The sequence below is a fragment of the Molothrus aeneus genome, chromosome 7 (assembly GCF_037042795.1).
Source record: "Molothrus aeneus isolate 106 chromosome 7, BPBGC_Maene_1.0, whole genome shotgun sequence".
Classification (NCBI taxonomy): domain Eukaryota; kingdom Metazoa; phylum Chordata; class Aves; order Passeriformes; family Icteridae; genus Molothrus; species Molothrus aeneus.
Window position 1 is genome coordinate 37,539,329 of NC_089652.1, and position 284,003 is coordinate 37,823,331.

The window sequence follows — 284,003 nt, forward strand, 5'->3', positions numbered from 1 at the left end:
TATGGGACTTTTTAGGGAGAGAAAACACAAACAAAGCAAACCAGAAGAGCAGCCCCTTGTCCTCCTCTCCCCTGCCCTGGTGAAAATCAAAACCCTCCTGAGGAGCAGAGCAGAGCCTGTGGCCACCACAGGTGCCCGTTCTGAGTCCTTTCCTCAGGACACTTCAAACCCCTTCTGAGAAGGCTTTAGAGAGAAGCAGAACAAGCAGATTTACATCCTGTGCTGTGCATTCACAAATTCAGGCACTGCTGCCTTCCTCCAGCTCTCCATGGCTGGCTCTGGCCAGTGGAATATCCTCCAAATGCAAAATCCAGTTTGCTTGCTCAGAACCATGGGGCAGACAAAGCTGTGCCCCACACATTGCACGTGAGTGGATATTTATGCTGAGATATGAAAAGAAGGGAAGAACATGGCAAAAGAAGACACTAGAGCTGAAACCAGTTCACTGTTGGCATGAAAACCAGTGACAAAGCACTGTGGAAAAATACAAAGCAGGAGCTGAGGAGAGGCTGCAAGCAAATCCTGACACCACCTGTGATCCCTACGGAACTCAGCACCCCGCCAGCTAAATGACATTTTGGAATTAATCACTGGATTCCAAATGACCATGAGCAGTTGTCCTGTTTGTAGAGCAATCTGCATTTGGGTAAAGTGCTGATTTGGAAAATCAGGCTCTCCTATCTTTATAAATGCATGCTCCAAGGGAAAACATCCACCAGCTCAGGGTCTCCCAAGCAGAGCATGTTTTTGGCAGATAGGGAAGCAAGGCATGGCATCAACAAATCCTAGGCTAAGCTTCTTCCCTTGTTGTTTATTATTTCTATGATGTGCTCCTTCAGCACCAGGAGCCACACTCCTCCCTCCAATGCCCTTGAGCCCAGGGAGAGCTGCCTCCACTTCCCAGCAGCAGCATTTCCTCAAGCAGCGGGCAATTTGGAGAGCAATCTGCAACCCAGGAGCAGCACGGTGCTGAGAGGGCCCTGTGGCTGCACTCCACAGCCAGCCAGGAGCTCAGCAGGAAGAATCCAAAAGCAGGATAAAGCCACAGTTCATCACACACCTTGGTGCTCCAAGTGAACTCACAGTTTTAGCAACCACACCCTGGACCATCAGCTTTTCTTGATTGATCCTTGAAGCTTTTCTTTTTTCTTTTTTTTTTCCCCCATTTAATTTCAATGTGTTTCTGGTATTCCAGTATAAAAGAAGCACCTCTATGGAAACAGCAAGCAGCAATTTATAAAAATGACTTATGATTCTTCCTGAGTGTTTTATTTGACTACTATACTATCAAATCACAAAGTGGCATTTAAGGAACAGAAGATGTGAGTCACACAGAAAACCATCCTCACAAGAGCACAAAGCAAGGCAGGCATACCTAATGCTGTAGTAGTAGAACTTTGGATATTTTAGGAGGAAAATCTAAGCAAAACCACCCCAGCAAAGCCCCAAACAAACCACCTTGCAGCCTCTCAGGCAGCCCTTTCCACACAAGATAAATATCAGGCAGCTGATGATTCATTAGGCAAGGCAGTCTATTAGGGGCTAACAGAAACGAAAACAGATCTGAAACTGTCAAAAACACACAGAAGCTCTGGCCATGTAAAAGCCAAATTGCAATGAGAATCCAGGAGACATAATGGGCAGGGGATAAGGTCTTTTTGTTGGAAAATATTGATTGTTGTCCCAATCAAGGCAGAGCTTAGCACACATTTGAAAGGAAAAATCCTACATGAACAAGCAGCAAGCAGATAAGTGGTTAGGCAAAAGATCCTGACATCCCTCAGCCTTTTGGGATTCAACATTAGAAACTGCACTAATTGGAAGGGGCAAGTTCAGAACAGTCAAGCCCAAAGAGAAGCAAGAGAAGGGTGTCCAGCAAACCAACAGCACTGCAAACACTTCTCCCAGTTCACATTCCTATCCTTGGGAGGGTGGGCAGGCCCTGGCACCTGTGCCAGAGAAGCTGTGACTGCCCCTGCATCCCTGGAAATGTTCAAAGCCAGGCTGGACATGCCTTGGAGCAGCCTGGGATCCAGGAAGGTGTCCCTGCCTGCAAAATCCATCAACATGTGCAAAAAAACCATCAGATCTCAACTACCAACCTTCAGCTTGACGATCTCACAAGTGCCCTGTGGATATGACAAACCCAATAACCACTGACACCTTTCTAACCAAGCCACTGGAAGTCCCAGGTTTTATCTGGCAGCTGGATAAAGCCTCTGCTTGCTCTCAGCTGTCTGTTGTACAAAGATGTTCTACAGAATGAACTGGGTGCTGCAGAACCACTTTTAAATACACATTTTGATGGTTACTCAACCCACAACAACTGAGGCATACAGAGCAAGCAAAGCCCACCTTTCCTCCCCCTTCAGCAATCACAGAGGCACCAGAGACAAATCCAATCAATATTTGGATATGAACTTCCCTACCAAGGTTTGTTTTTCTATAATCACTTTTTCTGCTTGAGCAGCACACCCAGAGATCTTCCTGTCTCAGGTGCCTTGAGAAAAGTGCACGCTGGCAGCAGAAGGAATGGCAGTTTGAAGAGTAATGTCACTGAAAAAGCAGGGGACTACAGTGTCCTCACAACGCTGTGCTGACCATTCACACAGTGAACAGAATGTGCTTCCCCACTATTCCCATCACCTTTTTCCTAAAAATTCTTAGCAATGCTCTCAAGAATTGTATGGAGTAACTGGAGAAAAACCCTATTATAATGCAGCACCACACCCAGTCCTGCTCATGGCAAACTGGGACCAGTAATTACCTGGGTTTATCTCACTGGTGCTTAGTCCCTAAAAACACCAAAGGAAAGAGGAAAGACCCCTTTCAGAATCTCAAATACTTTTGTGGGCATGAATCCCACCACAGGTGTTTGTCTAACCCTTGGTGACAGAGTTTGAGCTTGCACAGAAGGGCATCACCCCGGCTCACAGCCCCACAGCAAAGTCCTGCTTCCCTGAGAGCCTGCTCTGGTACCGGCAGGAGGAGGGAGGCTGTGGATGCAGGGATGGGAATTGCCAAAGGAAGCCAGGCAGGGTTAGATGCACATCAAACAGCTGAAAGAGGTCGAGAAGGAGCTTCTATGGCTCAGGAGAGGAGGATATGCTGGGGAAAGAGCAAGTAAGTCAAAGCAGTTACTGAAAAAATCTACTACAACAGGGATACACAGGACAAGCAAAGCCACCCTTCTACCTCCTGTATGGGTCAGAGACACCGCGTGGAAACCCAATCAATAGGAACCACCGGTGGAAGACGAAGGCATGAGAGAAATGAATGCCTTTGTAAATGGCTGGGACAGGAGGAGGCAGAGCCGCCCCGTCTGGGAAGCACGGGATGACCGGGGGAAAGGCACGGGGCTGTCACCGGCTCCTGCGGCTGTCACCGGCGCCCGGGGCTGTCACCGGCGCCCGGGGCTGTCACCGGCTGCGCGCAGCGCTGGCACCACGCCCTCCCTCCATTCCAGGCCCCTCCCGGCGCTGCCCTGCCCCTGGCTGACCCCACAGCGGCCCCTCACTGACCCCTCACCGACCCCACAGCGGCCCCTCGCCGACCCCACAGCGGCCCCTCGCCGACCCCACAGCGGCCCCTCGCTCACCCCACAGCGGCCCCTCACTCACCCTATAGCAGTCCCTCACTGACCCCACAGCGGCCCCTCACCGACCCCACAGCGGCCCCTCGCTGACCCCTCACCGGCCCCTCACTGACCCCACAGCGGCCCCTCACTGGCCCCACAGCGGCCCTCACTGGCCCCTCACTGGCCCCACAGCGGCCCCTCGCTGACCCCACAGCGGCCCCTCACTGACCCCACAGCGGCCCTCACTGGCCCCACAGCGGCAGCCCCCGCTCGCTCCCTGCCGGCTGCAGAACCGAGCTGACCCCACACTGCCGTCGCCACGCTCGCAGCTCCTCCCAGCTGCCCCATAAGGCAGCGAAGCAGCCCAGATAACCCAGATGAGGCAGCGAAGCAGCCCAGATAAGGCCTCACGTGCTGACAGGCCTGCACCTGACACCCCGAGAGGCGAGGAAAGGTGCTTCACATGCTCAGGTGTCGCTCTGAAGGGAGAAATAGAAGCAAAGGAGCCAAAAGGGGCTGTTCTGACGGTTCTGCAGGTGCAAACACTGAGCCCAGCCAGGTGTTGTTCCTGGGGCTGCCATGGACTCTGCATCACAGGGGACTTGTTGCTAACTCCTGCAGAGAACTTTTTAATGAAATGCTGCCTTAATGGAAATGTAATTTCACAGAAGGAAAAAGTGATTTCTTATGGGAAGGTTTCATTGAAGTTTGTTCCACCCTGAAAAGGGTGGAATCTTTCCCAAAATCCAAAGGAAACTCCGGACTGGCTATGGAGCAGCATTCCAGTCTCTCCCCTCCACAGACACACGACAGTGAGTTCCCAACCATGAGAGGTAAAGCAAAATTCATTTATTATTTGCTTGCCCAGGGGATCTTGCTGCCTTAAGCCCCTGTGCTAACGGGCTTTTATATCCTCTTGTGATCAAAAACGTGAAATGCTTTCCTACAAGGCAAACAAGCTTTAATTCCCAAAAGGGTGACCCTGTTTAGAACTACCCAAAGAATTTAAAAAAAGGCCTAGAAATAAAAAAATCACAAGGCAGGACAACAAGCAAGGGAAAAATCTTCAGTGGGAAGATGTTTCTCCCTAGGGTGATGCCCTCTCCATCTTTCTGTGCTCCTGACAAGGACACCTGTTCCTGCAGAACTTGTTCACTTCCATATCCCTGCATCTCTTTTCCTAAACTGACCCCAGGAAAGGACTTTTCGCCTACAGTCACTGGGAGTTTTCCTCAGCTTCAGCAGTGTAATTTTCCTCCTCCAAAAAGCCTCACACCAGCTACTGCATCATCTACTTCACGTTAATCATCACAGCTGGAAATGGACTGTAATACCATGCACACACTCATTTCTTTATATATCCATCAATAAAAATGGTATTTTTGCTTGTTTTATATATGTACACACACAAACACATTATGATAAGAGATGCTGTTACAAAAATCATAGAAATACCTGTTCACTGTTAAGAAATGTTCGTTGCTGAGCAGTGAACCAGGAGAGATTAGGTATAAATTTTACAGCACCTTTCCAAAAGTGAGCATGTTTACTGGGGATAAGTGCCACTCACTGCCCATTCAGTTCTGCCTTTAATGCAATTAAAGCTGCATTCTGCACGCAGGGCTGGCTGTGTTTCACGAGGGCAAATGCCCACTTCAGGCAGACGCTCCCGTGCTAGTGACTCATGTGGCTGTGGTTTATTCAGTGCTGGAAGCGCTGCAATTAGCAGAGCCCTCCCTCCCGGCTCGCGGTGCTCCAGGGGAGGAAGGAGGATCCAAGCCGGGGCTGCTCCAGCTCTCCAGCTGCAGGATGAGCCTTCCAGGTCCTAAACCAGAACAATGCGGAGGCCCTGCTGTCATCTCGGCACGCTGCTCGCAGTTATTCGCTCTGCACCGCAGGGAACCAGAATTCCACCACGATTCCTTTTCCACCGTCTCGATCCTCTCCCTGGCTCCTCTCCGGCCAGAAAGTGGCACTCATGTGACCCATCCCCACTACCTGTTTGCCAGGATATTGTCTCAGCAGGCATTCCCAATCCCTGAGTCAGGAGCTAAAATAATAAGGTTTAATGTTTTAAGCAAGTGGTTCGGGAGCATAAAGCAAACAGACACTCGGGGGATTTTAACTGCTTTGTGCCTCAGCCTTTGGGGTTCATGGCCTTCAGTTTTTCCATACAACTGGGAGATCCACGCTGCTTTTAAGGTTTGGGGTGATTTTATCGAGAAAAGGGAGGTTCTCACGTATTCCTGTGATTCTGGAAATTAGGTCTATTAAAAGCCTTCTCAATTACAGAGAGGCTGTAAAACTGAAACAGCTGTAAAACTGCATTATCATAAACTGCTTAACAGAGTATTAAGGAATCTGGAAATGACTTCTTCATCCCAGTCCTTCCAAGTGGACATCTAAAGACCAAGTTCCTCTCATCCATAAACACAATTCTTCCAGCACAAACCCTAACCCAGAAATTTGTGCAACAGGTGCCATTAAAGCTGCTTTTCCCAAATAATTTTTGGAAGAGATCACCGGGGTTTACTGAAATATGAACTAAACCACAAGAAATTCCACCTCACCATGAGAAAGGACTTCTTTCCATGGAGGGTGGCCAAGCACTGGAACTCTGTCCAGGGAGGGTGTGGGGTCTCCACAGACATTCCAGACCCACCTGGATCCATTCCTCTGTCACCAACTCCAGGTGACCCTGCCTTGGTAGGGGCTTGGACTCGGAGGTCTCCAGAGGTCCCTTCCAATCCCCTGGGATTCTGGGAATGCACAGAGCTGAGCATCTCAGAAGCACCTTTAAATCCAGCACACATTTACCTGCATTCTCTGATGAACTTTCATAAACGACACATTTCTTCTACACCAACCACTATCCAGCAACTCAGTTTTCTCAGCCCTAATTCTGCACTTTTAAGTTGCCTTCTTAAGAGCATAGTTAGACTTTGCTGAAAGACATTAAACCAGCACAAGGCAGACTCGGGATGGAGAACAGCTCCCAAGGAGTCACAATCTGCCTGGTTTACAGAAACATCCAGCTGGATCCCAAATCACATCCCTAAAGGAACCAACACACTCATCTGCACTCGGCCTGGCAGCTTGTGAGCAGCAGCAATGAGAGAGAACCCAAGGAAGAGTTAACCCACACATACCAAAAGAGCAAAAGGTCTAAATTGACCCAAAGCTTTCCTCATCCCTGGACGTGGCCAAGCCAGGCTGGACAGAGCTTGGAACAACCTGGGATTGTGGAAGGTCTCCCTGCCCATGAGATGAGCTTTAAACCCTTCCAACCCAAACCATTCCAGGCTTCTAAGCAGCAGAGTTTTGAAATAATTCCAATACCCAGTTCGGAAGGATTCCAATACATGGTAATTCCTCTCAACATGGTGCACTGCATTAATGACAATTTTGCCCGGTTGTTGTTCCTCTCTGCCTGAAATAAAGGGATGCTAAAACAAGTGAGGTAACACTCAAGAGGGATCGCACTTCCAGACCAACACTGACACAGGCAGGAAAAAATTCCTCATCCGAAGCCCTCCAGGACCCATCCATTCTCCTGAGGACACCACATCATACCATACATACGTCTGCATTGACGTACACTCTATATTATGTTGTTATCTATGTATTTTACGAGCTGTCCACAACGCCTTATGTAACGGATCCCTGTTTAATATGGAGCAGCGTGTCCATGGCCGCGGCAATCCCGGCCGATCCCCGGCGTGCCCAAAAACACCCAAAAACACCCACTCGGCCACCGGCGAGGAACGCTTCCGAACCGCGGCGTCCCACCGGGGCACCGGGGGCTCCGTGCTGCCAGAGACCCGTTTTGTGAGGGGTGCAGGGAGGGAGAATTCCCCAAGGAACCACGGCAGCCCGTCCCGGCATCTCTGGGGCAGCGCAGGGTCACCCCCCGGCGCCACTCCCGCAGCACGGACACCCAGCCCGCCCGTACGGGGCCCCCCGCCCCGCGCCCGCGGCACTCACCGCCTCCGAGTCTTCAAACCCATGCAGGTACAAGTTGTCGTACATGGAGAGCCGGTGCGGGGCCGGAGGGCCGGGGAGCGCGGCGGCGGAGCGCGGTGAGGCGGCGGGGCCGAGCTCCCTGAGCGCTGCGGCGGCGCCGCCTCCCGCCGGCGCCCCCCCGCCTGCCCCGCTGCTTCCCGCCCGCCGCGCCGCCGCCCCCCATTGGCTGAGCCGCGCCGCCGCCGCCGCGCCATTGGCTGGGACGCGCCAGCGCCGCTACGCCATTGGCTGGGACGCGCCGGCCGCGAGCCGCGCTGCGCGCTGGCGCCGCCTCACGGGCTGATGGCGGCGGCCGCTGTGCCCCGAGGGCGGCCAACACGGCGGCGGACACTTGCTTATTTGTAATAAAGCTGGTTTACAATAAAACAATACTGTATAGTCTAGAGGCGACTGAGGTAGGATCTCATTAATGCATACAAATATCTCCAAAATACGCTGGCGCCAGGCTCCGTTCAGTGGTGTCAGTGACAGGTGGAGGAGCAATGGCCATAAAATAAAACACAAGTCTCAGCTCGACATGAGGAAAAACATCTTTCCATGAGGGGGGCAGAGCACTGAAACCGCTGCCCAGGGAGGGCTGGAGTCTCCAGGTCATTCCCAACACCTGGACACATTCCTGTGTCACCTGCTCCAGGTCACCCGGGCTGGACTGGATGGTCTCCAGAGGTCCCTTCCAGCCCAATCCTGTGATTTATTTATAATAAAATACAAGAGTTAATAAAATAATATAATAAAATAATAAATCCAGGAGTTAAATACAGCCTTTCTTCTTCAAGACTCCAGAGAACAGCGGGTGGTTTCTAAAAAAACCATCCCTCCACCCTCCAACAATATTTGGAAACCCTGAAGCCACTAAGACTAAACAGTAAGAATTAACAGAGAACACAAACACACAATGTCTGGAAACAAGAAAACCAAATCCTAACCACCAAGAATTAGAAGAACAGAAGTGTGAACCTGATTTACAACTAAATTAAGAAGCAAAATCTCTAAACAGGTTCCTCCTGGAGCTCTACAAATTAAACTTCTGGTGTAACACTACGTGATTAAAAAGTCAATAAATAATTAAACACTAATGACAGAACTGATTTACAATTTACTTCCTACTCTTATTAAAACAATTACTTAAAATCTCATCTTCATTGCAATCTGATCCACCACTGCAGTTTCACAAACGCTTCCTATTTGTGTTTTCCATTTGCTTCATTCACTTTTCCTTCCAAAAGCTTCCATCAATTCTGCAAAATTAACACTAATCCCATGGGAAGTGTCCAACAGACACCTGAAGCAAAGCCAACGGTGTTATTCTTGTGAATATTCCCATATTCACAGTTTCCTACAAATTCAATTGAAGATTTACCCCAAAGTTATGCTAAGTCTTATTCCCAATTTACTAATTCTGATGGAGGAGGATCTTGGCTTCTAAATGGTCTTTAAAATGTTCATTAAACTCCCAATCCAGGAGTTAATTTTTGCAGCCTGTTCTACAGACTTCTTGAAGATCTGTGATGTTCCAGATTGAAAGAATCAACTACAAGAATCATTTAGTCAGCTCAAATTTAAAAAAAAATGCTGTGAAATCACAAGATGAAGGGAAAGAAGTGAACTTCACATAGATTTGTAATAAAACATTTCAGAAATCAGGGGAATCAGATTTGATTTCCAGTCCTTACATTTCACACTGTCCTTTTTAAGACACAGAAGTTATTAAAAATACATATTTAATGACTCAACTCAAAAGGCTCCTAAAAGATGCTATAAAAATACAATTCCCTGTAATACAGAGGAATTCTAAATCAAAGACTGTTTTGAATATTATGAGGTAATTTATCCAAGAAACACACACTGAGGTGAGGGAAGAAGACACCCAGCTCTTTAAAGTTGACTGGGAAGTAATATAAATATAATAAATGTGCTGAGGGAACAGGGGGCTGAATGGAGCTGATATTATCCTGCAGGGAATTAGGGAATTCCACTGTTCAGGCCACTGGCCAGCACTACAGGAATGACCTGCTGAAAACATGCAATGGCTAAAGAACTGAAATGAGCCTTGGTAAAGTCTAACCTTTGAAAAATGTCATTTTTTGAACGGCTTCAGTTACTGCATTATTCCTTTTTTTTAATAGCATTCATTGGTGATGTTAATTGGAGCCCACAACTCCACGTTTCCAAGGGCACAGGAGATTTTGAAATAGATGTAAACAAAGACCACGAGTCATCCAAAACTTTTAATGCCCAACAAACACTGAGGATATAACCCAGTCTAAAATATCTTCAGGCTGGAGGTGGGGGAAAGAGAAGAGCTCGGAAGCCAGAATACTTTGAGTATCCACAGTCCTCCAAAAATACTTGGCTTCCTCCAAATACTCTGCTGCCATTAGAGATTATTCGCATCGTCTTTATTTTTAATTAGAGTACAAAGGAAATCTCTCTGAGACGTGCATCCATCTATCCCAAAATACCCATTATTTAGTCAGTCCTGAGCTACCCAAATGTGGGAGCACTGGGGTGTTTTTTTCCGAGGGCGTGAATACAGAACCAGAGAAAATTTTATTTCCAGCCCGATCTAATGATTCCTCAATCAAATGACAGCACTTGTGTGGTTCTTTCAGGAGCTGGAGCAATGAACTATTTGCATAAACACACTGAAGAGCTGCTGGAATAAATAAATGTGCAGGATCCAGATTGCCGAGGCGAGGGAACGCCTCGGCACCGCACTGCGCCAACCGGGATGGGAGTCAGCAACTTCTCCTTCTCCCCACTCCTGCAAATCCCTTCTTCCACCTGGGATCTCACCGAGGGGAGCAGCAGCACTGCCTCCCTTCCTGCTGCTCTGGGGGAGCCACAGCAATATTAAACCTGAAGCAGCAAAACCCCAACACAGCCACGTTCTTGACAGCCCCTCCCTGCTCTCGCATGGTCCTGGATTCCTGACATTACTCAGGGATAACGAGGCAAAACCCCCCCAGAAGGCAAAGGCACATTAGCAAGGAGCATTAGTGGTTGCATTAAGAGCAGCCTTGGATATGGATCTGCTCCTTCCAGCACACACAGGGCTCCAAAACCCACAGTCCCCATCAGCATCCTCCCCATCAAACACAAACTTTGGGTTTCATCTTGCCCCGCCTGGACTCTGGGGTCTGCTGGGGAAAATTGTTCTCTCCTATGGAAAGCTGCTCTTGTAGATGATGAAGAGCCCATCTCTTCATCAGCAGAAGAGCCCAGGGATGGATTTCAGTGATAGAAAGGGAAAGGACCATCCAAAACCAATCAGCATCCTCCCCATCAAACACAAACTTTGGGTTTCATCTTGCCCCACCTGGATTATAGGCCCTGCTGAGGAAAATTGCTCTCCCCTATGGAAAGCTGCTCTTGTTGCCACCAGCAGAAGAGCTCAGGGATGGATTTCAGTGGTGGAAAGGGAAAGGACCATCAGCAATCTCCAGCAATCCACCTTGCCTCCATCCGTGGGAAGGAGGCCAGTTCCTCACTCTCCTAAATTACTTGGCACGGCCCCACTCCTTGCCCCTTCTCCCTCTAAAGCAATTTCCCTGCCTCTCTCCCTCCTCCTCTGTTTTATAATAGAGATTAGATAAGAACCTGGTGCAGTGACAGCAGCTTCTGCCCTGGGTGGAGGCACAGCCAGCAGAACCTCCTGAGATCCCCTCTAACCCTGTTTTCCAGCAGAATGGGATTCGTGGCACTTGGAAGTCCTTGAAGCCAGCAGAGGAATAGGGATTTATTTCTCTTCCAAAAGATTGTGCTGTTTGGGATATATCCTGGCACAGAGGATTCAGTGAATTTCAGGGTTTTATTTGAACAGACTGGGTGGACGGCGTGCTTTAATCCTTGGAATTTCAAGTAATAAATTAGTCTGGTCTAATTTGACAGTTCTTCTGGAGGAAGCGAGGTGCCACCTATCCTAAAACACATTTATCTGACACTGTTATGTAAAGGCTGCTATAATTAAAGAGTGTGAAGACTCGGTTGTCACTTCCTCTTGGTTGGAAGCACCTCCAGTGAGAGGTAACTGGGCTACATTTGTAGGTACCCTCTATATTTAACGAGCTGTGAAATGCCTCTTTCCCAGGCACTGTGGAGACCTGCAGGAAGCCAAGGCCTTCCAGAGGGTTTTTCACAGGGAAGGGAGGATGATCCCAGCTCCTGAGGCAGGCAGGGTGTGCTCCAAGGGTTTAACAGCTCCAGCCAACTCCAAATGCGGCTTCCACTGGAGAACAGGACTGAGCGGAGCAAATCCCAAATGGTCTGGAGAACAGCCCTGTGTGAGCACAGGGATCCCTCTGGAAGATGGGGAGCTTGGATGGAGGATCCATGGGCAGTCACAGGGATATCCATGGACACCAACCCCTCTGGAAGATGGGGAGCTTGGAATGGAGGGTCTGCAGGATCCATGGGCAGTCACAGGGATATATCCATGGACACTGATCCCTCTGGAAGATGGGGAGCTTGGAATGGAGGATCCATGGGCAGTCACAGGGATATATCCATGGACACTGATCCCTCTGGAAGATGGGGAGCTTGGAATGGAGGGTCTGCAGGATCCATGGGCAGTCACAGGGATATATCCATGGACACTGATCCCTCTGGAAGATGGGGAGCTTGGAATGGAGGGTCTGCAGGATCCATGGGCAGTCACAGGGATATATCCATGGACACTGATCCCTCTGGAAGATGGGGAGCTTGGAATGGAGGGTCTGCAGGATCCATGGGCAGTCACAGGGATATATCCATGGACACTGATCCCTCTGGAAGATGGGGAGCTTGGAATGGAGGGTCTGCAGGATCCATGGGCAGTCACAGGGATATATCCATGGACACCAACCCCTCTGGAAGATGGGGAGCTTGGAATGGAGGATCCATGGGCAGTCACAGGGATATATCCATGGACACTGATCCCTCTGGAAGATGGGGAGCTTGGAATGGAGGATCCATGGGCAGTCACAGGGATATATCCATGGACACTGACACCTCTGGAATATGGGGAGGTTGGAATGGAGGGTCTGCAGGATCCATGGGCAGTCACAGGGATATATCCATGGACACTGACACCTCTGGAAGATGGGGAGGTTGGAATGGAGGGTCTGCAGGATCCATGGGCAGTCACAGGGATATATCCATGGACACTGACACCTCTGGAAGATGGGGAGGTTGGAATGGAGGGTCTGCAGGATCCATGGGCAGTCACAGGGATATATCCATGGACACCCACCCGTCCAGCAGCTCCCAGGCTGCTGAGAAGGTCCAAAACATCGAGTCACAGCCCAGGCACCACCCCAAAAAGCCAGAGTGGATTTGTGGCTGGAATTGTGTCAGATTTCCTTGCTGGAAGGGAGATGGGAGGAGTTCTGTTTTTTAGGGAAGATCCGTGTTTTTATCTGCCCTGCCAAAAACCATCTGGGCCAAAGGATTAAGCACTTGTTTTATTCCTTATTTTAAGCTCCTCTGCTTTCCTTATGAATGCTAATCAATCTCCTTAGCTGCCATAAGTGCTGATGCTGAGTTTCTGTGCAACACTTCAGCCTGCAACTGTTGGGATGATGGGAAACGCTCTCTAAAAGCCAATTACAAACTTGATGGGAAGCTGCTGCTGTTTTACCCGAGCAGGGAAAGGCACCAGGGCATCCTGGAAACCCCATCAATGGTGGAACACACCCACCAGGGCTGCAGTCATCCCCCTGGGACTGGGAACAGCCAAGCTGCAGGGAGAAGGGGCACTGGAAGTGTGCTGGGAATGCCAGGACATGCCATGACTGAAGATCCAACCTCTACAGAGCAAGGAACTGAAAGGTTTCCAGTCTCACAACAGGCAAACAGCCCAGAGAGCTCCTGGTCAGTGTTAATTTCCCAGATGCATTTAAATATTTGCAGTTTTATCAGTGCACGCTCATGAAAAGGTTGCTTGAAATGTATTTTTGATAAATTATGATTATCATGTAATAGTTCTTTGGAGAAAACAAAGCCTTGAGTGAGCAAAAAGACAACCCTGCAAGCTACAATGAAATTCCATCTCCTGTAAAATACAGGATCTCATGCAGATACTTTTTTCTTCAGCTAAACTAGTAAAACAACACGTTTCATTTTGTTTTTAGGCTCAAGGAGTAGGGCAAAGGGTGTCTTTAAAAGAGTCAGGCACAGAGCTTTAAAATCCCAGTGCTAAGAAGAATTTGCTGCTCTTGTTAAGAGGTTAAAAGAATAAATGAATATTTTTAAAAATGGGCAGACACAGCTCAACTTCATTCCCAGTTTGCTGCTTCCCCTTGGGACTTTACAGGGATGCCTTGATGAGGCTGCTGATTTTACTGCCTCTCCCTCTGCTTTATATTCCAATTACCACAGGCTGCAACACAGCACTTGGAATTCCATGGCAGGGGATGAGAGGAAACTCCTCAGTTCCCTGCAGTAGATTTCCATGACTCCTGTCCAAGTGGAGAAACTGATCCAGAGATAACAGATCAATGAAGGAGGAACCACTTGTCCAACCTGATTTCTTGAAATATTTAGCCAGAGTACTTGGGAGCTGAGTTGAGAAGAACAAATACTCCTGGCTTTAGCTCTGCATATTTAAGTGAGCTGTGCTCCTTCCTGCAGAGTCTCTGGGAGACCTCTCCTTATGTACCTGCTGAAACGATGGCTCTGGGATGTTCTCACCATCCAGGAGCACAACACACAAGCTGTGGAAAAATCCTCAAAATGACGACTCTTCATCCTCCTTGCAGGACTGCCTTGGAACATGGAACAATCCCATTTGCTGCTTCTCCCAGCTTTCACAGAGATGGGCTGAGAGGTGTTTGAAAAGATTTTATTCTGTTATCAGTCTTGATGAAGGGCGAGACACAAGAGATGTTAAACCCAGCACCATTCCATCAGAAGCCACCCTATTTCCTGGTTACAGTCCCTTAGAAATGTTTTGCAGCCTGTCAGCTTTTGCCACGTGATGCTTCTATTAACCACCTATATTTTTTCTAACACTAATCACCTATATTTTTACCCCACATGGTCCTGCTACAATGCATCTTTCCCAGTTCTAATGCTCTAAAATATCTTTTTTGCAAGGCCATATTTTGAAACTTGTTAAAACTTGTAAAACCCCTATTTCTGTATTTCTAATGTTTCTCCATTGGAGATGTTAATTTCCTTTCACTGGCAATTCTTGAAGGAAGATTTCTAGGAGAAGGACTCAGTGTCACCCTGATTTTTTAAGTTTTTCTGAGCCTTCTGATGTTTACGTTCTTGTAATGAACTTTCTCACACACTCTATGTAAATAACTCATTGTTTTGCATTCTTTTATGGAGGAGGAGAAATGTGATGGACTGTTGGTTTGTCCAGTGTCATTGGAGAGGTGCCACTGGAAATCCATAAATGTTGGAGTCAGAAATTTAAAAGCTCTCTTTTAGCTTGAAAAGAGCAGCGTGTCCTCGGCCTGTTATTTCATGTCCTAGAGTGACAGACTCAGCGAGCTGGGATGGCTCAAAACAATCACCCAAAAGCCAGAACATGCCCCTGTTGCTCCCTCTGCAGGGACACCTGGGCCAGGTCTGCTCCGGGGACAGCAGTGACTCGGGACAGGACAAGAATTTGGGGATCCCCAGGCACTGCATCCCCCCCAGAGGCAGGAGGGAATGGATTTGGGATGAATGGAGCCACCCCTGTTCTGCGCAGGGTGAGGAACACCAGGCACTGAGAAAGGACTGAAAATACCTCCTGCCTTTGCCTTCCTAAGGAGAAACATATCATTCCAAAGGTCCTGCAGCAGCAGGGCCCATCCTTGTGCTACAGATCTGTAGAATCAGATCCGGTTTCACAGAAATCCCAAAATCATTGAATCCCACAATAGTTTGGGATGGAAGTTCACAGAATCCCAAAATCCCAGCATCCCAGACTGGTTTGGGTTGGAAGGGACCTTAAAGCCCATCCCATTCCATTCCACCCCTGCCATGGGCACAGACACCTTCCACAAACCAGGTTGCTCCAAGCCCCAGAAACTTGATTAAATCAGGTCATTTCTGATGCTCTGAACACTTATAAAATGTTAATATTTTCCTTCTGACTCTTCCATGCAGGTTCAGACCTGATTTTTTTCCTTAATCTCTCAAACCCTGCTTTAAAAAAAGACCAGAATCATTAGTTTATTCCAGTCTTCTACAACATCCCTACAGAGGTTACTTGAAAACCCCCAAACTCTAAATAAACTGCTGAAAGTTGTGTCCTAGATCTAAAACAGCCTATGAGACAGGAAACAGAAATTAGGAATAAATAAGAAAGCATTAATATTCAGTGCCCCCCAATTAATACTTTAATTAGGACAATAATATTAAGTATAAATTAATATTTTCTGCATCAAATTAATATTTTAATTAAGAAATTAATTAACTTCCTAATTAATATTTTAATTAGGAAAGCTTTAATATTTTCTGTGCCCCCCAAAAAGTTTGGGGACTTTTATTTCCACTGTATTTCAAGTGAGAATTGGAATTCACTTGAGAGCAAAAAATGGAAAAATTCAGCCTGAGCAGCTCAGCCTGACAAGAGTTACAAGCAGAAAACAGAATATTCTAATTGGGAGTGTGGAGAATAATAACTAATGGCAGCTCTGCCATCCCTGCCTATAATCATGATGAGCAATAGAGGAGTAGATCAGAACCTCATGTTCTCAGCATTTAATTCAGTGTCCAGATGAGGGAGCACGGAATTAAAAGGTGATAGAACTCAAAATTCATAAAAGGACTTATTTATCCCAAATGGAGAAAAAGCCCAGGCTCTGTTAGAATGAAGAACTTGGAAGCTCATCCTGAAAAAAAGATTTGCCATAAATTGGAATATTACACCTGCTTAGCAAAATTTAGCGTTAAAGGCAAAGCTTTGACTTCAGCCTTGATCCCTTGCCAGGAACAGGTTTAGCAAGGGACCTAAAGCTGACGTTTTTTTTTAATATCTGTTTTCCTCTGCATTTTATTCTCCAAAATATCTGCTGTGATGGGCAGAATAACAGCTTAAACACACAATAATTCACTGAATTCTGCTTTGTCCAGCACCCTGGCCAGCCAAGGGAGACCCAAACCTTTTGGGCTAGACCAGAGACTTGAAGCAGAATTTTCAGATACAGTGATGCAGTGATGAAAAATTTGGTTTGTTCCAGTTCAGGCTAGAAATAAAAGGGCTCATTATTGCAGTTAAATATTATATTCATGTAAAATACGTCAAATGTCTTAGTAGGGAATATTGCTGCCACCTCTTGGTTCAGCAGGATGGAAATAGCAGGGTAAGATGAACCAGAGAGCTGCAGGTGGAGCTTTCCTGGGTGTTTTCTCCAGTCAGAAATGTGGCTCTTGGAAACCTGTGGGTTTAGGATGGCTTTCCAAACCCACCTGGGAATGGGAAACTCTGAGATCACCCCTGTTGATCTTGAGTGAAGGAAAACTGGCTGGGCATGGAGGGAGTTCGGAGGGGGAAAAGGCCATAATTTGACTTCACTGTTCAAATCCTCCTTGGAGCTGCACCAATGGCCACCACAAAGGTGAAATTCCCAACAAATGGAAATCCAGCAGGCACCACCAGTGTCCCTTTCTCCTCATCCGTGTCCCACTGGGACTGGTTTCACCAGGATGTGCCCAGGCTCCAAGGCTCCTCGTGGCCTGGCAGAGTCAGGAATTGTCATTGTTGCTTTAGAAATGAAGGGATGGGATTATTTTCAGGCTAAAAAGGATCTATTACTCAGATAAACATCAATCTCAGGGGCTGGGAGATTTTAGAGGAGCAAGCAGTTGGCCATAGCTCAAGAGCTGTCACAAGTTCTCCTTTACAAGACAATATAAAACTTTCTAAATTAACAGACAGTTGCCACAGAATTTATTTTGCTTTTCTAACCTATCACCTTTACTTACTTCTGCTGCACTGTGGATACTTTTGTCCAATGGCTTCTGTCTCACGTACACACAGATGCTTCAGTTACAACTTCTAAACTCTGTTCCTGTTACAACTTCTAAACTCTGTTTGTATTATAACTTCTAAACTCTCAGTTTCCTCCATACAGCCCCACCCCTACCCTATAAACCCTTCACCATCTTACCCAGTACAGTTTCTCACTTATTTAAAGCATATTCTTTCAACTATAGAAACAGAAGTTTATGAAGTTTCTGCTAAATGTCTGTGTGCTGTATTTTTACATCAGATCTCCCAGGGCTGCAGACCAGCCCCTCCTGTGTCTCTGGAAGTTTCTGTTTTCCTGATCCCCACAAGGAATGCCTGACCCAAAAGCTTCCCAGTCTTGCAGCAGCAAAGCCCTCTGCTCTTTCTCACTCCCTCCAGACTGAGTTTCTGGCAAAGCTGCTCCAGTGGAAGATTCTGAGCCTTTGGTTCTGCCTCCTCTCCACCAGCTGAGTCAGATTTTGGGTATCCCAGGGGGCAGGAGAGGGACCCCATCCCACCCCTCTGCACTGTTTCACCCCTTCCCAAGGATCCAGAGCTCTCCCCACCTCCAGCTGGGCTCCCTTTGCTCCCCACTGGAGCCCATCCCAGCCCAGGGCATGCAAGGAGGGCACTGCAGGAGGGAAGGCACAGGGAAGGCTGCAGCTCCAGGCCAACCCCAAAGCACACACAGCCACCACTGAAAACCTGCAGAGAAACTGGAGCCCCACAGCCACACGTGGAATGGGCTGCAGCAAAAGGAACTGGGGCAAGTCCTCTGTGAGAAATCCACAAATAGCCCTGATCCTGCCTCATGGGAAAGTGTGGAAGGGCCAAATGCTCTTAATCAGAGGTGAGGTGACCCCACAAAGGCTGGATGTCCTTCAGGCTGGACTCACACACTCCTAGAGCCACGGGATTTAACCACAGCAGCTTTACAGACTTAGTCATGGGGAAAAAAATAAAAAGAAAAGGGTTTTTATTAAACGTCTTCAGTACTTTTCATAGTAGCAGGAAGCAGGCATGAAGGATTTCACAGGTTCTTTTGTCCCTGGGCTCATTCCTGCCCACACACTTGCGTGCCCACTCTCCCCACGGAGCTGGAGAGCCCTGAGCTCCTCCTCGTGCAGATAATTTGGGTTTGTTCATCTTCTGCAGAGCCCACCTAAACCCTGGGGGTGTGAGTGGGTGGGGAGGGCAGAGGTGACAGAGGAACGGAGCTGAATTGTGCTCAGAACTGGGAATTTCCAGCTCTTGACAGGGCTGATACATCCAGGAAAACATTTCCTTAAAACACCAAATGGCTCTAATTGAAAGCAGACTCTTAAATGCCTTTATCTTCAATGAGCAGGTACGAAGGGGTAATGAGAATATTCCTCCTCTCCCTGCTGAGCACTGACAGACAATAGCTCCAAAATTCCTTCCCAACATCCATAATGCAGATTAAACCTCAGCTTTAGGAACCTGAGGAGCCATTTCCAGACAAAGCTGTTGTGTTGCAAGACTCACAGGCGTCGTTTTCCTACCACAAAAAACCCCAGCAAAACAACCCAAAAGCAATGTCTGATTCCAGAATCCTCCTCACAGTAATTTCCAGTGCAGCCAATCAATTCATAAATCCCAAAAATACATTTAATGAATGGAATGAGCATGTTATGGCCATTTGTGGCCCAGCAATGCTTCACACACGGTGGCATTTCCTTATTTCAAATGAGCTGGTAGAAGTCCAACACCTGAAAGAAGTGCCAATTAATGGAGGTGCATTAATTAGCAGCTCTGGAGACCTGGACTGTGATTTGCAGCACTCCTGAACAGACATGTGGGCAAGACAAGCAGGCTGGTGAGCCCAGGCTGGACTGGGGCCAGAAACCCAAAAAATGAACCCAAAACACGACAAGCTGTGGTCTGGGTGACAACACAGAACTGCCAACCTGTTTCTGCTCTCTCAGAACACCACAAAGCACACAAAATGAACTCCCAGGAGGAGGAAATGGCACCACACAACGTGGGAAAGGCCAGCCCTGTGCTCCCCTGTGTCCTGCACTGAGCCAGGCTGTGGTGGTGCTCACAGGGGTCCCAGGACGAGGGAAGAGATGAGAATCTTGACTCCATGTTCCAGGAGGCTGATTTGTTATTTTATTCTATATATTAACATGATTATCATAATATTAATATTTTTATATATATATAATATTAAAAGAAAATTATATACTAAAACTATACTAAAAGAATAGAAGAAAGGATTTCATCAGAAGGCTTGAAAGGAAAGGAAAAGAATGATAATAAAATCTTGTGACTGACCAGAGTCCCAACACAGCTGGACTGTGATTGGCCATCAAGTAGAAACAACTCACATGGAGCAATCAAAGATGCCTCTGTTGCATTCCACAGCAGCAGATAATTATTGTTTTTCTTTTCCTCTGAGGCTTCTCAGGAGAAACAATCCTAGCAAAGGATTTTTCAGAAAATATGTCAGTGACACCAGCCCAAGGGAGGAGAGGATTCCAAGGATCCCTCCAAACAGGAGCACCACATGGTTTGGGGTAAGTGGGGAAGGGGAGGCAAAGCAGCTCCCACATCAGGGTTTTGGGCAGAGGGAAACCCCCTGAACTCGAGTTCCAGCTCCATATCCAGCCTTAGAGATGTGAGGAAAAAGGGAATTATCAAACACTGCTGGTATTTTACAGCTCCATTTCAACCTCACTGACATTCCCAGAAAACCTGGGGACTCCCCATCCCTGGCAGTGCCCAAGGCCAGGCAGGACAGGGCTTGGAGCAGCCTGGGATGGTGGAAAGTGTCCTTGCCATGGCAGGGATGGGATGGGATGGGATGGGATGGGGTGGGATGGGATGGGATGGGGTAGGATGGGATGGGATGGGATGGGATGGGATGGGATGGGGTGGGATGGGATGAGATGGGATGGGATGGGATGGGATGGGATGGGGTGGGATGGGGTGGGATGGGATGGGATGGGGTGGGATGGGGTGGGATGGGATGGGATGGGATGGGATGGGATGGGATGGGATGGGATGGGATGGGATGGGATGGGATGGGATGGGGTGGGATGGGGTGGGATGGGATAGGATAGGATGGGATGGGATGGGATGGGGTTCAGGATCCCTTCCAGCCCAAACTGTTCTGGGATTCTGGGATTCTCAGGCATTGGGATTGCTGGGGTGTCTGTGCAGGAGGCAGATCAATGATCCTGTGGGTCCCTGTTGGAATCTGAAATGCAAGGAACTCTCAGATCTTTGGGCCTGGAAGCCAAAGTTCGGAATTAAACCCAGGATTTGATCTGAGACCTTGGAAAAGGCTCCCAAACTCAGGTGCTAGAAGTGAGAATGTGGATTTATAGCATAAAGCAGAGACATGTTAAGCTAAGGAAAATTTAGAGTTTTAGAGTTTAAGATATAGAGAAAATAAAAGCAGTTCCAGAGGTGAACAAGGAGTTTAGGATGCAGCACTGTGGGTTTGTGTGCCATAACATGATGGCTAAGAAAGCTCACACACGAGTCCATAAGATGAAATATTTAAAGATTGGGTCAAAAGCATAAATATCCTTGTTGGCAGTGCTTTATTGGTCAATAGATCCTTTAAAAGTCCTGTGACTGAGGGTCTTGGGACCTTCTGGGCCATGCAGTGAAGATGTGAGCCCAACTCACCCTTCCTGCCTGTGCAGAAGAAAAACGAATCACATAATCCAAAAACCTCAGAGCTCTTGTGTCTAACTCATTCAAAATTCCCACATGTCCCTTTCCCTGTGGATATTCTGTGATTCCCTCTCCAGCAGCAGCTCTCCTGCTCCATTCCCTGCTGGCTCTGCACAGATCAGCCAGAGCTGCTTGGACAGCTGGGCAGTGGCAGAGCCTTTTCCCAACTCCCGGGATCCCATGGACAGCCAGGACTGCCAGCACTCCCTTCCCCTGCAGCTCCCCAGAGTGACTCAGAGCACAGAGCTCACATTTATTCTCATATTTAGACACCAGTGATGTGCAAATCTGCACAGCATGACAAAGTCCTTCAGCTTTAGCACCAGGGTAACACCGAATGCCTCCCTCAATACTTCCATTTCTGGAGACAGGGGAGCATCAGATATCAATCAATCAATCAATCAATCAATCAATCATTCAATCAATCAATCAATCCCAGCTTTCATTCAGAAGCTTCTCCAGCATAATTGGGGAAAACAAAATTCTCTTTGATTTCAATAAAATCACAGCTACAAATTTCAACAATCACAGCTAAATCATTTAAAAATTAATATACACAGGGAGAAAGTGGCTCCAAAGCAGCTGGTTTGGGAAAAAATGAAGGCAGCTTTTACTCCTGGGGGTTGGAACACGTCCAGGAAGGGGAATGGGGCTGGGAAGGGGCTGCAGAATCCCTGAGGGAGCTGGGAAGGGGCTCAGGCTGGAGCAAAGGAGGATCCAGGAGGGAAAAGCTCAGCAGCAGAGCCCTCCATAAACTTCCCACACTTCTTTTTCCCCTCACGTTTTTCTCCCACTTTTTGATTTTCCCCTCATGGCAAGGGAGAGCCTGAGGGGCTGGAGCGGGGCCAGGGCAGGGAACGGAGCTGGGAAGGGGCTGCAGAGTCCCTGAGGGAGCTGGGCAGGGGCTGCAGAATCCCTGAGGGAGCTGGGAAGGGGCTGCAGAGTCCCTGAGGGAGCTGGGCAGGGGCTGCAGAATCCCTGAGGGAGCTGGGAATGGCTGCAGAATCCCTGAGGGAGCTGGGCAGGGGCTGCAGAATCCCTGAGGGAGCTGGGCAGGGGCTGCAGAATCCCTGAGGGAGCTGGGCAGGGGCTGCAGAATCCCTGAGGGAGCTGGGCAGGGGCTGCAGAATCCCTGAGGGAGCTGGGCAGGGGCTCAGGCTGGAGCCAAGGAGGATCCCCAGGGATCTTTTCCCTCTCTGGAATTCCCTGCCAGGAGGGCACAGCCGGGGGGGTCGGGCTCTGCTCCCAGGGCACAGGGACAGGAGCAGAGGGAACGGCCTCAGGCTGGCCCAGGGCAGCTCAGGGTGGATTTTGGGGCGATTCCTTCATGGAAAAGGTGCTCAGGTGGAGCCCCCATCCCTGCAGGGGTTTCAGGGCCCTGTGCATGTGGCACTGGGGACAGGGGCAGTGCTGGCAGTGCTGAGGGAATGGTTGGACTCAATGATCTCCGGGAACTTTTCCAACCCTAACGATTCCAGGATAATTCCTAATAATCAGTTCCCAAATTCCATCCCACCCTCCCAGATCCCCCCACCCCAGTGTCCTGAGCCCAGAGCCCCAGCTCTGCCTTCCAGAAACACCTGAAAAGATCCTGCCCTTCCCACCTGGGAATCCTGCCTGCCACAGCCACCTGTCCTCCCTCACTAATCGCTGCTGGGAAAGCCCAAATCCTGTGGCACAGCTGTGCAGTCAGAGGGTTGGGTATCCCAGGAGAGACTCCCCGAGCCACAGCACCTCCTCCCTTCCCTGGAGGATTCCCCTTGTCCCACCAGAGCTGCCACCAACCAGGGGAATGTCTCCATTTTAAGGGTTTCTCTCCCAAAATCTATAGCATGGATCAGTTAATCAGGGATGAGCCCTCTGGATTTCTCATGCTAAGTGGCCTTGGACTGCTATTTTCCATGTGGGTTTCTATGGCAATTGGCAGAACCCGGAATAAATTTATTTTGTCATAATTGCTGCACAATTCTGGGCAAAGGGAATAAATAAATATTCTCTTACTATTTCTCCCAGCTTGACTCAGGAGCTGGAGCTTTCCTGAAGCTCCTGATTTAGTGAACAAACCCCAAAATCACCAAATATGACGAATTTCAGCAATTATGGTTATTTAGGATAACCAAACCTGAGCCCTGCCAGCGTGTGGGAGTGTTTATTAGTGTCTCAGTGACTCAGAATTGTTCCATCTTTAGAGCTTTTCCCAGATTTTCCCCGTGCTCCACGACGTGAGGGGGAGAGAGCAGAGATTTGACATCAGCAGAACGTTTTTAGGGCTCTGAGGAGACAAACCAAAGGCTGAGCCAGCTCTGAAATTCCCCCCAGCACTCCCAGTTCCCCCAGTCTGGGATAAGGAGAGTAGACAGCCCTACCCCACATTCCCTGGAGATTTATTAGAAATCATAAATTAAATTTAAAATTTATGTATTTATTTATTATTTAATTTTATGTTTTTAAATTTTATTTATTTATTTATTTTGTTTTATTTATTTAATTATTAATCTATAAAGTCACCATAGAAAAGATCTTGGGAGACCTTTTCCTCTGCTGGTTTCCAAGTGCAAGTTTCCAAGCAAACTTGGACTTTAAAAAAATTGAATATATAAAGATAAATAATATAAAATAGAACATAAAAATTATATAAGTATATAATTTATCAGTATAAAATATAGCATTATGGAGTAGATAGCTGGAGATGGAAGATGTTTTTTAGGGAAAAGCTGTGATTCAGACACAGCCACGAGCTCCTATTGCAGCTCTCAGGGAGACAATAGGGCAGGGGCCTCTCCCCAGAGAAATCCTGAGGGCAGGATGGGGGAATAACTTCATTTTCCCTATTAAAGACCTTTCCCAATGGAACACCAAGGGATGGGCCAGTCAGCTGGGAAAGCTGCACCTCCTGAGTGCTCTTTTTTTCACCTTTCTCACAGTTTTATGGTGTCAAAGCAGCACTAATGGGGTCATTTGCATTGGCAAATCTGGCTGCCTTTGCCAGTTCTTTTTTAAAAGTTTATCTGTAAGGAAATCCGAGATTTTATCATTAAAAAGCCCCAATTTTTAATTTACATCACCCCAAATCTCAGCAGTGCCACCGTGCACCCCACCACAACCCCACTGGGGATTTACAGTTATTTCTGGGCTGACAACATGGAACCTTCTTCCTTAAAAAAAAATTTAAAAGTGCTGGAATTCCCATCCTCTGCTCTCAGGACAAAATATTTTTATGCAACTTAAACCAACTTTTTTATGCAACTTATAAACCAACAGCTCTGTGAGGAGATGAGAGACTTTAATGAGCGTTTTGTGCCAATCAGGACAAAACAACGGCTGTTTGTGGGGTAAACAGAAGGACAAAAAAGGGATTCATGGAACCAGAAAATCATGGAATATTTTGGGTTGGAAGGGAGCTTCAGTCCCATCCCAATCCATCCCTGCCATGGGCAGGGACACCTTCCACTGTCCCAGGCTGCTGCAGCCTGGCCTGGGCACTGCCAGGGATCCAGGGGCAGCCACAGAATTCCCAATTCTCTGGGAATTCCAGCCCAGTCAGGAATTCCCAATATCCCAAAATCCCAAAATCCCAATATCCCATCCATCCCTGCCTAACAGAGAGTGTCAATGAGAGAAATGAAAATATCCACCCACCCAACCAAAAAAAAAACCCAACAAAAAAAAATCCAACCTGCCTCTGGCATTCATAAATTATTGATAAATTACAACTTATTGATAAATTACAACATATTGATAAATTACCACATATTGATAAATTACAACATACTGATAAATTACAAGTTATTGATGAGTTCTGGGCAGCCAGAGCCTGGCTTGGCACAGGCTGAAGGTTTCTGACATGGCAATGAGCACACAGCCCTGCAGGAGCAGTTCTGGGGGCTGGCTCAGGGTTTTTATTTCTCTGTTTTGTGGGTTCTGCAGCTCAGCTCTCACAGGCACACAGTGCTGCCAGTCCTGCCTGGCGATGAGGAGTGAGATCCCCCCTGTGGGCACAGGAATATTTCATCTGGGAAGTTGGTAAATGCTCCAGAAGGGAACGTTCACTCTGCCTCGTGCACCCTGGCAGCTCAGCTCCTGTAGGGGAAGAGGCTCCAATGTCAGAGGGACCTGGAGCTGCTGCAGGGCTGGAGCCGGGCTGGGAGAGCTGGGAATGTTCCCCTGGAGAAGGGAAGGCTCCAGGCAGAGCTCAGAGCCCCTGGCAGGGCCTGAAGGGGCTCCAGGAGAGCTGGAGAGGGACTGGGGACAAGGGATGGAGGGACAGGAGCCAGGGAATGGCTCCCAGTGCCAGAGGGCAGGGATGGGTGGGACATTGGGAATTGGGAATTCCTGGCTGGGCTGGGATTGCCAGAGCAGCTGGGGCTGCCCCTGGATCCCTGGCAGTGCCCAAGGCCAGGCTGGAGCAGCCTGGGACGGTGGGAGGTGTCCCTGCCCATGGAATGGGTAGATTGGGATGAGCTTTAAGCTCCCTTCCAACCCAAATGATGCTGGGATTCTACAAATTTACATTTAAGGCAAGAGAGAGCATCATGGTTGTCTTACCAGGGCTAAAAATATTCAGGAATTCCTGGAAGCAGCATTCCTTGTACCTCCAACTCATCTCTCCTGGGATGGCCCAGGCTTCTTACAGACATCCAGCACTGCAAATTATTCCCCAAAAACCAGCAGGAGCAACCCTGGAAATCAGTCACATTGCGTTTGTGGCATTTGTACCTGAGCTGAGGTGCTCAGGACTTTGAAAAATAGAAAAACATAAAGATATAAAAATATCAAACCCACATTTAAACTACGAAAAGGACTTACAGTGGTGAGGACTCGGTGCTGAACCCTGGGATGTTCCAGCGAGCCTCAATCCAACATCCCCATCCTGTGGCTTGGACCAGAACTGCAGAATTCCATCCCAGAAACTCCGCTCCTGCTGCCACCTAAGCCGAGAGGCACACCGGGCATGGGATTCCTCCTTTCAATTACTTTCCTGCCTCTAATTCCCTTGGAAAAGGATTTTCCTATGGATCTGAGCTTGTGAAGAAATGGGAAAGGAGTTTCCCATTTCTGAGCTTGTAAAGAAATGGGAAAGTATTTGACAGCCATGAAACTCCTTGTAGTAAATCAAGAGGATCTTCATGCTGACACTGCACAAGAACTGAGGAGCAGACTCCCACAAATTCCTCTCAAAACCTGGCCTCACCACATGAGCCAGGATCTTCAGGTTCATCCTGCCTGAAGGAAAACTAAGGAATAAGGATCTTGTGAAAACGGGCTTTTAGAAGGTAATTACTGACTTTCTGTGTAAGTGAATCCATGTCCCTGTGGTCTGACATTCTTATAAGCACTGCTCCTATTTTTTCTAGGATCAGATATTTCATTCCCATGAAATTCAGTGTTGTGTGTTCCTACAAAATGCTTCACTTGATGGCACGAGGGTGGAAGGACTCACAGAAAAATCAAGACAGCAGCAACACAAACAAAGTGCAGCAATTTGCTGTTCATGGGACCCAGTGCCACCTCTGGGGCCCCAGGAGAGAAAAGGCAGCAAAAACCACCAAACCCAGCACCTCTGGAGCCTAAAGCAGCATTTGGGGGGTCAGACAACAGCTCAGGGGTTTGTGCTTGAATCCTGCATTAAATCTGAGAGGCTGAGGGAGGGAACACAACAGGGAAGGGCTGGGGGCAGGATCCAAACCAGGGGCAGGATCCAAAGCAGGACCAGGATCCAAACCAGAACCAGGATCCAAACCAGGGCAGGATCCAAACCAGAACCAGGATCCAAACCAGGGGCAGGATCCAAACCAGGGGCAGGATCCAAACCAGAACCAGGATCCAAACCAGGGCAGGATCCAAACCAGGGCAGGATCCAAACCAGGGGCAGGATCCAAACCAGGGCAGGATCCAAACAAGGGGAAGGATCCAAACCAGGGGAAGGATCCAAACCAGGGGCAGGATCCAAACCCGGACCAGGATCCAAACCAGAACCAGGATCCAAACCAGGACCAGGATCCAAACCAGAACCAGGATCCAAACCAGGACCAGGATCCAAACCAGGGCAGGATCCAAACCCGGACCAGGATCCAAACCAGGACAGGATCCAAACCAGGACAGGATCCAAACCAGGACCAGGATCCAAACCAGGGCAGGATCCAAACCCGGACCAGGATCCAAACCAGGACAGGATCCAAACCAGGACAGGATCCAAACAAGGACCAGGATCCAAACCAGGAGCTGATCCAAACCAGGGGAAGGATCCAAACCAGGACAGGATCCAAACCAGGGCAGGATCCAAACCAGGACCAGGATCCAAACCAGGGCAGGATCCAAACCAGGGCAGGATCCAAACCAGGGCAGGATCCAAACCAGGGGCAGGATCCAAACCCGGACCAGGATCCAAACCAGGAGCTGATCCAAACCAGGGGAAGGATCCAAACTACAACCATGATCCAATCCAGAACCAGGATCCAAACCAGGACCAGGATCCAAACCAGGACCATCCCCCATGGTTGTGCTCCCACAGCCCAAATGGTCCCAGCCCCCACTCCAGGGAAGACACATGATTTATTCTGGTCAAAACTTTACATTTTGGAATATTGTTATTACTGCTGGATACCTGCTGGAAACACAGGGATGTTTGTGGCTGCTCTCCTGGATGTGGGGAGGAGAGCAGGAGAGGGACTGGGGACAAGGGATGGAGGGACAGGAGCCAGGGAATGGCTCCCAGTGCCAGAGGGCAGGGATGGATGGGACATTGGGAATTGGGAATTCCTGGCTGGGCTGGGATTGCCAGAGCAGCTGGGGCTGCCCCTGGATCCCTGGCAGTGCCCAAGGCCAGGCTGGAGCAGCCTGGGGCAGTGGGAGGTGTCCCTGCCATGGCAGGGGGGTGGATTAGGATGGGCTTTAACCCTTCCAACCTAACCCATTCTGGGATGAGCAGGGCAAACTGGAGATGTGCCAGATGCTCTCCAAGCCCAGCTTAACCCGCTTGAGCTCAAGCCAAGTCACAGCTGCCAGGGTGGAAGTCAGGGAGGCAGATCCCTGGGATCCCTTGGGATCTGCTGTGCCAGGAGTGGTGACGAACATCTGTGATGGACACATGGACACCTCCCTGCAGGCTTCTCCCTCCAGATGGTCACAGATTTCCAGTCATGCTCTGAAATTTGGGGTTTTTTTTCTCTGCACAGTATTTTGCTTCCATAGGAATGGTGCAAGCTCATCCCACCCCAAAATGTTGCCTTTTAGGTACAACCCAAAAAGGGCTTTTCCAGGAAAAAAGGATTTGACCCCCTCCAAAGCAGTAACATGTGGGTGGACACAGCAGGACCAGTTCAGAGGCACAGTCCTGCCAGGGGAGCCAGAAACCATCAGCACAGTGCATTTTGATTTGAGGTTGTATTAAAATATACCTTACCAAGAAAGTGTTCTAAGAATAGAACTGAATAGGAAAAAAACCCCGGGATTTTATTAAAATACATTGTACCAAGGAAAGGTTCTAATAATAGACCTGAATGGGAGAAAGGCACAGCTTGGCACTGCTGTGGATGGCAGAGCCACCCCTCTCCAAGCCAGACTGAGCTGAAATTCCCCAAACCCCAGGGAACTGATGCTGAAATTCAGGCAGAGCACCCTCCCCGCTCGCTCGTTGGCTGCTCATTAGCATATTTTACATTAGCATATGGCCAGGCCCTGAACCGAAGTGCTCTGATATTTGCCAACCAGGGAGCTGCATGTGGCACTGAGTCACATCCCAGGCTGGTCGGGACTGCAAAGGACCTTGAAGCTCATCCTGTTCCACCCCCTGCCATGGGCAGCAACACCTTCCACCAGAACAGAAATGATTGTGCTTAAAAAATGACATAAAACGGGGGAAACTGCACAGATTCCTCATGAAAGCACACATGAGATCAGTTAAATATAGCCCAGGCAGGCTCCTCACACAAGACAATGAAACGTTCCCAGTGTCTCTCTTTAGCATCTTGAAATGGCAAAATCCAAATGGTTTTCCAGGACTGGGGTTTGATTTCCACGATCCTCCCCCCTGCATCTCCTCATTCCACCCCTCTCCGTGGTGCCTACGCTGCTCCACCCGCTCCTTTATTACCATGAGAATCACACTTCCACTCCTCCTTTCCACAACGTTCTGTATCCTTGGAGCAGGCTGATTTTAGGTCCAAAGCTGTTCCATCCTCTCCTGTTCCAAACCACTTCTCTTCACCTTCCACTCCCTCCCCAAAGCCCTTCCCCAGCAGCTCCTTGCTGCTGGATGCTCCCCCTGCTGCAGAGGAGGAGGTCAGATCCCAGCCCAGATATTCCTCATGGATAATTCCCAGGGCTGCATTCAGCATTCCTCTAAATCCCCCCTCAGCCTGCAGAAATATCAATGTTATATCTGTATTTTACACCCCCAAATACAGGGTGAGCAGCAGCATCCTTCACTTCCTTCAGCAATATCTTCCCAATTCCTTTATTTCCCTGCTCAGTTCCAAAGGTTTCGTGTTGCCCAGGCCCTTGGCTTCAAGGCCACAGCTCCAAAGGCCCTAAATCCATGGATGTATGGACACAAGAGCAGACTGCACCTTCCTAAACTCTCATTCATTCCCACAGATCCTTCAAAACCAGCTGAGGGATCTCTTCAGAGATCTCCAAAGCACAAGATGGAAAGTCCATTAGATGGAAGGCTCTGGGAGTAAATTCAGGAGCCCCTTTTCCAAAGGGTGAAATTCTTCAGAATTCCTCAAGGAAAGGGGGAAATTCTTCAGAATTCTTCAAGGAATGGGTCTTGTGAGGAAAATAAAGAAACATCCGGAGCTGCAAGTTCAGCCAAAGTTTAGAGATGATGTAAAAAGAAAGGTGGGGCCAAAAGGAGACATTTGAGTCAATGTAGGTACTGTAGAAATTCAGGGCATGATTCATTAGCCAAAAAAACCCTGAACCCCCTCTGTAGCTATTTCCAAGGAGGTACATCCATAATTTATGTGGAACAGGAGTGGGCTGCAATTTCCCCCACACTGCTCCTGCATAAATTACACAGCTTGTGATTCCCCAACTCCTGGCTTTCCTGCCTCTCATTTTCCCATCACAGGAACCAGAGGCATCTGTGAAAAAAGGAAGGGCAAGGGCTTGCAGGTGAAAGCTTCCAAGTTGGACTTGGGGTGCCAGGAACTGGGAAAGCTGAGAGGCTGTGGGGGATTCTCAGTTGTTTTTTAGCACAGGTTATAGAAACCCACAAAAGCCTCCTAAATCACCTGCACTGAGCACAGAGAGGAGCCAGGGCATGGAGAAGTTTAAAATATCAGGAGATTTATCATGAGAGCTGCTCCCCAACTTGTGGATGGTTTGGAGCAGAAGAGTCCTTGAGTGCATGAAATAAATCCAGAGAACATTTCCCAGCCCTGGGAGAGCCCAAGGCCAGGCTGGATGGGCTTTGGGGCCAAGGAAATTTCCTTTGTGAAGGGCTGGCCACTGAGAGAACAGGGAAAGTCAAAACAATCTCAGGGTCTTGCAGAAACCCCATAAACTGCATCCCTGGAAAAATCCCTTGGAAAAAGGAGAGGAGCAGAGGCTGGACATGCCCATGGAGAGGGCAACATGTGGCAGGAGGCAGCAGGTGACTCCTGGTGGCCTTTCTGCTGTCCCCCTGGGGCCACTTTCTGTACCAATCCTCACCCAAACTCTGCAGGGACACAGGAAAGGAAAGGGAAAGGGAAAGGGAAAGGGAAAGGGAAAGGGAAAGGGAAAGGGAAAGGGAAAGGGAAAGGAAAGGACCAAACCAGAAAGAAAAGAAAGATAAAAAGGGGATCAAAGCAGAGGAAGCTGCTCCAGGAGCAGTGAGTGTGGCTAGGACACATCCAACTGCTCCCTAAAGGAAAAGGGACAATTTTCCTTCCAGAGCACCCCAGAATGGGGGAATGAAGTGACAAAAGATGAGTTATGAAAGAGTCACCCACTCTTTAGGGCCACTGCCCACATTTTGTGCTCACAGACTCTGCACACAAACCAGAGACAGATTCCACCTCCCCTTTCTTGGTCTTTTTCCCCCTCCTCTTCTCCTTCCTCTCACTTTTTTTCCCTGCCCCTGCTTTTTGTCAGGTTTTGGGGAGCTCTTTTTTTATCCCTCAGTCTGTTCCCATCACTTGGCTGATGTGACACCCTGTCCACTGGGCAGCTCTCATGGTCTGGGGAGGGAGTGTCCCAACACTGTCACCTCTAAGGGACAAACACAAGCTGTGGCACACACAATGGGAAATAAAAGAGAGTAGCAACATTCCCAGGAAAAAACAGAAATAAACAACAACAACAACAAAACCAACAGCCAAAAAAACCAAACAAAAAAACCCCACACGCTGTCCTTACCCGAATTTAACTAGTTACTATAGTAAAAATTTGGGATTTCCCCTCTTCCCACTCTTTTTGTCTGGTACAAAGTGGGTAATGAGGCAGCTGCTGAAATTCAGTGCAGAGGAAAGAGAGGCACTGGTGAAAAGGAGACAGCCAAGGCAAGGCCAGAGGGAGCTTTTGGAGGAGGAGGAAGAGGGAAGAGGAAAGGGAAGAGGAGCAAGGCCATGGGCTGCAGGAGAGGAAACAGCCTCAGGCTGGGCTGGGGGAGCTTTAGGGTAAATGTCAGGATCGGTTTTTCAGGGACAGGGCTGTAAAGCACTGCAATGGGCTGCCCAGGGCAGGGTGGGGTCCCCACCCCTGGAGCTGGCACCTGGGGACACGGGGCAGTGGGGACCACGCTGGTGCTGCTGGTTGGTGTTGGACTGGATGATCCTAAAGGTCTTTCCCAACCTTAACAATTCCATGACTCATCCCACAGGGACCCTTCCCACACTCTCCCCTCTCCTCCTCTTCCCCACCTCCCTTAACCCCAGCTCATTCCTCACTTCTGTGCATCTCCCACACCACCTGCTCCTCCAAGGAACTGGTTCCATTTGGGATTCATGGGATGCCTCTCTTCCCACCCAGCCCAGCAGCACCAGCTGTCCCCTCTGCCACCCCCAGGTCACACATCTCCTTCATCCAAGGCAGAGCAGAGCTGTCGTCCCATGGGATGGAGAGGGAGCAGAAGCTGCTCCTGCTGGCCCAAGATGCTCAAAGGCAAAGCAGCAGGAGAATATTTCAGCCCCAATTGCCAGCAGGCTCCTGGAAGATGAATGCCTGGCTGAGGTTCCATCATCTCGGGCCATTAACCTCGACTGCTCATTAAGGCCCAAGAAATGCCAAGTGCTGAGGGCGTTTTTATCCCCCTCTGATGAATAAAGAAAACCCCACCAGGTTATGAAATATCTCCTAATGGGAAAATCAGTTCCCATTGCTCAGAGGAAATCACCCAAGGAGCAAAAATGCCAATGAATTCCTGGTACAAAAATTCCACCTGTGAACTTGGAAGTGTGGAGGGAATTTGGCATAAAAGGCTCCAAAAACACTTCATAGAAATGGGAGTGAACGTTTAAATGTCAAGTGTTGTCCCCAAGAAGGTCCTGTCCAGGAGAAGGTCCCCTGAGCCCCTGAGGTAGAAGTGGAGAATGTAACTCACCACAGGAACCCGGGCAAGCAAAATGCAAATCCAAATCAACAATGGGATTTGGCTGGAAAATCCTCCTGTAATCCACCTTTCTCTTTGGGAACAGACATGTAACTCTGTAGTTGTCAAGGTTTACTGGAGTCACTGGTGAGGAGCATCACTGGGATTTTCCTCCAGGACATGGTTGGGATTCTCCGGCTTCAATCCAAGTGTCTGCTGCTGCTTCAGGTCACCCAGCAAATCCCAATAACTGTCCCAATAAAAGGATTGTCTTGATGTCCAGAGGAGTGTTTTCAGAAGGTTTTTTGCAAAATTCCAGCCTGGAATTCTTGTACTGCCCTGCCTGGCTGGGGATGTCTGATTTTTGCAGGGATATCCAAGTGCATTAAGTGCAGAAACCTGCAGAGATGTGGAGACACGGGGGCAGCTCCTGCAGTCTGCAGGGACAAATGGGAAATGATGCATTATGTAAGCTGGGAAAAGAGTGCCTGGGTAAGCACTGAAACCACAGCCTGGAGAGGGACCCCCAAAAAGCACAAACCTCAGGAGAAGGGGATCCAGGGAAAGCCCAGAGGAGGTTATGGTTTCCTGCCTGCTTATTCCTGGCAGGAAAAGGTGTCACAGCCCAGAGCTGAGTGCTGCAAACTGCAGGATTCCAGGGACTTTCACTCAAGGATGTTAAATCTCTTATTTGGGACAAGAAAAGGTTTTCCCTGAAGCGTGCTGCTCATCATGGAAGTGTCAAGGAAGGGGAATGCTGAGGGTTTATTGTTCCGTGGGAAGGGGATGGGTGGAACCAGCAGGGTGTGATTTCCCCAGAACCTTCCAGTGCTTCACACCCCCCTCCCCAGGGTCCCTCTGCAAACTCAGGGACACTCAGGGACACTCAGGGACACCAAAATTCCCAACAGCCCCGAGGGAGCAGCACCTCCCACAGAAGGGGTGAGGTGTGAAAGGTCCCAAAAACCCACAGGGTTTGTACCAGGGCAGAGAATGGGGTCAGGAGGGATCTCCAACCTCTCTCCCTGCCCTTTAGGAAAGGTTCCCATTTCTCTTAGAGGGAGAGGGAAAGGCAGGCAAGGCCTTGCTGTTCCCAATCCCTTTTTATCTGGAGACCTCATTACCAGCAGCCAAAAATTAAAACAACAGAGGAAAGACAAGTTCTTGTTCCCACTCTAAATTGTATCAGTTGTCAAATTAGCCACCAGTCATTACCAAAATGTTTAGTTGGGATATGGGGAAGGAATTCCTGGCTGGGCTGGAGTTCCCACAGCAGCTGGGGCTGTCCCTGGATCCCTGGCAGTGCCCAAGGCCAGGCTGGACAGGGCTTGGGGCAGCCTGGGACAGTGGGAGGTGTCCCTGGATGAACTGGATGGGCTTTAAAGCCCCTTCCAACCCAAACCAGTCTGGGATTCTGGGATTCTTTTTATCCCACTTGACTATCAGCCAAAACCCCTTTTAACAGCAGATCTTTTTAACATGGCAAGGTGGCTCAAGAATTTTAGATTTTATTTTCCTAGAGCTCTGCCTGATTATTTTTAAAGCCATTTTGGAAGATTATTCACATCAGGCTTCCCCCCCTCCCCTAACCCTGAAACCAACAGAAAGCAATTCAGGAATTCTCTTTTTTCCAGCTCTGTGGGTCCCCCAAACCCCAAGGGGTTTAGGATAAAAAGCTATTTCTGTTCCTCTCAGAGCAACAGAACACATTTGAGCACGGAGTCCCCAGTAACCACCATCTCTGCTTCCTCCAGAGCCCATGGGCGTGTGCTGGTGTCCATAGAAACCACAGCCCCATCTCCTCCCTGGCAAAGGAAAACCTGGGCCTGAGATCCAGCCTGGGGGCACCGGGAGGAGGAGCTGGGCATGGGGCTGCCCTGGGAGCTCCAATCCTGGATTTAACTCAGCCTGGCTCAGGTCACGCAGGATTCCTGAATTCCAGGCTCCTCCTTCCAGGAATGGGGACAGCAAGAGCATCATACCCTATATATCTATTTTATATATATATATATATATATATATATATATATATATATATATATATATATATATATTTTAATAACCTTTTATATGTATATATTTACATGTTTGTAAAAGTATTTTTTCATTCTTATCTATTAAATATTGAAGGTGGACAGCAAGACCATTGTGCACTCATATCCTATATATATATTTATTCCCATATATATATTTTTTTACATGTTTGTCTTATCTATTAAATATTGAAGGAGGACAGCAAGAGCATCATGCATTCATACCCTATATATCTATATATATATATATCTCTATATATATCTATATCTATATCTATATCTATATATATAGGTACATATTTACACAGATATAGATATATTTATAGCCTTTTAAATATATATACTTACATATTTGTAAAGGTATTTTTTAATTCTTTCCTATTAGATATTGAAAGGGACAGCAAGAGCATTGTGCACTCATACCCTATATATATTTATTCCCATATATATTTTTTTACATGTTTGCAAAGGTATTTTTTTCAATCTTGTCTATTAAATATTGAAGGGGGACAGCAAGAGCTTTGTGTATTCATACTCTACATAATTTTTCCTTTTTTTTATATTCATATGCTTTTACATGTATATATTTATATGTTGGTATTTACCTATTTGTATTTTTTAGTTCTTGCCTATTCAATCTTGAAGGGGGTATCAAGAGCATTGTGTATTCATACCCTACATATATATATATATTTATATTTATATTTACATTAATATATTTTATATATTTACATACAAATATATTATGTATTGATATGTTTGTATATTTTTGTATTTACATGATACATTTTAAACCCTGTATTTAATATTTACATTAATATATTTTATATAGTTACACACAAATATATTATGTATTGATATATTTATATATTTTTATATTTATATTTTACGTTTTAAACCCCTGTATTTCATTTACATTAATATTTACATTAATATATTTTATATATTTACATACAAATATGTATTGATATGTTTGCATATTTTTATATTTATATTATACATTTTAAACCCCTGTATTCCCTGTCTGTGCAGGTATTTTGTCACTGCCACCTCTCGAGCCTCCCCCATTCACATCCTGCTCCCATTCTGCTGCTCTAAGCACGGAGATGCTCGCTGGGATAACACAGCTCGACTAAAGGGAATTAATTTTATAGGTCACGCTGCACAGAGCCACGTAAACAAACACCCACCGCCGCCACAGGCACACGGATCGCTCCCAAATCCCCCAAATTTGGGGTGAGGAGCAGCCAGATCCTATTTTTTCTCCATCCCTGCGTCGCTCTCTATTAATATCCGACTTTTCCTGGGTGACTTTGGGCTCTCTGCAAAGCCCGGCCTGGTTGCCATGGCGACAGTAAGCCGGCCAGCACATCTGCTGGGAGCAGGACACGGCCGGGCAAGGCACAGTCCCGACCCCACGGGGCCATCCCGCCCATCCCACAGCTCCAGCAGCTCCAATCCCAGCTCCCATTCCAGGAGCTGCTGCTGAGCTCCAGCCCCTCCCTGCTCCCCGTGCTGGGGACACGGACGGTGACACCAATCCCATGGGAACTGCACCATCCTGGACGCCTCAGCGGGGACATCACCCCTGAGGCTCCAAACCTGACCAAAATCCAGCAGCTGGGGGATTTTTCCCTGGAAAACCATGGTGGTCGTAGGGAGGTGCTTGCAAACACGGCACACACAGGATCTCCTCCTAACAGAGCCCCGAGTGAGAGCTTAATTGGGGATTCAATTAGAGCAGGGAGAAACATTCAATTAAACCTCCTGATGCCACGGAGATTCCCGGGCACGCAGCATTCCAGAGGAAAAACGGGAATGTGCAGAAGGCTGCCGGTCCTGGTGATGACAGAACTGAGGAGAGAAGCCAATTTTCCTACTCCTTGCTTTATAATTAAAAGCAAAAAGAAAATTCCATATCATTTCCTGGTATTTAAGCCTGGTGAAGGTTCATGGAGTCACAGAATATCCTGAGCTGGGAGGGAGCCACAGGATCATGGATGCAGCTCCTGGCCCTGCACAGACACCCCAAAATCCCACCCTGGGCATCCCTGGAGTGCTGTCCCAACGCTCCTGGAGCTCTTGGGTATGTGCCCATTCCCTGGGGAGCCTGGGCAGTGCCAGCACCCTCTGGGGGAAGAGCCTTGCCCTAAATCCATCCTGGCCCAGCTCCACAAAGGACATGCTCCAAGGGCTTCCATTTCCTTCCAGAAACCTTGGGCAAGGTCCCACCTGAGCATCCCATGGCTCTGACCTCATCCACACGGGCAGCATCCTGGAGGAGCTGATGGAGGGAGGGATGGCTTGGGCCCACCTGGACCTTCCACACTGGGAGCTGTAGGGAAGCAGGGCTGGACTCCTCATTTTCCCAGGATTTCCTCCCCAAGGTCGCTGCAGCCATTCCAAAATCCCAGCCCTGCCCCTTGGTGGGATGGTTCCTCTGCAGCTGCCAGGGGACAATTCCATGGAAGCTCCCCAGTCCTTCACAGGGAATTCCTGCCATGGATTGTCCCAGTGCAGCCCTGTCACCTTTGCCCTGCAGGGAGCAAATCATCCCCAAAAATCACCTGGAACTGACCTCAGGCCATGAGGACTGACAGAACAACAGGGTCCAGTGTCCCAGGCCAGGCTGGACATTGGGCTTGGAGCACCCAGGGACAGTGGGAGGTGTCCCTGCCATGGCAGGGGACTGGCGTGGGAGGGGATTTAAGGTCCCTTGAACCCAAACCATTCCAGGATTCCATGATTCTGTGACATCAGCAGAAAACACTGCTTTCCCCCAGAGCTGCAAGGCCCTTTTGGAAAGCCTTTGTGAACTCTGTGGTGCTGAGAAAACCCCAAACCTGAGGGAAAGTCAAGCAAGACACCCTGAGAGCACTCATTTCACTGCAAGCCTTAATTCCCCTCTTTGATTCAACCTAAATATTTGGATTTATAAAGTCAAATCTTGACTTTTATAAACTAAACCCACTGTTTCTTCATCAAATGGCACAACCTGAGAGCCTGGCTGAGCTGAGCACCCTGATTCCAGCAGGGATGAGGCACAACCATGCCAGGGCTGCTGCTCTGGGGAGAGAGGGCTCAGCCTTTTATTCACCTGTCAAATGCTTAAACAGCTCCTGAGTGCTGCACAGAGGAAAATGAGAGCCCAGCCTAAGGAATAATCACATTCCATGACAGTAAGCTGTATTTTAGAAATTAATGACTCATGGCAGGATTGAGCTCATCCTGAGCTAAATTACTGAACCTCTGCTCTGCTCCTCTGCAGACACGATTTTTATCCATTTAATCAGTGCTGGATTTTGAGGAATGCCTGGATCACTGCAGGCTCCCTCTGGAATGGACCCTGCTCCCAGCTGCTCCAGTGGAGACCAGAGTCCCCAGGTGATGCCCTGAGGAAAAGGATTTTGAGACCAAAAAATGCAAAATTCTGGGAAGAATTCAGATGCACCTTGAAAAGTTCATCAAGAAATGGTCACTGACCAGCACAGCCCCGTGGAAACAAGGCCACAAAACTCTTTTGAAAGATTCTAAATTCTTTTGTCAAAATGTCCTCAACCTTTGGAGTGTTGTTACAGCCTAAGAGCTGCTCTGATAACACAAAATGCTGCTCTTCTCTTCCTCTCAATATTACACAATTAATATTACATTTAAAAAGGGGAAGCACAAGTGCTGCCAAAGATGCAGCACCAGGTGTAACTAAGTCTCAAAAGAAAATTGGCTTTAACCTCAACTATCTCTAAAGAAGCAGCAAAAACTTCCAGAAATAAACTGCACGTCTAAATATAGTTTTGTGTGAAGTTGAATGTCCTTGGGCTGCTCAGGGACACTCAGTGGCTTCACTTGGAGTCTCTGGCACAAGCTGGGAAGGATTTCCACTGATTCCCGTCAATGTTTCAAGGGGATTTTATTACAACAAGGCCAAAAATCCTCTGGAATCATCAAGTTCAACCATCCCCAGCACTGCCAAGGCCACCTCTGACCCCTGTCCCCAAGTGCCACATCCACAGGGCTTTAAATTCCCCCAGGGATGGGGACTCCAATGCCATGGGCAGCTGTGCCAGGGCTGGGGGACTTTTTCCATGAAGGAATTGCCCCAAAATCCACCCTGAGCTGCCCTGGGCCAGCCTGAGGCCGTTCCCTCTGCTCCTGTCCCTGTGCCCTGGGAGCAGAGCCCGACCCCCCCGGCTGTGCCCTCCTGGCAGGGAATTCCAGAGAGGGAAAAGATCCCTGGGGATCCTCCTTGGCTCCAACCTGAGCCCCTGCCCAGCTCCCTCAGGGATTCTGCAGCCCCTGCCCGGCTCCCTCAGGGATTCTGCAGCCCCTGCCCGGCTCCCTCAGGGATTCTGCAGCCCCTGCCCAGCTCCCTCAGGAGTTCTCCTGAGCCTGAGGTGTGAGGGAGAACATTCCAAAGGGAGACCCTGCCTGAGGAGGTGTCTCAATCTCACCTGCATGAGGGCTGCAGTTGGGTCAATAAAAAGCAAAATGTGTAAATATTCCTCTGGGAGACATTTGGAGAGGAGAAGGAGAAAAATGAGGAGGAGGAGAAAGAGAAGCTGAACTTCCACCCCAGCATCCCAAGAAGTGGTAGATGCTCTGACACAGCCTCTGGGTGCTTGCTGCTGTCCTGCACAGGTGATAGCTTTTGTCAGTGAAATAAATCTCATCAGAAATCTCAGGGAATAAATTGATCCTGAATTCAAAGAGAAAACACCAAATCCTGAGTCACAAACCCCCAGAAAACACAAGGAGGAGTTCTGATGCCAGCGTTGTGAGGAATCACAAGCACATGTTTCCAGCTGCCCTAATTAGTGTCTAATAATTGACTCTTGTCCCTTAAGGGGGTTCTTGGCTCTAATTGAGCAGCACCTGCCACGTCAGAGGAACAGTTCTGTGCACCCATTCCTTGCTCAAAGGCCACACTTGACCCCTTCAGTGCCAGCTTTGCTGCCAGCCCTGGCTGTGCCCGGATTTGGGGCCCATCCCAGCAGCTGGGAATCTCTGCATCAGGAGTCACTCCAGGACAGCAGGGACCCCACTGCCTCTGGGGGTGTTTAAACATCATCCCACTGATTCCCAGCACACCCCTGCGTGTTCCTGGCAGTACAGGACTCCCTCTGTGCCCTCCAGAGCAACATCTCCCCCAGCAGAGAGGGCACTGCCAGCTTCCCACACGGACAGGCTGGAGCTGGGAGCTCTGTCCTTGTGGACACACACCCCACAGACCCTCTCTGCTTCCCACCACACGGTGCGGACAAAAAAAATGCAAATCCAAAAGCTCCTCCAAACGTTATTCCCTTCCTAAATTAGATTGAGCAATGGATCGAAACCAGAAATTAAATGCAACATAATGAAAAGTCGAGTAATGAGTTCAAATCCCAGGGAGCTGCGTCTCTCCTGGCACAGAAGGAAACCAAGGATGTCATTTCCATAGGTACTGTGGGCTTGGGCAAGAAGCTGGTGCTCAGTTTTTCATGTATACAAGATCTGCAAAAGATTTAAACTCCTTTGGGACACTGATTACAGATCTCACTGACAGAATTCCCATTTGTTTTTAAATTAGACCTACAAGCACCACAGTGCTACCTGAAGCTGATCCCTGCTGGTGGGACTTTCTGTTCCACTTCTGCTTGCAGAGCCTGATTGTTATGAGGGAGAACTTCCCTGTGGGAGGGTAAAGGACAGGGAAAACATCCCATCACCTGATTTTCCTGTTCTTAATTGGAAGGGCCCATCCACTGTGGATGGGGGAATGACCCCCAGGGGGTCAGGAGGGAAGCGAGTGCCCCAAAACCAGACAGACAGAGGCCTGGCTTCCAAAATTCCAGGTCATGTCCTGCTGCCTTGGACACCAGGTGATGCCAAGGACCCTCTGCCCAAACCACCAACCCCGAATTCCCAGGCAGCACAAATCCACCTCTGGAAGCAGCTCCCCTGCCAGGCTGAGAGCTGCTCCAGGACATCTCCCAGGAGCACCCACGGCAGCATCTCCTCAACCCTCCAGCATAACCCAAAACTGCCTTTCTGCTCCTTTTATCCTTGTTTCAACTCCAGCCTGCACGGCTCAGAGCACCCTGAACGTCAGACTCTTCCTGAGACTCTCACATGTCACCCTGGGAACGGGGACTGCCAGCCCCAAACGGCTGCTCCGGGCCGTGGCCGTGACAAGGAGGTGCCAGCAGGCAAATGAAACCTGCCTGGGTTATTTAAATCCCCCTCTGTGCCAGAGCAACCTCCATGTCCTGAGCACAGCACGCTGCCATGCGTGGCAAGTGTCCCTGGGTCCGCCAAGGGCCCGGCTCTGCTTCCCCTGAGCCTCCTTCAGTTCCTGCTGGAGTCCCTGGGGAACCCGGGATGCAGGGTCATGCTCTGGGGAATGCTGCACACGCTGGACTTGGGAATGAAATTGATAATATTTACTGCAAACAGCGGGTTTTAGCTGAGGGTGATGCTTCAGGGGACTCGGGATGTCAGTCTGTGTCTGAGCAGGGACAGCTGGCAGGCAGAGTGGGAGACTGGGAACAGGGATGGAAAAGGGGAGCAGGGAAGGAAAAGGGTGGCAGAGAAGGAGAAGGGGGAATGTTAGCAGGAGGTTCCACGCTGATGGCTACCAGTGCTCCTGCAGTGCAAGGGGCTGCTGTGCAACCAGCTCTGAGCAGCCCCAACCTCAGACACCGATGCTCTTGACACACTTAAAACCATTTTCCCCCCAGAAATCCTCAAGTCGGGAGATCACTAAAACCTCAGCTTCCATTCCCTACGCCAAGCGCATCTCCCGGTGTCCCAGGGAATAACGAGGAGATGCCCAGCGGGTCAGTCACCGCCGGGAGCCCAAGGCGGGGACGATCCGTGCGTTCCTCCGGCCGCAGCCGGGCTCTGGGGCCGCTCCCAGCCCCGAACTCCGCCGTGCCCGCAACTCCAGCGGTGCCAGAGCCGGGAACCGGAGCCGGAGCATCCCCGGGCAGCGGCACCGCCGTGCTCCGCACGGGCTCCGGCCCCGCCGGGACGGAGCCGCCCGAGCCCCACGGCCGTGCCCGAGCCCCGGAGCCCCCCGTTAGTGCCCGGAGGCCCCGCTTGTGCCCGAGCCCCGGCGCTGACCTGCCGCAGGATGAAGCTGGTGGAGGTGGTGCTGCCGTCCGAGCGCTTCAGGCGGCTGCGGCGCGTCGCGGTGCCCCTCGTCACCTGCCCGGGGACAAAGCATCAAGGTGGTGTCACGGCCCCGGCCCCGGCCCCGCCGCCCCCGGCCCCGCACGCACCGCGGCCATGGCTCCGCTCCCGCTCCCGCTGCTCCCGGCGCTCCCGGGCGCTCTCCGGGCGCAGCGGAGCCGCCGCCGGGGCGGAGCGCGCTGGGGAGGGGGCGGCGGGCGGGGGGCGGCCCCGGGGCGGGGCTGGGACGGCAAAACCCCCGGAGCCCGGCCCCGGCACGGCTCCAGCCGGGGGGCGAGCCCCGAGCCCCGCGGTGCGCTGGGAGAGACCGCTGGGGATGCTCACCGGGAGAGGGGAAGGATCCAGGGCTCCAGGAGAGCTGGAGAGGGACTGGGGACAAGGATGGAGGGACAGGAGCCAGGGAATGGCTCCCAGTGCCAGAGGGCAGGCATGGATGGGACATTGGGAATTGGGAACTCCTGGCTGGGCTGGGATTCCCAGAGCAGCTGGGGCTGCCCCTGGATCTCTGGAAGTGTCCCAGGCCAGGAACAGTGGGAGTGTCCCTGCCCTGGCAGGGGTGGCACTGGATGGGATTTAAGGTCCGTTCCTTGGGGGATGCCCATGGCAAGCAGCACCCCCTGAGCCCACCGGCCCTTCCAGCCGAGCCCCAGGGCCCTGCCCAGCCCTTCCCACATCCATCAGGACCGACCGACAGCACTCCCAGCCAGGGAGAGAGCTCTGTGCCCAGGGCACGGAGGAAAACAAGCTCAGTCAGGAGATGAGGAGTTGGAATAAAATCCGAGGAAAAATTGGAAGCGGAACCTGGATTTCCTTCCCACTGCCGAGCTTCACCTACAGGCACATCTCACCTCCCACCGGGATGAGCAGGAGCAGCAGTGTGCACATCCTCACTCACACTGGGATGAGCAGGAGCAGCAGTGTGCACATCCTCACTCACACTGGGATGAGCAGGAGCAGCAGTGTGCACATCCTCACTGACACTGGGATGAGCAGGAGCAGCAGTGTGCACATCCTCACTGCACTGGGATGAGCAGGAGCAGCAGTGTGCACACCCTCACTGACACTGGGATGAGCAGGAGCAGCACTGTGCACATCCTCACTCACACTGGGATGAGCAGGAGCAGCAGTGTGCACATCCTCACTGCATTGGGATGAGCAGGAGCAGCAGTGTGCACATCCTCACTCACACTGGGATGAGCAGGAGCAGCAGTGTGCACATCCTCACTGCACTGGGATGAGCAGGAGCAGCAGTGTGCACACCCTCACTCACACTGGGATGAGCAGGAGCAGCAGTGTGCACACCCTCACTGCATTGGGATGAGCAGGAGCAGCAGTGTGCACATCCTCACTCACACTGGGATGAGCAGGAGCAGCAGTGTGCACATCCTCACTGACACTGGGATGAGCAGGAGCAGCACTGTGCACATCCTCACTCACACTGGGATGAGCAGGAGCAGCACTGTGCACACCCTCACTGCACTGGGATGAGCAGGAGCAGCACTGTGCACATCCTCACTGCATTCACACTGGGATGAGCAGGAGCAGCACTGTGCACACCCTCACTGCACTGGGATGAGCAGGAGCAGCACTGTGCACATCCTCACTGCATTCACACTGGGATGAGCAGGAGCAGCACTGTGCACACCCTCACTGACACTGGGATGAGCAGGAGCAGCAGTGTGCACATCCTCACTGCATTCACACTGGGATGAGCAGGAGCAGCACTGTGCACATCCTCACTCACATCTGCACACTCTTGAGCACAGCCAGCCCTGCCAGTGTCCTCCTGTGTCACTCCAGACACCAAATCCTTCCATTCCTTGGCTGTTTTCTGTGTCTGAGGTGAATGTGGGTCACCGAGGCTGTGGTCTAAATGAGATTATTTCTACATTCAGTTTCATCACTGAATTGGTCCTAGGAAGGCACTTCTGTTGAAACATTGACCATGGAGTGGCTGATTTCCCAGGGAAAGATTCTCTCCAGAGACCTCATGGGTCAGGCTGGGATTCAGAAGGGAAAACAAGCCAGCATTTCCCAATAATTCAGGATATGATCTGGCTTTTTAAAGGTTGACTTCCAGCCTGAAGTGACCCCAAATCAACCCACTGGGGTCAGAAGCTCCTAAGGGCTGTAAAAAAAAGGATGAAAACCAGTGACTGATGTGTAAATTACAATTTTTTGGGGCTCTTTGCAGCTGTTTTTGGTGTCCATGCACAGCCCCAGCAGCAGGATCAAAGCCCAGGGATTCACCCTGATTGTCTGGGATGAACAGAATTCTCAGGTGGTTTTGGTGTCCATGCAGGGCCTCAGCAGCAGGATCAGAGCCCAGGGATTCACCCTGATTGCCTGGGATGAACAGAATTCTCAGGCACGATCACAGGACTCAGGACTCCCTCACTCTCTGAGCAGGGAATGCTCCTGGGTGTGTTTGTGAACAAACGTTGCTCATCCCACAGAGAGCTCTCAGTGCAAGCAGGGGCAGTGCCTGGGAGGTCTTAGAAAAGATGCACAGATAAAAATAAGGGAAGAAAATCATCCTTATCTCAGGAAATGATGCCTGAGAGAGGCCACAGCATGGAGGGACAGAGTGCCACAAGCCCAGGGCCATCCCCACCAAACCCCGCAGCACAAAGAACACACAAGAGCACGTGGGAGGTTTCAATAATCTGATTTTTACCATTATTTCTGGAGCCAATTGGAGAGACAAAGCGTGGCTGACATCAGGTGACAGAGCACAAGCCCTCAGAGCACTCTGGGGTGACAAATTGAACAGACACAACAGGTCCCCAGCTCACACCAAAGGAAATGGATCTCATAGTGACACTTAACACCCATGAGACAAATACACCACCTGGAAAGTCTCATTAGAAAGGTTCCTATGTTAAGGGTTTATATGAAAAAGCAGGAGTTCTCCACCCTGAATTCCTGATAGAAAACAGCAGGTAGAAACCTAAGGTAGAAATCTGGAGTTAGAGAAATCCTTTGGCAGCATGTTCAGTTACAATCAGGCCTTAAAAATAAATATGATCATGTCTAGAAGTATGAAGAGAAACACCAACCCCCTCTAAATACACTGGTTTAATAATAATTAAATTATTTTACACTATCTACAAGTTGCATATCACAGAGTAAGGAGTAGAAGAGGTGACAGAAGGACAAATCCTGCTTTTATAAAAGTTCAGGCATGTGTGGAGCTGTGTAGAAAATCTCAGACAAATGAGTATATACATTATTTATACTTAACAATTAACATCATCAAATCACATCTGGCTGGCTCAATTGAAGATTTCTCTTGGCCCAAAGCTCAGAATCCAGAAAAAACACCAATTTCAATTTCCTAACAAACATGGAGAATTGATAGCAACAAGAGCAAGGTTTAGTTCTACCCCAAACCAACTTGGAACAAAGTAAACTCTGACAAATAAAAGCTCCAAACAATGAGAATTTGGAACAGCAGCATTGAAATAAATTCATTTCCTCAAAAGACACAAGGAACAAGTTATCAAAACACTTCAGTATTGCCACGTGTGTTATTTGTACTGAGCTACTTCCAGGGGAAGGATCAAGACAAATTAAAGTCACGTCCAAAGGAAAGACAAAATCCTCCTTCCAATTGCACACATTTAAATAAAAAGTGATTTAAAGAGCACTTTTTGCATGGGCACAAGGCTGCAAGTGTAAGGTCAAGATAGCAAATAATGAAATAAAAGGAGGTGCTGAGTGGAGGGTGGGTTTTGTCACTCAGCAGCCTGGGAGTTCCAATCTGGGATGAAGTTTACACATCAAAAAAGCTTATTTAGACATCTGGGAGCTTCCTGCGTTTAATGGAGTTATTTTTATCAGTAATTTGCTTCCATTATTTCCCCAAACCAAGGATTATCACTCAGCAGAGGTGGTTAAAAGCAGGATAAATGTGACCATGCTCCAGTGAGGAGGTAAATAGGAGGATGAAGTGATTTTTTTGTTCAGCAGTTGAAACAAGAAAAAGAAGGGATTCCCACATTCCCCAAGGATAATCCAGCTCATGTGCTCCCTTGGACAAACCCCACCCTTCAAAAAGTGCATCAGGGAAGAAATTCTTGGATTCCTTTTCTCCCCAGCTGCCACTCGCGGCCAGTTCTGAGGCAATCCCTCCTCCGGGGAAAGGCTCTGGATTTCCTGTGCACAGGAGCCCAATCCCACCCCCAGCGCGTGGGATGGCCTCAAATCCCCCTTTCCCAGTGGTGCAGGAGCTCCTCTGGGCTCAGGGCTGGGTGAGACATGGACACAGGGGCAGAGAAAGGAAATCCAAGAGAGGCAGAACCCCCTGGTCCCATCAGGACGGTTCCTGTTCCACTCAGCTCCCCCTGCAAAGGGAACAGATCCTCAGAGGCTTCAGCAGCTTCCAACATTCTCCAGCCCCTCCTTTCCCACAAGCAATTCCAATGCTCCTTCACTTCTACATCCATCCAGAAAGGAAACCTGAAGAGAGATCCTGTGAGTTCCTAGCTCAACACCCTGGATCCACCTGGAGCATCCCCTGCCTGCTCTTCCCAAGGAGCCTCGTGCTGGCAGCGCCACCTCTGCCAAGACACCGGGGAATTGGAGGAAAACGTGTTTTCCTCAAGAAAAAACACAGCAGTTCTCTGTGTTTTCCAAAACACACAGGCAGCACTGTCAAGCCCCTCTTTTCCTCCTATTTCCACAGGGATGTGGTCCTGAGGGGCAGAGTTTCCTCTTCCAGCTGGAGGCGGGGACCCCTTGGATTGCGCGGCGCGTCCTTCAGGAAGGGGACTCCCAAGTGCAGAGGTTCCCTAAAGCCACTGGGACAGAAGGATTACAGAAGACACCAGAGGAGGCAAAGCAACAGCATCTCAGCGTCCTCAAGCTTCCAGAAACACATTGCAAAGAGAATTATTTTGGGACAATCTTTCAAAGATTCACAAGTGACGTTTCCTGAAAGCGCAAGGAAAGAGAAAAAAAAAAATGGACTCGGAGGAATGGGGAATTATTTTAAACCATCCCCTAATCTAGTTCAGGATGCAAAAATGCAAATAACCATCAGAGCTGGTGCCTATTTTTACTCTGCACCAGCCTAACGCAGCGAGTTGGGCTCTTTGAGAGGAAGATGGACTTTGATATCCAGGGCAGGGACTCCCAAAGACCGCCAAGCTCGGAGCTCCTCCATCCCGGCTGTTCACAGCAGAGGCTGCTGATGGAAATTTGGCTGCTGCTGGAGCAGGGAATGAGCAGGAAGTGCCACGGGATAAGCTGGTCCTTGGTTGCTCTGGAATGCTGCCACGTCCACGGGCACACCCATCTGGTGCTGGGGGAAGGCGGCGGCGGCGGCGCCGGTGACACTCGGGACACTCGGGAAGGGCTGCGGCAGCGCGGGGTCGGGGCTGCGGGGACACAACACCAACCACGCTCACAGGGACAGCACCACAGCACCAAGGGCACTCCCAAAACAAGCTGGGAGCCTCCTAAACATGCACATTTGACCAAAAGGGTCATTTTGGAAGCAATTTCGTGTTTTGCCGGCTGCAAAAATACGGTTTTTTACACGCACACTCTCAACTTCAATCAGCTCTGGCCTTGCACTTTCCCTCCTGTTACTCCTCCATGTTAACAAACAGAGTTTCCCAGGAATTCCATACTTTTCATGCCTCTAACATGGCAGTTTTTATAGTTCTTGCACTAAGAAACATTTTCACCCTCAAAATTCTTTCAGCAGCTCAGTAATTCTAATACATAACTTTTACTCTTGCTCTTCAACTTACTCTTGCTTTTCAACTTACTTACTCTTGCTCTTCAACTTACTCTTGCTTTTCAACTTACTTACTCTTGCTCTTGAACTTACTCCTACTGTTTAATCTTCAATCTTTGGCGCTGGCTGCTTAAAGCCAAGGTCAGAGGTTCCTTCTCAACCTTTCCCTCTTCAAACCTTCCTGGGAAACCTCCTTGTGCAGGATCAGTTTTACCCAGAATAATGCTCTCATTGCTCCCTGGTTGACTAAAATTGGTATTTTCCTCTCAAAAATGATGTGCCACTAAATGTAAACGCCACGAGAACGTGCAAAGTGGCAAAACTCCCCCCAGAAAGAAGGATTTGCTGGATCCATACCTTAAATAAGCAGCTGGAGGTGGCTGAGTGGCTGCAGAGTTGATGCTCTGAGGCAGAGACCTCACCTGGCCCACCTGCTCCGGGGCCAGGCTGTACCCTGGGGACATGGACACCCCCTGGATCATGTAATTCCCACTGGGAGGCTGCACAGGATACGACTGCAAAGCAAATCAAGGCCAGCAGATTTGGTGCTCAGCACGCTTTGGATTGAATCCACCAGAATATTCTACAGCTGGAAGCAAAACCTGCACTTGCTGCCAGTTCTGGTTTAAATAATGCAAGATTCCCTCCAAATTCAGGTGGCATGGGGCTGGAGTTGCTGGTGGGGGTTGGATTTGGGATAAATAGGTTTGTCCCAAATAAAGCCCAGCATTATCCTGCATTTCTAGGCACCGGTCTTGGGAGGAAACAGCAAACTCCAGTTGCCTTTTGGCTTAAATTACTTTGTAACCTCCAAATATAATGAATTTTCCATCGTTACTGGAGTTAAGGACACGGAATTACTTTTAACTGACATATTTTCAGATCTAGCAGTTGCCATGGCAACTATTCTTTTCCCACTGAACAATTAACATGAAAGTAAAATTCATTTCAAGTAAAAACCCTCATTCTGTGCTTTTTGAAAATCTCTCCTTCCCCTCCATCTTTATTCCTTAAGCCATCATTAGGGACAGTGTAAAACAGTTTGGAGCACAAATAGCACATGTTTAGAACTGATACAAAATGTTCATTTTTCTAAGGGCAAAAGGAGCTAAAAGCAGAGTGTTTCTATATATAGCAAAAAATACACTTGGGATTAATACACTGATATTCCAGTTCCCTCCCATCCCCACCATTAGATAAGAAGGGAACATTTTACTTGGAGATTGACATGACTCACAGCAAGAATACCCAGCAGGCTGCTGCAACACCCAATCCCAACTGCAAGAAATGAATTATGGAAGGGATCTGTTGGAATTCTCAACAGTGGCCAAGCAAAACCTTCTGTTCTAGTGCATAAATCCCCATCTCCTGCAAAGGTAATGTCAGATTGCTCGTGGGCTCCCTTTGGGTTTTGCTGTGATTTTTTTAAACCAGGGATAAGCAGCAGGGAATTGCCAGATCCCAGGGAATTTCCAGATCCCATGGAATTTCCAGATCCCAGGGATACTGACCTGCACAGAGACTCCAGAGGAGGTGGGTGGGAATTGTGCAGGGTGCTGGAGTTTGGAGTAGGCTGAGTACATGGGGCTCTCGTTCATCAGTTTGTTGTAGAGCTCCAGAGCTTCCAGAACCTTCACGTTCAGCTCGGATAACTCGGAATGTTTCCTGTTCCAAAGCAAATGGGGAGGGCACTGAGCTGCTGGGACATCTTACATGGGGAGGAAAGACCAGTGCTGCATGAAATATGCAAGAAAAATAAGCCCCTGAAAGGTAAAAGGTCATTTTCTAACCTATTAATATTGAAAAATTGCTGTTGTGTGACTGGAAGGAAAATCCAAGAGCTGTACAACCATTTCTGGCACCAAACCAGCAATTCCCAGGTGGAATTCCCTGCTCTTTCCACCCTCAAATTTCCTCAGGAGTCACAGAATCATGGAATGGTTTGGGTTGGAAGAGACCTTACAAGGTTTCATTCCACCCTTCTGCCATGGGCACCTCTCACTATCCCAGGCTGCTCCAGCCTGGCCTGGGACACTTCCAGGGGCAGCCCCAGCTGCTCTGGGAATCCCAGCCCAGCCAGGAATTCCCAATTCCCAGTGTCCCACCCATCCCTGCCCTCTGGCCCTGGGAGCCATTCCCTGGCTCCTGTCCCTCCATCCCTTGTCCCCAGTCCCTCTCCATGTTCCTGATCAGCCCCCTCAGGTACTGGGCAGCCAAACCTGAGGAGGGAGAGGTGAGGAAAACCTGGAATAATCCCCAACTGAATCACAGACTGAAAATTCCAACCTCTGGACAGCCTGGAGAAGGCTACAGTCACAAAATGCCAAAGGAAAAAGCATCCGTGACCTGTGCAGGGAATTTTGGGAGAGCAGCAATCAAATCTCAGTGCACACACTCAGAACTTGATATTTCAGCATTCAAAAATAAAGTTGGTAAATTTTTCTTGCGAGGTTTTCTAGCTCAGGAGATGAAAGTACCAAAGAAATCTCATTAAACCTGCCCAATGTGAAGGAAATGAGTGAATAAATTGTGCTCACCTATCTATCTCTTCTAGTTTTTCATCTATCATTGGACCCATCTGTTGGCAGATATCTGTGAAGACAAAGTGGTGAGGCAGTTGATGTCTTGCACAATTAAATGTTTAAATGCAGCCAGAAATATTTTATCCAACTACAGTAAAATTAATTTCTTATTTATTTCAGGGCTGGGACTGGTAGATGGATCTTGCAAAGCTCAGGCATTTTACAGAGCTGGGAGTTATGCAAATGACTCTGCTAAACGTGGAGCTGGCTTGGAACTATTAAAAAAAATTCAAATTATCCCCAGAGCCCCACACTCCCACGGTGAAATAAGTGTTCTCCAGCACTGTTAGTACAGAGCACAGCTCCCCTAAGCTTAAAATAAACACAAAGAACTCCCAGCTCAAGCCACAAAAGGTAATTGTGAGAAGAAGCCATAAAAAAGAGCTCATTTAGTGCTGCAAGTACCTTCTGAGTTGAGAAGATCTGGAGAATCCAGCTTTAAATCCGTGGGATCTATGCTCTGAAGTACCTGCAGTGTTTTATCCATCTTCTCCTGAAAGGGGAAGCCAAGATGAAGAACTCTGATTTCCCAGCCATGCCAAGATTGGTTTAATATTCAAATACAAGTTCTTTATAGACAAAGAATCACCTGCCAACATTCAGCACCGAAAGAATGCAAAAGCCCAGCAATATTTTATTTTCAAGTGGCTTCATACCTCATCAATATAAACTGGCTCAGGTTCTGCTTTCTTAATTTCTTCTGCAGTGTCCTCAGGAACAGAGATTTTATCCACAGCTGCTGGAAGAACAGAGATGATTTCTTTTCTCTCTGTTGCTGCGATAACTTCAAACAAACATTTGCTCCTTGTTATTTTTCTGTGTGAAAAGACACTGTGACATTTGAAATGGCAATTTGTTGGATTTGTAAATATGTTGCTGACAAGGAATTATGGTGAATCGAACCCAATTTCTGCCACAGAAAATGGTAATAACTTAAAAGAGAAATAGAGACAGAAATTAAGGGGAGTCGAGGAGTGATCTGTGCTTGATTGTTTGAAACAAGGGCAGGATGTCTCTCAATCCTTTCCTGGGGCTGACAGAGGAGATTATTTTGCTGCTGGGCTAATTAGGATTGCAGCACAAAGCTGCCTTTGTGCAAGGACCCATCCATCATTTCAGCAGGGAACTCACCTGCCTCGGGCTCCACAGACAAGTCAGAGGTGACGAAATTGGATGGGAACAGCCCCACTCCTCTGTGGTTCTCCCCCTTCCACCAGTTGGCATCGCTGGGGAAACAAAGAAGGGTTACACAACTCAGGGGGCAGCACAGCCAGGGATATAGTTGGGGTGTTGACTGAAAATCTGAGGTACAGAGACATATTTGGTGGTTTTTGTACCAAAACCCTGTGATATCTAAAAGAGAACTTGCAGGGATTAGCACAAAGCCAAACAGGAGCTGGGGCACAGGGGAGGGAAGGGAGGAAGAGGAGTCAGGGGATGACTGAAAAGTGAACACAATCCATCAAATCTTTATATTGATGACTTGCCATCCCTTTAAAGCTGTATATATCCCTAGAGGTGTTAACAACAATCATTATTTTAGCTATTTTTAATCAGTTTTATTCTTGGCAAATCTGATTCTTGCTAGCCAGAGGTTTAACAGCTGCTGGAAGCAGATGGAATGTGATGCCAGTGCATTTTCTTATGCCAGACAACCAACTAAGATTTATCTTCCAAACTACAAACTGGATGAAATACTCGAGGTTCTCCCCGCACTAAAAAAGATTTGAGGTCAGAAACTAGGAATTTGGAAAGATAAAAGGAAGAGAAAGGGATGTGAGGGAGGGCAGAGTGACAATGACACTTCTGTGGGGGGAGAAAAAGCATCAGAGGAAAAATGTGCTACCCTGAGAGAAACAAGAGTGGTGGAACAAAGTCAGCTCCACCTGAGTGTATTGTACCTGTCATCCAAAACAAAAATAATTTCTCCACTTTTAAAGGTGAGCTCATTGTCCTCGACAGCTTCAAAGTCATACAGAGCTCGCACCTTCCTCAGGCTCTGGGGGTTTTGTGGCATTTCTGCAGGTGGGTACAAGGACTTGGTCTCCATTTGCTGCTGCTGCTTCTGCTCTTGCAAAGACAATTCAATAGCTGCAGGTGGGGCAGAGAGGAAGAGAACAGGTTTGAGGGGTTTATGCCTGGAGACAAAGCAGTTGGGTTTCTTGATTTAATCAAAACAGGACTTCTGGCTTTATTTCAACAAGGTCAGCATCTGCTTCTGCAGTGTTGGAAGTTAACATTTAAAATGCTGTGTGATGGAGAGGAATGTGTCTTACCCCACATCCCCATGGATGAGGGCAACACCTGGAATGCCACAATTCCCAACCTGCTGTGGCATTGATTTCAATGAAATCAGGAAAGAGCCCAAATTCCCATTTCCCTGCTTTTTAACCAAATTTCTGGGGTCCAAGCCAAGGCTGAGACAGCAACTCACCTTTAGCTATATCCTCATCTTCTTTGGATTTACTGGATGAGGAGCCATTCTTAGCAGCACTGGTGGAAGCCTGCAGAGGTGGGAACAACAGAGGGACAAATGACAATGACATCTCCACAATTTGATATTTTTAAAAATTAGCACCGAGTTGTTCCTGATCAGGTGGATTATGGAATCCAGGTGATCTCCAAGAAATAAAAAACACCACCCTTCAGGCTTGTTTCTGTTTTCAGCAGGGAAAAAAGTAAAAGAAATACTGAGATTTAATTGAAATAACTGATTTTATTGACATAATTATTTCAGTCATATTTCTTACAGTGAGACTACTCATTTAAATGACTCTTTCCACTTTTATACCCCCTTCAAGAGAGGAGATGCTCCAGTTGGGAGCTGCTGACTTAAATCCTACAACTCTCCCCAGCAGCACAGTGAAATCATTCCTGGAGTTTTCATTCCCACCAGGAACTGGAATTGGGTGCCAGTGCTCAACTCTTCCATGTTCCTGCCATATGTTTTACACATAGATCAGATTTAGAAGTGAAAACATCTTTGTGGAGGGAGGAGGGATTGTAAAAGTTAAAAAACTCACAGTGTTTGTAAAAGTTAAAAATCCTCTGTGTTTCACAGAGAGGGAAGTAAACTTTGTGTAAGGATATGGTAATAAAAATTGTAATTTTGATTTTCAGGACTGAAGAATGTGGAAATATTTAGAAGTATCAGTAACAGAAGTCAGGAAAAAACCACCTGGCATCATATCTGCTGTTAGACTGGGCACAACAAACCAGCAGAAGTGAAAAATAAACTACTCCAAACCCGGGACAACTGCTGGGACAAAGAGGAAAAGGGGATTTGGGGCAGGGCACCAGAGCCTGGCACCCATCCCTGTCCCACAGCAGCTCTCACCTGGGATCCTGCTGCAGGGAAAGTGACCCCTTCTTCCTTCAGGGATTTGATGGTTGCAGATATTAAACTGCATTGTGGGTCTTTCTGGAATTCTTCTGACCACTCCACCATGAGGGTTTTTAGCTTTTCACTCACTTTTGGGTGAGCCTGGAAGAACAAAATTGGAGAAAAAGGGATGTTTGAGCCTCAAAATGAACAGAAGGAGCCGTTACCAAAATGGTTACCAAAGCCATTTTCCTATAAATATGCTTAATTATTAATAATTGTGTAGATTGAGAAGATTTGGGGAGCAGAGTGTAGAATTCCTGACCTTTTATACCCTGATCTGATATTCCAGAGAACATGCTGAGCTCCTGGAGTACTAATTCTAGAGAAATTCAGGCTGCCTACCACACTTTCCCCAAATTTCTGCCTCTCTGTGTTACTCACCCTCCATTTAACCTCAATTTTCTCTTCATTCCTTCTCAAGTGTGTTGTTTTCCACTTCCCAACCACATCAACTGGTCTGATATAAGCTACTGTCTTTCCCTTCAAGAAATCCTCCAAGAAATCTTTCCCTAGAAGAAATCTTCCAAGAAATCTTTCCCTTCAAGAAATCCAAGAAATCTTTCCCTACAAGAACTCCTACAATAAATCTTTCCCTCCAAGAAATCCTCCAAGAAATCTTTCCCTACAAGAAATCCAAGAAATCTTTCCCTACAAGAACTCCTACAATAAATCTTTCCCTCCAAGAAATCCTCCAAGAAATCTTTCCCTCCAAGAAATCCTTCAAGAAATCCTTCCCTCCAATAAATCCTCCAATAAGTCCTTCCCTACAAGAACTCCTCCAAGAAATCTTTGCCTCCAATCCACCTTTTGTGGCCTCTGCAGTTTCTCCTCAGATGCCAGGACAGCTTTGTGCCAGCTGAGAGAACATCACAAACCCCTGATCTTTGTCTCCTTGAACCAGCTTCTCCTACAAAAATGGAGTATCCATGGGGACAATCTTTAGGGACAGTTTTTATTCCCAAAGTGGAGCTGAGCTGCTGGTAAAAGATGATTTGCTTGGAGTGGGGGCAAACCAAGATCAATTCATGCTCTGCCAGGAATTCCTGTGGCTCCCCCAGATCCTGGCACTGGGACAAGGTTCCCAGCCCAAGGAATCAGATCCCACTCAGGGCTGTGAGCCCAGCATGGGCTGAGCAGGGAGGGCACTGCCAGCTTTGGCCTCCAAACTGCATTTCTGAACCAGGAAGTTTGCTGGGCTCAGGAGCACCACAAAGACATTTGTCACATTTGGCTGAACCCATTTTCTCAGGGAAAAGAGGGAAAAAGCCCAATTTTATTCATTATTCCTCCAAGGGGGCCAGGGCTGGGGGTAAGGGGTCACTATTTCCCAAGAACACAGAAATTCTGGTCCAGAACCCATCCCTGGGTGGGATCCCAGCACTCCTGCCCATCCCTGGGTGGGATCCCAGCATCCCTGCCCATCCCTGGGTGGATCCCAGCATTCCAGGATCCCTGCCCATCCCTGGGTGGATCCCAGCACTCCTGCCCATCCCTGGGTGGATCCCAGGATCCCTGCCCATCCCTGGGTGGATCCCAGCATTCCAGGATCCCTGCCCATCCCTGGGTGGATCCCAGGATCCCTGCCCATCTCCCTGGGTGGATCCCAGCACTCCTGCCCATCCCTGGGTGGATCCCAGGGTCCCTGCCCATCCCTGGGTGGGATTCCTGGATCCCTGCCCATCCCTGGGTGGATCCCAGGATCCCTGCCCATCTCCCTGGGTGGATCCCAGCATCCCTGCCCATCCCTGGGTGGGATCCCAGGATCCCAGCACTCCTGCCCATCCCTGGGTGGGATCCCAGCATTCCAGGGTCCCTGCCCATCCCTGGGTGGATCCCAGGGTCCCTGGCCATCCCTGGGTGGGATCCCTGCCCATCTCTGGGTGGATCCCAGGATCCCAGGGTCCCTGCCCATCCCTGGGTGGGATCCCAGCATTCCAGGGTCCCTGCCCATCCCTGGGTGGATCCCAGGGTCCCTGCCCATCCCTGGGTGGGATCCCAGGGTCCCTGCCCATCCCTGGGTGGATCCCAGGGTCCCTGCCCATCCCTGGGTGGATCCCAGGGTCCCTGCCCATCCCTGGGTGGATCCCAGGGTCCCTGCCCATCCCTGGGTGGATCCCAGGATCCCAGGGTCCCTGCCCATCCCTGGGTGGGATCCCAGGATCCCAGGGTCCCTGCCCATCCCTGGGTGGGATCCCAGGATCCCAGGGTCCCTGCCCATCCCTGGGTGGGATCCCAGGGTCCCTGCCCATCCCTGGGTGGGATCCCAGCATCCCTGCCCATCCCTGGGTGGATCCCAGGGTCCCTGCCCATCCCTGGGTGGGATCCCAGGGTCCCTGCCCATCCCTGGGTGGGATCCCAGGATCCCTGCCCATCCCTGGGTGGGATCCCAGGGTCCCTGCCCATCCCTGGGTGGGATCCCAGGGTCCCTGCCCATCCCTGGGTGGATCCCAGGGTCCCTGCCCATCCCTGGGTGGGATCCCAGGGTCCCTGCCCATCCCTGGGTGGGATCCCAGGATCCCTGCCCATCCCTGGGTGGGATCCCAGGGTCCCTGCCCATCCCTGGGTGCTGCAGGTCAGGGTGAGCCCCAGCATGGAGCCTGGCTAATGGGAACACAGGCAGCACTTGCAGACCTATTTTTCCACAAAAGCCAGAAACACAAGAGCTGTGAACTCATTTTGCTTCCCAGCAATTTTATTACTTTCCTTAATTGCTTTGCTCAGCCTCTGATGATTGCAGGGATCTGAAAACTCCTTTTTAACCCATTAACCAGTTTTGTCTCCAACTGGAGCAGTAATTAGGGAAAAGCTGCTCCTGCTTTCTCAATTCCTCACAGCCACATTTAGAGCCCAGCAGCTGCCTGAGCCCAACCATTTCAGTCTCCTTTTCTTGGTTATTTTCTCATTCAACATTCCCAGATTCTCTAAAAATTAAAAAGATTGTCTGTAACTTCATCCTTTCCCTTGGACAAATGTCATTGCACTTCCTCATCATCTTCCCTTTCACTTCAGCCCAGGAATTTCCTTCAAGCTTAATAAAAACTCTCCTCAAGAAAAGCTGCACTCATCACGATCAAATTAATGGAGCTTAGGAACACAGATTTTAATTAAAAGTGCTCATATAATTTTGTAAAAGTGTGAAGGATTATCAGCTGTCAGCTCTTTAACAGATTATCTTTTCAGAGTAAAAATGACACAAATTTCAGTGAGAACATAAAAAATGTGCATTAACCACAACATTAATTTGGAGAAGTTACCAAAATAATCCCTCCCCCAGGACTGCAGGTTCTAAAACAATTTACCTTGTTTATTATAGCTCGAGCTTCAGTGGCAAAATCCCTGGAACACACTTCCAAATGGAATATCTTGCCACAGTTGGACACACAGGCTCCTAAAAGCTGCCAGCAGAAAGACAATTGGGAAAATGCAGGGCAAAAGAAAAGTACAAATAATCCAAAATAGAAAAAGTGCAAATAAAAAGAAGAGTGCAAATAATCCAAAAGAGGAAGAAGGAAAGAAGCAAATTGAAAAAAAGAGTGGAAATAATTCAAAATAAAGGGGAAAAAGTGAAAATAAAAATGAGTGCAAATAATCCAAAATAAAGGGGGGAAAGTGCAAATAACAAAGTGCAAATAATAATAAAGAAAAAAAAGTGTACATAAGAGTGTAAATAATCCAAAATAAAGAAAAGCGCAAACTAAAAAGAGTGCAAATAATCCAAAATTTTAAAAAGTGAAAATAAAAGAGTGCAAATAATCCAAACTAAAGGAAAAAATGTGCGAATAAAAAAGAGTGCAAATAATCCAATATAAAGGAAAAGAAACTGCAATTAAAAAAAGGGCAAATAATCAAAAATAAGGGAAAAAAGTACAAATTTAAAAAAAGAGTGCAAATAATCCAAAATAAAGGGGGAAAAGTGCAAATAACAAAGAGTGCAAATAACAATAATAATAAAGAAAAAAGTGTAAATAAGAGTGTAAATAATCCAAAATAAAGAAAAGTGCAAACTAAAAAGAGTGCAAATAATCCAAACTAAAGGAAAAAAGGTGCGAATAAAAAAGAGTGCAAATAATCCAAAATAAAGGAAAAGAAACTGCAATTAAAAAAAGGGCAAATAATCAAAAATAAGGGAAAAAAGTACAAATTTAAAAAAAGAGTGGAAATAATTCAAAATAAAGGGGGAAAAGTGAAAATAAAAATGAGTGCAAATAATCCAAAATAAAGGGGGAAAAGTGCAAATAACAAAGTGCAAATAATAATAATAATAAAGAAAAAAAAGTGTAAATAAGAGTGTAAATAATCCAAAATAAAGTGCGAACTAAAAAGAGTGCAAATAATCCAAAATTTTAAAAAGTGAAAATAAAAGAGTGCAAATAATCCAAAATAAGAAAAAAGTGAAAATAAAAAAGAGTGCAAATAATCCAAAATCAGGAAAAAAGTGAAAATAAAAAAGAGTGCAAATAATCCAAAATAAGACAAAAAGCAGCCAATTTTAAAAAGAGTGCAAATAATCCAAAATAAAGGAAAAAAGTAAAAAATAAAGAGTGCAAATAAACCAAAAAAAGGAAAAGAAACTGCAATTTAAAAAAGTGCAAATAATCCAAAATAAGGGAAAAAAGTACAAATTAAAAAAAGTGCAAATAATCCAAAGTAAGAAAAAAAGTGCAAATAAAAAATACTACAAATAATCCAAAATTAGAAAAGTGTAAAAAAAATAAGAGTGCAAATAATCAAAAATAAAGGAAAACAAGTGCAAATTAAAAAATGCAAATAATCCAAAATTTTTAAAAGTTAAAATAAAAAAGAGTGCAAATAATCCAAAATAAGGGGAAAAAAGTGCAAATTTAAAGAGTGCAAATAATCAGGAAAAAAAGTGAAAATAAAAAAGAGTGCAAATAATCCAAAATAAGAAAGAAAAGTGCAAATTTAAAAAAGACTGCAAATAATCCAAAATCAGGAAAAAAGTGAAAAATAAAGAGTGCAAATAAACCAAAAAAAGGAAATAAAACTGCAACTAAAAAAAAAGTGCAAATAATCCAAAATAAGGGAAAAAAGTGTTAATTAAAAAAAAGACTGCAAATATTCCAAAATAAGAAAAAAAGGTGCAAATTTAAAAAAGAGTGCAAATAATCCAAAATAAGGGAAAAAATGTAAGTTATAAAAAAAGAGTGCAAATATTCCAAAATAAGAAAAAAAAGGTGCAAATTTAAAAAAGAGTGCAAATAATCCAAAATAAGGGAAAAATGTGTAAGTTATAAAAAAAGAGTGCAAATAATCCAAAATAAGAAAAAAAAGGTGCAAATTTAAAAAAGAGTGCAAATAATCCAAAATAAGGGAAAAATGTGTAAGTTAAAAAATAGAGTGCAAATAATCCAAAATCAGGAAAAAAGTGTAAGTTATAAAAAAAGAGTGCAAATAATCCAAAATAAGAAAGAAAAATGCAAATGAGAAAAGAGTGCAAATAATCCACAATCCAAAAACTCCAAAGTAAAAGGTAAATCCAGCAGGGACACTGATTTACTGAGGTTAATCAAGGCATTAATGAATTGATCAGTAAATGTTTAATTGCTGCATTCCATGAGGTTTTTGGGGGGATTTGGGAACTGACTCACTGTGAGAGCCTGCAAAGCCACGTGGGGAACTTTGTGATTCATTCTCTTCATGATGGCTTTAAGGCAATCCTTGGCTCTGCAAAGGAGCAAGAAATTCAGGAGAAATGAGAATGGCAGGAGCTGTGCAAGGAATGAGCCCAAACCTCCACCAGAACTGAACCAAAATGGCACCAAAGCTGAGCTTATTGAGGGAAAATGGCACCAAAACTGAGCTTATTGAGGGAAAATGGCACCAAAACTGAGCTTATTGAGGGAAAATGGCACCAAAGCTGAGCTTACTGAGTGAAAATGGCACCAAAACTGAGCTTATTGAGGGAAAATGGCACCAAAGCTGAGCCTATTGAGTGAAAATGGCACCAAAGCTGAGCTTATTGAGTGAAAATGGCACCAAAGCTGAGCCTATTGAGTGAAAATGGCACCAAACCTGAGCTTACTGAGGGAAAATGGCACCAAACTTGAGCTTACTGAGTGAAAATGGCACCAAAGCTGAGCTTACTGAGGGAAAATGGCACCAAAACTGAGCTTATTGAGGGAAAATGGCACCAAAGCTGAGCTTACTGAGTGAAAATGGCACCAAAACTGAGCTTATTGAGGGAAAATGGCACCAAAGCTGAGCTTACTGAGTGAAAATGGCACCAAAGCTGAGCCTATTGAGTGAAAATGGCACCAAAGCTGAGCTTACTGAGGGAAAATGGCACCAAAGCTGAGCTTACTGAGGGAAAATGGCACCAAAACTGAGCTTATTGAGTGAAAATGGCACCAAAGCTGAGCTTACTGAGGGAAAATGGCACCAAAGCTGAGCTTACTGAGGGAAAATGGCACCAAAGCTGAGCTTACTGAGGGAAAATGGCACCAAAGCTGAGCTTACTGAGTGAAAATGGCACCAAAACTGAGCTTACTGAGTGAAAATGGCACCAAACTTGAGCTTATTGAGGGAAAATGGCACCAAAGCTGAGCTTACTGAGGGAAAATGGCACCAAAACTGAGCTTATTGAGGGAAAATGGCACCAAAACTGAGCTTACTGAGTGAAAATGGCACCAAAACTGAGCTTACTGAGTGAAAATGGCACCAAAACTGAGCTTATTGAGGGAAAATGGCACCAAAACTGAGCTTATTGAGTGAAAATGGCACCAAAGCTGAGCTTACTGAGGGAAAATGGCACCAAAGCTGAGCTTACTGAGTGAAAATGGCACCAAAACGGAGCTTACTGAGTGAAAATGGCACCAAAGCTGAGCTTACTGAGGGAAAATGGCACCAGAGATGAGCTTACTGAGGGAAAATGGCACCAAAGCTGAGCTTATTGAGTGAAAATGGCACCAAAGCTGAGCTTACTGAGGGAAAATGGCACCAAAGCTGAGCTTACTGAGGGAAAATGGCACCAAAACTGAGCTTATTGAGGGAAAATGGCACCAAAACTGAGCTTACTGAGTGAAAATGGCACCAAAGCTGAGCCTATTGAGTGAAAATGGCACCAAAGCTGAGCTTATTGAGGGAAAATGGCACCAAAACTGAGCCTATTGAGTGAAAATGGCACCAAAGCTGAGCTTACTGAGGGAAAATGGCACCAAAGCTGAGCCTATTGAGTGAAAATGGCACCAAAGCTGAGCTTGTTGAACAAAAATGGCACCAAATCTGAGCCTAATGAACAAAAATGTCACCAAACCTGAACTCATTGAGCAAAAATGTCACCAAACCTGAGCCTGATGAACCAAAATGTCACCAAATCTGAAACTACTGAACAAAAATGTCACCAAAGCTGAGCCTGATGAATGAAAATGTCACCAAAGTGACCCTTTCAGGGCTGGGCAGAGATTTACCCACTGACCAGTCTGTCTGTCCTCAGCTGGGCGTTGGATTGGCAGAAATTCCCTTTTCCCCCTGGCATTCCACATCCATTCCCAAAAATCCTGCTGCCAGGCCAGGAAGGGAAGCAACTGCATGGTTTGGGCCAGGCAATGAAGGAAATGTCCCCAGAAAATGAGAGGATTCAATCAATGGGTATTTTATTTTATATTATTTATATAATATATTTATTTAAATATTTAAATAAATATTTATATTATTTATATCATATATTTATTTAAATATATAAATTATTTATTTTATTTATTTGAACTCCCAGCTCTTGGATCCCCTTGCCCTCAGGCTGAGGACACAAAGGTTTCCATCATTTGTTTCAGCACAACCTGAGGTGAGTGCAGAATAATAAAGAGCTTTTTAAATGCTTCTGCTGAGGGCTTTCCACACTTGAAATGAGCATTAATGGCTGGCAGGAGCTCAGGCACATCAAAGGCTTCATTAACACTGATATTTGGAACATTTAAAAACATGAAATCCTAAAAAAATTTAAAAAAAAGCTGATGCAGCATTTAAAAAATAGTATCACTGCCAGATACTTGGGCTGCTGTTTTAGAAAAGTACAGGAAAGCCTCTGTGCCAGAAAAATACACTTTTAGTCCTAATATTTTCATTTTATTTCATGTACACACCATCCAACAAAGTCAACTCAGTTCTTTTAAGTTGTATTTTTATTTAGGGTAGGCAAAAATCTTCATTATTCTCAAGGGCAGAAAGGAAGAAAAGGACACAAAATTGAATTAAAAATATGCCAGCAGCAGTGGCATTTCAAATTCAGAATTTGGGATTTTATTTTCTATATAAATATATATATTTCCATTTAATTATGCCTTTTATATATTTCTATTTCTCCATATGTATTTTTTTTTTTAAATCACAGAATTTTTTACAACATCTCTTCCTCCAAAACCAGATTTAAAACAGCTCCCTCTACAAAAGTCTCGTGGCAATAAAAAATTTGATTTGTAATGAAGGACTCAAAGGAGTTTTTTTTTTTTTCTTCAGGGCTAAAGATTCCCAGACTGAACAGATTTGCTGATATTCCTTGTGGCAGGTAATCAATTAAAACCAAACCAAAACAACCAAAAAGAACCCCAATTTTAATGTTAGAACTGCTAAAAATTCTGAATGACTTATAATTGAGGATTAATTCCAGAGTTAATCTTAAAACTTGAAGATTAATTCCAAATTTAAAAGATGCCATCACTCAAAAATTCAGCAAATACTGTTGGCCATTTTTCAGAATCACTGAAATTCCATTTATGTTCCACTCAGGCTAAACTGATTCCAAGTGATTTGAGCTCTGATCCCTGTTTTTTCCATTTTCTCTCCCATTTTCCCTAACAACCAGACACAGACAAAGATCACAAGAAGCCCCAGCTCCTTGCCAGGTGTTTTTCTGCACAGAAATTGTTTCGCTTTCTCCTCCTGGCACAGCCACTTCCCCGCATTTGTGCCAGATGATTAAATATGGGTAACTCAGGTGTGCTGTGCCAAACTGCAGGAAAAAGCTGCAACGTGCTCAGCACACACCAAGTGCTCTGCTCCAAATCCTCCTGGAACTTTTCTTCCCAAGCATTTCCAAGGCAGCTCCATGTACTTGGAGCTGTGCTCTCTGTGCCATTTTCCTCCTCCCAGCAGCACAGAATTCCCAGGAATGCTGAGGCCCAGCTTACCCATTGGGAGTGCTCCCAACCTTGTCACAAATATCCATGATGAGCCCCCAGTCCTCACTGGTATTGTATTCATTTGTGGCTTTTTCTGCAAAGAAAAAGAAGATTTATGAAGTGATTTCTTTATTGGGTTTAGATTCTATCAACACAATGTATCCCAAATTAATATTTCATGGATTCCTGCGATGATTTGGGTTGGAAGGAACCTCAAAGCTCATCTTGGCCCACTCACTCTACAGATTCATTAATAAGGCTTAATGGTATTTATTTGTGCTTTTAAGTTTTTATTAGCCTGCTTATTTAAATCCCATGTAAATATTGCAGTTCAAGTAATAAACAGCAAATTCAACATTTAATTGTATTTGCTGCTCAATTTTATTTTAGTTTTGCTCAGCAGAAAGATTTCCACAAAGGGAACACAACCACAGCACCACCAATGTCCCAAATCCCTTTTGTTACAGATGTAAAAAAAATGGAAATGTAGAATTTTTGCACACAAACTGGTATAATTTATCCACACAAACTGGTATATTTACTTCAAGGAAGTAAATATTATTTTGAAACCACAAACCTTCAAAACTAACCCCAAAAATGACAGAATTGCTACGTTTTCTTTTAAGTGCATCAATATTTTAGGGCATGAACAACAAATTCATGGATGGTGTGGAAAAATAAATGAGTGCCTGCAATTGTAAATACTTAAAAAGAAAAAAAAAGGAAAATCAAGTGAAATCAGCCTGAGGAAGCTGCAGATTTCCTGGCTGTGCAATCCCTAAGGAGTGAAAAGATTCCCAAGGATATCCTGAAGTACTTAAGTACTTCCCAAGGATCCATTGCAATTTCCCTGAGTGGAAATAATCCCAACTCCTGCACAGCAACAGGAAGGTTTGATCATCACAGCTACACCAGCAAGAGTTCACCTCAGAATTAGGGAATTATTTTGGGTGGAAAAGCCCTCCCAGCCCATGGAGTCCCAGCTGTGCCCATGCCCACCCTGTCCCCAGCCCAGAGCCCTGAGTGCCACCTCCACAATTCCTGGGACACCTGCAGGGATGGGCACTGCAAACCTCCCTGGGCAGCTGCAATCCCTGAGCCCCCTTTGCATGGGGAAATTCCTGCTGTGCCCACCCTGAGCTGCCCTGGGCCAGCCTGAGGCCGTTCCCTCTGCTCCTGTCCCTGTGCCCTGGGACGATCCCAAATCCCCCCTCCTGTTTGGGAATTCCAGACAGTCCTGTCCTGCTGGGAAAGCCTGGCCAAGCTGGGATGTGCTGCCAGATTTGCTGATTTTTAGGGTGAGGGTTGCCCACATGAGGGGGTTTGCACGGCTGGGAAATCCTCAGGAGCAGAAGTGCAGGAGGACAAGGAGGGCTCTGAGCCCCACATGCTCAGCCCAGGCCCAGGGCACTGCAGAAATGCAGCCAAATATTCTCCCTGCAAACCTGGCATTTACAGCCCAAAACATCTGGGACTTCACCTCTGGCCTGGCTGCTGGGCCAGCGTTGGAAATGGCTTTCCATGAAGGAATTGCCCCAAAATCCACCCTGAGCTGCCCTGGGCCAGCCTGAGGCCGTTCCCTCTGCTCCTGTCCCTGTGCCCTGGGATGATCCCAAATCCCCCTGGCTGTGCCCTCCTGGCAGGAGCTGTGCAGAGCCACAGGGTCCCAAAACAAGCTCAGCCCCCAGCACACCACGCTCAGAGCTGCTCCCTCCCAGCTGCCAGCACATTCCCACAGGAGCCAATTCCCTGCCCTGCACCCACCCTGTGCTGGGAGCAGCTGTGGGATCCCAGCTCTGTCCTTCCCAAACTCTCAGGGATCTGGAAGTTTCCCTCCCTGCCAGCATGACAAACTGAGCAGCAGCTGCTGTTCTCCTTCCCTAAACCAGGATCAATTCTCAAGGATAACTCCCTCACAGATGCTGAGACAGAGCAGAAGCAGATGTGGGAGGATGCATTTTCCAGGAGTTTTCCAGCACAGAGGGAAGGTAACCTTTAAAAACATGGAATGATTTGTCCTCTGCAGCCCCCCAGTTAACGAAGGAACACGAGACCTGAGCTGGCTTTCATGGAAATAATGAGAAAAGCAAAATGAGCTGCTTGGGGTGCTTTGATAAAGAATTCCACGGGCAAGGAATGGCTTTTCCCTGGTTGAGCTCCCTGAGCCGAGCTGCTGTGTGGTTCCAGGGAACACTGCCAGCCCAGAAAGGGGAGAGCACTCACAGGAGCAGCTGGGAAGGGGCTGGGAATTGTTGGCTGCTCCCACTGCCAAAAGGAGAAATGCTTGGGGAGCTCTGCCCCAAAGCACTGCCACAGCTCCTCCAGGAAAGGAAAGGGAAAAGGAAGAAGAAAAGGAAAGGGAAAAGGAAGAAGAAAAGGAAAGGGAAAAGGAAAGGGAAAAGGAAAGGGAAAAGGAAAGGGAAAAGGAAAGGGAAAAGGAAAGGGAAAAGGAAAGGGAAAAGGAAAGGGAAAAGGAAAGGGAAAAGGAAAGGGAAAAGGAAAGGGAAAAGGAAAGGGAAAAGGAAAGGGAAAAGGAAAGGGAAAAGGAAAGGGAAAAGGAAAGGGAAAAGGAAAGGGAAAAGGAAAGGGAAAAGGAAAGGGAAAAGGAAAGGGAAAAGGAAAGGGAAAAGGAAGAAGAAAAGGAAGAAGAAAAGGAAGAAGAAAGGAAGAAGAAAAGGAAGAAGAAAAGGAAGAAGAAAAGGAAGAAGAAAAGGAAGAAGAAAAGGAAGAAGAAAAGGAAGAAGAAAAGGAAGAAGAAAGGAAGAAGAAAAGGAAGAAGAAAAGAAGAAGAAAGGAAGAAGAAAGGAAGAAGAAAGGAGCTTTGCACTGAGGGAAAAATTTCAGGATCATCCTTGATCATTCCCACCGCAGGCAGGGACCAGGGAATGCCCAGGGGCAAGCAGGGATGTCCTCACCCCCTGCAGGGCCTCTCCAAGCTCCAGCAAACACCTCCTGCTCCTGGAGCCCTGCAGGGCCCTGGAGAGGAGGGCAGGGAGACAAACAGCAAAGGGAAGGAGGCTGCTCCAGGGCTGAAGGGTGTGCGAGAGGAAGGACAGAGCTGGGAAAACAGCGAGTGCGCGTGGAGTCCGAACACATCCAGACAGGAAATGTCAAAGGCCCAAAGGTTCTGGGGGTTCCTGGCCAAGCAGAGCAGCCACGCTCCCCCAGAGCTCCAGAGGGTTATCCTGGGATGTGCAGCTGTGTCCAGGCACATTCCAAGGCTCTGCTCAGCTCTGGGGGCTTGGAACCACTGAGCAAACCCAGGTGTGGCAAAAAATAATAACACTGGGGGAAAATAGTAACATGGGGAAAAATAATAACATGTGGGAAAGCAGAAATAATAATAATAAATACTAGAAAAAGAAAAAAGGAAATAAAACCTAAGGGAAATGGAAGCCCTTGAGGGCTGGGTTGGGTAGGAAGAGGAAATTCCTTTTTCCCCACAGGTGTTCCAAAAAAGAGCAGCTCCACATGAAGAGGCAGCTGGATCTGCCCCACTGCTGCAGCCAACAAAAGGCACCAAAATTCCAAATTCAGCACCTCCCCAGAGCACCCACATGTGATAATCTGATATCTTCCATGGTCTAATTCACAACAGAATACTAATTTGTTTAAAGCTTCTAATGACAAAGTTTTCCTGGCAAGGGACTCTAAGATTTAGCCCCAATAATTCAAGTTCCTATTCTGTTGCACATGCTAAATTTTAATAAGTGATAATAATAAGTTATAACTACTAATGTTAAAATACTAAAGTTATAACTTTAATATTAAAATAGTAAAGAAAAAATACACTGAGTAAAGTTTGAGAAACTGGAAGCAAACAGAGTCCCAGTTTTGAAGTTCTGCAGCCTGGGAGTCCTTGAAGCATTTCAGTTTGTTAAAGAATCCTGCAGAGTTCAAAAAAAATCCACTTGAACAAACACATCAGTTTGAGCCACGTGAAATGTGAGTGTGGTCAAACAGCAAACTGCACCAGGGAACTGAAATTAGAAGTAAAATAATAAATAAAATAAGAAACCAGCTCAACTTATACTACAAACAAACCAGAGATTGTGTGGCAACAAGAGCACTCAATCTCTCCCATTTTGGCTGGGACAAAAATCCCAGGAATGCTGAATTCTTCTCTTTCCTAGGATCCCAATAAGAAAGCTGAGCCCGGTGTCTCGTTTATTTCTCTGCTTTTCTCAGTGCTGCCATTGAGAACAGGCGTTGGTTGTGTAACAAAGAAGTGACACTGAGCACGAGTTGAAGAAAGCACAAGTCAGGGCAGGAAACAAAACAAAACAACTGAGTCACTGTCTTCACCCCAACTCCAGGCAGGTTTTGTAATCACTGAATCACAGAATATCCTGAGCTGGAAAAGATCCATGAGGATCATCCAGTGCAGCTCCTGGCCCTGCACAGCCACCCCAACACTCCCACTGTGTGCCCTGGGGGGTTCTGGGGAAGCTGCTGGGAAGGAATCCTCAATAAAAGGAGGAAAAGCAGCAGATGTTCCAGCTGCCACCATTCCCTGGATCCCTGCAAACCCAGCAAGGCCAGGAGGCGCAGAGACACCTCAGCCAAGCTGGAAAAGCTGGGAAACTTCACGAGTCAGAGCAAAACAGACACAAACCATTCCCTGATGCTGCTGAGGGGAAGGGAGAGAGGGACCCAGGGATCCTTTCCCTGCCAGAGCCCCCAGCCCGGCCAGGATGGGTCAGGAGCAGCCAGGGAACCCTGAGCTGGAGTGCCCTGGGCCCAGCACAGCCACAGGAGCAATCCCGGGATTATTTTGGGTGGAAAAGCCCTCCCAGCCCATGGAGTCCCAGCTGTGGCCATGCCCACCCTGTCCCCAGCCCAGAGCCCTGAGTGCCACCTCCACAATTCCTGGGACACCTCCAGGGATGGGCACTGCAAACCTCCCTGGGCAGCTGCAATCCCTGAGCCCCCTTTGCATGGGGAAATTCCTGCTGTGCCCACCCTGAGCTGCCCTGGGCCAGCCTGAGGCCGTTCCCTCTGCTCCTGTCCCTGTGCCCTGGGAGCAGAGCCCGACCCCCCCGGCTGTGCCCTCCTGGCAGGGAATTCCAGAGAGGGAAAAGATCCCTGGGGATCCTCCTTGGCTCCAGCCTGAGCCCCTGCCCAGCTCCCTCAGGGATTCTGCAGCCCCTGCCCAGCTCCCTCAGGGATTCTGCAGCCCCTGCCCAGCTCCCTCAGGGATTCTGCAGCCCCTGCCCAGCTCCCTCAGGGATTCTGCAGCCCCTGCCCAGCTCCCTCAGGGATTCTGCAGCCCCTCAGGGTCGCTCTTGTCCCAGAGCTGTCCCCAACCCTGGAGGTGCCCCAGCACTGCCCTGGGGCTGTGTCACACCGGGGCTGGCACGGCCCAGGGACCCCCGGCCTCCTGCCGACCTGGGCACCCCTGGGCTCGTGTTCAGCGATGGCACCAGCACCTCCCAGGGCCTTTTCCACCTTTCCAGACACTTCCCAGCCCGGGGCATTCCCAGGAGCAGCACTCGGCCTCGCTGCCTGCCCAGCTCCCAATGGCCGCCGGTGCCTCAGGCCAGCCCTGCTCCCTCAGCACCCGGCCCGGGCCGAGCTGAACCTGCCAAGGGAGCACTCGATCCTCCTCCGGATCGTCCACCGAGACACCCAACGGGATCGGGCCCGATCGGAAGAGGGAGAGCGGGGAGGGGAACAGGGAGAGGAAAAGAGAAGGAAAACGACCAGGAGGAAAAGGAAGCGGGAAAAGAGGAGGAAGAGAAGAAGGTAGGGGACGGGAGGCCGCCCTGCTTGCCCTGCACCGGGCCCAGCCGCTCACCCACGTCCTGCTCGAAGGGGTTGGCGGCGAAGAGCGGCATCTCTGCCCGCCGTGCCGCCGCCGCTCGCCCCGCACTCACTGACCCGGCCAGAGCCGCCGCCGCCGCCGTGCCCGCCCCGCCTCGGCTGCCCAGCGAGCCGGGCTGTCCGCCGCGCCCGACCGCCCCGCACGGCCCGCGCCGCGCCCGCAGCGCCGCGAACCGCCGGGACGAGCGGCCGGCCGGGGTAACAGCGGAGCTGCCCCGCGGGCCGGGGGGAACGGGGCGGGCGGCGGCCCCGGGAGCGCGGCGGCGGCGGCAGGCACTGCGTGGGACAGCCCCGCGGCGAGGGGGCCTCGCGGGGGCGGAGCTGACGGGGCGCTGCGGGCGCCCGTGACGTCAGGACGACGCCGTGACGTCATGCGCCGCCATGTCGCGGCGGTGGCTGAGGGGTCGGGGCATCGCTCTGAGCTGCCCCCGCTTGTCCTTTTAATTAACCGGAATTAAATTTTAATTAACCGAAATTAAAGCCGTCTGAGGACGCAAAGTGAGGGGGGAGTGTGGCGGAGGGGATGCTGGGCGGGCGATTCGTCCTGACATCTCAAGAGCAAGAGTTAAAAAACCAAATAAAAACAGTTAACTGTCGAAAATGCTGAACAATTTTCCCAGAGGGCTGCAGGGAGAAAGGGGGTCACGAGGCAGGTCCTGCCTGATTGTTGTCAAACGTAGAACACGTAAAGCTTTTCTTCAGGAACGATATTATTTGATGTTTGTTCTTTGTAAGTTCCAATTAGAATCAACAAGGAGGGCGATGGATCCGGTGAGGCAGAGCAGTAGCGAGCTCCCAGGGATGTGTGGATGCCGGGAAAATAAATTCCTCGGTAGAACTGCTGTGTTAAACTCAGGGCTTGCCACCTTTCATGATGTAGGTGAGGCTAACAACGTTCATCAGCCAGGATTTCCCGTGGCAGTGGATGCAGGGAATGCAGGATTCCTGTTCAGGAGGATTTCCCGTGGCAGTGGATGCAGGGAATGCAGGATTCCTGTTCAGGATTTCCCCTGGCAGTGGATCAGGGAATGCAGGATTCCTGTTCAGGATTTCCCCTGGTAGTGGATCCAGGGTATGCAGGATTCCTGTTCAGGATTTCCCCTGGTAGTGGATCCAGGGTATGCAGGATTCCTGTTCAGGAGGATTTCCCCTGGCAGTGGATGCAGGGAATGCAGGATTCCTGTTCAGGAGGATTTCCCCTGGCAGTGGATGCAGGGAATGCAGGATTCCTGTTCAGGATTTCCCCTGGCAGTGGATCCAGGGAATGCAGGATTCCTGTTCAGGAGGATTTCCCCTGGCAGTGGATCCAGGGAATGCAGGATTCCTGTTCAGGATTTCCCCTGGCAGTGGATCCAGGGAATGCAGGATTCCTGTTTAGGATTTCCCCTGGCAGTGGATCCAGGGAATGCAGGATTCCTGTTCAGGAGGATTTCCCCTGGCAGTGGATGCAGGGAATGCAGGATTCCTGTTCAGGATTTCCCCTGGCAGTGGATCCAGGGAATGCAGGATTCCTGTTCAGGAGGATTTCCCCTGGCAGTGGATCCAGGGAATGCAGGATTCCTGTTCAGGATTTCTCCTTGCAGTGGTTGCAGGGAATGCAGGATTCCTGTTCAGGAGGATTTCCCCTGGCAGTGGATGCAGGGAATGCAGGATTCCTGTTCAGGAGGATTTCCCCTGGCAGTGGATCCAGGGAATGCAGGATTCCTGTTCAGGATTTCCCCTGGTAGTGGATCCAGGGTATGCAGGATTCCTGTTCAGGAGGATTTCCCCTGGCAGTGGATCCAGGGAATGCAGGATTCCTGTTCAGGAGGATTTCCCCTGGCAGTGGATGCAGGGAATGCAGGATTCCTGTTCAGGATTTCCCCTGGCAGTGGATCCAGGGAATGCAGGATTCCTGTTCAGGAGGATTTCCCCTGGCAGTGGATCCAGGGAATGCAGGATTCCTGTTCAGGATTTCCCCTGGCAGTGGATCCAGGGAATGCAGGATTCCTGTTCAGGAGGATTTCCCCTGGCAGTGGATCCAGGGAATGCAGGATTCCTGTTCAGGATTTCCCCTGGCAGTGGATCCAGGGAATGCAGGATTCCTGTTCAGGAGGATTTCCCCTGGCAGTGGATGCAGGGAATGCAGGATTCCTGTTCAGGAGGATTTCCCCTGGCAGTGGATGCAGGGAATGCAGGATTCCTGTTCAGGATTTCCCCTGGCAGTGGATCCAGGGAATGCAGGATTCTTGTTCAGGAATGCAGGGAATGCAGGATTTCTGTTCAGGATTTCCCCTGGCAGTGGATCAGGGAATGCAGGATTCCTGTTCAGGAGGATTTCCCCTGGCAGTGGATCCAGGGAATGCAGGATTCCTGTTCAGGAGGATTTCCCCTGGCAGTGGATGCAGGGAATGCAGGATTCCTGTTCAGGAGGATTTCCCCTGGCAGTGGATCCAGGGAATGCAGGATTCCTGTTCAGGATTTCCCCTGGCAGTGGATCCAGGGAATGCAGGATTCTCAGGCCACAGAGGCATCTGGCAGAGCTGCCAGGGCAGGGAAGATCCCAACAACCCCAATTCAGCAGTTGTGGATAAATCAGAAATCAGCTGTGGCTGGATAAAAGGGAATTCTGGCAAGGGGGAAGATCCCACCCGGGGAAACTGCCTGACCCAAAACAGGGGAAGGGAAGGGATTAATTAGCATGAGGAACGAGAGAATCATTAACCAGCAGGAGAGAGGACACTAATTAATAACTGGCTGAGGAGATGAAGGGATCAGGGGTTGTGGTGGGATGGTGGCAATCAGGGACATTTCTGGGGACATTCCATAGGGAAGGTGGCTCTGGAAGGGAGGGATGGCTCAGTGACAGCACAGATTTTGGGATGTGTGGCCCCCCAAAAATCCCCGTTATGGGCACACCTGAGCACCAGCTGTCCCCATCCCTGCTGTGGGATCAGCAGGAGCTCCAAGCCCCTGTTCCTGTGAGGAACCACTGGGGTGGGTTGTAGCCAGCACAGCGCCTTTGGAACATGCACAGTCACCATCTGGGAGCCAGCCTGAGTCATTCCCTAAGGATTTGTGGCAAAGGGAGGCACGGCAGCAGCACAGGGCCTGAGTCTGGGAGAAGGGCAGGACCTTGGAATTCCAACACAAATCGTTGTAGCATTCCTAAAACTTCCTGTATGATTCAGTGACATTTCCCTGCTCACTCACCTCAATTTCAGGGGTCACATTCCTTTCCTCGGCTGTAATACCAAAGTGTGAGATTCAGAGATGCCAAAGTTTCACTTGCATGCGTGAAAACAGTATTGGTTAGCATCTTTTGTACAGAGTTTTAATTCTTATATTGGAATTAAAAGAAATTGAATTATACATTTGAAAAATTAGAAATTATTATTATTATTATTATTATTATTATTATTATTAATAATAATAATAATAATATCTGAAGAACACACCGATCTTCTTTCAAAAATTCAGCGCTTCATTTTTGTCGATATAACAGTTCCTATTTTTTGAGCATTTTGTACATCAAAACATTGGTTTTTAAATCAGCTGTGATGGCCCGGGATTATCAAAGTTTCTTTATGGAGTTTTTTGATTCTGAAATTCCATGAAATCAGCAAGGTTGGAGGAGAGCTTTAAGCTCAAGGCGCTCAGAGGGATGGGCTGTGGAGGTCCGGTGAGTGCATCTCCTGCCTGGCTCTTCCCCTCCCGTTTTCCAGGCGCTCTGGCTTTTCCAGGGATTTTTTCCAGGGATTCCGGCTGTCTGCAGGGGGCACAGTTGCCTCACATTCCCAGCCACCCTTTGCCATCCCGATCCGGCTGCTGGGAATCACCTCCTGCCAGATTTTTAAGGCAAAACGCGGAGTCTTCCCCGAGGTCTGAATTCACTAATTGCACCGAAACTTCTAATTTCATGTCATGAATCAGAGCGAGAGCGGCATTAATTGGTTTAATTGCCTTAAACAAAGGAATTATGAACCCATTAGTGCAGGAAGGCACCAAACACTGATGTTGTCTGGCCAAAGTGGGAATTTGTAATGGATCCTGGTTAATTCCAGAGATTGGGCTTTTCTTAACTCCACACATCCCACGTGGTGCAACAGTCACAGCAGCTGGGTGTGGAAATGAGGGGATGGCTCCTCCATTTCCATAGTTTTTGTCACCTCAAATCAAATGACACTTGGCTCTGTGGAGGTGTTTGTTCCATTTTTTTACCCGGATGAGGTGGGACAATGCATCCACCTGGAAGGGAAGGATTGGGAAGTCTGAGCCTGCCAGGTCCAAGCTGCTGTGGAGAGCCTCCAGTCCAGAAGCACCCACAGAACTCCTGCTCTGGGTGACACCACAGCCAAAGCCACAGCACAATTCCCAAAGGAAAAATCCCCCAGGAAGTGGTAAAATCAACAACAACAGCACGGAAGGGAAAAGAAAACACCAGGGCACTGCTGTCTCAAGCTGTGGAGGAACAAACTATTCCTTGAGGAGAAGCAAGAAGCAGGAGAGGGGGACAGCAAGATGATATAAAAATAAGCTGTTCCCAAAGCTGTATTTCCAGACTGTGGCTCTGGGAATCTCCTTCTCCCTGAGCAGTCTGTGCCCCGTGTCCCAGCTGTGTCACCACCATTAGGCCCAGCTGCCTGCACGGTGTCCACATCCCTGATGGATCGTGGGGCTGTGTAGGAAATCCTTGCTCCCCCTCCTCCCTGCCCTGCCCCACATCCAGGGGTGAACTCAGCTTTCCCAGCGCCTTTGTTACAGAATGTTGTCATAATATTTAATCTGCAGCCTTGGCCCCGGCAGCAGCTGTTTGAAAGGACAATTTATATTCCCCAAAGTGCTCTGAAAACCCTCGGGAAGCTCCCAGGAAGCTTTTTCCTGGTGCACAGAAGCAGCTTGTGCAGGCCTCCAGCTTTGTTTTGTGTCTGGCTGGATCCCCTGGATTCCTGCAGCTGCCCTCTCGTTTACTCTGTGGTTTGCTGGAATATTTGTTCCCTGTTTTTCACGCCGCTCTCTCCGTGTGGGAGTCACGCTGCCCCAAACCGGATGAAACAGAGGAATGCCCAAAGTGCTTCCATGGAAAGCACTCCAGGATGGGAGCGAGGAGCTGCTGTGAGGGTCCTGTTAGGTGAGAAACTGTTCCAGATTGCAAGGCAAGATGTGTTCTATCACCATCTGTATATGGCAGCTGTCTTTTGTCAAGTGGGCAGCTTGCCTTACCTCTCTCTGTGAGTGACCACACTCACTCCTCCCTCAGGAGGGGACACTGCTGATAACAGACTATTGAATGTCCCTGCATGGCTGATAAGAACTGTAACAGCCCATTGGGAGATGTGAGCCCAGAGGGAGGAGCCAGGCATTCCTACCTGGATATAATCCAGAGGTTTTGAGACACCAGCACGGCTTCTGCACTGGATTCCCCAGAGGAACAGCAGCTGCCTCTTCTTCCACTGGATCTTCAGAGGAAGAGACTGAACCCTTCTCCAGGATCCCTGCTCCAGCAGAACCAGCCCTGGCACTGCAGGAGGGCTGAGCCACAATTCCCATTGGATTCTACAGGATCCCTGCTCCAGCAGAACCAGCCCTGGCACTGCAGGAGGGCTGAGCCACAATTCCAATGGGATTCTCCAGGATCCCTGCTCCTGCAGAACCAGCCCTGGCACTGCAGGAGGGCTGAGCCACAATTCCCATTGGATTCTCCAGGATCCCTGCTCCAGCAGAACCAGCCCTGGCACTGCAGGAGGGCTGAGCCACAATTCCAATGGTTCTGCTGCCAACACCCTGACCCACAGGGTGTCAGGTTGGGTTCTGACTCTGGCAGTGTTGTTTTCAGTTTACTGCATTGTTTATTTTATCCTTTTATTTTCTTCCCTATTAAAGAACTGTCATTTCCTGCTCCCATATTTTTGCCTGAGAGCCCCTTAATTTAAAATCTATAGCAATTCAGAGGGGTGGGGAGGGTTTACATTCTCCATTTCAGGGGAGGCTCCTGCTTTCCTTAGCAGACTCCTGTCTGTCCAAACCAAGACAGAAGCCCACCCTTGGAAGTGTGAGTGTGCTGGGGTTTCACAGCTCTGCTAAGCAGCTGGACACGCTCGGGATCCGTGGGATATTCCTGCAGGAGGAGCGAGCTGGGAAGGCTGGGGTGTGTTAATAACTCCTGTCACTGCACACACAGCCTGTGCCACTTCAGTGAGCATCCCCTCGCTGCTCAAAGCTTTGGTTCGTGGCTGCTCAGCTCCCTTGGGCTGTGTCACTCGGCTCAGACACTCCAGTTTCCTCATGCAAGTGTCTCTGATGCTTTTCCACGCAAGTTGGTGTTAACAGGAGTGCATTTGTTCTTCTAATCACACTTTATTTTCTTCTTGTTACACGATGGGATTCCTCTTCCTTACATTAGCTGCCACAGAGGACATGGATCCTAGATTTTCCCCACTTCCATGCACAGCACCCACCCAGTGTCTGCAACCAGAATTCTCCCAAATGCAGGGAGACAATTCCAGTGGCTAAAGACCTGGTTAATGGATACTGCCTGGGAGTCCTGGCACCTCCTAAAAACAGCCTCAGCCAGGGCAGGGTGGTGCCAGCGGGGTGAGTGGCTCCTTCTGGAGCAGCCAGACAATCCAACCCTTAGACCCAACTTTTCCCCGTACGCTGGGAAGTATTTGGGAATGCTTCAGCTCCTTGAGCCACGGCTCTTGACTCCCTATTTCCAGTAGGGAATTCTGGAAAGAGTGACAGAATCCCAGGACGGGATGGGTTGGAAGGAACCTTAAAGCCTTGCCATGGGCAGGGACACCTCCCGCTGTCCCAGGCTGCTCCAAGTCCCAGTGTCCAGCCTGGCCTTGGGCACTTCCAGGGATCCGGGGGCAGCCCCAGCTTTCTCCCCACTGTCCCATCCATCCCTGCCCTGGCAGCTCGCTGTCAAAGACCTCAGCCCACAGATGCTGGGAGATGCTCTCCAAGCTCCTGGCCCGTGGGGCAGGTGATCCTGTAACGCAGGAAATTTGCCTGGGAGGAGGAATTTTATTGTGGCTGGGTCACACGGAGCATCCCGGTGCCCATCGCATGTGATCCTCACCCAGGTTTTGTGGACAAATCCTCCTCCCTTTGGCCCCATCTGGCCTCCGGGCCGGGTGGATGTGCTCCGGGCAGGAATGCGGCCGCGGGCAATAATCCCGATTGTTTCCCGGCACCAGGCAAAGTCGGGCTCAGTGTCCTTTCAGCGGGGGCATTTATCCGTGTCCTTTCAGCGGGGGCATTTATTTATCCGTGTCCTTTCAGCGGGGGCTTTTATTCATCCGTGTCCTTTCAGCGGGGGCATTTGTCTGTGAATGGAAAGTGCCGCATCTCGCTAAGCGCGCTCGCAGACAGCGTGTAAGCGATTCTCTGTGCAGAGCGGGCACCTCGTCTGCACCTCCGGCTGCCCCCATCCTCCCCCGCAGCCCAAAGATCCCAAAGATCCCAAATAATATCCCGTTATCCCGACGCCCTCCTGTTTCCCCAGCGCCGCGCGTTCTTTTGGGATGCTCGTCCCAGCGCCGCCGCAGTGAGCACCCGGACACAGCCTTGGAGGAGATCATTAACGAGCAGTCTGGAATATGCAAATGGCACGGTTTTAATTAGCCCTGGAACATCGCAGCACCTGCACGGGGTGTCAGGAGGGGAGAGGAGGGAGGCTGGCTGCACCCAGACAGTGTCGGAGCCGCCTGGGGCGCTTTAATGAGTGTGCCTTTAATGAGTGTGCCTTTAATGAATGTGCCTTTAATGAGGCTCCGATCAGCTGATATCCCAAATCCGGCCCGTGTCCGGTCTGTGCTGCCAGGCTGGTTCCAGTTCTCCCCCGAAAAAGAGAACAAACCAAAAGAGGCCCGGGTCCGGAGGAGAATGGGGAAGCCGTGGCACACAGTGTGTCCCAGAGTGTGACAGATTTAACCCCTGCAGGTGCCGAGCACCGCGGGTTAAACTGGCCGGAGTGGCAGTGAAAGGAACCCATGGATCCTAAATGGTGTCAGCCCCCAGGTTCTGCCTAATGAAAAGGCACTTGAAATGAGAGATAAACAAGGGATTGCACCCCAGCTCCAGCATCTCGGGTGATTTAACAGTGGAGGCACCCGAGGATCTGCAGGGATTGTGGGCACACCCAGAGGCAGGGCTCCAAGGGCAGAGCTGCTCCTGGGATTCATGTGCATCCTTTTGCCATCCCTTGGCAAGGACCAGGCTAGTGCCAGCCTCACAGCCACAGGAGCCCCTGTCTGTAAGAATCCATGTATCCAACACCTGTCCCTGAGAGCAGCTTGTGCTTTGGGGTGTTTGCTAGAGAATCCTACTTCTTCCAGGGCTCACTTCCCAAGGGGTTCGTGGAAGTGATGAGGAGCAGAAATGTCCTTTGCTCCCAGCTGTGTCCCACCCACAGCAGGATCCTGTTCTACTTCAGCTATCCAGGATGCTCCTGGATCAGCAATGCCAGGGTATCCCTGTCACAGGATCAGCAGTGCCAGGGTGTCCCTGTCTCAGGATCAGCATCATTGGGTGTCCCTGTTCCAGGATCAGCAATGCCAGGGAGTTCCTGCCCCAGGATCAGCAGTGCCAGGGTGTCTCTGCCCCAGGATCAGCACCATTGGATGTCCCTGCCCCAGGATCAGCAGTGCCAGGGTGTCCCTGCCCCAGGATCAGCAGTGCCAGGGTGTCCCTGCCCCAGGATCAGTGACACTCTGTTGTTACTGTTTGCCCTCAATGAAGTTTGCCTGAATTTCTAACAGCATTCCTATGAAAATGTTTCTTCCCATTTCCTTGTCTCTCCTTTTTGTTTTCTTTTTTTTTTTTTTAATGTATTTCAAATCTGCCCCAGTGTGACTTCAAGGAAATTCCCCAGATCTCCAGGAGCTGCCCTCTCCCGTGCAAACCTGGGCAAGCCCTGCTGCCATTCCCCACCTGTTGGACCAGTATGATTGGAGAGCCCTGCCCCAGTGTTTGTGGCTTCGTTCATGTTTATAAACTACCCTGAGATCTGAGAAAAAGGATTTACGAGTGCAAAATAACAAGTTGCCAAACAGTTTCTAACCTCATAAACACATAATTTTAAATTCAAGGAGACACAGAGGAGGGCAAGATCACACAAGTGGACTGGGAGCAGTTTCCATCATCCATCCTGGGAGCTCCAAGTGCACAATTCCCTCCACTGCTGCAAGCCCAGCCTCGTGTTTAGTCACTAATTGAGAAAAAAGCCTTTCTAAAGATATTTTTTACATTGTAAAAATGGGAAACTCGTTTGTTTTTTTCCTGCCCTCCTCCTTCTTTTGTTTCTCCCTTTGTGTTGTGCTCATGTAGAAGTGGGAATCCATTCAGCTGGGTTCCACTTTGTTCCTTTATGTCCCACAAACCTCTCGGTGCAGCAGATCATCCCAACAGTCGTGCAGCTGAGCTGGGATCCCGTGGCTCCACTCCTCCTCCCACCTGTGGGCCTGCAGTGGGAAAGCTGGAATGGTTGGGCAGGCAGCCTGAGAGCCCCAGAGCCACTGGGGGAGTGGTGAGGAAATCAGCAGTTACTCATGGGCCAGGCTGATTAATCATAATTAATTTTGCTGCACTGGCACGGGGTGCCCAGAGCAGTCCCTGGATCCCTGGAAGTGTCCCAGGCCAGGCTGGACAGGGCTGGGAGCAGCTGGGACAGGGGAAGGTGTCCCTGGGCACGTTAGGGGATGGGCTGTGACGTCCCTTCCAACCCAAACCATTCTGGAATCCCTTGATGAGCAGAGGCAGCAGTGGCTTGGTGGCCACAGCCTGCTTTGCTGGCCACCCTGGGAAATGCCACCCTCAGCCCCCTGATTCCTTCAAGCACTCGTTTCAGGCTGCTGCTTGCTCCCTGAGGTTTCCACCCTTCCTGCAAGGGCAGAGCCAATCTCCAGGTGGAGTTTCCCTGTGGAGGCTCCTCCAGCACTGCCAGGAATCCTGTCCCAGTCAGCAGGAGCCCCACACACCTGTGGGGATGCCCCTGGATGCTCCTCAGCAGGGCCAGGGCTGCCAGGTGTGTGTCCCTAGATGTCCCTGGATGTCCCTGGATGTCCCTGGGTGTCCCCGATGTCCCTGGGTATCCCTGGGTGTCCCTGGATGTCCCTGGATGTCCCTGGATGTCCCTGGGTGTCCCCGGTGTCCCTGGGTGTCCCTGGATGTCCCTGGGTATCCCTGGTGTCCCTGAGTGTCCCTGGGTGTCCCTGGATGTCCCTGGGTGTCACTGGGTGTCCTTGGTGTCCCTGGATGTCCCTGGTGTTCCTGGGTGTCCCTGGGTGTCCCTGGATGTCCCTGGTGTTCCTGGGTGTCCCTGGGTGCCCCTGGGTGTCCTTGGGTGCCCCTGGGTGTCCCTGGTGTCCCTGGGTGTCCCTGATGTCCCTGGGTGTCCCTGGTGTCCCTGGGTGTCCCTGGTGTCCCTGGGTGCCCCTGGTGTCCCTGGGTGCCCAGCTGGCAGCAGGACCCCCTCCCTCCCTGACTCCCTCCCTCTCTCCAGCACAGGCTGCTCCCCAGGGCTCTGCTGTTCAATATTTGGGCACCACAGTCCCAGCTCCACCTGACGGGTGAGCCCTGACAGGAGGCTCTGCCCCCTTTCCTGTGCCATCCTCAGCCTGGCACACTGGGCATGGGGCAGGGAGCTGGCAGGGCCCCAGGGGATGCTGTGGCTGGCAGGGGAGAGCCAAAGCAGCAGCCTGGCCAAGCAGCTGCCACCTCCAGAGCTGCAGGCAGCCCTCACACCCCATTAGGCCACGCACCAAAGGCACAAATGTGGTGGTTTGGCCACTGGCGATTTTCATTTTTGTACAGAAAAGGCTTCTGGCATTTGTTAAAAAAAAAGGGGGGAAAGGAAAAAAATAGCAGAGGGAAGAGGGCCAAGGGGTTTGAGGAGTTGTTTAAATAATGGAAAGGCTGCTGCTGCTGGTTTTGTTTATGTCATCAAAAAAGGGCACAGCTTTGAAGTTCCTCATGGGCAACCACAGTGCTGGGTTATAAAAGCAGCAGGGCTGTGGTGCTGCTGGCTTTGCACCTTTCCAGAGCACAGCATCCCCTCAGCTGCTCCTCACCCCCTGCTCCCAGCCCAGGGCTGCTGACCTCAGAGCCACTGATGATTTTTTATTTTTAATGTAGAAAAAACAAGAATCTTAATATTTCTCTCCCCCAAAATATTTATTGTGCTACAGCTTCTTTCCTGTGCCATGGAATGCCATGGGAAATCCAGTCAAGGACACCTGGCCTGGCTGTCCCCAAGCCACATCCTCCTGCTCTGACACCTCCTCCAGCTACCAGGACCAGTAAACTGATCTTTAAAAGCATTTTACCATGTTCTGTAGCATTAAACCCTGAGGTGATTCTGTCATAATTCCACAATTCACAGATATTTTCACATGATAGATCTTATTTTCTGTTTCCTGAGTCATCCTCCATGCCCCCTGATCCAATCTCCAGCCAGTGAGCAACTCCCAGGGAATGCAGTCCTAGTCTGGCTCACCTTTATTTCCAAATAAATCCAAGCTGGATTGTGTATCCAGGAACAGAAAAAGTGTCCCAAAGCCAGATGGGGGCTTCCCCTGCTGCTGCTTCAGCCAGGCCAGGGACAGGGGAGGGGGATTCTCTGTGCTGTCACTGCCAGGGAAAGTCTGCATGTGTAAAATCCTGATCTAGACACGCTGGCATTGTCCAATAATTCCTGTTTAACCACTTGTGCTTCAGCACTGGATGGGCCATTTGAATACTTGTACCTGCACCTCCCTGGCTCTCACTCGCCTGCAAACTCAAACTGTTCCACCTTGCCAGGATCTTGGCAAAATCCTGGGATCCTGGGATGGTTTGGGTTGGGAGGGAGCTTAAATTCCATCCAGTGCCATGGCAGGGACACCTTCCACCATCCCAGGGTGCTCCGAGCCCTGTCCAGCCTGGCCCTGGGCACTGCCAGGGATGGGGAATCCTCAACCTCTGTGGGCACAAGTGGCTCTAAGGAGTTCCTGAGTGTGGCAGGGAAGTGCCAGGAGTTTCTCCATGCTTAGAAAGATGTTTTTCCATTGCTGCTGCAGGAATCAACTTCCCTGATGCTCCCCTTGGGACACTGGGTGGTTTGGGGAGGAGAGGAGAGGAGAGGAGAGGAGAGGAGAGGAGAGGAGAGGAGAGGACAGGACAGGACAGGACAGGACAGGACAGGACAGGACAGGACAGGACAGGGAGGTGCTGCTGGTGCCTGCTGGGCTGACCAGGATCTGCTGTAGGAACTGCCCAAAAAGGAACAGCAAAAAAAGGAACAATTTTCTGCTGTAAAACTGTTGTAAAGCAGCTCTGTGAGCAACGCACCACAGCCCCTCTCCTCTTTGCACCTCACTGCTTCCAAATCCTGCTGTGGGCTCCTCTCTGGGCAGGATCTGTCTCACCCAGGAGAAAAATCCCTGATGGCTCAAACAGCTCCATCCCTCCTGCTTCCCACTCTGAAATGGCAGTGCTGGGACAGGGCTGGGCTGGGCTGGGGTTCCAGGGGCTCACATCTGGGTCCCTTTTATCCTTGTGGTGGCAATTACTGGTGGGAATGGATCCTGGAGGGCTGCTGGAAGCATTGCACTGCTCCAGAGGAAGTTTCTGGAAGGCTGCTGGAAGCACTGCAGTGCTCCAGAGGGGGTTCTGGAGCTCCATCAACACCAGTGCTGCTGATTGGTGTGACCAGCTCGAGCAGGGAGTTCATCTGAGCTCAGCTGGATGGGCTCAGCACAGGACAGGGCCCCAGGGACAGGGCAGGTGCCACCAGTGCCACCTCCCAAAGCCCAGGAGGGCGGCACGGCCACGCTCCCTGGTCCTTTCCATGAGGAAAGAAAACTCAGCTGAAGAAGCTGCAGAATGTCACTGGCTGCACTCTACATCTGTTACATCTCAGGGTAATTTATTTTAACCTCTGAAGATACAAGGGAAAATATGTGAAGGAGATGGAGACGTGCCAGTGTTTCCAGTTCATTACAAGCACAGAACTGTTGCTTGTAGCACTTTCTTGGAGCACAGAGCAGTCTGGTTTTAAATCCCTCAAGCAATGAGGAATCACGTCCCCACCAATGGAAATGGTTCTTGAGTGAAGAGTTGACTAATTAAAGGAGTTTCAGTTTGAAATCCAGTCTGAATTTCCTCCCTTTCCATAATGTTCTTTCTGCTTTCTGAGGGCACTCCTGCACTCCAGATGCCTCTGCTGCTCTCAGGGAGTGAAGCCCCACTGGAGGGACTTGGGGTGCAGGGCAGGGACAGTGGCAACTGGGATTGCCATGCAGGATGCTCAAATCTTTGGGTTTTGGGGTTTTTGTTCCCATTGAAAGGCAATCCTGCAGTGTGAGGCTGAGCAGCAGTGATGGATCTGCACTCTGGCCACGCTGGGACTGGCACAGCATGTGGTGTGACAAACTGGCACACCTGGTGGTGTGACAAACTCCTGAGAGGTGACAGCTGTGTCCCTGTGAGCCCAGAGAGCCCCAATGGGGACAGCTGTGTCCCTGTGAGCCCCAATGGGGACAGCTGTGTCCCTGTGAGCCCTGTGAGCCCCAATGGGGACAGCTGTGTCCCCTGTGAGCCCCAAATGGGGACAGCTGTGTCCCTGTGAGCCCTGTGAGCCCCAGTGGTGACAGCTGTGTCCCTGTGAGCCCACACAGCCCCAATGGTGACAGCTGTGTCCCTGTGAGCCCTGTGAGCCCCAATGGGGACAGCTGTGTCCCTGTGAGCCCCAAATGGGGACAGCTGTGTCCCTGTGAGCCCTGTGAGCCCCAATGGTGACAGCTGTGTCCCTGTGAGCCCCAAATGGGGACAGCTGTGTCCCTGTGAGCCCACACAGCCCCAGTGAACCCAACCTGGCTCCTCTCCAGCTGCAGGACCATGACACAGCCCTGGGGACCCAGCTGCACAAAAAGGCCCTTTCTGCACACTCATTGTGCCTGGGACTAAAGGATTTGGGCACACAGGGATTGCTCCAGCTGAGACTAAAGATTTGGAGACAGAGGGATTACTCCTGCAGGAGTAAAGGATTTGGGCACAGAGGGATTGCTCCAGCTGGGACTAAAGGATTTGGGCACAGAGGGACTGAAGGATTTGGGTACAGGGGGACTAAAGGATTTGGGCACAGAGGGATTGTTCCAGCTGGGACTAAAGGATTTGGGCACAGAGGGACTGAAGGATTTGGGCACACGGGGACTAAAGGATTTGGGCACAGAGGGACTGAAGGATTTGGGCACACAGGGACTAAAGGATTTGGGCACACAGGGACTAAAGGATTTGGGCACATAGGGACTGAAGGATTTGGGCACACAGGGACTAAAGGGTTTGGGCACACGGGGACTGAAGGATTTGGGCACACAGGGATTGCTGCAGCAGGGCCATCCCCAGCTGGGCAGGGTTGCCCACGAGCCTGCAGAGCACTGGGCTGAGACGACCCCAGACACAAACACGAGGCAGCTGTGCCTGCAGACGACACTGGGGAAGCAGATATGTCTGAGTGTTACCAAGATTAGGGCTTTAATTAAATTCCTGCGAGATTCTTGGGTCTTCATAAATTTCCTTTGAGCTCTCTGCCAACTAGGATATGCTCGCTGGCTGTGGAATATGAAAGCAAGTGGTGTTGTGTTTTGCAAATATATTTTCTAATGCATGCAAGTGCTGACTATGCAAAAGCCTCCCAGGTTTCCACGATGAACAAAATTACAAAAGCACAAAGGGTAGCAGTTCTTCTTGTTTTTGACTATCCCTTAAAAACAAGAGATGGATCAAAGTATCCTGTGATTAAGTTCATTAATCACACCCACACCATGAAAAACCATCGACTCTTCTGAACCCACTTCTGGCAGAGGGAGGGCGTGAGCAGCTGCCCAGGGAGCATTCTGCTGTGGCTTGGGTGTTTATTTACTTGTATTTTTCCCAAACAAGGCCCTGGCTGGGGTGGCATGGCCAGGGGGCAGGGATGTCTGTGGCCAGGAGGAGAGGCTGATCCCTGCCCGGCCCTGGGATGCACAAAAACCTCTGCACTGGAAGCAAATCCCTAAAAGCAGGGATTGAGCTGCAGGGACAAGGGGTTTGGGAGGCACAAAAACCTCTGCACTGGAAGCAAATCCCTAAAAGCAGGGATTGAGCTGCAGGGACAAGGGGTTTGGGAGGCACAAAAACCTCTGCACTGGAAGCAAATCCCTAAAAGCAGGGATTGAGCTGGGTGGGCACAGGGATACCTGTCCTGATGACACAGGGGATGGATGGGCAGCAGGGCACTGGGAAAGCCCTGCAGGGAGTGGGATTCCCTCTGCTGTGCTCCTCTAGGGTTTGTATCTTCCTTGCTTTTAATCCCGTGCTTGTCCTTGCCAGCAGTGCCCCGATGCAACGCTCGGAGCTCTTATCTGTGTATCCGCTAAGGGAGAGCCTGGGGAGGGACACGCCGAGCTCAGCCCCCGCCCCTCGCATCCCCCCGGCCTGAAATGAGCTGCAAATGCTCCCCGGGACTCGGGGCACTCGGGACGGAGCCGTGTTAAAGCACCCGGAAAATCCAGCAGCAGCTGCAGCCGCGGCCCCAGGCTGGCAGGGCAGGGAGGGCTCGGGTCACAGCCCTGTCCCTGCCCGAGGAGCTGAGCTCGGCCTCTCCGAGCGATGGAGCTGCAGCAGCTGCCAGCCGGCAGGAGATCACCTCAGCCCGGCAGGACACCAGTGGCACCTGCTGTAGTCAGCAAACAACAGCTTCTTTCCCGTGCCTGGACACTGAGAGGGGCTCACTGGTCCTTGTGAGGGTCCTCCCATCCTGCAGACACAGAGTGAGCAGCCCTGGGCTCTGCAGGGACATCCCAGGCTGTGCTGTCCACCCACAATGGGCTGGACTGGGCTCCAAGGCCATCCCACGCTGTGCTGTCCATCCCAGGCTGTGCTGTCCACCCAAAATGGGCTGGACCAGGGCTCCAAGGACATCCCAGGCTGTGCTGTCCATCCCAGGCTGTGCTGTCCACCCACAATGGGCTGGAATGGGCTCCAAGGACATCCCAGGCTGTGCTGTCCATCCCAGGCTGTGCTGTCCACCCAAAATGGGCTGGACTGGGCTCCAAGGACATCCCAGGCTGTGCTGTCCATCCCAGGCTGGGTTGGATCTGGGCTCTCCAAGGACATCCCAGGCTGTGCTGTCCCTCCAGCATGGGTTGGATCTGGGCTCCAAGGACATCCCAGGCTGTGCTGTCCATCCCAGGCTGTGCTGTCCATCCCAGGCTCTGCTGTCCATCCCAGCATGGGCTGGAGCTGGGCTCTCCAAGGCCATCCCAGGCTGTCCCCATGGTCACATCCTGCTCTTTTCCAAGCCAGCCACAGGAGCTGTTTGCTGGAAAGGCCCAGTCCTTGTGAGGACACTGAGGATGAGGATTTTGTCTGTGCTGAAAGAGCTTCTCCAGCTCATCCCCACAGCTTTAACCACGGCCAGAGACAAAAACACCCAAATCTGGGTGGATTTGCACCAAACTGCAAATCTTGCACAGGAAGGGTGTGCTGTGGCATTGCAGCACTGCCACCCCTCTGGATCTGCCTTTGCCAGGTGCAAATGAAGCCTTGGCAGGAACTTTTAGGAATCTGGAGGGATGCAAGGGCAGGGAGCAGAGCTGAAAGCCCTGTGCAGCAGGGAAGGAAGGGGTTATGGTGAGCACCCAGCAGCTCCACGTGGAACAAAGCTGGCATTTCAGGGCCAGGACAATGGATTGTGTTTTCTGCCTGCATTTCAGCCATCCATGCAGTTGGCACCGAGGCTGAGCTCACCCACCCAGCCCTGCACTGCAGCATCTCTGTTGTGGCCAGCAGGGAGAAGCCAAACAAAGGGGAGCTGAGTCGGCAGGAGCAGGGATGGACACGGGCTCAGAGCCTCCCTGCTGCCCCCCAGGACTCTGCAGATCCCTCTGAAGAAGCCTTTTCTGTGCCACACACCCCAGCACTTGCATGGCCACTGGTCACACTCGGTGCCTGCCTGGCCTGCCCAGCAGCAGTGAGGGGCTTGGCCTGGTGCTGTGGCTGCTGATGGGATTTGCAATGCAAGCAGGCAGCCTCCAGCCAGAGGATGCAGCCACTGCTCTCCAGCTGTAAATATTTGCTCTAGCAACAGCTCCATTTCCTCTGAAGCATTTGAAAAGGTGGCAGGTTGAACGTGGAGGCACCTGCGGGCACGTGGCTTAAACACACACCAGGCACACACAGCAGGGCTTAGGCTGGGCTTAGGCTGGGCTTAGTGCCCTGCAGAGGAGAGGGAGGCTCAATTTGTCACCCTGGCCTGTTTTCTGGGAAATGAGCTTTAATTATGTTACCAATGACTGGGAAACCCGAGCTCTCTGTTGGGCAGTGGTGCTGAGAGTTCCTCTGCTCGTGCAGAGGTGCAGACGTGGAACCCCAGACTGGCTTGGATTGGAGGGGCCTTAAATCCCACCCAGTGCCACCCCTGCCATGGCAGGGACACCTCCCACTGTCCCAGGCTGCTCCAGCCTGGCCTTGGGCACTGCCAGGGATCCAGGGGCAGCCCCAGCTGCTCTGGCAATCCCAGCCCAGGCAGGAATTCCCAATTCCCAATGTCCCATCCATCCCTGCCCTCTGGCCCTGGGAGCCATTCCCTGGCTCCTGTCCCTCCATCCCTTGTCCCCAGTCCCTCTGCAGCTCTCCTGGAGCCCCTTCAGGCCCTGCCAGGGGCTCTGAGCTCTGCCTGGAGCCAGGCTGAACTTTCCCCCAGCTCCATCACCATTGCTCCATCACCACTGCACCACCCGCTCTGCTCCATCACCCCTGATTCATCTCACTGCCCTGGGTGCAGCTGCCCACACAGAAGTGCCCTAAGGCAGGGGGTGCCCTGCAGCTGCCCACAAACCCCCTCCAGCCCACACCAGCAGCGTTCTGGAGGGTTTGGGATGTGCCTTTCCCAGGCCAGGCCGGTGCCACCACACCACAGCCATCCCCAGAGCTGTGCTGTGGGCCAGGAGGTGACAGGGGCTGGGGAAGTTCTGTCCCTGGTTCCTCCAAGCCCTCCCAGCTGGCTGCTCACAGGAGTTATTAAAGATGCAGCAGCTCTGGCTCTCCCTCCTGCATCCCCCAGCATTTCCCTCCTGGCTGGGTTCAGCCAAAGGCAGCCAGGCTGCCCCTGCTCCACCAGGCAGTGAATAATTCAGGTGAACTGCTGTTCTCCTTGTCTGGAACAGGAGTGGAGATGTTCAGAGCTGCTTGCAAAGGGGAAATGTTTGTTCTATGGGAAAACCTGCATCGTTGGCCTTCTGTTTAATTTAGCATGAAACAGAACCTTGCAGGTCCCTGCAGAAGAGAAGCTCTGGGGTGACCTAATTGTGGTTTTCCAGTGCCTGAGCTTGGAGTAAAGATGGGGAGAGAGTTTGGGCAAGGGCCTGGGGTGGCAGGACACAGGGGATGGTTCAATCCTTCATGCCCCAGGGCCCCTGGAGCATCCCAGGAGCAGCAGGTACATGGCAGCTCTGGGCTGGGGGGGAATCTCAGCTCTGCTGGGAGCTCTCACCGTGGTAAGACATCACTGAAGGGAGCTGGTGACACTGGAAAAAGTGACTGAAAGCTCTGGAGAAGGTGTTTCCAGGGACTGCACAACTCCTGCTCTGGGAACCACCCCCCTCCCTCTGCCTTGCTGGGAGGCAAATCTTGTTAATCAGCCCTGTAAATTGAGATCCATATTTTTCTCCTGAGTTCTGAAACCCATTTAAGGCCTCTAAACAGCTCCTAGCAGCTGAAAAATAAAATCAAATTCCTTTCATTGCTCCTGCCTGAGCATCCTGGGCAGTTCTTTGGGGAGAGCCTTTGGTGGGAGCACAGTGGGAGCCCGTGGGGCGTTGGTGAGCGAGCCCTGCGTGTCCTCTGCCTCGGGGACAGGGCTGCCATTGTCCCTGCTGGGGACAATGTCCCCTCTGGAGCCAGCTGGGGCTGAGCTCCAGCCCCTCCACTCCCCAGGGAAAGCAGGGAGAGGCATCTCCTGGCCCCTGTTCCAGCCAGCATCTCCTGCAGCCCTCGGCGCTGCCCTGCTCTCACCCTGCAGCTTTATTAAATATTGACTCCTTCCCCAGGCCTGTTTTCTGCTCCATTATCTCACTTTGCTCAGCATTTGCAATCCCTGGCCTTGCTGGGAATTCCGAGGCTGTGTTTTGTCTGCCTGCCTTCCTGCCAAGAAATGGGGAAGGAAGGAGCTCCCAGCCAGGCTGGCTTTAATAACCCCAGCTGCTGCTGGGTCTGCTCAGAGTGATGGCAGCAACGTGGGAGAGGCTTCACCTTCAACTCCAGGCGCTCATCCTCACACCCTGGGCATTCTCCATCCCAGCTCTGCATCTTGTTTCCATCTCAGTTTACACCTGGAGGGATGTTCAGCCTGGAGAAGGCTCCAGGCAGAGCTGGAGAGGGACTGGGGACAAGGGATGGAGGGCAGGGTGAGGTAGATCTTGGTAGCAGCTCCACACTTGGCTCTGCTGCAGCTGCACCTGATCCACACCAGCGCTGGCAGTGACACCCAAGGACATCAGCAGGTCAGGAGCAAATCAGATCCAAAGTTAATAATTTAATTTCCAGCACACAGGGAAAATTGAAAGGGCTGGATGGATGTGAGCCTAAGAACTCGCTGTGCTGGGACTGAGCATTTCCAGCCTGCAGCTTCTGCAGGAGCTCATTTCCCTTGGGAAGGCTCTCCTCAGAAAGCACCCCGTGATTTTTATGTATTTTTTCATTTATTACAGGAAACCCCCTCTCCTAGGCAAGCTCAGCATTCACAAACTGCAATCAATAACCTCTCCTGAAGTGAGCACTGCTCAGCCCAGGGATGGATTTTATGGGTGCTCTACATCTTTATTATGAATGAAACATCCTTGGCCACGGCTGAGCCAGGGTCTGGCTATTTATTAAAGCCTCTCCAGCTTTATCAGATCACCTGGAACCTCACTGAAATGGCAGCTCAGGATCCATCTGGAAGTGCTGAGCATCAGGGAAAATCAGGGTTCACAAATCAATCTTTTCCCTTCAGAGGTTCCTCTTGCATATAAATAGGTACAGACTGGTTCAGGGGATTTTAGGAATGACTCAGCCCCAAACTTCCAGCTCTTTATGAGGAGATTTTGGTGACAAACAGAGCAGTTGGGTCAGGGGAATTTAGGAATGACTCGGCCATAACTTCCAGCTCGTTATGAGGAGATTTTGGTGACAAACAGACCTTGAGGAAAGGCTGAGAAGTCTCATTCTCCAGTGAAATTCCACACACGCTCATGGCACGGAGCCCTTGCAAAGCTGGTATGGCCATTAACCCCTGGGCAGGCCAAGCATTCCCTGGTGGCATCACCAGGTGTGAATCACCCAGGTGCCTGGGATGAGCTCTGGGAACTGCACGTTGTGTAGCTGCTTCTTTTATTTGAATAAATAAATGTGAAAACAAAGGTCTTGTTTATAGTTTTTACCCCAGAATAATTTCTTTACATTGCAGGAGCCAGCTAAGTCCCTTTTTTCACTTACCCACACTAATTTTGGCATTTGCAAATGTCGACATCCCGGTTAGAGACAGCAACAAATTGCTTAAAAATCATCTCATCCTTTAAAAGCATTCTTCTCTTTGCTCTGCTGCATTGATGTTAAATGCTCGCTGCGTGTAAGGATGCCTAAATTCATTAAACATTTTGCAAGGCCGGTTTTGACCTGAATATGCCTCATAGCAGGATTTAGAGCTGCCTTTGACTTCTTGCTGAAACCCTGGAATCCAGTTGATCCTGCAGTTTTCTCAACCTGTCCCAGGTATTTGTGGCCAGCAGCATCTCCCTGTCCCCGAGGTCTCCCGGTGTCCAGAGGGATCAAAAATGCTGAGGTGGTTCAGGGAATCCCAGCAAATGCTGAGTGGGAAGGGACCCACAAGGATCATCAGAACGCTGCTGAGCGCTTCCACGGTGGGAATTACTGACTGGGAAAATCCTGGGATTCCTCACATTGCAATGAGTTTGTCACCACAGGTAATGAAGAGCCCCGCTGGCGATTTGCTGCTGGGAGAGAGAAGGATCCTTGCTGGGTTCTGTCTTCAGTCACTGCTCCCTGCCCTCCTCTTTATCAGTGGCACTCTAACGCTGCCTTATCTCACAGCACTGTTGTGAAGCTTAATTAACTAATTAATCTTTCAGAGAATTGTGATAGTCTTAGATAAAAGACACGGGGCAAAGTATCTATTACCACTTCCTTGGCTATCGACAATAACGTCGTTATTAAATCCTGAGAGCTCTCCAGGATTCAAACCTTTGTTTACGGAGGATATTGCCAGATTTTCAGGCTTTTAACAAAGCAGTTTGTGAAAATCTGAGCTGTTTCTGGGGCCTGCAGAGTGGGGAATCCACACCTTTGGCATCACTCGGGATCCCAGGCCACGTCCTGGTGCTCCGTGGGCAAGGTGGGCAGTGAGCCAGGACAAGTATTCCTCCCCATCCTGTTATGGATGTGTGACATCTTGTTTTTTAATTGCAACGAGCACATTCAATTAGTAGTGGGTTTAGGGAGGAAAGCTGCCTGTCACTTGCATGGATTTCCCTGCAGGACTGTGTGTGGTGCCACTCAGGACTCCCAGCACGTCGCTTCTGCGGCGCTTCCTAAGCCGTGCCTCTGGCACAACCCTTATCCCAGAGAATGGAAATTAAGGAATGGTCATTTTCCAAACTATGATGCTTATCCTTTTGCTTTTGTCCCCAAATTAATCTCTATGTGGACAGTTTCCATGGCTGGGAGGAGAGGCAGCAGCACCAGTGCTGTCACGAAGGTGAGAGCTGAGTGAAAATCGTTCTTCCCTGGCAGGATAATGGGATGCTAATAGGGGACAGTGGGATATGGATTGGTGGGGCTGACAGGAGGGAATGAGGTCTCGGATTTGGGATTAAACCAGATGTCAGTGAGGACAGCACAGTCACCAAATGGGCTGATGGCATCTCCAGGGTCAGGGCTCCTGTCTCCTGTGCAGCCCTGCATTCCTGGGATGCTGAAACCCCGCCTTGGAGAGAACTTGCAGGGAACGCTGAAGAAATGGGGGATCACACCTGAGGAACGGGCAGGTTTGACATGCTGGGGAGGACGAACCTCCTGAGCACACCCAGGCAGCTTCAGCTCGGGTATGGATGCGTCAGGGTGGGGAATTCAATCCCCGTTTGTCCTGATTTCCCTCTCTCGGGATGAGGGCTGGAGAGACCAAGTCCTCGGGCACCTACAGCCTTTTTGGCGAGCGGCAGGACCACGGCTTTCCACGGCAAAGGTCTAGAGTTAATCACAGCATCCCAGAATCCCAGACCGGTTTGGATTTAAAGGGACATTAAAGTCCACCCAGTGCCACCCCTGCAATGGCAGGGACACCTTCCCCTGTCCCAGGCTGCTCCCAGCCCCGTCCCCCCTGGCCTTGGGCACTTCCCGGGATGCAGGGGCAGCCCCAGCTGCTCTGGGCACCCAGTGCCAGGCCTGCCCACCCTGCCAGGGCAGGATTTCTTCCGAATCTCCGCTCTCCCCCTGCCCTCGCTTAAACCATTCCCTGCGTCCACTCACTCCCGGCCGCTGCCAGCGCGGCCGCCGTGGCAAAATGGAGGCGGCGGGGTCTCCCCCACCCCTTTCCCCCATTTCTCCACTCTTTTCCACCCTTTCCCAGGCATTCCCACCCCCGGCCGGCGGCGGGACTACGAGTCCCATGGCGCCGCGGGCCGGGGGCGGAGCGGGGCTTTGTGCGGGCGGCATGCGGGGGAGCCGCAGCCGGGGCTGGAGCCGGAGCCGGAGCGAGCCCGCCCCGGGGGGAGGAGGGCGAGGGCGGCGAGCCATGACGGGCGGCGGCGCCGCGGAGCGCCCGCGGTGGTAGAGGGCGAGCGCGGGGCGCGGAGCCCGCCCGGGCCGGCGCGGGGCGCGGAGAGCGCGGAGCGGCCGCCATGGGCAACGCGGGGAGCGTGGACGCGCAGCAGACGGAGCTGAGGGCGCACAGCGTCCCCCTGAAGCTGCCCATGCCCGAGCCCGGCGAGCTGGAGGAGCGCTTCGCCGTGGTGCTGGTGAGCGCCGGCCCCATTGTCTGCGGGCAGCGCGGAGGGGCCGCCGGGGAGGAGCGCGGCGGGGGAAGGGGGGAGCGCCGCCAAGTTGGCTCGGGAGCCGCGGCCGGGCACAGGTGGGCTCGGCGGGGCGGTGCCGCAACCCGCGGGACGGGGCCGCGGCTCCTCTTTGTCTCGGCAGCCCCCCGAGGGCCGCCGTGCCCCGGCCCGGGCGGCTCCCGGGGCTGGGGCGGGCAGCGCCGGCGGAGCGCAGCCCGCGGGGAGCGCAGCGGGAGCGGCTCCGGCGGGGACACTGCGGGGACGCCGCTCCTGCTCCGCCGGGGACACCCGCTCAGCGCCCCCCGGGACACCTCCGGCTCTCTCCTCCGGAGGACGCCGCCGTTCTTTTTCCCCGGGACAGCGCGGTCCTTGTCCCCCGGTGCTGCCCCGGGTGTGTGCGGGGGTTCCGTTCAGCAGCACGGACGGGTCGCTGCCGTGTGAGATCAGCTCTGCGGGAAGGAAGGGCTGAGCTTTCCCTGGGCAAAGCTCCCGCTGCCTTTGGGGTACGCAGGCAGCGCGGCTCCATCTCTTTTTCTGCCGTGGTTTTTTTAACTCGCAGCCACGTTTGCGTGTGGAAGGGGAGCCGGGGGAGGAGGGCAGCGGCTCCATGTGCGTGCCATGCCCTGCGCTCGCTGCGATGCCACGGGGAGCCCGGAGCTGCCGGGGTAATTCCCGTCCCGCATCCCAGAGCCGCCCCCCCGCTCCCTGGAACGCTCCCGGCGCTGGGAGAGGATTCACAACTGGTGTGTGTTGGGGATTATTTCTGGTTAGACCCAATTAGATTATCATGTCTAAGAAAAGAATAAGCCTATTCAGTCAGGAACCCCCACTGACGAGCCAAATGGCGAGTGAGATGTTACGATTATTAGGCACAGTGGAAAAAAGCCTGGTGTCGCGTTGCTCTTGTCGGGGTCGTGTTGGGGATGGGAGATGCTCCCACAGGCAGCACATGGCTCAGAATCTGCTCTGGATCCGTCTGTGACTCCCAGAAGGGCTCCCGGCTCCGTCTGCCTGCGGGAGGAAATCGGTGGGTTTGGGTTCGGGGATGATGATGGATGGCATCGGTGAAAGGCAGGGACGTCATTTGGGGCAGCCTTAGAAACGTGAAACGTAAATACACAGGAGATAACAGCACCCAGCCTGTCATTTCCTGAGGTGCTCGGAAGGTTTTAGAAGATGGACTTCAATTAAGGCTGGGAGGATGAGTGCTGCAGCTTTGCTGGAGGGAGAGGCTGGCCATGCAGGTGGGCAGTCTGCACAAACGTGGTGTGGGATGATTTTCCCCCACTGATCTCTTCTCCCACTGGGAAAAGCTGCAAGATGGGACTCATAAACAGCCCCAGAAATCACCTTTGTGCTGTTCACCAGGGATGACTGGTGCTGCTGCAGCTTCCAGGAAATCTCTGACCAGTTCATGAAAGAATAAATTGCCAGGCTGTGATCATTTTGTTTTCTCTGTGGCTCTGAGGGAGAGATGACTGTGCCACTGGTCAAACCCCAGAATGGGGTAGGCTGGAGAAGTGCAGGGATTAACAAGAAAGGAATGATTAGGGGAAAAACCATGAGGAATATTTTCTGTGTGGAGAGAGGATTAGTCAGGAGCAGGGAGTATGAAGAAGGAGATGCTGAAGGTTATAGGACTAAATCTCACCTTCTTTATGTGCTGTCTTAAGAAATCAGCCTGGCACAGGCGTTGCTGGTACACTCAGAGCCCTGGTGGGGTCCCGAGGGCTGTGCTGACAATACCAATTTCCAGATCCCTGATGAAATTCCCAAGGCTGATTTGGACGTTGATGAACGCGGTGAGTGGCTCTGTGCAGGTCTCGCTCCTCACACTGGGGGGGTTCTGCCCATTCCTGTGTGGGAGAGGTCCCTCCTGTGTGTTTGGAAGTTGTTGTCTCCCCTCGTGCAGAGCAGGGAGCCCTGGCCCTCCAAACCACGAGGAGAGCACACTTGGCCATGATTTCACCATGACACCAACTGGTTTATTTTTTCCACCTCAAACACGCTGTCCTGAGCTGCTCCAGCATCTCTGGAGTCCCTTCAGCGAGGGGATGCTGTGCCTGGAGCTGATGCATGTGTGCCAGCTTGTGTTTGTGGGGCTGTCAGAGGATTTTGTGTGGAGAAAGTACTCTGGTGTGGTGGTTTGTCCCCCTCAAAAACACACCTGGTCACCTCAAACGCACACTGTCACTTCAAACACACTCACCCAGTCACCTTGAGCACACACTGTCACTTCAAACACCCACCTGGTCACCTCAAACACACACCTGGTCACCTCAAACACACCCACCCATTCACCTTGAGCACACACTGTCACCTCAAAAACACACCTGGTCACCTCAAACACACACTGTCACTTCAAACACCCACCTGGTCACCTCAAACACACCTACCTGGTCACCTTGAACACACATTGTCACCTCAAACACCCACCTGGTCACCTCAAACACACCTACCTGGTCACCTTGTCACCTCCCTGCCTCCTGATCCTCCTTGAGTTCCATACATTGCAGGAGATGATGGGCACTGCTCCAGGTCACGTTTTTTGGGTGAAGTTCTCAAATCTTGTGCTCGTTGTGCCCTCGGTGTTCCCGAGGATGTCCTGAGCCAATGGAGGGACAGGGATGTCACCGGCTGTGTCACTCCTCGTGGTCTGTTGGGCAATAATCAGGGTTTTCCCTGTGGGTCTGTGTCTCCTGGTGCTGTTTCTGGCACTGCTGTAGTAAATGTGCTGCTGTGGTTGGCGTGTTGAGCCTGTGCTGGTGGGCACTGGGCTCTGTGTGTGTTCCAGGAGAATGTGTTTGATGGGATGTACTTCAAGGAGGAAAATGTGGAGGACAACCCAAGAGAGGTCCAGGTTTCTGTAAGCTGAGTGTTGTTCTTCCATCCTCCCAAGCTGATGTGAACTCTCCACTTTCCTGTGAGGTAATTCCCTTCCTCTCAGGGTTACACGAGAATGTGAACTCCAGGGAAGCAGTGGTGTGGTTTTGCCACCAAGTTCCCAGTTTGGCTGTGCTGGCTCTCAGCTCTGGCTCTGGCTCTGAGCTTCCCAGCACTGGCACATCCCCTTGGGGACATCCCAGCCTTGTCCTTCCCCAGTGCTCTCTTCTCTCAGCCGTGTGGGATCTTCCCCTACGGACACTTGGGCATAAATCCTGAATTCTGGTGACACCCCACCTGTCTGCTGAACAGAGCAAGCCCCAGTTCAGCATCCCTAGGCAGGGTGGCACTGGAGCTGGGGGCTGTGGGAGCTCAGATCTGAGCTCCTGCAGCAGGGTGGTCTCCCCAGCACGGGGCTGCATGTTTGCAGATGCCACGTGGTGTGGAGGAAGCAGCCAGGCCGGGCTTGGCAGGGGAAATCGCTGCCTAATGAGCTGTGATTGACATAATTTGACTGCTGGATTACAAATCTGCGGTGAGGTTAACAGGAAATATCCTCTTCCCCCTCCCTCAGTGGGGCTTGGGTGCACAAAGGGCTCCTCTGTGCCCGTGGAGGGCTTGGCCAGAGGGTGAGGGAGGTGTTCCTGCCATGCCCAGGTGAGGCACCTACCTGGTCCTGCTTTGGCCACAGGAGCATCTCCCTTCTGCTGGAATTCCCTTCTTGCCCCTGGATTTTGTCCCAGCGTCGTTTTCCATCCCAGGGAAGGCAGCTTGAGTGTCTCCTGCTGAAGAATTTGGAAGCTCAGTGTGAAAACTCTTAATGTTTCCCAGCTGTTTGTTCCCCTTCCTCATTGTCTATCAGATATATTAGGCATTGTTTTATAAAATATATATATGTATATATATGTATATATGGTTTAGGGTCTGTAAATCATTACAGAGCACGAGGGGGCTGCAGGAGATATCTGTGGGATAGGATCACCCTCCCTGCTTTGGTGGGGCACTGGATTCCTTCTTGTGATCCCTAAATTTAACAGGATTCCCTTGGCATGGATTTGAGGTCCTGGAACACCTGATGCAGGTGGGAGTGGTGCAGGGAGGTGAGAGGCACTGAGGTGGCTTTAGGAGTCTTGAGGAACATGAGATTTCTGTAATGCAGATCCCAAACAGACCTGTGGGGTTTCCTTGTCCAGGCCTCAGCTCTGACAGGCTCCTGCCACTGGGGATTTTCCTCAAGGTCTCGTGAAGTGATTGGGGCGGTGACACTATTGCTGGAAGAAACAACCTCCTAAATCACATGGTTAAATATATGTATTTCACAGGGGTTAAATGTACAGCAGTGCCTGGTGGTGACACTTCTGCCCAGCTGCTTTGTCACTCAGGGGATGGCATTTGTAAGTTTTTCCACCCAGACATCACTGGAGAACATTTTTGTAAAACAGATTTTTTCCTTTGAGTGTCTGGAATACGAGGGTACTGTGGTGGGCATTTAGCTGGTGCAAGCCTGCTAAAATGAATTTCAGCTCCTGGAAACCTGGAAGACTTCTAAAATGGCTGGGCTGATGTAGGTGCGTATATTTTTTCAGTGTACCATTTCCCATGCCAAATAATCCCATTCATTTGGGTGATGGTGGAGGGATGAACCCTCCAAATTGCACATTCAGTTTTGTTTAAGGTGAACAACAACAGGTCAAGCAAACTGTCTGCCTTTACCTTTAACCTGTCCCACCCTCTTTCCTCAGAGCATTGAAGCTTTATCAAACATCTCCATCAACTTCCTTAAGCTTGTGTGAAGGATAAAGGGGTTTTTATGATTTTTGTTTTGTCTGCACGAGCAAGGTGGTACAGGAGTTGGCCCTGAGGTGTGAAATGCTCTCTTGTGAACTACTCCATGTCCTGGCTGATGCTGAAGAAAGAACTGAGAGGTGCAGGATGAAATTCAGAGTTTACAAGGTGATCTGAAATCAATCAGTGGCTCTTGAGTGGTTTCTGATTGGTGATTGAATGACTTGAAGCCACGGGTGGCTGCCCTCAGTATTTCATTTTAAAATCACTTCAGCTTTTCCTGCTGCATGAGGAGGTATTAAAGTGCACAGAAACTTCTCCCCCTGAATGGCAAAGCTCAGCAGATAACAAACCCAAACCAAGATGTTTGATTTCCTCCTGTGTTTCCAGAAGCACATTGCTGGTTATGCTGTATTTTGGGATTACTGGACAAAGATTGTGAATCATTCAGGCAACTTCTTGAAGACTCCAACCCCTTTTGGAGAAAACATCCATGTGAGGGTGTGCATGGTAATTAGCAGCCCTGTCTTGTGTTTGTGTGGCTGCTTTGGAGAAGAGGAGAGGTTTTCCCTGCTGGAATTTTGGGTTTTTCCTGCTGGAATTTTGGGTTTTTCCCTGCTGGAGTTTTGGGTGCTCCTTCCAGCTGCAGAAGGAATTGGGCACGTAGGATCCATGGGTTCCATGTGGGATCAGCACCACCCCTGCTTTCACAGAGTCCAGGCAGTTTCTTGCTCCCATTTTGAGTCCAGCACCTGCTGAAGAAATGTTTTTTTTCTGCCCAGTCTGTCAGAAGAAGTGGTTTAAATCTGTCCCCTTGCTCTGGAGCTGAGGGGGTGAATGACTCTGGTTTTATTTTCCTCATTTCTCGCTCGGGATCCATCTTAAAACGAAACCAACCTTTGACATTCACTTTCTGATTTTAGTTTGCTCACTGAGGGACAAACCTTGTGCCATCCCTGCCTTTCCCCCCAAACACACTTTGACTTTGGAGCTTTCTGCTCATTTTTTCCAGGCTGTTGCTGTTCTTCCAGCTCGGTAGCTGGAAGGGGGAATGAGCACAGCCCAGTGCTCCTCTGGAGGTGGGAAATCCCTGGGACCGTTGCAGTTTTGGTTTTGCTTTCCTTTGCTGACCCAGCCGTGGTTTGCGATGGTTGCAGTGGGGAGGTGGCTGGGGAGGGTCTCTGGGCAGGTCTCAGGTGCTCCAGGGCCACCAGCACTGCTGTGCCCAGCTGAAAGGGCTGGCACTGGTGCCCACTGTGGCTTTAGGGCACAGGGAATGTAAAATCGCCCGGGTTGTGCTGCAGGTTCTGCTGCACAAGTTGGTTTTGGGATCAGTGATGTCCAGCAGGAGAATTTGGTGCCACTTTAGCACCAAAAATATTCCAGGGTGCTCCAGGCCCTGTCCAGCCTGGCCTTGGACTATTCCAGGGATTGGGGCAGCCACAGATGCTCTGGGAATTCCATCCCAGCCCCTCCCCACCCTCCCAGCCAGGAATCCCTTCCCAATATCCCACAAACTTGGGAGACATCAAGGGCAGCCCTGGGGGCTCCTGCTGCCATCACCAACCCCTTCTGCTGCCCCTGGACCACCAGGACAGGACCTCTGAAAGGGCAGGAGGCCAGAGTGGCAGAATCCCAGCATGGCCTGGCTTGGAAGGGACCCTAAAGCCCATCCAGCGCCACCCTGCCATGGCAGGGACACCTCCCACTGTCCTGTCCAGCCCGGCCTGGGACACTGCCAGGCATCCAGGGCCAGTGTCTCTGGGAATAGCCCAGATTTCTGGGATTCTGTGATGCAGAGCCAGCCCTGCCTGTCTCCTGGGCTGGCCTGGGTCTGGCAGAGCAGGCTGGCACCCGGCTGTGCCCGCAGGAATCCGTGTTGGAGCCCTGGCACCCTGACCTGCTCTGCTCTCCCCAGCACGAGCTCATGAATTATGCACAGCATGCTAATGCAGCAGCACTTCAGCACCAGCTGATTTTTAAGCATCTGGGCTGCCTCTTGGCTTTGAATGAAGCACTTTCTGATCAGCATCCAAGCACTGCCCTGTGCAGGAAGGCAGACACAGAAGGGATTGCTTTTCCTGCTCCCTCTCCGTGTCCTCGGAAGGTGTGGGGACAGCAGGAGGCTGGAGCTGTGCCTCTGGAGGGTTTTTCCTAACTCTGCTGGGAGGTGGAAATGGGATTTTTCTTTGGTAAGCAGAAGATTAGGGTTTAAAAACAGCAGAGCAGTTTGCAGTGTGCTTGCAGGCAGTGCTGGTGATCCAGCTGCTGAGGACTTCTGTGGTGAGCAGTGTGCAGCCACATTTGAGACAAACGCAGCTGAATTCTTGTTTTCTTTCTTTGGGAGAGTCCATTTGGGAATTCGGGATGGGAAATGAGTGACACCAGCTTGTTCCATTTGATTTATATTCGGGGTAGAGAAAATCTCTACCCTGGGGCCAAAGGGCTCAGGCTGGTCAGGTAGCAGCACTTGGAGCTGCTGGTGCTTAAAAAGTGGGAATTTCCCGTTTATCACGTCCCGGTTTCAGTTCTGGAGCGTTGAGCAGGTTTCCATCCCTTCATGTGCTCTCACCAGCTGGCCCCGGGGTTGTGCTCCTGCCCACGTGGTTGCTGGGAAATGCCAGTTAGTTCTGCTCCAGTTTAGGATGGATTTCAGGAAAAGGCTCTTCCCTCACAGGGTGCTGGGCACTGAGAGCTCCAGGAGCATTTGGACACCGCTCCCAGGGATGCCCAGTGTGGGGTTTTGGGATTTTTGATCCATGATCCTTGTGGGTCCCTTCCAGCTCAGGAGATTCCCTGACCCTGTGAGATCTGTGGCTGGTGAAAGGTGTGTGATGTTCTCACTCACAGCTCCGGCCCTGACCCTCTCTGTAGCTCCCAATGCCCAGAATTCCGTATGGATATATGGAAAACACGAGCATTAATCTGTGCAGGCTTTGCCTCTTCCCAAAGTCACGTCTTTCTGGAGTGTTTCGTGGCCCAGAGGCTTGGCTAATGTATAACTTGTATATGCTGGGCTCTCAGTGCCATATTGCAGAGCTGCAGCGTGTGCTGGGTTTCAATTCAGCCCGGGATCTCTGTAACAAAACAAGTGTTTGTCTGCGGGGACTGCGCAGCCTTAAACATACATTTGGGGAGGATATTCATAAAGCACCAGAATGGGGGCATTGTCCTGCCAATGAATGCTCCTCACATGAGAGCCGGGCTCTGCTGGACCTCCAGGACTCTGCCTCAGCTCTGGAGAGTGGCTCTGTGTCCTGGCTCGGGGGCTGGAGCCGCGCCCGGCGCTTCCCAACGCTGGGGACACCTCGGGAACTGGGAGCTGTCCTGGGAACTGGGAGCTGGGAGCTGCCCTGGGAACTGGGACAGCACTCCCAGGCCTGGGCTGGGCCCCAAGGAGGGATCCCGTGGCAGGAAGATCCACAGGAAAGCTCCCAGAGGTTGAGCAGCGCGGAGCGGGGTTAACCATGGACAGGACACGGGAGCGGCTTCCCACAGGGGTGGGATGGATGGGATTTGGGGATTTTGGGATTTTGGGAAGGAATTCCTGGCTGGGAGCAGGGGCAGGGGCTGGAATGGGTTTCCCAGTGAAGCTGTGGGTGCCCCTGGATCCCTGGAGGTGTTCCAGAACAGCTTGGAGCAGCAGAAGGTGTCCCTGCCCATGGCTGGGGTGGCACTGGATGATCCTTCGTGTCCTTTCCAGCCCAAACCTCTCTGGAATTCTGTAGCTCCTTTCAGGGGTTGTGTCCTGGTGGCCCAGGGGCAGAAGGGGTTGGTGGTGGCAGCAGGAGCCCCCAGGGCTGCCCCTGGTGTCCCCAGAGTTTGTGGGCAGCTCTGGCCACGCTCCCCACGTGGGTGTTGGCCAAGGGCAGGAGTTGATCCAGGGCAGAACATTCTCGAGCCTTCCAGAATCATGTGAAGAGATTTTAGGTTGCGTAGTGTGTGTCTGGCTGTTGTGAGAGATACCTTAAAAAGTATAAAAATTGTTTTTTCCCCCCTCTCTTTTTTCTTTTTAATGTATATTGTTTGGCCAGAAATCCTTTACTATAAAAGGACTTGGGGCAGCTCTAGAGTGTACATCTGTTCCTTGTTTGTCTGCAAAATGACTGTACAGTGGAGGCCAAAAGCAGAGAATAAAGGGTTGTACAAATTGGCAAAGTTGCCAAAGTCTTTCAGAAGCCAGTAATTACAATGAAGAAGCAAATTGTTCAATCCAGAAACCCTGGCTGTTCATGCATCCTGGCATGTCCCCCTGTGGCTCCCCTTGTCCTGCTTTCCAGAGGACAGACAAACACCCCAGTTCCACCTGGGCCAGGTTTGGGGCTGCCTGGTGGCACCGTTATCCAGAGGGCCTGGGAAGGGATGGAAATGGCTTGGCTGAGTTCATACAGCACTTTTCTGACAAAGGTTCCCAATGATTTACTGTGTTTGGGAGTGCTTCAAAGGCCTCTCTGCCCAGCTCCGAGCCTTGCAAGTGCAGATGATCAAATAAATTAACTATCACAAATATTTAACTTAAAGCCTGCTCAAACAGGAGCTTTGATGTTGAGTGTGTGTGTGGGAGCCTCTGTGTGGCTGTGCACTCTCCCAGGGATATTGGGTGAACATTGAATTCGTCTCTTCTCTCAGATACAAGAAGCCTAAAACTGGAAATGTAAATAATAATTGATTACATTTATTATTCCCCCTCCATGGGCAGCAGGATGGGATACAGCCTTGGGTGGCATTGGGATGAATTATGGCACAAGGAGTTTTCCTGGGAAGCTGATGAAAACGGATTGTGAGCAGGGCAGTCACACTTTTGAGGACTGCAGGGCTGGCCATGCCATCCCTACAAAAAACTTTGGCTCAGGGGTGATTTTTCATGGCATTGGTGCCAGGTGTTGCTTGGTGGCCACAACTCTCCAGGTAACCAAAGTCCCTTTGATGCCATGATAATTATTCATGGCTTGAGCCAGGATTGTTGGGTAATTAATTTAATGCTTGTGTGATAGGAGCTGCTTACAGGTAGCTGGGCTGGATGGCTGAGAGTTGTTGGCTGAAAACTGCAGCTCCCTGGAATAGTCTGGGAGCTGTCAGATCTTCCCAGTGATCAGCTCACAGGGAGCTGTGTCTGAGAGCTCAGCTCCGCTCCGTGGCACAGCTTCAGCTGCACAGCCCTGTTCTCTTGATCATCTAAACGAGTATCTGAGGGAGGCAAATGCACAATGTGCTTTTTGCTAAATGAAACAAGAACTTTGGTGCTTGACGGGCGTTTTTGCTCCATGAATGTTTCAGGAGCTTCTGGCGGTGCTGTGGAGGGAGGACAGGAGTGAGAGGGGCTTGGAGCAGCCTGGGGTGGTGGAAGGTGTCCCTGCCCATGGGGTGGGATGGGATGGGATGGGATGGCCTTTAAGGTCCCTCCCCACCCAAACCATCCCAGCATTCCACGATTCTGTGCCTGAGCAGATAATGAAGTGCACAAAACACCGTGGGGAAAACGCTTTGCTTTTGAAATGTTGTTTTTTATCTCCTTTAATACCAGGCCCTGTGGTACCTGGGGTAGTCAGGGGTGGTTTCCTTATTGTGCTGACCACACTCAGGAGAAGTGAGGGATTCAGCTGACCCAGATCAAATGGCAGAAGAGTGGGGCAGGAGGAATTTAGGAAGCTGAGTCTCAGGCTTGGTGTGGATTAGAGGGAAGTGACCTTTCAGCTCAGCCCACGCAGGGGTTGCCAGGGTCAGCTCAGAGCCTGGTGCCCTTTCCTCCTGTCTCGGGCCTCTCTTGCTCCCTCTGAGTCTGCAGGAGCTTTGGGGCCATTCCCAGCTCCCCCATCACTGGGTATGGGGGCAAGAGGTGTTTTCCAGAAATAAATCTGTGTGTATTCCTGGAAGTGCAGCCTGTTCTGAGCAGAAGGCAGGTGGGCTTTCTCCCTGCTAGGGAATGATTCTGTCACATTCAAGTGCTTCAATGAGAACATAAAAGGAATTGTGCAAGAGTTCCCATGAGCTGAGTGCTTCCCTGTTGGTCCCTTTCAGGATACTTCAGCAGCCAGGGGGATGCAGATCAATTCCCAAATGTCAGAAAACCTGAGTTTTCTCCTGCATCCTTGGGTGTGGCAGATCCAAGGTACCCTGAGCTGGATTTGCAGGGCAGAGGAGGAACTGGGGTACCTACAAACACCAGTGAGGCAAAAATTGATTAAGCATGAAAATCTTCTCTGGCAGTGAATTCTCTGCTGGCTCAGGGACAAAAGGTTGCACAACTGAAAGGGAAAAGGAATTTTATTTGGAAAGCTCAGAGCTATTGTTTGTTTGGTTTTGCTGGTGTTTATTTTCTGTCTGATGGCAGATCTTTGTTAAAGGTGAATTATCCCTTCTGTTTAGCAAGTGGAGTGAAAACGGCCCCGATGCACTTGTGAGGCATTCAGGGAATTGTTGGAATTGTTAGAATTGTTCGAGGTGCTCCGAGGAAGTGCTTGGGGGTACTTGAGGTGCAAGAACCTGTGTGGAGCAGAGTATTACTTATGTGCCTTGTTCTGGTATTGAAACAGCCCAGACAGCTCATAAATGAATGTACAGATGAACTGAAACATCACAAATCATACCTGTTGTAATATTTTGAGTTTAACCTACGGGCTTGTTGGGTACCACGTCCCAGCTGCTGCTGCTGTGCCAAAATATTTCACAGAAAAAGATGTGGAGGGGGAAAAGCACCTCCTCTTTAAACTGGGAAAATTCAGGTTTGGATTTATTCCATCCCAGAAACAGAGGGTTTGGGAATGCCTTGTCAAGAAGATGTTCCTGCTGTGACAGCTCAGGGTCTGTCCCAGGGCCACCCATCCCTGGGCTCACATTTTAACTCTTTTTAGCCATGGTTTCCTGCTCAGGGCCTTTTCCCACAGAGATACCAGGCAAACAGGGAGGCCTTCACTGTGTGTAGCCAAAACACTGAGCCAGGGCTGGCATGGGGCTGCTCTTATCCCACTGACCTTGTGCTGGGGATGCCACAGCCATGGGCACGGCTGCTGCTCCTCTGGGAGCTCAGCAGTGACCCAGTTTTGTTTTCCAAGGTGCCTCAGTTCTGGGCTGTTTCCTCCTCTTTTCAATCAGCAGAGATTTTTTTTGTTTTCTGCTCGTTCCCTCCATCAGCAAATTTTGGGTGAAAACTTCCCCTTTCCTCTGCAGCATCCCAGTGCACCACGAGAATGACAGCAACAATAATAATAATAATAACAACAGTGATAAAGGCTTCAGACAGTGATTAAAAGAGCAGATTTGTGGATTTTTCTGGCCAGCCTCCATCCTTGGAGATGTCTGTGCGGGTCCTGCCCTGGGGGACGGTGCCCAGCCCAGGGTGGGGGGTGATCCTTGGCCAGGGTGGTGTTTGTGGCGCTGTCCCTGCCCCATCCCTGCCTCCCTGGACATTCCAGGACATTTCCAGCCCAGCTGTGGGAGCTCAGCCCTCTCTGTGTGCTCGTGGCTCTCTCGGAGGCATTTGGAACTTCGTGGGAGGGAATGTGGCTGGAGAAATATCAACATGCCACCAGCAAATCCACCTCGTTAGGGAGCGGGGTTTAACATTTTTTTGCATTAGTGGGAGGCTGAACTGTGGTGTTTGTGTGCTTGGGGTGGAGGAGGAGGAGGAGGAGGAGGGATCTGTGCGCTGTGTTGGATAATGGGGGATGGAAACCCATCAAAATGGGAGAGATGGGTAAAAGGAAAAACCCCAAAGGTTGGGTTTGCTGTGCCACAGCTGGAGGAAATCCTGTGCTGGGATGCACTGGAGTGGCTGTGGGAGGTGATGCCAGTGGCAAGGATAGCTTTAGGTGGGATTTTGGGAGGGAATTCCTGCCTGGGAGAGGCTGGGCTGGAATTCCCAGAGGAGCTGTGGCTGCCCCTGGATCCCTGGGAGTGTCCAAGGGACACTGGAGCAGCCTGGGAGGTGTCCCTGTCCATGGACTGGGATGGGTTTCGGGTCCCTGTGACCCAGCCCAGTCTGGGATTCCGGGATTCCTCTCCAGGGAAAGCTGGGGTTCAAGGAGTGGGCATTTCCCCGTTCCATCATTCCACAGTTCCCTTGAGGATGCCCAGCCTGTGCTGAGCCAATCTCTCCCACCAGGTTGGGATTATTTATTAGGATTATTTTCCCCTGGTTTTTGACTGGAGCAGCCTTTCCCAGCAGCTGGGATCTCGGAGCAGGGTCTCCTGTTCCTGCCAGGGGAACCCAGGGTGTCCTCACCTTGTTTCCTGCTGTGTTTTGATGCCATTTTCCCTGCTTTCGTGTCACATTTTGACCTCTGGAAAATGTCACCTATGCAGGTGTTAACCTAGTCCCTCAGTTCCCTGTAAAATAAAAAGGGCTTTATTTTGCTCCAAATAAAACAATAGCTGTGCTTACAAACCATTCTGAACAGATTGTTTAGGTATTTTTTTACACTGGATTCTTCCTTTCCTTCCCTCTGTTCAGTGCTCAACTACTCAGCTCATATGAAAATATAAAACTTTCTTCCTTTTTTTTTTTTTAATTTAGTTTTATTTTAATAGGCAACATCTTTTTCCCAGAGTCCCTGGGTTGTGGTAGCACCATATTGAGCAGGGGTTTATGTTACATGAACAACCATTTCACTTGGTCATACCCAATTTCAATTCTAGGCAGATTTTTACTGGCCTTTCACTTAATAGCTAAATCATCTGGAAAACAGATTGGAGTTTTTATGTTGTGTGGGTTTTTTTTTCCTGAGGTGAAACCAGTCTGAAAATCACCATAAGTGCTCTTCAGTGTGCAGGGCTGGGATGATGTCCCACCTCAGCGTGGGATACATCAGGAACAGTTTGATAGTTTTTAAAATTCACTGTAATCAGGGCAGTGCCTTGGGTTTGGCTGGCAATGGCTGATTAAATGCCACAGATTGGTATTTTTTACCTTCATAGGAGAGCTTCCCTTTCCTTAAAGCAGCATTCCACCCTAAAATAGGATGTTTTCAAATCCCCTACATCAAATCCCCAAAAATCCCTTTTGAACATCAAGCAATTCCTGGTAACTTCTGAACCAGGACGCCAGGAAAAACCTCAAATGAGATTGAATAAACTCCATTATCCCAGTATTTGTGCATAGGATGAATGGAATAATGGGAAAAGCAGAGCTTTGTTCATGGATCCCATTTCTTCCTAGGAAATGAGTTGGGAGGGTGGATGGGTGGGATGGAGACAGTGCTTCCAGCAGGAGAATTGATGCTAATTGACAGCTCATGGATCAGCAGTTTTCCAAACAAAACTGGGGAGCAGGCAGCCTCACATTCTGCTGGGATTGGATCATTTGGAGTAGAAAATCCAGGGAGAAACAAAGCACGAGCCCATTCAAGGGCAGTATTTATATATTTATATACACTATTTAGCACTGGAGTGCTAAAAAATCAGGGATTGAGTAGGATTGGGTGATTTGGCAGATCCATGTGGGATGGTCAGAAGTGCTGCTGCCCCACAGCAGTCACGATTCTCACCCAACCAAAGGGATTTTTTTGTCTCTGGAAATGTCTCATTTCAGGGGTGACTTCAGCTCTCCGAGTAAAGTGGTATTTTTGTCTTTATGTGGGAATATTAGAGCTGGAATTCCAGCAGAGGTGTTGAGATTCACGAGGGATGGATGCCTGGAATGGGCATTAAATGGAGTTGTTTTTAGCTTAAATGTTGGTATTTTGGGGGGGGTTGTGTAATCTGATTTTTAGGAGGTGATGCAGGATAAGGGAGTGATGCTGGGGAAGGAGTTGGGGATGAAACCAGTCTTCCTTGATCTGGGGGTTTTTTGGGGAGCTGGGGAAGAGCAGATCTCCTTGTGGGGTGCTGTTTGCCAGGTTCTGTGTGCCAGGGGGCTGCAGAGTGAAAGAAGTTCCTGCTGAGCACAGACAAGGCCAGAGAATTTTAATTTTGGGTTTTGTGACCCTGGTAGAAGCTGGAGCTTGGAGCAGCCTTTGCTGTCACCCTGAGGTGACAACCCTGAGGTGACAGCCCCTTCCTCAGTGCAGTCCAGAGGGGCTGGTCCCCAAAATCCCTGGAGAGGTGAATTTATCCCCCAGCCTGCCAGAGATCACCCAGGAACAGGTGGATGTGAGAGGGAGAAGCTGGGGTTGTCCTCCCCAGGATGGGGGTGCAGCAGCACCATGGCTTTTCCCCCGAGCTGCTGCTGGGGATTTTTAAAGCTGGTAAAAGCAGGGGGAAAAGGGAATTCTGCTGTTCCCAAGCAGTGAATAACCTGGCAGTGAGGGGCCTGTTCTGGGTTGTTTAGTGCTCACGTTGTTCATCGCTTGCTGCACAACTTGAGCAGGTTATTTTAAGGTTTGGGTTAGAATACATTTGCTGTTACCTCATCCTGCATGTTGAATTTCTCAGATTTATTGGTTTTAGACACCCTCTTTTCATTCTGTTCCTTTGGTGTTTAGGAAAGGATATTTTCTTTCCCTTTTTGTGTGGCAGTGCATCCCTCCCTTCCCTCATGTTTTCCTCACCTTTTCAGGTGCTCAGGACTCTTGAGTTGTAAATATTTTGATTCCTGTTTGGATCTAGTTTGTGAATGATGGAATAATTCATGTTTACTGTTGTTTGTGGCACCTCTCATCTCTTCATTTTCTCCATCCCAGCAGTTTATACATTTTTATTCTTTTATGCTTTAATCTGAAGATGGAGGAGTTTTAACTCATCCAATCTCGCTGTAGTTTGAGGTGCTTGGTGAGCCCAGTGTGGCTCCTGAAAATGCTCCTTTATTTTGTGTATTCCCTTCCAGTGTTTTTTTTTCCTTCTTCTCCCTGGGATTCCATCTGCAGCTTTTTATTTTGTTGCTGTCTCCTTTGCTCTGGCCTGAGCTTCTTTTCCATAACTTAATCCTCCTCTGCCAAAATCAATCTAGTTTTTTTTTTTTGGTTTTTTTTTTTTTTTTTTTTTTTTGCTTGCAGACAATATTATCCCTGCTTGTCTGTGCTCAATATTCCACAGGTTTGCTTGCATGGCCCTTAAGTAGCTTAGGGATAAAAACGAGGATCATTTTCCAGTAATTTCCTGGGTGACTCAATTAAGTTTTAGTTGTTGCAGTAATTCAGTGCCGGGGTTATTTATGGCACACAATCAGCCAGGGAGTCTCTGGAGTGTTCCTGGAGCTTCCCTGGATGGGAAGGAGCCACCAGGAGGGGATGGCTGTGACCTGGGATCGTGGAATGCTTTGGGTGGGAAGGGATGTAGGGATTTCCCAGTGCTACTCCCTGGGACAGCTCCCACTGCCCCAGTCTGCTCCAGCCTGGCCTTGGGCACATCCAGGGATCCAGCCACAGCTTTTCTGGGAATTCCATCCCAGCCAGGAATCCCTTCCCAGTGTCCCTCTGGCAGTGGGAATCCATCCCCTGTGTCCTGTGTGTCCTGTCCCTCCATCCCTTACCCAAAGCCCTTCTCTGAGGGATCTGCATCTGGAAATCCAGGATATTTTCCCATTTATAGCCAAGCCTCCCTCAGGCTGTGTTTTCCCAGTGGGCAGGGAGCTCGCAGGGAGCAGCTCAGGCAGGCAGAGCTGCTCTCCCTGCACCATTCCTGTGGGATAAAACCCAGCCTTGTCATTCCCTTTTTTTGTTGGAAACCCACTTCAGCACAGCCCAGTGTAAGGAGAAGTGGCTCTGGCCCGCAGATGTTGAGCATGAATCATGCTGCTTGTCTCTCTTTCTCAGCTGGGGTTCACTCCTGGGCTGAGGAGAATAAAAATGGGCTTTTGATTGCCTCGTTGGGGATGGCTGCAGTGGGAGGAGTGCTGGAGCACCCAGGAGCCTGCATCCCAGAGAGATGAACCCAGCTTTGTGCTTGCCCCGGGTGCTTCGGACGGGGCTTTTCCTCCCCAGCATTCCCAACAGATGGAAATTCCCACAAATGGGGAATGGCTTGGCCAAGCACTCCCAGCAAGGCTCTTCCCTGCTTGTTTTTGGAGGAGAAATCTCCATAAATTGCTGTGAAGGCAGGAGCACTGATGGCACATGGCAGCTGCAAAGCAGCAATAATCATCTTTCTGGGCATTCATTTAGGGGATGGACTGGAAAAGCTTAGGAGGCCTGAAATCCAGGATGTTTCCAGGCTCAGCTTCCCCATTTGTTTGGTGCTTTTGGGCCTCACCTGGTCCTTAAAGCAGGGCTCTGCCAGACCCAGACAGGTGCAGGAATAGGTGCATAAATATAAGCATATATGATTAACAATTGATTGTTTGATGCTCTTATTATGGCAGTATTTGGAATACTAACAGATGAGGATAATTAATCCAATTGAACGGGTGTCCTTACAAAAATAATCCCAGCAAATGCTTTTTCTTGTAGCCTGGAACAGCAAAACACATGAAACCAATTTTAGTTTTTCAGTTCCTCAAACTTCCACGACATCACCCCCCAATTTAGCCTTATCAGGGCAAAATGCTCCATACTGAGAGCTGCTTATTGACTCTGCACTGGAATAAATCCTAATAAATTGTAATAAATCCCAGGGTTTGGCATTGTTGTGTAGAGCCAGCTGTACAGCAGAGAATTGGCACCACAGCCTTGGTTTTGGAAGCAGTTTTTGGGAAAGATGGGACACAAGTGGTTAAGGACAAAATAAGAGAGATTCAGGGAAAAAGAAGGCATTATTTGCAGTTGTATTTATTTGTTGAGGCTTTGTGTGGTTTGGCCTGTTTGTAGAAGTGGGGCTGCTGGAGGGACACTTCCCTGAAGGCTGCTTTTTGTGCCTGTGGAAGGTGTTAATCAGGGAAGTGGAACTTGGGAAGGAAATGAATTTAATTGCTGTTCAGCTTTTCGGCAGGGTGAGGGGAATAATCACAATAATTCCACTCAGCTGCAGCCCCTGGATGGCTTCTCTTGGCAGGGAACAGGTTGGGAGAGCACCTCAGTTCAAGGAGTTCCTGCACTCTGGGGCAGATTTTGCTGGGCTCCAGCCACTCTGGGACAAAAATCCCCCCATAATTAGGTTTATTCTCATCTGGCCATCTGTTGATGGAGCCTTCCCTGTGCTCCAGAGCTTCCTCTGGCTCCAGGGAGATCCTGGCTGGCTCTGAGCCCTTCTGGGAGCTGACACAGAGCTGAGGGGGGTTTGGTGCCCTGAACCTGGGAGCGGCTTCCACAAGGGCTTTTGGATGGATTGAATTCCCTGTGGACAAGGGAAGGCTTCCAAGACACCCAGACAGGGAGTTAGAAACAGCTCAGGGAGACAAAGGAGCTTTTCCAGCCCCAGACTGCCTGGCTCTGGCTCCCTTGGCTTTTTGGGGATGCCAGGGCTCTTTTCTCTCCCTCTGCCACCTTTTAAACTTTGGGTTTTCTGTCAGTCCCAGCTCCCAGGCAAGGGGTGCTTTTGGGGTGTTAACCTAATCCCATTTTTACAAAACTGTCCTGAGCTTGGGGTGGAAATCTGTGCTGGTATTGCTAAAGTAAGGAAAACCAGGAATTTGGGAAGGTTTCACCTCCCTGATCTTCCGTGCCCGCCCCTAAGCCCCGCTCAGTTTGGGTGGGATTATATTCCAAGGGGCAGGAATACCCTCTGCACATCTCCTGCCTGTCCAGCTCACAGAAAACTCCCTGAGTGGGGTTATTTTCCTGGCAAATATTAGGTCTGAACATGCCTGGAAAACTCCTGCCCCTGGGAGGCTGGAGATGTACTTAATAATTGTATTAAAAAAAATACATAGTTGTCTTTGCCATTGTTACAGAGACATTTTATTCTCAGCTTCCAACTGAAGCTGAGCAGGGGTGGATGGGACATTGGGAATTGGGAATTCCTGGCTGGGCTGGGATTCCCAGAGCAGCTGGGGCTGCCCCTGGATCCCTGGCAGTGCCCAAGGCCAGGCTGGAACACCCTGGGATGCTGGAAGTGTCCCTGCCATGGCAGAGGTGGGCTGGGATAATCCTTAATGTCTTTTCCAACCCAAACCAGTGTGGAATTCCATGGTGGAATGTTTGACAGTGCTGTTGTTAATTCATGGTGAGGAGCAAATCCTTCAGGAGCTGAATCCTGCATGGCTGCTCTGGGGTGAATTCTGTTGGGAGCCCTTCCCGTGTTTTTGAGGGAATTCTCACAGCCTGAAGGCTGATACCAGACCTCCAGCGTTCTTCCCTTTTCTCCTTTTTTGTTTTTAGTTGGAACTTCTCCGTTTCTCTCATAATCCCTGCAGATAAAAAATCAGGGAAAGAACAAAATCAGGAGTTGTGTCCCCAAAGGTTTTTTAGACACAGTGATAATAATCATGGGATCATGGAATGGTTTGAGTTGAAGGAATCTTACATCCCATGGGCAGGGACACCTTCCACTATGCCAGGTTGCTCCAAGCCCTGTCCAGCCTGGCCTGGAGCATTCCCAGGGATCCAGAGACAGCCAGAACACGGCTGTGGTGTCACCTTCTCTCACCAAACAGGGACATGATGACTTCCAAAATCCACATGGAAGGCTGCTGGGCTCAGTGCTGGAGCTGCCTTCCTGCTGCCCGGGGTTGGGACCAGCTGGGGCAGCCACCTGCTCTGAGCCTGGGGCCATCCCTGGGACTGTCAGCCATCCCTGGCATTGTCAGCCATCCCTGGGACTGTCAGCATCCCTGGGATGGGATCATTGTCATCCATCCCTGGGACTGTCAGCCATCCCTGGCATTGTCAGCCATCCCTGGGACTGTCAGCATCCCTGGGATGGGATCATTGTCAGGCGTCCCTGGGATGGGATCATTGTCAGCCATCCCTGGAGCCACATTCCTGGCGGTCCTGGTTCCATGCCCCTGTCACCCCTGTGGAGCAGCAAAGGTGGTGGTGCCAGCCCAGAGCGCTGCAAAAAAATCCTGTATTTCCAATTTTCAGGAGTAGCAGCAGGGCTTGGCATCACTAGGGAATTAAAGCACTTACCCTAAATGAGTTCTCTCTCAAAAAAAAAAGTGAATTTAGGACATTTTGGGGGTTTTTCTTCTTGCTCCCACTCAACAAGAGAGTTAAAAGCTTCTGTTAACTAAATCTGAGTCTGGTTTTAGAGATCCTTGATCCAGGACTGGTTTTACCATGGGATGAGCTGTGCTTTGGCCACCTTTTGTTTGTGACCATCAAGGAGTAAATTAACACTGCCCAGGGGGTCCAAACAAGTTTTATTTTTCTTATTCTTGTTACTGTTGGTATTACTTTATTATTATTATTATTATTACTACTACTATTATTATTACTATTATTATTGTTGTTGTTGTTAATAACAACTAATGATTATTATATATTCAGTTAATTTTGGGGTCTCAGTAATGATTTGAGGTGAGCCTCTCTCTTTCTCCAGGCTCTTGCAACACTCTCCCATTTTTTAGGACATGGCAGATGACGGCACAGCACAATCCTTTTTTAATTATATCACTGTGTGTCTTAAAACTCCAGACCTCTATAATAAATATTTTAGGCATGCATATGAAAGCTTTCTATATTCTAGCCCCAGAGCCAGATTTGTGTACATGCAACTCCTGATTTATTTTCAGGAAGGATGGAAATTCGGTCCCTGTGGTAGCTCCTCTTGAGTAATCAGCCTCATCCTGCATATTTCCTGTGTTTTCTTTTTTGGAAGAGCTCAATTTACATTTAATTTGTGCTCAGCTCTGTGTATATTCCTGGTCAGATTCTGGTTTGAGTTAACTTATGGACAGCTTGGCTGACGTCAGGAGGAGCTCTCCCTGGTTTGATGCATTTCTTGCTGTCACTTTTGCTCACGGGGGCAGATCTCTGCTGTTTGCCATTACAAAGAACAGATGCCCCTCATTTCAGACCCAAATTTATTCCTGTCCCACACAGATCTGCTTTATGTCCTGTTATTGTCGCACTCCCTGCAGATGCATTTGTGGTGGGAGGTCAGGAATCAAGAGCTCGAGCAGTGCTGTGTGTTTAAATTTTGCACTCTCATAATATTAACAGTTTCTTACTTTGCTCTTTCCATATTTTGCATTTGGGGTTCTTAAACTCGAGGGAGAGCTTGGTTCAGCTTTGTGTGTTTGGGTTTGTCCTGGGTTTGGTCAAGGAGAAGGGGGAATGGATTGAAACTGCCAGAGGGCAGGGATGGATGGGATATTGGGAATTGGGAATTCCTGGCTGGGCTGGGATTGCCAGAGCAGCTGGGGCTGCCCCTGGATCCCTGGCAGTGCCCGAGGCCAGGCTGGAGCAGCCTGGGACAGTGGGAGGTGTCCCTGCCCATGGCAAGGGGGTGGATGGCATGGGCCCTAAGGTTCCTTCCATCCCAAACCATTCCATGGTCCCATGATTCCATGTGGTGAGGTATTTTTGGGTGCTGGGACACATTTTGTCCCTTTGCAGGGAGGTGGCTTTACAGCATGGACTGAAGGCTGTTTCTGGCTGGGGCCACATTGCAGGGGTGCGAATGAACCTGGAATTTCCAGCTTTGATCCCTGAATTCCAGCCTGGAGTGAGCTGTGGTGCCACCTGTGTGCCTGCAGGGATCGAGGGGATTGGGGTGCACTGGGCAGGGCCAGGAGCAGTGGGATCCTTTTGGGATCTTTTGGGGATGTGCCACCTCCAAACCCGCTGGCCCTGGGGCTGAAATCCAGCTTGTTTTCCTGCTGGGATGCTGTGACCTGTGAAGAGCAAGCCCAGAAGGAATAACTCCTGAGTTGGGAGGAGATTTTTGGGGATATTTGGCCCAGCCATCCCTGCTATGGGAGGGTATCAACTCCCATAGCAGGGATGGCTGGGCCAAACATCCCCCAAAAAAACCCCCAAAAAGACCTTTTTAACTCTTAAAAACAATGAGGGGCTGCTTTGCATCCGAGATCCTGCAGGAGGGGATTTGTGACCTTGTTCTCTGTGCCTCTCCTGGAGCTACTGGGCTCTGTCCTGGCTCGACCTTTCCCTGATGGATGCAGGGGCCCTTTGGGTTCCTGGCACGTGCAGCATTGCTGGCAGGGCCGGCACTGGGGCCGTCTGTTGTGCCATTCCTGTCACCAGTGTCCCCAGCCGAGGGGTGGCACCATGCTGGCTGTGCCCTGGGGGCTGGCACAGGGCTCTCAGCAGCCTCCCAGTACCTCCTGGCCTTGGGATGGGGAGAATGGGAATTCTGGAGGGAGCAGCAGCGATCCTGCCCTGGGGGATGTGTTACAGTCGTGGGATCACAGCATGGTTTGGGTTCTCCAAGACTGATCCGCCCTTGCCCAGCACTGCCAAGGCCACTCATGTCCCCAAGTGCCACATCCACAGGGCTTTGAAATCCCTCCAGGAATGGGAATTTCCCATTATATGTGCCCATATGTGAAATTCCCATTGGAATTTCCCCAGTATGTGCCAATAGCTGAATGGCAGCATGGGTGAAGCGCCTCCATTCCTTTGGTGGGATGGGGGTGAAAATTGGGCACTGTGGGGTCGTGGTGGTCCCAGGAGAGCCCAGAGTGCCTGCTCCACTCCTTCCCCTTGGACAGGGATCCCAGGAATGCCATGGGGTGTCTCCTTCCCTTCTCTTCATTACTGTGGGTAATTTATAGATTCCAATACAAAAGCTCCCTGTTGAAGCCTCGTTGGGTTTAATGAAGTGACTCTGCCGAGCCTGGAAATGAAATAAAAACCCTCCCAAGTCAGTAACCTGCACATGAGCAGGTGATTAAAATGCTTCGTTCCAAACTGCCTGGGATTCTGAGCCATTTCCCAGAAAGGCTTCCTGATGAAAGGGAGTCATAGTGAAAAATTAAGGATCGGGGCAAAAAAAAAAAAAAAGTATTAAAATAAATAATCAGAAAGGATAATGATACCAGCAGGATAATGTTTCTCCTGAACCACTTTTCCAGGCTTGCAGCATAACCCTGCTGGTGCTTCCAAGTCAGACCACATGTCTGAACAGATAATTTTTGCATTTTTTGTGCTGGGATAACTGTAAATACCTGCCTGCATTCAAGGAAGGCGTTTCACAGGCGCTTCTTCCTTCTGTGAAATTACAGCTTCAGCTCTGGGCTTGCCTCAACAGATTCGTGTCCCCAGAGCTGGGGGTGCTGCTGGGGCAGGCTGGAAATCCAGGCTCTGGGTGTCTGATTTGGGAAATTAATCTTGTGATACCCTGACCTCAGTTACACCTGAGAACTTTTAAGATGTTGGGAGCATTAAAATGTTGATAAATTGTGGAATTCCAGAATGGTTTGGGTTGGAAGGGACCTTAAACCCCATCGAGTGCCACCCCTGCCATGGGCTGGGACACCTTCCAGTATCTCAGGGTGCTCCAAGCTCCATCCAGCTTGGCCTGGGACACTTCCAGGGATCCAGGGACAGCCCCAGCTGCTCTGGGCAACAAATCTCAGCTGTAAAGATAAAACCAGTTGAGTCTTCCCTGGTTTTCCTCAAAATTAGAAAATGCTGCAACGTACAGATCCATCTTCATAAAAGATGTAGGAGTTTGGGGCTGAAAAGTGAATTGAGTGCAAAATTACTGCAGTAGAGGTAGGTGTAGGCCTTCCAGAAAAGAATGGATTTTGTGGAGCCACTAATAGCCAGCTCAGGAATGTGAATTTCTGTATGTTTGCCATGGACAAGGCATATTATCTGGGATAATTATGTGGATTGCACATCCAAACATGCCAGCAAAGAGCAGGAATAACACGAGCCCAAGACTGAGCCAGGCAGGCTCTGATTTAACTCCCTGAGCAGGACACAGGCAGGTTTAAACTCTGCAAAATGGGCAGCTGGCCTCGCTTCAGGCTCCTCCTGCATCCCATGGAGATCCCTGATTCTGGGGCTGTTCAGGCAGTGGAAAATGCATCAGAGCTGGGAGTGGTTTTGTGAAGAGGCTCTGAAGCACGAGCTGCTTGTAAAGAGAGATCTCTGAGTGGCTTGAAGAAGTTGAAACCACTTTGATTTTTAGGGACTTGAAATGGGTTTTGTGAATGCTTCTGTTTCTCCCAAGGGTTTTGCCTGGCTGGAATTCTGGGTGTCCTTTGGGCTGGTGAGGCTCAGAGGGGCTGTGACATGGTTGCAGGGACCCAAGGGCTCAGGGTTTATTTTAATGGTGCATTTGGAGTGAGAGGAGGAAGGGGAGCCTGGAATTGCTGACGGTCAGGGCAGACGCGTGGGCAGCTGGCTTGGATTTCCCATTGGACATCTGGAAAACCCCTTTTCCAATGGCTTTCCAGTGGGGCTGGCCCTGCACTGGGGGCTCCAGGGGATGTGAGTTTGGCTCCTGGCCCGGGCTGGTTGATGGATGAACTCTTGATCTAAAACCAGTCAGGAGGTTTGCAGCAGCAGGCTGCGGAAATAAAAGTGAAAGAAAATCACAAACCCTCCTGGTCTGGAGGAAAAAATCCTCTATGTGGGATCAGGGGAGAGAGGCAATAGATCTCCTCAGCTTTGTGATCCTTGTGGGCACTTTGGAAGACCTTGGGATGAGCTGAAGGTGTGCACCAGCCTCGCTTTTCCTCCTTTCCTTTGCTTGGTTGTCAGAGGCAGCTGGAGTTTGAGGAAAGATTTTTAGGGTTGCTCATCCTCTGTCCCCTGTGAGAGCTCCAAGGGGGGAGCACCTCCTTTGCCACCCTCCCACCACCTCCCTGGGGCTCTGTGGGTACAGAGGCAGTGGCCAAGGAGTTGCAGAGTTCAGCATCATCACTCTCACTTTTGGGATGCTCTCTGTCCCAGTTCTCTCTGGACAGGAGGAATTTTGGTGCCAGGAGCCCCCTGACAGCTGATGGATGAGGCCCTTGGTGGGGAGCTGTGCTGTGGGAGGGATTTCAGCTGATGAACAAAGTCAGTTTTGGGTGGAAATCTGTTGATGTTTAGAGGTTGCTGCAGTGAAAAGTCCCCCGTGTTGTCTGCCATGATGATTAGTGAGTGACTTAATTACCTCACTCCCAGGGCTCATTAAACTGCCCAGTGCTCCCAGCTCCAGGTAAACCAGGTTCCCAGGGGCTGCTCCAGGGAATGTGGAGTGGCTTTGCCACATCCTCCGGTAACTGTGGGACAAAATTATTAATTATCTGTTAATCAGGGAACCTTCATTGCCATTGCCAGCAGTGCTGTGGTGCCTGTGCAGCCATTGCAGTGATGTGGCTGCGGGGTTTGGTTTCTCCCTGTCTGAGGGCAGAGGTTTTCCCATGGGATGGGCCCAGTACTGGCTCTGCCATGGTCCTGCACCCCCTCAGGATCTGGCAGGATCAGGAGACAGCCCCAGCCTTGGAATTCATGTGAGGAATTCATGTGAGAAAGCGCAGCCAAGGGAAAAGGCCCAACGTGAATGTTTCCACCCCCAATTTTCCTTCACGTTTCCTTAAGGTCAGCCCAGAGCTGCAGCAGCTCCAGGGGCTTGGGAAGAGCTTGCCATGGAGAGCAGGGGGGATGTTCTGAGGGTACCTGAGGATGTTCTGAGGGTACCTGAGGGGTGCAGGGCTGTGCTCGGCTCGGAGGCACCCCAGCCTTGGCACGCGAGACGTCGGAGCGGCAGGAGCACGCCTGGATTTTCTTGTTGTTTTACAGCTTATGTTAAGTGCTGCTTAAATGAAAAGGCTTTATTTTCTTACACCCACGAGCGTGTTTACTTCCTTGTACCTTCTGGAGTTGAAAGGGCTCTTTCATTAAAAAAAAATTCCCCTTCAGACGGGCACTTCTGTTGTGGTTGTGTGTGCTGAGGGCCCGGTGCTGTCTGGCTGTGCTTCTGAGGGGAGCTCCTTCCACACACGGGTTTCCAGGGAAAAGTGGGGGCACCCCGGTGTCCCTGGGCTCTGTCTGTCCCTTTTTGTCCCTGTGGGTTCCCTCCTGTCCCCATGGGCTCCATCCTGTCCCTTTGGGCTCCTTTGCATCCCTGTGGCCTCCCTCCTGTCCGTGTGGGCTCCTTTTTGTCCCTGTGGGTTCCTTTTTGTTCCTGTAGGCTCCTTTTTGTTCCTCTGTGCTCCCTCCTGTCCCTGTGGGGCCCTTTTTGTCCCTGTGGGCTCCCTCCTGTCCCTGTGGGCTCCTCCTGTCCCTGTGCCATGGTGTGCTGGTTCCTATGGGAACAGGCTCTGGATCCTCCCAGGAGGGAGGAGGAGGAGGAGTGGGCAGAGGGACAGGGCTCCTGCTGAAATGGGGCCAGGATTTCAAGGAAGCCATGAGGGCACCGAGCGTGTGTTGGTGCTTGTTTGTGCTGGTGCTGCTCCCTTTTCATCCAGGTTGACGCTCACATTCGTGGTTTGGGATGAGATGCCAGCTCTGGCTGTAATGTGAGGTGCAGCACCCATTGCAGCTGGGTTCCCAAGGGGGGATTTGGGACATGGGAACAGCATTTTGTGTTTGTCAGACCCTTCCTGGTAGGAATCTGTGCTGGCTTAGTCCAGGTGAAAGTGCCTCATTATAACCTGGCTGTCACCCCTGGGATGTCACCACACTCTATACCTGTCTCACCACTGCTGGGGTGTCTGCATTATGGTTTTATGCCTCCTAAATGCCTGAGGAGACACAGGGATGCCCTTGGCCATGGCGTGGGAGCTGGGACGTGCTTGGCTCCCTCTGTCAGCACTGTGGTTTGTTGGAACTCCCTCCTCTCCTGGAGGGTCTCCTCCTGTGGAGTCCCCATCCCTGGAAGTGTTCCAGAGCTGTGCCCATGTGGCACTTGGGGACATGAGTTAGTGGTGAGCACAGGTAAGGCTTGGGCTCGATGATCTCAGAGGTATTTTCCAACCTCGGTGATCCTGTGATTCTCCGCCTCATCATCTTGGCAAGGGCTTTGATCCATTTCCATCCATGAGTTTTGGCAAATGAAAAAATGGTGATTTTATTAATACAGGTGTAACCACTCAGAAGTACAAGCCCCGTTCCCTAGAATGTCTGTTTTTATGTTGTTTCAGAGAAATTAAAATAAGCCCTGGTTAATTTGGAGGGTTGGCAGTGAAAAAACTTCTGTCTGTAAGTTTTGTTCCTGGGATTTTTCATCCTAAAATGCAAGAAAAAAAATCAAAGGCACAAAGCATTTATCTGTGCTTATGTTGCAAATAAACTCTGTAAGAAAACAAGGGAGAAAGCAGGTTGGTGTTGATATTACTGTGGAGACAGTTTTGTCATTGTGGGTGTGGGTGTGTCTGTTTTTGTTATGAACAAGTTTCCTATTTTAGGGATTATGTCAGCAAACAGAGGGAAATGGCATTGTCTGAGATTGAGCAAGGCCAAGGCCCAAACCTGGCTGCCCTCCTGCACAGGATGCTCAGGAGGGTTTGGGGAGCATTGCCATGGACTAACCCAGGCTGGGATGGCACTGTGGAGCTGTGCCCAACATCCCTGTCACATCAGGCAGGGAATGTGAGCTCCAGCCCGCTGTGTCCTTGTGCTGCTGTCCTGGGGATGTGTGGAAGGATTGAATCCTGGCATTTGCTGTGTGGTGGGAGACTGGAGGGATTGGGGCAGGGGATGTCCCTGATCTCCCAGCTCCAAGGCTGAAACCAGACCCTGAGCTGTTACTGAGCAGGAGAAGGGCACTGCCCTGCTGCTGGGTTCAATGGTATTTCACAAAGAATGCAAACAGGGAGGGCTTTTCTAAAACCTTATTTCTAATTTATCCCCTTTGGCCCCGCTCCAGGTGCAGCTTTGGGGGCTTGGTGATGCTGCTTCTCCTGCAATTGTGACTGGGGCTTTGCTCTGCTGCAGAGGATGAAAAGCTTTATTGTAAATGAGCCAGCAAACACATTTCCTTTTTAATATTAAAAATAGATGGGATATGATTCCAGCAGACAGAAACGTTTTTTTCCCTGTTTTCTTTACATTTCTGTCTCCCTTTCCCTTTTCGCTGTTGGATTCCCTTTCCCAGAGCGCAGGAGCATCTGCCAGCACAGTTTCCCTGGGCTCCTGATCTGGTTTTACCTGCAGGAGCCCCTGGCACAGCCTGGCAGCACCGTGGTGTCCCTGGAAGCTGTCTGGTGCCAGCCGTGCCCGCAGTCACTGTGTCACTGGGTCAGTGGCACATCCATATCCTCTCCTGGCACCGGCGCCAGGCTGCAGAGTTTTAAGATGGTTTTGGACGAGCTGAGCCTGGCACTGTGCCAGGTTTGTTCCAGGCTCAGCTCGGGAAGCTCTGAGCACGGAGAGCTTCCTGCAGGGCGTGTGGAAGGAGCGGGCAGGCGTTGGTGGCACAGGGATTGTCCCTGGTTCACCTGGGCTCCTGAGGGGCAGTGCCAACCTCTGCTCTCTGGGGCAGGGACAGCACCCAGGGAATGCCTATTATTAGTGGATGTTCAGAATAGAGACCTTGACAAGGTAAAGGCCTTGTCAGGCCTCTAAAGGGGGGAAATGATGCCTCAGGTTTAGCATTTATATTTTTCAGACTCTGTGCTGCTTTAGTGTGCAGCTCTGAGCTTCACATTCAGCGGTGCTGAGCTCTGTGCACAGAGCAGGGAGACAAAACAATTCCTGCTCCAGCTGGGCACCAAGGACAAATGAGCCAAATCTCAGCCCAGGAGCACAAACCCCGTGGGCTGGAGAGAGAAAAACAAGCAGGGTGGGACTGCAGGGGCTAAAGCTGGAATGGGACAATGAACTGCAAGATGCAAATGGAGCAGAACTGATCCCAGGGAGAGAGCCCGGGAGCGCTCGTGCATTTTGGGGCCATTTTGGTTGATCTTGGGTGCAGCCCTGGCTGGGCTCTGGTGCTGCTCAAGGTGGATCCATGGAGGAGATGCTTTGAATAAATCCCTGCTTTATTCTTTATTCTGGAACTCTGTCCAGCCTTCTCAAGGCATCAGCATGATCCCACTGCAGCAGCCGATGCAGGACGGGCACACACAGGAATCCTGCAGCATCCCGGCATGCTGGGGGTGACAGAGAGGGCAGAGCCAGAGGCTGCTCGGCTCTGAACATCTGAGGAGGTCAAGCCAACGTGCTGGAAGAATGGACTAGACATTAATGCTCCTGCTATTGAATGCAGCTCAGAGTACCTGGGGAGAAAATTCCAGCCGAGCGCTTCCACAGAGCGCTCCCGCCTTTGTTGGGCTCTGGCTGCTCCCTCCCCGCCTGCCCGGCTCGGGTTTTAGGGATTTGGAGATGGGAAATGCTGCCTGGGAAATGCTGGAGCCTCGAGGGTATAACACACATCAAGGTTTTCCATGTCAGCTGCACATCTCTCTCTTCCTTGCTCTTAAATCGCTGGCGATGCACTTTCGTATGGCTGTTACGCCTTTGGGATAAAACGGGAAACAATCGGAGGTCAAGTGAAAAAAGGAAGAGTTTTGCTGAAGGAGTGAAGAATCAGGGATGTAGGTCACACAGCACAGGACTTTAAAGGCTTTTTCCTACAGCTGGCTTGGACGTGGAGGCTTTTTGAAGTGCACATGTGGTGAGCAGATTGAAGGTACAAACCCTGGGGTTTGCCTTCGCTTGCTTCCTGAACATCTGACCCGGAGACCTCCCCTTTGGGGGAAAGGTTCGGGATCGTGCCGGGCTCCTCTCCCTTGCACTGCTCAAGGGGCTGTGCAGGCTCCAGAAAAGCAGGAGGCAGATTAAGCCTTCCTATTTTCAAATTCCCAACCACCTGCTGCTCGGATTTTGCACGTCCAGCCCCGGATGAGGGACCGGGGAGCATCTGGGAGCATCCTCAGGGATGTGGGATTGTGCAGTGTTAACTCCCCATGACCCAGCCCCACAGGAGAGCTGTGAGACAGACACAGCCACGGGGATTTGGGTGAAGTTTTTGGGGGGAGAGGAGTTCTAGGACATGATGAGCGTGGGTTGTGCCCAGTCCTTCCCTGCCTCTGGTGTTTGATGTCGCTGGAGTTGCTCCAGGCTTGCGTCAGAGGCAGCCCCAGTGCTCCTTTGCTCCGACAGAAATCTGGAAGAGCTCTGCTGAAGGAGCAGAGCAGCAGAAAAATATTTATAGACAGGAAGGGGATCTGGTCTCCCCCCACCCTTTGGCAGGATAACTGTGAGTTTCCTGAAGATACACGCTTGGCAGCGGTGGGACCTCATTCATCCCAGCGAGCGCTGCTCCTCGGCATTCTTCAGATGGAAAATGTCATGGATTTGTCATGTCATTTAATTTCTTCCATTTGGATATATGTTAGGAATGAAGTCAGCTGAGGAGATCACAAAAGCAGCATTGATGCTGTGGTCCCTGTGCATATTTCCATGGGAGGGATGAAATGCCAGGGAGTTGGCAGCACAGGCCGCTTCTCCAGCCACATCTGCCTGTCCCCAGCTCCTGGGATGACCCAGGGACACCCCATGGACACCCCAAGGACTGGGAGGTGCAGCTGGCTGTGCTCCTGTGAAGGGAGAGCTGTGTGGAAGCCCCGTCCCAGTATCTCCACTGTGGGAAGCGCTAGGAAGGATCAATAAAAGCACCTTGCCAATTTATGGGGTTTTGGAAATTGTCACATTCCTCCTGTAAACTGCAGCTGTAGGTTCATGTTTTACTCTGCCTTTGCACACAAGACAGGACAGGCTGTGACTTGATGGTGGCTCTGTCACCACTTGTAACATCTGAGGAGGAACCCTGTGTCATTTCCTCACTTTTAATAGGAATATTATTCACGTGGGAGCACTGGCAGTAATCACTCCTTTCAAAGCAGGTGAGAACTGAAGTGACTTTATGGGGAGTGAGAGCAGTGAAAATGCTGTTTTATGTGTGACAAGGATCTGGTTTGCAAAGGGAGATGCTGCTGCATCCTTCATGCATGGGAATTCCTGTCTGCATGGAGCCCGGGGAGCTGGGTGTGGTGTTCTCCATCAGCTGAGATCTGTGTGGTGCCGGAGGGAATTTTATCTCCCAGCTTCCAGGACTCCTCCTCCAGCTTGTCTCCACCCAGTGAGCGCCAGCCCTGCTCCATGGGATGGCAGGAATGTTTCCCAGCCCTTGAGTGGGTGATTCAGATCCCTTGGAGAAGGGATTTGAGGCACAAACAGCCCAAGAGGAAGGGACAGAGAAGCAAAGTGGGACACAAAGTTGGGATTTGGGCGTGTGGCCTGGGGAGAGCCCCATCCTGCACCTTCCATGGGGGACAACACCTGCTGGGAATTGCAGACCAGACCTCGTTGTTCCTGTGGGTTTCCCAGTCCCATGGAGCTAATCCCAAAAAGGATTAAGGGGATGAGTGTTAGTGGTAGGAACAAGCTGTGGGTCAGGGAGGGATCAATGGAACACTCCAAGGAAGGGATTTGCTTTCCTGCCTCAAAGGAGAGGCAGCAGAAGTTGTGAAAGCCTGGGATGTGAGGGATGGGACAGCCTGGGATGAGCCAGGGATCTCTATCCATTTATTTATGTCTGTGGTGCTTGGCCTAAAGTTGTGTTTCTGTATAAATAATGGGACTCACATGAAGGCAGAACCCACATAATCACCACAGGCTCCTCTGTGCCCACTTGCCCCTTAGCTGGATTATTTCTGGAGTCACTGCCAAGTGGAGTTTGGGCTTGGGCACTGCCTGGAGGGGGGGAATTGCCTGGAATGGGCTGTGGAGGTGCAAATAGATCCCCACTGTATTTGACAAAGCAAAATCTGGCCTAACCTTCTGGGATGGATCGTGATTTGCTGGGAATTTATGCAGCTGCACCCATCCAAATGCATCATTCCCTGATAAACCTGGGAGCCATGGTCAGCCTCAGGATACTTCTTTGGAGTGGCACTGTAACAGTTAATTGATGGCTGGTTCTTGTTGTTGTTCCTGGTGTTGGGAACCCCCTGGGTGTGAGGAAGAAGCAGGAAAAGCTTCCTTTCCTGAGGATGGGAGCCAGAGGGATGGCATGGCTCTCCGAGTGGGAGCAGGGTGATGGGAAAGGAGAACACCCAGCTGGGGAGTGTTGCAAGAGCAGCCTCCTGGAGAGGGAAAGTGATTCCAGCTGTGGGCTGCGGCCAGGGGATGTGGTCAGCGCTGGACATGGGGCCACAGCTCCCCCAGACAAGTGCAGCCCTTCCCTCAGAGCCGCCCCTGAGATCCCAGGCTGCCTGTTCCTGCTTGGAAGTTGTTTCTCCTGTCGGGACTTCAGTTCCAGAGGGATTTTTGTGCCTGGGAAAGGGAAAGGCTGGGAGTGCTGGTGCAGGGCTAACCAGTCTCCCCAGTCCCTCCCTCATCCCTGCTTTTCCCTCTTCTTGGGAAGAGCTTTCAGACTGTGCCAGAACGTGCAGGGATTTTGTGCCGGGGATGTTTCCCCCTGGGATTAACTGAAGGCTGTTTTAGTAGTGCCCTAATCCATAGCTGCATCCAGGCCCTGGCTGGGGGATGCCCTCCCAGCTCAGCCAGGGTTTCTGCTCTCTGCAGGTCTGCTCTGGGAGTCAGGACACCTGAGGGGCTGGCTGTAGTATCCACATCTCCTCCAGCCAGGCTGAGGAATTCAGGGAATACTGCAGGAACAGGGATCAGGAGACTCTGACCCTGCTGCCTGCAGTACCCATGACCATGAAATAAGAAAATACTAGATCTCTTTTCCATTTGGGTGTCCCCCTTGACTTTGTTGGGGGGATTCCACAATTTTTGAGTGATTCCTCTGTGTCTGTCACCGAGGGAAAACTTGCACAATCCTTCCCAGGATGGGAAAACCGATGGAGTTTACTTGAGAGTCTCAGTGGAGGAGGTTTATATATTAAATACCTTTTAATTAAAGGTGAGGAAACCAAGATGTGGTGAGATTAAGGACCAGTTTTCAGCAGAGGCTCAGTGGCTAGTCAGGACTAGATTTTCAAACGAGCTCAGCTCCTCTTGAAGTAATAAATGAACAACCGGATTTTCCAAGCATCCGATCACGTTAAAAGCTGAGCCCTTCAGCTGGGCTCTAATTGCCAGTGGGAAGTGCCCACCCCAGGCACAGGGAGGTGTTCCTCTCCCTCTGGAGTGGCTCATGGAGTTGTTTACAGCAGAACTGGCTCCCTGTAGCACGAGGAGGAGCTGCAGCTCGAGGCTGGGAGTGTTGTGACCATGGCAGTTCTGCAGGGCAGTGCTGGTGATGCCTCAGGTTTGGCTTTTCCAAGTTTCAGGCTCTGTGCTGCTTTAGTGTGCAGCTCTGAGCTTCACATTCAGTGGTGCTGAGCTCTGTGCACAGAGCAGGGAGACAAAACAATTCCTGCTCCAGCTGGGCACCAAGGACAAATGAGCCAAATCTCAGCCCAAGAGCACAAACCCCGTGGGCTGCAGAGAGAAAACAAGCAGGGTGGGACTGCAGGGGCTAAAGCTGGGATGGGACAATGAACTGCAAGGTGCAAATGGAGCAGAACTGATCCCAGGGAGAGAGCCTGGGAGCGCTCGTGCATTTTGGGGCCATTTTGGTTGATCTTGGGTGCAGCCCTGGCTGGGCTCTGGTGCTGCCCAAGGTGGATCCATGGAGGAGATGCTTGGAATGAATCCCTGCTTTATTCTGGGACTCTGCCCAGCCCCTGCTCCAGGGCAGCCTGCACAAGGCATCACTGGATGTGCTCGTTCCTCTGTGTTGGCCACAAAGTTCTGTGACCTCAGAGGGACAAGAAGTGTCCCAGGCCAGGAGAAGAGCCCAGATCCACAGGGCAAGGAATCCCCCATCCTTTCTGTTGTGCTCCATCGGCATCAGTGTTGAGGTTCAGCATCATCCGTGTTGGACCTGGCCAGGAAGATGAAAGGTTTGGAGAGTGAATCATATGGAGAGAGGATAAAGGAGCTAGGAAAGGGAGCAAAGGAGGCTCAGGGGGCCCTTGTGGCTCTGCACAGCTCCTGCCAGGAGGGCACAGCCGGGGGGGTCGGGCTCTGCTCCCAGGGCACAGGGACAGGAGCAGAGGGAACGGCCTCAGGCTGGCCCAGGGCAGCTCAGGGTGGGCACAGCAGGAATTTCCCCATGCAAAGGGGGCTCAGGGATTGCAGCTGCCCAGGGAGGTTTGCAGTGCCCATCCCTGGAGGTGTCCCAGGAATTGTGGAGGTGGCACTCGGGGCTCTGGGCTGGGGACAGGGTGGGCATGGGCACAGCTGGGACTCTATGGTCTCACAGGCCTTTTCCAACCTCAGTGATTCTATAATTCCATGGAATTCTCCATCATCTAAGTTGGAGCTCCTGAGAGCTCCCTGAGTGACAGGGCTGTGTGGGTTTAAGCAGATGGTTAAACCAAGGATGTGCCAAAGAAGATGTTAAAATTATCAAGACAAAATTATCTATTTTGGTGCCTTTATTGAATTGGTGCTGGAAATGTTTTCTGCTTTCCCTGAAAGCCATTGGATTCAGAGGGCATGGAATAGTCTGTGGGTGGGGTGTTGGATTATTGCAGGTAAAAATATTCAGTCTGAGGGGCACAGAGTGACTGAGATATCACCAGAGGAATTGTCCAGTTTGGAGTGGAGCCTCCAGTGTAGCAGAACTGCCCTGGAAGGATGAAGGAAGGTGTTTGTTATCCCTTTATATTCCAGAAAAAAAGCTGTAGGAAATGTAACAAAATGTATTTTCCTGTGGAGATGCTGAAATTCCCGCTGTGTGTCCCTGGGAGGTGGCTGCAGGAAGCTCTGTGTCACGGGGAGTGACAAATTGGGAACATTTTGCCGTAATGCTGAGAGCTTATATCCATATCCTTGCATTCCAGCACCCTGGGACGGTGCAAGGTGTCCCTGCCATGGCAGGGGGTGGGACTGGACGGATAATCCTTAATGTCCCTTCCAACCTGACCCATTCTGGGATTCTAGAACGTGATTCCATAAGGATTGGGCTGCCTGGAGTGGAAGTGAGCAGGGCTGGCTCCCCACCTTTGGAAAGAGAGCCGGGGACGTGGCGCAGCATTCCCTGCTCCCAGAATTCAGGAGGGGGCTGAAATCCAGAGCTGCCTGCTTTCATCCAGGTGGCTCCACTTGGCCCAGAGGGCTGTTGGAAAGGAGAAGGGCAAGGAGGTGGGGGGACAAGGAGGGGACAAGGTGTGACAGGAGCACAGCAGCGAGGCTCCGGGCGCTGCGGCGGGGAGCGCGTCCGCGGAGCGCTGCCGGGGCCGGGGGAGCTGAGGTAACTCTGCATCCTCTGCCAGATGTTTCCCATCAATATTCCTGTGGCTGCTTCCAAGAATTATCTGGTGTGAGCTCACCGTGAGGAGGAACAACGGCGGCTTCACCCCGGGCGGGAAGCGCGGCGTTCCAGATCCCACTGAGAGCAGGGACCGTGTCCCTGCCTTGGGGATCTCCAAAATCCTCCCTCAGCAACTCATGGGGGGTTTTACTGATTTCTGCTGGTTTGGGATGCTCCAAGTCCTCCCTGAGCAACTCATGGGGGGGTTTTACTGATTTCTGCCAGTTTGGGATGCTCCAAAAACCTCCCTGAAGAAATCATGGGAGGGTTTACTGATTTCTGTTCTGAGGGTGTTGCTGTTTTGGGGGATGCATGGATTGCTGCTCCCAGAAATCCCAAACAGCCAGGACCCATTTCCCTGGATGTGAGCTGGATGGGGATCCCAGCAAATCCTCCAAAGAGTGCAGGGGGCAAGGAAAAGAGGGAATTACCCAAGGAATTAGAAGTTAACTCCAGGTTATTGCAGATTTTTCAGAAGCAAGGTGGTTTTTTAAAGCCATTTTTATGCATTTCTCCCTTCTTACACCCAGAGATGCCAACATTTTATTTTGAGCAGGTGCACAACCAGCAGGAGCCTGGCACAGAGGGATAGGAGGGATTTGGATCTGTCCAGCCTGGCCTCGGACACTTGCAGGGATCCAAGGGCAGCCACAGCTGCTCTGGGAACCTGAGGGCCTCCCCACCCTCCCAGGGATTCCTTCCCAATATCCCATCTAATCTCCTTGTACCTTGTCCTGCAGCAGTTTGTTGTCAGATCTGTTGGATTCGTGGATACAACAATAATTTTTCCCACTTTGGAGGGCACTGTATTTTTTTGTTTAAATTACTATTATTGTTGCACAACAGCTTTTAGATGCCACAGCAGTGAGATTTTAACCAATTAACGTGTCAGGCCAATCCACAGGAATCATTTTCCCGGGGTGGAGGGGGAGATGAGGGGGATGGAGGAGCTGAGGGAGGGCAGTGGATGTGTGCTCATCCCTCCCTCCGTGCTGGGAAGGGCTCTTGGCTCGAGCTCCTGCCCCAAAGGAGTGGGTGTAGGATGGGCTGGAGTGTGCAGGAGCCTCCAGCTTCCTGCTCTCCTCTCTTTATTTGTCTTTGCTTTGTACACAACCCCTGCTCTTCCCCAGCTTTCCCTTCCAAGCAGGATTTCTGAAGGTGGGCAGGGGGTGTTGGAGGCATCCAGGAGTTAAATGCTGCCTGGAGTATCAAAGCACTGGGACTTTTCCATAGACAATAAGGGGGAATTAATCACAAAAATATGTTATTAAAAACAAACTGCCAGGGGATTTTTTGGTATCTGATCAGGGAAGTCAGGAGATAAAATGTCAGATGCAGGCAGTGAAATCTTAACTTGATTTAGGCTGAGAGGATTTATTGCTGTTTTCTTCTCTGTGAGCAGGATTTCAGTTTTCTACTCAGACTTTTTAGAAATGTCCAGGCTTGGTTGTGCTTCCCATGTTGTGTAAGGCCAGGGAGGACCCCAGGGAGCAATTCCTGTGTCTGTGTCTCACAGGAAGAGAGAGGTCCCTGCCTTGCAATCCCACACAGGGAAAATTCCCAGTGACATCAAAAGGAAGGGGATGGGGAGCAGGGAACACGAGAGCAAACCCCAGAGATTATAATTCATGTAAATCTGAGCCCCTGAAACACCTAAGAGCAACGAGCTGCCTGCATCCCCTTTTTGGTGAAATAAATGCATATGGCATTTATTTCTCCCACAGGTGGCTCAGCAGTGGGCAAGGGGGGCTGAGTTTCAAATTAATTCCTGTTAATTGAGGTTGCTCCGGTTGCTGTCTCCCCTCTCCTCACCTTTTTGTCATCCTGGATGGCAATTTAATTGGGTCACAAACACTATTTTTGGCTTAGCTGGGGACACACTGAGCTCAGGCAGCAGCAGCAGCACAAATAATGAAAAGCCAAATGAATTCCTGGTGAATTTGGATCAGCTGAGGTCGGGCTCTGACCCATCATGGATGGATGGGGGGAAGCAGGGATGTGACCACCACAGGCTGGACACCTCCAGGTGCTCCTGCCATCCCTCTGCACTGCAGAATCCATGGGCATCTCTGGTGGCCTGTTGCAGTGTGATGTACCAGAGCTCAGGATTCTTAAAACTGCAACAACTTGACTTTAAAAAGCTTTTATTACTTCTCCTAGTCCTGCCCCGTTTTCCACAGGGAAAATCCTGCCCCGTTTTCCATTTTTAACCACAGATTTGTGGGTTTGCTGAAGGAATTGCTGAAGGAAACGATGCCAAAAGCCTCACTTCAAGTTGTTATTCTAATTTTTGTCCAAAAATTCGTTGTTTACTTCATTGCAGATATGTACACATGGCACCATCAGCTGGATGGAAGGATTTGGGGCCAGATTCTGCTTTCACTGAGTGGTGTAATTCCAAAATAATCCCTGTTCCTGGGTTCTCACTAAGGCTCTGAGCCCAGCAGGGTTGTAGGGCTGTTTATATACAGAATTTTGGAGTTAATATATGGTGAGCCAGCAAGATGTTTTGTTCTCAGTTTAAAGTGGGTTTCTCAGCGTTTTTCTGGTATTTTACTGAAAAAATAGAACAAAACAAGAGACACACAAAAACCTCTGTGTCTTCTCTTTGACCCAAATGCCTGGATTGGCTTTTTGGGCTGCCAGGGAGGGTCAGAGAGTTGACAGGAATCAGCTCAGGGAGCAGCTGGGACACAGAATTCCGTGTACTCCACACACAGCGTGTAGGAAGTAACTCCACAAAAACTGGAATACTTCCCTTCAGCAGGGTGGAGATGAAATGGTGGGGATCAGGCTTGATGGGAATGAGGGAATTTGTTCTGGGAGTGGGAGCTGCTGTTGGGCTGGAGCGCTCCAGAGCAGTGGGGTTTTCTGTTTTTTGGGAATGTGCCTCTCCTGAGCGCGTTCCCAGGTGTGGAGCCTGGGTGTACCCAGAGTTAGCTGGGGCTGCACTGAGGATCTGACACCCCACAGGAGCTGCTCCAGCTGCCTCCAAGGGACTCTGGATTTCCTGGAAGACCACCCAGGAACACCGAGTGTGTTTACAGAGCTCGTTTTTTCCCCTTTTCCCCAAACTCCCTGTGGTTTTGCTTTATCTCTGCCCTGGTGCAGGGGTGGGATGCTCCACTCTGTGCTCCACTTCCAGCCCTGCTGGAGCTGCAGCAGTGGGAGATTGGGCAGCAGCAGAGGCTGGCAGGGACCTGTTCTGGAGCTTCTGTGGTGCCCAGTGTGCATCCCAGAGCATCCAGGGGGGAGCAGAGCCCTCCACAAACTTCCCTCATGTTGGTTTTTTTTCCCCCCTTACTTTTTCTCCCATTTTTATATTCTCCCCACATGACAAAAAGGACCCTGAGGGGCTGGAGTGGGGTGAGGGAAGGGAACGGAGCTGGGAAGGGGCTGCAGAATCCCTGAGGGAGCTGGGCAGGGGCTGCAGAATCCCTGAGGGAGCTGGGCAGGGGCTCAGGCTGGAGCCAAGGAGGATCCCCAGGGATCTTTTCCCTCTCTGGAATTCCCTGCCAGGAGGGCACAGCTGGGGGGGTCGGGCTCTGCTCCCAGGGCACAGGGACAGGAGCAGAGGGAACGGCCTCAGGCTGGCCCAGGGCAGCTCAGGGTGGGCACAGCAGGAATTTCCCCATGCAAAGGGGGCTCAGGGATTGCAGCTGCCCAGGGAGGTTTGCAGTGCCCATCCCTGCAGGTGTCCCAGGAATTGTGGAGGTGGCACTCGGGGCTCTGGGCTGGGGACAGGGTGGGCATGGGCACAGCTGGGACTCCATGACCTTAAAGGGCTTTTCCAACCTCAGTGATCCTGGGATTTTGTGATACATGAACTTGTAAATCTCTCTTCAGAGCCCTGAGGATGGTTAAACTTTAAATGCAGCAAACCCAGTGTGGTAATTAGTTATGCAAATAGAGTTAAGGTGGGGGTCAAACCATGGGAGAGAACGAGGGAGGGAGGAATCCCTGTTCCCTGGATGCTGTCAGGGCAGGAGCCTGCAGTGCAGGTAAATCCTGGCTTTTCATGGCTTTCCACATAAATTTCAGAGTTTTGGAAGCATCCTGTAGAACTTTGAGTGATCATGGAATAGTTTGGCTGGAAGGGACCTTAAAGCTCATCCAGTGCCACCCTCTGCCATGGCAGGGACACCTCCCACTGTCCCTGGGTGCTCCAAGCCCTGTCCAGCCTGGCCTGGGACACTGCCAGGGATGGGAAGTTCACAGAGACCTCTCGCCTCTATCCTGGGCAACCAAATCACCTTCAAAGCCCCATAAGTGTGTCTGCTCTCAGCTGAGCCTGGAGAACTCCCAATAAAAGCCTCTGTGATTCACAGGGCCTTTGTGAGCCTTAATTGCTTCAGGTTCCTAAAGAGCTTTGATCCAGGAATGAAAGGTATCCAGCAGATGCCAACAATTCCCAGTGACAATTCCCCTCCATTTGGAGGTCCTGCCTTGTTTGGCTGTAAATAATTTGAGTTCTTCAGCCACCAGTGGGGATGGGGATGATTTTTGCTGCTTCCCATTGCGTGGAGGCTCTTGGGATGAGGCTGCACCTCTGTCAGCTTCTCTGGGCTCCCAGACCTTGTCAAAGCTTGACATCAGCCCCAGCCCCAGCCCCGTTTCATAGTAACCAAAACGCAGAATTTGGAGAGCACTTTCATAAGCACTGAAACACACCCAGCCAAGTTTACTTGATTGTTCTTGGGATACCAGAAAAAAAAAATAAAAATTGTTTGGACAAAAACATATTTCAGAGGGTTTGCCTGGCTCCAGCCTTTCCTGCCTCCTCCTTTGTGTTCCGGATGCATCAGCAGATGTCCATGAAAGTGCTAAAAGCTGCTCCCTGCCTGACCTTTCCTGCTGAGGAAGGTAAATCACTTCTGGCAGGAGCTTCCCAGAATATCTCCAGAGCGATACTATTGCTATTGTAAACAAATCTAATTAAAGAGCAACCTTAAGCAGGTTTGGGTTTGGTGGGGTTTTTTTTCCCCCACCCCTGGTGATGTTTTAATTACTGACCTCCCTCGTCAAAGGGGTGCCTTTAGGGTTTTGCACTTTGGGGCTTTCTCAGGAGGTGAAAAATTTGTTTGTGAGTTGCATTTTAGGAGTGTTTGGTTGTTGTTCCTTTTAAAGACTTTTTTACATCGGGAGTAACTTTGAGAGTAGAGATTCTTACTGAAATTAGGAATAGTAGGAGAAATATTAAGTCTGTGTTTGTGATGTGTGGTAATGGTGGACTCCTGAGCAATCCTAACCTGCTCCCTGGTGATTTGGGGCTGGGAGGAATGCTGGGGGACAGGAGCAGAGTTTGGGCTCAGTTATCCAAGCACTCAGCCTTGATGCTGTGGGTGCCAACTCCCTGTTGGATACATCTCATTGCATCTTCTGCTCTGTGTCCAGATTATTCCCTCAGTCCCACCACTCTTCCTGACAATTTGGCCACCTATTCACCAGCAATTAAGAAAACTTCCTGGGATCTAAAGATCAGTTCCTAAATCCTTGAGTGATCCCCTAAACAAGCAAGTTCCTGTCCCTAGGGTGTGTCTCCATGTTCCTAAGTGCAGAGCTGGTCAGCAGCCGACTCCAAAGCTGGGCTCAGCTCCTGATCTGAGTCCTAATCCTGTCCCTCCTAATCCTCCCAGGTTCCAGGAGTTCTGCAGAGTTCCCCTGAGCAGGAAGAGGAGGGAGCCCCCAGGCCCCAGGTGTGACCCTGGGAGGGGCCGTGTTGGTCTCCAGAAGGGCTCATCCGGAACATCTTCCAAGTCAAATTTTCCAAAACACGTCTGGATGTGGGTTTAGGGAGGCAGTTCCAGCAGGGAGTTGTTGTGTAAGGGCAGGGGATGTTCTGAAGTGCAGGGTGGGAAAATGCCCAGCGTGGCAAAGAATTCCTGCTGCCTTCCATGGGAGTTTTTGGCACCTCCTGTTGGGCAGGTGGCTGTGGAGCCCAGAAAACATAATAAAACAAATCTTTATGAAAATTTTTTAAAGAATAAAATAACTCCACTGGTTTTAGACTGCATCATATTAGCAGCATGATCCTCAGCTTGGTGCTGAGACTTTGTAATTTGGCTTCAAACAGCTCCTGCAGGAAGCGAATCCCAAAACCCATCTCAGCACACGCCATGTACCAGGAAATCCATGGGATGCTTTTCCAAAGCAGAGCCATGGTCTGCAGGAGAACTGAGCAACAGAGTCAGGATTTAGCACCCAGGTGGTGTCAGAGCCTTCAAAAAGGGGATTATTTGCCATGGGGAAGAGCAGGAGTGTGGATGGAAGGTGTTGGAGGTGATGGGTCTCACATTCCCTCAGGGCTGTGCCACACCATTCCCACAACCAGCACATTCTCCCATGGGATTTGGGGCTGAATTTGGGGATTTTTGGTGCAAAACATGTTTGTTCCCTCTCTGTGTAGATGCCCCAATTCCAAAGTTATGGATGGAGCAGGAGGGGTCCGTGGGACCATGGGTGCTTTGCTCCATGAAGGATTGAGAAAAACCAGCCAGAATCTTGGAAATCAAACCAAACGTGATCCAGATGTGGTGTGGTTGGAGATTTGGGATGGAAGAGATGCCCTGGCTCTGCTTTTCAGGGTGTGGAGCAGTGAGGGGAGCCCTTCCAGCCATATCAGGGCATGGTTTTGGCCCAGGATCCCCTCATGGAGCACCGGGACGGGGCTGATACCATCGGGATGCTGCTCTTCCCTTCTCTTTGGTGGGACTGGCCAAGTCTGTTGGGATAAATCTGCATCTGATTTGCATAATTGGCAGAAGGAGGCTGTTTACTGAATCCTGAGAAAGCAGCCTGCTCTTTGTGAGCAGTGCAGTGAAATAGCTGAAGGCACAGCCCGAGCTCCCTCGGGACAGTGCTGGTGTGCAGGATATCCTTGGGATGCAGTCCTGAGCCTCAGGGAATCCTCCTGGCATTGTCCTGCTTCCAGAGGCCGAGCCTGGCTGCAAAACTGGGGGCGTCAGAGAGCCCTGGAAGTGCAGGGAGTGGCTGGGTGCGGATGGAAGTTATGGATGAGGATTCTGGGGTTTGTTACTGCTCTGAGTTTTGGGCTGAGATTCACCTGGAGGAGCTTGGATTGAAGAGGTAGAAGAGGAATAAATGCTGAGGTGGATTCCCATCTTTAGGATATGTTGGATTTCAGGTGGGATGGGGGCTGACTCAGCTCCTTGGACCAATAATGAGGCTGAAAGTTCTGTAGAAGTGTCAGGCTTTGGTAAGAACAAAAGCAAGCTCGATACTGATAAATAAATCTCCCCTAAAACTGCATGGAAAGCATTGACAGCAGTGCCTGAAAATCCTGGGGTGTGGAAGAAGGAGCATCCTGGCTGTCAGCATGGAGCTTGTTAAGTTTAATTGACCAGCACAGGGTGGGAAGGAGTTTTGGGTTTAATAACAGGCGGAATGATCCCTGTTTTCTGCTAAATGAAATCCAACAGGCCTTGATCAGTGCTGAGATCCCTGCATTATTCCTAATTCCCTGGGATTGCTCCCTGAGCAGCCTCTGCTGCCCTGTAGGTGTTGGCTGCAGCCAGCTGTGTCCCTCCCTGGGCTCCTGGAGATCCCAGGGATTTTTATCCCTCCGGAGCAGAAACGGCCATGGCAGAGCTGGTGTGTGGAAAGCTGCAACGGGAGAAAATCCTGGGGTGAAATAATGAAGCTTAAACATACCTAAACAGGGAAACAGCATGACTTGGATAATGACTCTAATTAATTAGAGCTTCTTAGGCAGCTTCCTGGGGTTCTGATGAGCGCTGGAGTCTGGATAGGACCCGGAGCGTGCGGTGTCCCCAAAACCCCGCTCTGTTAGCTTTATTTGTGGCTTTGCTGTGCTGTGTTGGATGTTTTGGTGGAGACCACGAGGCCCTAATCAGTAAAAGATGTTCAGTGAAAATAGCCCTCTGCCCTCGTGCTTGGCTTTCCCCGGAATCCGTGGATGTCAGGGAAGTTGGGAAGCGCCGGAACGCCGAGATCCCCGCGGGGATCGCCGCGCCCGGATTGCGCTGGCCTCAGCTCTCTGGGTGGATCTGCAGGAGCCCGGGGCCAGCTGGGCTCGGGGCTGGGATCCCTGCTGGCCCTGCTTCCTCAGCAAAGCCAGGGAGCTGCTGGCCTGGGAGAGCCCCACCGGGGTGTTCTCGCACCTGGGCAGGGCTTGGAGCCTTGGCACGTCCCTCAAATCCCTCCTCTCTGCCTGCTCCCGCTCCCCTGGCATCTTCCCACGTTCCTCCAGGCTGGAGCGTTCCTGCTTTGGGTTTCCATGGCGTTTCTGGTGGCCCTCATGGGATGGAGGGGACCCCAGTGGGGTGGTCTGGAGCAGGGTCATCCCAGAGCACATCCCAGAGGGATCCCATCCTCACTCCCTGCCCTTTGGGATCCCATCCTCATTCTGGGAACTCCTCATCCCTGGCAGTGTTCAAATCCAGGTTGGATGGGACTTGGAGCAGCCTGGGACAGTGGAAGGTGTCCCTGCCCATGGCAGCGGTGGCACTGGATAAGCTCCAACTGGATTAGCTCCAACTTCCAGCCCAACCAATTCTGGGATTCTGTGATCACTGAAAGGTCCCTTTGGGATCCCATCACCATGGGGTCAGTGGTGATGCTGCTGGTGGAGGGAAAACAAGGGCAGGTTTAGAAGATTTAAATCAATTCCAGTCTTTATGGGATTCCCTGTAAAAGCATTTTTTCTGGTGCTCCACTTGGCTTTATCCTTAGAGTGCCCCTGATCCTGCTTTTGGAGTGGTTTGCAGTTGGTTTGTGGGGCCTTTTTAGCAGAAGGGTGTTTTTCCATGGAAGGTGTTGGGGATAACACAGCTCCCACTGCCACCTCAGCCCCTGAGGGTGACAAACAGCATCTCCCTGATAGAAATCCTGCCACCCTGCAGAAAATACTGCATCAATCCCTTCCCTGCCTCTTGCATTTCTTAATTTGTGGGTATCCTTGTGAGATGGTCCCTTCCTGCCCAAATCCCTCATGTCCAGCCCTGTCTGCTCCTTCCTCGCTCTTCCTCCTTTTTTAAGTACTTGAGTGCAGTTCAACTTTGGGTGGTTCTGTTTTTGTTCTGACAAATGCTTTTGGACAAAGGCCTGTGTTTCTCAGGGTGGTGTGAACTTGATTCCACAAACTGATTCATCACCACCAGGTCGGGGTGCAGGGTTTGGGGGCAGATGCAGGGCCCAATTCCTGCTTTTCTGTGAAATTCAGGAAGGACCTGAAGCAATGTCTCTTGTGATGTATTTATAGAGGTGATTTGATCACTTTTCTGGTAGAAATAACGACCTGGATACTCAGAGCACTTGGGAAAGGTTTATTAACGAAGCACAGTGAGGGAGGTGTTTTCTCAGAGACACAGAGATGCAAAAAATAAAGTGTTCAAATCCAGGTTGGACAGGGCTTGGAGCAGCCTGGTCCAGTGGAAGGTGTCCCTGCCCATGGCAGGGTGTGGAATGAGAAGTTTTTAAGGTCCCTTCCCACACAAACCAGTCTGGAATTCCATGATTTTGTGGTTAAAGAGCAGCATTTTCTTGCCCTTCCCTTCACAGGTGCCTGGTGTGGCCTTTTCCAGTATTTCTGTCTCATTTTAGGGAATCCAGAGGGATTAAGATGGATGTGGTGTTGGAAGGTTTCATACTGGTTGTATAGTGCTCTCTTTTGGTTTCATTTTAAGCCAAGGGCCTGGAGTTTTAGCTGGTATTAATGGTATGACTGAGCAGCAAAAGTGCCCTTTTAAATTCCACAGATTGCAGTCAATGGGAAGCACTGGCTGTGGAATCCCACGTGTTTGTGTTCCTTTTCCTGACAGCCTGGCTGGTGGGAGCAGTGACAGCCAGGAATTCCTGCTTGCCTGGCCTCAGGACATCCAGGATTAGCTGGGATGAGCAAAGGGCTTGGAACCAGTTCTGCCTCAGGTGTTTGTTTGCAGAGGATGGAGCTGCTCTCGACAGCTGCCATGGACCCACAGGGTCCATTGGGTTGGGAAAGCCCTTGGAGACCATAGAGTCCAACATTCCCAGCACTGTCCCATGTCCTCAAGTGCCACATCCACTTTGAAATCCCTGTAGGGATGGGGACTCCACCTGGGCACCTTTTCCTGCAGGAATCGCCCCAAAATCCACCCTGGGCCAGCCTGAGGCCGTTCCCTCTGCTCCTGTCCCTGTGCCCTGGAGCAGAGCCCGACCCCCCCGGCTGTGCCCTCCTGGCAGGGAATTCCAGAGAGGGAAAAGATCCCTGGGGATCCTCCTTGGCTCCAGCCTGAGCCCCTGCCCAGCTCCCTCAGGGATTCTGCAGCTCCTGCCCAGCTCCCTCAGGGATTCTGCAGCCCCTGCCCAGCTCCCTCAGGGATTCTGCAGCCCCTGCCCAGCTCCCTCAGGGATTCTGCAGCCCCTGCCCGGCTCCCTCAGGGATTCTGCAGCCCCTGCCCGGCTCCCTCAGGGATTCTGCAGCCCCTTCCCAGCTCCCTCAGGGATTCTCAACCCCTTCCCAGCCTGTTCCCTTCCCTGTCCCACTGTCAGGGGTTCCTGCTCTGTGCTGACCCTCTGGAGCTGTGTGTCCATCTGGGATGAGGCTGTTCCATCTGCCTGGCCACCTGCCCCGAGCCCACACAGAGCAGTTCCACCACTCCTTGTTCTCTGGCCGGGTTTTTCCTTTTATCCATGCTTGTTTTCTTGTTTCCTGTCTGTGTTTGGACACAGAAGCGGTTCCAGCATCCCATTTTTTGCTTTTAACTTGTTCAGGGAGGGTTTGCATTTCAGAAGGTTCTGCTTGGTTGGGTTTCAACTCCTCCAAGGGAACCTTTAGCAACAGGTTTTGATTGCTGCTTTCTGTGAGGAAGGAAAAAAAAATGTTTGGAATATTTTTGTTGTAATTAAGCTTGGCAAATATTTATAAAAATAACATTTTGGCCACAGTGAAACCTCCTGGTCCCTTAGCCCAGGGCAAGGAGCATTCCCCTGGCCCTTGTCCATGAGGGATGCTGGTTTTCCTTCCTGAACTGGGAGCTGGGGAGGAAACTGGGATGCAGGTGAAGAGGCAAAGTGGGATTTTGAAGTATCCAATCTCTGCTCCCTTGAACCTGCTGGAGCTGCAGGATTGGGATCTCAGGAGCAAAATAACCACATTTTGCTTTAAATGCTGGATCATGAGTTATTTTGCTGCCTTATCTGAGTTATTTTGCTGCCTTACATATTTTTGCTGCCTTGTCCATGAGTGATGCTTGTTTTCCTTCCTGAACTGGGAGCTGGGGAGGAAACTGGGATGCAGGTGAAGAGGCAGAGTGGGATTTTGAAATATCCAATCTCTGCTCCCCAGCACCTGCTGGACGTGCAGGGTTGGGAATTTAAGAGCAAAATAACCACATTTTGCTCTAAATGCTGGATTTATCTGAGTTATTTTGCTGCCTTACATAAAAAAGGTGGGTGGTTATTGAGTCCCACATGCTCTGGATTATCTCCTGAATTCTGTCCTGAATTTCCAGCCAAAGGCAGAGTGCAGGGACACTGCTGCTGGCCGTTCCCTAGGGATCAGCTTGGGTTCCTGCTACGCCCCCAGCACGTGCAGGAGTTTGTTTTTGATCCATGCAGGATTTTCCTGCTTCCCATGGAGGCCAGCCCCATTCCCAGGTTGGGATGGCACAGAGGAGGATTCCCAGGGCTCCTGCTGCTCCCCAGAGCTGCTGTTTCTTTCAGGGCACTTAAATCTCATTCCAAGGCTTCAGCCAAGCTCCCAGCTGATGCCTGGGAGGGGGAAATGTTCCCTGTGGGACAGAGCTCCTGCCCTGTGCCCAGGGATAGCTCCTCATCCCTGGTGGGTGCTGAGATGGGAGCTCTGGGCATCCAGGCAGGAGCTCCTGAGCTCCCCCTGCTGGATTCCACCCTTCCAAGGAGCCTGATTAATGTAGAGGGTTAATGATGAGCCAAGTGCTGTTTCACTGACCCATTTCCCAGCTGGAACAGTCCCAGCCTCTCTCCTCGTTCCCCTCTGGATGCTCTGGCAGCTCTTGTTTGGATTTGTGTTCGTCCCTGTGGATGTGTTATTCAGGTGACTTTGAGCCTGGGGTTTTGGGCTGAATTCCTGGAATTCCGTGCAGGTTGGAAAGGCAGAGAGTTCTGACCATGCTGTGGCAGGATGGGGTTGGGCTGAGTTGGGCTTGATGACCTTAGAGGTCTCTTTCATCCTGAATGACTCCATGATTTCCTGGGATTTGAGCTGCTGCCTTGTGCCCCCTGTCCTTGGCACACCCCCATCCCCATCAGCACATCCATCCATCCATCCATCCATCCATCCATCCATCCATCCATCCATCCATCCATCCATCCATCCATCATCCATCCATCCATCCATCCATCCATCATCCATCCATCATCCATCCATCCATCCATCCATCCATCCATCCATCATCCATCCATCATCCATCCATCCATCCATCCATCCATCCATCCATCCATCATCCATCCATCCATCCATCCATCCATCCATCCATCCATCCATCCATCCATCCATCCATCCATCTATCCATCCATCCATCATCCATCCATCCATCATCCATCCATCCATCCATCCATCCATCCATCCATCATCCATCCATCCATCCATCCATCCATCCATCCATCCATCATCCATCCATCCATCCATCCATCCATCCATCCATCCATCCATCATCCATCCATCCATCCATCCATCCATCCATCCATCCATCCATCCATCATCCATCCATCCATCCATCCATCCATCCATCCATCCATCCATCCATCCATCCATCATCCATCCATCCATCATCCATCCATCCATCCATCCATCCATCCATCCATCCATCCATCCATGCATCCATCCATCATCCATCCATCCATCATCCATCCATCCATCCATCCATCCATCATCCATCCATCATCCATCCATCCATCCATCCATCCATCCATCATCCATCCATCATCTATCCATCCATCCATCATCCATCCATCCATCCATCCATCCATCCATCCATCCATCCATCCATCCATCCATCATCCATCCATCCATCCATCATCTATCCATCCATGCATCCATGCATCCATCCATCCATCCATCCATCCATCCATCCATCCATCCATCCATCCATCATCCATCCATCCATCCATCCATCCATCCATCCATCCATCCATCCATCCATCCATCCATCCATCCTGCCAAGCTCAGTACCCTGGAATCTGTTGTGAGAATCAGTTTCCACCATTTCACTCAAACTGAAGGATTTGTTTCACCTTAAATTGTGAGGAGTTCCTGGAATAAATCCTGTGAGGAGTTCCTGGAATAAATCCTTCTCCACCAAATCCACCTTGTACCTTAGAAATATGAAGTAAATGCTGTTTAAGTACAGAATATCAACTCAGATTCCCCAGATGGCTGCTGGAAGTCTGGGAAGAGGCCGTGTCCAGGTCCTGCCCTAATTCCACAATTGCCAAGTCGGTTTTGATGCCACATCATTTCCAAGGAAATTTCAAAGAAAGCCCATGGAAAGCAGGCTTTCTGCTTTGCTGCCTCTGCTGTCACCTGTCCCTCCTGGGCTCTTCTCTACCATCTGCTGAGGTGACGTTTGAAATGCAGGTGTTGTGGGGCTGTTCCCTGCATTGGTCTGGAACACAGACATTGAAGAGGGAATTGCAGGTGTGCCTTTGTCTTGCATTGTTTAAAAGGCTGAAATACAGCTGGAGAAATGAATGGGATTATGGAAAAGGATTGAGCTCTCGGACTTCTGAAGCTGGCACAGACCTCACTGTCCAAAGGAAATGGGAAGATGTGTTTGTAAAATTGGTGCTTTGTGTTTGGGCTGTGGAGTTTGGTTTGGTTTGGTTCCCTCACCCTGTGCCAGCTCAGTGTGGGCACCTGTTTTGATAGGAAAACCACCTGGATTGGGCATCCAGGAGGAAATGAGGACTGTAAATCAGGATTCTTCCCTGCTGGGAGTGGATGTAAGAGCAGCAGGGCTGGGTGCTCCTCACTCTGTCACCTGTGTCACCCTGGCAGGAGGGTGTGGAGCTTCCAGTCCTGCCCATGGAGCTGGGATTCCCTTCCTGCAGAGGGAATTGATCCCAGCCCCATGGAGCTGGGATTCTCTTCCTGCAGAGAGGGAATTTATCCCAGCCCCTCACTGGGATTCCCTTCCTGCAGAGGGAATTTATCCCAGCCTCATGGAGCTGGGATTCCCTTCCTGCAGAGAGGGAATTTATCCCAGCCTCATGGAGCTGGGATTCCCTTCCTGCAGAGAGGGAATTTATCCCAGCCCCATGGAGCAGAGGGATTTTATCCCAGCCCCATGGAGCTGGGATTCCCTTCCTGCAGAGAAGGAATTTATCCCAGCCCCATGGAGCAGAGGGAATTTATCCCAGCCCCATGGAGCAGGGATTCCCTTCCTGCAGAGAGGGAATTTATCCCAGCCCTATGGAGCAGAGGGATTTTATCCCAGCCCCTCACTCGTTTGGCTGGGAGGGCTTGTCATCCCTCCTGGAACACAGACATCACACGTCCAGTGCTGTTTCCCAGCCTCATTAGTGACAGAAAAGGACACTAATTAGCCGTGCTGTGCCCAGAGTGGCTCTGTGTGTGTTGTTCCCAGGAGCAGAGCCAGGCTCTCTCCGTGGCTGGGATCTCTGGGGCTGCCAGGGCTGTGCTGCTGCTCCTGCTCAGTGTGTCCTCCCTGCTTTGGGGGCCCCACATTCCCCCCAGCCCCATTTCCCCCGAGTGCTGGAGGTGCCTGGCTGCTCTAGGAATTTCCCTTTGCACCTAAAGCCAGAGCTGGGAGGACCCACAGGATCATGGATCCAACCCCTGGCCCTGCACACACCCCCCACCAGTCCCACCCTGTGCATCCCTGAGAGCCTTGTTCAAGCATTCCCTGAGCTCTGGAGCCCTGGGAATGTGACATTCCCTGGGGATCAGGGCCATCCCTCTGCCTGGAGCTAAATTTTAAGGAGCTAAGTTTGGCCAAGTCCCAGCCCAAATCTTCCAGTTTGGTCCATCCCTGTGGAGCTGTGTGGGTACCCTGGGGGTGCTGCTGTCCCCCAGTGCCTGATCAAAGGCAGAATTCCACCCTGGAAGTGTGAAATCCTGTTTGTGGGGCTGTGCTGGGGCATTCCTGCTTCCAAAGCCACTTTGAGAGTGGTGACAGAAGGCTGAGCATATGTTCCAAAGGGGCATCATTAGGAGCAATTGGTTGCAGCCTTGGTAACGCAGGGATTTACAATCTTCCCATAATCTCTGGTGCCTGTTGAGCTGGAGAAGACATTCCCAAAGGCACGGAGGAGTTGGAGCCTGCTGGAAGGATGGGTCTGGTCCATGCCCCCTGGCTCCCATTGGGAATGGGGGTGCTGGTGGCACCCTGGGATTGGAGCCTCCCTTCAAGGAGACCTGTGGTGCTGGAACACCATCCAAGAGCTCCATTGCTGTGAGAGATATTTGGATTTTTTTCTGGAGCAGCTACTTCACTGGCTGTGCCATCCCTCCCCTCTCCTCTGGGATGCTGGTGTCACCGCTCCGTGTTGGTGGCAGCTGGTGGCTACAGCCAGACCCACAACTCTCCTTTGGTGTGGGGCTCTCTTTTCGTCTTTGTGCCCCAAAAATGAACCCACAAGTCATGCTGGCCATCCCTGAGAGGTTCCCAGAGAACTGGAGGGGCAGGTGAGGCAGTGGGAGGGGAGAATTCCCCAAAGTCTCCAGATTGGCACCACCAGATTGTGTGGGACCCAAAATTTGGGTCTTGTGGGAATGCCTCCACCAGGGCTCCCAGACACCCTCACTGGGTTCTAGAGGTGCAGGAGTCACAGGCTGGTGTTGTGTAAGCCCTGGAGCTGAGGCATGATCCCAGGGGAAGCACAGCATCCCCAGGAACACACAGCTCCCAGCAGGGATTGCCTCCCCCTGGGGCTGGCAGTGGGACCTGTTCTGAGGCTTGGAGGGGGAGCTGTTCCCTGGCTCCCCAATGCACCCCATCCAGGCAGTGTGGCTGAGCTCACACACCAGGATTTGGCTGGTTTTTTGGCATTCTTGGCTGGTTTTTTTGGCATTCTTGGCTGGTTTTTTGGCATTCCTTCAGCCACGGAAGCGGGGAACTGCCGATAGCATCTCGGAGTTCTTGCAGATAAGGATAATGAAGTGTGGGGCTGATAAGGAAGTGCCATTTCTGGGAAGACTATTTCTGCATTGCCAACTCCAGCTAAAGGTAAAAGCTGTTTGTGATCTGGAGCACAAAACTTCCTCAGCTCTGTCTGCCCTGTGCTGTGGGATTGCTGCTGCTTCTCCCACCATCAGTGAGTTTCCCTGGAATCCCTGACAGGCTGAGGCATTCCCAGCAGGTTGCTCAGGGGCTGGATCCCATTTACCCTCTGAGGATGGAGCTGCCCGTGCCAGACTTGGATCATACTTAGTGGATAAAAGGATTTTTGGTTTGTTTTTGTACCGTTTCAAGTGGAATTTGAGGTATTCCAGCCTGGCCCAGTGCTTGTCCCAGTGCCAGTTTGGGAGCTGGCTGTTCCTGGTGCCAGGGTGGGATTAATCCTGCTGCTCATCCCGGTCATGTGCAGGCCAGGGCTCCTTTTCATTCTGTGCCATGCTCTGCCTGGGAGCCCAGGAGCTCTTTAACCTAATTCCCATTCCCAGCTCCCGGCGTGGGAAGCCGAGGAGAGCCAGGGCTCCTTTCACAAAGCTCTCTCTTCATGTCAGCACTTCCAGAGCCAGAGGTGAAAATCCCAGAGTTTCACTCGTGGGTGACCGTGAAATCCCAGAGTTTCACTCGTGGGTGACACCCTTGCACACAGGTGCCACATGCCACGGGCACCTGCCCCCAGGGGAAGGACTTGGGGACCTAAACCTTCCCAGGAAAGCCTCTTTAGAAATAACTTTTGGCTGTTTCTGTCTTCAAGCCTGAAGCTGTTCAGTTCCTGATGGTGCTGACAGCCAGCCCAGCTCCTTCTGCCTGGGATCTGCACCTCACAGTCCTTGGATATTCAGTGATAACTGAATCCAGCTTCCTTCTCCAGAACCATCCTGACAGCCAAATGAATTCAGCCAGGAATTAGGGACACTTGTGCCTTAGAGAGCCTGAGGAAGAGCAGGTGTGTGGAATAATTTCCCTATTTTTGTGCCATCAGCACCATAGCTTGCGTGCTCTGGGCTGGGTGATCCATCACAGGCTGGATTCAGTGGTCTTGGAGGTCTGTTCCAACCTCAATGATTCCCTGATTCCACGATTTTGGCAGCACCCTCGGTGTGCTCCTGGCAGGAGGTACCAGTGTGTGGTGTTGCAGCACAATTCCCCATCACAATTCCGAGCTGTTTTATAGTTTATAAACGTTCATCAAAGGGAATTTTGATGAAATCCAAGTTTTGTCTGGTTCCAGGCTTTCTGCAGCGGGAAAGTCACGAGGTGGATGTCTGAGAGGGTGAGCAGGTGAAGCGTGTCTGACATGAAAAGATGAAATTAGAAACATATTTGTGGGCAAACAAAGGGAATTGTAAACATGTGTTGCCATCAGGTGAGAAATCCTGTGGGATTCAGTTGCAAGGATGACAGGAACTGGAAAGAAATCCTCTCCCTCTCCCCTTCCCTTCTTTTCCTGAGTTTAGGTGCCTGCTTACATTGTCCAGAAATTTGGGATTCATCTTCTCACAGAGATTAAAAATAGCATCCAGAACTGCCTCAGGAGTGGGAGCCCAGCCAGCACAGCCACAGATTTATTTGGAAAAAGTAACCTAGCAGGGATTTTATGGGCAAGTTCAAACATTTATTGGTCTAGCACCTACCTTTGGGACAGCCACAGTAAAAGTGCTTAAGGAATAAGCAGAGTGATCCCTCAGGAGGAAGCTCCAAAGTGGGATAAGTCTCCCCTCAGTCTTTTTCTCCAACAAACCAAGTGCCCTCAGCTGCTCCTCCTATGGCCCCTCCAGAGAAACTCAAGGAAAAAAGGATAAACCACCTAAGATGCAGGGAAACTCAAGGAAATAGGGAATAACCCCCTCCCAGATCCAGGGAAATATGAGGGAAGTGGGATAAACCCATCCAGATCCACAGAAACTCAAAAGAAATAAAGAAAAACCCCGCAAAACCAGGAAAATAAAAGGGAAGGGGTATAAACCCTTTCAAATCCAGGAAAACTCAAGGAAAAAAGGGATAAACCCTCCCTCAAATCCATGAAACTCAAGGCAAGTGGGGATAAACCCCCCTAGATCCAGGCTAAGTCAAGGAAATAAGGTTTAAACCCTCCTAGATCCAGGGAAACTCAAAGAAATAAGGGTTAAACCCCCCAGATCCAGGGAAACTCAAAGAAATGAGGTATAAACCCCACAGATCCAGGGAAACTCTAAGAAATGAGGTATAAACCCCACAGATCCAGGGAAACTCAAAGAAATAAGGTTTAAACCCTCCTAGATCCAGGGAAACTCAAGAAAAGTGGAGTTACCCACCCTGAGATCCATGGAAATCCAGTGAAAGTGGGGACAAACTCCCCCAGATCCAGAGAACTTTAAGGAAATTTAACCCTGATGCATTCCTGGGTCTGACGTGTAAAATATCCATGTCCAGGAGGAGGGAGCAGGAGCAGGCAGGACAGGGGGATGAGTTTGGAATTAGGACACTGGGTTTTCTGGGAAAGCAGCAAAGGGAGGGCAGACTGAGGGGTGTTTGCTCAGGGAATGCCACCTGCATTCCCTCAAATCCTGATGCCTCACTCGTGGCAAATCCATGGAGCCTTGAACACTTCAGGAATGGTATTTCAGAAAGGTGCTGTGAGATTTGTGTCCGGTGAAGCAGCAGAAACCAGGGCTGGTGTCTGGAAATGCTGGATTTTGGTCACTTCAGTCACTCACACAATGCCCATGTGTGTGTGAGACACGTTTTTAGTGATTTATTGCCAGCCCAGGCAGTGTCAGGGAGCCCTGGGAACAGTGACACCGGAGCACAGGACACAGCAGCCTTGCTGCAGGAATTATTGCTCATTAGGGCTGCAAAATCACAGGATTGGGGTTTATTTTGGCTTCCCTGCCAGGCTGGAGTGGTGCCTGCAGCAGTGAGACCTGTAAATATTTCCAGTAGAAATCCAAGTTTGTGACTTGCTGTGAAAAATTCCCTTGGGATTGAGGTTTGGTGTGTGAGAGCCTTTTCTGGTGTTTACATTTTTAGGTGTAATAGACTTCCAAATAAATTGCTTTCCCCGTTCAGCAAGTACTTGAGTGCAGCCAAGAGGGATGTAAATAATTTGCATTTTTTAAGGAGTTCTTTTGATTCATCTGCTCCCACTGGGCAGCGTGAGGGCAGTGCAGAGACCTGGATTGGCTGGAGGATGTTGGGAAGGGAGAATTGGGATCTCAGGGAGAATTAAAAAATTAAAAATAGGCCCCAGTTCTGAGCATCTGAGTGAGTTCCTGGCTGCCTCCAAAGCAGCAGTTTTGTCTGGGGCCTGGTTTTCCAAGGAGGGCTCATGCTGACATTCACTGGAGACAGAAAACCTGGGACCAGGCCCCGGGCCAGGCTTTTTATCCCTGACTTCATTTATTTTTCTTGGTTTATCCAACCCTTAATATTATTGAAATGAAGGTTTTGTTCCTAGAGCAGCATCCATCAGGGTGTCCTGGGACTGAACCGTGCTGGCCCCGTGGGTTGGATTTGCTCTTGGATTTTATTTGTGTCCCTTTGAACACATCCCTGTGGGTTATTCTGGCTCTGGGGGGGATGTTTTCCATCTGGTTGGGTGGGGATGCTGATGGGATTTTGCCACCTGGGGGTTTTTCGTGGGCGCCGTAGGTGGAATCTCAGTTGGTGTTGCGTAAGGAGCTCACTTGGGATGAACTCCATGGGTTTTTATCCGTGTGTGAGGAGAGTGTTTGTGGGCACAGGTTGTCCTGAGAAGCTGTGGCATCCCTGGAAGTGTCCAAGGCCACGTTGGACAGGGCTTGGAGCAGCCTGGGACAGTGGAAGGTGTCAGGCACGGATGGGATGGGCTTTAAGGTCCCTTCTCAATCCAAGCCTCTCTGGAATTCCATCATTTCTGATGGGAAAATACACATTACCTCTATCATAGGAGAGTGTGTAGGATAATTTGGGATCATCAACTGCCTTAGGAATTGCAGTTAGGTGAAGTTTAAGTGTTTTGATGAGAATTTTATCCAGCTTTTCCTGAATGAGGTTGACTTGGCCGACGTCCCTGAGCAGTTCATCCCTTTGGAGGGGAACTGAGGGATCCTCCATGTGAGGGGAGCTCAGGGGGATTTTGTTCCACCCACCCTCTGAAAATCCCTTCCCATCCTCAGGATTATCACAGAAATCACAGAATCCCAGGCTGGTTTGGGATGGAATATTAAATCCCATCCCATTCCACCCTGCCGTGGCAGGGACACCCACTATCCCGGGGCACTCCAGCCTGACCTTGGGCACTTCCAGGATCCAGGGGCAGCCACAGCTGCTCTGGGAGTCTGTACCCATGCCTTCCCACCCTCCCAGGGAGGAATTCCGTGCCGAAATGCCCTCCAGCTGCCAGATGGGCTTTGCCAGCCGTCACTCGGAGCTGCTGCCCGGAATTTCCCTTTTCCTCCTGAGCAGCTGATGGACGAGCAGCAGTGCAGCCCCACAGGTGACACCTGCTCCACTTCCAGAGGGATTGCAGGCAACAGCATGAGGGGATGGGATCTTCTGACTCACAGCAAAGCTGCTTTTTTGATGGGATCTGGGGAAGAGTTCCAGAGAAAAACCGAAATCCCTTGGTGTATTTGGGATAACTGTAGGGATGCTTGGACCTCACCGCTCTGTCTGTGCTGCTGTGAGGCTGCACAGGAGTGGAAAAGATGTACAAATTGCTGGAACCCCTTTTGTGTGTGTTTCCCAGCATTTTTGTGCCCTGCAGCTCCCAGCACTCCGGGCTGCCCCATGGATGGAATCGTGGGCACTGCCCCCCATCTGTGCAATTCCCAGCCTTTGGAATACTCATCTTGGCTCTTTGGGAGCCACTTTCTCTGGCATTTCACTGAAAGGGCTTTAATTTTGGATTTTGTGGTTTGCCTTATCAGCAGTGAGCCTTTTAATAAAGCCATGGGACGAGCTCAGAGCTTGGAGTGAGTCAGGCCTGGCTTGGCCTTTGAAGCCTTCCTACCATGGAATTCTTTTCCAGTGGTGAATTAATGTGGTTTCAGCTTTCCCAAAACGTGAGGCCATTAAGCTGAGTCTGGATTTTTGAGAGGAACAAGCAGCTCTGTGGTCACTGCAGCCCTCAGTGCCCAAATCCTTCCAGAGGTTTCCTGGATAAAGTTCCCTCAGAGGGGTTGGATGGCTCCACTGCTGTGTGAGGAGAAGGGGTTTAGGATCATAGAATCAGAGAATCTTCAAGGTTGGAAAAGCTGTCCAAGATCTCCAATCCAGCCATTCCCCAGGACTGCCCCGTGCTCCCAATGCCACATTCTCATGGCTTTATATTCCTCCAGGGATGGGGATTGCACTGCCCTGGGCAGCCCATCCCAATGCCTGAGGAAATTGTCCCTCATATCCAGCCTATCCCATCACTCAGGGAGTGATCCCACAGTGGCTCCCTGTCACTGCTTCCATCCCTACAGTGCCCTGATTGACCTCTGGGAAGAGCTGGGAAGGAAATGCTAATTTATGATAAATATGCCAATGGAAGTGCCGATCAAAGGGAGCAGAGAGCTGCACGTGGGGAAGGAGGAAAGACACAGAAAGGCTCAGAAAAGTAATGGAAAACCACAGTGGTGGCAAAACATGGGAATCTCAGTGTGTTCCTTGCACGTGGGCGCCGTGGGGCAGGAAGCCCTGGCTGTCCCCAGGCCAGGCTCCACCAGGATTCCAGGCTGATGTTGTAGTGGGGCTGGTTGTCCATAAACACCCAGGAAGGGCTGGTGTCCCAAGGAATATTCCCCCTTCCCTTCCACAGGATTCCTGGATGCTCCAGTCCTTCCTTACCGGCTGAGGAGCCGCGGGCTGTCACCACAGTTTGCTACATCCCCTTCCAAATGCTTTTGGAAGCTTTCCCCTTCCAAAGATGAAGAAGTTGTTCCTGTATGACCTCAGGCCCACAAAGATGCACCTGGGGAATCACGGATCCAGAATCCCAAGAGTTTGACTTGGGCGTTTTTCCCAATAATTTCCCAAGGATGAGCTCCATACGCCGTGTCCTCTCTCCTCAGCAGGTCCCTCCATGCTGTGGGAGCTTCTCCTGCTTTTCCCTATGGATCCAGGGCATCTTTAGGAGGAGAAAGACCTGGTGCAGGCAGAGCATTGGTATTTTTAGATCAAAGACAAGTTTAATAAGAAAAAAAAAACAGGAGAGAAGAAGGAGGATTAGAACAATAAGCACATTTAATTTTAGCCTAGCTTGGATTCTTCATAAAGTCAGGGAGCTTGGAGCTCAGCTTCAGTTGCCTCTGGCTTTCCTAAATAAACACACTGGAGCAGGGCTGGGAAGTTAAGCAGCGCAGAAAATTGCAAAAAGTTGCATTTTAATATTCTAGGAGAATATTAAGGGCTGTTTTACAGGCCAGGCCCTGGAATTAAATTTTAATGCTGTACAAAAATCCCGAGGTTGTTTTGGTAGGCAGCTCCTGGAGCTACACAGAGACTTTTTCTGCAGAAAGGGTCACAGGACAGGGGTTAGGAACAGGGCAGGGCTAGGGCAGGGTGAGGAACCTTCTCCAGCCATGGCAAGTGAGCAGGGCTTGGGGCCAGGATCTGCTGCTTCTGGAATTTTGTCATTTCTTCTGGAATTTTGTCATTTCTTCCGGAATTTTTGTCAGGCACAGGGGGAATATCATTGATCTCTACAGCTCCTGGACAGGAGAGTGGAGTGAGGTGGGTTTGGGCTCTTCTGCCATGTCCCAAGTGAAGGGATGACAGGAAATGACCCTGAGTTGCAGCAGGGGAGGTTCAGGTTAAATATTGGGAATTTTTTTTTCCCCTGGAAGAGCAGTCAGGCATTGGAATGAGCTGCCCAAGGATGTGGTGGAGTCACCATCTCTGGGAGTGCTCAAGATGTGGCACCTGGGGACGTGGCTTAGGGATGGTTGTGGTGATGCTGGGTTGATGGACTCGATGACCTTCACTGGATGGTTCTGGGATTTTGGGGATTTTCCCCCAGGCTAAAGAGGCCTGGTTGGCACCACCCTCCTATTTCTGGGTGATCTGTTCAATGTGTGTTTCACCTAGGAACTGTGTTGGGATGAAGAAATACGGAATCATTAAGGTTGGAAAAGCCCTCTAGGATCATCAGATCCAACCCTAACCCTTGAGGACCATCAGATCCAACCCTAACCCTCAGGGATCATCAGATCCAACCCTAACCCTTGAGGACCATCAGATCCAACCCTAACCCTCAGGGACCATCAGATCCAACCCTAACCCTCAGGGATCATCAGATCCAACCCTAACCCTTGAGGACCATCAGATCCAACCCTAACCCTCAGGGATCATCAGATCCAACCCTAACCCTTGAGGACCATCAGATCCAACCCTAACCCTCAGGGACCATCAGATCCAACCCTAACCCTCAGGGATCATCAGATCCAACCCTAACCCTTGAGGACCATCAGATCCAACCCTAACCCTCAGGGATCATCAGATCCAACCCTAACCCTCGAGGACCATCAGATCCAACCCTAACCCTCAGGGACCATCAGATCCAACCCTAACCCTTGAGGACCATCAGATCCAACCTTAAACCTCTAGGATCATCAGATCTAGGATCATCAGATCTAGGATCATCAGATCCAGCCCTAACCCTCGAGGATCATCAGATCCAATCCTAACCCTCGAGGACCATCAGATCCAACCCTAACCCTCTAGGACCATCAGATCCAGCCCTAACCCTGGAGGATCATCAGATCCAGCCCTAACCCTCGAGGACCATCAGATCCAGCCATTCCCCCAGCACGGCCAAGGCCACTTCTGCCCCCTGTCCCCAAGTGCCACATTAATGCACAGGTTAATGCTGTACCCAGATGTTGCAGACCTTTAGTAAACCTCAGGTTGGAGGCGATTCAGTGAGTGGGTGAGGCAGGAGGTCCCACTGGTGACTCTTGGTGGCTCCAAGCCACCAGCAAGCAGCCCCTGTCCCCTTGGTTGTCCCAGGAGAGGATGAGTTGGCCAGTTGGAGCTGTCCTGCTCCAGCCTCAAAGGATGAGCACAGAGCCCTGGCTTTGCTCCTGCCTGGGCACCCTCCTTGCTCTAAACTGGTTCCTTTTCACACCAGCTAAATTTAGGGATTGTGAGGAAACATTTCCAGCCTCAGCCATCACATCTCTGACAGCCAAGGGTGGCAGTGTCACATGAACCCATGTGAGCTGATTTACGTTCTCTTTTTGATGGTTTTGGAATTTGGTTGCTCTTGGATGCTGGTCACTGGGAGGATGTGGGCAGCTCGGTGCCAGGGAGGAAACTTGGACCCACTCAGGAGCTGGGGTTTGGTTCTCAGGCTCCCTCCAGCCAGGGAAGGGCTGCTCTGCCTCAGGGTTACAGAGGTGGGAGGCATGGACTTGACTTATGAGCCAGTTTTGGGCCTGCTTTGTAAGAACTCACTGGATATTAATAAAAGTTAAAAATACTTCAGGCTCTGCCTTAAAACAGCCCTGGGTGAAATGCAGGAAAAATCAGGATTGCAGCTCATTGTGGTGGAGAAAGTGAGATAAACCCCAGAGAGCTGCAGGCAAAGTGCTGTGCTGAGCCTGAGGAGTTGGGGACGAGATGGGCTGGAGAATAAACTCAGACTGGGAAGTTCCAGGTGAGGATGGGGAGTCCTTGGAGCCTGGAGTAAGGGCAGAGCTTTGATGTGGGTGTGTAAATCTGAGTCACGAGCACAGATGCTTGTTTGAAGGGTTTTAAAGCCCTGATCTTTTTCCTAAGTGCTGCTGAGAAGCCAGAAACGATCCAGGTTTGCTTTTCCATCTCTCTGGGAATAGTGGAAGGTGGGAGTAATCCCAGTCAGAGGGAGGACAGGAGGAAAAGCCAGCTGGGAATTATTAATTCCCAGGAGTTTGAGTTCCTGTGCAGCATCTCTTGGAGGAGCAGTGGCAATTCCCTTCACCCTCACCTGCCACATCGGGGTAGAGGAGGAGGAGCATTTCCTGGGATACCTTTATTCCTTTCAAGGGCATTCAAGGAAGTTAAACTCTTTGCTGGGATGGTTTTAATGTCCCTTCCTCCAGCGCTGGTGTTGGTCAGACTCAGCTTCCCTTGCCAGGCTCTGCTTTCCTGCCTTTTCCATCCCCATCCATTGGATGGTGAGGACATCTCACATCTTAGGACCTCATGAGCTCCTACTGACACATCCAGGGCCGTTCATGGGAACAAATGGATCAGGAGGACTCTGTGCTCATTCCCAGCACAATTAATGTCATTAAGGATTCATTAATAAAAGGGGTGTGGACTTGAAGATGATGTGATCAATAAGAGCAGCAGCCCGGTGCTATTAATTAGGGATGCTATTAATTAACAATGCTCATGCTTTTGAGTTGCTCCTACACTGGTTTTCCAAAACATTGGGCCTTTTAATCCTCAGGAAAACGAGGAATAAATTGGAGAAAGCACAGCTCAGTCGTTCCACCGCTGGCACTGGCGTTGGTGCTGGTGTACCTGGGCTGCAGGTGGCACCTGGAGGCATCTGCTGGTGCTTCCCTCTCCAGCTGGGTGCTTTATCCTGCTCTGACACATGGGATGTGTTTCAGCATTTTCCCTGGGTAATGCTGGCTGCAGGAGCACTTTGGGGCCACCACGTGTGGTCACCAGCAGCTCCCTCAGTGCCCTTTTCCCATGGAAGGGGACAGCAGGACAACCCCAAGGGACATGTTTGAGACCAAGGACAAAGCCAAGCCGTGGTGGTGGTGCCCAAACCCTGTAGATCAGTCCCCAAGTGAGATTTTTAGTCCTAAAACGTGGAATTGGAGGCTCCGCCAGTTTGGATGGAGCTGGGCTTTGTTTCATAGGTTAAAAATACATAAATTTCCTTGTTGCACTCTGGTCTTATTTTTAACTCTTCAGCAATTTAATATTTTGGAGGTCTGCTCGTACTCCCCCCAGTTTTCCATCTGCTACCGTGATTAATTCAAGGCCCAGCTTTATCCAGCCAAGGCAGCAGAGCAAACCAGAGGAATGGAAACCTTACCTAGGTTGCTTGGCAGGCAGCAGCAGACATGAATAACTTTGGAATTCGGGGCGGGGGGAAGAGCCAAGTGCTCCTGGAGCCAGCATGGCTTGGACGGGAGCCCTTGCAGACAGCAGGAGGCTGTGCAGGGTGCAGCTGTGCTTCCTCCAGCCTTGTGCTGGAGGTGTTGCTGAGCGCTCGGAAGCGCGGGGCTCCGCTCTCCTGCGGCCTCTCCAGGCACGGGGATGTGCCAGAGCTCGGCTTCTCCCCCCTCCCAGGCCTGGCAGCACCGTGAGGCAGTGGAAAGTTGCAGTGAGGAAGGTGGGACTGATTCCCCAGGCTGGGGGAGGAAGGAGAGGGGTGAAGCTGTGGAGATCATCTGGGCTCGGCTGCTCGGCCACTGGGGGCAAAATAGCCTGGCCAGAAATTAATTTATTTTTAACCTGGGTTGTTAAAATCCACGTTGAAATAGATTTTTAAGATAAAATTTAAATTTTAAAAATAAAATAAGCTGGGTGGTTGTTTTTCACCTGGATTGGGAGGAGCCATCCCTGGCAAGGCCGGCCAGGGATGGGGATGAGGATGGAAATGAGGATGAAGAGCAGTGGAGCTGCTTCAGCTGCAGTTCCCACTGACAGGAAAGGGTTTTATGGGATCCTTGTGGAAGCTGGGGATTCATTTTTAATGGAAATCTGCTCCAGCTGCACAAGTGGGTGGTGACACAGGGGACACAGGCAGGAGTTTGGATTGTTTTAGGAAGGGAATGGTTCTGCTCTCAGAAGCCTCCAAAGCTCTAATTGGGAAAAGATGGAAAGGGAAACCACAGGACATAGACCTGTCATTAACTGAAGAACACTGGGGTGAGTGAAGCCCAGGGCTGTAGGGGCTGGAAGTGGCCAGGAGATGTTGGTGAGTCATTCCAGGGATCCACAGGGAATGAGAAATCCCAGTGTGTCTGGCTGGGTGGGACTCCAGCAGAGCTCCTGGAGCCAGCTCAGTAGCCTGTGCCTCAGATCCTGCTGCTGTGGCTGCAGTTGGGGGCCTGGGAGCAGTGCACTTGCATTTCAGGAGCCACTTGGGATGGTGCCATGCAGGGATGTAAAAAAAAACCAAACTATTGCTTCCCATGGAGGTAAAAATATTGTGGTTTGGGATCCCGATTTCCAGCAGGGAGTGGCTGTTGAGAGAAGGAAAATCCTTAGTCCAGGTTTCAGAGAAGGTATATAATAATAATAATAATAATAATAATAATAATAATAATAATAATAATAATAATAATAATAATAATAATAATAATAATAATAATAATAATAATAATAATAATAATATCCTGGAGGAATCCTGGAATATCCTGAGTGAGAAGGATCGTGGATCCAGCTTCTGGCCCTGCACAGACACCCCAACAATCCCACTCTGGGCTGTCTAAACCCTCCTGGAGCTCTGGCAGCCTTGGGAATGTGCCCATTCCCTGGGGAATAGAAATAGAATGATCACAAATCTTGTGACTGACCAGAGAGTCCGAGCCAGCTGGGCTGTGATTGGCCATTAATTAGCAACAACCACATGAGCCCAATCCCAGCTGCACCTGTTGCATTCCACAGCAGCAGATAACCATTGGGTACATTTTGTTCCTGAGGCCTCTCAGCTTCTCAGGAGGAGAAATCCTAAGGAAAATGATTTTTCAGAAAAGATCATGGCTACAGGTGACCCCTGGTCCTGTCCACACCGTGGTGGGAAGTGCAGTTCACCCTCAGCCTGCACACAGGGAGCTGAGCCTGGCTGCTCAGGGTGTCCAGGGAGGGTTTTCCCTGTGGGAGAGGGCAGCAATGTCTGGAGAGGGCTGTAAGTGCTTGTATGGAGCAGAGCAGAGCCCTCCCTGCTGCGGCCTGGCACCAGCTGCCCCCCTTTGGCATGAGATCCCTGCAGCCTGGCCCTTGTTCCCCTGCACAGGCCCTGATCCCTGCTGGAGCCCTGCCATGGCTGAGCCCTGCCCAGGGTTCCAGGCAGGCTCCTTGTCCCCCTGCCAGCCGGGCTGCCTAAGCTGATTAGCTCTGAGGAGATCAGAGCTTGGCAAGGCCTGCACTGCAGGTAAACACTGGAGCTTTTCCTCCAGCTGGGAGCCACTGGAGCTGTAAAATATGGCTCAGGAGTGAGGGATGGCGCTGGAAGAGCCCTCAGGAAAAATACCAAGAAGTGCATGAAATGATAAGCAGAGCTGATAAGCTGCCTGGTGAGAGACTGAGAGGGGAAGCAAGCACAGATATGATCAGAGCCTATAAATACTGTCAACATGACAGCAGAGATGAGCAGGAGAAAGAGTCATTGTTACCTGGTGGAAAACAAGCTCTGGGAGGAGCAGCCATGGGAGCAGGAGGTGTGCAGGGGATCCCCAGGAGCAGGAACACTCCTTGGCTGGGATGGAGCAAATCCTCAGCTGCCCCTCATTCCCTAGGCTTGCCTGGCTGCCCATCAGTGTGGTCAGCACTGCATCCCCTGGCACAGAACCACCCTTGGCACCTGTGGCCCTGCCAGGAGCTTCCTTAAATTCCCATTTTCCAGGTGTCAGTGAGGTGTCCTGGTTGGCTGATCCCCTCAGGTGCTGCTTGTCCACATCCCTTCCCTTCCCTTCCCTTCCCTTCCCTTCCCTTCCCTTCCCTTCCCTTCCCTTCCCTTCCCTTCCCTTCCCTTCCCTTCCCTTCCCTTCCCTTCCCTTCCCAAGGAAATGAAGGAAGTCTGGGCAGAGGGTGGGTCTGGGGTGCTTCCAGGGATCCCCAGGACCTCCTGCTGGAATAAATCTGGAGGTTGTGTGTCACAGTCCTTGGGAAGGTGCTCCTGGAGCGGGATTTAAGTCCAGAACCTTGATTTATTGTTGTGTCCGGTGCCACCGGGACTGGCCAGCTCTTCCTCACTGGGAATGGGCAGCCAGAGGCCTGTGGTCCCCAGGGTTAACTGGGTTAACTGGGGCCACTCTGGGGATTCCAGCTGCAGCCCAGGAGATGCTGGAGCCCAAGAGGTGCTCAGCAGATTCTCCACCCACCACTTGGCCTTGCTGTGCCAAGAAACAGCCTTGCTGGGCTGATGGGGATCCCTTCCAGACCTGGTGTTTGCAGAGCTCTCCAGCTGTTCCTGGCTTCCCCAGGAGCACAGGCAGGACAGTTATGCTGCACATTCCGAGACAGGGCTCTTGGGAAAGCCGCCCTTCCCAGAGAGCTGTCCTGGAAGGAGAGCTCACATCAAAGGAGCCAGGAACGATAGGGATCAAGTAATTGCTGCCTCTCCCCTTCCTTCTGACTCCTGTCACTCACAGTCTGGGATTGTTATCTCTGGGCTTGGGCAGCAGCAATCCTGACTGCAGGATCTGTGTCATCCAGATAAGGTGGTGTGTGGTGGCTTTTCCAGCCTGGATGGCTGCTGGAGTGAAATGGAGTGGTGTTTCATGGTCCTGTTGGGAGAGGACTGTCCTGCAGCCCCAGCTGCAGTGGGAGCTGTTTCCCTTGGGAATGTTCTCAGGGGAAGGGAATGGGACACAGAGTGGCTCCTGTGCTGTGACAGCTCAGGGAATCCTGTCTTCTCTGCTGGATGGAGGTGGATGGTCACAGAATCCAAAATTAGTTTGGCTTGGAAGAGACCTTACAGCTCATCCCATGGGCAGGGACACCTTCCACCATCCCAGGCTGCTCCAAGCCCTGTCCAGCCTGGCCTGGGACACTCAGGGATCCAGGGGCAGCCACAGCTGCTCTGGGAAGCTCTGCCAGGGCCTGCCCACCCTCACAGGGAACGTTTTTTTCCTAAAAACCCAGGAGCTGGAGCTCAGGGCTGGCCCTTGGTCGTTCACCTCGTGTGTCCCAGCTCTGCCCTTGGGTGCCTGGTGATTCACGGGCGCTTTTGGGGCCAAAACCAACACGGGGAGGGAACGTTCCTGAGCAGCTCTGGCATCAGGAATTCACAGGAAACATTCAGCAGCCTCAGCCACGCTGCCTTGGTGTGCTGCAGTGGGTCTGGCTGTGGCTGATCCCTCCTCACAGTGCTGCTGTCTCTCCACAGAATGCCATGAACCTGCCTCCCGACAAAGCCCGGCTCCTGCGGCAGTACGACAACGAGAAGAAGTGGGAGCTCATCTGTGACCAGGTGAGGAGCTCTGGAGAGCCTTGGGAGATGCCTCTTCCCAGCTGCTCCATCCACAGCGTCCCTGGGCCCTGCAGGACCTTGCAGGACCTTGCAGGACCCAGGAAACTCCCGTTCCCAGGAGCTTCAGACACTCATTCCTTCTGCTCCCTTGTTGGTAACCGCTCCTAGAGGCCTTGCAGTGACAGCTGCAGCCACCCCAGCCCATCCTGGGGTTCTGCCATTCCCTGATTTGTGTTTCTCCATGTCCCAGAGGGCTGTGAGCTCTGGGCTGGAGTCTGTGCTGGCAGCAGGGCAGGCAGGAGCTGTTGGATGCCACCTCACAGAGGGATATCCCTTTCCCCTCTGATGCTTCCATCCTGGACTCCCTCTGGCTGCTGAGCGCTGCTGGGTTTGCCCTGCACAGCCTCAGCCTGAGCTCAGAGTCTTGCAAATGAGAAGAAATTATTGAATGAGCAAAGGAGCAAATGAGCAAATGATCAAATGAACAAATGATCAAATGAACAAATGAACAAATGATCAAATGAGCAAATGATCAAATGAACAAATGAATAAATGAACAAATGATCAAATGAACAAATGATTAAATGATCAAATGATCAAATGAGCAAATGAACAAATGAATAAATGAACAAATGATCAAGTGAGCAAATGAGCAAATGGTCAAATGATCAAATGAGCAAATGGTCAAATGAACAAATGATCAAATGAATAAATGAACAAATGATTAAATGATCAAATGATCAAATGAGCAAATGTTCAAATGAACAAATGATCAAGTGAGCAAATGAGCAAATGAACAAATGAGCAAATGAGCAAATGTTTAAATGATCAAATGATCAAATGATCAAGTGAACAAATGAGCAGATGATCTCAGTCCAGGCAGTGTCTGGCTGCCCACGTCATGCTCCGTGGTGACAGCTGGAGCTGCCACCTCCAGGGACAGGAGGCTGAGCCCCTGTTCACCTCCAGAGGCTGGGAACAACCTGGGTTAGGCAGTGCCAGATGCTGAGGCATCTCCTGGTGAGCTGTGCAGGGTGTGCAGCAATCAGCAGGATGTGGTGGATCAACAAGAATGGCATTTTGGGGGAAAAATGAAATTTGACAAAGTGGGATTTGAATTTGGGAGCCAGCAGCAAAATGCCATGAAGTTCAGCAGTAATGGCTAATGAAGATAATTGATCCAGCACTGGGAAAGTGGGATGTTCCCTTGGGATGTAAGCTCAGCAGAACCAGGGTGAGAGTTTGGCAGGAGGTCAGGGACACTGGGATAAGGACATTTATGGGACACTTCCTATTCAGCTGACACAGTGGTGGGGTGCCTGACACAGTCATGGAATTCCAGACTGGAATTGGGCTGGGAGGGACTTTAAAGCCCATTCAGTTCCAGCCTGAGGAACACCTTCCACCATCCCAGGCTGCTCCAAGCCCTGTCCAGCCTGGCCTAGAGCCCTTCCAGGGATCCAGGGGCAGCCACAGCTTCCCAGGGCACCCTGTGCCAGGGCCTGCCCACCCTCACACGGAAGGGTTTTTTCCCCAATACCCCATCTAACCCTGCCCTCTGGCAGTTTAAATTCATTGCACAGGTACCTTAAGGTAAAGCTTAATGAAGAATTGCTTTTTCCCCGTGAGTTTCCTGTGCAGAGAATGTAAAGCTTGAGCTATTTAAAGATCCAGTTTACTGAGACATTAAAAATTGCAGGAGCTGCTGTGAGTGATTGCAGATTCCCCATCCCTGGCAGTGCTCCAGGCCAGGCTGGACAGGGCTGGGAGCAGCTGGGACAGTGGGAGGTGTCCCTGCCGTGGCAGGGGTGGCACCGGGTGGGCTTTAGGGTTCCTCCCAAGCCAGTCCACTCTGTGATTCCATGATGTGTGCCAGGCTGTTCCCTGCAGAGGTGTGAGCTCCGTGCTGAGCTCCTGCTGGCAGTGGGACAGGCAGGAGCTGTTTGATCCCAGCCTGGATGTGCAAATTCCCCCTCGGAGCTGATCCACCCTTTGCAGCTGCTGCTGATTCACTGCCCAGCATGGGCTGAGACAGCAGCCTGAGCAGATGGGGAGGAAATTTGCAATCTGGAGTAATCTCCTTGCACAATTCCCAGTCAGTCCACCCCCGGGCTGGGATGAGTCCCTTCCCTTGGATGGGCCCTTCCCATCCTTTGGAGAGGCAGGGAAGCAGGGCTGGTGGAGCAGCACTGAGGAGCCAGCAGGGCCAGGGGACCAAGTGCCACCTTGGCCCTGGCAGCCATCCCATGGGACACACTGGGCACGGGGGACAGCCTGGGGTCTGGCACAGCTCCCTGGGGCTGCTGCCACCCCCCTCAGTCACAGCAGTGTGAGCAGGTGCCACTGAAAGCACCAAAATGCAGCATATGGGGTGTGAAATATTATAGAAATATTGCCCTGGAATTTATTATTATTATTATTATTATTATTATTATTATTATTATTATTATTATTACTCTTCTTCTTCTTCTTCTTCTTCTTCTTCTTCTTCTTCTTAACAATAATAAATATCACATATAAAAATATAGTACATATTCACAGTATAGAAATATTGCCCTGGAATATATAAATATTATATGATAATATGACTACTAATAGTAATATAAATAATAGTAATAATAATAATAATAATAATTATTATTATTATTATTATTATTATTATTATTAACAATAATAATAACAACAACAATAACAAAACAAGAAGAAGAAGAAGTTATATTATATATAACATATAAAATATAATAGATATTCACAATATAGAAATATTGCCCTGGAATACATAAATATTATATATAAAAATAATAATAATAATATATATAGCATATAAAATATAATATGTATTCACAGTATATAAATATTGCCCTGGAATATATAAGTATATTATATCTATACATATCTTAAATATAAATATAATAAAAATATTGCATGTAATATAAAATTATAAATATATAATAATATAATAGATATAATAATGCATATATAATAATATGTATATAATATATAAAAATAATATATAAAATATATATATTCAGAGTATATAAATAGTGCCCTGGAATATATAAATATTATATATCATTCCACAAGGACACTTCCACAGTGACACGTTGTCCTGCTGCTGGGAATGGCTGGATTGCTGGGACAGGACGGAGCCACCCTCTGGATCTGTGGGAGATGGGGAATTCTGCACCATGTTCATGATGTGTTTGAGACTCTGCTCCCCAACTCCTTGTCCATCTCCTCCCCTACTGTCCCAGTCCGTGGGGTTCTGTGGGATTCTCATCCCGACTCGGGTGCTTCCCCAGCATCTGTGAATCCCAGGAATGAAACAGCTTAGTGAGGATCATGATAATAATGGGAATAACAGATGGGCTAATGCAGAAAAATGCCCTGAGTGGCTTTGGGAGCCAAGGGCTGTTGGGGAAGGCACAATTTCCTGGTTCCGGAGCGAATGTGTTTTCCAGAGCTGGTGACCAGGAGATGTGTCAGGCTCCTTGTAGGATCACGTGGAGGAGGAGGAGGAGGAAGTGCACAGGTCCAGCAGTTCCTCTTGGCTGATGAAGCAAAGCCCCCCCTGCCCCCCTTTTTTCTGTCCTTTTCTGTCCTTTTCTGTCCATCAGAAAAGAAAGTGCTAATTCTGGGTGAAGGAGGCACAGGAGAGCTGTTGTGCTCCTGCATCCAGCCTTTTCCACTGAATTATGGAATCATGGAATGGGCTGGGTTGTAAAGGACTTCAGAGCCATTCAATCCCACCCTTGCCATGGTGGGACACCTTCCTCTATCCCAGGCTGCTCCAGCCTGGCCTTGGGCACTGCCAGGGATCCAGGGGCAGCCACAGCTGCTCTGAGAATCCCAGCCCAGCCAGGAATTCCCAATTCCCAATGTCCCATCCATGCCTGCCCTCTGGCACTGGGAGCCATTCCCTGGCTCCTGTCCCTCCATCCCTTGTGCCAAATCCCTCTCAGGATTTAATCCCAGTGAATTCTCCCCATTTATCCCCCCAGAGGAAGGTGCTGGGCCCAGCTCATCTCATTGCTCCCTGTCCTTGCATTCCCTGTGCTGTTCCATCCTGCCTTACAACACCTCTCCCCAGGGATTTTCCAAGCCAGGAAGGACCTTTATCCTTGGGAATTAAGCTGGTTTGCTTTGTAGGTGGCTGACAAAGGCAGTGTGCAGCCACTGCTGCCCCGTGCCCCTGTCCTTCCAGCCTGCAGATAACGCTGCAGCTCACAGCAGTCACGTAGGGCAGATAAAGAGGGTTTCACCAGGATTTAGGAACTTTGTTGTGTCTGAATGGCTCAATCCAGGGAAGCCACCACGTCCCAGTCGTGATGTCACCCCACAGCATTTGCTGAGCAAGGTTTGGCCGCTCCAATCCGGATTTTAGGCCTTTTTTTTTTTGTGTGTGTGTGTGGTGAAAATGCCTGACCTCGTCACTCAGATGGTGTTAAATCCTGGGTTTGGAAGCAGAGCTGGCCAAGGAGTGGGTGGGAATTGCCAGAAGTGGAGGGGAGGAGCTGACAGGAAAAAAAGCAGGGATTTTTAACTCTTTAATTATGGTTTCTGAGGCACAGCAGTGCCTTGGGAAGTGTGGGCACTGGGATGCTCCCAAGGGGGATCATGAGAGGATCCTGGTGCATTCCAGTAAGATCAGCCTGCAATCAGCTCCATTCCCAACCCCTGGGAGCTCCCAGTCAGATTTTTGGGAAGAGGGTGGCTGTGACCAGACATCCAGGGTGACTTGGAGGCCTCACTGCACAGCCTGGCTCTTGCAGCTTCCTAATCAGCCTCTAATATAAAACACTCCGAGCTGGATAAACCCAGACAGGACTCATAGCCAGGAAAGGGCAATTTTAAAGGCTAATCCCTCCTAGCTTGCCAAACCAGCAAAAAAGAAACACTTGAGGGGGCTGTAAAAATGTTTCCAGGCCTAGGAGATGTTTACCACGAGCAATTTTTGGTCACTCCTCAGGTAGGAGCCTTGCTGGAGTTTGCTGTTCATGGGCAATGTCTGGAAAGTCCTTTAACCCAAATAATTCCACTCCACAAGAATGAGCAGCATCTTTTTACACGAGGCTGCTGCAGAGATTGTTACATAAATACATAATTACAGCCAGGTTTGAAGAAAACAAACAAAACCATCCAGTAGCTGCATCCCAGACTGCTAAATGTGCTCCTTGAGTCTCTTTAAACGTTTCATTTTGAGGATTCCAGGCAATTAAAGCTGGTGGTTGGGAAAAGCTCCTGTCACTTCAGCAGATGAGGGTGGATTACTTGGGAAGAGGGATTAATCCATAACAGCAGAAGAGCTCCTCTGGGGGTCTGGACTGAACACAGCTCTGCCAGAAGAAAGTGGGGAATAAATGGGAGAGGGAACGTGGAGCATTGTTGGGACGGGACGCTGCTGCCAGGAGGAGGTGGCAGGGGATGGAACTGGGGGATCCTTGAGGGCTTTTCCAACCCAAACCACTCTGGGGTTCCAGGGAATCTCCGTGTGCCCCATGGGAGCCACTGGGGTGAGCCTGGCTCTCTCAATCCCCGAGAAAGAGCCAGGAAGGATCCACGACGCTGGAGCAGGGCAGACCCTGCTGGTGTCACTTTGTCCAGAGAAGAACCCTCGGGGAAGAACTTTGCATTTCCTGAGCTGTTTTTTAGATAAAATAGGAAATGCCAATTCCAGAGCCGTGTGGAGGTGCATGGAAAAAGAATCCAGCTGTAAAAGAGGAGAGCCATGAGTGCTCTGTGACTTCCAGAGCTCCCACCAGGGCTGGTGGAGCTCACAGAAGAGATTTTCCTTCCATTTCTTTCCTGCTGGCCATGATGGATCGCTTCTTTTCCAGCAAGCAGCAAGATAATAACAGGAAGAACTGGTGGTGTTCAGACAGTTCTGGTAACTGGGCAGCAGTGTCCTGTTCATTCTGGAATAAGCTCGGGATAATGCAGTCAGAATTGCATCCTGACCTAATAAAGGGAGGTTTCAGATAAAAGAGGAGATTTCAGGAGATTGGGATGAGATCTTTCCTCCGGGGAAAGGGCTAGAATAGCTTAAAGTTCTTCCAAGATACAAGTAGGATGAGAAAGTTTGGGAATGCTGTGAGGAGGTTTGGACACAGCACACTGCCCAGGGAACAGCTCGTGTTCCACAGCAGCTCTGGTGGGATAAACTTCCAGCTGGACACTGGGAAAGCAGGGAAAAATCAGGGAGCTCTCAGAAAACAGAGCTTTGGTGTTTGTCACCAAAATCTGTGCTCTGGGGCTGAGAGGGGTCTGATTGGAGATGGAGTGATCCCTGCAGGAGGAGTTGGGACCTTGAGGACTGGCTTCCCAGTGCCAGAGGGCAGGGATGGGTGGGACATTGGGAATTCCTGGCTGAGCTGGAATTCCCAGAGCAGCTGGGGCTGCCCCTGGATCCCTGGCAGTGCCCAAGGCCAGGCTGGACAGGGATTGGAGCACCTGGGACAGTGGAAGGTTTTTCCCAAAAGGATTTTGTGTTGGTGCATGCATCTCCTCTCCTGACCCTTCTTCTTCCTCTCCGTGCTCCTGCTGAGCAGAAACCCTGGAACTTCAGATGGATGTGCACCTAAAATTCACAATTCCCACTGAATGTTTAAGGTGTCTTTTTATACTGTTGATATAAATATCAAGATCCATTTAAATCTATTTTATTTGCATGCATAGATTATCCACTTAGGAAGAGAAAGTATTATAAATATATATGGTTTAATATGTACGTGGTGCACGTGTTTTCTGGGTAAAGTAAATACAGAAAAATGGCTGATGTTTATTCCTGCCTGTTTTCCAGGAAAGATTCCAAGTGAAGAATCCTCCACACACTTACATCCAGAAGCTGAAAGGATATCTGGACCCAGCAGTGACCAGGAAGGTGAGGAGCATCCTGTTTCCTCCTGCCTGTCCCTCATTCCTCAACCAGGATGGTCCTGGGGTCCAGGTTCCTTCCTGCCTTTGTGCAAATGCCCTGCAAAGTTGCAGGGAGAAGCAGAGAGAAATTGGGAATTTGCTGCAGTTTTCCAGCTTGGGAAGGAGAGCAGATGTTGGGAAGCCCAGGACCATCTGACAAGGAGCACAGCCTGTTTTAATAATGTTGGCTTCAGCAAATAACCCGACACACTGTCTCTGAGCTGGGCTCTAGGCCTGGCTTTGGCTAAACCCCTGTCTGGTGGCTCTTTGCTCACCCCTGGGAAAGGGTGTCCGAGGTCTGAGTCCTTTTCTCTGGGAATTTGCCTGGCAGAGGCTCAGTGCAGCCGAGTGCACTGTTTGTCCATGGTGGTCAGCTCTATCCATGGGGATCAGCTCCATCCATGGGGATCAGTTCCCATTCTTGGTGATCAGCTCCATCCATGGGGATCAGCTCCATCCATGGGGATCAGCTCCCATTCTTGGTGATCAGTTCCTTCTATGGGGATCAGCTCCATCCATGGGGATCAGCTCCCCTCCATGGGGATCAGCTCCATCCATGGGGATCAGCTCCCATCCATGGTGATCAGTTCCTTCTATGGTGATCATTTCCATCCATGGAGACAATTTCCATCCATGGTGATCAGCTCCATCCATAGGGATCAGCTCCCTTTCTTGGTGATCAGTTCCTTCTATGGTGATCAGCTCCATCCATAGTGACAATTCCTTGGGGTGGTGGTGGCTTTTTATACTAAGAACTATGTGTGCTTTATTTACAATAATTTTCCAATACCTATCACCTATGTTAGACAGTTTGTCTCTACTCTAAACCAATCCAAAGTGTCACCATCCCAGCAGAAGATGGAGGACAAGAAGAAGAAGAAGAAGGACAGGACACACCCAGATTCCTCTGTCTTGCCTCTTGAACCCCCATTCTAAATCCCCAAAATTTTACTTTTTCACCCTGTGACAAATTCACTATCACTCTACTCAAACCCTTGTGGCTTGTGAACCTTCACACAAAGTTGGGAATTGTTTCCATGGGCTAAAATGGAAGGCACAGGTGTCTGTGACTCCGTGCCAAGGTCTCTGAGCCCCTGCCAGGGTCTGGAATCACCCAGGGCAGCCAGAGGGATGTCCTGGGCTCTGACACTGCTCTGGTTGGAGCCCCCAGCCAGGAGCAGGGAGCCATTTCCTAGGAAACCCTGAGGTTTCCCTGTGTGGATGTTGTTTCCCAGCCCGGTGAACGGGGTCTTTGTGCTTTTCCTCCGCAGGGTTTGGAGATTGTTCCGCGTTTGGCTTCGCTCCGTGGGCTCACATTGGAGCCTTTCTTACCCAGGGCCTCCGGGACAAAGGACAAACCCAAAGGGCCTAAAAATAACTGCCCTGGTTTCCTGCCTGTTGTTGGGTCATTCCAGATCACTCACAGCCTTTGCTCAGCCGCTCTGACACGGAAAGGGATGGGAGAGCTCATCCCACCAGGGTTCCGCAGGGATGGGAGAGCTCATCCCACCGGGATTCCTGCTGAAGGTTTCCTCAGGGATGGGAGAGCTCATCCCACCAGGGTTCCGCAGGGATGGGAGAGCTCATCCCACCGGGATTCCTGCTGAAGGTTTCCACAGGGATGGGAGAGCTCATCCCACTGGAGTTAAGGTTCCTGCAGGAATGGGAGAGCTCATCCCACCACGGTTCCTGCAGGGATGGGAGAGCTCATCCCTCTGGAGTTCCTACTGAAGGTTTCCTGCAGGGATGGGAGAGCTCTTCCCACCAGGATTCCTGCTGAAGGTTTCCACAGGGATGGGAGAGCTCATCCCACCAGGATTCCTGCTGCCATTGAGGTGCTGGCACTGGTTTTGCTGCACGGCTCCACCTGGCCTCTCACATCCGGGAATTCCTTCCCAGTATCCCAGTATCCCAGTATTCCTTCCCAGTATCCCTGCCCTTATCCCTCCTCACCCCTCTAGCTCTCGTTTACCTTGCTCAGGAAGGAGAATGTGCCAAAAGAGCTGCCCCAGAGGGATTTCTCCAGCTGTTTCAGCCCCTTCCCATGGGCAGGGAGAACAGGATCCTCCAGTCCTGCTCCAGATGGGATTGAGGTGCCCCCGCTGGCTCTCTGCAATCTTCAGGAGAAAGTTTGGTGTTAAACCAAAGCTTGGCTTATAAGGAAATGTTTATTTATCTCCAGGCTTTTAATTTCCTTAATCCTGGAAGCTCCAGGATGTTGCTGGGAACAGAAGGGGTTTCTCCACACGTGTTTTTGTTGACTGCTGGGCTGTTGTTGCTGCATTCCTGGGGATTCAGAGGAGTTCTCAGTTTCCCCCGTGTCTTCTTCATTCCCTCTGTGCTGGGTGAGCTGTTGATATTTTTTAATAGAGCCTAATTGTTATTTTTGCTGCTCATTCCATTGCAGAAATTCAGGAGACGAGTCCAGGAGTCAACTCAGGTGCTCCGAGAACTGGAAATTTCCTTGAGGACAAACCACATTGGGTGAGAGTTTTTGATGCCTCTGCTTCAATTTCATTCTTATTACTTATATTTTTATTATTTCTATTTTTATTAATTTTATTTTAAAATTGATTTTATTCATTAATTTATTTTTAATTATTTAATAATTAAATTTTGAATTCTAAAGGTGTCTGTCTTTGAGAATGCACCCCTTTGCATGTCAATAAGTGATGCCACTTGATTGCTAATTAAAGCCTGATGGGCTTAGTTAAGGGGAGCTGGGCATCTCAAGAGGATAATTCAGCTTTAATCCTTTCCTGATGGATTCATCCACATTTTTCTGAGGGCTAGGGAGAGGTTGGAGTCAGTCAGAGCACAGGGAGTGAAGCAGTGTCCAGAATAAATACATAAAAATTTGCATATATATTTAATAAATTTTCAAATATAATTTTTAAATTTTAAATTAAAAAAATAATGAATTAATTTTAGTAAATCATCATTTTAAAAATGTGTATTAATTTATTTAATTTTTTCATTTTAAATTTAACTGTAAATTTATGTATCGCCCCCCCTTGCTGTCTCATAGCTTTAACATGGAGCCTGGCTGGGAATAGCAGCACCAGGATTTATCCACACAGCAGCAAATCCATCCCAGATTGCTGCAGCAGAATTGCCAGAGGTTTTGTTTTTATCAGAGTTTAGGTTTTTATCAGACATCCCTTTTCCCGTCCTCATTCCCACCACTTTCACCTTCCTGTGGGACCAGAAGCTGGTCCAGCACTGGGGCATCAGCCAGGGAGCTTTTCCAGTGGTTTCCTCCATGGTCACACCCTGTGTCCAGCTCAGTTCCGTGGATTTTTTGGGACTCTGCTGGGATTTTGAGGGAATGGGGGTATTTTAAGCTGTGGATGGAATTGCAGTCCCAGCGTGGGGATGGAAACCTTCCTTGGAGCTTCACCATCCCAGAAACTCCTCCCGCAGCCCTGCCAGGTGTTCCCTCCTTTTCCAGCACCAGGGATTCCCCCCCAGAGGCTCAGGGCATCCCTGGGTGCTCCTGGATTCAGGATGAGCAGGAAGAACCTGGCTGCTGCCCCAGGGCAAGAAAAGAGGGCACAGCACCAGTGCTCATTTCCTTAGGGCCCCTGGCCGAGGGATTCTTTCCAAAACACATTTTGTGAAACACCAGGCTGGTTATTTTTGCAGGGAAATGATAAAAAATGTCCCTCCTGAAGAGCAGAATCAGTCAGAGGTGGTGAATTCCCTCTCCCCACGAGCCTGGAATTCCCATTTCTCTCCCTAGATTCTCTCATTCCAGTGGCATCCAACCCCTCCCAGGGATTTGCTGCCCCACTTGGGGTTCAGAGAAGAGCTGGGGCTGTGCTGAGGTTCCCTTTCCCCCTCACTTTGCCCCCTGATTGATGGATTTTCAGATTTTTCTTGGCATAATCAAAGCTTTGGAACATAACAGACTTACCTGAATTATTTTGCAAAACCCAGGGGCCAGAATTCACTGTGACAGGTGAACACCTTTTAAAAAAAAGGAGGCAAAATTGCTGTTAAATGTACACCCAGGGTATCCCTCAGAGATTCTTTTCCTGCTTTTACAGCCTGCTGGAAATCAGGATGAGGTAAAAACTGAGCCAAGTCCCTGTGTTAGGAGTTGACCTTCACAGTGCTGCAAAAAAACCCCTCATTTCAGTACATTTGGAAAGGCATCTAAAGGACTCTTTAAAGTCCTCTAAATCACTTTGAAAACCCTTTTTTTTTTTTTTTTTTGCTCAGAGTGCTGCAGTGGCTCTGCCTCGGGTTTTTCTGAGGGTTTCAGGGAATCCCAAAGGCTCTAATGTCTGGTGTTTCTCTCACAGGTGGGTCAGGGAGTTCCTCAATGAGGAGAACAAAGGCCTGGATGTGCTGGTGGAGTACCTGTCCTTTGCCCAGTATGCAGTCACGTAAGTGAGACCATTCCTGGGATCTCCTGCCAGGAAATACATGGATTTTAGGGAATATTCCTTCATTCCAAAGGGGCTAAGCATTGAACAGGCTGCCCAGGGCAGTGCTGGGGTCACTCCCCCATGAATTGTTCAAAAGGTGGTTTGGTGGGCATGGAAGTGCTTGGTGGTTCTGGTCTTTGCCAGCCTCAATAATTCCATGATTCTGTGGGCCTGAAGGCAGAGGAAATCTTGATGTGAGTCTGGAATTGTTTCATCACAGCAGACAAAAAAAAAAACCCAAAAACAACCTGAATTTAAACCTTGAGATTATTCATCTCTGTTCAAATTTTTTATCTTTGGTCTCTGAGCATCTGAGATGGAGAGCCCATCCCACAATGCGTGGAAAGATGCAGGGTTCCTTGAAAATAGGTTTGCAGTTGGTGTTTGGGCCCAGGGCTTTGTATTCCTGCTGTGCTCCAAGGGATTCCCGGCACTGGCAGGCAGGGCTGGGGTGCTGGGCAGTTTTGGGAGTTGGGAAGATTGGAAACAAGAGTTTGTTTCTGACATCTGGGACGCTGGGATCAGGTTTAGTTGTTTGGGTTATAAATCATGAGATGGGCTCTGAAAAACCAGTGGGGAAAATCAGCTTTCAGTGGAGATCTTCAGCCGAGACTTTGTTTTATGATGATGGAATCAGCCCAGACTGGTTTGGGCTGGCAGGGACCTTCAAGCCCACCCCTGCCATGGCCAGGGAGCCTTCCCAACCCCAGGGTGCTCCAAACCCCATCCAAGCTGACTGTGGGTAGCTCCAGGCATGGGGAATTGATCCACATTCACTCAGGATATCTTAGCAGATTTTTTTTCTATAAAAATGGAAGAGAAGCCTTAGGTTAAAGATAATTTTGGAGTAGAAACTCGAGCTGGGGAGAGCCGATAATTTATTTTTAGCAAGGCTGCCATCAGATTTACGTCCGTCACTGCCCAGAAAAGAGATTTGTGGTGGAGCTGCAGGAAAATTTATGAGGGAAAATCCTATGGTTTCAAATGTTACCCACTGGAAAAAACCGTGCACAGCAAAAAGAAATGTTTGTACAAAGCCTTTCTTCCTAAATTTATACAAATGAACGCAAGGAGCTCGCTGGGTTTTTCCCCTCTCGCATGGGGAACATGAGTAATAACCTCAGGAGCTGGAAGGGGAACAAGCAATTCCTGCTTGGAATAGCAGAACAACGGGCAAGGAGTCAGAAATCAGGGAATCAGGGATGATGGTGGTGATATTTGAATGTGGGAGGTTTGTGGGGTCGAACTGGGATGGAGGACACCAAAGTGGTACTGGCACAGCTGATTTATGGAGATTCACTGGAGAGAGCTCCCAGAATCCCCAGCTTTTCCTTCCAGGCAGGGATATTCCTCAGCAACAGTCAGTGTTGGATTTATTTTATGTTGAAGAAGTTGTTTGTTTGTTTGTTTGTTTGAAGATGTGTCCCTGAGGGATTCAAAGCCCTGTGGATGTGGCACTTGGGGACAAGGCCTACTGGTGGTCTTGGCAAGGCTGGGAATGGTTGGATTCCATGTTCTTGGAGGGCTTTCCCACCTGTTGTGGAATTTCCTTCCCCTTGTGAAGCTCATCCTGTTTCCCTGGACTTTTCCACGTCGCTCCAGCACCACAACTCTCCTTTTCCATCATTATTCCACCTGTTGGGATCACAGAACCCTGGAACGGTTTGGGTGGGAAGGGACCTTCCCAGCGCTGGGGAATCACTTGGATTTGATGGTCTTGGAGATCTTTTCCTTTGCTTTTGTCCCGTTTGGCTTTGTCCAGTGGCTCTGTGATTCCAGCAAAACCTGCAGCGGGAAGGAGAACTCCGCGCGCGCCTCTCCCGCCTAACCCAGCCTTGGAATTTCCTTTTCCTTGCAGGTTTGACTTTGAGAGCCTGGAGAGCAGCGTGGAGAGCTCCATGGACAAGTCCAAGCCCTGGAGCCGCTCCATCGAGGACCTGCACAGGGGCAGCAACCTGCCCTCTCCCGTGGGGAACAGCGCGTCCCGCTCCGGCCGCCACTCCACGCTCCGGTACGGATCCTTGGGAATGCCACTGCGGGACAGCTCTTCCCTCCAGGGAATCCCTCCCTGCCCTCTCAGCCCAGTGGCACGGGAAGGAATGGTGGTTTGAGGTGGAAGGAGCCTCTCAGGGGCAGGATGAGCTTGAGGATGTGTTTCCTTGTGCCATTCCTCTTCTCCACAATGTCACTGAGCATTCCCATGGACCCAGCCAGGCTGGGGCTCCCATCCCGTGACCTCTCTCTTCCAGCAGCACATTCCTTCTGTGCTGCCATGAATGGGACGTTGGATTCTTTGGAAAGGCCACTTCCCTCCCCCAAACCTGCTGTCACCCTCTCACCATTCCACGCTTGACTCTCTCTTTCCTAATATTCCTTTTTTTTTTAGTTTTATTTATGGAAAAGGCAGGATCACTTCCCAGGGTTGGTTGGCAGTCACCTCTTTTCCATCCCTTGGGTGTCCCACTCCAACCACCACCCTCAGCTCCCAGTACTGATACTCAGGATGCAGCTCAGAGTGCTGGATCCTTTGGGACTTCTTTTGGCTTTTATGGAGTTCTGCTCCATAATCCTGTGAGCATTGCAAAGTCCAAAACTGGAGTCACTTCCAGCCTTTCCCTCCAGCAGGGGTGGTTTTGGTGTGCCAGGCACTGACCTTGGCCCTGGGGTCCATGTTGAGTGGCTCCAAACCTTGTACCTGGAAGATTTAATTCCCAGCCCTCAGGCAGCGCAGAGGAGGAGAATTCTGGGGAAGAAATCCAGCTGTGGAGTGCAGCAGGATCACCCGGCCAGTTGATTTAGGGATTTCTTTTAGGGTTTTTGGTGTTCTTTGCTCCTGAATTGCTCTGCCAGGAGGTGCCGGTTCCGCTGTGTCCTCGGGAGGAGTGCTTGGGATTAGGAATGCCTAACTCAGGAATACCTTACATGTCTCTTACATTGTTTCTCTTCATCTCCTTCCACCCTTTTTCCTTTTCTCACATTTCCCTTTATTCCTCACCTGTCTGAATCTCCCTTTCAACGCCTCCTCCGTCCCCTTTCCCCGCTCGGACGCTCTTCCCCCATCCGTTCTCCCACCCTTCCCGCCTCTCCCACCGCTCCCCGTGCTCTCATCTCCTCTCACCCACCCTCAGACTGGTTTCTCTGCCCGACCACCTTGAGCTCAAACGCTGCCACAGCTGCTTGGCAGCCGACTGCCTCTGGAGCAGCTTCCCTTTGCGCTCCGCCGATGGCGCTGCCGCCCGGAAAATCCCGTAAGTCCCAGCGGGCACCGTCCCCTCAGGGCACCACGGAGCCCGGGGCCAGCCCTGCTGCCATGCCATGGGAAATGTGCTGGCCTCACGGGCTGGGACAGCCCCAGCCCCAGGAGAGTGACCTGGGCTCAGCACGCCTGGTTGGCACATGACAGTTCCCAGCCTGGCTGGCTTCCGCAGAGCAGGATTCCTGCGGAGACAGGGAAACAGCTGGCATGGAAGCAAGAGCTGGCTTCTCCTTATCATGGTGCAAATAGTTGTGTTTGATAGCTGAACTTAGAGCTTTTAGCCCTTGTCCCTCTTGTTTCCCCTTTTTGTTATAAATAGAGGCTTTGCTCATACCCGAAACCGCCACGGAAATGGGACCTGACTGAGTTTTCCAGCCAAAATTTCCCTCCTGCCTCCAGAGCCATCTTAGTGCTGGGGCAGCATTTTTGGATTGGGTTTTGGAGGGTTTTTTTCCTTAAATCCGTGTTTTAAAATCTTAAATAAATTTTAAAATCTGTATTTTTAATAAAATGCAGATTTTAAATAATTTAATAAAATAATTTTAATCATTTATTAAAATACAGATTTAAAAATAATTTTAAATGTTAAAATCTGTATTTTAATATTATTTTAAATGGGTATTTAAAAAAAGTGTATTTTTTAAAAATACATGTTTTTTTTAAGGTCTGTTTTTAAAACAGTATTTTTTCAATATTGGGGATTATGTGTATTAAAAAATCCCTGAAAGCTAAAGGTGAGAGAATTTTAAGAAGGGAGTGGTTTTTTATTATTATAATTTTTTAATTCTAATTTTTATGATTATAATATTTACATTATAATTATAAAATACAAGTAAATATTGGTGAACTGAAGGAGAACCTTTTCCTCAGAACAAGGCAGGTGCTCAGCTGAGGAGGGGGGTGCAGGGTGGTTTTTTTGGTCAAAACCAGGAGGTTCTGCCCCATCTCTGAGTGATAAATGAGATTTTTGGGATGCGTGGACACCCAAGGTGTGTGGGATTTCTTGAGGTGGTGGAAGCTGTGCAGTGGGAGGAAAGAACCCCAGAACCCCAGCCTGGTTTGGGTTGGAAGAGTTTGGACTCATCCCATTCCATGGGCAGGGACACATCCCACTCCCCCAGGCTGGGCCCAGCCAAGCTGGGCTGGAAGATCTGGAGGAAAAAGGAGAAGGCTGGGAAGGTCTCACTGGGATAATGCAAAATCCAGGAGCTGGCCGGGGTGGGCAGAGCTGTGTCCGTGCTCCAGGACTTTCCCTCCCTGACTCCAGCCCCAGCTGCCTCCCTGCAGCTCCTCTCAGCAGTGCTGGAGCTGCCAATTCCCTGCTCCCTGTTTCCCTGGCAACTGAGAGGGGCTTTTTTTCCTTAAGAGGAGCCACAGGGATTTGGGAAACCAACACCAAAATGAGGGCAGGAGGATGAAAAAGGGGGAAGAACCTTGGGGGATTTCACTGCTGCTTTTTTGGGAGAGGGAGCTTTACTGAGAGCCAGACTCTGCTGTCAGATAAATATTAATGCAGGCTTTGCAGTGTCCCAGCCCATTAGAAATTCCCTTTCTTCTGAGAAAAATGTTGGAGTTTTCATGTGGATTGAAGTGAGAAACTTCAGTTCTTCCTCTGGAATCTGTCGAGTCTGTGAGGAGAGAATGATCCAGGCATATCCAGAAATGGGCTTTGATAATGGGGCTTAAATCTAACACGGTTTGGGGAGCTGCAGTCACTGAATTTGGGCTTTGCCAGTGTCACTTTCACTGCTCAGGGGCCTGGGGGAGTCATCCTTTTGTCAGATACTTCCTAATTTACCAGAACATCTTTGTGAGCAGCTCCAGGAGATCACAGAAACCCCAAACCTGCTGGGATGAGCCAAAACCTCCCTTTCTGAAGGAAGTTTTTGCTGTCAGTTGATACAAACCCCACAGTTTCCAACCCACCACCAGCAAAAAAACTGCAGGGATGGAACTCAAAACCCACCCAGCCCTAATGAACTTCAGCTTCTCATCTCTGTGAGACCCACCCTGGGCTGCTCTCTGGGAGCCAGAGGAGAACAGGGTGATTTTTAGCAGCTAAAAAAGGTGGAAATGATGGGAGAAATCAGCTGTGATTTTTATTAAGTTGGGCCATTCAAAGTCTGCACCACTGGAGTGGGCACGTCCTGGAATTCCAGGAGGGTTTGGGATCTAATTCCAACCTTCCTCCCACCATCCCAGGCTGCTCCAGCCTGGCCTTGGGCACTGCCAGGGATCCAGGGCAGCCCCAGCTGCTCTGGCAATCCCAGCCCAGCCAGGAGTTCCCAATTCCCAATGTCCCATCCATCCCTGCCCTCTGGCACTGGGAGCCATTCCCTGGCTCCTGTCCCTCCATCCCTTGTCCCCAGTCCCTCTCCAGCTCTCCTGGAGCCCCTTCAGGCCCTGCCAGGGGCTCTGAGCTCTGCCTGGAGCCTTCCCTTCTCCAGGGGAACATTCCCAGCTCTCCCAGCCCGGCTCCAGAGGGGCTCCAGCCCTGCAGCAGCTCCATGGCCCTAGAATATAAAAAAACGATGGAATTATTCTTTAACAGAAACATTTTTCTGTCAGATCTGGGTGAGATAATGAACCCCAAACTCTGTATTCCAGTCCAGGACCAGCCCTGGCTCTGCTGGCTGTTGGTTTTCCCCATGATGCTGTTGAAATCCTGTTGAAATCCTCATCCTCCTCATCCTCCTCATCCTCCTCATCCCAAAGCTCTGGAGCAGCTCCCTCCCCCCACGTGCCCCCCCCTTGCAGACCCTTCCCCTCTGCAGGGGCTTCCACAGGCTCAGCTTTGAGCTCCTGCTCTTGTGCAGGGGAGAGGTTTTGTAGCTCCCCTTGCGAGGAGGGGCCCTGGAAATGAAAGAGGAACCATCTGACTTTAATTAGCAGCATAAATATCCTGGGGGTGACATCATCTGGGACCTGCAGCAGACAGGAAATCAAACCCAACCAGTGCTCCAGCTGCTGGGCCAAGCCTTGGGGAGCCAGCAGTGAGGGAAAAGCAGGAGGAGCCCGGCCACCATCCACCCTTTCCCTGGCTGGAGGAGCACAAGGGGAGGTGTTGGAGCTGCCCCACCTTGGGGAGCAAACAAAACCCTCAGGGAGCCTTGGGATGGCTGCACACACAGGGAAAAGCATCCTGAGCTGGAATTCCAGGGGCAGAGCCACGTGCTGGGGGCCCTGTACCAAAAATCCTCGTTGGGGCTTGGTTCTGGTGGCTCTGGGAAGGAGCCACCTCTGCTGAGGGGAGGGGCTGGGGGGCCAGGGCAGAATTCCCTGTGTCCTGGGGGGCTGGCTCAGCACAGGAGCTCTCAGGGGGTGTTCCATGGCCAGGTCCCACCTGGATGTGCCCTGTGCCCAGGGGAGGGGGCTGGGTGATGCCAGGCTGGGTGCCCTGGCTGATGCTGGGCAGTGGGACAGGGGATGCAGGAAATTCCACCTGCACAGGGGCAGAACTTCCCCAGGCACTGCCCAAGTCCTGGATGGAGTCTCCTCCCTGGGGATGTTCCAGAATCATCTGGAATGAGCCCATCCCATCCCCCCCTGCCAGGGGACAGGCAGGGACAGGCAGGGACACCTTCCCCATCGCAGGCTGCTCCATCCTGGCCTTGGGCACTGCCAGGGATCCAGGGGCAGCCCCAGCTGCTCTGGCAATCCCAGCCCAGCCAGGAATTCCCAATTCCCAATGTCCCATCCATCCCTGCCCTCTGGCACTGGGAGCCATTCCCTGGCTCCTGTCCCTCCATCTCTTGTCCCCAGTCCCTCTCCAGCTCTCCTGGAGCCCCTTCAGGCCCTGGAATGAGCTGGAAGCTCTCCCTGGCTCCAGGGGAACATTCCCAGCTCTCCCAGTTTGGCCTGGAAAGCCACCCAGGTATGGAGAGGTTTAGGAGGGACATCTCAGCTTGGGAAGTTTCATCCAAGTGGTTGGATCCAGGCAGATCAGACCCAGTGCTGGACATGCTGGAGTATGCTTGCTTCCCAATCCTGCAAGCACCTGGAAATACTAAATCTGGGTTTATGGTCATTTTTATTGTTTAAGGAGACTTCTCCCCATTTCTCAGAGCCAACAGAACTGGTGGATGCTTCAATTCTGAAATTCAGGGATTCACCAGGCACTGAGGAAAATTAATTATTTTTCTTCCAACAGTGGCATGATAAAAATCTCATTAATCTGATTTAAAATGTATGGAAAATAATTTTGCAGCCCTTCATAATTTAAATCTGAGATAAACCAGAGTAGGAACTGTCTCTGTGGGACTAAAAATACTTCAAAACCTTTTTTTTTTTTTTTTTTTTTTGCTGTGTTTTTCACATTTGGTGGGGTGAATGTGTGGGATTGGCAGGTCTGGGGTGTCCAGGCTGCCCTGGAGGTGCTTCCACACTTCCCAGTTCAGATTCCCAGTTTGGGGTCCCTCAGCTCCGGCTGCGACTGGGGAAGGGACATTTGGGACAGGAGGGCACAGAGCTGATCCAGGGGGATGTGGGACAGCCCTGGCAGCCCCATTCCCACCAGAGCATCCCAAATATCCAGGTGCAGGAGCAGAGCTTGGGCTCAGCAGCCTCCTCCTGTGCTGCTCCCAAAATTCAGCTCCAGTGCTCCAGCCCCTCACACTAAAAACTAAATATGATAGAACTAGACTCCTTTATAATAATGTATTATTTTATAACTTATAATTTCTTTTATAATTATTTTAATTTATATTCAATAGTAAATGCTTATAATTTGATATATTTATATTATTTAATCTACTTATTAGATGTACTTTATACATTAGTTACTATGGAGTGCTGATCCCAAACTGGGTCACGTTTCCCAAAATCCTGCAGTGCCCTGAGCTGATGGATTCATTAATATTTATGGATAGAAAAAAAAAAAGAAAAATCTCCTTTGACAGAATCCTGCTTTGGATTTGGGGATGCCTTTCATCTGGGCTTGGAAAGAGAAGCCCAGGGGAGGGATTGTGGGAAGCTGGGAATTGTGGGCAGGGTGGGCACAGGAGCACCCAGCCCTGATGTGGGACTTTGGTTTGTGCATTTAGAAAGGGGGAATTTGCTGGGATGGGCCAGGAAGTCACAATAAACTGGTGTGGTATTCCCAGCTCCTGCTTTTATTGTGGATTTAAACCAGGAATTTGCAGGGATGATCCAAGAGGTGTAAAAACCTGGTGTGGTATTCCCTGTTCCTGCTTTTTTGTTTATTTAAACAGGGAATTTTCAGGGATGAGCCAGGAAGTCACAAAAAGTGCTGTGGTATTCCCTGTTCCTGCTTTTATTACGGATTTAAACATTAAACCAGAAATTTTCAGGGATGAAGCAGGGAGTTACAGTACACCAGTGTGGTATTCCCTATTCCTGCTTTTATCATGGATTTAAACCAGGAAATGTTCAGGGATGAGCCAGGAAGTCACAAAAAATGCTGTGGTATTCCCTGTCCTTACCTTTTTTTGTGGAATTGGCAGGGATGAGCCAAAAAGTATGAAAAACTGGTGTGGCATTCCCTCTTCCTGCTTTTTTTTGTGGATTTAAACAGGGAATTTGCAGGGATGATTTGGGAAGAAGTACAAAAAACTGGTGTGGTATTGTGTTCCCTGTTCCTGCTTTTATTGTGGATTTAAACAGGGAATTTTCAGGGATGAACTGGGAAGTCACAATAAACTGCTGTGGTATTGCCTGTTCCCGCTTTTATCATGGATTTAAATCAGGAATTTTCAGGGATGAGCCAGGGAGTCACAATAAACCAGCGTGGTATTCCCTGTACCTGCTTTATCATGGATTTTCAGGGGTGGGCAGGGAGTCACAATAAACCAGTGTGATATTCCCTGTTCCTGCTTTTATCATGGATTTAAACCAAGGAATTTGCAGGGATGAGGCAGGAAGTCACAATAAACTAGTGTGGTATTTCCCATCCATGCCTTTTTTGTGGATTTCAGCAGGGAATTTTCAGGGATGAACTGGGAAGAAGTATGAAAAACTGGTGTGGTATTGTGTTCCCTGTTCCTGCTTTTATCATGGATTTAAACCAGGAATTCGGAGGGATGAGCCAGAGGGTCACAAAAACTGGTGTGATATTCCCTGTCCTTACGTTTTTGGTGGATTTAACCCTGGGATTTTCAGGGATGAGCCAAGAAGTATAAAAAACTGGTGTGATATTCCCTATCCTTACCTTTTTGGTGGATTTAACCCTGGGATTTTCAGGGATGAGCCAAGAAGTGTAAGAAACTGGTGTGGTATTCCCTATCCTTACCTTTTTGGTGGATTTAACCCTGGGATTTTCAGGGATGAGCCAAGGAGTGTAAGAAACTGGTGTGGTATTGTGTTCCGTCTCCCTGCTTTTATTGTGGACTTAAACCAGGAATTTTCAGGGCTGGGCAAGGAAGCCACAACATACCAGTGTGGTATTCCTTGTCCCAGTTTTGTTGGGAATGGTCCCTGCCACCTGTGCTGGCAGGAAGGGCCGAGGTGCAGCTCATTCTCATCCCTGCCCGGACCTTTCTCTCCTTTACTCCCACAAACGTTTTCTGCTTGTCCCCTGTAGAACCCCCGCGTGCTCAGCCCCTGGAGGGCTGTCCCTGTCCCCTTTCCTGCCCTTTCCCAGGAAATCCCCTGGATTGATGGGCAGTGGGGTGGTGTTTTGCAGGTACAACACGCTGCCCAGCCGCAGGACGCTGAAGAACTCGCGGCTGGTGAGCAAGAAGGACGATGTGCACGTGTGCATCATGTGCCTCAGGGCCATCATGAACTACCAGGTCAGCCTGGAGCTCTCTGGGCACGGGCAAGGGCTGGGGGTGCTATGGGGAAACCCATGGAAATGCTGGAATTCCCACCAAATGGGAAGGAATGGGACGCAGTGATGGGATTTAGGGATTTAGGGAACGGGCAATATGAGGCTGGATGTGTTGGGCCAGCTCCTGTTTGTTAGGTATGCAGCTAATTAGGTTGTGATTAGTCTGGAGTTTAGTATAATAAGTTATAAATAAAATTATATATTATTATTTTATATAAATAGAAAATAACACAATAAATATAAATATAAATATAAATATAAATATAAATATAAATATAAATATAAATATAAATATAAATGAAATCTAAATATCTAAATATTGAAACATATAAATATATAAATATATAAATATATAAATATATAAATATAAAAATATATAAATATAAGTACAAATATGTAATTAAATAAATATAAATATAAATATAAAATTAATATAAATATAAAATCGATATAAATATAAATCGATATTATAAATAATAAATTACTACTTTATAGAAATCTAAAATATCTATAAAATATCTATATAATATAAATAATATAATAACATAATATAAAATAATAGAATATAAATAATGACTATTTATATTACTAATTATTAATTATATATTAATAATTGTTGATAATTAATGATCATTCACTATATATTATTGTATTATAATAATAAAAATATAAAATATATAAAAATAATAATGTACAGTTATGTTAAAATAATTATAAAATAATTGTATCTATTATATATAATATATTCTATATTACAATATATATTTATAATAATTATATGATTAATTATAAAGTAATATTAATTCTTAATATTTAATATTTAAATAATAATTATAGATGCAATAAACAATATATTAACTAATATATAAAATACATATTAAGTATATTAAATAATGCAAATATATTAAATAACATTTACTATTTAATATTAATTAAAGTAATAAAATACCTACAAAATGCATTATAAGCTATAAAATAATATATTAATTTAAACGAATTTAGTTATATTTTATGTATTCATTAGTCTGGAGTGGTATGGGAGCCTCTCAGGGACCCTTTTTGTTGCTGAAATGGGCAAACCCAGCACTTCCAACGCTGCTGATGATAGGGAACTGTAAACTCGTGGAATTGTAAAATCATGGAGTTGTGAACTCATAGAATTGTAAACTCATGGAATTGAAAACTCATGGAATTGTAAAATCATGGAATACCCAGAGCAGGAAGCTGTGGTGGATGGTGGGAGAATGAAATATTCTGATTTTAGATCCCACGAGGTTTTGCTTGGCTTGAAGCACTGGGAGGGGCTGTCAGGGAGGTGGGATTGGTGGGGTTGGTGGGGTTGGTGGGGTTGGTGGGGTTGGTGGGGTTTGGGGCCAGGCTGAGGCAGGTGGGATTGGTGGGGTTGGTGGGATTTGGGGCCAGGCTGAGGCAGGTGGGATTGGTGGGGTTGGTGGGATTGGTGGGGTTTGGGGCCAGGCTGAGGCTGGTGGGATTGGTGGGGTTGGTGGGATTGGTGGGGTTTGGGGCCAGGCTGAGGCTGGTGGGATTGGTGGGGTTGGTGGGATTGGTGGGGTTTGGGGCCAGGCTGAGGCTGGTGGGATTGGTGGGGTTGGTGGGATTGGTGGGGTTGGTGGGGTTGGTGGGATTGGTGGGGTTGGTGGGGTTTGGGGCCAGGCTGGGGCAGGTGGGATTGGTGGGGTTGGTGGGATTGGTGGGGTTTGGGGCCAGGCTGAGGCTGGTGGGGTTGGTGGGGTTGGTGGGGTTTGGGGCCAGGCTGAGGCTGGATTGTCCCTTCTCTTCCCAGTATGGATTCAACATGGTGATGTCCCACCCGCACGCCGTTAATGAGATTGCACTGAGCCTGAACAACAAGAACCCCAGGTAGGCTCCTCTGGCTCCTAGGGCTGAAGCAGCAGGTGAGTAAAGAGGGCTTGGAAAGGGCTTCCAGAGGGGGATCTGGAGGAGGAGCCAGGCCTTGCCCTGGATCAGATGGGATCTGGAACAGTGCAGATAAACCAGCAGTGGGTGTCTGATCCCAGTGCTTCCAGAAGCTGCTGCTTTTCCAGATTTAATTATGGCTTCAGGCTGAAGGAGGCTGGGTTTAGGTGGGACATTGGGAATTCCTGGCTGGGCTGGGATTCCCAGAGCAGCTGGGGCTGCCCCTGGATCCCTGGCAGTGCCCAAGGCCAGGCTGGAGCAGCCTGGGACAGTGAAGGTGTCCCTGACATGGCAGGGGTGGCACTGGATCATCTTAAAGCTCCTCCCCACCCAAACCATTCTGGAATTTTGGGATTCAGCTGAAATTTGGCTGCTGGAGCCCTTCTGCTCTGTTGCAGTGCAGGGAAGCCCCCGTGGCAATGAGCAGCTTCATGGAGGGTTTTCCTGAAGAGAGGGAGAATCTTCTTTAGGAAATGTTATCCAAGATCCTTAGCTTGGAATTTCTCTGGGAGAGGGTTTCACTTCTGTTCTGGGTTGGGTTGCAGTAGTGGCTGCTGTGACTCCTCAGTGCTGGAGATTCCATGTCCCTCCTCTCCCACACATCCCTGTGATCCCTCCTCCAGCAGATCCTGGAGTTCTGAACCTTGGCAGGTCAGCCCAGTCCAGCTGTGACTCAGAGATGTTTCCAAGGAAAGGTGAAACAGGGGATGAGCTGGTAACCTCACTGGGTGTGTATTCCCAGGGCTGAGGCTGGGAGCAGGAATCCTGTCCTGAGGGAAGCAGCTTCTTCCTTTTTTCTTTTATTGAGCCCCAAGTCAGCAAGCCAAGAATAAATGGGAAGTTGATTGTTTTTATAATTTTTTAAAATCATTTTTGTCATCATTTTTAATAATTGTTTTTTAGCATAATTTTTTAGCATAATTTTTATCATTTTCCAGTGCCTGGAAATCAGAGGAGAGCCCAAGCTTTCACTTTTGGAAGAAGGGGGTTATTTTGATTTTGGTGGATAAAAAAACTGCTGTGAAATGTGACTGGAATAATCTGAGGACAAACCCCTGCTCACATCCCAGACTGGGTTTGTTTCAGCCCTGGGGGAGCTGTGTGAGAGCCCTGAGCGAGGTTTGGGAGCTCAGGGCTGGCTGGGATGTGCCCAGAGCTGTAATTCCAGCAATTGTGTGGTGAGCACAATTCCCAGCAGCAGCTCCAGGGAATGGTGCTCACCCCAGAGGTGTGGGCAGCACCCCAGGGATCTCCATCCCCTCCCCACGGAGGGAACATTGCAGCAAATCCCCACCACAGCTCCTTGAAAAACCCTGCAGGTTCTTCCTGTGCCAGGAGGAAAATAAAAACAACCAACCCTTGAGGAGGCAGAATTGAACATTCCATTTAAAATTTCCTAGGGAAGTGACCATTTTTTCTGGTTTCCAAAGATAACCCTGACCCTTTGAGAGCCCACAAGGTATTTCTTGTTCTGTAACATCTGCTTTGAGTCGCTGCTTGAGCATGGGACTAATTTCTTTCTGTGTGTGCATGGTTTGCCTCTGCTCAGAGCTCAGCTGCCCAGAAAGCCTTTTGTTTTCCAGGAATCCTGGAAGGAAATACTGTGGATGGTTTCCATGAGGGTTACACAGAGTTTGCTGCATGTTTTTCCCTCAGTGATCTCGTTTTCTCTCTGCTTCACTGCTGAAAATCAGCTCAAATTCCTGATTTTTCAGGAGGAGGACATGCTCCAACAGCCTGCGGTGAATTGTGTGTGTGTGGGGGGGGCTATAAATACAAATTATCACAGAGAATAATTCAGATTTGTGTCAGGGAAACAGCAGATTGGAGTTTAAAGCTCTCCCATTAAGAGCTGGGCTTCAAGGAAGGCGGCTGGGGGTGCAAAGCTGCTCCTCCAGGTGTGTGCAGGGCATTCCCTGGGAGCAGCAGCTCTCAAACACTGCCCTGCCTTTGCCACAGTCCCACCAGTGCCTTCTGCTTGAGTTTTCAACTTGGGATTTCATTCCCTGCATGGTTTGAGAAGCTTTGAAAAGGGGGGAGCTGCATGGCCCCAGGAGAGGCAAAGCTCCCTGTGCACCCTGCAGGATCCATTCCAGGGGTTAAACACAGCCATGGGGTGAGGCTGCAGGATCCATTCCAGGGTTAAACACACACAGGGTGAGACCAAGGGTTAAACACACACAGGGTGAGGCTGCAGGATCCATTCCAGGGTTAAACACACACAGAGAGACTGCAGGATCCATTCCAGGGTTAAACACACACAGAGAGGCTGCAGGATCCATTCCAGGTTAAACACACACAGAGAGGCTGCAGGATCCATTCCAGGGTTAAACACACACAGGGTGAGACCAAGGGTTAAACACACACAGAGAGGCTGCAGGATCCATTCCAGGGTTAAACACACACAGAGAGACTGCAGGATCCATTCCAGGGTTAAACACACACAGAGAGGCTGCAGGATCCATTCCAGGTTAAACACACACAGAGAGGCTGCAGGATCCATTCCCAGGGGTTAAACACACACAGAGAGGCTGCAGGATCCATTTCAGGGTTAAACACACACAGGGTGAGGCTGCAGGATCCATTCCAGGGTTAAACACACACAGAGAGACTGCAGGATCCATTCCAGGGTTAAACACACACAGAGAGACTGCAGGATCCATTTCAGGGTTAAACACACACAGAGAGGCTGCAGGATCCATTCCAGGGTTAAACACACACAGGGTGAGACTGCAGGATCCATTCCAGGGTTAAACACACACAGAGAGGCTGCAGGATCCATTTCAGGGTTAAACACACACAGAGAGGCTGCAGGATCCATTCCAGGGTTAAACACACACAGGGTGAGACCAAGGGTTAAACACACACAGAGAGGCTGCAGGATCCATTCCCAGGGGTTAAACACACACAGAGAGGCTGCAGGATCCATTTCAGGGTTAAATACACACAGAGAGGCTGCAGGATCCATTCCAGGGTTAAATACACACAGAGAGGCTGCAGGATCCACTGCAGGGTTACACACACAGGGTGAGGCTGCAGGATCCATTTCAGGTTAAACACACACAGAGAGGCTGCAGGATCCATTCCAGGTTAAACACACACAGGGTGAGGCTGCAGGATCCATTCCCAGGGGTTAAACACACACAGGGTGAGGCTGCAGGATCCATTTCAGGTTAAACACACACAGGGTGAGGCTGCAGGATCCATTCCAGGGTTAAATACACACAGAGAGGCTGCAGGATCCATTCCAGGGTTAAACACACACAGAGAGGCTGCAGGATCCATTCCAGGGTTAAACACACACAGAGAGGCTGCAGGATCCATTCCAGGGTTAAATACACACAGAGAGGCTGCAGGATCCATTCCAGGGTTAAACACACACAGAGAGGCTGCAGGATCCATTCCCAGGGGTTAAACACACACAGAGAGGCTGCAGGATCCATTTCAGGGTTAAACACACACAAGGTGAGGCTGCAGGATCCATTCCAGGGTTAAACACACACAGAGAGGCTGCAGGATCCATTTCAGGTTAAACACACACAGGGTGAGGCTGCAGCTCCCTCCCGTCCCCCTCAGGCTCAGCTGCTGTCCCTGAGTGTCCCTGTGCTGTCTCCACAGGACCAAGGCGCTGGTGCTGGAGCTCCTGGCCGCCGTGTGCCTGGTCCGGGGGGGACACGAGATCATCCTGTCTGCCTTCGACAACTTCAAGGAGGTTGGTGCAGCTGCCCCAGCAAACCTGGGGGCTCCCATTTCCCTTGGGCTTGACTGGAGCCTCCTCATCCAGCTGCATCCCCTGCAGGTTTCCCCTGGAGCCAGCCTGGGCTCCGCTCCATGGCTCCCATGTTCACGCAGAGGAGCTGCAATTCCAATTCCTGCACCTTTTATTGCAGCACCTCCCGGGGTGGGCAGACTGCTGGAATGGGATATCCCAGCCGAGCTTCTCCCAACCTCAGCTCAAATAATAAACACCTGCAATAAATAATAAATAATAATTATTTATTATTAACTTAATAATATTAAGTAACAGAAGTATTAAGTAATATAATTAGTATAAGTAATTTAAGTAATATAAGCAAATAATATTATAATTAATAATATAAATATATTATTAATAATATAAATACATTATTAATTATAATTATTAATAATATAGAATAATTATAATGTTATATAGTAAAAATACATAATTAATATATAATGATTATATTTATTAATATAAAATAAATAAATTATTAATAATTATAAATAAATTAATCATAAAATAATTATAATTAATCAATATATCCATAATACTTAATATGAAGTAATATAAGTATCAATTATTAACTTAATTAACATATAATGTATATATATAATTTATATATTTAATTAATCAAATAATAAGAACCTACAACAAAATAAACACTCCTCAACACAGATCAACCCAAACATCTTAAAAAAAAACAATTCAAAAAACTTCTGAAAACAACAAATCAAAAACTCAAAAAAACCATCACAACTCTCCATGTAACTCCTCAAAAAAATAATTCCACAAAAATAATAACAACACAACTCACCAAAAGAACGTATTTCAAATATTAAAAATTTAAACGTATAACAAAATAATACCTAAAATCTACAGAAAATACACAAACACCAAATTTTTACCCAAAATACAAAAAAATAAACCCCACTATACAAATCACTACTATTCCAAATATAAAATAAATAAAAACCTTTTACCATAAAAGGTGTTTCCAACAAGTAAAACCACCATAGAAAAATGCAAGTGTTAATAATAATTCAACTACTGGAAATAATTCAAATTAGTGGAATAATATTATCCATCGTTTCCATGTTTATGCAAAGGAGCTGTAATTCCAGCAATTCCAACACCTCTTATTCCAGCAGGGCAGCAAACTGGAATGGGATATCCCAGCTGAGCTGGAGAATTCCCAATTAACTGGAAACAGTAATAATTCAAACGCTGCTGGAATGGGATATCCCAGCTGAGCTCCCTCTGCATTCCAGCCCTTTGTCCTGGTGTCCATGGATCTGGGAGAATGAAACTCCATGGTTTAATCCACGTTCCCTGGGGTTGGTGTTGCAGGAGGAGCAGAATTGCGGGAGAGCTGTGGGACAGCTTTGGGAGGCTCCAGGTGCTGGGAGCTCCCCTGAAATCCAGAATCTCTGAGAGCTCTGTGGGATCCAAGCTGGGATCAGAGTGGGACAGGGATCCAGGATTATTCCCTGTGCAGGGAACACTTCCCAGCACTGGCTCTCACCCAGCAGAACTGCTCTGTTGGTTTATACAAAAATATTCCAGAATTATCAAGTTTGGGAGGGGAGGGTGTGCTCGTGGCATTTCTGGGTGGGAAATCAGCTGGAATTTCAAATAAACCCAGGATTCAGGTGCTTTGGGGAAAAAAACCCAGAACTGAGGAGCTTTTCTGAAGGTGGCCCATGACTTTGGAGAACCCAAAGTGTTTTGCTCCAGGCCATGTAGAAATGCCAAGAAAATAAATTGGGATTCAGCTCATCCAGACAGCTTTTGGGAAGGTCACTCTGGAATTCTTATTGTTGCACTGATTCATTTTCATTCCTCCTTCAGCCAGGGATATTTTTCTCCCTTTTTTTCCCTCCCTGTCATTTGGGTTTCTCCCTAATTACAGAGAAAAGTCAGCTCTGGGCTGTGGCACAGCCTGGTGCAACTCTGCTCCTTCCACTCATGGATGAGATCCAATTTTTAAGGAGAAAAGAGATAAAAAGAGTTCTTTTGTAATTACAAAGGCACAAGGATGGTGCCTGGCTCCTCAGCCCCACACGTGGAATTATTTGTGACATTTCAACGAGAGGAAACCTGGCTGGAGAGGGTGTGAGCAGACAGACAGGGCGTGTTTGGGCTTCCCTTTGGGGCTGACCCAGGTGTGGTGTTTTGTTTTCAGGTGTGTGGGGAGAAGCAGCGCTTTGAGAAGCTCATGGAGCATTTCCGGAACGAGGACAACAACATCGACTTCATGGTGAGCGCATTTGTCACAAACTCCTGCTTTTTCCAGCATTTCCCTTCCCTTGGCCCTTCTGCTGCCTCAGGCACAGCTGCAGCAGCAGGGAGGGTGTTGGTTCCAGGGCTGATGGCAAAAATCTCCCAGATCTGGGGGTTTAAGGCCTTTGCTGGAGTGCGAGAAACCGAAATCCTGATTTAATCAGGAAAAGCCTCCCTTGAATTCCTGCTCTGCGCTTGGATCTGATGTGGGTCCATTCTGAGCAGGATTTCCCACCCCAGCACTGGAATTCTCAGTCTCTGTTGCACTTTGTACCAATTTAGTGCTGAGCTTCGTGTACAGGACCTTTTTCTGCCAAAAATCAGGTGTTAGAGCAGCAGTGAGGTGATCCCTGCAGGCTCCAGGAGTGTTTCCAGGATGGGATCACAGCCCTGAGGGCCAGCAGGTTAAAAATGAGGTGCTGTGAGGGAGGCAGGCTGGCAAATTCCTTGGATTTAAAAAGAAAAGGAGGAAATTACATGATTCTTGCATTTTCCCTCAAGGCACCCAGCCTGGAGTCTCAGATTTATCCCATCCCTTTTTCCTCTGGGCCCTGGAACAGATCCCAGGGAAGGATCCCACTGGCCAAATCCCAGTGCCAAACTGGTGATCCAGGGGGTGCCTTCAGTTCCTCCTTCCCACCAAATGACCTGGAGATGTGGAGTCTCCTGGAGGCTGTTCCTGCAGGAAAATCAGATTGCTTCAGTCCTCAGGTTCCTCCTGGAAGTCTGGGAGGGATCCTGGTGGATGTTGGGAAGCTGCTGCTGCAGTGCTGCTCACCGGATGGGGTTTTATCCATGAGGAACCCAGCAAGGATGAGGGAAATTCCATCCTGGAGCAGCTCCAGGGGTGGCAGAGGGGATCCTGAGAGACCCCTGGGCACAGCAGGGTGTGCCAAGGAAAGGATGAATTTTTGGGACTTGTACCCCATTTCCTGCCACTCCACAGGAGATTTCCCCACATCCCATAGCCTGGGGAGCCTTTGCCTTGCCCTGGCTGGCTTGGAATGTGTGTGGGTGCCAATTCCTGGGATCTGCTCCTTGTTCAGCTTGGGAAATGTGCTTTGGGCACCCAACAGAGGTGTTCTTGTGCAAGTCCCCTTTCCTAAACTGAGGCTTCCAGGCCCAGAGTAATCTCACTTTTACAAGCCCAGATTAATCTCACTTTCCCAGCTGTTTAGACCCAGGCCCAGATGAATCTCCCTTTTCCAGGCTGTTTAGAACCAGGCCCAGATGAATCTCCCTTTTCCAGGCTGTTTAAACCCAGACCAGATGAATCTCCCTTTTCCAGGCTGTTTAGACCCAGGCCCAGATGAATCTCCCTTTTCCAGGCTGTTTAGACCCAGGCCCAGATGAATCTCCCTTTTCCAGGCTGTTTAGACCCAGGCCCAGGTGAATCTCCCTTTTCCAGGCTGTTCAGAACCAGGCCCAGATGAATCTCCCTTTTCCAGACTGTTTAGACCCAGGCCCAGATGAATCTCCCTTTTCCAGGCTGTTTAGAACCAGGCCCAAATGAATCTCCCTTTTCCAGGCTGTTCAGAACCAGGCCCAGATGAATCTCCCTTTTCCAGGCTGTTCAGAACCAGGCCCAGATGAATCTCCCTTTTCCAGGCTGTTTAGAACCAGGCCCAGATGAATCTCCCTTTTCCAGGCTGTTTAGACCCAGGCCCAGGTGAATCTCCCTTTTCCAGGCTGTTTAGACCCAGGCCCAGATGAATCTCCCTTTTCCAGGCTGTTTAGAACCAGGCCCAGATGAATCTCCCTTTTCCAGGCTGTTTAGAACCAGGACTGGTTTTTCAGAGCCTGGAGCCTACCCTGGCCTGGGCAGCATTCCTGCTCTGGGGAGGTGACTCTGCAGACATGACTTAATTCCTGGAATGCTCATTCCCCTTTATCCCAGGAGCCCAGGACTCCCTGAGCCCAGCCTGGGCTGGGAATGGAGCAGTTCAGGGAGCAGCTGATGGATTTCCCTGGGAGGGGCACAGGGAATGTGCTGGTGGCTGTGCCCAGCCTGGGGAGCCTGTCCAGATCCTGCTCCTGGGATCCTGCCCGGTGCTGGTCCCACAGATCCCATTCCAGCTGTTCCTGGGGATACCTGGGGCGGGGATTTGTGGAGGAATTTTGAATAAGTTGGAGACATGATTTCCGAGTTGCTTTAGATTATGCAATTTATTTTTCTAATCTTCTGCATAAGTAAAAAAGGTGGGTTCTGTTCACATCTTCACCACACAGCTCAGAAGGTCACAAAACCTCTTAATTATAGGAACTTTTAAAGACTCATTAACCAATAAAACATTACTAACAAAGATACTTATATTTTTAACTTAATCTTTAAATGTTTCATCTCATGAACTCACGTTATAGTGTAAACTTTCTTAATCATATTATAACATAGAAACCTATAGTGATATATCCTACACTTCTTATTTACCTTTGTTACTACTTTTCTTTCTTCATCTTAAACTCTAAAACTCTAAAATTTATTATTTGTAACTTAACATGTTAACGTAACTTTAAGCTATAAATTTACATTCTTATTCTATCACTTAAGTTTAGAAACCTTTCCCAAGGATCAAATCGTGTATTTATTTCTCAGAAAAAAAATCCTGCATTTACTTCTCAGATCAAATCCTGTATTTGATTCTGAGCTTTGGCTTACAAGGCTGAGGTTCTGAGGGTTGCCTCCATTTCAATTTCCACCCCTGGCTGTCCCTGCAGGTGGCCTGCATGCAGTTCATCAACATCGTGGTGCACTCCGTGGAGGACATGAACTTCCGAGTGCACCTGCAGTACGAGTTCACCAAGCTGGGCCTGGACGAGTACCTGGATGTGAGTCTGGAGCTGCTCCCATTCCCAGACCCCCCTTTCCCACAGCCTCTGGGCTGTCCCCCAGCTGCAGGGAATGGCTGCAGCCAGCTGGAATTACAGCCTGGAGCTAAATCTGGAGCCTGATCACAAAGGGAGGATGAACCACAGCCACCCTCGCCCTGCCACGTCCCCACGGGGCTCCCTCCTTCTCCAGGCTGGAGAAGTCTCCTGTGGGAATCTCTGACAGCCACGAGTCCTCTGCTGTCTGTCTGTCTGTCTGTCTGTCTGTCAGCTGCTTCTTTGTTTCCCCTTCTCTGTTCTCCATGGGATCCCAGAATCTTTTGGGTTGGAAGGGACCTGAAAGAGTTTCTCAATCCCCCCCTGCCTTGGGCAGGGACCCTTCCACTGTCCCAGGCTGCTCCAAGCCCCTCCAGCCTGGCCCTGGGCACTGCCAGGGATTGGGGCAGCCACAGCCTCTCCAGGCAGCATTTTCTCCCTGTCCTTGGGAGCACATCCATGGAAACCCTGCTGCTGTTGGCATGGGAATGACCTGTCCCTGCAGCTCCCTGCTCAGGGTCCACCAGGAGAGGGATTTGGGGTCTGTGGGATGTGTTCGGACAGGGCTGCACTGGGCCATGGGTGTGCTTGGGAGTCCATGGGGACCAGGCAGAGCCTTTCCCAGCAAACACAGAGGAAATCATGGGGTGGTTTGGGCTGGAAAGGACCCTAAAGCTCCCATTCCATGGGCAGGGAAGCTGTAATGTCCCCTGGAGGGACAGAGGACAAGACCCTGCCTGACCGAACTGGGGCTGTTTGGGGTCCAGAGGGTTCCCCTGGGCGGTGGAGGTGCCCTGAGCTGCCCTGTCCCCCAGCCCTGCGCCAGTGCCCGGTGTCACCGGTGTCCCCTGTGTCCCCTGTGTGCCCTGGGCCCTGCAGAAGCTGAAGCACACGGAGAGTGACAAGCTGCAGGTGCAGATCCAGGCCTACCTGGACAACGTGTTCGACGTGGGGGCTCTGCTGGAGGACGCCGAGACCAAGAACGCGGCCCTGGAGAGGGTGGAGGAGCTGGAAGAAAACCTGTCCCACGTGAGTGGCCCGAGGGTTTGCACATTTACAGCGTTTTTAACATGAAGATACCTTAAAACTGACAACACTTCCGGGCTGGCCTGGCCCAGTGTGCGGGGAGGCTCACTGGGAAAAAGCCTTGGGATGGCTGGGCCTCTGAACTGGGAAAGAACCAGGCACCGGTTGTGCTCCCAGCAGGGTTCACCTGGCACAGGGAGCCTCTGGTCTGTGTAGGAGCTGGGAGAGCTGGTTTCCATGCAAAACTCCGACTCCTCAGCAGAGCAGGCCCAAAATAGGGGAAAAAACATCCTGCCTGTGCTTTAAACTCAGGAGGGAAGGGGCTGGAAAATCCTCTTGAGTAGATGCTCAGGGTTTGCTGTCCCAAACCTTGGGATCAGTTCTTTAGGCTGGAAGACATGGCCTGGCTTTTGGAGAATAATTAAAAAAAAAGGGGTTTTCCATACTTTAAAACTGAGAAAAGGCTTTTCCTTCTCTCAGCACCCCTGTATTCCCATCACCTGGAATAAATATTGTTCTTAACTCGCTGTGCAGAGTTTGCCCCTCTGAGGTGTTGTAGGAGCCAGGGAATGGTTTGGGTTGGCAGGGACATTAAAACCCATCCAGCTCAACCCCTGCCACAGGCAGGGACACCTTCCACCAACCCTGGTTGCTCCAAGCCCATTCCAACTTGATGTCTCCCATCTCAGGCAGGAATCTGTTCACTTTCCAAGGAAAGGCTTCAGGGTTTCCTGCAATAACAATAAGTTATCCATTTATCCAACATGGATACCTCTTACCTCTTATTTTGATGGATAAACCCCGAGTTTTCCAGTTCTTTAATCCATTTCTCTTTTGCTGGATAGTTATCTGAAAAACTCCAGGATACAGAGAACGAAGCCATGGCCAAAATTGTGGAACTGGAAAAGCAGCTGATGCAAAGGAACAAAGAACTGGACGTGATCAGGGTGAGTGGGTTCCACAGGGAAGCCCTGGGTGCATTCAGGATGCAGGGAGTGGGGACATGGATCTGGGGCAGGGGAATTCTCTGGGCTTCCCAATATTGAACCTGGGGCAGATGGAAGGTGGAATTGTTTGTGTGTGCACTCAAAGCATGGATGGAAATCCCTTTGGGTGTGCCAGGAGTCACTGAGTGAGGGGGACACATCTCATTCCCCAGCTCTGGTGCATTCCAGGTGGGAGTTTTGGACCTGTGGAGGTTCCAAAGGATGGGAGAATCCAGAATTTCTCTGGGGGTGCTGCCCTGGGCACATACAGTGCAATCCCTTCTCTAGATCACGCTGTTCTGGTGCTGCCCTTGGGATTCTGAATGCACATTCCCTGCTCCTGTGTCATTCCAGGAGATCTACAAGGATGCCAACAGCCAGGTTCACACCCTGAGGAAGATGGTGAAGGAGAAGGAGGAAGCCATCCAGCGCCAGTCCACGCTGGAGAAGAAGATCCACGAGCTGGAGAAGCAGGGAACCATCAAGATCCAGAAGAAAGGGGATGGGGACATCTCCATCCTTCCCGTGGCCCTGGGCTCCGGGATGGTGCCAGCAGGGGCAGAGGCAGTGCCAGGGACCTGTGCCACACCTGGAGCTGCCCCCTCGGTGCCACTGCCCCCACCTCCACCCCCCCTGCCCGCCCTGCCAGGCTCACCTGAGGCAGGTGAGGAAGGAGGGGGATCCCAGCTGTGGGCACCAAAGCCCCTGGGCAGTTCCAGTGCCTGACCACCCTTCCCATGGGGAAACTCCTGATTCCTGAGGCTGCTCCCTCTCCTGCTGCCCCTGTTCCCTGGCAGCAGAGGGTGACCCCCACCTGGCTGCCCCCTCTATGGATGGAAATATTGGTCCCTTCTTTCCTGAGGGCACTTCCAGGCACTGAAGGCCTTTGGTGGCTCAGGGAATGGTTTGGGGGAGGCTCACTGGGAAAAAGCCTTGGGATGGCTGGGCCTCTGAACTGGGAACGAACCAGGCACTGGTTGTGCTTCCAGCAGGGTTCACCTGGCACAGGTGTAGGAGCTGGGAGAGCTGGTTTCCATGCAAAACTCCGACTCCTCAGCAGAGCAGGCCCAAAATAGGGGAAAAAACATCCTGCCTGTGCTTTAAACTCAGGAGGGAAGGGGCTGGAAAATCCTCTTGAGTAGATGCTCAGGGTTTGCTGTCCCAAATCTTGGTGTCAGTTCCTTTAGGCTGGAAGACGTGGCCTGGCTTTTGGAGAATAATAAAAAAAAAGGGGTTTTCCATCCTTTATTCCCTCAGGGTGGGCAGGGACATCACGGGGGTGCTGCGGCTCTTCCTCCGTGCCCCTTCCCTCCTCGGTAACTCCATTTTCCCTCCATCCCGCAGTGCCCAACGGCCCCGTGGCAGCGCCTGTGCCACCCCCACCACCTCCACCTCCCCCTCCTCCTCCTCCTCCTCCTCCTCCTCCTCTCCCGGGCCCAGCTCCGGATGCAGCTCCAGCGGCTCCGCTGCCGCCGCCGCCGCCCTCGGCTCCCCCCCTGCCCGGCACAGCCTCGCCCACCGTGGTCTTCAACTCTGGCCTGGCAGGTAAAGCTCCCCCAGGGCTCCCACCCATTGTTCCTCACCGGGCTGGGGATGAGGGGCTCCTGGAAGGGGAAGGAAGGAGCATTCTGGGCTCCCTGAGGTTGCCCAGAGGAGCTGTGGCTGCTCCACGCACCCCTGAAGTGTCCGGCTTGGAGCAGCCTGGGATGGGGGAGCTGGGTCATCCTCAATGTCCCTCCCACCCCAAACCACTTGGAGATTCTGGGATTTATCAACCCAGCGGGTTGGGTGTGGTCTGGAAGAGGTGGATTCTCCAGTGGAGCAAAACTCACACCAAAAGTGTTTTATAAACAGGTCGGTTTTGACTTTGGCAGAATATGGGTTTGATTTCTTATGAGAAGAAGTATCAGTGCAAAATTTGTGACATTTTTGGGAAGAAGAGGCAAAATTTGGGGATGTTTTGGAAGGAAGAACAAAGTGCTGCCCATCCTTACCCATGTTTTAGTCACTGCCTCCCACCAGCTGTCTCAGAGCTCACTGGTGTCTGCAGAAATCTCCAGAGCTTGTTAGGAGTCCAAAGAAAGAGACTCTCATTAAGAGCTTTGTTAAGGACAAAAAATCTACTTAAATATTCCAGCCTTGAAAGGTTCCTTGGAAGACAAGACACATCCTGGCTCAGAGGGTCCCAGGGTGTTCTGTAGGGAAATCCGGCCCTGAGGGAAGGTGCCTGGGGGCTGCTGGGCTGCAGATCCCATTTTTCAGTGGGAATTCTGAGGGAGTGGGACTGGAAGTGCCTTTTCTGGGTGCAGGGGCTCTGCAGGAAGGAGCATTCCCAGGGCTGTGGGGCCAAGGGGAGTTGGGAAATAACAAATGCTGCTTCTCTGACCTCTCCTAACACTTGTTTCTCTGTTCCCTCTGCTTCCTGCTAAGATGGGCCCATCAAGCTCTTCTGTAGGTTCCTTCCTGCTAAGTATTCCTTATCCTGGCATGCCCTGTGTCTGGGGTGTCCAGGGGCACCTGGGGGGTGTCCAGGGGATGGGCAGGGGGAGGTCGGAGCCAACCCTCGGGATTTGGGCACCCAGAGCTCGGGAAGGGAGGAGGAGGAGGAGGAGGAAGGGGAATCTGAAGGGGTTCTGAGCTCCATTATCTTTCCCACGAGGCATTCCTGCCTTCCCTGTCCTGGAATAACCCAGGAGCAGTAAATTACCCATTCCAGTGTGTGCACAAGTAGAAAATTTCCTTTTTCCATGGGTGTTCAAAGCTATTCCTTCTTTTCTTTTAGGAATTATTTTAAATATCCCTATCAGTTAAGCAGAGAGCAAAACCCTGTTTAGTGTAGATGAGCACAAGCTGGATAAATACAACTCCCAAAACACCCACTGGAATATTCTGTGTATTCCCTGTTACCCCATTTGGTGTCCAGCACTGCAGGACCAGGGTTTCTGTTCTGTGTTTGCCAGATTTTCTGGGGAGTAATTCAGGAGCAAAAGGTTGATTGATGGACTTTAATTCATTGATTTTGTAGCAAGGAGCAAACTTGTGTTCTCATGTAAGGAAAAGGAAATGGGAACTGGATTATGGAAATTAATACATGTGGCTTCCAGATTGAATGGAATAGGCACAGGAATAGGAATAGAAATAGGAATAGGAATAGGAATAGGATTAGGAACAGGAATAGGAGTAGGAACAGAAATAGGAATGGGAATAGAAATAGGAATAGACATAGGAATAGGAATAGACATAGGAATAGGAATAGGAATAGGAATAGGAATAGGAATAGGAATAGGAACAGGAATAGGAGTAGGAACAGAAATAGGAATGGGAATAGAAATAGAAATAGGAATGGGAATAGAAATAGGAATAGACATAGGAATAGGAATAGGGTTGTTCCCTTGCTCAATCAGGCCTCATTTCCAGGTTTCATTTTCACAGCTCCTCTGTTTAAATTCCTAAATTACTCCAAAGTTCCCAAATGACTCGGATTTGCTGGATTTGCACAGCACAGGAATTAAAACCTGGTTTTGAACCCCTGTTAAAGCCCAGCTTTACTGCAGCTCATCCCCTTTGGTCTTGAAACTCAAACCTGCTGAGAAGCTGCCCCACTGCAGTTTCCCCACATCCCATTTCCCAAAACCTTGGGAATGGGGCATTTTTCCCTTCCTGTCCCCTGTTTGTGACACAGCTCAGAGTGGCTCTGCCAGCAGCAGGACAGGGCTGAATTCACCCACTCTCCTCCTTTCCCATGGAATTTGCACAGAGCCTGGGAGTTCAGGTCAATCCAGGCAGCTCGTGGGGATACAGGGATCCCAGGTTTCCCTGTGGGAGGTTTGCAGAGCCCTGGGGGCTGGTGCTGTCCTGCTGAGGGCTGGGTCCCCCTCTCCAGCAGCCTCTGCAGGCAGTGACACCTTTCCAGGATCCCAGTGGGGCGGTCAGCTCAGCCCAGTTCTCCCCCAGGGCTGGGGAGCTGCTCTGGGGCGCTGCCAGGCGGCTTCTCAGGAGCTGCCCCTGTGTGTCCCCAGCTGTGAAGATCAAGAAGCCCATCAAGACCAAGTTCCGCATGCCCGTGTTCAACTGGGTGGCCCTGAAGCCCAACCAGATCAACGGCACCGTCTTCAACGAGATCGACGACGAGCGCATCCTCGAGGTGCCCCTGCTCCCTCCCCTCCCGCCCTGCTGCCCTGCACAGCCTGCCTTCCAAACAGGGAATGTTTGCCTTGGAAAAGCCTCCCAGGCTGCCCAGTCCAGCCCTCAAACCAGCACTGCCCCCTGTCCCCAGGTGCCACATGCACAGGGGTTAAATCCCTCCAGGAGTGGGGGCTCCAGCCCCTTCCAGTGCCTGCCCACGCTTGCCAATGTCCAATATTTCCTAATATCCAACTGAAGCTCTGCTGGAGCAGCCTGGTTCCATTTGCTCTCCTCCTGTCCCTGTTCCCTGGGAGCAGAGCTGTCTCCTGTCCCACCCTGTCAGGGAGTTGTGGGGAGTGGGAAGTTCTCCACAGGGGTAGGGCATGGCAGTGACCCTGGGAAGGGGCTCATTCCAGGTCCTGGATGCTCCCATGGATGCTTTAGCCATGGCTGGATAAAGCACCGGTGCTCACCAATGTTTTCCTGAATTTCTGAACCTGTGCAGAGCTGTTTGGGGCTGGATTTCTGGGATCTGGCCAGAATTCCTCATCCCAGCTCAGGAGTGTGTTCCTTCCGTCCCTCAGCCTCTGTCAGAGCTCTCTGGGCTCCAAAGCCAGGTTGGACAGGGCTGAGAAACCTGAGCTGGTGCAAGCTGTTCCTGCCCATGGCAGGGGGTGGAACTGGGATGAGCTTTAAGATTCCAACCCAAACCATTCCATGGTTCCATGACCCTGTCTCAGCCACCACAAGGCTTTCCCTGCAGCTCTGGATGAGGATTTTAGTGTTCCCTGCAGGATAAATCCTTTCCTTTCCTTTCCAGGATCTAAACGTGGATGAATTTGAGGAGATCTTCAAAACGAAAGCCCAGGGCCCAGCCATGGATCTGACCTCCAGCAAGCAGAAGATCCCTCAGAAAGGCTCCAACAAGGTGACACTGCTGGATGCCAACAGAGCCAAGAACTTGGCCATCACCCTGCGCAAAGCCGGCAAGACGGCGGACGAGATCTGCAAAGCCATCCACGTGTGAGTGCAGCCAAGGAGCCCTGCCCCGCGCTCGCTGCGAGGGCTGGGAAGGGCTGATGGAAAAAATTCCAGGGGGGAGGACACAATGGTGGTGGATTCCCAGAAATCAGAGCTGGATTTGTGTTGCTGAGTCACTGTTGGGGTTGGACAAATCAGCGCTTCCTGCATTAAAGCAGCTCGTTCCAGCCTGTCCGGTTTGCCGTGGCAGCTCCACGGTGTTTCCTGTCCCAGGGAGCAAAATCCAGAGGGAACCCGGGAAGAGGCAGCTCTTGTGGTTTGCTCCATGAAGGATGAGTTTAGTCCAGGTGCTGGAGCAGATTTTGCATGGAATTAGGTTTGTGGATCCTTCCCTGCTCCTGGGACAGGTGGAGCTGCTCTTGGGGCTGATCCCAAATCCATTCAGACTCACTGGGGCCATGGCAAACATCTCCCACTCCTCCCTCAAGGAATATCCCCAAATCCGTCCAGACTCATCCTGGCCATGGCAAACATCTCCCGCTCCTCCATTAAGGAATATCTCCAAAATGTGGATACACAAACTTTGCCTTTGGCTGAGAATGACCCAAACCTGCCCCAGGTCCTGGCAGGTTCAGCAGTTGGGCTTCAGGGGGCTCTAGGCCATTTAAATACAAACATTTGCTCCTCCCCACCTCTTTTCCTGGAAAAGTGAGCCTGGAGGGGTGGGGGAATGGCCTTGTGTTTGGAAATGGAAGCAGCACCATTCCCATTATCCCTGGATCCTGTTCCCATCTTCATGGGATGGGCAGGAGGAGCTTCACAGCTGCTTCTTTACTTTTCTTCATGTGGAGCTGAATCCCAGACTGCTCTGGGCTGGGAGGGACCTTAAAGCCCATCCAGTTCATCCAGGGACACCTCCCACTGTCCCAGGCTGCTCCAACCCTGTCCAGCCTGGCCTTGGGCACTGCCAGGGATCCAGGGGCAGCCCCAGCTGCTCTGGGAATCCCAGCCCAGCCAGGAATTCCCAATTCCCAATGTCCCATCCATCCCTGCCCTCTGGCACTGGGAGCCATTCCCTGGCTCCTGTCCCTCCAGCCCTTGTCCCCAGTCCCTCTCCAGCTCTCCTGGAGCCCCTTCAGGCCCTGCCAGGGGCTCTGAGCTCTGCCTGGAGCCTTCCCTTCTCCAGGGGAACATTCCCAGCTCTCCCAGCCTGGCTCCATGGCAGAGGGACATCCATGGCCTGGCCTGCAGCTCTGTCCCCACACCCTTTTCTGGGATTTTCCTGCAGCTTTGACCTGAAGACGCTGCCGGTGGATTTCGTGGAGTGCCTGATGCGGTTCCTGCCCACGGAGAACGAGGTGAAGGTGCTGAGGCTCTACGAGAGGGAGAGGAAGCCCCTGGAGAACCTGTCAGACGAGGACAGGTTCATGATGCAGTTCAGCAAGATCGAGAGGCTGATGCAGAAAATGACCATCATGGCCTTCATCGGCAACTTCGCCGAGAGCATCCAGATGCTCACCCCGGTGAGCGGGAGCAGGGAACAGCTGGGAGGGACCAGGGAATCATGGATCCAGCCCCTGGCCCTGCACAGACACCCCAAAACCCCAGCCTGGGCATCCCTGGAGTGCTGTCCAAACACTCCTGGAGCTCTTGGGAATGTGCCCATTCCCTGGGGAGCCTGGGCAGCCTCAAAGGAATATTGTTGGGAAAAGTTGGTGCTGGTCCATGGGCCCTTGTTGCATCCAGCCTGAATCCCTGGGACAGCTGTAGGGGTTGGAATATGAATCCTTATTTACATCTGAGGGGGGTAAATCCGGGTTTGGAATCCTGGGGTGTCAGGGAAGGGGAACATTCACAGAATCCCAGATGGGTTGTGGTGGGAGGGAAAATAAGGAATATCCCAATCCAGCCTGCCATGGGCAGGAACAACCTCCCACTGTCCCAGGCTGCTCCAAGCCCCCATGTCAATCCTGGCCTGGGACACTTTCAGGGATCCAGGGGCAGCCCCAGCTGCTCTGGCAATCCCAGCCCAGCCAGGAATTCCCAATTCCCAGTGTCCCACCCATCCCTGCCCTCTGGCACTGGGAGCCATTCCCTGGCTCCTGTCCCTCCATCCCTTGTCCCCAGTCCCTCTCCAGCTCTCCTGGAGCCCCTTCAGGCCCTGCCAGGGGCTCTGAGCTCTGCCTGGATCCTTCCCTTCTCCAGGGGAACATTCCCAGCTCTCCCAGCTCTGTTCCATGGCAGAGGGACATCAGTGCTCTGTCCCATGGTGTGGATAAAAACCAGGAAGGTTTTTTTCCAGGATGTGAGTGTTTGGATGTTCATTTTCCTCCTGGCTGGATGTGCATTAACCAAAGCTCTCCCTGTGTTTCCCTGCAGCAACTCCACGCCATAATCGCTGCCTCTGTCTCCATAAAGTCATCCCAAAAGCTTAAGAAAATCCTGGAGGTAGGTCTGGTCTCAGCTCTCCTTCCAGGGGTGTCTAAACCTCCAGGATTTTGTCCTGAGAATTCCTGCTGTGCTCTGTTTCATCCTGGCAGATCATCCTGGCTCTTGGGAATTACATGAACAGCAGCAAACGAGGGGCTGTGTATGGATTTAAGCTGCAGAGTTTAGACCTGGTAAGAAAAGCAGGGATGTGCTGTGGGCACCAGCTGGGAATTGGAGCTGTGGAGTTCTTGAGGCTGGAAAAACCTTCCAAGATCATGGAGTCCAACCATCCCCAGCACTGCCCAGGCCACCACTGCCCCTGTCCCCAGTGCCACATGCACAGGGCTGTGACATCCCTGCAGGGATGGGGGCTCCACCTGAGCACCTTTTCCTGCAGGAATCGCCCCAAAATCCACCCTGAGCTGCCCTGGGCCAGCCTGAGGCCGTTCCCTCTGCTCCTGTCCCTGTGCCCTGGAGCAGAGCCCGACCCCCCCGGCTGTGCCCTCCTGGCAGGGAATTCCAGAGAGGGAAAAGATCCCTGGGGATCCTCCTTGGCTCCAGCCTGAGCCCCTGCCCAGCTCCCTCAGGGATTCTGCAGCCCCTGCCCAGCTCCCTCAGGGATTCTGCAGCCCCTGCCCAGCTCCCTCAGGGATTCTGCAGCCCCTGCCCAGCTCCCTCAGGGATTCTGCAGCCATTCCCAGCTCCCTCAGGAATTCCCCAGCCCCTGCCCAGCTCCCTCAGGGATTCTGCAGCCCCTGCCCAGCTCTGTTCCCTTCCCTGGCCCCGCTCCAGCCCCTCAGGGTGCCTCTTGTCCCAGAGCTGTCCCTGGAGGTGCCCCAGCAGTGCCAGCACAGGGATGGGCACTGCCCTGGGGCTGTGTCACACCAGAGCTGGCACAGCCCAGGGGCCTCTTGCCCAGCTGGGCACCCCTGGGCTCGTGTTCATCACCCCCAGATCCTTTCCCAGTTTTCCAGGCTCTCTATCCCAACCCTCTGAGCCTTCAGAGGGTCCTGGTGAGCCAGGTGGCTGCTGGGGACTCCAGTGGTGGTTCCCAGCATGGAGAACACGCTGGAGCACCCCAGTGAGTCCCTGTGCTCCCTACACGTGTGTTCCTGCTGCTCCCAGCTCCTGGAGACCAAGTCTACAGACCGGAAGCAGACGCTGCTGCACTACATCTCCAACGTGGTGAAGGAGAAGTACCAGCACGTGGCCCTGTTCTACAACGAGCTGCACTATGTGGAGAAGGCAGCCGCAGGTACAGCCCCTCCTGTGCCCTGCCCTGCCCTGCCCTGCTGGGACACTCCTGGCACGCTCAGCATTCCTGCCCCGCTCCCCAGTGTCCCTGGAGAACGTCCTGCTGGACGTGAAGGAGCTGCAGCGGGGCCTGGAGCTGACCAAGCGCGAGTACACCATGCACGACCACAACACCATGCTCAAGGACTTCATCCAGAGCAACGAGGGCAAGCTCAAGAAGCTCCAGGATGACGCCAAAATAGCCCAGGTACTTCTGTGCTCCCGGGATCCGCCGTGAGGGGGTGACACCCAGGGATGGGGTGTGTTCCCATGGAATGCTGGGGATGGGGGGGATGCCTGGGAGGGTGTGCAGGGCACTGAGGCTGGGCCTGTTGCAGGATGCCTTCGATGATGCTGTGAAGTATTTCGGGGAGAATCCCAAGACAACCCCGCCCTCGGTCTTCTTCCCAGTGTTCGTCCGCTTTGTGAAGGCCTACAAGGTAAACCTGAGCTTCCTTGCCCTTGTCCTCCTCCTCTTCCTTCTCCTCCTCCTCCTCTTCATCCTCTTTGTCCTCCCTCAACTTCTCCTCCTATACTCCTCCTCCTCCTCCTTCTTTTTCCTTTCCTTTCCTTTCCTTTCCTTTCCTTTCCTTTCCTTTCCTTTCCTTTCCTTTCCTTTCCTTTCCTTTCCTTTCCTTTCCTTTCCTTTCCTTTCCTTTCCTTTCCTTTCCTTTCCTTTTTTCTTTTTTTCCTCCTCCTTCTCTTTTTCCTCCTCCTTCTTCTTTCTCCTCCTCTTTTCTCCTTTGCATTCTCCTTCTCCTTTCTTCTCCTCCTTCTTTCTCCTTGTCCTCTCCCTCCCTCAGAAAGCCCCATGGTGGCACAGATCCCATTCCTACCTGGCTCCCCTGGGATCTCTAACCCATGGATTTTCTCACAAACAGCAAGCAGAGGAAGAAAATGAGCTGAGGAAAAAGCAGGAACAGGCCTTAATGGAAAAACTCATGGAGCAAGAAGCATTGATGGAGCAACAGGACCAAAAGGTATGGCACAGATACAGCTTCCAGGTGGGATTGGGATCCTGATTTTCAGAAACCTCAGCTCCAAGTGAGGAACTGTAGTTGCCTAGAGAGTCTGGAAGTTTTTATGGAGGAAACTGGGATAGGCTGGAAAAGTCCAATGTCGGTTCTGCTGCTTTGGAAGTCTGAAAAATTAAGGAAAACTAAATAGGTGGAAAGTTGTAATGAGCTAAACTTTATCCTTCCCTGACTTCTCCATGGAGTTGGAGCAAGAAAGGAGGAGAAGGAGAAAGGAGAAGGAGGAAAAGAAGAGAAGGAGGAGGAGGAAAAGAAAAGCAAGAGGAGAAAGAGGAGAAGGAGAAGAGTATAGGAGGAGAAGAATTGGGGGGAGGACAAGGAGGATGAGGAGGAGAAGAAAGAGAAGAGGAGGAGGAGAAAGAGAAGAGGAAGAGAGGAGGAGAAAGAGAAGAGGAGGAGGAGAAAGAGAAGAGGAGGAGGAGAAAGAGGAGGATGAGAAAGAGAAGAGGAGGAGGAGAAAGAGAAGAGGATGAGGAGAAAGAGGAAGAGGAGGAGGAGGAGGAGGCCGGTGGCAGCCTTGGGAACGGGGTGGAAACGGCAGTTCCTGTGGGAATTGCCGGGGCACAGGGGTGAGTGAGGCTCAGGAAGAAGGCCAGGAGAGGAAGGGCAGCTCCGTGCTGACCATGGCGCTGTGTGTCCCAGTCCCCATCCCACAAGAGCAAGCGGCAGCAGCAGGAGCTGATCGCGGAGCTGCGGCGCCGGCAGGTCAAGGACAACCGGCACGTGTACGAGGGCAAGGACGGCGCCATCGAGGACATCATCACAGGTACCCTCTGCCAGCTGGGATCCCTGCCACGCTCAGAGCCCCCCTCCTTTGCTCCCCTCCTGCTTGTGTGGTGTGGAGCAAGTGCAGAAGGTTCTGCTCCTTCTCTTCCAGCCCGGGGGACACCCGCAGGGTTGTAGAGCAGGCAGGGAGCGCCTGGTGCCAGCAGCTGCTCCAGCTGTGCCCGGTGGATCTGCCCCAGATCCCTCTTTTCTCCCCACAAATGGGATCAGGGTCAGGATGAAGAGCATCTGTTCTCATTAAGATTGATCCCAGAAATCCCTCAGTCAGCCCCCAGTGACCCCAGACTGCTCCAGGTTTTCCTGCTGATTCCAGAGGGAAGGGACACAGCCCCTGGTGGAGCCAGGCACAGTCAGGACTTGGCTGCAAATATTTGCTGATTGAAAGAGCCACCTGAACTGCATCTTTCCCAGGAATTAAATCCTTTTTAACACCTCCAGCTTCTGGGATTGCAGAACTGGGAGTTTTCCACGTGTTTTTTACCTGCGGTGTGGAAGGAAAATGATTTAACACCTCAGGAGCTTCACAAACTCCGTTTCCTTGCACAGAACCCAAAAATAAAAGGTGTTTGCCAACTGCTCCTGGAAGTTTTCCACAGGAGCTTTTCCTGCAGAAGGGCAGGAGAGCTCTTTGATCCCTCACTAAGGAAGCCAGGGAATTTTTGCCCAATTGGATGAAGTGTGTGAAGCTTGCCCAACTCCTTTTAACCTTGATTAATGGCCCTGAGATAACATTCCTCATTTAAAGGGCAGGGTGGCAATAATATCCAACCTGGCATTGCTTCCACAACTCCTCCGGACTCCTGGGACTTGGTTTAATTGGAAAAATGGTTTTCCTGCTCTGTGGAAGGAACAGATTGTGTGGCAGATGCCCATCCCTATGGAAAAAACCATCCAGGGGAGAGGGTGCCAGGCTTCAATTAAACATTTCCTGCACTCTTGTGCCTGGATTTGCCCATTTTGGGGCCTCAAGCCACGGAGGAGGAAAGGTCAGGCATGGAAGGTCAGGTAGGACCAAGGTCACCTCCCCGTCCCTGGAGATCTCCCAGTAAATCCTGCACCTCCCCATCTCTGGGAGCGCTCCAGGCCAGGCTGGATGGGGCTTGGAACACTCTGGGACAGTGGAAGGTGTCCCTGCCCATAGCTGGGGTGACACTGGGTGGGATTTAAGGTCCCTTCCAACCCAAATCATCCCAAACACCAAGGTCTTCCCACAAACCTGTAGCACACCTTAAAGCAAGTCCTTCAAGGGAATTATTTTCTATAGAGGGGGAATGGCTTTACCATGAAGGAAGGGTCAGGAATTGGGCAGGAATTCCTGGCTGGGTGGGTAGAGTGGCCCTGGCACAGGGTACCCAGAGCAGCTGTGGCTGCCCCTGGATCCCTGGCAGCGCCCAAGGCCAGGCTGGACAGGGCTTGGAGCAGCCTGGGACAGTAGTGGGAGGTGTCCCTGCCATGGCAGGGTGGGATGGGATGAGTTTAAGGTCCCTCCCCACCCAGACCAGGCTGGGATTCCATGAGTGGCTGAAATACCTCCTGATGCCTCACGGCCACCTTGTCCCAAGGCCAGCGAGGAGCAGGCTGGAGCGTGTCCCAGTGTCCCTGTGGGAGCCCTGAGCTCTGCCCTGCTGGAGCAGGCTGACCTTGGTTTGTGTGTGGCTGTTGTTGTTCCCATGCAGTGCTGAAGACGGTGCCGTTCACCGCCCGAAGCGCCAAGCGCGGCTCTCGGTTCTTCTGCGACCCTGTTGTCCCTGAGGAATTCCATTACTAAACTCTCCCTCTTTCACACCTGACGCTCTTAGAAACCAGGAAGGTCGCTGTAGACTTTTTGCCACTTTGTTTGTGCGGATCTCAGCCAGGAATCTGTGACTGTTGAGTGTGTAGTGGTGTCCAGCGTCCTCCTGACTTTGTAGTGGTGTCCCCTCTGTCGCACGTCCTCTTCATCCCATCCCTATTCCCATCCCATCCCATTTGGCTGTCCTCGTGTCCCATAGAACAGCAAGCTGGGAGTCACTGGGATGAGTCTCCTGCAGTGCAAGGGCTGAGGAGCCCCAGCAGTGACAGCTCCCTTGGCTTGTGTCACCTCGGGGTGCCGTGCATGTGGCACCTCCGAGTGGAATTCCGGGCTGCATGGACCTTGGGAATGGCCTTGGGGGTGGCTTCTGGCTCGGGAATGACACCCATGGGGTGGTCTAGGATTCCTAACGAGCCCCTGCATGTTCAGCTGCATGGGGTGGAACAGCGGGGTGAAATCTCTCCTTGTTCTGTCATTTCCATATTTAACTCTCTTGTTCCATGTCAGTTCCATGCCAGCTTTATTTCATGGAATCAGGAATTCTCTCTGAGCTTGGAGCCTGTGCTGAGGCTGGGCTCAGTGTGTGGAGCAGGGGAGTGGGGAGCAGGGCTGGGAGTTGGGAATACAGGGCAGAACCGCCAGAATGGTGTCAATGCAAACCTGACATGGAACTGAGCGGTTCCCATCGTGGTGTCCCTCACCCAGCATGGCCCTGGACACTGTTGTCCTCATTAAGGACTCAGCTTAAGAAGCCAGCAGTGCTCCTTCCACCGTTCCCTGTGTAACTCCATCAGTGCTGCCAATAAATCCACAAACTAACCCACTCCATGGTTCTGTGCTCTTCCGGGTTCTCTCTGTGTTCTCTTCCTGGAGCCAACCTTCAAAGCAGCTTGGAATTGGGGTAGGGAGCGGCCTCCTGTCCCTCCTGCCCTGTCTAACCCCTCTTGCTCTGTGGTTTCTGCCCGGGAGGTTTGAACACTGACTTGACTTGCTCTTCATTCTCCATCCCATTTTTTACTTAACCATCATTTTTTTGTGTTCTGTTTTTTTTCTTTTTTTTTTCTTTGTTGTTTTTTGTTTTTGTTTTTGTTTTCTGTTTAGCCCTAAAGAAGAATAATATCACTAAATTTCCCAATGTTCACTCGAGGGTAAGGATTTCTTCTAGCACAGCCGTGGTGGAGGATTCCCAGAGCTGGCAAGCATCTCTTTTTACTTGGCTTCCTCCTCTCTCTCTGTGCCAGGCAGCTGGTGGTAGATGTGGCTGAGCTAATACTGGTGAGACCCTTGAGGCCACTTGAGACCCAGATCCTTGATTTTCACCTCTGGAGGTGCAGAGATCCACAGGATGCTGGCTGGTGACCATCATCACACTGTTTTGGCCACTTCTCCTCAAGCTGAGCCCAAAACAGTTTTGTCCCCAAGTGCTATTGGTTGGTGGCCATCTTCACGCTCCATTTTGGCCATTTTAATTCAAGTTGAGCCCAAAATAATCTTGTCCCCAGGTGTTGTTGGTTGGTGACCACCATCACACTCTGGTTTGGCCATTTCTCTTCAAGTCCAGCCCAAAATAGTTTTGTCCCTCGTGTTGCAACCCCACAGCTGGGATCTGCATGAGGTGGACAATCTCCAACTCCAGGTGTGGAGAGGGGAGAGCTGAGAAGTTTGGGAGTTCTGTGTAACCCCCAACACAAGTTATCCAGGAAATCTGAGGGATTTACCCAGTCCAAGGCAAATTTGTTGGTCAGGAGACCAATATTTGAATTGGAGTTGTCTTTAGTGTTCTCTTGTAGATGCACAGGTGACAGCACATGTGACACATGTAAAGGGCTTCCACCATCCCATCCATCAGCTTTCTGCCTCTTCATCCATCCATCCATCCATCCATCCATCCATCCATCCATCCATCCATCCATCCATCCATCCATCCATCCATCCATCCATCCATCCATCCATCTCCCATCCCATCCCTTGCTCAGTGTTCCCTCCCGAGCTCTCCCCTCCTTTGGCTGATGAAGTGTCACTCCAGCCATGGAAAGCAGCTGGAGAGTCCCAGCCCAGTGCCAGCTGCTTTTCCCAGGGCACCTCCTTTAGATCTTGGAGGCCCTTGCCAACCCGAACAATTCCATGCTGAATGGGCTGTAGGGATCCTAAACCCATCCCGGCATGGCTCAGCTAGGGTCACGCACCTGCCATGAGGAACATCCTCCACCTCAGGTGTGTGGGAACGTGCAGGGAACACCCCAAACCACCTGGCTGGGCTCGATGTGGCCTTGGTGAGGGCTGTGAGGGGATTCCCACAGCACCATTCCCTCAGCACCATTCCCACCAGTATTATCCGGCCGCTGGGGCGCGTAGTTCGGGCACGTCCATCCTTCCCCGTGCCGCTGGGGCCGATCCCTGCTCCCGCGCTCCACAAGCTGCTTTGACTGGCTTCCAGCGGGCCTTTCCGTGTCTGTCGTGCCGTCCGCGCGTCCGTGTGTCCCGCGGGGGCGCTGCTGACTGCCGGCTCCCCGCAGATCTCCGGAACCAGCCGTACCGCCGGGCCGACGCGCTGAGGAGGAGCGTGCGCCGCCGCTTCGACGAGCACGGGCTGCGCTCCAACGGCGCCGAGCTGGCCATGTGAGCCGTGGGGCTGCGGCACGTTCCGCCCGCGCCGGGGAACACCGACCTCCTCCTCTTCCTCCTCCTCGTCCTCCTCCGCAGGGATCCCGGCCCTGCGCCGGGCTCTCCGCGCCAAGTGCCTCAAATGGAAGCTCCTGCTCCGACGGATCCAAGCAATAGGATTGGGCTTGGTTGGGTTTCTCCGGACTCTGCCGAGACTCTGCAGGATTTGTAACCAAAATGTAAAATAGGGGGTGGGTTGGGGGGTTGGGTTGGTGAGAGCAAGGGCTCCCGTGGGCCTGACTGGTTGGAAACTGGGAATACTGGGAATACTGGGATGTGCTTGGCTTTTAACGCTGGGCCGAGGGGCAGGCCCGGCCTTCAGCTGCACTTAACGGCTCTTTTTAAATTAAATCTACAAAGACATTTGAGGGCTTTCTGTTCCTGGAACTAAAATAATCCCAAAGTAGAACCCAGCCCTTTTCCCAGCCCCTGCAGCCTCCACATGGAAGGCGGGCCCACAGCCCCAGGGCTAGCAATGGAACAGGAGGTGCCCCCAGCCCAGCGCGGGGGTTTGGGATGCTCCAGGGCTTTGGCAGGCAGCGTTGGGATAACAGCGTATTTATTAATTAGCACTAAGCAATTAACACCCAGTAATCAGTATTAGGCTCTGAGGACCAGTGCAGTCCAGTTCCTGGCAGGGGGATTCCACCCCTGCTCCGGATCCCTGCTGAGGCTCCTTTGGAAGGGAAGCCCAGCCTGAAACTCCCGGTAGGGTTTAGGTTCTCCATGGCATTTTCCAAGCCTAAAAAGGGACAGGAGGCTGGTTTAGGACCATGGTGCCCCTCCCCGTGCCCCGGAGCAGCGGGGTGGATCCCACTCCCTGCCAGCAGCAGCCAGGAGTTGGGAAGAGCTGGACCGAGGAGAAATTTGTCCTTCCCAAATCCCATTTCGCTTCCAGCTTCCCTGCCTGGGCTCATCCATCTGTTAATTGTAAAATTTCTTGTATAGTATTTAACCATTCCATTTCTTTGCCCTTTTCCATTGTGCTCCTGTGAACCACTGGTGAAGGTCCCTGGTTTTTTTTTTGTTTCCCCTTGGATAATGTGTAGTTATATGATAATCTGTTTTTAAATGTACAGATATTTTGCTACAAAATTGGTGCAGTTTTTTATGGTTTTTACACTTCCCCCCCACTTTAGCCTCTGGGTAATATTGTAAATATTGTTTAAAAGGAAATAAATGCATCAAGCCTGTGCTATACAATCTGAATGTTATTTTAACTTATAGTTTTTGTTTTTATATTTAACTAAAAGGACAGTTTTGGACTCAGAGTTACCACACTGACCAATTTCCAGGAATTTTTCCTTGAAAAACTGCCAAGTTTTGCATTTACAGCACTGTGTACTTGACCTGCTAAAGAGAACATGCCACTGTTGGAATGAGTGCTTGGATCAAAGAAAATTGGATAATTTGAATTTCAAATTTCAGCACTTGTTGGGGTATAAGCACTAAATCTCATTTTCTTCAGCTGAAAGGTATTTTTATAATAAAAGCCCAGAATGAAAGCCAAGCTGGCATGTTCTCTTTAATATTTTTCTAGTCATAGATCTGCTTCTTAGCAAGATTAGAAGTGTTTCTAAAGCAGTTCACGTTCCTTTCCTGGTCTGTTCCTGCCATAAAATCAAATAAACTATTTACACTACTACACTGAAATCCAGAGGGGTTTTTTGGGTCACTTTTACCTGGTTGTTTTGGGTTTTTTTTCCCCCAAAAAATGCTGGTATTTGGTAGGTGAACACCTGGAGCTTGTGTGGATGAAGACTGAAAGAATTTTGCAAGAATCGATTTATTCTTTGTTATTCTGGAAGAGGCTGAGGGAAGAAATTTGAATGTTCCTGGCAGACACCAGGAGAGAAATAAATGGGGATGATTATTTGTCAGAAATGCACTCAAAACAATCCAAATATTTAAGGCCTAAATAGCTTGACTTCTAATATAAATTTTAATTTTTAAAAGGGTTTAATAAAATTATTCTGGGGCGGAGGGGGGGGTCAGGACTAATCAGCACAGCCAAGGTTTCAACATTGATGGACACAGTTAAAAATCATCCAAACAAATCCAATAACTGACCTAAAAGAATCAATTTGGCTCAAATTCCTTCCAGTTTACAGGCAGGAATGCAGAGGTTGAGCTGTTGGCTGTGCTGGGGCTGCTACAGGAAAAAATGGGGCTGGGAAACAGGAAAGAGGAAAACACCAAAAAAAGCTGGAAAAATAAACCTGAACTCAAATTCCCTGGAAAACTCAATCCTGCCTTGCTTGCCTTAAGCTGAGTTTCTTGCAGCAAACTGAATTATTAAGATGTTAAGAAAATCCCACCATTGGAATAAGGGACATCCCCAGTTTTTTATTTTTGATGGGACAATCAGTGCAAACCTTTTAAAAGTGATGCTCCCTTAGGGACAACTTTTTCCTTGAATTTGTGTGGATGCAAGGGAGTAAGAGCATTGGAAGAAGTTCCTCCCTGCTTACCAACCCTTAGGACCTGTCAGGCTCTAAATCCCAGCTCCATGGCAGATTCCAGGACCTGCTGCCCTCCTGTTTTCCAAACTCTGCTGGGCTGTTCCCACTTGGAGCACTCCCATTTTGGGATATAAATCCAGGGAGGTGGGTGGCAGGTGAGCAAAGCAAACCTGGCTCATTGTTCAGTCCTGGAGCAGCAATTATCCCATCCTTCCTTAGGAGAGCCTGCAGGGAAAAACCTGGAATATTCCAACCTGGATTTCCACACCAAACACCCGTGGATACCAAAAATCCCCCCAAGTCCTGTTTGACCAAATCCAGGTGGTTTTCCCCCAGGCAATAGGTGATAAGCAACGACCCTTCAGGGGGAAACAGCAGGATTGGGATGTGCTTTCCCATCCCAAAGCATCCCAGAAAATCCCAAAGCATCCCAGGGAAAAATGGTTATAAACCTCTTGCATTTTATATTTCAAATAACTCATTTCAATCTCAGGGTGTTCTTAAGGATTCTGAGCCTTGTAACCACCCCAGCCAGAAAATTCCCTGGATAAATTGATCCTTTGGGTGTTTATGCACTGGTAAAAGTGGTCAAAATAAAGGAAAAAACTCCTGAAAGGAATCCAAACAGTCTTCAAGCAGGTTCTGTGAGTGGTTCTGTGGCTCAGAGCCGTACAGAGTATTTAAGGAGAAATAAATACCAGTACATGCTAAAAGACAAGGTTTAATCATTGATAAAAATGTACAAAAATATTCCAAGGACAGCGGCTTCCCAATTTTCTCACCGAGCAGGGCTGGGGGCACCTTCCTGAACGTGCAGGGGCTGGAAAACAGGGCTGGAGCTGCTTCCTCCTCCCTCCTCTGGGCTGTGCAGGTACATTCTGCAGCAGGTTCTTAAGGCAACACATGGAATTGCGTTTAACATTGGATTTTTATTCCTAAGTTTTCGGAAGGGGGAGAGAAAAGGTGGAGAGAAACGCTGGAGTAACAGCCAGGGCTGGGCCGGGGTGGGATTTCGGGAATGCCGAGGTGGTTGTGTCCCAAACGCTCCCTCTGCTGGCACAGCAGGAGAATTCCCATCCACAGCATTCCCTGGATTTGGGATCGATGGGAGTCGGGAGACGAACCAGTCTTGGACAAAAGCCCCGGTGCCAAACAACCCCAAAATCCAGGGGATTGCAGAACACATCAGGACATGGATTCCTTACTCCTGCTGCCTTCCCAAAAAAAAATTCCACCCAACCAAATTCATCAAAGAACAAAAGCACAAAGAATTAAATTAGTTTTTTTTTTTTTCCTGAAGCTGAACTGGGCTCTGCCCAGGCAGCCCAGGGTTGCTCCCTGCCTTGGGAAGGACGCCGGGAAAGTGCTTGGGGACACTGCTGCCACCTGTGTGTCCCCTCCAGGGGATCCCAGCCCCCATCCCGCCCCGCAGCTCCAGGCCAGGCACAGCTTTGCCCTCAGAATTCCATGGATTTTTCTACTTTTGACTGGATTGAAGTGGTAAAAAACTAAAAGCCACCGTTGTTGTGGCCGTGGGCCACCGGCCACCGGCCCCAGGGCCTTGCCCACACAAGGCTTGGTTTTATTTTGCCACCTGTAAACATTTTTGGTATCAAGGATCTTCTCATTGATCTTCATCCAGCTGTTCCAAAAGAGTCCTCCTCTGCTTTTCCAGCTCCCCCTCGCTGAGCTCGCTGCCAGAGGTATCCCAGTTTCCCTGTGGAGAGATGGGACAGTGGTCAGGACGGGACTTGCAGGGAGTTCCACACTGGGAGCCTCAGCAGGGACACACAGAGCTGGCTGCTCTGTGGCACTCAGAAAGCCCAAAATGCAAACTGGGGAATGGCAAAGACCTCCAGGATCCTCAAATGCAACCTCTGAGCTCTCCCAGAGCACAGCTATGGAGCTGCATCCAGCAGAGCCCAAAGCACGGGGAAAAACAGGAAGCAGAGCTTACGGAATCTTTCCCAGGCCGTTTCTTAGTGGGAGATTTATGCTTGGACTCAGATCTCTGTCTGGCTCTTTCCTTCTCACTGTCCCTCTCTCTATCCTTCTTGTCCTTCTCTCGTTCCACATCAGATTCTGGTGAATCCTGTGGGAAAAAAAAAATGGGAATAGTGAATATTAATGTTGAATATTTTGGAGTTCAACTTCCATTTAAAGCATTGTAGAATCATGGAATGATTTCAGTTAGAAGGGACTTCAAATTTCATCCCATTCCACCCCTGCCAGGGGCAGGGACACCTTCCCCTATCCCAGGTTTCTCCAGGTTGTCCACCCTGGCCTTGGACACTTCCAGCTTCTCTGGGCACCCTGTGTCAGGGCCTCCCCACCTTCCCAGGAAGAAGTGAAGCTCTTTCTGCATTTTGGATCCTTCCAGAGCTTCCAACACAAGCCTGATGCTCAGGCAGGCACAAGGAATAGCTGGGATCCTTCCCAGAAGGAGAACACCTGGATTTGCCAGGATAAACAGCAAATCCCAGGCTACTCATGGAGTCCTCCACCTGGAGTTAAACCCTCCGAATTCAGCAGTTTTAAGTGGTTTAATAGTAGGAATATATAACAAAGTTGTTATTTTGGCAGTACCCTCCTCCAGCTTGATCCCAATTTTTCCCTAGGATCACCCAGGTGACAGCAGGCGCCAGGTTGTCCATAACCCAATTAGAAACTGAGCTCCACTTACAGACTTGTGCCTCCTCTTCTTGCTCTTCTTCTTGTGTTTTTTGGACTTCTTGTAGCTCCTCTCTGCAGCCACAGGGAGAGACAAAACCCCCAGGAATCAATGGATAAATCCCAAAGGGGAACAGCACAGCTGGTTTAAAGCCAGTCCCGTCCCATCCCATCCCATGCCGTACCGGACTCGGCGCTGGAAGAACGCTCGGACACCGACCGCGATTCCGAGCGCTGCCGCTTCTTCTTGGAGTGGCTGTCGTCATCCTCGGACTCTGAGCCCTTCACACACAGCCCAGGGGAGAATTCCAATTAGCAATGGGAATTCCAGCAGCAATCAGTGCAGCTGGGAATGGCAGGGGGAGGGTTTCCAGGGATACTCACGGAGCGGGAACGCGAGCGCTTCCGGTGGTGTTTTTTGGATTTCTTCGAATGTTTCTTGGTCTTGGAGTGGTGGTGCTGACACTCGTGCTGTGGGCAAGGCAAGGAGGGGAGAGCTTGGAATTCCAGCAGGGATTGGCCTTGGAAAAGCCCTAAAATCCCAGCTCCTTCCACCATGGGTAAGGACAACTTGCCTGGAGCAGGGTGCTCAACCTGGCCTTGGCCAGTTCCAGGGATGGGGCAGTAAAACCTCATCAGCTCCTACAGAACATCCCAAAAATCTGATGGGATGTTTCTCCTCATCCACAAAAGTTGGGAAAGGTTAAAAACTCCATAATCACCATTGCATGGCAGCACCACCTTATCAGCTCCTACAGGACATCCCAAAAATCTGATGGGATGTTTTTCCTCATCCAAGAAAGTTGGGAAAGGATAAAAGCTCCATAATCACCATTTCACAGCAGCACCATCTCATCACTGCCTACAGGACATCCCAAAAATCTGATGGGATGTTTTTCCTCATCCACAAAAGCTGGGAAAGGTTAAAAACTCCACAATCCCCATTTCACGGCAGCACCACCTCATCAGCTCCTACAGGATATCCCAAAGAATATATGGGATGTTTCTCCTCACCCACAAAAGCTGGGAAAGGTTAAAAACTCCACAATCACCACTTATTGTCAAAATGGACACTGCTGCCATGTTGGAGCTGCAATAAAGGCAGCCAGGAGCAAGGAAAAACACCTGGATTCCCATGGATCTGCTCCCTGGATCCAAGCAAAGCCTGGCCTAAACCCACCCCTTGCTCTGCCTAATTGGAAATTACAGAATTAAAAGTCAAAATTTCAGCTGAAATTCTTCCAAACTGCAAGAAATGCAACAAAATCCCCAAGTGTGAGAGCTGAAAAATCAAATTAATCTCCTGGTATCACTTTATGGAAACAATTCCATTAAATCCTTCTCCTTCCCACTCAATTTAGAAGGAATTTTCCTTGTCTGCTGTCCACTGATTTCAAAAATAAAGGAACAATTACCTCAAGTACATGAAGGAAATCCTTAAATATCCTTTTCCTTTCAGATTCCAGGGTGATGTCTTCAAATGCTGGTTCCTTCACAAATCTGTCTCTGATCTGTCAGGAAAATTAATTCTATTAATGATATTCTAAGAAATTAAATTATAAATTTATTAAGGTATTAGGATAGAAGAAATAGAAGAAAATAATAAAATATAATGTAGTAATAAAAATGGCATTAAGAAATAAGAAAACCAGTAAGGAATAATAATAAAACCTCTATAAATAATAATGAATAAAGATTAAAAGGAATAATAAAAATAAGGCATAATAAAAGTAACAAGAAAATTAAGAAATAAGAAATAAAATAAAAAAAATAAAAAATAAGAAAACTAAAACCCTGAAGAAATAAAAATAAGGAAAAATAAAACCAATAATAACAGATATAACAGCCCCGACCAGAAATATGAAAAAATAATAAAAAACAAAAAAAGATAAGAGAAATAATAGAAAAAATGTAAAAACAAACCAAATAATTTTAAAAAATAATAACAAAAAAATAATTTTCACCAGTTAAGAAGCCGCTGAACTGCTACAAGGCTAAATTTTTAATCCCAGATTTCCAAGCAAATCCCAAATTTCCAGTGTTCAGGGAAGCTCTAACTCATGGAAACACGGAAAACCCCACTGTTTTCCCTGCACATTCCATTTAAACTTAAAAAAACCCCAAATATTTATATAAATTATCCTTGGAAAGGAAAGGTTTTTCCAGGGTCTTTTATCCAGGACAAAGTTCTAAATAATTTCAATTAACTTTGGGAGGGTTGTGGGATGTTTTGAGGGGGTTTTGGTTTTTTTTCCAGTTCTTTTAGGATGTTCTTTGTTTCAAAAGGATGACGCTTTTCCCATCCATCTCCAAGTTTCCCTGAAGAACCCACAGGGTTGGATGGGATTTTGAAGCCGCATCAGCAGAACCAGGAAGAGCCTGGCAAACGCGGGGTTTTTTAGGGAGGAGCAGGGGCCTGTTTGGGAATTTGGGAATGTTTCCCCCAGGGAATTCTCATCCTTACATCCTCCCAGACAGCATCCAGCTCGATGGGAGGGGTGGCTTGTTTCAGCATGCTCTTGAAGGCCGATTCCTTCCTCTTCATCTTCCGGGCCTCCTCCTTCTCCCGCTCCCGTTCCCGCGCCTCCGCCTTCTCCAGCAGCTGCGGGGATGAAAGGAAGAGAATTCCATTTATTGGGAATTCTGCACCCTCAGAGTTGTGTCTGAGTCACTGGGAAATGACAAGGAAATTAACTGCTTTTCCTGTACTTAATTAATAGATCAAAACTATGATGTTAAATGATTTTATCGAAAATTAATCCATTATTTCTTTTCCAAGCATGGAATTGCCTCTGCTGAAAATCCAATGATGCAAAACTACAGAACCAGAGAAATCAGGAGAAATCTTATGTACAAACAGGAGAGCATCACTGAATTCCTATCCCAGAATTCCTCAAGTTTGGGAATGTTGACTGCTTGGACTAAGGTTTATTTCTATTGTGGCAACTGAAATCAGTTAAATAACCCTAAATAACAGAACATTCCTCAAATATTATGGAATTAGTTAGAAAACAAACCCTAATTCCTGTCTGGAGAAGGGATTTCCCATCCTAATTATCCAGATATCCCAATTAATTAATGAATTTATTAATTCATACTTACACTGTTGAAAGCCAGCTTGATGTTCCCTGCATCCAAGGTGGTGGCTCTTTTAGTGGAGCTGATGACAGTGACAAAATCCTCAAAGGAAGTGTTCACCTCCACCACAAATCCTTTATCCTGGAAAAAATGGCTCCTTTGGCATGAGGGAAATCAGGAACTCCTTCAGCTCCAAGGGAATCCCAGCTCCCTTGGATGGGAAATGTGCAATTCGAGGAGGAGCCAGGTAATGCTCACCTTTAGGATGTCTTTAATTATCTTCTTCTCATCGTGGTAACGAGCTTTCAAATCCTCCACGTAAAACTTGAACAGGTCGAGTGCTGTTGATCCTGAGGGAGGGTTTAGTTAAGCCACAGGTCAGGTTTAACCCCAGAGCTGCATTTTTAGGTGTGGATTTAGGATTTGGGATTGCTGTGGCCTGCCCCAAAGCCCGGGATCTGCCCTCCTTACCAGGCTGGCCGAGCATGCTGGTGAATCTGATGTCGGAGCTGATGGCTGGGTACAATTCCATCCAGGAGGACATGGAGTGCAACTGCCCGTGCTCGTGCAGCTCATCCAGAAACAGCTGCAAAAAACAGGGGAAATGGGAATTTGGAGCCATTCCTCAAGCTTCTCCTTGGTACCAGCTGGGATGGATTGGCTTGGTAACTGGAATTCTACTTCTGTTCCAGAAAAATCCCTTTTTCTCTCGTTCTTCCTGCTTTTCTCCATCACCCACAACGTTCCAGCTGCATCTCCTTCCCATCCAGGCCTATCCCCCCTCTGATTTTTCTCTTGTGTGTAACACAGCAGAGAAAATACCACAACTCAACACCTCAGGCTTTAAACACACCCTTGAATCAACCCCCAGAAATAAAGAAAACCCACACGGAATATCCCATGATAATCCATGAGATTTTTAGGACAGAACCCCAAACTGCACCAACCTGGAAAGACTCCCTGTTTTTACGCTGCCTCCTCCTTTCCCTCAGCAAACTTTTCTGCTTCTCTTCCTCCTCCTCTTTCTCCAAGGCCCTGATGTGTTCCTCAAAACAGATCAGGGCATCCTCCTTATCCATGTCTAGCAAGAAAACAGGGAGAAGGGGGAAAAAACCATCAGGTTATTCCTTCCAAGTCAGGAAGGATCCTCCTCCCCAGAGAATTCCAGAGCCCACAGACATACTCTGGAGCTCCTCATCCTCAGCAAAGGTGGGGTTGTCCATGAGGTACTGCTGGGCCTCTGACCAGGTGGTGCAGTAGGTGACGTTGGCCATGTTATCCAGGATGTTCTTCAGAGCTTCCCAGTTCCTCTTCCGCAGCTGCTTGGCTTGTTCCTGAGGGGAAAAGGTTTTTTTTGGGACTCAATTTGAAGTGGTTTGGATAGAATTGAAAGATATCTAGTGTGTTCTCCAAGAAAATATGAAATTAAAGATTAATTTAAATCACGGAATTCTAGTGTGGTTTGGGCTGGAAGGGTCCTTAAAGCTCATCCCATTCCAGCCTCCTGCCCTGGACAGGGACCAGGTTGCTCCAAGCCCCATCCTTGGACACCCAACAACACAATTCTTCCATCTTATTATTTCACTGATCCAGAATAAAATCCATCATGTGATTGATTAAAATCCCCTCAAAACTCAACACATGTTGAAATCAGCAGGAATAAATCCCAATAAACCCCAAAACCTTCCCTAAAAGCTGCTGTTTATCTGCCATAAAGCCTCAAGCACAGGTTTAAAGTGATTTAGGACCAAGTGAGGAGATGTTGGATGGCTTTGAAGGGAATTTACCTTCTCCTTCTTGGACAGGAAGAACAGAACATCCTCATAGATCTCCAGCCGGTCCCGCTCGGATATGGCATTCCACACTTCCATCTCCCCAAACATCTGTTCAGCTTTTCTGGGCAAAGCAAATGAAAACCACACAACTATTTATTCATTTATTTATTTATTGGTGGCTGAATTATTCATCAATCCCCCAGAACATCAGGGAGAGCTGTTCCAAGAAGGAACAGATTTATAGGAATTCTTGGTTTTCCCCCTTGGAAGTTTTTTTTTTTTTTTGTTTTGTTTTTTTTTTTTTTTTGTGATATATTTTGAATTTTTATAAAGGAAGAGAAAACTAACAATGGAAGTTGATGCCACTCCAAGCAGTGCATCCTATCAGGATTTTGATCCCAGATTTTTATCCCAAGTCTCTTACTTGTATCTGGTGGTGGATGTCATCTTCTCATGGTTTTCCAGGAAACGCTGGAAGGATTCCTTGGCTTCCTTGTACTTGGATCTGGCTTCTTCCTTCTCCTCCTTCTCTGTCTGAACTTTGTAGGCATTAAAGGCCTGCTTCTTTTCACTCAATTTTGCCAGAGCACTTCCCAGGAAAGAAAAGGAAAGAGCAATGTTATTTATAAATTAAAAAAAAAATAAAATCAGGAAGAGAAGACAGAGGAAATCAGAAAAAAAAATCAGAAAAAAAAAAAGAAAGAAAATCAGAAAAAAAAGAAAGAAAAAAGAAAAATCAAATAATCAGAAGAAAAATTGGAAAAGAAGAGAACCAGAAAATAAGAAAACTGAGGAGAAGGAAAGAAAACTGAGGAGAAGGAAAGAAAACTGAGGAGAAGGAAAGAAAACTGAGGAGAAGGAAAGAAAACTGAGGAGAAGGAAAGAAAACTGAGGAGAAGGAAAGAAAAGCCAGAACAATCAGAAAAGGAAAATAAAGAAAAATAACTAAGAAAATCAAAACCAGAAAGCAAAAGGCAACAGGTTTGAATAATTCAGATTTGAGATAAAATTGATCTGAACATTTTAATCCCTAAATCAACATAAAACACCAACTTCCCCACTTTTTCCCAATAACAATGAAGCTGTTGGAAGCATTTCCTTATGGAGGGCAGGAAGACAATTCCCTGCCAGTGGCACAAGCCAGGAGTATCTGTTGCTGACAGGAGTTTGGATGTTCTGGAAGTAAATTCCCTAGGAAAAGGTTTGGATGGAACTGAAGGAGGACTCAGTACCTGTATCTGGGGTCATTAATGATCATTTTCATGGCCTGCTCCCAGGAAGCATTGGAGGGAACCCGCTGTGAAAACAGGAAATTATGGATGAATCAGACCTGGAGTTAACATCCAACAATGAATAATTCCTTAAAAACAGCCATGGGAAAAGAAAAAAAAGAACAACATTTTATTTTTAAGCTAAAACAACACTTCACTGCAATGTTCTTTCTCTTTCATTTCCTCAAGAGTGAGGAGTTCTTCCCTAGAAAAATCAAATAAAACCTGGCAAATAAAATAGAAATGAGACTAGGTTTTGTAGTTCAAGAAAACGTTAATAATTGGTCAATAAAATATTAATAATTGGCCCAAATACCTTTTCTTTTAACAGTTCTTTAAATGCTTGTTTGGCCTCTTCCTTTGTGTTCCACGTGTAGGTTTTTTTAACTGGCTGGGCATCCTCATCCTCCTTCTTTGCAGCAGCACTAAAACAAAACAAATTTTATTATTTCAGAATTTTTTTCTAAGTTAGAGGCACTGAAGAGTCAAAAACCACCACAAAGTGAGTTTTATAAACAGCAAGTTCAAGTAAAAAAATAATTCTAATAATTCATACAAGGCTGTTCCTTACAGGCACCACAACTGATGAAAAAAAGATCAAAAAAAGTGAATTATTGAGGCAAAGTATTTCCCTCCTGCAACTGGCTGCCTGCTGAAGTTATCTAGAAATTATTCCTAAAAATATAATGTTGAAATTCAGCAGGAATATTAACATTTTATATAAAACTGTAACGAGAAGTGCCTAAAAATGGGCTTCTCTTTAATTATATCCTGCTGTCTAAAATCCCCCACAGCAATTCTTTTTTTTTTTGAATTATAAAAATCCTAAGTTATAATTTTCCACATAATAGATCTTTCATTATTTAAAATAAAAAGGAATCATAGCTGGAACACATAAAAATCCCTTTAGTATTTTATTTTCTTCAAGTGATAACTAATGGCACCGATCCATGGAAAAGGAGCATGAAGAGGGAGGGAAGTGTTTAATGGCACCCTGGGAAATTCTTACAGACACTGGAAAATCCATGGAATGTTCCTGTCACTGATGCTACTGGGAAATGAAAAGCTGCAGCAAAGCCTTGAGGTTTCATAAACTGGAATGGCTTGGATGGGAGGGGACAGTAAAGCCCCCACAGTTCCATGGGCAGGGACACCTCCCCCTGTCCCAGGCTGCTCCCAGCCCTGTCCAGCCTGGCCTTGGGCACTGCCAGGGATCCAGGGGCAGCCACAGCTGCTCTGGGCACCTGTGCCAGGGCCTCATCACCTTCCCAGGAAACGATTTCTTCTCAATCCCTGATCTAAGCCTGCCTTCCACCAGCTCAAAGCCATTCCCTCTTGTCCTGTGATGAATTATTCATTCCCTTGAAGAACTTGCTCTAAGTGTGCTACAGGTTTGTGGGAAGACCTTGGTGTTTGGGATAAGAACCGTGGGATGGGTTGGGTGGGAAGGGGCATTAAGGATCATCCCAATCCACCCCTGCCATGGGCAGCGACACCTTCCACTATCCCAGGCTGCTCCAAGCCCCGTCCAACCTGGCCTGGGACACTTCCAGGGATCCAGGGACAGCCACAGCTTCTGTGGGAATTCCATCCCAGGGCCTCACAGAGAACAATCCCCCCTAACATCCCCCCCAAATCCCCTTTCCTGGAGCTGACGCCCATCCCCTGGCACTCACTCTCCCGAGGCCTCCTGCCTGGCTGCCTCATCCGTGGCGGCCGCTGCGGTGTCCGCGCTCCCGTCCTGCGTGCCGGGGGCGGCGCCGCCCTGGCCCTGCTCCTCGGCCGTGGCAGTGCCAGCCGTGTCCGTGTCCCCCGTGGTGGCGGCCGGGGCCGATTCCCCCTCAGGAGCAGCTCCTGCAGGAGCAGCCGCGGCCGTGGCGCTCTCGGCGGCCGGGGCCGCGCTGGCCCCGCTCGGGGCATCCCCGGCCGTGGCCGGAGCCGAGGCGGCGGCAGCCGCATCCTCTGGCTTCGTGCTGGGGACAAAAACAACAGCGGTCACCTGCGGGCTCCGGTCTGGAGATTTAGGGCAACGGGGCAGCTTAGGACGTGGTGAAAGTGGGGAATGTGGGGTTTGGGGTGAGTGAAAGACTCGCAAAAGGTTTATAGGCCCTCAGGGAAAAGGGTTTGTAAGGCCTCAGGAAAAAAGGGTGAAAAGCCCTCAGGGAAAAAAGGGGTGAAGGCCTTCAGAGTAAAAAAGGGGTGAAGGCCTTCAGGGTAAAAAAGGGGTTGAAGGCCTTCAGGGTAAAAAAGGGGTTGAAGAACCTCAGGAAAAAAAGGGGCTGAAGAGCCTCAGGGTAAAAAAAGGGGCTGAAGAGCCTCAGGGTAAAAAAAGGGGCTGAAGAGCCTCAGGGTAAAAAAAGGGGCTGAAGAGCCTCAGGGTAAAAAAAGGGGCTGAAGAGCCTCAGGGTAAAAAAAGGGGCTGAAGAACCTCAGGGAAAAAAGGGTTGAAGAGCCTCAGGGAAAAAAGGGGCTGAAGGCCTTCAGGGTAAAAAAGGGGCTGAAGGATCCTAGGAAAGGTTTGAAGGCCTCAGGGAAAAAAGGGTGAAAGATCCTCAGGAAAGGGGTTGAAGGCTCCCAGGACAAAAAGGGTAAAAGATCCTCAGGAAAGAGGGTTTAAAGGATCCTAAGAAAGGTTTGAAGGCCATCAGGAAAAAAAGGGCTTGAAGAGCATCAGGGAAAAAAAGGGCTTGAAGGATCCTAGGAAAAGTTTGAAGACCCTCAGGAAAAAAAGGGCTGAAAGGCCCTCAGGAAAAAACAGGCTTGAAGGCCATCAGGAAAAAGGGGTTGAAGAGCCTCAGGAAAAAGGGTTTGTAGGACCCTAAGAAAAGTTCAAAGACGCTCAGGAAAAAGGTTTAAACTTCAACAGGAAAGGTTTGAAGATCCCCAGGAAAGGCTTGAAGGCCCTCATAAAAAGTTTGAAGGCCCTCATGAAAAAATTAGTAAAATGATAAAAATGTACCTGTTTTCTTCAGCTTTAATCATTGCTAGAGGAAAAAAGGAGAAAAACCATTAAAATATAGCTTTAAAATAGTTCATATACATAGGAAGTTCTTGTAATTCTTGATTTAATAAAAGCAAAGTTTTAAATGTTTTTGTGACATCAAAAATTTTAATGTTTGTGTCCTTCAAAGACTGAAATCAATCGAGATTAAAATAAAGTTTAGAAATGCCACTACAGAGAGATTGGGAATATAAAAATGACTTTTTGGTTTGAAATAATTCTTTTAATTTGTAAAAAAGTAGTTCAAAGACCCAGAAAGAAAGTCAGGATTATTAAACAGAATTTTAAGAAAGAAAATATTTAAATTACTGTTGCCTATTACTTTTTTAACATTTATTCTTTCCCTCCCAGCTGATTTTGTTGCTATTTAAATAAATAATGTAATTAATTAATATGTATTTATAAAAATGCAAGTTCTTATCTCTTTTACCTTCAAGATCCTCCAGCTCTTTGGGTTTTGCCCAGCGGGATTCCTTTGTTTGGGAATTGTAATAATAAGGCTTCCCAGAGTCTGATTTATACTCCTTCCAGGGACACTTGGACAGCAATTGCTGATGGAGAGAAAACAAAGATTTTCCAAGGAAAATCTCCTTTAGTAACTCCTTAAATAAGGGTTCTTGTTTCCCTCTTCCCTATTCCTGCTCCTAAAATAAGCAATTAGGAACATCATTAGGTGGAATAATTATGAGGCACAAGGCTTCGGGTGCATTAAAGTTCCATTCCTGGAGCTCTTTCTTCCTGAAAAAAAAAATCAAATTTCAAGTTTTCCCATTTTCTTCCTTGTGGATTTAGCTTTGGTTTAAGTTTTATTTTCAGTTCTCAGCTACAAACTTCAAATATTCCTCAGGAAAACAGAAAAATTGTTAAAAAATGTGAAAACAAATCACATTGGATCAATTTGATTTGATAGTATCTAACAGGAATAAACATGGGGAATTCTAAGGAATTCCTTGTATATTTTAAGAGCATTAATTTGACCAAAACAGTAATGTCTAGGAATTTTTCCTCTCTAAATAATAACCCCCCCACACATTTTTAATAAAAAAGCCTATCTAAAAATGAGGAAAATGAGGAATTTTGGCCACTTTGCACCTTCAAGTTCTCCCAACATAAGGAGAACAATCCAAATATTTTAGGAACATTTCCTATTGGAAGAGTTTGCTCCCATTGCTTCCAGCAGAATTCTCCCTGCTGCAGGTGTCAGGCTTGGAACTCCTCGTGTTCCCACAATATCCCAGAGTTAATTTGGGATTTGGTTACCTCAGCAGGGGTTTTGAGGTCATCTGGCTTCTCCCACGTGGACTGCTTGGTCTCAGTGTTGTAGTAATAAGTTCTTCCATCCGGGGACTTGTGCTCCGTCCACGTGGATTTCTGAAAAAACCCCAAGGGAAATTAATAATGATGTAATAAGAAATGGGATCCAAGTCCACAGAAAGAGTGGGATACAGACCTGCTTGGAGTGCTCCTCGCTGGCAGAGCTGGTGGTGGTGGAGCTCTGCTGGACTGTGGACACCACGGGATGCGTTGTCTGAGGAGGACACAAAACAGCCTTGGAAAATCCTCATTAACTGGTGGGTTTCACCCAAATACCCTGGATTCTCCAAGTGGTGCAGCAGCACAGCAAAGGCAGGGAGCCAAATTCACACCTTGAGGCAGTGTTTTTCCCAGAAACCTCCTTCTTTGGGAGTGGAGCTGTTCAATTGCACATTCCCAAGGGCCTGATTCCCCCAGGAAGTGCGAGCGAAGGGGTCAGAGCACAGCAAGCCCAAGCCACAGTTCCAGCAGCACTCCCTGTTCCCACATCTGGAGGGAAATCTGCTGCAGGAAGATTCTGGCTGCCTGAGCTCCCTCACACCACACTTCCTGCTGCTTTCCATGGCCAGCTTTCCCATGAATTCCCTGGAATCCCTGCTGTGGATCAGGGATTTGGTATTGCCGGGGAAAACTGGATTTCCACAGAGGCCAATGGACAGGATGGAAATTCCATGGAAATAATGTGGATATCATCTATTTAATAATTAAATTGGGACAAGGCCCACAGATTTCGAGGAACAAGCAAAAACTTGGAAAAAAGCAGGAGAAAAAAGGAGGGGAGGAAAAAATAGAATTAAGGTTTTCCTTTAAATCCCTAAAACCAAGTTTGCCCCACATCACAATGAAATTCCAACCTTCTGGAATTGTGCTTTCCACATACCTGAGTCCCAGGAGGGGTCACACCTGAAAAATAAATAATTAAAAATTAATAAAAGGTTTGGTTGCTTCATTTTCCTAAATATTCCTCCACGTGTGCAAGGAAAAAAATGTCCTGGGCACCAGTGGAGACTCCAGGACTGAAATGCTCCATTCCATTTTAGGGAAAAGGGGAATTTTTTAATGTTTCAGTTGATTTTGGTTAAATATTTTGAAATTATATCAAGTTGTTTTACTTACCTACTTGTGCATCCATGCTGTTCACTCCTGGCTGTAAAAATAATTAAAACAAACATTTAAACAATTAAATTAATTAATTCCTGAGGAATTAAATCCTAAAAAAAAAATCCAATATTCATTATCCAAACAAGGCTTTTCTGCCAAAAAAAAGGCTCAATTCCTTAAATAAGGATTCCTGCTTCCCCCTTAATTATTCCTGCTCCTTAAATAAGCAATTAGGAACATCATTAGGTGGGATAATTAGGGGGCACATGGCTTTGGGTGTATTAAAACTGCATTCCTGGAACTCTTCCTGAAATTCCTTCCAATTAAGGAAAAAAAAAAAAATCAACCAAATTCCAAGGCTTCCCATTTTTTTTCCTTGTGGATTTAGCTTTGCTTAAGGTTTATTTTCAGCTCTCAGCTACAAACTACAAATATTCCTCAAGAAAACAGAAAAATTGTGAAACAAGTGAAAATAAATCACACTGGATCAATTTGATTTGATATTATCCAACAGGAATAAACCAGGAAATTCCCAGAAATTTGTTGTGTATTTGTTGTGTAATTTGACCAAAACAGGAATTTCTTAATGTATTTTAAGAGCATTAATCTGACCAAAATACTAATTTTTAGGAATTTCACTCTTCAAATCAGCACAGCAAAGGTTTGTGCTCAGCATTAGAGGAAATTCCAGAGGAATTCAGGGATTTAAACCTGCATGGGAAGAAAACCCATAAAAATAATTTATTTCTAAATTGAAATGGCTGGAACTGGTTTTAAGTGAATCTCTTAGGCTTGGACTAAATTTATTTCTTAAGAACAAGATTTAACTTAAATTTTTTCCCCTCAGAGATTTCATGTGTATTTTAACTTTTCCCTCTCCACTTCCACCCAAAGAGTGGAATGAGCTATTCCAGCAATTTTTAGACCCAACTGAATTTCAGGAACTTTTAATAAAAAAAAATCTCATTCTAATGGATTCAAATCTCTCTAATTTTGAATCAAAATTCTTTAAATAAATTACAATTTAAGAGTAAAGAATCTCTTGGTCAGACAATTTAACAATCCAGGGTCACAGTGATTCCTGCCAAACTCCAGGAAGTGAAGGATAAGCAATGAAAGAAAAACTAAAAGGAGCTTAAAGACTGATGAAAATCACAAAAATCTTATTTTTAATTATTCAAGAGTCACATAAAACTCCACTGTAATGAAAATAATTTAAAATTTAAATTCTTATTTTCTAATTAAAGAAAGCCAAGAGTGATCAACTGCAACTGCTAAAAAGAGCTTTTAAAAACTAAAGAAAAGAAATTAAATTAAACTCACAGGAACCGTGGGCTGCATGGCAGCCTGGGACATGTGGGACATCATCATTCCAGGCATCACCGACTGCATCATTCCAGGCATCTGGAATTCAAGAGCATTTCCCATATATTTTATCATATTCTCAACACAAAATACAGTATTTCTATTTAAAAGCCATTCTATTATACTTCTTTCTAATTAAATAAAAAAGCCCCAAAAAAAACCCCAACCAAACATCCCTCTTAGGTACAGAAAAATAAAGTAGATTTGTGGGATTGTGATTTCCTACATAACATTCCCACTAAACTGGGATATTCCTATTAGGAATGGCATGTCCACATTCCAAAGCTGGACAGGAAATAACAATAAAAACCATTTAAGCTCCAAAGGAACAATAGCAAATGATGTGGGACCTGATTCCATTACTGGAAGCCTGAGTGAAAGCAGGAAAAGCGAAGGTTGGGGATGATGAATTCCCACAGAATTCCAAGGCTACAGGGAATAAAGGAACAAAGGAAAGGTGAACCCCCAGGTGTGACATTTACCTTCAGCTTTTTGCTCTCCATCTACCAAAAAGTCCTGAGTTGCTCCCTAAAATGTGAAATATTGAAATATTCCCTGGCTAAGTGTGGGAATTGTGGAAAAGGAGGTACAAAAAAAGCAGAGAAATAAATGAGAATTTCTACTTCACCTCCTAATGAACACACACAGTGCTAATGAGTCAAATACTCCTCATTTTTTAAAAATTGTTTTATTGATACCCCAGAAGCTGCAAATCCCCACTGAAAAAATTCCTACCAAGCCCTTTTAATTTAAGGAAGACAAGGATGCACTGTCCAAGGAATTGCAAAGGAAGAGGAGTTGTCACCAAGGTTTAATCCTTCCCTGCCTCTCTTCCATAATCCACCATCACAAGGAGCATCCCAAGGACATTCAGCATTCCTGGGATATTTATTATACCCACAGGAGAATTATTTCTTTTAAGAGTTGAGAATTTCATCACAAACCACCCAGGAAATGTGGCAATTGAGAAGAAAAGCTGCCAAAAGCAGGGCCATGGTCGTGGCCGTGTCACCTGCCAGGGCTTTTCCAATCCCATGGCATCAGCAACAATGGGATGCAGGGATTACAAACCCACCCCTAGGATTCCAACAGGAATCCTGCAAAAATCCTCTACTTCTTTGCTTCTTCTCTTGCTGTAATGTTCACTGTGTAGGAACTGGCCAAGAATTACAGAAACGTGAAGTCTCAAGACAAACCTATCCCTTCAAAAATCTACAGGAAACTTCCAAAACACTGGAATAAATCCCAAATTATGGATTAATAATTCAACTTAGAGGTGCATTACCTATTCTCATCCAAAAACACTTGAATAAATCCCAAATAATTGACTGAAAGTTGGAGGTGCATTAATTACCTGTTTTCATCCAAAAACACTTGAATAAATCCCAAATAATTGACTGAAAGTTGGAGGTGCATTAATTACCTGTTCTCATCCAAAACTGGAATAAATCCCAAATTATGGATGGATAATTAAACTTAGAGGTGCATTACCTATTCTCATCCAAAAAAACTTGAATAAATCCCAAATAATTGACTGAAAGTAAGAGGTACAGTAATTACCTGTTCTCATTCCGAAACACTGGAATAAATCCCAAATTATGGATTGATAATTCAACTTAGAGGTGCATTACCTATTCTCATCCAAAAAAACTTGAATAAATCCCAAATAATGGATTGAAAGTTGGAGGTGCATTAATTACCTGTTCTCATCCAAAACACTGGAATAAATCCCAAATTATGGATTGATAATTAGAGGTGCATTACCTATTCCCATCCAAAAACACTTGAATAAATCCCAAATAATTGACTGAAAGTTGGAGGTGCATTACTCACCTGTTCTCACCCAAAACACTTGAACAAATCCCAAACTATGGATTGATAATTAAAGTTAGAGGTACAGTAATTACCTGTTCTCATTCCGAAACACTTCAATAAATCCCAAATTATGGACTGATAATTAGAGGTATGTTAATTACCTGTTATCATACCAAACTCCAGCTAAAGTCCCAGAGGTGCAGCAATTCCCTGCTCCCCATAAGGAGGGTTTTACCTGGCCAGGCTCACTCCCCCTGAGTTCTCCCCCCTCCTTTTCCCAGGGAGATTTCCCCGCCGAGGGCTGATCCCAGGGAACAGGACGCTGCTGGAATTGCCTTACCTGCCCCATCGGGGGTCCTCCCATGGGGGGCATCATCTGAGGCATCATCCCGTGGGGAACTGGGGGCATGTTGGGGGGTCTCTGGCCCATGGGGTGCATCCCCATGGGGGGGTAGTGGGGCATGCCCGGGTGGCCCATCTGGAAAACACCAACAACAGGGAAAATCAGCACCGAGGCAGCCACCCCACACACACTCTCCAAAAGGAATAAGAAAAAGCCCTTTCCAGGAGTTTTTCATTATTTTCCAACACTTTAAGTACTTTCTGTTCCACACAGATGCAACAGCTCTGAGAACACCTTAAGATAAAGCCTGGGCGCTTTTCCCTTTGGAAAATACATTTAGCAGGAAGGAAAAAAAAAATCAAATTATTGATCACAGAATCCCAGAATGGTTTGGGTAGGAGGGACCTTACAGTTCTTCCAGTTCCACCTTCTGGGACACCTTCCACTATCCCAGGTGCTCCAACGTGGCCTTAGACACTTCCAGGGATGGGGCAGCCTGGAATTCCATCCCAGGAACCCCCACCTTCATAGGGAAGGAATTCTCTCCTAATTTCCCCTAACTTTACACCCTTTCAGTCCAAAAGCAGTTTTCCAGTGATTTTCTTCTTATCCCAATCTCCCAGGGGCTAGGAGTCACAAAAAGAAACCACGAGCAACTAAAAAGGTTTGAGTCTTCTGGGCAGAACACTTGACTTTTCCCAATCATATCCTCTCACAGCACATGCAGTGACAGCTCCTGTTTCCCAAGCCCCAGGTAATTCCAGGTGGAACAGTGTTTCCTAAAAATCTCCTCTGACCCTCTTTGGAGTGTTGATTCCCTTTCAGAGGGCCCTACCACCCTGGTGCAGAGAAGGTCCTCCCAAGCCTGCTTTTCCCCAGGCTGAGCCCCTTTCCAGCTCCCTCAGCTGCTCCTGGGGCTCCAGATCCTCCCCAGCTCTGGATAGAGCCAGGTCTGTGATCTGCTGTGTCCTGGGGGGCATCGGGAAGGGCATTTCCAGCAGGTCAGGCAGGGATCCTGCCCCTCCAAGGCACCTCTGGGTGCTGTGTCCAGCTCTGGCTCCTCAGCACAGCAGGGACAGCAGCTCCTGGAGCTGAGCAAGGGCCTGGAGCATCTCGGTGCCCAGGAGAGGCTGAGGGAGCTGGGGCTGCCCAGCCTGGAGAGGAGCCCCAGGGAGAGCGGCCTCAGCCCTGGCTGTCCTTGGGTGCACGGAAGGCTCCATGCAGGGCCCAGCAATGGCACCAGAGAAAGGCAAGGACTGATGCCCAGGAAGTTCCACCTGTACACGAGCATCAACTTCCTCCTTGTGCGGGTGACAGGTGCCCAGAGAGGTTTTAGCGTCTCCCTCAGCGGGGACACCCAGAACCGCCTGGACACAGCCCTGCACCATGGGATGCCCATCCCACCCAACCCTGGGATGACCCCGGAGCAGGAAGGCGGGACCAGCTTCCGCACGCTGCGACTCCGTGCCCCCCCTCCCGAGCCCGCACTCACCATGAGAGAGCCGCGGTCGACGCCGCCGGGCCGCATGGCGGGGCTGAGCAGGGAGCCCCCGCAGCGGCCCAGGAGGCGCCCGCGCAGCGGCGGCCGCGGGGCCGCGGGCCCGAAGGGCAGCAGCGGCTCGGGCTCCCCGCGGGGCGGGAGCAGCGGCGCCAGCAGGCTGACGGGCTTCCCCGCCGGCCAATCGGGGCGCGCCGCCAGCCGCGCGCTCTTCGGCGATTGGTCGGCGCCCGAGCCCACCGGCCGCACGGCGTCGCCCGGCGTCAGCTGCATGAGGGGCGGCGGCTTCGGCAGCGAGAACGGCAGTGGCTGCGGGGAGGCGGCGGCGGCCGCGGCCGTAGAGTCCCCGCCGGACATGGCGGCGGCGGGCGGCCCGGCCCCGCGGCGCGGCGCTGGCTCGGGCGGCTCCCGGGAGCGCGGGGCGCGGAGCGAAGCGGCGGCTGCGGCGGCCGAACGCGGGGCACGCCGGGAAACCGCTCACGTGGGACCGGGGGCGGTGCGCGATCAGCCGGGCGGTACCAACAGCGCCGCAAGGAGGGGGTGACTTCCCCCGCCACCATTTCAGCTCAGCTCGGGAGGTGGCGGCAGATCTCCCCTCAGCTGTGCTGCGTGTGGTACGCGCCGGGTTCGTGCTTCCCCCCCGTGACGGTGCGGGTGGTACGGGCCGAGCGCGGCCGTGGAGGCGCTCGGACCCCCCCCCCCGCGCCGCGCGCCGTGGTTGCGGCCGCTGAGGGGGAGCGGCCGCCATGGCGGGCGGGAGAGCGCGGTGGGAGTGGGGAATATCCCTGTGGGATTGGGGAATATCCCGCTGGGAAGGCACCCACGGGAGACAGCCCGTCCCACTCCTGTACCTGCACAGCCCCACAGTCCCCCCCTGTGACCGCGAGTCCTTTCCAAGCGCTCCGGGAGCTCTGGCAGCCGTGAGGCCGTGGCGCTGCCAGGGATCCAGGGGCAGCCTCGGCTTCTCCGGGAATTCCATTCAGGGACTCCTCTCCCTCACAGCCAGGAATTCCCAATATCCCACCCCTCCCTGCCCTATGGCCGAGGGAACCCATTCCCGGTGTCCTGTCCCTCCAGGGCCTCGGGAAAACGGCCAGAAAAGGAGAACTGAAAGCAAACAATGTTAAAGCTCAAATGTAACTTCGGCTGGAAGTGTCTAAAATGTAACTCCGGTTTTCCGGGAAAGGTTAAAATCCCACTGTTTTCCTCGCACAAAGCCCTCCTGTCAAGGTTTTGGTGCGGAGGAAGGAGTTAATTGATTAAATCAAGGTAAAATTCTGTATGATCTAAAATTCCTGCCTGTCAATCAAATCACTGGGAGAGATGCATTTGATATATTTGATAATCTTGGTTTAATACCCAAAATCCACCTGAAAAAAAAAAAGTGGGAGAAGGGCTGGGAAAGTTGAGGAGAAATTCCCAATAATTTATAATTTGGTCTTGTATAATCTATAATTTGGTCTTCACACCAAGTTTATTTAGATGGAGTCTACCCCACACAGCAGAGTGGGAGAGGGCTGGGAATTCTGTGGGATAAATGAATTTAAGGGAGGACTTCAAAGGGGAACAACTCAGGAGACCCAGGGAATGATCTCTGCTCCCTTGGTGTATTTATTTATCTGTGTTTCTCTTCTTCGGAATTGCACAACTTGGAATATTTTCCTGTCCCCAGCACTGCATGGCCCGTGTCTCACTGTCCTCCTTGAGCAGAGGGGATTTTCAGGGATGTGGATTTATTTTTCCATAATATTTCTGGATTTCCACACACCCCCATGGTTTATCAAACACCTCATTTTACACTTTCATGCGTAGATATTTTATAAACCCCTTGGCTGCTGTGAGGCAGGGGCTGGTTTGGTTCAGCTCATGGAAATGTGGAATGGTTGGGATAAAAAGGACAGAAATTCCTGCAATCCCACCCTTCCATGGGCAGGGACACCTCCCACTGACCCAGGTTCTTCCAGCCTGGCCTTGGACTCCTGGGATAAACACCTCACCCCCCTGAGCCTAAAGAATTCTCTAAATCCACCCAAAAAGGCCTTGATTAATCACATTTTTCTGCCACAATCAAGCAGTGAAATGAAAATTTAAATTGATTTTTTAATTAAATCTTGCAATCCCATTTCAGTCTCTCCTGGTGTGCAGTGAGCAGAGCTCCAGCGGGGCACAGTTGCTTTTGTCAGCCTGAGGTGTAACTTTAGTACTTGGAGTATTTTTATTTCTTTATTTTTAAACACAGCTGCCTAAAATCAGTCCAAATCAAGTGAATTTATTTAAATTTTTCTGATTTTTTAAACTTTTTTTGTGGTTTTACACAAATTTTTATAAAGCATTCACTCTTCTTCTTGATCCTGGAGGAAACCCCTGGTTTTTAATTTGGATTTTCAGGCAGGATTTGTAGGAAATACAGAATTCCAAAATTTAAAACAATTTAATACAAATTCTGAAATAGAGAATTTTGGAATAAAAATTCTGAAATACAAATTTTGAATTGCAGATTCTGAAGTAGAAATTCTGAACTAAAAATTCTGAAATAAAAAATTCTGAAATAAAAAATCTGAGCTGAAAATTCTAAAAAAGAGGACTTTGAAATATAAATTTGGAAAGTCAAACTCTGAAATGAAAACCCTGAAACACAAATTCTGAAATCCGAATTCAGGAATGCAAAATCAGAAATAAAAATGGAAGTAAAAATTCTGAAAAAAAAAAATCAGGAATACAAATTCTGAAACAAATTCCCCAAAATTAAAAAAAAAAAAGTGAAATAAAAATTTGGAAATATAAATTCTGCAATGCAAATTGTGAAATATGGCATTCTGGAATACAAGATATTTGGGACAATGAGCCCTGGAATTCCTTTTCCATGGAGTTTTACCTGTTAGCTGGAATGTGTTTAACCAGTGGGATTTGTATTTAATGTATTTAACCTTTTTTTCTCGTATAAAAACTCTTTTATTTCCCGTAAACTCAATATAAAATCGCCCTCAGGTGTTTCCCAGCGCCGAGAGCCGGGTTTCTTCTGGAAAGCCGGAGAATTCCAAGGGAATTCCTGGAGCGGCCAGCAGGGAGAGGGCTCGCACACGGAATCTCTCGGGCAGGGATCTCGCGGATGGTCCCGGGACCCCGAATCAGCCGCAGCTGGGCAAGGACGAAAACCAGAGAGCACTTGGGAAGAGATTTTTCATTTCCGATCCATTTGGAATTCTGGGATTCCCGGGAAAACGCGGGGTGGTTCCATGGGCACGGTGGTCTTGGAGCCGTGTCCCGCTCCAGGAGATCTGGAGCTGCTGATCCAGCCCTGCCCGGTGAGACCTCGCTGTGGGCATTCCCAAACCCAGGATTTGATCCAGCGGGATCCAGGAGGATTCCATCCACTGGGATCCAGGGGGATTCCATCCAATTGGGATCCAGGGGGTTCCATCAAACGGGATCCAGGGGGATTCCATCAAATGGGATCCAGGAGGATTCCATCCCCTGAGATCCAGGGGGATTCCATCAAACAGGATCCAGGGGGATTCCATCCACTGGGATCCAGGGGGATTCCATCCAACAGGATCCAGCAGGATTCCATCAAATGGGATCCAGGAGGAGTCCATCCACTGGGATCCAGGGGATTCCATCCAACTGGATCCAGGAGGATTCCATCAAATGGGATCCAGCAGGATTCCATCCAACGGGATCCAGTGGGATTCCATCCAGTGGAGTTTAGTGGGATTTCATCCAATGGGATCCAGCAGGATTCAATCCAATGGGATCCAGGGGAATTCAATACAACGGGATCCAGCAGGATTTGATCCAGTGGGGTCCAGCAGGAATTCCATCCAATGGCATCCAGCGAGATTCCATCCAGTGGGATCCAGGGGGATTCCATCCAACGGGATCCATGGGGATTTCATCCAGTGGGATCCAACAGGGTTCCATCCAGTGGGACCCAGTGGGATTTGATCCAATGGGATCCAGCAGGATTTCATCCAATGGTATTCAGCAGGGTTCCATCCAATGGCATCCAATGGGATTCCATCCAATGGGATCCAGCAGGATTTCATTCAATGGGATCCAGCAGAATTCCATCCAAAGGGACCCAGCGCGATTCCATCCAGTGGGACCCAGCAGGATTTGATCCAATGGGATCCAGGGAGATTCCATTCAATGGGATCCAGGGGGATTCCATCCAGTGGGATCCAGGGAGATTCCATTCAATGGGATCCAGTGGGATCCTGCGGGATTCCATCCAGTGGGAGCCAGTGGGATTCCATTCATTGAGATTTCAGCCAGTGGGATCCAGCGGGATTTCATCCAGTGGGATCCAGTGGGATTCCATCCAGTGGGATCCAGGGAGATTCCATTCAATGGGATCCAGGGAGATTCCATTCAATGGGATCCAGTGGGATCCTGCGGGATTCCATCCAGAGGGATTTCATCCAGTGGGATCCAGTGGGATTCCATCCAGTGGGATCCAGCGGGAAGCTGTGGCTGCCTTCCCTTGGCTGGCTTTTCCCGGCAGCTCCGCCTCCAGCAGATTTAGCTGGTTGTTTTCTGGTTGGGTTTGTAGGTTTGTTTTGGTTTTTTTTTTTTTTTTTTTTTTCCATTAGAGCTCATAAATTATTTAAGAATTGCAGTGATTTGGGGTTTTAAAGTGGTTCTGTGGGGAAGGTGGGGCTCTGCTTTCCTTCTAAGGAGTGCCAGGATGTCTGAATCCATGGATTCTGCACATCACCCTTTGGAGAGCAGCTGCAGGGAGCTTTTCCCCATATTCCAAGGAGTGCCAGGATGTCTGAATCCATGGATTCTGCACATCACCCTTTGGAATGCAGCTGCAGGGAGCTTTTCTCCATATCCCTCAAGTATTTTTTGCTGTTATTTCTTCCTCTGATAAATTTGTTTTTCATTTTTTAGCCCATGAAAATCAAATTTCCCAGCAGTGAGTTTTCCTTATGAATCAGAATTTTCCTAATAAATTTTCTGTGGGATTGGGTTCTCTGGATACTGCAGTATTCCCTATGGAAATGTGTTATCCCAGGCATGTTCTGCTCCTGCTTTTCATCCCAGAAAACATCAGGCCACAGCTGGATTGTCACCAGCCCAATGTAGGGAAACGTAAAAATACAAAATCCAGCTTCTTTTCCTGGGAAAACAGTCTGAATCTGAGGATTAATAATTCCTAGGGAATGTTTCATGTGATGGGGACAGTGGGAGTTCCTCTGGAAATGTCACCTCTGGAGGGGTCTGGAATGTCCCTGGAGCAGCTTGGGCATGGAGGTGTCCATTCAGGAGATCCATTTGAGGGAATCTGGGAGCCTGGAAAACTCAGGATCTGGGGAATTCCTCTTTTTAACAGCTCAGGAAGGTGAGAATATTAGGGATGGGCACCACGAGGAGCAGCACATCCCAAATGCAGTGCCAGAGGAAAGATGGGAGGCAGGAGGAGCAAAGCCAGGGCAAACTGCAAAGGAAAAGATGTGAAAATTCCAGAAATAAATTGACATTCCCCTTGGATCCCCTTGGATACTTCCTTGGATACAGGAATTCTCACTGCAAGAGGGATAACTTGGACTTTGTGTAATAAATGTTGGACATTTCCCACCTGATTTGCCCTCCAGGAGAATCCCAGTTAAGCCCTGCTGCACCTCACGTGCCTAATCCCAGATTTTGGTGGTTAACAAGGGATTTGATCCTAAAGAATTGCAGCTCCGACCTTATTGTTTCCATCTGCTTGTTGCATTCCATAAAAATCACGCCCCGGAGCAGAGATCAGTAATATTTCTGCCTTGATCCCGCTGCTGCATAGCTGATGAATTCATGGATTTAGGGCAAATAATCCCGATTTCATTACCAGCAAGTGCTAGAAATAAAAACGGGCTCCGGACTATTGGTGGAAAAAACACAAATCCGGGAGTCGTAAGAGAGGATTAAAATTGGAAAGATAAAAAATCTCTCCGGAGAAATGTTCAAAAGCTGAGAGAGTGGTGACAGCTGCTTCCCAGAATCCAGCTCTGCAGCGGCACTTGGGAGCCTTTGGATACGGGAAATAAAAGTGGGCAAGGGGTGGGGGAGCAGCGTGTGGAGAAATCCCAATAAAGCAGCTCTGGATGAGCTGGGATTGTTGTTTTCCCACTTTGGAGCTGTCTGGGATGTGCCCTAAGGAGCCTCGTGAGGCTGAAGATAAAAGTGTGGGGATAAAGCTTAAAGGGAACTGAGCCACAGTTAATTCCCAAGCCCTGGGAAGAGCAGTGGGATAGTGGCCATTCCCTGCTCCTGGGAACAGGATCTTCCTCAGCAGCAGGGGAAACAAAGGCAGCTTTTCCAGGCAATATCCAGTGGGATCAGTTGGGATAAACACCCTGAGGGGAGACTTTTCAGAATAGCTGTGGACATCGGCTCCCTCCACATCCAGGTATGGCCTCCCCTCAGGAAGGCAAATTCTTAGTGAATAATCATCTGGAATGCTTTCCCCCCTTATTTCTTCCTTTTTTTTCCCTTCTACTTCTTCCTATTTTACTAAACCTTATCCCAGTTCTGGAGTTCATTCCACAGAATGCCAGACTGGTTTGGGTTGGCACCCTAAATCCCATCCCATCCCGTCCCATGGCAGGGCCACCTCCCACCATCCCAGGGTGTTCCAGCCTGGCCTTGGGCACTGCCAGGGATCCAGGGGCAGCCCCAGCTGCTCTGGCAATCCCAGCCCAGCCAGGAATTCCCAATTCCCAATGTCCCACCCATCCCTGCCCTCTGGCACTGGGAGCCATTCCCTGGCTCCTGTCCCTCCATCCTTGTCCCCAGTCCCTCTCCAGCTCTCCTGGAGCCCCTTCAGGCCCTGGAAGGTCACATTTAGGTCACCCCCAAGCTCCTCTCCTCCAGGCTGAGTTCCTGAGGAAGTTTTCAATTCATTAACTGTGTTTAAAGGCATTGGATGTAATTGGATTTTTTAATTTGGATGCAAAATGCAATTACTGCATGTTGTGTTTCCATCCTGGCAGTGCCTGTGCCCGTGAGCTGACTTTGGAAAGGGCTGGAGGGACAGGAGCCAGGGAATGGCTCCCAGTGCCAGGGGGCAGGGATGGATGGGACATTGGGAACTGGGAATTCCTGGCTGGGCTGGGATTGCCAGAGCAGCTGGGGCTGCCCCTGGATCCCTGGCAGTGCCCAAGGCCAGGCTGGACATGGGGGCTTGGTGCAGCCTGGGACAGTGGAAGTGTCAGAACGCAAAACTGGAATATTTATCTTCCACACAACACAGAATTCAAAACCCCTGGGATATTTTCTGATTTTCTTGATGTTATTTTCATGCTGGTTTGGAGATGAAGGGAAAAGCAGACAAAACCAATTTACAATTAAAATGTGATGAAATACAGTAATTTTTCCTCACTTCTCCTTCTGTTTAACTTCCACCTGATACAAATCAGCAATTTTGGGTTCCTATATTCGAACCCTTGGGCTTAGTGATATTTGTACAGCACTGTTTTATTTTCTAACCCCGCAGGTACTGAGTTATTTAAGAATTTTTATTGGATTCAGTGAAAACAGGATTGCTTTTCTATCTGATTTTAGGAGTTTTTCTTCCCTATGGTTTTCATAAATCCCGGAGTTGTAATTCCATGCCAGACATTTGCAGCCAGGAGTAAATTCCAAAATTAATTGCACCAAGGATACAAAAGGGTTTGGACAAACAGACAAAAGCTAAAATTGCTGCTGTGTTATTGTACATTTAGATTTTATATATTTTAGCATTGTTTAGAATTTGGTTGCAGGATTTAAAGACTAAATAATTGCAGAAGAAATTATTAGGGGAGGTTTTGTCCTTACAAATGACACAAACCCACCTTTCCTGCAGTATTTTTCCCAGGAAAATCAAGTCTCTAGTCGTGTGTGGAATTTCATTTGTCTCACTTAATTTCCTTCATATAAATCATGAGGGAAAAGATGTGGCTCTGAGAAATATAAACTGGCTGTGTGTCAGGATTAAATTGTGGAGGAACATTCCCTGTAAGAAATGCAGGATTTTAAGGAATTATTTATCCAGGGAAGCCTGGGAATGAGCCATTCTCTTAGAAACCACAGCTGCAGTGGCAGCAGGTGTTCGTGTGACTGACAGCCCCTATTAAAAATGTATCAAAATACATTTTGATTGGTCTAAAAATGCGTTTTATTCAAGCAGGTGCTGTCTGTGGGAGAGATCAGCAGGTTCTGTGCTCGTTGCACTCAAACCAGGCCTGTCCCCTTCCTTCTCCAGCTGTTGGTGTCAAAACACCAGGAAAACAAATTCCTGCTCTCCTTTCAAGTCTCTTCACCACCAGGATTTGAGGAATTTCAAATAAATGCATTTAAAAGTCAGGGTGAGTCTGCAGAGCCTGGTTTGGTTGTTGCAATAATTCAATAAAATGAGTTTGCAGCTCAGCTGTTGCCACCCAGCAGAGCAGAGCTGAGGGATGGAGTGAGGATGGAGCTGGAATTTCCCCCTGTGTGCCAGGGGTGGGAGGGGAATTCCAGCTGTGCACGGCATCTTTCCATCTGCATATCTGCAAATGCAAAGTTGGAGATTCCCAAGATAGAATCCCAGGATCCCTGAGGCTGGAAAAGCCCTCTGGGATCATCAAATCCCAGCTGTGCCCATGCCCACCCTGTCCCCAGCCCAGAGCCCTGAGTGCCACCTCCAGAATTCCTGGGACACCTGCAGGGATGGGCACTGCAAACCTCCCTGGGCAGCTGCAATCCCTGAGCCCCCTTTGCATGGGGAAATTCCTGCTGTGCCCACCCTGAGCTGCCCTGGGCCAGCCTGAGGCCGTTCCCTCTGCTCCTGTCCCCGTGCCCTGGGATGATCCCAAATCCCCCCGGCTGTGCCCTCCTGGCAGGGAATTCCAGAGAGGGAAAAGATCCCTGGGGATCCTCCTTGGCTCCAGCCTGAGCCCCTGCCCAGCTCCCTCAGGGATTCTGCAGCCCCTGCCCGGCTCCCTCAGGGATTCTGCAGCCCCTGCCCAGCTCTGTTCCCTTCCCTGCCCTGCTCCAGCCCCTCTTGTCCTGAGGGTCCCAGGACTGTCCCCAGCCCTGGAGGCTCCCAAGGGTCAGATCCTGGCCTGTACCTGATGGACAAACCCCTCCCTGACCCAGCCCTGCACCTTTTCCATGAGCAGGATCAGATTTTCCCAAGAGCTTTCCGATTTCTCTCAGCACTGCTGGCTGGAAGCGCAGGGTGAGGACAGTGTCTGAGATCCAATTCCATGTCACTGAGGGAGTGTTGAGAGTTGCCACAGTTGTGCCTGGGTGGCTTCATCCCTTCTCCTTCTTTTTTCCTCCTGTGTGGATTGAAATCTGACCTTCCAGCCCTTGTCATTCCCTGCAGCTTCATCCCCCTGGATGGCTCCCAAAACCCTTCACCCTGAGGAGCTGATTCACAATTTCTTTATTCCAGTGTGTGAGTCCCGGAGCACAACCAGCATCACCAGCAGATTTTTTTTTTTGAAGGTTTATTTTTAACTTTCCCAAATAATTCCCAGATTTGGATTAAATTTCCTTCCGTGGAGCAATTTCAGGCCGTTGGTTTGTGCTCGACGTCTGTCACTGCCACCAGTGACCTACAAAAGGCGGGTGATGATATCCCAAGGATGAATTATTCAGCTGCTCTCAACTCTGGAGACCCAGGAGAGGCTCTGGAAATCCACCCTGAGCCCTTGATCCCATCCTTCCTTCCCTTCTGGCACTTGGCCTCAGCTGCCTTTGGGGAAAGGGCTGCTGGAGGGGGCTGAGACCATGGAGGAGGAAGAACAGAGAGGTGAAAAGGTGATTGAAGGAATGATGCTCAAGGATAAAATCATGGAATGGTTCAGTTGGAAAAGTCCTGTGAGATCATGGAGTCCAACCATTCCCAGCACTGCCCCATGTCCCCAGTGCCACATGCACAGGGCTGTGACATCCCTGCAGGGGTGGGGGCTCCACCTGAGCACCTTTTCCATGAAGGAATTGCCCCAAAATCCACCCTGAGCTGCCCTGGGCCAGCCTGAGGCCGTTCCCTCTGCTCCTGTCCCTGTGCCCTGGGAGCAGAGCCCGACCCCCCCGGCTGTGCCCTCCTGGCAGGGAATTCCAGAGAGGGAAAAGATCCCTGGGGATCCTCCTTGGCTCCAGCCTGAGCCCCTGCCCAGCTCCCTCAGGGATTCTGCAGCCCCTGCCCAGCTCCCTCAGGGATTCTGCAGGCCCTGCCCAGCTCCCTCAGGGATTCTGCAGCCCCTGCCCAGCTCCCTCAGGGATTCTGCAGCCCCTGCCCAGCTCCCTCAGGGATTCTGCAGCCATTCCCAGCTCCCTCAGGGATTCTGCAGCCCCTGCCCAGCTCCCTCAGGGATTCTGCAGCCCCTTCCCAGCCCCCATTGCTGCACACAGTGTTTGTGCTTGGATTAGGATGGATCTTGGAAAGAAGGGATTTTGGAAAGGAATAAAAGGAGAACAATGGGAAAATGGAAAGCAGTGGCACCACTGATAACTGCAGGTTTCCATAAATCCTAAAAACTAAATTCCATAAAACCTGCTGCCATAAATCCATGGAGTGGGATCAAATTTGATGTCTTGTTGTCAGTCACTGATGGACCCTGTGGAAGGAACCAAGTGTGGGACAAAACAAAGGATTTTCCAGGACAATATTCCTCCTGCACTGTTATCTGTAATGTACAATTCCTTTAGGTTTTGTAGGATTCCTAAAACTCACCTGGGTTTTTTTTTCCTCTTGGATAGAGGACCTGTGGCCTGGTTTAATTCCTTTTTTTGGGGTTAATTTCTGACAACAAACAAATTGTCCTGGAAAGCTGCAGTTTAAGCAAATGCTATTTTTGTTAATTTATTCATCAAGACAACTCTGAAAATGAGCTGAGAATTTCGTGTTCCTTCAGCTTTTAAAAGGGGTGGCCCCTGTTCCCACTTTCAGCCCTGAAATGTTGTGAGGGTTTATTTAGAGGCACTGACTGAGTTATTTTTTAGGCAATAAAGGAAAGGCCAGGCGATTGCAGTGCAGAATCCTGAATAAAAGCAGGAAATCGGGAAAGGCAGTGCTGGGGGGGATAGGTGGAAATCTTGTCCTGCTCCCAACAGGTGGATACAGGTGCCCAGCAGCAGGAAAACCTTTGGCTTTTGGGAGAAAAAAAATGGAATTGATGTTATTGGTGCAATGATGGGAATGTTCCCCTGGAGAAGGGGAGGATCCAGGCAGAGCTCAGAGCCCCTGGCAGGGCCTGAAGGGGCTCCAGGAGAGCTGGAGAGGGACTGGGGACAAGGGATGGAGGGACAGGAGCCAGGGAATGGCTCCCAGTGCCAGAGGGCAGGGATGGGTGGGACATTGGGAATTGGGAATTCCTGGCTGGGCTGGGATTGCCAGAGCAGCTGGGGCTGCCCCTGGATCCCTGGCAGTGCCCAAGGCCAGGCTGGAGCAGCCTGGGACGGTGGGAGGTGTTGGGAGTGGACATGGATGAGCTTTAAGGTCCCTCCCCACCCAAAAATCCGGGATTCTGGGATGATTCAAGGAACTAATGGCAAAAAGCAGCTTAAAAACCCCATTAAAATCCTTCTTCCTTATCTCTTTAATGCCAGCTCGGCCCGAGTTCCATTGTGAGCCTGCAATGACTGAAAACCCTTTTTCCTCACTGGTTAAAACACAATTTGCTGAGTCTTTTGTGCTTTTGGTCTAAATAAATAGAAACTTCTCTTGTTCTGGCCTTTCATCTGCATAAATTACCATAATTAATGTGCTAAGTGATTCATCTGGGCCACGGGCATTTCATAAATTGGAGTCCTGATGTTTTACACCAACGTTGCTTTGTGTTGGAATTATTTGTAGGGAATAAAGGATGCCCTGAGAGCTGCTCTTCACATCGGAGTGTCTCCCTGGGAATGAGCTGGAATTAACGGGCACAGCAGGAGATGCTGCTCCTGGGGGTCTGCTGGCTTTGGAAAAGCCTGGATGGGGCAGAAAAAAAATCAAGAGATGATGTCCCCAACTTTTCTTGGGAAATAGCAAAGGGAAATGCTTGGGTTTGTTTCTCTTTGGTCTCACAGTTGCCCCACAGATATCCCTTTATTTCCCAAGTGCATCCACAGGTTCAGGATTGTGCCTTTTTCCAGTCCTGCCCTCAGACAAGGGCAGAGGATGGATCTGCTCTTCTGGAATCCAGGCAGGGATGCAGAGTGAGGCTCAGCTGGGGCTTCCAGAGGCTGATTCCAAAATCAGGTAGTGCCACTGGGGCAGGAAAATCCACGGATCCTCTGCTCCCATAGCTCCATACAGGACATAAGGATCATGAATCCTTCAATATTTCCCCAGTTTGCAGAGCCTTGAGGTTCCCAAAGATCATTGAAGCCCAAAAATCATTAAACTGTGGAATGGTTTGGGTGGGAAGGGACCTTAGAGATTTCCTAATCCCCCTCTGCCATGGGCAGGGCCACCTCCCACTGTCCCAGGCTGCTCCAGCCTGGCCTTGGGCACTGCCAGGGATCCAGGGGCAGCCCCAGCTCTGGGAATTCCAGCCCAGCCGGGAATTCCTTCCCAATATCCCACCTAGCCCTGCTTTACCACAGCATAAGCTCGGATTTACAAAGCCCAGCTCACACTTTGCACCCTGCAGCTCGGCCCAGCCCCAGCCCCGCTGGTGCCCAAAAGCTGGGGAGATTCATCAGGAAAAGCCTCATCAAGCACAGTTTGAGGCTCTCTGGATGCCTCATTTCCATCAGGAATCATCCCTGCAGCTAATTGAGGGATCATAATTCCAGGCCCTGATTGTTCTCTGCAGGAAGGAGCGGAGCGGCCCTGAGGACGCCCGTCCATCCCCGTGATGAATGCCAGCCTTTATCAGGGCCTGCAGGGAGCTGTGGGCAGAGTTATCCCTCACAAACTGCTCCTCAAAAAACATCCCAAGCAAATATCCCAGCCCTCCTGCAAGATCTGTGTCCATGGGCTTGTATGGAACCAGCGTCCTGGCATTGTCACAGGAGCTTGCCAAAAAAAAAAAAAGGGATCTTGGCATTGTCACCTCGGAGAAGAGAGAATTCCAGGAGGACAGAACTGTGACCTTCCAGGACCTGGGGGAGCCTGCAGGAGAGCTGGAGAGGGACTGGGGACAAGGGATGGAGGGACAGGAGCCAGGGAATGGCTCCCAGTGCCAGAGGGCAGGGATGGATGGGACATTGGGAACTGGGAATTCCTGGCTGGGCTGGGATTGCCAGAGCAGCTGGGGCTGCCCCTGGATCCCTGGCAGTGCCCAAGGCCAGGCTGGAGCAGCCTGGGATGGTGGGAGATGTCCCAGCCATGGCAGGGGTGGCCCTGGGTGACCTTTCCCACCCCTTCCCACCCAAACCATCCTGTCATTCCCATTCTGATTCCAAGGGCACGTGTCAGTGTCATGTTTGCTGAAATATCCCTTCTCCAGGATTTCTTCTCCTGGCAAGATGGGAAGCCTCAGCTTCTCCATGTTTTGCTGCTCTGGGATGTAGCCTGGAGATTGTTTATCCAAACATGTGAATTGCTTTCACTTCATGACCAATCACCATCAGCTGTGTTGGACTCTGAGGAGTCAGTCACGAGTTCTTATTATTCATTCTTGTTAAGCCTTCTGTCTGTCTGCATCCTTCTCTTTCTTTAGTATAGTTTTAGTATAGCATTCTTAAATACAATAAATATAATATAATAAAATAAACAATCATCCTTCTGAGAACACGGGGTCAGATTCTCATCTCTCACCTCGTGACAAACACCGGAGGCAGGGAATGTCACTGCCAGCTCCCGAGCTTTCCCTGTGCAGGAGCAGCGCTGTCCCTGCAGCTGGCACAGATGGCCCTGCCCGATGCCACTCGGACACAAAATTATTCCATGAGCATCCCGTGGTGCTGCCAAGGACAAGGGATGGGCTCAGGAGCAGGAAGGACAGAGCAGCCTGGGGAGGGCAGAGACTGGCAGGGACAGGGACACGGTGGTGACACCCGCTGAGACATAAACTTGAAGGGATTACAGATTTTAGAGGAGCTAAGATTTTAGTTAGAGATAAGTTTTATTGGAGTTAATTAAAATAAATGGGTAGGCCTTGATGAAGTTAAGAGTTAGTAGTTAACTGTGGTGGTGTTTGCAGGGGTGCCAGGAGGAGGGAAGAGATGAGAATCTTGAGTCCATGTTTCAGAAGGCTGGTTTATTATTTTAGGATATATATTATATTAAAATAAAATGATATATTAAAACTATACTAAAAAAACAGAAGAAAAGATGTCATCAGAAAGCTAGCAAAGAATGGAAAAGAATGGAATGATAATAAAATCTTGTGTCTGACCAGAGAGTCCAAGCCAGCTGACTGTGATTGGCCATTAATTAAAAACAACCACATGAGCCCAATCACAGATGCACCTGTTGCCCTCCACAGCAGCAGATAATTGCTGTTTTTCTTTTCCTCTGAGGCTTCTCAGCTTCTCAAGAGAAAAACTCCTAGCAAAGGGTTTTTGATCAAATATATCCATGGCAGTGCCCACATCCCGTTCTCCCTGTGTATTCCATGGCAGCAGGGCTGGGATCAGCTGAGAGCAGGGGGGCTTTGGGGTCTGCCCAGGGAATGTGATGGGAATTGCGTGGCACTGCTTCATAGAACTCCAAATAAAATGCTGTGGACACTAAGGTAAAAAAGAGAGTTTTTAATTTCTGATTTGAACATTTGTAGGTTTCTAAAAGTGGCAGTGGATTGGAGGGTGACAGTGTCACCTCTCCAATGATGCTGGACAAGCTAACAGCCTGGTAAATTTTTTTTTCCTCCATTAAAAAAAAAAGTAAAATAATGAGTTATTTGCATAAAGTGTGTAAGAAAGTTTGTTACAAAAATGTAAACACCAGAAAACTTAGAAAAACTTGGAAAAACAAAGCAGCACAGCACTGCCAGGCTGGCACTGCCAGGGGCACCGGGTGACAGCAGGGCATGGAGCTGGGCTGCTCAGCCCCTTAATGAGGAGTGCTAATGAGGAAACACTAATGAGGAAACGCTAATGGCTACCTGGGATGGTGCTGGCTAATCCAGGAATTCAGGAATATTCCGGAATCCTGAGTGTGTTTGGGATTGATCTCTCCTGGTGTCCCACAGCTTCACTGGGGGCAGCTGCAGCCCAGCCCAGGGGAGGGTAGTGATAGTTATAGTTATAGTTATAGTTATAGTTACAGTGTATTTATATTTACAATTTTATATGTATATATATATGTATATATATATGTATATACAGATAGTTATAGTTATACAGTAGTTATAGTTATAGTTACAGTGTATTTATATTTACAATTTTATATGTATATGTATGGATATATATATGTATATATGGATAGTTATAGTTATACAGTTATAGTTATAGTAGTTGTAGTTGTAGTTATAGTGTATTTATATTTACAATTTTATATGTATATGTATATATGTATGGATATATATATATGTATATATGGATAGTTATAGTTATATAGTTACAGTTATAATTACAGTGTATTTATATTTACAATTTTATCCATATTTATATGTGTATGTATATTTATATTTATGTATTTATAGTTAGTTATAGTTATACAGTTAGTTATAGTTATAGTGTATTTATATTTACAATTTTATCTATATTTATATGTGTATTTATATTTATGTATTTATAGTCAGTTATAGTTATAGTTATATAGTTATAGTTACAGTTATAATTACAGTGTATTTATATTCACAATTTTATCCATATTTATATGTGTATGTATATTTACATTTATGTATTTATAGTCAGTTATAGTTACAGTGTATTTATATTTACAATTTTATATGTATATATGTATGTATATATATATGTATATATGGATAGTTATAGTTATATAGTTCTAGTTACAGTTATAATTACAGTGTATTTATATTTACAATTTTATATGTATATGTATAGATGTATGTATATATATGTATATATGGATAGGTATAGTTATATAGTTCTAGTTATAGTTATAATTACAGTGTATTTATATTTACAATTTTTTCTATATTTATATGCATATATCTATGGATATTTATATTTATGTATTTATAGTTAGTTATAGTTATAGTTACGGTGTATTTATATTTACAATTTTATATGTATATATATGTATATATGGATGGTTATAGTTATATAGTTATAATTACAGTGTATTTATATTTACAATTTTTTCTATATTTATATGCGTATATCTATGGATATTTATATTTATGTATTTATAGTTAGTTATAGTTATAGTTACGGTGTATTTATATATACAATTTTATATGTATATATATATGTATATATGTTATAGTTATAGTTATATAGTTATAGTTACAGTTATAATTACAGTGTATTTATATTTACAATTTTATATGTATATGTATATATGTGTTTATGTATATGTATATATATTTTTATACTTATCTATAATAACAGTATATTTACATTTACAAATCCACGTATTTATATTTATAGCTACAGATATAGTTATATTTTATATTTCTACTTTATATTTATATTTATAATAGTCATATGTATACTTATAGCTACACGTACATTTATTTTATATTTAATCTGTCCATAACATCGCCATATTAAACAGTTATTGGAAATGGAAAAAAGCTTTACAGGTGTTGAAAAAAAAATCTGGAATATTCTGGAATCCTAAGTGTGCTTAAGATTGATGTCTCCTGGTGTCCCACAACTTCACTGGTGGCAGCTGCAGCCCAGCCCAGGGGAGATTATTTTTAGTGATATAGTTATAGTTAGTTATAATTATAGTGTATTTACATTTACAGTTTATCTATATTCATATTTATATGTATACTTATATTTACATTTACAATTCTGTTTAAATGTATATATTTATATTTGCAATTATATTTATATTTACAGTTACATTTACAATATTATATGACAATATATACAATATTACAATTTTTATTATATTGTAATATATAAATATTACAATATATTACAATACTACAATTTATTTTTACAATATTTAAATGTATATTTATATTTGCAATTATATTTATATTTACAGTTACATTTACATTTATTTTATACTCAATCTGTCCATAACTTCACCATATTAAACAATTATTGGAAATGGAAAAAAGCTTTACAGGTGTTGAAAAAAATTCAGGAATATTCTGGAATCCCAACTGTGCTTAGGATTGATCTCTCCTGGTGTCCCACAACTTCCCTGGTGGCAGCTGTAGCTCAACCCAGTGGAGGTCATTTATATTTATAATTAATTTACATTTACATTTATGGGGTTTTTTTTATATTTAATCTGTTCATAACATCACCATATCAAACAATTGCTGGAAATGGAAAAAAGCTTTACAGGTGTTGAAAACTCTGAGAATTTAATTACTTTTTTACCTAAATAAATGAAGATATTTCCTGCCATAAGCTCCTAAACACCTTAACCCCACCCCACACCTCCTCAGCCCAAACCTGTGCTAATTTGTACTTGCTTGGCTGCTCCTGCCTTTTAAATCAGCCTCCAGAAATGTTCCCATTAGCATTCCCAGGATTTATTTCCATGGACAGCAAGCTTGGGGCTGTGGAGAACACAGAGGCCTCGATAAATCTCATTTTACAGGGGGTGATGCACATTTTAATGATCTGTAATTCTCTGGAACGGCTGAAGCTGGCTGGGTCATTCATTCCAGGGAAAAACTCCTGAGAGGAGACACTCCATCAAAGCCTGGCTCTTCCTTGGCTTCACCCAGAAAAGAACACAAGAGCAAACAGATTTCCCCACTAATTCCTTGCTGCTGTAAATTCCAGGAGGAATCCGTGAAGATTTATTGTGGAGGAACTCCAGGATCAGGCTTGGCTGCAGCTCTTGGAAGAAGAAACCTGGATCTGGGTTTCAATTTTGTTTATCTCAGTTCTAAATGAAAGAGAAAATTAAAGTCAAAATTGAAACTAAAATTAAAATTAAATTAACATTAAAATTCAAACAAAAATGAGAATGAGAATGCAGATTAATTCTATGAAAATGAAAATTTGTTGGACAGGGCTTGAAGCGACCTGGGATAGTGGAAGGTGTCCCTTGGTTGGAATGGGATGGATTTTAAGGTCCCTTCCAACCCAAACCAGCCTGAAATTCCAGGGAAAAAGCCCTAAAATTGAATTCTCCTGAAGTTTCACGTGCTGCCCACCTAAAGTGCTGCTTCATTAAAAGGAGTGATTAATTACAGCTCTGATTTTACCTAATTAGACCTCTGATTTAACCTAATTATTGCTGGATTTTATATTTTAATGCAGCTCAAAACCCCTTTAACAATTCCAGTGAGTTCCTTGGAGACGGGCATGGCTCTCCCATCCCTGTAGGAATCTCCTGCCCATTCCATGCTGTCCAATTGCTAGGATTAGATTAAAATTAAAACTAAAATTGAAATTAAAATTAAAATTAAAATTAATCCTTATCAAAAGGATTCTTAAACACTGATGAAAGAGGGAGAAAGTGGCCCTGAGCATCCTGGCCAGGCTTTTTGCAGGAAAATTTGGGAATTTTCTGGAGCAGATGCTCTGGTGTTCTTGGATCCAGTTCTCCCAGAAACCAACATTTATATGTGTTTTCTCATGGAAATGAATCATTTTGAAGTGGGAATGGATTGTAAAGTTCCTCACGGATTTGTTCTCCAACAAATCCATGAGGAACTTTACAATCCATTCCCACTTCAAAATTAAAATTAAGATTAAGATTAAAATTAAAATTATTTTTCCAACAAATCTAGTGTGAGTTGTCACAGTGAATAAGGCATAAAGGTGATTACATCCCACAAAATGGTGGAATTGTTGAGGTTGGAAAAGCCCTCCAAGGTCACTGAGTCCAACCTGTGATGGATCCCAACCAGCCCAGAGCCACATGCAGGAATTCCCAAAATTCCTGGGATCTCTCCACTGCCTCCCAGGCTCCAGGTGCTTGGGGGCTGTGGCTGCAGGGCTTTGGAGCTGGATGGGGAATTTGGAATTCTGGAATCTCCAGCCATTGGAGCAGGGCATGGATCACCTCCCCAGCAATGGGGAGATCCATCATGGCCAGAGATGGGAAATTCCCAAATCTGGGACTTGTGGTAGCTGGGAACAGGGGAATTCCCACATCCCGGAGATTTTGGGGTTGGAGTGCGTGTTTTGTTGGGATTGTTGTGTCTGGTTTCTTTGGGAAAGAGGAATGGATCACCTCCCCAGCAATGGGGAGATCCATCATGGCCAGAGTCGGGAAATTCCCAAATCTGGGACTTGTGGTAGATGGGAACAGGGGAATTCCCACATCCCAGAGATTTTGGGGTTGGAGTGCGTGTTTTGTTGGGATTGTTGTGTCTGGTTTCATTGGGAAAGAGGAATCTGCACCTTGGAGAACACTGGGATTCAATCTCCAAGGAATATTCATTGCTGTGGGCGGCAGCTGTGGGAGAAGGACCTTGGAGAAGGCTCCCAGATCCCTCCACATCCCGAAGTTCAGGGCACTTGGAAAACGGCTCCATTGGCATCCCTGCAGAGCTGTGGGATTCCCTGGAGCACAAATGGGTGCTTGGGCAGCCCAGCAGGGATCCAGCTCCATGTTTCCCTGGATTTGCCATCCTTGGAGCAGCTCAAAGGACACCGGTGGGAAAGGACTGGGACGTTCCTGGCAGAACTCATCCCATCGCACTCCCCACTTTTCCTGGAGACATTTCATCCCCTCTTCCCTCGCACACATTTCCCATCCTCTCCCAAGCTCTCAGGAGGACTCTGAGCGTGGAAGAGGTGTGTGGGGAGCATCCCACCCTCAGTATTCCCGGGAATGGCTGGAGGCTCTGTGCTCCCACTGCTCTGAAACCTGTGGGGGATTGAGGCGGAGCTGCCAATGGAGCAGGGACAAATGCAGGATAATCCCAGCGCTGATGAATATCCATCAATATCCCTCCCAAAGTGGTTTAGCCACAAATTAGGAGCCTCTGCTACCAAGTGGGAGCGCTCCCAGCCAAATCTGGGCTTTATTGGAAGATTATCCAAAGAATCAAAGGGATTCTCCCTGGCCTGTGGTTAACAGTTCATGTCTGGAGCAGCTGAGTGGCCCAGAGAGCAGGGCTGGGAATGGAGCACCCCTTTCTGGGCATCATTTCTTTGGGATACCCCAAATAAATCCCTGATTTCAGCCAGGAACAGCAATTCCAACCGGCTCTAAGGGCAGTGGTAGCATTTGGGATTGGTTTCCTGGAACTTTTTCCCAGGCAGCAGCTCAAGCAGCAGAGCATCTGTGGCTCCCTCTGTCCCTGCTGCTCCTTCAGCTCCACTTGTCACCCTCAGCCTGGCACAAAGGAGCCTTTGGAGCCATTCCCCAAGTTTTTCTCAACTTTAGGAGCAGGGAATTATTGAAAATCGTGACAGGTGCCAACTTAATTGGAGGATTTGTGCATCTCGTGGAGATGAAGGTGGGAGGACAAACCCTGAGGTGTCCACAGCCCTGGGATCTCCACACTTCTGTTCCAGGACCATGGAACCTGGGGTTGGTGGGGATGAGCCTCCTCCAGCTGCTCCATCCCCAGGGAATTTTACAGGGATCTAAAATATCGGAATTATGGGACAGCCTCAATGCTACTTTTGATTCCAGTGGCAAGGAAGGACAAACCCAGCAGGGAAGTGACCTCTGTCACTTCCACACTGAGTCTGAACCCTTCCCTGATCGGAAATCCTTGGAATTATATCCACAAAGTGCAACCTGGCTGGAGGTCACACAGCTGAAGTCCAGGGATTTTGGCTAATGGGGTGTGGGTGCCCTAAGCAAGGTTTTGAGGAATCTTCGTGGGCACTTCCAGGTTCTCCCGTTGGACAATTCCAGCCTGGTCTGAGGGTGTGGGCTCAAATATTCCCAGGTGGACATTGGGAAAACTGATGGTTTACCCAGGGCTGTGGCCCCAAGGTGGGAATTGATCATTCTGGGATGGAATTTGCTTCCAGCCATGGTGGTGGGAATGGCTGTTGGTCCATCACTGCTGAGGAGACCACGGAGCCATGGAATTGTTTGGGCTGGAAAAGACCTTTGAGATCATCGAGTCCCACCCAGCACCGCCATGGTCACCACTGCCCCTTGTCCCCAAGTGCCACATCCACAGGTTTTGAACAATTCCAGGGATGGGGATTCCACCCCTGCCCTGGGCAGCTATGCCAGGGCTGGAAAACCCTTTCCATGAAGGAATTTCCCCCGTATCCAACTAAACCTCCCACAGCTGGGGCCGTTCCCTCTCCTCCTGTCCCGGTTCCCTGGGAGCAGAGCCCAAGCCCCCCAGCCGTGCCCTCCTGGCAGGGAATTATGGAATGAGAGGCTCCCTCTGATCCCCCTTTTTTCTAGGATAAGCTCCCCAGTTCCCTCAGGGAAGATCAAATCCAGCAGAGCCCAGGTATGGAGCAGGCTGTGCTCCCACTCCCAACCTGTCCTTACAGAGAATTCCCTGGAATTCCCAGCGCTCCCCATGCCAGCCCCCAGGGGCTGTTTCCCAATCCAAGGTCCTGCTGCTGTCCTGTCGGAATTCAGGACATCCCTCTGTCTGTCCTGGACTGCCAGGACCCTGCCAGGGGGCTCACAGACCCTGGCACAGGGCCCAACACACCTGTGGGTTTGGTTATGACCCATGGAAAAAGTTACCAACCTAATATGAAGGTCTGCAAGCCACGAAAGTGTAAGTGGAATAATAATCAGTTTGGCACAGGGTGAAAATAGATTTTTGGGGGTTTTAGAATGGGGGTTCAGGGGGCAAGATGGAGGAATCTGGGCGTGTCCAGCCTTTCTCCTTCTCCTTCTTGGCCTCCATCTCCTGCTGTGATGGTGGCACTTTTGGATTGGTTTAGAGTAGAAGCTCACTGTCTAACACAGGTGATGGGCATTGGGAAGTCATTGTAAATATTGTACAGGTGGTTTTTAGTATAAAAAGATAACACAGCCCCAGGGCAGGCAGAGTGCCTCTGTCTGTCCTGCTGAGCAGACCTGGGCAGGTCAGAGAAAGAATTTTATAGATAAGGAACAGTAACCAACCTTGAGACCGAGAACTGAAGAGCTCTGACTCCTTCTTGGAGCGCCGGGCTGGGAAAAGAGAATTTCTGACACATCTGGGGGTCCCTGTGAGCAGCCAGAGTCCCAAGCCTGTCCTGCTGCTCCCTTTGTGTGCCCTCCATCCTTGTCCCTCCCCAGGCCAGCTCCCCACGACCCCACTGATCCCGTGGCGTTTCCCACGTGCGTGTCCCGAGGTGACAGAACAAATCTCGCCCAGATGTGCAGCGTCCTGGGCTGCCGGGATTGCGGCTCCTGCCAGATGTTGCGGCACATCCCAGGGCAGCAGAGCAGCTCCCTCCCCTGGGATCAGCCCAGGATCTCCTGCAGGGAGCTGCACCCAGCAGGAAAGGGGGCTTGGGGCTCTCTGCACCCCGGCTTTGGGGCAGGACAGACACCTAACACAATTAGCGCCAGGCTGTTAATGAACAGGGTTGAGCACGCTCGGGGAGGAGGAGGGATCAGGGATCAGGGATGGGAAGGGATGGATAGGCTCTGGCATCCCAGATCCCAGAGCCCATCCAGGGATCCACGTGGAGGCAGAGCTGAGAATCTCTTTTCCCAAAGAGTTTCCCTTTGCTTTCCCCAAATTCTCCCCTTTTCCCCAATTCCAGTGAACGCACGGCTCGAGATTTTATGGATACGACAGAAATGCCTTTAAAGTGCCTCAGCAGCGAAATCATCCCCTCTGGGGGGGATCATCCCCCATGGCTGGGATCATTCCCCCATTGTTAGCGTTCAAAAACACATGAAATCACATGAGTGATTATATGTGGTGCTTTTTATTTAAGAGCTCTGGGAATTGTGGTGGTTTCCACCCAAATCTGATTCTGACCATACATTTGAGATGATCGTGTTTTTGTATTCTATCATTATATAACTTTCATGTTAGTTATCAAACTTATATTGTTCTATTGTATACACAGATTTCAGCCAAGCATGGCTTCTCATGGCTCCCTCTTAAATTTCCAACATAGTTTCTCACGATTCTTCTTATGATTATACAACAATTATATTTAGTTGCTAAACAATCATCACATCTAACAATTATATCATTTATCATACTGCTTACGCAGGTGCAGCGACCTGAGAAAACACAAAGCCCAACATTTTCAAAGTCCATCTTTAACATTTTCCAGGGTTCCACTATCACCATGAGTGAGATCATTCCCTATGGCTGGGATGAGTCCCCCATGAGTGGGACCATTCTCTATGGATGGGATCATCCCCCTATGGATGGGATCATCCCCCTATGGATGGGATCCCTGTGGGGAGGGAATGTTCGCTGTGCTCTCCGCAGCTCGTGCAAACCCAGGCAGGGAAGGATTTCCTGAGCTCCGTGGGATGACGTAAGGATATCCTTGATCCCAGAAAGGATCTTTGCGCTCGGATCGGCTTAGCGCGACTTATTTTCCATCTGTGGCCTTTTTCACTGCTGGGCTTAACGAGCCATTAGGGCTGGCCTTCATTCCTCCTCCTTCCAGGCTGCCCCAGGAAGCTGGGAATGTCCTGGGAGCACCACAGGGAGCTGCTGCTGGGTTTAATTCCTCAATAAAACCTTGGATCTGCCACCTCCTTGGAGCTGCTCCCGCCCCTGATCCGTGAGGAATTGTCCCCGTGGGCTTTGGGCCACCCAGCAGGAATTGCTGGCCTTGACCAATTGCTGGCCTTGACCAAAGTCCAGAGCAGCTCTGAGTGAGTTATTGAGGCCTTGGGAATGCTCTGGGTCATTTGGAGACTCGGGGAATTTCAGGCAAAACTTCCCAAAATCAGCTCCAGGGTCTCAGAGGGCTGGAATGAGTCTGGAGGAGCCCCCAAGGGCTGGAGCCCCTCTGGAGCCAGGCTGGGAGGGCTGGGAATGTTCCCCTGGAGAAGGGAAGGATCCAGGCAGAGCTGGGATGAATTCAATTTCTTTAATATTCATTTTTAAAATGAATTTTTTATATTCAATTATATCTGAATATGACAGTAGAACAGCAAAGTCCTGCTATACTGCAGCTTTGGAATTGTTGTGAAGATAAAAAAAATAATCAAAATCACAAGAATCAAAATAAATACAAATATCATAGAATAAATGTAATAAATAAAATAAAAACAAATATCAGCCCTAATAATAATAAAAATAAATATAAATAAAAGAATAAAAAACAAAATAAAGATAAAAATAAAAATAATTAATTTATAATTTATTTATATTTATATTTATAATAAAAATAATTAATTTATATATTATATAAATTATATAAATATAAGAAAAGTATAAATATAGAAAAGGTTTGTATAATATAAATTATTTAAAATATAAATATTGAAAAATAAATATAATTATAATAAAAGTAAATATACTAAATATAATATTTTAATAATAATTAAAATAATAATACTTAAAAGAATAAACTAAATAATATATAAATATTAAAAAAAACCCCGGTATTTAGGAATAACCCCATCCCCATCTCTCCTCCCAGCTTTTTAGGGAAAAGGCAGGGGGATGAGCAGCTACACCTGGTAGTAACTGCCAGGGTATAAATGAGGTTGGAGAGGGACTCTGGCCCTCTGGGATGGAGGAGCTGGGATGCTCCTGTGGAATTTGGCCTTTAGGAGCAGCACAGGTAAAGCTTTGGTTCTGCTTTTGGGTGTGATGGTGTTTATTGGATGTTAATTGTTTATTGGATTTTCATGGACGCTAATTGGCAAATGGTCAGTTTGGAGCATGCACTGGATTGGCAGTGAGAGTTGAGGAAAGCAGGATGGGAAGAAGGCACCCAGAGGGGTTTGTATTTTGGGTTTTTGGTGAGATAAATGTGTGGCAACACCCAAATCTTTGGGATATGCCCAGTTTAGCCCCTCTTTCCCCAAGTAATTCAAGCCTGGGTCTCCCTATTTTGTGTTTCTGAGTTTAACTCTGCCCACCAAGCTCTGGGAGAAGCTTTAAATTCCCAGCTGAGGGTGGGAATTATAATTTGATGTGGTTCTTGCCCTTTTTATCAATTCAATCAGAATTTGGTGACTTGTTCTGCCTTTGGGGGGCCCAGACGTGATGACATTTATTGGATATTTAGGGATATTTATTGATATTTATTGGATATTAGTAAGCATTTGAACATTCCTATATTTGGCAAATGATCAGTTTGGAGCATGCACTGGATTGGCAGTGAGAGTTGAGGAAAGCAGGATGGGAAGAAGGCACCAGGAGGGGTTTGTATTTTGGGATTTTGGTGAGATAAATGTGTGTTAGCACCCAAATCTTTGGGATGATCTGCCCAGGTTACTCCCCACTGATCCCGGGAATTCCGAGCCCGTGGATGGGGCTGTTTTTAGGGGTCTCCCATGAGGTTTAGCTGGTTTATCTCCACCCCACCCGTGGCATTTCTGAGGCGCTCTGCAGTTTCCATGGAGGATTCCTTTCCACTCCCTGCAGCACTTTAAAGATTGATGCCAGGTAATTAACGGGCAGATAACGAGGCAAGATTAATTGGGGATGCAGATGAAAGCCATTAGGGATGGAGCTCTCCACGCAGAGTTTCTGCTGTTATCACACAATGAAATTCCCCTTTTTGTCTTCCCTCACACACTGTACCCGTGCCGAGGTGGAAAAGGAGGTTTGATGTTCCAAAAGATAAAACTGGGATTAATTCCACTCCGCTCCAAACCGGGGGGTCCTTAATGGAAGAGTTCACAGGGAACTATGAAATTGTTCCTGGGAAAATCATAAAGTTGTCATGGGAAATTGGGAATTTATATCTGAGTGTGCTGCCAGTGCACAGGAATGCTGTTCTAATCACAGCATGGCCAAATCACTGGGATTTTCCAGGTTTGCTGGGTCCTAATTCAGCTAATCCCGATTCCATCGGTTCCCTGGATTTACTCTCTTGGATCAGTCCAGCATTTGGTAGGATTCCAGACTGGTTTGGGTGGGAAGGGACCTGAAATCCCATCCCGAGGGACACCTCCCACCATCCCAGGCTGCTCCAGCCTGGCCCTGGGCACTGCCAGGGATCCAGGGGCAGCCCCAGCTGCTCTGGCAATCCCAGCCCAGCCAGGAATTCCCAGTTCCCAATGTCCCATCCATCCCTGCCCTCTGGCACTGGGAGCCATTCCCTGGCTCCTGTCCCTCCATCCCTTGTCCCCAGTCCCTCTCCAGCTCTCCTGGAGCCCCTCCAGGCCCTGCCAGGGGCTCTGAGCTCTCCCTGGATCCTTCCCTAAATGTTTTCCTGCATTCCTGAAAATACCCCAGCCTTCTTCCTGGCTGCTATTTTTTTCCATTATCTCCCATAACAATGAATCCCTGACATTTATCCTTCCTCTGCTGGAACACAAAGCAACCCCACTTCAAAAACATGTGAGAAGGAGGGGGTGGGAAAGGATCTGTGGGTGGTTTGTGCTGGCAGGGAAAGGTGAAATATGGATTTGGCTGAAGGTCAGGGAGGAGATTTCAGGGACTTCCTGGACTTAAAATTGTATTTTTTCCATGTGGGAATGAAAATGGACTGAGATGATAAAATTCAGGATGATTTGGTGTCGGTGGCTCAGCAAAATGGACTCTTGGAGCCTCCCAAAGCTGCTCCCTGAATGCCAAAAAATCCCTGGATGTGAACTCAGGATTGCCAAAAATCCCTGGATATGAACACAGGAGAGGAGAAGGGGCACAATCCATGCGGGGATATGGGCCAGGACAAGGGGAGGAGAGCTGGGAATGGGCTCATTCCCAAATGTCCTCTGCAGAGCTGGGAATGGGCTCATTCCCAAACCTCCTCTCCAGAGCTGGGAATGGGCTCATTCCCAAACCTCCTCTCCAGAGCTGGGAATGGGCTCATTCCCAAATGTCCGCTCCAGAGCTGGGAATGGGCTCATTCCCAAACCTCCTCTCCAGAGCTGGGAGTGGGGTTATTCCCAAATCTCCTTTCCAGAGCTGGGAATGGGGTTATTCCCAAATCTCCTTTCCAGAGCTGGGAATGGGGTTATTCCCAAATCTCCTCTCCAGAGCTGGGAGTGGGGTTATTCCCAAATCTCCTTTCCAGAGCTGGGAATGGGGTTATTCCCAAATCTCCTCTCCAGAGCTGGGAGTGGGGTTATTCCCAAATCTCCTCTCCAGAGCTGGGAATGGGGTTATTCCCAAATCTCCTCTCCAGATGTTTCTTTCAGTCCCGAGGGAAGCAGGAGGGAGGTGTGGGAGGTTTTGTTTAGTCACAAAACATGCACAAATCCGTCTTTTTTTTTTTTGTGCAAAATCCAAGAGAGTTAAAAAATGTCCATTCCTGAGGGAGAATCCTTTTCCTTAATACCTGGCTGTGTAAAATCCCTACAAATTCCAGGCTCCTTGAGGTGCCCCAAGTTGTCATTTCTCCCTCTCGTGCCTCTGCCTTCCCCTGCTCTGATTTCCAGCCTCATCTCCCACCTGCTGGGAGCTGAATTGTTGGGAGGTTTGAATTCCAAAGGTTCAGCTCTGCTGGCTCCCATCTGCGCTGTCACTCACACCCTTAATTAGCTCCCAATTAAAATTACTCTGGCTTTGCAGGGTCCAGAGCCTTTTCCTGGGCTGATTCTGAGCCTGAATGGCTCAGCTGAGAGGAGGGGATGGATCTGGGGGTTTTGGGGCTCTTTTCCAACTTTGGTCCCATGAAAATGAAGGATTTGGGATTCCTTTTTAACAGCAGGAATGCCAGAGTCGGAGTGGACACTTTTCCTTCTGTTTGGCAAGGAAAACTGCAATTCCAGGAGCCCAGAGAGGGAAAATGAGGCTCTGGGGTTATCCCAGAAAAACTCAGCCAAGCCCTTAACCCTGCCCACTGAGAATGGGATTATTTAGGCAGGAACAGTCAGAATATTCCAAGATCCAGGTACAAGCAGAAGGATTTGAGCCTCAGGTCAATTAAAAGGATTTGCCTTTTTCACCTCCTCTGCTGCATCCCGCTGGAGCCAGGAGCTGGCAAAACTGGAGGAATTTAGGCAGGAAAATTGTCTTTTCTTCCCCCAGTTTTGTCTCCAGAGGGAGATGTCCAAATGTCTGCAACACCAGGAACAGGGGGAGAGAGAGAGAGAGAGAGAGACAAAGCTGGGATTAGATGAACTTGGGGTTTGGTTGAGCGGCCAAGCTCTGCCAAACCATCCCTCCCTGTGCTCTGGGGTATCCTGGGGGGAACAGCTTTAATGGGAAGGGCAGGAATGGATTTGTTATCCCACAGGTCCCCCCCAGCCTCTGCTCTCAGCGGGGCTGTGGCTGCTGCTGTTAAATAAAAGATGCTCTGGAGCACTGGAGGCAGGGTTGGCTGCAGGAGCCATTAGTTCTCCTTTGCAGAGATGGATGGCAGGCTTTAGGGAGCCGGGGCTGCATCCTGGGGCGTTTGCAGCTGCTGCAATAATTCCTGCGAGGTGATGAGGGAAGTGACAGCAGGGCTGGGGTTTGGCTTGGGAGGAGGCCAAAAAAAGGAGAAAATTTGGCTTCAGGCATCAAATCCATCACTGGGAATGGAGGGGAGGCAGCGCAGCTCAGGGCGGTGTTCCATGGAATAGCAGGAGAAATCCTTGCTCCCAAAAAAAGGGGGGATTAATCCAGGGCTGCAGGGGGATCCCGGACTGGTCACCTCCTTTAAAATCCCTCTTTGGGATGTCCAACACATCCCATTCTTTTCCCACGCTCTTTTCCCCAAATCCTGGAGCAGCTGACCCCTGGTTTGGGGTGACATGGAGGGAGGGATTTTCCAGCTCCTTGGGCTCATTCCTGCTCCCATTCTTCCCATTCCATGGATGTCCTTCGCGCAGCACGAAGCCCAAAGGCCTCCCACTCCTGGAGAAAAGAAATGACATTTTATCCCCCCCTGGAAACAGCCAGAGTGAGAGAAATGGAGCATAAAATATCCCTCAGCAGGTGGCAATGGTGAAACGAGACAAAACACAAACCAACCACGGAGCTGCCGCTTGTTTTCCTTTTTTTATTTATTTTTTTTCCCCTTCTTTTTCTCTCCCAGAAGGGGAGGATGATTCAGGAGGTAATTTGGGAGGGATGCTCGGAGCAGCCTCGGTGGTGTCAGTTTTCCAGGGCCGAGGGATGCGGATCTGAATCCGCCCCCTCAGTGGGCAGCCAGCAGCTCTTACTCCGAGGTTTTTTTATTTTAATGAGCGCATGGAAGTCAGCCCAGACGACCCGGAATCAGGATATTCCCAGGAGATTTTCCCTCCAAACCCTGCTCAGAAGCTGGAAAAATCAGGGTGGGGGTGTCTGCTCAGGGAATTCCTGCCCAGAGCTTGGGAATGGGGTGGGAAAGAAGCAGTGGGAGCTGTTGGATATTGATAATTAAATAAATCTTGGGAGTTTCAGTGGTCAGTGTCCTTTCCCCAATATTCCTGCTGGGATTTGTTTTCCCCTGCCCTTGAGGACCCCTGGAAGCAGGTGAGGGATTGAGATTCCTCCTCTCCCAGCAGGAACTCCCAGGATGGAATAAAAATGTGGGGAGCTGAGTTGATCCCTGCATGAATGAATCCCAAATTTCAGGCTCTGCCTGGTGTGCTTTGGATTTGAGGCTGAATTCCAGCAGAATCCTGCTGGATTTCTCCTGCTGGAGCTCCAGGAATGTCTGGACAATGCTGCTGGGCACAGGATGGGTGTCCTGTGCAGGGCCAGCAGCTGGAAAATGATCCTGGGGGATCCTTCCAGCTCAGGATATTCCATGGGTTTAAAATTTGGGTAATTTGGGGTGATTTCCTTAGGATTTCTCTGGAATTATTGGAAGGAAATTGTTACTGGTGAGGAATTGTTGCTTTTGTCCTCCTGGATTATTACAGAAATGGGGAATAATTTCTCTTAATGGAACCATCCTTGTGTCTGCTGGAACTTTTTCACCTGGAAATTCCCAGGGATGAGCAGACCATGGAAACAAAGGATTGTTCCCAGGTTTCCGAAGTGCAAAAAACCTGGAGGGAATAATGGGAATTCTGCAGTTCCCCTCTGCCTGCTCCTGCAGCTTCCCAGGAATCTTTTTGGCACTTTTTGGGAGCGATAAAGCAGGATTTGAATCCAAGGAGCAATAAACAGGAGCAGAGCTGCTGTAGGAATTCCGGCTGGGATGGGGTTTTATTGGGATTTTTGGTGTAAAAAAGCACGAGGCAGGAATGTCCCTGCTGGGAATTCCCACCTGGATGTGGGTCTGGCCAGGGAGCATTTTGGGGGGCAGAGAGCAGAGAAAACCCTCTGGAAAATTCCAGGAACACAATGATGGATTTTGTGCTCTGCACACTCGGAGAAGCCTTTGCCACTCCAGCTGCATTTATTCCCATTTTTCACTCCCATCATCTCCACTGACAGGAAGTTTCCCAAGTTAATTGGATTCTTCAGCAGCTTTTTGGGTATTTTTTTTTTTTCCCAGGCGAAAAAAAAAAAAAAGGCAGCAAATTGATCTTCCCCCATTGCCCTGAAGAAGCAAAGCTCTGAAATGAATCCGAGGTGGAATTTATTTTATGACAAAACAGGAGATGAAAAACAAATAGCAGGAATAAGCCATGAATTTTTGATGGGGAGTGGGAGAGCGGTGGAATGTTCTGGATGGTTCCCTGGGGCAGCTCAGGGTGGGAGGGCTGGAGCATTCCCCGTTCCCAGGGATTCCTGCAGGAACTCTGTGCTGGGCAATCACAAATTGGGGATGGGCCCCAGCCCTCAGAATTCCACATTTCGATCCAAATATTTGTGCCAAGGCTGGAATTTTTTTCCTTTAATGTCCCACCCGTTCCATGATCAATAACCCCCCTATCCCTCCCTCTGATTAAAAGGAATGCTGACTAAAACACTGGGAATGCTGGTGGGTTTGTGGATCTTTAATTCTGTAATTAAGCGTCTGTTTGGCTGAGATAACTGTAATTAATCCTGTTAATATTCTGGGGTGGAATCTTTTTCAGAGATAAGGAAATTTAAATGTAAGGAAAGGTTTTCCCACTGAGGGAGGTGAGGCCCTGGCGCAGATTCTCAGGGCAGCTGTGGCTGCTCCTGCATCCCCGGGAGTGTCCAAGGCCAGGCTGGAGCACTGGGATAGTGGAAGGGGGTGGAATTAATGATCAGAACCATTTCACTCCCGTTTTTCTGGCCCTAATCCCAGGTTTTCACTCCCAGGTGTCTGAGGAGACGAAGGGAGGGATGGGGCAGCTGTTCCAGCTGTTTATCCTGACCAAAGCCAGCCTCCTCCTCCCCTGGAGCTCCTGCTGGCTCCGACCCCTCTGAATCCTCTGGAAAAATGAAATATTTGGGCTTGGGATGGGCAGGGATGCTGGGGATTTGGGATTGTCCCACGTGGGGCTGGGACAGCATTCCTGCCTTTCCCTGGCTGCTCAGAGCTGTGCCAGGGAATGTCCCCAAAGCTGAAGGATGGGGGGAATGGTGCCAGGCTGGCACAGACGTGTTTTATGAAAATTCCTTTTCTCCTGAGAAGTTTCAGCTTCTCCACGTTTTGCTGCTTTGGAATGTGATTTGGAGAATTGTTTAGCCAGCGTGTGAAATTGGTTTTGCTTGATGACCAATGGCAGCCACCTCAGTGGAGGCTGTGAGCAGTCACAAGATTTTATTATCATTCCATTCCTTTCCTTTGCTGGCCTTCTGATGTCTCCTTCCTCTTTTCTTTTAGTATAGTCTTAATGCATCATTTTCTTTTAATATAATATAATATATATCATAAAATAACAAATCAGCCTTCTGAAACATGGAGTCAGATCCTCATCTCTTCCCTCGTCCTGGGACCCCTGTGAGCACCACCACACCAGGGAATGTTTACAAACCTGGGAATGCCAGGAAAGCAGGGAACAGCTGAAGGCCCAACAGGCCCCAAGCTGCCAGGCTGGGCCCAAAATCAGCATTTGCCAGCTCCATTTGTGTCCAAAATGCAGCTCTGCTCCCTCCTGGAGTTGTTACCCTGGAATGGAGCTGCCTCCTCAGCTCCTGGGTTGGATCTGTGGTGTCCAGGTGGAGGAAGGAATGATGACTCTGACCCCGTGTTCTCAGAAGGCTAAATTATTATTTTTTATAATTTATGTTTATTGAGATTTTTGATTTTATCATATTTATTACGATACTATATTATATAAAAGAATATTAAACTAATAATAAAGAATATTAAACTATACTAAAGAATACAGAAAGGATACAAAGAGAAGGTTAAAAAGACAGAAATGAAAACTCATGACTCTTTTTCCAGAGTCCCAACACAGCTTGGCACTGGTTGGCCAATAAGTTAAAACAATTTACATTAGAAACCCAAAGAAACCATCACCTGTGGGTAACCAACCTCCAACCACATTCCAAAGCAGCAGAACACAGGAGAAGCAAACCAGATAACGCTGTTTCTTTGTTTCTAAGAGGCTTCTCAGCTTCCCTGGAGAAGAATCCTGAGCAAAGGGATTTTTCAGAAAATGTGGAAGTGACACTCCTGGGTTCTGTGGGGGTGTCTGAGGCTGCCCATGAATTATTTGGCTCTGGCTGTGGGACTGCAGAGCTGTCCCAGCTCCAGGGCTGTCCATGGATCCTGCCTCCCTCCCTCCTTCCTTCCCTGCCAGCTGGGAATGCTGCATTCCCAAAAGTTCTCCAGCCCTGGATTCCTAGCCCCGGAGGGATCCCCAGGCTGTGGGAATATGGCACTGGGGGGGACAGGGGGCAGTGCTGGCAATGGTTGGGCTCCATCCTGGGGGGCTTTTCCAGCCCTGATGATTTTACATTTGATTCCATGGATGCCATGGAATTCCATCCTTTGTCCTGGTTACCATCACACCATGGAATTCCATCCCTTGTCCTGGTTGCTATCGCACCATGGAATTCCATCCCTTGTCCTGGTTGCCATCACACCATGGAGTTCCATTCCTTGTCCTGGTGGCTGTCACACCATGGAATTCCATCCCTTGTCCTGGTTGCTGGCATGCCAAGGAGTTTTATTCCTTGTCCTGGTTGCCATCACACCATGGAGTTCCATCCCTTGTCCTGGTTACCATCACACCATGGAGTTCCATCCCTTGTCCTGGTGGCTGTCACATCATGGAATTCCATCCCTTGTCCTGGTTGCCATTACACCGTGGAATTCCATCCCTTGTCCTGGTGGCCATCACACCATGGAATTCCATCCTTGTCCTGGTTACCATCACACCATGGAATCCCATCCCTTGTCCTGGTGGCTGTCACACCATGGAATTCCATTCCTTGTCCTGGTTACCATCACACCATGGAATTCCATTCCTTGTCCTGGTTACCATCACACCATGGAATTCCATCCTTGTCCTGGTTTCCATCATACCATGGAGTTCCATCCCTTGTCCTGGTTGCCATTACACCATGGAACTCCATCCTTTGTCCTGGTTGCCATCACACCATGGAGTTCCATCCCTTGTCCTGGTTGCTATCGCACCATGGAATTCCATTCCTTGTCCTGGTTACCATCACACCATGGAGTTCCATCCTTTGTCCTGGTGGCTGTCACACCATGGAATTCCATTCCTTGTCCTGGTTACCATCACGCCATGGAATTCCATCCCTTGTCCTGGTTGCCATCACACCATGGAATTCCATCCCTTGTCCTGGTGGCTGTCACACCATGGAATCCCATCCCTTGTCCTGGTTTCCATCACACCATGGAATTCCATCCCTTGTCCTGGTTGCCATCACACCATGGAATCCCATCCCTTGTCCCTGGATGTTTTTAACTCCCTTTTCCCTGTTTTTCCACCATGGCCCAGGTTCCTCCTGGCTGCCTGGGGAGCCTGGAACAGCCCTGAGGCAAACCCTGAGCTTCCCTGAGCTGTAAATGTCAAATAATTACTGTGGAATATTCCCTGGGACAGTGCTGAGTGGCTTGGAAGGGCTGAGGAAGTTCTGGCAGGGAGGAAAAAAAGAAAAATCCCTGAAGGATGTGGGATGGAGATTTCTGGCTCTAAAGGTGTCAGAGGAGTCAAACCAGGCTTGAATTTGGGTTTAAATATGCCTGGCTGCCCATAACTGCTGACAATCTGGGAAATGAATGCCCAAGGAGGAGTTTTAGTGGCATTTCAGTGCTGGCTCTGCTGTTTTGTGGTGATTTGTTGATTTGTTGGATTTGAAGAGCTCAAGGATCACCTCAGCATTTAAACAGGACAGGGTGAACATTCCACGAGGGGAATGTGTGGGAATGCCATTAAAAGGCAAATCCCTCCAGGGAGGGAAAGATTCCAAGGTGCACGGATTGATTTGAAATAAATCCATTTTTCAAGCAAGAAAAAGTCAAATTATAATCCAGAAAACGAACCCTGGTTCTGTTTATTCCCTCCCAAAGCAATAAAAGCAGTCAGGACGAAAAAGCTGCTTATGACAGCACCTCCAACCCTACCTTTTCTGCTCCCAGATGGAAATTCTGGAGTGGCAGGAATAAATCTGCATCTCCAGGCCTCTCCCAGCAGGGCAATTCCAGAGGAGCTGCAGCTCTCACAGCGTGCTCGGGGCTGTTGCTGCTCGGTGCAATATTGAGTTGGATTTACACATTCTTTTTGTGTTTTCTCAGCAGTGGAAGTGCTAAAGCTCCACGGTAAATCAAACCCTGGGAGTGCAGTGAGAGCTGCCTGTCCTGCTGTTGGTTCTATTCCCAGGATCCTCTTCCAGAGCATGTGGAGAAAAATTCATTTCCAATCCAAGCTGTGCTCGCTCTGCCTCAGCCTCCTTTCAGAGAGCTGGGAAGGAAATGGGGATTTATCCAAAATAAATCTCTTTTTGTGCTCCGCAGATCTCTTGGAAAATGCTCCTGGGTCGAGCGTGGTTTGGTTTTGCTGGAAGTGGGAATTCAGGGCAGAAATTCAGCACTCAGGTGGGGAAAGAAGAGGGATGGGGAACCTCTGCCCTCAGAGCAACACCAGAAATCACTCAGGGCTGGGCTGGCTTGGGTGAAAGGCAGTTCAGGACAGGAGTTGGTGGGGTCTGGTCTGCACATGGAGTTTTTGAAAATCCCAGAATCCCAGGGAGCTGAAATCCCGTTTAGTGGCACCCCTGCCGCGAGGTGAGAGTTGGGAATGCGGGCAGGGAGTGCAGAGAAAGCTCTTCCTGCCCTGGAGCTTGGATTATCCTGGGCCACAAACCCACAGAAAGAGGGGGAAAAAAAAAAAAAAAGTGGGTTTGGGATTCATGGAATGCTGGGATAGCTGGAGTTGGAAAAGGTGTTAAAGATGATCCCATTCCACCCATTCCGTGGCAGGGCCACCTTCCACGGTCCCAGCTGCTCCAGCCTGGCTGGGGCACTGCCAGGGATCCGGGGCAGCCCCACCTTCCCTGGGAGAGCATTTGGGCCCTTCCCTGCATGTTTGAGCTGTAACAATTCCCTTGGTCTGCCTTTTCCTGCTGCTGGGGCTGGCAAACATGGAAAAGTCTGCTCAAGGAGAAGTTCGTGTTTCCGAGCCCTCCCTGCCCTCGAGGCGCCGTTCCCTCTGTAGCAGAGACAGCTTCAATAAAGCAAATTTCTCTTGTTATCATCTCCTTCTCCTTCCTCTGCCTGCCCTTTGTGCCTCGGCTGACAATTTCTGAAGGATTTATTCCGACCTCTGGGAGTGCTGCCAGGTCTGAGCAGCTTTTTGTGGGCAGATGCTTCACCTGTCTGTGTGTCTGGGCAGCCTCCTGCTGCTGATCCCAGATTTGCCCGGGACTGGAGAATTACAGTGAAAGGCAAGATATCTGAAGTGGGTTTTTTTTTTTAAAAGCACATCCCAATCCTTTCTCCACATAAGCCTGAGGGTGGTGTGGTTCCTATTTTAGTCCTGGTTTAATGCCCTTTCTCCTCATAAAGCCAGGCTGGATCTTATCCCTGAAATCTGATTTGTGCCGTGGGCTGGAAGGCAGGAAAAGCATTTTCCAGAGCTGATTGTGTTTTATGAGGCTGTGGAGTTGTGTAACCCTCAGTCCAATAAAGCCATGGATGAGAGATGGACACAAATCCCTTTTCCATATGAAGCCCCAGAACTGGGATTCAGTGAAGCAGGAATGGGGGAGAAAGGTGGGATTGAATCACATTCCAACACCTTTGGGGCTCCACATCTCCAGGCCCCCCAAATTCAGTGAATTTGGGGCTTTTAGGTCCTATTGCCCCATTCCTTCTGGGCATTGAGCATGGAGAAGGAATTAAGCTCATCCTAGAAAAGCCTGAGGGCTGCAGGTGGAGGGGGATGTTGGGATTTGGCCAATTTCCCACCCCTAAGGAAATAAAAGCTGGGAATGTGGGCAGTGTTCCTGGGCAAGGAGTGCAGAGAAGCAATTCCTGCCCTGGGGCCTGGATTTTCTTGGGCCAAAAACCCACAGGGAGAGGAAAAAAAGTGTGGGTTTGGGTTTCATGGAATGCTGGGATTGCTGGGCTTGGGAAAGATGTTAAAGGTTATCCCATTCCACCCATTCCATGGGCAGGGACACCTTCCCCATCCCAGGGTGTTCCAGCCTGGCCCTGGGCACTGCCAGGGATCCAGGGGCAGCCCCAGCTGCTCTGGGAATCCCAGCCCAGCCAGGAATTCCCAATTCCCAATCTCCCATCCATCCCTGCCCTCTGGCACTGGGAGCCATTCCCTGGCTCCTGTCCCTCCATCCCTTGTCCCCAGTCCCTCTCCAGCTCTCCTGGAGCCCCTTCAGGCCCTGCCAGGGGCTCTGAGCTCTGCCTGGAGCCTTCCCTTCTCCAGGGGAACATTCCCAGCTCTCCCAGCCCTGGGAGTTAAAGGGTTGTGAGGGGTTTTGTGGGATATGGGTGCAGGTCTGGCTGCAATTCCCAAATCCCCTCAATCCCATTTTCCTGGTTTTCAGAGCTCTGCCCTGTTCAAACCCACCGGTGGCTGCTCCCCAAAAATCTCAAGGTCACCCTTTGTGGCAGAATCCTCTTTTCCCAAAACCATTTTGTCCCAAATCAGGTGATTTGGAGGGGAGCTTTGACAGCTGGGCTGGTTTTTAGGGAAGCATCCACTTCCTCCTGGAGAAACACATCCCATTTCCTCCTGGGATTTTGGCTTCCGCTGCCCAGAGAGTGTTGGTTCAGTCATGGGGTTAAATCAAAATGAATCCAAACCAGAATGGAAGCCTTCCTTTTATTCCAACGAGTACTGGGATGATTTAAAGGAGAAAAGGAGGGTTTTGGAAAGCTTCTCCTGCAGAAGAATGTTGGCCAGATAAACAGCAGCAATTAGTGCTTAATGAGGACACAGAGTCCCAACAGTTTAAGTCTACACTCCCACATTTATTTTTCCAACAAAATGCATCCAGATCAAATAAAAAATAGCACAAAATTCATCTGTGAAGATGAATTTTTTCATTTTTTCACTCCTAAACCCAGTGAATAATTTGCATTTAAATCCACCACTTCCGTGCGTTCTTTTGTTTCTAATTAATTGAAATACTAATTATCCCTCTAATACTTTGCTGTTTTTATTATTTAAGTTTTATAGAGGTGATCGCTGTTATTTTCTGTGCTGTTGGACAAGTGGGAACCGAGGCACTGAGATAAAATCAGAGATTCCTGGCAGTTCCCAGCAGTTTTTGGTGTGGGATCCTCCCACAGCTTGGATGTGCAATTCCAGGTTGGATATTGCTGCTGGTTGTGACAATTGAAATTAAGCCTTCCAAATAAATTGGCAGGAATTAGATTAAAAATTGGGAAAGTCATCCAAATATTTCCCCAAGTATGATAAGAGTTTGGCTTTATTATAAAATGAAATTAGGCCTGAACTGCAGCACAAAAGCTGAGCTTAAAATAACCCCATTTGTTTTCTCCAGCTGCTAAACTGCTGCTTAGGCCCAAATGATTCCCATCAGGGAAATATTCATGGAACCATGTTGTTCTTTAAATAGGAATTTTCCTTGAGGAGAAATTCCAGTAAAATGAGGAAATGCTGATGGGAAAAAGGGGAATATGTGGGAAGTGATGGGGAGTAAAAAAATGAGTGAACAGTGGGAATATTAAGAGGGCAAATAATGAATGTTCCCCCATATCCAGGGGCTGGGGAACTTCCTGGGTTTCCATGGATAAACCTCTCCCAAATTCCAGACAGAAACAAGTGGAGCCAAGGTAAATCCTGGATAATTTTTGGGAATGTTGGAGCTGGGAGCAGCCACTCCTGGAGTTCCTTCAGCTGTGACTTCATTGGTGTTCGTGTAAATGTAAAGACTTCCTGAAAATACAATTTATTCTGAAGGTGCTGGGGTTGGCTTAAATGTCAGGAGAGCAGGGTGGGAAGGAGGTGGAAGAGGGAAAATTTCCTGGAATTTTGGGCAGGAATTGTTCCTGGGAGGGTGCAGCCCCTGCCTGGGCTGGGCCTGGGACCCTCAGCCTGCTTTTCCTGTGGGAGAAGTGAAAATAATCCAATATAAATTTAACTTGGCCCAAGATTTCTGTCACTGGTTTTGTCCTGCTGCAGTCCTGGAGTTTGTGTGGAAATAAATGAGAGGGAATTCAGCTATTCCAGGATTCCTGTTGGTGTTTTTGCTGGTTTTGCAGAGCAAGGCTCTGACATTTCAGTGAGACCAGAGGGGCAGGTTCCCAGGCTTTAATGGGAAAACTGAGGATTTTACATCCATTGGGATTAAATAGGGTTTTTCCCCTCATTTTTCCCTGAGATCGGGGCAAACAAAGACCTTGGCCCATCTTGGTGGCATTTTTTATTCCTTTTAAAACAAAACTCCAGCAGTGCCAGCAAAACCATTCCAGGGAATTGATTGGTTTTCCCCGCAGTGTGGAAACTCCTGAATTTGGAGTCTTTTTTCAAATTATCTTCCATGGTTCTTTCAGTCAGCCGTGCTCATTATTGATTTTATTTGCTGCTTTTTGTTGTAGAATTGGACTCTTAAATCCCAAACCTGTCGAGGCATGAATCCATCCTGGGAAAAGCAGCTTGGGAGCAGCAGAGGGATGAATCCCACAGGGCACAAAAAGGGTGGAATGATTGAAAAGATGGGAAAAGAGTCCAGGCCAGGCTGTGGATGCGTCTGTTCTGCTTTTCCCTGCCAGGCTGGGGCCTCTCTTCATCCATCTCCGCATCTCAGATGCTACTCAAGGAGTAACTCAGGAGTAAGACAGCCAGGGGCGCTCTCTGATCCTTCAGATGCCTTGGGAATTGTTGGATTTCAGGCCAGGAATGTTTTGTTTTCCCACAAATTCCCAGCTTGGGAGTCCATGGAATACCCAAATCCACTGGAATGGGCAAGAGCTGGGGCATTTCCCACCCAAATTTGGGTGATTTCCGTGGAACTTGGTCACCTTTGGGTGCTGGAGTGCCTCTGAAATCCTAAATAAGCTCCAGCAGTTTTCCTTAAGGAAGGAGAGAGGTGGAGAATTGGGTGTGAGAAAAGGGTGGTGGTGATTCCACCAAATTCCAGCTGGATTTGGGGTCTGAGGTGAGGAATTGTGTTTTCCTCACACTGATTCCATCCCTGTCATGAAATGGGAGTGGGAATGTGGTGCAGGAATAGGAGGTGTTGGGTGAGATGAGGCTTCACAGGAGAAGGATAAAGGCAATTTAGAATAACCCTGACTGCTTAAAAATAAAATAAATTTAAGGGATTATCAATAATTCCCAGAGGAATTTCCTCCCCAGACCCAAATTCTGGGGGCAGCTGAGGAAAGGACTAAATCCCCAGCCCTGGGGGAGCTCAGAGCAGGATTTTCCTGCAGTCTCTTTGGGATTTTGGGGACGAAGTGAGGTGGGTGGGGGGCTCAGCACTGGGTAATTTGGTGTTTTAAAATAAAACCAGGCACTGAGCGAGAGAGCAGGGATGTGACAGGAGAGTGGCCTGGAAAAGCGAGCTGCCCTGGGGCAGAGTCGGGAGCCGATGGATTTTTGGTGTGGAACTCCAAGGCAGCAGGTCAGGGGAAGCCGTGTCCCCCCGCTCCCATGGGGATCTGCTGGGACTCACTGGAATTCTGTCCAGTATTGGGTGAGGAAGCCATTTCTCGTGTCTTTCGGGCCGGGGTGGGGCTGTGGGAGCGGGAGCAGCCGGGTGTTTGTGCTGCGCCGCTGGGCGCCGCGGTTACGCAAACCCGGGCTCGCTCTGCTCCAGAATCGATTGTCCCGGGGAGCGGCGTCCCTGGGACACCACGGGGCAGCGCCGTGTCACACGGCATCAGGCCACGCCTGGCTGAGCGCCCGATCCGTCCCATCCAGCCCGATCCGTCCATCCCAGCCCAATCCATCCAATCCAGCCTGATCCATCCATCCCAGCCCGATCCGTCCCATCCAATCCTGATCCGTCCATCCCAGCCCGATCCGTCCATCCCAGCCTGATCCATCCATCCTGATCCATCCATCCCAGCCCAATCCGTCCCATCCAGCCTGATCCGTCCATCCCAGCCCGATCCGTCCAATCCAGCCTGATCCATCCATCCCAGCCCAATCCATCCATCCTGATCCATCCATCCCAGCCTGATCCATCCATCCAATCCTGATCCGTCCATCCCAGCCCAATCCGTCCATCCCAGCCCAATCCATCCAATCCAGCCTGATCCATCCATCCCAGCCCGATCCATCCATCCAATCCTGATCCATCCATCCCAGTCCGATCCATCCATCCCAGCCCGATCCATCCATCCCAGCCTGATCCATCCATCCATCCATCCATCCATCCCAGCCCGATCCATCCACCCCCTCCAGATCCTTCCCTGAGATCCATCCCATCCCCTCCCGATCCCTCCCCTCCTGATCGCGATCCATCCCTCTTGGATCCATCCCCTCCTGATCCATTCCCCTCAGATCCCTCTCCTCCTGATCCTCATCCATCCCCTCCTGATCCCAATCCCTCCTCTTGGATCCATCCCATTCCCTCCCGATCCATTCCCCTCGGGATCCATCCCTTCCCCTCGGATCCCTCCCCTCCTGATCTTCATCTATCCCCTCCTCATCCTGATCCCTCCCCTGGGATCCCAATCTCTCCCCTCCTGATCCCAATCCATCCCTCTTGGATCCATCCCCTCCTGCTCCCGATCCCTCCCCTGGGATCCCTCCCCTCGCCCCCAGGGATGAGCAGAGGCTCCCCCCGAGCAGCTGCTGCAGCTCACAAAAGGATGGGAAGATTTTCCTGAGCTTTTCCAAGGGAAGGATGCTGTAAAGAGGAATTCAAATGGTTCACAGGGATGTTGTTGGGATGGGCTCTGTCCTTGCTCTGCAGCCAGGCTGGGAGAGCTGGGAATGTTCCCCTGGAGAAGGGAAGGATCCAGGGAGAGCTCAGAGCCTTTCCAGGGCCCCATCCCATCCCATCCCATCCCATCCCATCCCATCCCATCCCATCCCAGGGCAGGGACACTTCCCACTGCCCCAGGCTGCTCCATCCTGGCCTTGGGCACTGCCAGGGATCCAGGGGCAGCCCCAGCTGCTCTGGCAATCCCAGCCCAGCCAGGAATTCCCAATTCCCAATGTCCCACCCATCCCTGCCCTCTGGCACTGGGAGCCATTCCCTGGCTCCTGTCCCTCCATCCCTTGTCCCCAGTCCCTCTCCAGCTCTCCTGGAGCCCCTTCAGGAGCTCTGATCTCTCCCTGGATGGATTTGATCATTCCCAAAATTCTAAGCACAGCTCTCATGAATTAAAATGAGATTTCCCCCCCCATTTTCCTAGGATACAAAAAGCCAGGCCAGTCCCTGTTTTGTCATGATTAATCCAAGGGTGTGCAGGAAAATTTCCCAAAAAAATATGAGATATTGAAGCCCTTCCCACCCTGGGAGCAGCTCCCAGAAATTTGCCTTCCCTGGGAATGCTGCACAGCCACTTCCTGCTCCCTGTTCTTGGAGGGTCCCTTTTCCTTTCGGATCAGAATTGTTCAAAATCCATTTTAAAAAATTAAATTTAAATATGCAAATCAGTGGCTGAAAGGTAAATATTCCCCGAGCCGTTATTCCCTGTGCGGCAGGAATGGGATATTTTTAAACCAAAGGAAATATGTTTGGGAAAAGCTCCATATGTTAATGAGAGCTGATTGGTTCCAAACTTAATTAGGGATGGGAGCAGGGGAGCCTGAGTGACATCTGTTACTTCCTTCTGTAACTCCTGATATTTTCCATGGATGTCACTCCAGGAGAAGCTCATTCCTGAGGCATTTCTTCCCAGAGAAATGTTTGGATTAAAAATGTATAACAGGATTGGCTCCTTTGGGCCAACATTGGAATATCTGAGATTTTGCTGGGTTTGTGTTCAGGGTGTCCCTCCAGGTTTGTTTTTCATGGAGTGTCCCAAGGGGAGAAATGTAATCCCAAAAGTTGGGTTTAATCCCAGGATCTGTTCTGCTGCAGGGGTTTAACCTCCCTCTACCAGGCTGGACAGCACACACTCAGAATCCATGGAATTATGGGATGGTTTGGGGTGGAAAGGACCATAAATCCCATTTATTCCCTCCCTGCCATGGGCAGGGACACCTCCCACCATCCCAGGGTGCTCCAGCCTGGCCTTGGGCACTGCCAGGGATCCAGGGGCAGCCCCAGCTGCTCTGGGAATTCCCAGTTCCCAGTGTCCCATCCATCCCTGCCCTCTGGCACTGGGAGCCATTCCCTGGCTCCTGTCCTTTATCCTGGAGGATTTCCCAGCCTAAACCATTCCTCAACTCCATGAAACCACGATAAATCCTTGCTGATTCTGGAGCTGTGCTTGGAGGGATGAACCCCCTGGGCTCCCAGAGGGGCTGGAATTCCCTGAAATTGGAGGGAGCATGGGAGATCCATGGTTTGGAGCACCATTTTCCCTCTTTCCCCTTCACTTCCATCAGGATACAAAGGGATGGCTCAGTGCAAAGCTGGAGTGGAGCTGCTCAAATGAGATCCCAGCTGGAAAATTTGGCACTGGGAGGAGAATTTGTCCCACTTTGTCTGCATGCATTAAACCCAAGAGTAGCTGGGATGTTCCCGTGCAATATTTACAACTCCGTGTTTACAACTCCGTGCAAAATGATCATCCCTTTCCTAGCTGAGCCTTCCTCATCTGACAAAATAATTCCAGCTGGGAAAAGAGGATTTGTAGGAGTGTAGAGCTGGGAATCTGCACCCGAAGATCCAGGGCTTCCCCAAATCCCTGCTTTCTTCCAGGAATTTTTGGCAGAGCCCAACCTCCCTCGGGATGGGAGGAGAAATCTCTGTTGGGAAGAGAAATTTTTGTGCTGGAGAAAAATTTTGGAGTTGAAGAGAAATCCTTGATTTTTCACTAACCCATCATTTTAGAATGTTTAATTTGCAGGGAATTTTTGCTGGTTTATTTTTAGGGAAAGAGGAGCTCTGTGGTTCAAGCCAACCTCCCCCTATCCAGTGGGATGTGCATTTGGGGTAAAAACTTGTTTTACTCCAAGATTTAAGAACCAGTGTTACGTTTTTGGAGTTTTTCCTCCTCCTCCTGCTTTTGGAGTTTTTCCTCCTCCTCCTTTTGGAGTTTTCCTCCTCCTTTTGGAGTTTTCCCTCCCATTTTTTGGTGCCCAAGACTCCCTGGATGTCCCCAAACCCGGAGCTAGCAGGGCTGGGATCACTGTGTCTATCCCACACCATGGAATGGTTTTTGGGAATGATTTCTGTCCAAAGGTCCAGCTCCTCACAGCTCGGGGATTTTCAGGAGCTCATTTCCATTGGATTGGCGGGCTGGGGCTGGGGAATTCATGGAATGTTCTCTGTGAGGGAGGAAGGTTTGGTTGGAAGCAGGGAGGAGCTGCTCCCTCTGCTCCTTCCTCTGCTGGCATCCCTGCTTTTTGCAGGAAAAGCTGAGCCTGGCCGGATCCCAGACTTCCATGAGGTGAAATTCCCGGAGGAATGAGGGAGGAGCAGCTCTCAGCTCCTGCATCCACCGGGCAGTGGCTCCCCAGGAGGGGAAGGAGCAGCGTTGGGAAGGGGCTGGCACCAGGAGCCTGGGAAAGGGATTTAGGGATGAGAACCTGGGAAAGGCTGGTCCCAGGGATTTAGGGATGAGAACCTGGGAAAGGCTGGTCCCAGGGATTTAGGGATGAGAACCTGGGAAAGGCTGGTCCCAGGGATTCAGGGATGAGGAGCCTGGGAAAGGGATTTAGGGATGAGAACCTGGGAAAGGCTGGTCCCAGGGATTTAGGGATGAGAACCTGGGAAAGGCTGGTCCCAGGGATTTAGGGATGAGAACCTGGGAAAGGCTGGTCCCAGGGATTTAGGGATGAGAAGCTGGGAAAAGCTCGTCCCAGGGATTCAGGGATGAGGAGCCTGGGAAAGGCTGGTCCCAGGGATTCAGGGATGAGGAGCCTCTGCAGAGTTGATCTCAAACCACCTTGGATCCCAGAGTGGATCCCAAACCACCTTGGACCTGGGATGTGGTTCTAGCTCCTGGCGCCATCTGGAAATTGCAGCAGGAGGGATCTCAGGGATTCCTTAAAGCAGGGATTGTGCTGCAAATTCCAGGGATGCTCCTGGAAATGCCTTTTTGATGGGAAGGAGGCCGAGGAAACCCAGGATGTCCCAGCCCTGGTGTGACACAGCCTGGGGCAGTGCCTGTCCCTGCGCAGCTGGGAAAATATTGGGAAAATTCCTGCAGGGAAAAGGTTGGGAGGTGGAATTCCCATTCCTGGAGGGATTTAAAGCCCTGTGGATGTGGCACCTGGGGACCCTGGCAGGCCAAGGATTAGATTTGACAACATTAGGGATATTTTCCAAGTTTTCAAACTCAATAAAAAGTGGGAATAAGGGCAGCAGACAGGTCAGGAACTGCTGATTCCCACTGGGTTTAGAGCCATTAAGAAATGTGTTCAAAATGCAGCAGCAGCTGAATCCCAAATATGAAAATGGCACCTGAGTGGAAAATATATTTCAGTTTTTCTTTTTTTTTTTTTCTTTTTCCTATGGTTTTGTTTGTTTGGTTTGATCAGAAGAAGCTCACTCAGGCTCAGGGAAGGGAATGCAGGTCCTTCCCATGGTTACAGTCACCAAGGAAACAACTCTGGTGATATCCAGGGCTGGAATTTCAGTTTTCCAGTTTTGTGCCTCTTGGAGAACTGATTAGAGAAGGAAAACCCCTCCAGGCTTCATGGATTGCTCAAATTCCTCATAATTTTATATCCCTTTATCCCAGGGTTTTTCCCATCCCTCCAGAGCTCCTTGGAGCTGCTGCTTTTCCCCTCTCGAAATGCAACCAAATTCAAAAACATGGATGGACATGTTGGAAAGGCAGGAATTAAGGAATTCTCAGTATCCCAAATGTTTTCCAAACCATCTCAGGTATTTCCTAAAAGAATCATTTATTTAAAAGTTTTTCTTGGAATCTTTATTTCGAAATCGGTCGCTACAAAGAATTTCCAGAGCTTGAAAGATTTTCCCAAATCAGGCAGATTGTGGAAAATCATTGGGATCTATGGGAAAAACCTGTGGTTTCTGTGGGAAAGCAGATTTCTGAGTCAGGGAAAATGTTGGAATGTGGTGCAAAACTACAAGCAGAATCTTCCCAGTTGTCCCAGTAAACCTGGGGACGCCTGGCTGTCACTGGATCTCTGTCATTTGTGCCAATCCTTGATTTTCCCAAATACATCTCTTGAGGAAATCCTCCAGACCCAAAACCTTGGGAGAACTGAGGGAATATTGATCCAAGCACTTTTGAAAGCCAGGAAATGAGGAGCAGGATTGGAGAATCACAGAAGGGCTTGGGTTGGGAAAACCATCCGAGGGCATGGGATCCCAAAATTCCCAGCACTTCCAGGGCCCAATCCGTGTTCCCAAGTGCCACATCCGAGTGGATTTGAAATCCCTCCAGGAATGGGAGGCACTGGGGCAGCTGGATGCAGGGGATGGAGCCTCAGGGGCGTTTTTCCTGCTCCTCTGGCAGGAATTCCAGAGGTGGGATTGCCCTGGAGCGGAGATCCCGGTTCTCCAGCCTGGGAATCCCACGGGATTGGATCAGGAGAAGATTCTCTCCTTTGGCATTCCCTGCCTGCTGCAGGGCAGGACAGCGGGGAGGAATTAGGAAAAGGAGTCAGGAAATCCCTGGAAGCTGAGGCTTCAGGAGAAACGGGGAATTGCAGCTTGGATGGGGATTCAGAAGCCCTGAGGAGGCTCCCGAAGTTAAACCCGAGCTCAGAGTTAACCCTGGCTGCAGGTCAGGTCCCTCTGCTTCCCAAAAATCTGCATTTGGGATGGGCTTCCTGGGAATTGCAGGTGTTTCCCAGCAGATTCCAAGGTGAGGCAGCTGCACCCCTGGATTTTTGGGAATTAATCCCTTCCCAGAGGAGGCTGGGCCGGAGCTGGGGGAGCTCAGGGACAGCAGAACTTGGATTTGGAGGCTTCTCCAAACAATTCCTTTGCCATTCCCACCTCTGTCCCTGTGCTGATGAGCTGTGCACCTGCATCCAGGATTTTCCACGGGCTCTCAGTGGGTTTTGTGTGGGAGAAGGTAATTCTGGATAATTATCCCAGAGAAACTTCCAGTGCTGGAGGCCACGCTCCCATCTCCCTTCTCCTTCCTTTGCCATCCCTTGCAACGAGCCCTTCCTGAGCACACGGAATTTTTCCAACACAAACACTTCATCCAAGCTTATCAGTCAGAAAATGCTGGAGAAATTACATTACACCCAGCAGAAAGCATGGATTGGCCCCTCTCTCCCTCGCAGATGGATTTTGGCTATTGTTCATTTTTCTCCTGTCATAAAATCTTCCATCCTTTATTTTCCCTTTATGTCCCGGACAGTTCCTAATCCTCTGCTGAAGCCTGGATGACAGGAGGTGATTTTCCAGGTTAAAATGAGATGGAAGTAAAGCCTCTGGCTCTGCAAACCTCCTGCTTTTCCTTTATTTCCATTTATTTTCCTCCATTTCAGGGGCAAACCTCTTTGTTTTCCCTGTTCCCATTTATTTCAGGTGCAAACCTCCCAGTTTTCCTTTCTTTTCCTTTATTGATGGTATAAAATCTCCTTGTTTTCCTTTTTTCCCTTTATTTTCCAGTAAAAACCTCCTTTTTGTTTTCCTTTCTTTTCCTTCCTTGCTTTTCCTTTATTCTTTTCCTTTATTTTTTTCCTTCCTTTATTTTCCTTTATTTTTTTTCCTTCCTTTATTTTCCTTTATTATTTTCCTTTATTTTCTGTGTAAACCTCCTGGTTCCCCCGAATTTCCCTCTATTTTCACGTGCAAACCTCCTGACTTTTTGGGATGAGCTTTAAAGTGTTTTCCAACCCAAACCGGTCTGGAATTCCATAATCCCATCATCCATTTCCAACTAAATATTCCCATACATCGTCCTCACAACCCCAAAAGTTCTGCAGGTCCAGAATGACACTCGAGGGGAAAAAAAAACCAATTTTTTTTTAAATTAGATGGGATTTAAGGTCCTTTCCATCCCAGCCCAGCCTGGAATTCCAAGGCCAGCTCCCTGGAATGCTCTGAGCTCTGCCTGGGAGGCAAAGCCAGGCTTGGGCTCTTCCAGGAGCTGCACACCCCAGGCCTGCGTGGATTGCCAAGATTCGGTGTTTTGACAGGAAAACTTCCAGAAGGAATGCAGGAACCTGGTCCCGGCTGGGATTTGGGACAGTATTGGGAGTTCCACCCCCAGATTGCCCCTGGCACCCCGCTCCTGCCCTAAATCCGGGATGTGGATCCTGCTGGAGCCTTAGGAGCAGCGCAGATTTTCCTCCTCTCCGGGCTCTGGATGGGATCAGTGGCGCCTCTCGCTCGTGAGCTGCTGCAGCCTGGCTCAATCTGCTTTCCCCAGGCAATTTGGGAATGAATCCTGGCACAGCAGGAGCCATTCCCTCCCCTCCCCACGGGCAGCAAGGAAGGAGCTCTGGGTACCTGGAATGAGCTGCTGAGCCACGGGATAATGGGAATGATGAGGAGGCAGCAGCACGGGGCCATTAACGGCCATTAAACCAGCCCAGGGCTCTGAGTGCTCCTGGATTTCAGCTGGGAAACCACAGGATGCCCATCCTCGGCAGCAATCTTGGATGGAAAGGGATTTTCCAGCCTTTTCCAGCCCTGCTGTGGGATGGATGCGCTCCACTGGCACAGGTAACACCCACCAGCACTGAGGGCTGGGAGGGAATGATGGAATTGTGCTTTTCTCCCTCATCCCACCTTTGCTGGATGCAGGAAAATCCCAGGGCTTAATGCAGGGCTCTGACTCATCCCAGAGTGTGGTGGAGTTGGCTCAGGAGGCGCAGTCATTCCCATCTCCCAAAAAACCTGAGCTTCCAGCTGGGAAAGAGCCACTGGCACCTGGGCTGTGCCAGCTCAGGGTGACACAGCCCAGGGCACCTCCAGGGCTGGGGACAGCTCCAGGATCCAACAGGACGGACCCTGAGGGGCTGCAGAATCCCTGAGGGAGCTGGGAAAGGGCTCGGCCTGGAGAAAGGAGGATCCAAAGGGAAAAGCTCTGCAGCAGAACCTTCCCCAAACTTCCCGCACTTTTTTTCCCCTCACGTTTTTCTCCCACGTTTTGGTTTTCCCCTCACGGCAAGGGAGACCCTGAGGGGCTGGAGCGGGGCCAGGGAAAGGAACAGAGCTGGGAAGGGGCTGCAGAATCCCTGAGGGAGCTGGGAATGGCTGGGGAATCCCTGAGGGAGCTGGGCAGGGGCTGCAGAATCCCTGAGGGAGCTGGGCAGGGGCTGCAGAATCCCTGAGGGAGCTGGGCAGGGGCTCAGGCTGGAGCCAAGGAGGATCCCCAGGGATCTTTTCCCTCTCTGGAATTCCCTGCCAGGAGGGGACAGGCACAGGAGCATAGGGAATGGCCTCAGGCTGGCCCAGGGGAGTTTCAGCTTGGATATTTGGGACAATTCCATCATGGAAAGGGTTTTCCAGCCCTGGCACAGCACCCAGAGGTGGAATCCCCATCCCTGGGAGTGTTCCCAGACCTGTGGAGGTGGCACTTGAGGACAGGATTAACGGTGATGGTTCGTGGCTTGCTCTGGTCTCTCCCAACCCAAACAATTCCATGGTTTTATGTCAAGTCCTCCATGAATTCCCAGACCTTTTCCCTGCTCCACAGCCCAGAGCTGCTGTTCCAGGTCTTCCCAGGCCTTTAATCCAATTAATGCCCCAGCTCCTCCATGGCACATGGAGCTCCCTGGAAACTTTGAGCTCTTTTTATAGCAAAGTTCATCACTTTTCCCAAAACCCTCACTTTAATTAATGTCTGGGTTTTCCTGCTGTGTCCAAGGATGACCAATATCAGGGCTCATTAGCTAATTCCTGCTGGCCTCCATTTTCCAGTAACATCCTCTTTTTTTCCCAAGGGAATTCATTTCCCACTTCAAGGCTATCCCTGGATTTGCTTTGTTCCAGTTGTAATTCCTGTGACAAAATGGGCCTGGGAGAAGATGCTGTTGGTAAAATTTCACCTTGGAGGGCTCATGGAATTTTGGGGTGAGAAAAACCAACCCTTAATTCCAACAGGTGCCTGAACACTTCAAAATAATTCCTGCAACAACCCTTTGACTCCAGAGTTTGGGAATTACCATTGGAAAAGAGCAAAAAGGGATGGGAAGTGCATGGAATGTGCAAAGAGAATTAGGATGATTCATGGTTCCCTCTCTGTTGATGTTCCAAAGGGGTTTGACACATGGAATTAGGGATTAGTGGCTGCTGGGATCCCACATGCCACACTCCTTTCCATTTCTCTCTCCAAGGCCACACGTTTTTATTTCATGGATTTATTTCTTCATAACTTTTCCAGATTCCAGGGGATTTTTGTTGATGTTCCTCTCCCTTCCCAGTTCATTGGTGATATCCCAGTGGGATTTTGAGCTTCCATTATCCAGGACTACAAATCCACCATTAATTCCGTGGCACAGCCCCAAAACAAACCTGTCTGAATCCCTGTGTCAGGTTTTAATCCACACTCGCATTTTTCCCACTGTGAAATCATCCCTACATTCCTCTTAGGCCCCGTATCCATGGGTGAATCCTCATGTTCCTCACTCCAGCTCCTTGGATGTTGCTGGAGACAGGGAGAAGTCCCCAACTCCATCTCCTTCATCCTGACTCCATTTATTTCATCCCGATTCCATCTCCTCCATCCCTGCTCCATCTCCATTTCCTGCATCCCCACTCCATCTCCTTCATCCTGACTCCATTTATTTCATCCTGACTCCATTTATTTCATCCCGATTCCATCTCCTTCATCCATTTCCTTTATTTCCATCTCTTCCGTTCCCATTCCATCTCCTCCATCCCTGCTCCATCTCCTCCATCCCCGCTCCATCTCCTTCATCCTGACTCTATTTATTTCATCCTGATTCCATCTCCTTCATCCTGGCTCCTTTATTTCTATCTCCTCAATTCTCACTCCATCTCCTTCATCCCAATTCCATTTATTTCATCCTCCTCCATCCCCTCTCCATCTCCCTCCCTGGTTGCTCCAGCCAGGCTCCCTGGAGACACTTCCCAAGCAGCAGCAAGGAGTGGGGAAATGAAACCCTCCAGAATGTGATGGAATAACAGCCAGGACAGTGATGGATTGCTTTCTGTGTTTGTCACATCAGGTGCTCCTGGCACTGTTTTTCCACGGGCTAAAATTACATCCCATAACTGTGGAATAGGTCCCAAGCTGCCCGTGGCTGATTTGATGGATCTGCCCAGCCCTGGAAAGCTCCAGCTTCCTTCAGCTTCCATCTTCAGAGGAAGCGTCTGGGCCCCAGCTATAAAAAATATCGGATTTTTGGCATGAAATAATAAAGGTGTCCATAAAAATAACAAAACAGATCCCAGTAAATGCATCAGTGACCATTGGATAAATCATGGAATTATGGGATGGTTTGGGATGGGAGGGACTTTCAAACCATCCCATCCCACCCCTGCCATGGCAGGGACACCTCCCACTGCCCCAGGGTGTCCCAATGTCCATCCTGGCCTTGGGCACTGCCAGGGATCCAGGGGCAGCCCCAGCTGCTCTGGCAATCCCAGCCCAGCCAGGAATTCCCAATTCCCAATGTCCCACCCATCCCTGCCCTCTGGCACTGGGAGCCATTCCCTGGCTCCTGTCCCTCCATCCCTTGTCCCCAGTCCCTCTCCAGCTCTCCTGGAGCCCCTTCAGGCCCTGCCAGGGGCTCTGAGCTCTGCCTGGAGCCTTCCCTTCTCCAGGGGAACATTCCCAGCTCTCCCATATTCCAGAGGGAAGAAATTCCATATCCACCAGTATTCCTTGGGCTGGAATTCAGTTCAGTGAAGGGAGAAGGCGCTGCTGTTAGAATTTCACCTTGGAGGATTTACAGAATTTTGGGACGAGAAAAACCAACCCTTAATTCCAGCATTTCCCGGAACGCTTCAAAATAATTCCTGCACCAACCCTTCGATTCCAGAGTTTGGGAATCGGCTGGAGGAATTTGGTGCCAGCAGCAGCTCCAAAATTCTGATTTTGGGAGAGCAACTCCAAGCCTTAATTGCAGAGCTGGCACTGCTGGGTTCTGTGGCAGAGGAACGGAAGGGTCGCGGTGCCCTGGGGCTGCAGCGCTGCTCCCGCTGGGATCAATGGGAGCCGATCCATTCATGGACACGAACAGGCCCGGGAGGAGGAGCAGCCCCCTCATGAGCGCTCCTAAATGATCATTAATGGGCTCCTGCTAATGAGGGCCAGCTGAACACTGGGATTTTTAAAGTGGGACCCCAGCTGAATACTGGGATTTTAGGAGGGAGATCCCAACTGAATATGAGGAATTTTAGAGGGGCATCCCAGCTGAATATTGGGATTTTTAGAGGGGTTCCCATCTGAATATTGAGATATTTAGAGGGGGATCCCAGCTGAATATCAGGAATTTTAGAGTGGTGAATATTTTGCAGGTGAATATTGGGATTTTTAGAGGCATTCTCAGCTGAATATTGGGATATATAGAGGGATTCCTAGCTGAATATTGGGATACTAGATGAATATCAGGAATTTTATAGTGGTGAATATTTTGCAGGTGAATATTGGGATTTTTAGAGGAATTCCCAGCTGAATACTGGGATTTTTAGGAGGGAGATCCCAACTGAATATCAGGAATTTTAGAGAAGGATCCCAGATTAAAATTGGCACTTTTAGAGGGATTCCCATCTGAATATTGGGATATTTAGAGGGGGGATCCCAGCTGAATATCAGGAATTTTATAGTGGTGAATATTTTGCAGGTGAATATTGGGATTTTTAGAGGAATTCTCAGCTGAATATTGGGATATTTAGAGGAATTCCCAGCTGAATACTGGGATTTTTAGGAGGGAGATCCCAACCGAATACCAGGAATTTTAGAGAGGGATCCCAGACTGGGACTTTTAGAGGGGTTCCCATCTGAATATTGGGATATTTAGAGGGGGATCCCAGCTGAATATCAGGAATTCTAAAGTGGGGGATATTTTACAGCTGAATATTGGGATATTTAGAGGGATTCCCAGGTGAATATTGGGATTTTTAGGGAACATCCTTTCATTAAGAGTTGCCAGCCCCAGCGCTGCAGGATCCAGGAATGCATTCCATTTGGAATAATAAATATGAAGGCAAACCAGGAAGCTGGAGCTGCTCTGTCCCTACCAAGGTTTGACTTTTTAGCTCCAAATGAACCCCGGGTGCAGATTTTCCTGATTGGGGCCGAGCTGCTTTAAAAATCGTTGGGAATGTGGCCTGAGCATGGAATTGGAATTAACCCCCCTGCTCCTGGTGTGGCTGAGCGGCCAAAGTGCCCCTTCCCCTCCTCCCTCAGCCGGGGCCGGACGAGGATCCCCAAAAAGAGGTGGGAAGCAGAGGATGAAACCCCAGGGCCATTACCTGGAGCGCTCCGGGGCTCCAGGTGTGATTTTAATGAGTTTTAATGAACTTTTCCTGGCCGAGGTGTCAGCCCAGCCTCTCCAGAGGGGCTCTGGGAGCGCCCGAGGCGCCTCCAGGATTGTCCTGGGATGGATCTGCAGCACTTTGGGGCTGGGAGGGGGAAATCCATCCTTGCTCTCCCATCCCGCGTTCCTGGGGATGCAGGTGGGATTTGGGGAGGTTTATTCCCAGCAGAGGCTTTTTCTGGGGTTTTCCAGCTGGGAGATGAGCACGGAGGGTGTGTGGCCTTGAGCTCTGCCCTGGAGCTGCTGGCACTGGGATTCAATCCACGGGAATGATGTCATGGCTGTGGAGACAGCAATGAGGGATTCAGGGAGCCTGAGGTGAGAGCATTGCAGCCCCGACTCCAACAAAGTCACACTGGAGTCTTGCATTGCTGTACTCCAGGGGAATTCCAAGTATTCCATCCGGGGCCTGCTCTCCTTGGGGCTGCAGGGAATTTTTGGGTCTTGTTCACCTCAAAAGAGCCCTAAAAAAATCCAAAATTTGTCGATCCCACAGATTCTTCCTGCAGCTTTCCAGGTGTTTTCCTAAAAATGGTGGGAGCAGCTGGGAAAATCTCTGCTCCCCATGAGGTTCCTGCTCCTCCATCACCCCAAAAATCTGGGACTGAGGTGGTCCCAGAGTCTGAGAGGTTCTTCCTCCCCCTCCTTCTCCCAGCCCATGCTCAGGTTATAAATATCCCATCTGTTCTCCAATTTCCAAATCCCATGGATGCACTGGATGTGTCCCAACATCTCCACATCACCCAGCAGGAAAAACCCTTTCCCCAACACATCCCTGCCTAAAATGAGGGATATTTTTAGGGATTAGAGCCACAAACACTGGATTAGAGCGGGGGCACCAGGCAAGGAGGGATCTTGGATTGAGGCTGAAAATTCCACAATTTTAGGTCAGAACCAGGAGTTTGCCTTGGCTTGGAATTCCGGTGATGGGAATTAAGGTTAATTAAAATGTCTTCCACTCTAAGCATTCCCTGTAATTAATGACGGATTCCTGATTAATTAACTCCCAAAAAGTGCCCAAGCATTCCAGGATTCGGGAATGCTCCGTGTTCTCCACCACACCACAAAGTATTGCAGTTAAACAGCTGCAAATGCTTTGGAATGACTGAAACCTCTCCATTATTTCTCCCTCTTACTGTGCTATCCTAAATTTCCCCTTTTCTCAACGTTCCTCTGGCACTGAAGGGTAAAAAAGGGGAATTTCGGATACATTTCTGCGGCCGGTTCAGCCTGGGGAACGTGTCTGTTCTGTGATTCCCGATCCGGGGTGTGTTTGTTCCCGGGAGAACAGGCAGATCTGTTCTTTGTCCTTCCCTAAACGCGGCTGGAAATGAGGGATCGCTGCCGAGATTCCTGCCGGGCGCAGGGGATTGATTCCATGGGGATGCTCTGCTCTGCCTCAGCCTCTCCCACAAGCGCCTCTGGCAGCTCCAGCTTTTTCCACCCCTTCCAGCCCAGCTGGAAATGGATTTCACCTTCCCCATCCCCAGTTTAAACTCCCGATAACCTCTCCTAGGGGCGTTCATTAAATTTCGGGAGCTCGGCCATCTCCACCGCCGGGATAAACCAGGAAGCTCCAAAAGCTTCCAGCACGAAAAAACACGGACAATCAATATTTCCAGGCAGGAACTTGGGTGTCAGGAGAGCGATTTTCCCGCAGGTTGTCGGAGCCTCTGCGTCCCCATCCCGCTGCCGGGATTCCCGGGAAGCGCCTCTGGGAGGGAGCACGGATTTATCCAGGAGCCAGCGGAGCCCCTGGGAATGGGAGAAACAACTCGGGGAGCTCGCACGGGAAGATCCCTGCGGAGGGAAGGACGGAGAAATCCAAATCCCGTGGGAGCAGCGGCTTCTCCCTCCCTGGAATGTGCCCGCGCCAAGTCACCTGTTGGTCCGGCTCGTAGCTGGGATAATAAACCCGGATTTTGGGCTTTCCCAGAGCCAGAATTCCCGCTGTGTTCCCGGGCAGCGGGATCCCGCCGGGCTGGGCTGGGCTGGGCTGGGCGCTTTCCCTGGCCACAGCCGCGATCCAGGGGCAGGAACGCAATTCCCGCATCTCCCGGCGCGCAGGGATGCGGGTCCCGCGCTCAGCAGCCGCGGGGGCCGGAAAAGCGCTGGAAAAGCGCTGGAAAAGCGCTGGAAAAGCGGAGATTTAGCCCGGCTGGACGGGAAAGCCCGGCCGGACGGGCCGCGGGGACACAGGGAGAGCTTCATCCCGGCCGCATCCCGGGACTCGCGGGTGGGAGGGAAGGGGAAGGAGAAAGGGAAGGGGAAGGGATGGAGGCGGACGGAATAAGGAGCCCAGACCTGTTGCCATCAGAGCACGCTTTACTTCGGCGGGACCGGACCGGGCCCGGGCCGGGATGGGCGGCTCCGGCCACCCCGAGCATCTCCCGACCTCCGGCATGCCGGGATCCATTCGCCCGATGTTTTTCAGGAGGAAAAGCTCCGAGCGGACCCCGCGCGTCCGCGGGCGGTCAGTCCGGCGGTCGGTCCGGCGGTCGGTCCGGCGGTCGGCGCTGCGGGCAGCCCCGGGCTCGGCGCCGCGGTCAGTACGGCCCCACCACCACCGCCTCCACCTCCTTGGACGGGCGGCGCTCCTTGACCAGAAAGTTGATCATGCCCTCGGACTTGATGAGGAGGTTGCAGCCGAGGAAGAAGATGCCGAACACCACGGTGAGGGCCAGCACGCACATGACGGCGATCTGCACCACGCGCATGATGTACAGGCTGCGCTCGTCCGCCGCCGCGCCGCTGCCGTCGGTCACCACGGAGGCGGCGGTGCAGCAGCGCAGCGCCCGCTCCAGCTCCAGCGCCGCGCCCCCGGCCCCCGCCAGCAGCCCCGCCGCCGCCGCCGAGGAGCCGTTCAGCCCTGCCGGCATTCCCAGCGAGCCGTTCAGCCCTGCCGGAACCCCCAGCGAGCCGCTCATCCCCGCCGGGAGCCCCGCCGAGGAGCCGTTCATCCCTGCCCGCAGCCCCGCCGCCGCCGCCGCCGCATGCAGGCGGCCCGAGCCGGGCCGGGCGGAGCCGTGCCGAGCCCAGGCGAGCCCAGCCTGGCCGCTCCGCGCTGCCCCGCGCCCGCGGAGCCGCCGCGCTGCCCGCCCGGCACCGCCCGCGCCGCTCCTGCTCCGCCCCGCGGGGCAGCCGGGGAGGGACCGGGATGGGCTGGGAGCGGGGGAAAGGATGGAGGGGAGGGGGATTGGGATGGAGGGAGGGACGGGAGAGGGATGGGGATGGAGATAGGGAGGGTGGGGCAGAAGGGAGGGGAGAGGGGGTGGAGGCAGGGAGAGAGGGAGGAAAAGAGGGTTTGGATGGGGAGGGATGGGGAGAAGGGAGTGGAGAAGGTTTGAGGATGGAGAAAGGGGAAAGGAGAAGGGTTCGGATGGGGAGGGATGGGGAGAAGGGAGGAGAAGGGTTTGGGGGGCGGGAGGGAGGGGAAAAGGTTTGGGGCGAGAGGGGGAAAAGGGAAGGGAGAGAGGTTGGAGGGATGGAGGGATGGGAAAGGGTCAGGGAGGGGTTTTGGGGGGACAGAGGAGGGGGCGGCGTGGGCAGGGATCGGGAAGGGGAGCGGCTTTGAGGGGAATCTTTGGGAATCGGGATGGGAGGGGTCAGGAAAAGGGGGAGGGAGGCGTTTTTGGGAAGAGGGAAGAGGGTCCGGCATGGCAAAGGGTCGGGAAGGGGAGCGGGTTTGGGGAGGAGGAAGAGGCCGTGGGGAAGGGGTTGGGGGCACAGAGGGGCTGGGAGGGGGCTCTGGGTGTGGCAAGGGG

At 49.6% G+C, this 284,003-nt stretch overlaps 5 protein-coding genes across 12 annotated transcripts in view; 1 reads left to right on the forward strand and 4 right to left on the reverse strand.

Moving 5' to 3' along the window:
* CACNB4 (calcium voltage-gated channel auxiliary subunit beta 4) overlaps positions 1-7,662 on the reverse strand; it is a 46,316-nt gene extending 38,654 nt beyond the window's left edge. For all 3 annotated transcript variants that reach the window (XR_010783968.1, XM_066554030.1, XM_066554031.1), the window contains exon 1: positions 7,562-7,662. Coding sequence is in view for 2 of the 3 variants with exons in the window: in XM_066554030.1 (XP_066410127.1) it covers positions 7,562-7,606 (45 nt within the window). In the remaining variant the exon portion in view is untranslated. The remainder of the gene's footprint in view (positions 1-7,561) is intronic.
* A 36,941-nt stretch (positions 7,663-44,603) lies between these two features.
* Positions 44,604-68,699, reverse strand: STAM2 (signal transducing adaptor molecule 2). 2 transcript variants are annotated; one of them, XM_066553567.1, is made up of 14 exons: positions 68,596-68,699; positions 62,808-62,892; positions 59,274-59,349; positions 56,964-57,059; positions 53,617-53,763; positions 52,714-52,783; positions 52,181-52,370; positions 51,411-51,505; positions 50,936-51,015; positions 50,685-50,772; positions 50,235-50,289; positions 49,209-49,362; positions 48,055-48,212; positions 44,604-47,332 (listed from the first exon to the last, which is right to left on the reverse strand). In XM_066553567.1, the coding sequence occupies exons 1-14, from the start codon at positions 68,633-68,635 to the stop codon at positions 47,128-47,130; spliced, it is 1,539 nt and encodes a 512-aa protein (XP_066409664.1). In that variant the 5' UTR covers positions 68,636-68,699; the 3' UTR covers positions 44,604-47,127. The 2 variants fall into 2 exon arrangements, with proteins under 2 accessions (XP_066409664.1, XP_066409663.1); XM_066553566.1 differs by having other exon boundaries at positions 50,936-51,018.
* A 22,793-nt stretch (positions 68,700-91,492) lies between these two features.
* On the forward strand, positions 91,493-207,462 carry FMNL2 (formin like 2). 5 transcript variants are annotated; one of them, XM_066553316.1, is made up of 28 exons: positions 91,494-91,636; positions 156,404-156,487; positions 163,287-163,367; positions 165,810-165,886; positions 167,710-167,793; positions 169,694-169,846; positions 177,732-177,840; positions 179,683-179,759; positions 183,435-183,528; positions 185,741-185,815; positions 188,554-188,664; positions 189,580-189,729; positions 190,572-190,673; positions 191,067-191,376; positions 192,057-192,257; positions 193,143-193,163; positions 194,732-194,856; positions 195,658-195,860; positions 197,107-197,341; positions 198,198-198,266; positions 198,359-198,439; positions 199,374-199,503; positions 199,586-199,749; positions 199,880-199,981; positions 200,423-200,521; positions 201,218-201,341; positions 203,038-203,171; positions 205,670-205,782. In XM_066553316.1, the coding sequence occupies exons 1-27, from the start codon at positions 91,520-91,522 to the stop codon at positions 203,127-203,129; spliced, it is 3,270 nt and encodes a 1,089-aa protein (XP_066409413.1). In that variant the 5' UTR covers positions 91,494-91,519; the 3' UTR covers positions 203,130-203,171; positions 205,670-205,782. The 5 variants fall into 5 exon arrangements, with proteins under 5 accessions (XP_066409416.1, XP_066409413.1, XP_066409411.1 ...); XM_066553314.1 differs by lacking the exon at positions 203,038-203,171 and having other exon boundaries at positions 205,670-207,462; XM_066553318.1 differs by lacking the exon at positions 193,143-193,163.
* Positions 207,463-208,984: 1,522 nt separating this feature from the next.
* Positions 208,985-227,612, reverse strand: PRPF40A (pre-mRNA processing factor 40 homolog A). Its single transcript, XM_066553277.1, has 26 exons — positions 227,505-227,612; positions 226,010-226,147; positions 223,813-223,893; positions 222,505-222,535; positions 222,269-222,291; positions 221,525-221,602; positions 221,335-221,445; positions 220,505-220,625; positions 220,033-220,057; positions 218,750-219,046; positions 217,390-217,498; positions 217,035-217,099; positions 216,227-216,391; positions 215,815-215,923; positions 215,211-215,361; positions 214,975-215,108; positions 214,499-214,613; positions 214,286-214,377; positions 214,052-214,168; positions 213,414-213,551; positions 212,365-212,460; positions 211,334-211,420; positions 211,135-211,231; positions 210,963-211,024; positions 210,237-210,371; positions 208,985-209,996 (listed from the first exon to the last, which is right to left on the reverse strand). The coding sequence occupies exons 1-26, from the start codon at positions 227,538-227,540 to the stop codon at positions 209,904-209,906; spliced, it is 2,706 nt and encodes a 901-aa protein (XP_066409374.1). The 5' UTR covers positions 227,541-227,612; the 3' UTR covers positions 208,985-209,903.
* Positions 227,613-282,546: 54,934 nt separating this feature from the next.
* On the reverse strand, positions 282,547-283,668 carry RPRM (reprimo, TP53 dependent G2 arrest mediator homolog). The gene has a single exon (XM_066553726.1). It carries the CDS (start codon positions 283,197-283,199, stop codon positions 282,786-282,788), a length of 414 nt encoding a protein of 137 aa, XP_066409823.1. The 5' UTR covers positions 283,200-283,668; the 3' UTR covers positions 282,547-282,785.
* Between the last annotated feature and the right edge of the window lie 335 nt (positions 283,669-284,003).

Coding starts and splice junctions, on each gene's coding strand:
- FMNL2 (XM_066553319.1), top strand. CDS start 91,520: ATGGGCAACGCGGGGAGCGTGGACGCGCAGCAGACGGAGCTGAGGGCG. Junction 156,488..163,286: donor GGGAGCTCATCTGTGACCAG/GTGAGGAGCTCT, acceptor CCTGTTTTCCAG/GAAAGATTCCAAGTGAAGAA. Junction 185,816..188,553: donor ACAACAACATCGACTTCATG/GTGAGCGCATTT, acceptor CTGTCCCTGCAG/GTGGCCTGCATGCAGTTCAT.
- PRPF40A (XM_066553277.1), bottom strand. CDS start 227,540: ATGCGGCCCGGCGGCGTCGACCGCGGCTCTCTCATG. Junction 223,894..226,009: donor GAGGACCCCCGATGGGGCAG/GTAAGGCAATTC, acceptor CTTGAATTCCAG/ATGCCTGGAATGATGCAGTC. Junction 220,626..221,334: donor ACCTCAAAACCCCTGCTGAG/GTAACCAAATCC, acceptor TCTCTCCATCAG/CAATTGCTGTCCAAGTGTCC.
- RPRM (XM_066553726.1), bottom strand. CDS start 283,199: ATGAACGGCTCCTCGGCGGGGCTCCCGGCGGGGATGAGCGGCTCGCTG.
- STAM2 (XM_066553566.1), bottom strand. CDS start 68,635: ATGCCGCTCTTCGCCGCCAACCCCTTCGAGCAGGACGTGG. Junction 52,371..52,713: donor AGATGAGGATATAGCTAAAG/GTGAGTTGCTGT, acceptor CCCCACCTGCAG/CTATTGAATTGTCTTTGCAA. Junction 47,333..48,054: donor CCTCCAGCTGCTTATTTAAG/GTATGGATCCAG, acceptor GTGTCCCCGCAG/CCCCGACCCCGCGCTGCCGC.